Source organism: Ischnura elegans, chromosome 9 (genome assembly GCF_921293095.1).
Source record: "Ischnura elegans chromosome 9, ioIscEleg1.1, whole genome shotgun sequence".
Taxonomy (NCBI): domain Eukaryota; kingdom Metazoa; phylum Arthropoda; class Insecta; order Odonata; family Coenagrionidae; genus Ischnura; species Ischnura elegans.
In genome coordinates, this window is record NC_060254.1 from 41030455 (window position 1) to 41238626 (window position 208172).

Below are 208172 nucleotides of genomic sequence, written 5' to 3' on the forward strand. Positions count from 1 at the left end.
AGATGATTTTTGAAAAATCAGGTCCTAAGCGTAATGGAAATTACTCGGCAAGACAGATATTGACTATTAACCAGGTATGTCCTAAAAAACTACGCGTTTCTCTACATTTGATAAGCGATTACTATAGGCAGTATAAATACCGCCGGATGCCCACTCGTGGCAGTAAATTTAGCGTGCCCTCCGGAACGAAAAACCTCGTGCGATCTTTTCCATATTCACCTCTGGGGTACCGACGTGACGGCGCGATGCTTACATGAAAAGCAAACAGGAGCATTTTAAAAATACATCACTAAGGGAGAAACTCCCCTGCGTGCCGCTTGTTTTTGACCCAGGGTTTCAGATGACTGACTCACGCTGAACACCAAGGCCACTCAGTTCCCCTTGGACTTGCGACCGGTAAAGGGGAGGGGGGGAAGATAAGAAGTTTGTGTAAGAGGCACACCCTCATTTTCGGCTGCAATTTCTGGGAAAAAAGGTGCACCTCTTACACGCGCTTATACGGTATGTGCACTACAAAATGTATTTACTTGATTGATTTTGTAAGGAAGAAAGGAGGTCTTTATATGATTAGAAGGGCAAGGGATAGCCTCGAATGAATTAAATAGGATAGGCTATTAAGGAGGTAAAAAAGAAGAAATGTGTTAACATGAAAAGGCTACCAGATGGGACAGCTGCATCAAAACAATCTTAGGATTGTTGGCTTATGATGACGATTTATGAAAAATGAAAAAGAAGATGCTTTGTGCCTTCACATGAATATTTATTCTCACATTTACACGACCATGGTTTCATAGTTAGGTGTCATCATTTTGCACCGGCACTCCCTGACTTATGAATAGGATATGATCATAAAGGCCTGGTTACACGGTACATTAACATGTACCAGTTGATGTACGTTCGCATGAACGATTTTGGTGGACCGGAACAGAACATGTACAAATGCATGAATCAAATTAGAACACGTTCTATTTTCTGTTCATGCATTCACACAAGTTGGGTGGTTACACGGTGCATTTTCGTGTTCATTAAGCGTTCATACATTTAGGCTGCTATTCTGGATAAGCGTTGCAATAAATAGCATATGCTATTCTGCGGGTCATTATTGCAACGACCCCGTATTCTGAATGACGTTTAGTAATAATTTTGTTCGGAATAGCATCATGCTATTTCTTGCGCGAGCTATTTGGAAGCTCCGCCTTTTCCCGTATGAAAAACTTTCTGAACAGTTTTCGCAACCAATGAGGGAGAAGATATTTTATATATTTTTCTGTATTTTACGGAATATTGACTTGCAATTATAAATTATTGCTTCATTTGCATTTAAAAATTATATTAAACCGTGGATGTTTATATAATACGCTTTGAAAATCTCATTTAAGAAATCAGCTGTTTGTTGTGGTTGTGATAATTTCACAATGGCTTCAGATAGGTGGGTTAGGTCATAATTTTGTTGTTATAATGATGATTTATCGGGCATAAATATTGAATCATTTACCTATATCGATCGGTCCTTTATCGCGAGATATATGTTATGCGAAATAATCATTGAAAGCTAAATAAGTTTGATTTTCTTCGTAATTGTGTTAGGCTTCAAAGTCTGTTTGTTCGTTGCATGTCTAAATAAATATGTATTAACTTTTATTGCTTTGCTCGTGAAGATATAGCTTTACTGTATGAATTAGATATATATGTTGAATTAGATAGTATGTCAGTTATCATTGTTTTCGTATCAGCTGATTTTAATGTGCTCACTGAAATTTTTGATAGACCCTGAACTGTGCCGATAAACTGAAACTTAATTGTGTGAATAACTTACTAGTCTATAGAGGAAACAATTTGTATTCAATTCCACATGGTATATATTGCGTAAGTGATGTAGTGCATGGATATTCCATTACACGTTTTTGGTGAATCATATTTGTTCGGAAACTTTATTGGTGTTCGGAGAAATCCTTTGTTTTCAAGCAAGTAATTCAAGTCTACTGCCCGTGTTATAATTTAGTAAATTTTAAGTTTTAATTGTAGAAGGTAGCGAATAGTGGGGAAAATAATTTAGACTCGTTGCGGAAAGGAACGGCTGATCAAAGTATATGGTATTATTATGGTAATATATGGTTTTCATTGAAAGCTATAACTATTATTATATTTGGCGAGTTAGTGTGTTAACACAAGCTTGAAAATTTTCAAGAATCGACCTGATAGCCTACATTGAGGATATTTTTAGTAGCAAGTCAAGTGATGAAATAAAATTATGAATTGTAAATATGAATAAAACACGTAAAATTTGGGCTAATGGTAGTAATTCTTTGCATTAATTGTTATTGTTTTCGTACTGTCGATGAAGCAAGCTTGTGCTTCATATATTAAGCTCAAATGTTAATTCCTAACCAAATCACTTAACTAGTTAAATATTCATCACTTATGCTACTATTATGTAATTAAAATAAAGCTGATATCATTTTATTTTTGGCTACTATTCCATTTTTCAATACTTGATTAGGTTACTTTGACCTCAGAAAAACAATTCAACATCGCAATGCGCACGTTTTCTGGGTTGCAATACCGAATAGCTCGGCCTCGAAGACCGCGTAATATTATTGCAACCCTACTGGTTGCAATTCCCCGTTCAGAATAGTGAATTGCAACGGGGCTATGCTATTTTGAAAATTACGTAAATGTAGTAAAAACATGAATTGCAACCGTTCTGAATACCGAATAGCATATGCGTTGCAATACGCTATATTATAGCAACATCGGTTGCAATATCGGAGAATAGCATAATGCTATTCCATCCAGAATAGCAGCCTTAGACATTAACCCGTACGTGTTAATGTATCATGTAACCAGGCCTTAAGACTTGGTCATAGGTTGGATAGGTCATAAGTATTAAATTACCTGCAGGCAAATATCTAGTCTAAAACATTGCTGAGATGACTGATGTTAATTCGATCTGGAAAGTACTGGTACTTTCTGCTCACGATCCATAGATATGTTTTAAGATAAAGCATAAAGATATTTTTTTAATAAAAAAAACTGTTTAAAAAGGGGGGCAGATTTAACAACATTGTAAACGAATTTTTGTATGACTACCACTCCCCTCTTTTAAGCCTCCTAAATTCCTGGGCTAATGACATGACGAACTCTTCGGCCTCTCTTTCACCTGAACCACCCCCCCTCCATCTGCCATGCCCTCCCTAAGGGAGCCTCCTCCCCCTAACTTCTTTCAAACCATATGACCAAGTTTTTTTCCCCCTCCCTCTTCTCTGTTGACCTATCCATTCCACCTAATTACCTTCCTCCCTACCCCTCCAGGCCTGGTATAAAAGGATGTGATGGACCTCTGTAGAGTTCACCTGATGATGACGTCTAACGTTGAAACCATGGTCGTGAATAAATATTAATGTGAAAGCACAAAGTTCTTCTTTTTTAATTTAATTTAATTTAATCCTACCAACATCATGGAACCACCCACATTGTAGTCATTTAGTAGATAAAAACTTCTCACCTTCGACAAAAATGTTACCATAATGGAAGTTGATTTCATAATTTAAACAATGGATCTCTACTTCCACGGATTAAAACTGTAGTTAACTCTATACTATCAAATACCCATTAATTGTTCTAAAATTATTTTGCTTTCTTATATGATATGTACCCATTTATGAGAATGAGGAAAAGGGTAAAAATATCAAGATCATGAATATAGATTGACATAAAACCAGAGCTTTCTAAAAAACTGTATTCGAGGACTCCAGAATTTTCTGCCCATGGAAAAATATGATAGAACAGTGAAGTTAAAATTGGCATTTATGGAGCTGTAGCAAAAATGACATGGACACTCAGAACCCACTAGATCATGCAAGCCAGGTTCAGAATATATACGGCTTTACTAGAAACCTCCTAAAGTGAATCAATGATAATTTAAAACAACATCACTCACCAAAGCTCCTTATATTTTATGAATACAGATTTTAAAAATGCTAAATGCTCAGGGTCACGTTCAAGGCGGTGTCTTCCACATACAGGAGTGAGAATGAGTCTTTTATTTTCTGAAAGGCGACAGCATTGCTTCTTCCTACCAAGGACTAAAACCATGAACATATATGGAGCAAAAAAATAGGAATGTGAAAGATGAGTTATACTAAGTTGAGCAGTTTTGGGAAACTATTTTGTAGGTTCCAGCTTTACACAAGCAATTTAAATAAAAAGTGTAACTGTAAAATTGGAATTACACTAAAAAGAAAGTGCTATATTCTCATTGGAACCATATATTAAAAAAGGGAAATGAGTGCCACCAAGATTGAAATGGTCTGACAGTTACTTACAAAAAAATGTCTTTATAATTTATTATTACCAAACTCCCAAACAATAATTCATTAAAAGTATGACTCATTAAACTATACACAACTAAAAAATGCATACATTACAACTACAGACTGAAAAAAGTACGATAAGTAAATATGCCCTCTGATGAGCATTTCGTACACATCTTCTATTTCAAAATGGAGAACTGATATACTATGTTATCCTAAGGGGCAACCTTGATGATTTCATGAGTCAAATGAGATAAATTAAGTAAAAGCAAAGATCGAAATCCTAATGAAAGCAAATTTAACAGTGTATATCTTAGCAGTCCTCTCTTGCGAGAAATTCCAATGGTCAACAATATTTACATTCATTACAAAATCCATTAAAAAGTTAATTTTTGACAGCTATGCCATTATTAAATACAAGTAAGCCAGGCTACAGACTATCTGATGATTTTGTCTTTATAAGAGCAAATAAAAAGTATAAAATACAAATGACAATTTCAACAAGTCCACAGACATTACTAACTTCATATTTAATTTCTTTCTTTGGAATCATGATTGGCGTGTTGCTCACAGCATTCAAATTTATCTAGCGTTTAATCAATATAAAAATGTGACACCAGCCTATATCACCCAACTTTTGATTTTAATGCACTTTCAATTTACTCCAAACATTGCTTGGACCTTAAATCACAGGTATTAGTTAAAAACAATATTTCGCATTGTATTCACACTTGCTTCTATATCAATACACAAAAGCCAAGAAAACAAGCGTGAATGCATCTGCCTTTGCAAGTTAAAATGCAAACTCAAAATGATTCGTTCAAGGAGTTAAGTCAGCAATTACAATCTTACTTATTATCTGGAACAAAAATTTCAACCTCTCCTTGTATGCTACCCTCCCCAGCAGACTCCTTTTGCCGTTCCTTCATAGCTCTCCGCCTTTCTTCCATCATCTTCCGCCTAGCCTCATCCCTGGCCTTGGCTGCACCAGAAGTTTTTGTGGAGCTGGCAGATGCAGTTAGTTGTGGTTTCCTTACAGTTTGTTTCTTATGTCCCTTGCTGCCATCACCTCCAGCCTGCCGGAAAATATGCAAGATTACATACTGTAACTTCTTAGGAATCCAGTTCGTATTTTTCCATGGGTTTTAAGTTTTATGATTATCTGGAGCCCTTCCACCTTGCTCTTTCACGGAGTTAGTTAATGTAAAAAATTTTAAAACATAATTCATTCACCTCATATATCACACAATGTTCAAATACTATCAAGCTTGTATTGAATCAACTCATTAATGTAAAAAAATTGTAAAACATTCACCTCATATATCACACAATGTTCAAATACTATCAAGCTTGTATTGAATCAACTCATTCAGCATGATTCATCTAAGCTCATTAATGCATCCCATCAAAATACGCTCTGGAGTTGGATGCATAAAGAGACCCTTATGTTTCAATTTGTTGCCTACATTTTCTATGTCCCTCATTTTCCAGGCGTGAGGTGACAGATTTTCTCAAATGTATGTTTGTGTATGCATGCACATTGAAATAAATTTCACTCTTTTTATATGATATGCATTTACTACATTTTTAAAAACATGAAATTACAGGAATAGCAAATTAGAGCCTACGAAAAAATACATAGACTTAAAGGTACGGCTGGGTAATTCACAAGACAGGTGTTCCTCACTAAATTCAATTCCTTGATATGATCTTACTAAAAACAATATTGAAGAATTCTCTCACGTGGTAAAGGCAAGCTTCTTAATTTAACTGGACCACCGATACACTTAAAACTCTCATAATACCTCTTTGTTGAGTACTAGCCGTATTTGCACAAATTTAAGATTCATTCATTCAAATTCTACATTCGTTGAGATTCATTGAAAGAATTTGGAAGGGGGAAGAGAAAGGTAAGTAAAAACAGAAAAAAATCTCTCTCGTGCAGTCATTTTCTCATAATTTAAAAATAAAACAGCACAAACGTTGCTGCCCACTTTCCATAATTTGGTGATGTCACCTGACATCTGAGGATCATGAACTAGTTCACGGGGAGCTGCTCATTGAGGGACAGAATCGCTCACTAGAGTGTACATAGCAATAAAGCAGACAAAGAAGCTGTGAGTGGCTGAGAAGCTGTGACTTACTCCTCAAGTGATATCATTAACTTAACTGCAAAAGGCTCACTCCTCAAGAGCATGTGATATCATTAATTTGATTGCAAAAGGGTTAAGGGTGTTGATTTTTTGCAGCAAATATCTCAAGAAGTAGGCAACAAATTGAAAAATAAGGACCTCCTTACACATTCAACTCTATCAGAATCAAAAATTAAAAAAAAAATGAATAAGCTTATTACTAAAGTTAGCAAAACATAATAAATCCCTCATGGGTTCCCAAGACAAAATTCACCAATCAATTAAGAGGAAGTTTTGCAAAACAGAAGCTCTTTCAACTTGCATTCCGAGCACATTTGTTCAGGGCTGAGGTGTCATTAAGTTAGGGTTTGTAAATTAGAAATTCAACTGTATTCATTACATACCGCAGAACCAGAGGTAGAGTCCACTTTTCCATCCTTAGGAGGTGCAGTCTTGCTTGGAGTTTCCACCCAACCAGATGCCCTTAGGGTGTCTATTTCTTGAAACATAGCATCCACACTTGCCACTTGAAGGAGAACCATGTCCCAAAATCCTGCCAGATCCTCAAGCGTTGTTGGAAATGCTTCACCAGGGCTTTGCAGCTGAAATAAATTTATTGCATTCTTACTCTACTAATCCTTCACATAGCACAACGAAAGGTAATCTGAAATATGTAATTGGATCCATTGTAATCACACAAAATAAAGCTAATATTCAATTGGAATTAAATAAAGTTAAGTCTTGATTATCCAAACAAATGCTGAAGAGAAGAGAGACACATTTTCATATGACAAAGACATTTAATCTTAACTTGCACTTATGAGAACATAATTGATTCCAATCGAGCAACACACCACTATTTTCATTCATTTATTTAAGATTATAATTTTAGTTAAAAATACATCACAACGAAAACTTCTACCAGCATACATGCATCAACACAGAAAGCAATAAATGGATGAATCACTACCAACCAAGTGTTTCTGGCAAAGGCCCTCAAACTGCTGCATTTTTTGCCTCATTAACAGTCTTGCTTGACCAGCAGCAGACCTTAGCCAGCCAGCAGCTTCTTCAGGGAGAGGATTCTCGCCATCAACTCCCCTAGCTAATTCCTCCTCTGCAGAGTCTACTAACTTAGTTAGCCTTGCGATTTCAGATTTCAAGAGCTGCAACAAAGGAAATTTGCATTATTGTAATTATTATTATTATCATTCCTGATCCCAAGGCACATATCAAATGTGTAGGACAAGTCACAAATCAAACCTAAAAGAAAGGTATGGTTATATCTACGTTTAAAAAATTCACTAGCTACACACCTAAGCTATCAAAAACAGAGAATCAATAAATATATTATTCTTTCAATAAATATATTATACAATTCTCAATGCAAAATTTTTCAAAAATAATTTTCGTATAATACCAGGGAGTGAGGATTAATTAAAATGGTTGAGAATAAGGGCACAGCCTATTTTAGAGCCTATCCTAAAAATAAAATCTACAGTTATCACTTAGTCCATAAATCACGCAAAAAATGGCAATTACGACATCAGTAATAAATACAAGTAAATGGGTATCTTCGCTTAGACCGATAAGAGGCGTGAGACTAGAGCATGAGTAAATTAATTAAATACATATGTATCCCAGTACCTCGTAAATGAATGATCTTACAAGTTCCACTTAAAACTTTGAAACTTGAATAAAACACTAGAAAATGATACTAAAGCATATAATATATGTTGTGTAGTGTAGTTAATGTTTTTTAAATAAAAAAATTAAATACCAAATATAAATTTACCACATAAAATTTAGTAAATAAGAGGAACTTGAAAGATATCTTTCATTTATGATGGAAAGGTTCCACCAATTTCATCAATTCCATAAATTGAAAAAAAAACACACATCACCTGAAAAACCAGTTTCATCCCAATTCCTTTTATTTATGGGGAGTGACTCGCTCAGTCCGGTAGGTTTTCATGATTGAATAAACCAAAGGCAAACTTGGGTCATTTTCAAGCTATGCATTTGGGATTTCTCAAAAATAATGTCAAAATGAGTTTTAGTTGATCTTTTCTCTTGATTTATGATGTGGTTGCAAAAAGGGAAGACCAGGCATAAGTATTGCAGAATAGTACTGAAAGCTTAACTACAAAAAATATGAAAAATATAATGACAAATGAGATCATGGTAAGCTCTGCATGATAAAGATCCATCGACCCTGTTTCATCCTAACAATCTTAATTAGTCATTGGAAATACATAGCGACCTAATTTCATTAAATCTAAAGGATGCCTAATTCCATTAAATTAATTTAATAATCTCTTTTTAAAACTTATTTTCACAGGATCCAAGCATAAGACCAGAGTTCTTCGGTTTTTAAATGACTATAAAAAATGTAAAGAGGCCAGCACAAAAAAAAAACATTTCTTTTTCAAAGATTGAACAGGCTGAGTAGTGTGTGTCTAACTAACATGAACAAATGCAAAAATAAAAGCTAAAAACCATCCATGCACGACCCGGGTTTCGTAACTTGGTTACATCGTTAGGTGACTGATCTTGCATGCATCATACATTTAAACACAAAGTACATAAGTGACAGTGAGGACATCTATCAGAAAGGAAAAGGACTGGTTGAAAGGGTGGGGGTGAGGGTTAAACACGGAATGGAATAGTGAGAGGGGGGGAGTAAGGGGGAAAGGGGCAGCTTTGATTTGGGACGAGGGTTTTTCCTGTGAGGATAGGCATCTGACCAGCCAGGGGAGGGCGGGGTTGAAGTGGGTGAGGAGACGAGAGCTAAAGAAGGTGGCGGTGTTGGGGAAGAAAGAGAGGATTAGCGGGGTATATTGAGTTTTCTAAATCACAATCCCCCCGCCCTCTCAACCAGTCATTTTCCTTTCCGATAGATGTCCTCACTGTCACTTGTGTACTTTGTGTTTAAATGTATGATGCATGCAAGATCAGTCACCTGACGATGTAACCAAGTTACGAAACCCGGGTCGTGCCCATAAAATGTGCCTTGCCACACCATGCTATTGGAGAGGGGGTTTCTAGCTATGCAAAGGGTGCCATGTTGCCTTACCCCACCTTCCATGACAACATCTTTGAATCTCTGAAGAGGATCCTAGAACGCAAGTTCCGGAATGTGTACATACGGTGGGAATCGCATTATACCTAAGAGTAAGTATATTCATTTTCTCAATATACTTACTCTATGGTTATACACATTGCGTTGAAGCACAAGGGTGTTATTAAGGATTACCTTGGACTTTTAAAGTCCACAGTAGCCGAACACCCAATGCTGGGCCACACAATTGACCTTAAAGGAGCAAAAATTGTTGCCAAAGTAAAAGGTTTTAAACAGAGACTTGTCAGAGAAGCCATAGAAATATCTAAAGAGGAGAAGAACAATTTCAACAGGGACACCAGCCTTGAAATTAGCTGTACTTGGCAACCCGTAATCATCAAAAACAATCAACAACCTACTCCTCCAACCCCCCACTCCCCTCCCCCCTCCACCTGAGACTGATACCTATGTGTATGAATTTAAATTCCCACCTCTTCAGAAAGTGACCAGCATTGGTCGGAAAACGTTGGGGCCACAAAAAAAAAAAAAAAGACACAGTGACATAGTCCAAAAGTTTTTATTCCACATGGTGAGTACCCGCAAAATTTTTAACGAAGAAGCATACTAAGCGAAAGATTAAAGCAAGAGGTTTTTATCTCCTTGCATCAATGCATTTGGACATTTTTAACAAAAGCCACTTTACTGAACTATACTATGAAATCGCAGTTAAGGCTGAAAATTGTGAATTCAGCAGTCTGGGACAGCCTAGTACATGTGTATGTGCAAATGCACACATTGGATATCATACGGGTCATGAGTCCACTCATCGAGACTATGCAGGTGTATTGACACAATTTTTACCATATCCTACTCAAAGTATAGCGGAGAGGTTACTACATTATCTAGGTAACTTGGTCCATTGTATGCATATCATTTGATAAGGATGAGCAAAATTTAGGCTCGCTGATATTCATACTCAATTTTAATGTTGTACTTTTAGGAATAAACACTACAAATGCCTTCAAGTCTTGAAAGAAGTGGAAAAAAGATTAAATACAAATTAATAAAACTTTTAAAGAAAAGCTATCAATTGGAGTGAAGGACATGATCATGGCACAATATCATTTTACCTGTAAAGCCTACTTTCACCCATCCTCTTTCCACAAACTTTCAAATGTATTTTAACAGGAAGTTACATGTAAAATTCTGAAGTTGAGCTGATGAAGTCAATGAAAATATGGAAAGATAGATCAAATAAGTTGTCATACCCAATTAACATTCCCCTTTCTTTATGTGAGAAAAGTAGGTAATGAGAGCTAAGTCAAAGATGACACTGGGTATTAATAAAGTTCCCTGGTTATTTAATCACACTGACACAATTTTCTTGTGCTCACAAACACTTATGCTAACCCTGCTTATCTGAAGCTAGGGGGATTTATTTTCATAAGTAAAATATAGCTGAGAAAAGGTCTTCTGTGTGGCGAAGAAAATAAAAACCAAAGGAGAGGGGAGTCTCCATTACGAAACTGCACTGTTCTCTCTATAGTCTACATAACAAACCATTACCTTTCATTTCACATCAGGAGATTTACAAAAAGAAGAGGCAAAGGATCCCCCCGATAAATAAAGAGGGTGGAGAGGGTGATTGCATGTAGATATACTATGCAATTTTGGTAAGTATTTAATCGAGTAAAAGTAATCAGATTACTTTTGCAGTAATTTTTACTTGTAACGATTATTAGGTGCCCAACTAAGTTCCCGCTGTTTGTTATTAGATGGCTCTAGCCGTGATTACAGGTTGATTTCAACTTATGGGAAACGTGATGAGCCAAGCTTATAACATTTGACAAACTGCTTCATGACAATGGTGAGTTTGTGTTGGCATCAAATCCTTATTGTTGCGTGAAAATGTCCAAGTTATTGCCAAGTAACCGTCATTAGTGGGAAGAGTTGATTTTCTTCTGTAATTCCAATAAAACGGCGGTCAAAGCACATCGAGGGCTCCAAAAAGTTTTCGGAGAGGCTGCTATAAGTTAAAAAACATGCTCTGCATGCGACAGCACAATTTATTTTTGCTGTAATAGCTACTTGCTGGTAATCTACGATTACTTTACATGTCTTCACTGATTCACCTAGGCCTAAACATAACTTTGAGTCCATAAGTACTTAAATTTGCTTGTTTAGGTACAGTCACTCTTTATGTCGTAGCCTGCTTATGATGGGTACAAAATATGAAACCCCTACTGCTGTTACAGCAATAGGGTAGTTTCCTTCATCAAAGAAAACAAAAGGCAATAATTGCGATTCGTTACCCACCATTAGTGTATTCATAATATACAAATTATTTCGTTTTATAAATGCCGGTGTAGACGAATGGCAATGGTCCATTTTTATCCTCATTTGAAAAGGGCCAGATTGGCGCCCATGCGATGCCACTCCACGTGACGTCACAGGGACCTAGTTTCTACAGGAGAAGATAGGAGTTATACGTCGTCTGAGGTTACCAATGCATGCATGAGGCGCAGAGCTCAGGGAAACATGTCTTAATAATCACTTATTAAAACTGGCTAATGTCGGAAAGTTTTCCTCGTTTGATAAGGTATTAATAATCCTTATTTAAGCCAAGCGCTACCAGGCGGCAGGGCACTAGGCTACCCGCTGGCAGCCTGCGACGTATCAGCGCTAAGCCTCGCCTCAAGGTCACCTCACCGGGCGGAGGGGGAACCAGAAATACGACGTACGGAGAGATTTCCCATCATTCCTACTAACGCGTCGCGTTTTCGCGCGCTTGAAAATTTTCAGTTTTCATTTAATCGCGAAAAATAGATATTATCATTTAAAAATCTAAAAGCGTGAAATACGTACTCCAGGAGTAATAATCTTTCGATTAAGGCAATAAAAAAATAATAGGAAACCACCCTATTATAATTGCACGCATTGCCAGTGAAATTACAATTAACTATTTCTACGACTCAATAACTCCACATTTTCACTGCAATATTCGACAGTTGTCAGATGGTCTCCACGGTGACAGTCTTACAAGAAGTAATTTCAACTGTAATTTCATGATTACTTTTTCAAATCAATAATTTGTACTCGTAATTGATTACTTTTTATATAAAATAACTTTAATTCAGCCAAGTTACTTTTTCTCAGATCTTTTACCATCACTGAATACATGGAGAGGGTGACCAACATCTAAGATCATCTGTGTCTAGCCTGCAAAAGGTGACAAGGGGACAAGGATTATATTGTTAATTTTTTAGATATCTTTAAGCTGTTTTTTTTAATTAATGAGATTAAATTGGACAATAATCACAACATTTTTATACGTTTACTGATATATAAGTTTTTTTTATTTCAATGTCCTCAAATTTAACAACAATAACGTAAAAGCCGATATATCAGCACGCCGCACTTTTCAGCCGAGCTGTAAAAGCCGATATACATATCAGCGCGCCGCACTAAAAGGGTTAATATACCATCTGACGGATGGAGTGCTGTACTTGAAGTGCCCCCCACAAAGCACTCAAGCAGAGACCATGCATTCTCGGATAAATATCTGTCACTGCTGATTTGACCCCAGACCCACTGGGTGAGAAGCCAACACTAGCTACTCCACCAACCAAAACCCTAGAAAGGGATACTTCAATTGACGGAAGAGATTATAAGCAATAACTTGAAGGTGTACCATTTCTGAGTGTTGGTCGAAATGTGTATGGTTGTGGTGAAGGAATGAGAAAAGAACCAAGACCTTGAACCATAGGGATTTCATATCTGGGATGAAGATGTCTGTTGGCAATGCCATCTGAAGAGTAGGGTTATGACTCTGAAACAAGGAAACTATTGCACTTATGGATGAATATTGATTGATGAGCATAGAGCACTTTCGTAAGTTCCAATGATCAAGTTAACTTGATTACGAATGACACAATGATACACAATGACAATTTCAAAATACCTCCAACCTGAGGAGATATCTAGTGGTCATTGCAGAGTTTTAAAAAAATGAGCATAGAATTTTCAATACACAGTACCCAAAGGATCATCAATATAGACCTATCCTAAGACAGGTTACAGTTGAACACACCCAAACTTCTCTATTTTGCAACCACATTTTCATCTCTTCTCTCCCTATCTTGAGTTTTCCTTTCACTTAACCTTCTATTATTGTACTCAGGAGGCAGTCATGCCCCAAGCAGTTAGCATTTCTACTTCTTATGGCAAGCATGATTGATCTCTTCTCATCAATTCTTTTCTAAACTTGTTCATTCCTCACCTTGTCAGACCACCTATTATCATCCTTCTCCATTACCACATTTCAATAATTTCCAGATAAATCACTTCCTTTTTCCTATGGATCCAAGTCACTGACTCATTGAGGACCATGCTCCACATGACACAGTTCAATATTCAAGAATATATTTTCCTTGGTTGATAGGTATTTTAATGCAGCTTAACAGAGTTTTTATTTTTCACAACTTTCATTCCCATGGATTTTTATTCTCAATTATCTGAGTATCCATCATTTGCCATCATGCTACCAAGTTTTAAGATTCCATTCATTCTAGTCTATGACCTTCCAGTATGATATCTATAATGCCTTCCTCCTCCCAATCTTCACGTTCTTTATCTTACTTATTTTCATTCCATACAATTCCCTAACCATATATACATGTTTTCCATGCACTTCTATAGCTATTTCTCTTTCTCCATCACAATCGCTTGATCATCACGCATACTACTGAGCATGGCCATAGTGTTTTGGCAATGATATAAGGGAGCATTATCATGTTTTAATTGGCTGGTACAAGGTGTCAATAAAACTGTTTAGGCCCACTGATGTGCCAAATCCTTCAATGTCACCAAGAAGAGTGATGTTATGGAATGTTCAAGCACAGGCTTCACTGAACCAGAAATCTCACCATTAACTTGGTTTGTGGTGAGGATGTTCTTTGCATAGAACTATGAAAGTTGCTCTATTATCAACATTTTAAAATTTCAATCAATGACAAAGTACTTGGTGAAATGACACAAGTTTTGCAACAATGACAATGGCCATTGCATTGTTAACTACAGTAAAAAATTTCAAGGATAAGCATCGACTTCAAAAATTTCCTCTCTTATGTAGTCTATGATACGCATATGCAGCATAAGATCCACGTTACTCAAAAAATTGATTACCAAATATGTACCTCAAAAGCTAACTTGTGAAAATGATGAGAATTCATGATTGAATAATTAATTATTTTTATTTTTTCATAAAATTCAGAAATCTAAGATTTCTAGGGAAATAGCGAGATTTTGATTATTCTACTAGGTCACTCAGTCCTCAACATAGCGTGACGGACTAAAAGCTAGCATCACAGGAAGAGCTGCTGGGATAAAAAGATAGGGATCACTAATCAATATGGAGTGGGAGTTCCCTAAAGCAACAGAGTAGGGTGGGAGTACCCAAGGCCATCCAGTCTGGGAAGAGGTACAAAGTTGTCTGGGGAATATTTTACGAGAATATATGCATACAAGTGATCATTTTAAAGAAAATACCTCAAAAATTTTTAAATTCATGCAATAGTATCACAATATTTAATGTTTAATGCAGAAAGGCATTGAAGGAGGATTCCCTGAAGCAATTTATGATATGATATAAATGGAAATAAGCCTGTAGCTAGCACTCTCCATACATATGAAATGACTTAAGGAAGAAAATAATATGGAGTTGAAGGAATCAGTCAAAAGAGATAAAATCTACCTGCAGCAGTTCAATGCTGATTCTGCCATATTTGAGGGGAAAAGGGATAATCTATAGAACTTAGCTGATAAAACTTAAAACATTTTTCAGAATTACGGCATGCACAATTAAAACAAATTTAAACTAAAACAATAAAATAAAAGTGATCGACAGCCAACTCAGAGAAGGGCAATTGAAGCACATGGAGTAATCCACTTAAATTGGGAGGATTATAACATGAGTGTAAGAAGCACTTTGCATGCCAGTATCAAAGATCCCAAAATCAGCATCCCAAGACAGCATTAATGAAAAATATGGATACTCCTTTTCCCAAATAACTTTAGATAGCAATAGGCACTTGAAAATACATGGTAAGACCGACGCACCAAAAAGATCAATTAGGATTAATGGAAAAGCCATTCAGGCCTTGCTGCCGAAGACATAATAAAAATGAAGAAATGAGGTGGTATACATTAGAAATGATGAAAGAAAGATGCACGATTGAACCCTCTACATGAATTGTGGAAGCAAGCTACAGGCAGCGGATGGACAAAAATTGAGAGCAGCAGTAGATATCGAGGATTACACACTAATAATCAAATGCGGAAGAATAAGTCATACCATGTAAGGCAACATAGTCAAGTGATCACAGATATTGGGTGAACAAGAGGCCTTCTGCGACCAGAAACTCAACAGGTTTTCTTAATTCGACAAACAAAATATAAGTACTTAACATGGAAAAATAAACAAAATTGCAGCTAAAAAGGACTTCTTGTACACGGGATGTTCCCTGGACAGGCTATTTATTAATTTTCCACGAATATCCCTCACGATAGCATGGAAACATGAATAGGCTGCATTTTTAAAATTCATTTTACACTTAAATTAATAATTTTCATAGTTTCAACAGTGCAATATGTTTTTTACAAAACTGGATACTATTGGATAATGATGCAACTACAAAAAGTAAAATTGAATTCATAAAAACTGTCCCTTTTTTTAATCATAACGACGGTAATACAATCAATCACTCAGATTATTTATCGTTAAATGATATAAATCACAATAGACATTGTAAAAAGACATACAAAAATAAAAGGAAAAAAACAATATGAAACAAAATTGATACGCAGAAAGGTTTTGCTGTTTACCATTGGCTATTGCTCCTTTCTACCGGGTCCAAGAAATATCCAGTTTTTTTCGAGATAAATCATTAAGCTGAAATCGCTGGGTGTGAGGCGAAGCCCAAGCTCCCCTCCAGTTTTGAAAAACGCCTACCATCACATCTGGCCGATTTGCATTCTCTTTTATCATATTGACGTAACTAATTGAACACATACGGCCATTATAAGAGGCATAAGGGTAAAATCTATAGGCAATCTTGCCCAGAGAGATGAAGAGGATCGCGCATCAATTTGAATGAACGACTGCATAGACTGCCAACTGACATTACATATCTATAGTAAAGGGGTGTGCACACGATCATGACACGCCAAGTGTTTGGAACGACCGCGACCTCGAAACGAATACATACGTCCTATTTTTTCATGACATCTAACCTATGCGGTTTCCTTTGGCCGGAATGACCGCGATTTCTTCTCTAGAGAAAGCTGGAATCCAGACTGTCTTCCGCGACGGATAAATTAATTCACCAAATAAGAACGTAAGCATCGCTTACGTCACGGTAAAAAGACCCAACCCAAGATGCAAGAGAGAACGCTCCACTCCTCAAGCAAAACATCTGATTTCAAACTCAAAAAAATTAACGTCGTTGAGTAATCAATAACTTTTCACTTATATAGAATTAACAATAACTGAATACAAACGAGAGTCATGGATAAGGGATGTTAGTTTACGGGACTAATAACATTAAGAGATGCTGGTTACATTGACAAATCTCGGAGGCGTTTATATTCGAACCGATAAAGGTGAGATCACCGGCATACAAAGCCCACTTGACCAACGCTGAATACCGAACATACCAACGCTGGACGTGGGCGGCAGTTGTCCGCTCCATCCCACTTAAATAGCCATGTATGGTCGCATACAAAAACCCCAGCGACTTTATTCACTATTTCTATACACACAACACGTCAGAAATATATTTCCACTATCAAGAAACACATTAGAACACAAGTAACTAACAATAAACTCCGATGGAACAGAGAAATTCAGTCATGACAACATATTGAGCCAATGATTACCCTGGCTGAGCTACTATATACATAAATCTAATGAGTTTAACTAGAGAGAGTTAATTGTCAGCAATTGGTCACCCTAAATTGAAATGGAAGACATTAATAACAAATTAAAAGGCACTCACCCGTATGAAGTAATGTCCATCCTTCACTACTCCATCATTAGGCTTGGACTCCTGAGAAATGATGACCTCGGCTATTCCATTTGTCACATCAGGTGCCCCCTCAATTAGCACAGGAGGCAAGACTACGTCTGGAGCAGCAGGACATAAATCTGGTGGAGCAGTCACTATCACATCATTCACTTTAGATTTACACAAGTCTTCCTCCTTTTCTGCTTCTAGAGCACTCAAGTCTTTCTCTTTGTCAGGCGAAGGCTCTATGCCCTCAACAGTGATAGGGATAATTGTAACAACAGGGGGGACTTTTGGACTAGTTCCTCTAACTGGAAGTTGGTTCCTAAATTCTGGTCGCAAGTGGCGTAAGACTGGTAGAGACGCACAAGGCCTAGGAGACACAACATCATCACCCGATTCACTGAAACTAGTAGATTTACCCCCAGAACTTACACTGCGGTGTGATGTGCGTTTAAAAAAACCTTGTGCCAGAGCCCCAGGACCATACAACCTCTCAACACGTTGCTGAATAAAAGACTTGGACGGAGTAATAAAATTGGAAGATGAAGAATGCTCTTCCGTTGCATTTGACCCATGAACACCTGAGTCAAAAGTCCGTGTTACTGTTCTCACATAACTTTTATTTTGCGATGTAAACTGCACAATTCTAACAGTCCCAGCATGAGATTCTGTCGGCCCCGATTTGTATGAGTACATGTCAGAATTATGACCTTTTTCATCTCCATTATTCTGACTTTGTAGGGAGCCATTCATGTCTCTCGCACCAACACAAGGTTTCCGATGATTTGGGCTGCAAACTGAGGCCTTGTTATTCTCCATCCCGGATGCACCAGAAGTATCTCGAATGTTATTATTTTCGTGATCCCCTGCAGACAGAGTCTGTTTTACTGGGATATATGATGGGTCAGCAGTCTGATTGGCATCCCTTCCTGTTCGAAAGCCTTTTCGGAGTTCAGAATCATATGCAGCCAATGGAGAATATCCACTAATCGAGCATGACAGAGACACATACGATGGAGGCCTGGGTGATGTGACAGTGTTTGGAGAAGAGGTATGAGGAGATAAAGAATTATCAACTATTTTATCAGCGCTATCACTTGGCCCAAGTGCTGGTTGCACTCCAGAGTCCTCGGTGGTACGAAGAGGTGAGAAGTCCACAAAGCTGATACTGTGGAGTGTCCTCTGAGAAGCAGTTATTCCTACAGCTTCTGAAAACGAAATGCAACACGCAAACTGTACATACAATGCTACCAAATAAAAATTGCCAACTTAAATATTCACTGAATTTTGTAACAAATAATTTACTGGCACTGCACTTCTTGAAAGAATGTAAAAATTAAAAAATATAAATAGATTCTAATGAGATTTATTAATAATAACTTCTCTCATTTATAAAAGATATTCTTAGGAAGCACCACTAAAACTAACTACAGAGTCAATGACACAAGTATTTGAAAATATCAATTAAATTTAAACCATTTAATAATCAATACACTGATGACTATTTGCTAAGAGGTGAAATATATAAGGATACATTAAAAATTAGTTACGACCTTCAAGCCATTTTCACTAGAAAGTTTAACCCATTTCTTAAGGTTAACAGAAAAATAAAACAAATAGAAAATAATACATGAACTCTGAAGATAAGGTGAATTTAATATAAGAAATGATTTGTAAAAACAACACTACAGAAAGAGAAACAACCAACATATCCTAACACATCATTAATAACAGGCAAATACCTGCGAGTTAAAGAGATAGCTACCCCATCATCATAATATACCTTTGAGAATAAGTGTAGACGCTAAGAGGTTTTATGCATTCGGTGAATGAAAAAATAATAAAATGCACTAATGTAAAACCAGTGCTGCCTCTTTATTATTTTTTCATCACTTTCCCCAATTAACGTAGCCAGCATAGCGAACAAGGCAGGCTTATCATATGATAAATTAAAATCTTCTGTTTAGGAAGCACTCTCTCTAAAAGAAATGATTTTCAAGATACAGTCAAACCTCTCTAGCCCAACCTCTATAGAACATTCGTCCTCTCTACAACGAAAAAAATTAGGTTCCGATTTGCCACCAATAAGAATAATGGATTTTCATCCTCCATAGGACAAACCTCTTTACTTTGAAAAACTCTGTTGAATGAATGAGCACAAATATTAAATAAAGGCTTAGATTCTTATACAATTAACTACTCTAACTCATTTATAAAGCATATCATATTCAAAAGAAGCACCACGAAAACATGCAAAAATTCAAGGAAATGACATGAACTTTGAAGGTATTCAAAGAACCTATTAATATTCGAAGTTAAAATTATTTTATTGTTAACTAAATTTAACAAAATTATTGTTTTTGCTGAGCAATAGCATTGTATCTCATGGAAATATCAACATCAGCGGTCACTATTTGAATTTCCAAACAATGCCCGAACTTGGATAAATCTGTGATGTCATCTGAATTTGAGCCAAAATTTGGGAATACAGATTAACCACCCAGGTGAAAATGCTATATGACAATTAACTACATTACTTAAAATGAGAGAAGTATAAAGAGTCAGGAATTATCCTGAATTCAGAGCTAAAATAAAATCACAATCCAAAAAATATCGGTTTATAATACCTTTTAGAACCATGAAATACTATTATAACACTAAAACACAATACCATTCACTTTAACCAATTTCACCCGGAAGGAGAATTTTCTGAGAATGCACTTTCTGAAACAGAGTCAAAAAAACAGCTACATATTACTCTCCGCTGAACTTGTGGCATAAATTCTTCTGTCCTTCCACCCACAGAATTAACTCTACCTTATGGAACAGCCCCTCATAATTGATTTATTTTTTTTAATATTTCAGGCAAAGATATCATAAAAACTATTAAATAAGAGTAGCCAAAATGATGAAATCTAATAATGGAAAAAGCATTAAGGATTTTCCAGTGCCCAGAGAGTCCTGATATCAAAATGGATCGTTAATGGACATTCAAAAACAATTAAGCATAAGCTAAAAATATTCAACATTTATAACTTGTGAATATTATTAATAAATAATAATTAAACGATAATCATTATTACATATGAATACATTTAAACAGAACACAATATGCATCTACCAATACTGTGAATTTTCAAGGAACTGATAATTCTAAGAATGCATTTGCTCTGATTTAAGTAATGATGATACTATATTAGCTTAATCCACCATGAGAGACACAAAATCTGTCGCTAAATTCATTTAGTATAACCATTTGTTTCCAATTTGCACTTCTGGCACTGTAATAGTAAGCATTACTGCATACTTTTGGCCTAAGCATGCTCAATTTTAAAAAATATACGAAATCAATTGGAAAAATAAAGCACAACATAATAAATTACTCCATATGAAAAAAGGCACTACAGCGATGTTACTGCAAAACAATGTTTACATATTGCCTACACACTCAAGATTGGGCCATATTTAAAGTCTATTCACTCTTCATACGTCTTTTTTCCAACTGAATACTTGAGATGTGCTAAAATAAGCAGAGAAAATCAAGCACTCTGATCAACAGAGGTTAACACCATCAGTCATCCGCCAATCCTCTAAATTACACCAAAGAGACAGGAGCTTGATGAAAATTAAAAAAAAATGAATAATGCAGCTACAAACCTAAGATGGGACAAATAAAAATCAAAGGCTGAAGAAAATTTATCTTCCAAAAATATATTCACTGCTTCTAATAAAGAAAGGCATCTATGACTAATTGCCAACAATAGGTGCTGCATCACACCTGAGCACTCGCTGGCAGTCACATCAGCATCAAGGGAGCAGCTCCCAATTGATTCCAAGGAAGGCATCCTTGGAATATTCCGAGCAGGCAGCATCTCACCAACAGCTCCTTCGGACTCCAGTTCCTCAGCAAACTTTCCTGTTGAAGCTTCCAAAGCTTTGACACCAGATGGGACAGCAAGCTTTCCTCGGATGCCCAAAGTATGAGGGCGAGGAGTCACTGCCAGCCGCAGTCCACAGCTCTTGTTCCTTTCGTCATCAGGAGCCAGGCAGTGGCGAGGACTGCAAAGGTAGGGAGACATGTTGTCCCCATTCTACCCAATGGCAATCCAATGAGGCAAGCCTATTATTCTGCTGCCTCATCCATTAGGTAAGGTAAACTATCTTCTTAAAAATTGTTCATTACTGTCACTTTCCTTCAAGGCTATGTACACCACTACAGTGACAGGGGCTATTATCAAGGTTGAAAAATCCCCAGTTCATGAATTAACTTTACCCTCATGGGAGACACTTCTTCAACTACATTTTCATGCAAGGAGATGATTCTTGGCTTTCTCAAACTACAAAGGTGTAGCAAGCACAAAAGCAAATCCACACATATTAGTTCAGGCTATAAGTATGTGCATCATTTTTCCATGATCAGGCGATACTTCCTTGTTTCAGAATATTTTCATACTGTCTGTCAGCACAATGTGTATATTTATTGGGCACTCTGTGTCTTCTGAGGCATGCATACTTCTTTTTGTTCTCATATTCATATTTCAGTCCTGCCCACATGCATACAGATCCAATCGCCAAATTTTATAAGAAAGTAGGACACATTCCGGTACATAATAATGAAGACTGCTTTACATTTCAAAATGTGATCCTATTCTAGTTCATGCATCACACAAACATGGAATTAAAAATTGAGGACTGATACACTTTTCTCCGACATTCCAAGCATGCAAATAAGCACAACCAAAAATCAGAACGGACTGCATGATCTTTTCATTTCTAGTCACGAAACCATTACAGTATCTTTGATGGCACCGACAGTCGATTCCAATGCCACCATCCTCATGATGGTCAAGCAAAAAAGTATGGTTGTCAGCGTAGGATAGATATCCAAAAATACACATAATTTACCAGGTTCCAAAAATTAAAGTATGAACGTTCAAGGTACTATTTCTCACTCCATGATGAATAATATATTTCACTAATAGTGTGACGACTTTCAAGCCGTGGAATATAAGGAAAAGCAGCAGAAAAGTTAGGTCCAGGCTTATAGCTAACATTCGCATTATACTGCGATGTTTTACCAAATATTTCCTTCCGAATTAGTCAATGATTAATTCATTCAAAATCATCCAACACCAACTACCTAATTGAAACTAACTACAACGTAAATCTTCAGAATTGTTTACACTTCGTGTTGTATATACACCATGGAGGGATAAAACTTAAAAGTAAAATGAATAAAATAACAAAATCAATATTAACACACAAGGAGTAGGTAAAAACTCCTTCTAAGTACAATTACAAAGACAAAAAACACTTGACAAAGAAACGTCATAAAATAGAGTTTCACCGGATTTAGTCTATCCTAAGTAATTGTTTCGAAAAAAAATGCACAAAATTTAAATAATTAAACGAAGAGAAGTAGAAATCATTTTCCAAATTAAGAGCTAAAACTGACACACCGAAATTAAGGTTACTTACGTTTGATAAGCTTCCTATCGCGGCCAATGCACAATCCATTCCAATTGGCTCTTCAATATAATTATTGAAAGAAAAACTAATTTCCAGGTTCACTGCTATAGCTATGACCTATTTATACGTAGCACACTCAGAAAATACACCCTTTTCTGTCTGCATCGCCATGTTACATCGCTGGACAACTAACGGTACGCTGCCCTCTATGTCATAAACATGAACTGAATAACAAAAAACACAAGTCTGGCGTACCTCAATTCGCCACAAATAGTGGCAAAAACACGATTTCGTAAATTTGACTAACGACGAGACGATTGAGACACACTGACCAGTGACTTACCCCAAAATATCGCCAATTCCTTTACTTCAATAACTATCTATCTTCCTTGGACGCGCATAAACCGGGTCTTTCTGAGCAAAATCAGCGATAACAGGATCCAGACTTATTTACTTATTGAAATCAGCCGGTGGACCAATTCATTGCAACATGATTACAGCAACGTCCGGACCTTGCAGTGAAGCTATAGGACAACCGCACTATATGAGATTGATATAGAAATATAACCAAGCAAAGTGTTTTGGCGAAGTGAAGAACCTCGGATTATTCCTCCACCCACGGTTGGGGCAAATTCTATTTAATGTTACTTACACAGACTCAGACTTCATTGGCAGGCGGTTCAAATATTTCCGATGAGGCGTGTTCTTTGCAGAGGAACCCTAAAAACAAAACGGAGAATTAGTTTCATGAACCTCTCCTGCGATATTATCTGTCAACATGTGACGTACGCAGGAGCAATGAAAATGCACCTAGAAGGAAACAGGAATCCAATGAAGTTCACGTAGAAGGGTATGTTGTTTTAAGGTTAATTAATCTTTCTAAAACCACACACAATCAAAAATATAATTGGCTGGGTTCTGTCATCTAGGGACCCCAGTGATTTCACATCCGGTCTAGAAGCCTCCCACGCATGCGTGAATGACAGATGCAGTGCCTCGCCCCATTTTTAACATCATTTTGTTGGTCCACAAGCAGTTTCATGAAATGAAACTTATACCCTAGGAGTATTGCGAATGAGGTATTTATCACAACTCTGATGCAATCAAGTGATAATAATAATAATAAGCATTTGATGACTGGACTCAATAATTATAAAAGATAGAAGAATCGAGATGACAGTATGTAGCGCGTTGTTATGGATATATCCCGCCTATGCACTCCATTTTAAAGGGTCTATTAGGCAAACTAAACGAAGTGTGGATTCCAAAACTATCAAGATAATTATTTGAGTTGGGTATGTATAACCTACAAAGCGACGGATGTACTTCTTCACAAGTGATGATGACTCGATACCGCAGTTTGTTCAGTTCGCACACCCATCGTCGCTAGCGATTTCCCCCGGTGCGCGAAAGTGCGAAATGATCAACCATATAGGAATACCTCATGACATGAAGAATACTGCTATAATCATGCCTCATGAACTCGACTTCTCTATGGCAACATGAAGAATGGTTTTATGCGGCGAATCCGTCATATGCTTCAATCACAATAAATTTAACACTGATTTTTTTGTTCCTGGGATTACTATTGTAGTGCACCAAAATTCCACTAACTTATCCTACGATTAGAAGGCTACTACAGGCACGAATTACCAACATCGTCGACGTAGAGATAACGCTAGATTTTCATCTAAACAAGGTGTGTGTATATGATATATACTAAATTTTGTAGCAATTATACTGCAGTCATATGGATATGTCTCGAAGACTGTTATTTGGACCAGATTAACAAAGAATGTATACACTCCATGGTCACGGAATATTCAACCCGGCACCCTGTAATATATTATTTCTCTAGGTAAATTGTATCGAACGTACATTTGCAGAGACGGAGAACAAACCGGGAATGTATTGTGTTAGTGTTACAACCATGGAGAATTCATTATATAGTAACGTATTAATCATGATTACAACAGTGCAATAGAAGCTTCAAAGAAGTGAATTACAAAACTTCTACTCACTCACCTTTAAAAAGGTTGAGCATCGGCTGGCATCGGGGATCCTTTGATCTGAAGTTCCTTCTGTGCGAGTAGCTACAGAAAGGTATGGTTTAGCATCGGGTACACGCTCTGCATTTTTGGCCACAGCCAACTCGAAACTGTGATCCGACTCGTTATCACTGTCTCCTTGAGGAAAATCATGGCTTCGGGAAAATTCAACCAACACCCACGGGTGCGGTGAGAAAGCACGTCCTAACAATACAGGCGAGTTTGTTTGCTGCCGTCGCCTGTTGCCTATCTTTCCTAAGAAACCTAGTCCCCCGGTTTTTCTACCACCGTGGAGAATTGAAGGTAAAGAGTAGTTAATTTTTTTATCTACTCCCGTCTTCTGCGTATTTGAGGACGGATTGGGACGGACAGAAATACGTGGAATATGCTCTTCGGATCTAGTTGTTCTCTGCCACATACATATACCATCGTGGCGATATAACGAGTTTTCAATGCTAGACCCTGATGAGATCTTTGTATTACTCTCTTTTACACGGACGGCTTGGAAGAATATACTGTCGCAAGATTTGGTTGTGAATGTACCGACATGCTTACTATTGCATCTGCCTCCCCGATTTAATAGGTAGGTCTGGCTTGTAGATATCACCCTTCCACGCTTACGGTGGCGAGAGAACCGGTAGCAACCTCTGGAAACCCACTCATCATCATCGGAAACGATTTCTTTTTCATTTTTTTCTCGTGCAGCCATATCCTTCAGAAAAGCAAGCAGCTGAAAAGATTAAATTACTCTTTATCGCAGCCTTCTCACCGGCTGCCAAGCATTATAATAGCGAAAACTAAACATGCTTAATATAGTAGCGCAAGAAGTCACAATTAACTAGGTTATTATAGGGTTTACCGTACCTGGCACTGTTCGATCAAAGACGATTTTAGGTGTAAAAGCAACTATTCGAATAGAAATACTTGGACTTCTAGGATAAAGTATGCAAAAATACTGGTGCTTCGTGAATTGAAATTTTATATATTCACGTTTCGAACTTACCTAATGATGGCTCGGTTATACTATATTATACACCGTCCATCGAAATCCTTCTTGACGTAACGTTCGTGGTTTAATTTGATGCAATTAAAGAGTGAGTTAAAAATCAAGAAACGTTCGAAATCAGAGAATCCATTGCAATTCCCGAATTCGAATCGCTGTTTTGCATGATTTTTTCGCGTCTGCTATTCGAGAATTGCGTGCGCTTCTCTGTCGTCATGACTACGAGCTGGCTTTTATTTATAGAGCGCAGCACTCGGCCATTTTCTTCTGTGGTGATTGCTTGTACTGTTGTCGACCGGTCAGTAGGTGAGTTTCGTCTATCTTCGTAATTTTTCAAATGCGCAGATCCATGTATTTTTGCCTAAGTAGGATCCTGAGATTCTTATTTAGCAGAATCGCTAGTTTTCACTCGTTGAGAAGCGTTCAGAGAGATCAATGGCCTTGGCCTAAATCACTTAATTTCGTCGTGATAATAACTTTGTGAATCATATTTCTTTGTTATTATCAATATCTTGTGTAAGTGTTTGACTCCTTCTGTTTGAATTTCTTGTCCAAATGTGTTGGCATGTTCACAGTACCCTTTTCTGTAACTTGTACGCATTTGTTTTTTTTAATGGATAACAAAACGGTAGATTGTCAAGGTCGAATGATTTTGGAGTCATGTGGGTTGTTTTGCCTCTGAAAGCTCTTTTAGAGCGTTGACGTATTTATTTCCCCTGCCTATTTCGGCGGTTTTCAGGTTATTATTATCACCGTCATCTCATATGACCTTGAAGCGTGTAGATGTTTGTTTTTGACTTCATTGATTCTGCAGATGATAGGCTAGTTTAGTGTCTCTTTCTTCGACTTTCGTTACCACCAGGAAGAGCTATATACCAATTTTTACTATTAATAAAAGTGTGAATTTGATTTTCAGGTCACAACTGCTTCAAGTGAATGGCTATGCATTTAAGTCGTGCTGTCCTATGCCCAGTTCGCCTGAGCGTCTCCCAGGTAACACAATTTGTTTTATGAATTTTTAATTCCCTTATTGAAGTGACGAATATATATGTATTTTAACTGAGAGGAAGTCGTGGCCCTATACTGTACTATAATTATGACCGTGGGAATAGGAATCGGGTAGCGTTGAAGGAGACCCTGTATTGATATTATTTCACTATCTATCTAATTATTTAATGAGTTGAATTGACTTCTAGAAAACAGTGGCATAAATACTACATTGTATAGTTCATATGTCTCCACGTAGTCATTACTCATGTGATGAAGGCAGTATTTCATGTCCTCTTCGTAGTATTCAAATGCTGTCTATTTGTTCTTTTTAAATAGTAAACTATACTGTCATGTCCAAAATACAGCCAAACGGATGAGTTTCTGTTGTTTTATTGATCATTTATGTTTGTCGTGAGGTATGCAACATAAAGTTCACATTTTAGGTTTCGGAGCATCATTGGTGGTCGATGTTAATTTAAAATAGTCTTTAATTTTAGTATTTACGTACCCAGTAGTCTTGTGGGTAATATCTCAGTCAAATTTATTCTGCCTCTTCAAAGCAGTGATCAAGTATGTATTATTTTATTAGTTTTACTGTTTCAGATGGAGAGATACTTTTTAGTGCTGAGTGTACAATCTTTTGTGTTAAGGTTTTGTGAGAAAAATATCTGTGCCAGTTGGATGCAAAAATTATCATTATATCTAGGGTAAATTGGATACGCAAGTGGGGGCTATAGCCCCCTTAGCTCCCCCCTCCCCCATAGCTCCAACACTGGGTACCATGGGGCCTATTACAAACGAGTGGGCGGTGCGCCACCGCCGGGCGGAGTTTTCATTCGGTATACGGTATCACACCGACACTTGCGATTACTAATGGGACGGTCGGAGAGTCACCGCCCGGCGGAGAGACCTTCTCTGGGGGTCGGAGAGGTTTGTATGAAAAATTCTGAGCTCTTTCAACCCGAAAATGGTGTAGCCAATGGCAAGGGCTTGCGGTGTTCCAACTCTGCGGCAACTGTTTCTAGCAGACGAATATTTCGGCAAGAGTTGTTGGCAGTCGATAAAAACAATAGTGGTATTTATGGATTAATAAGGATGTGTCCTTCGTTAATTCACCTAAGAGTTTAACAAAAGAACGAATTTTGATCCTTCATTCTTACGTATATGATAAAAAGTTGAATAAAACAATAATTAGCAGTGACTTGCGGAAGAAATCATCAAAAAATCACGTATGAGCAGACGCAGGTAGTGACAAATTGCATGGTAGACCATTGAAAAATTACGATAGAAGTAGTTTAAGGGCCACCGGGCATGGTGAACCACCAATTCCATCAGAGCTTTGACCGAAATGCCCATTCTTAAAAAATGTATGAAAATCCACCACGAATACTTAGCTGGAGAGCCTTAATCACAGACAATTTGACACTCAACATCTGTGAAATGACAAAACATCTGTTGCTCTACATTCCTTTTGTGTGAGTAACAAGGTTTGGAAACCTAATGCAAATTCAGAGAACAAGAAAGGCACTTTTAAAAATAATGAAAAATAACTTTTTGGCTGTTATCTATGAAAAGCATAGGAGAATTAAAAAACACAAGATATGCGCTTCTCGTTATAAGGAAATTTTATTTCAATATAACGAGATAGAGTCACCATTTTTTTGGTTTATTCACGGGCACACAACCACAGCAAAACAGTCTGCCCACAATAAACATGTGAGATCATGAATCGGTTCCGCGGCAACCACACACACAGGCTACAACTTATTTCAATATTTCAGGTAAAATCCACAATCGACACAAGCTCACACCATTATAAATAATGATAAATAGGCAAATACGATCATCAAAAACTGGAAGTCACCACCATTCTTATATTCATCACATAAACATTACAATCAAGAGCTCGCTATGATGAAAACAACTATTTAATCACTGATTTTAAGCCTCACATTATCCCACGCAAATGGCACAGGTGACTTTTCTCACTACAATTCCTTGGTACGATTGATATACTAGTATAAACAAATTTCACACATAGCTTTGAACTTGATAGCTTGGTCGTGAAATGTAATCTCTGCGGTGAATGATGAAGGTAAAAACGCCACTGACAATTTTTACATTACCATCAAACACTTCTCGATAGCGTAATACCACTGTTTACAAACCAATCACAATGGAACACTGATAATTACAGCTCTTGGCAGATATTAAGTCAACCTCGTCAAACTTTGTGCATTACAACCACTGGCACTGTGATTAACGGTAGTTGTCACGTTGAAAATAACACTTTTGAAACAAAAGATGTTCGTAGAAATCTCCAAGCAGCGAGCAAAAGTTACATTCACCTCACAATTCAAGCAGTTATAACGTTGAGAATAACACTATTTTTTCACAGAAGATGTTCGTAGAAATCTCCAAGCAGCGAGCAAAAGTAGTATTCACCCTACAATACAAGAAGTTGTCACGTTGAAAAAATAATATTTTGCCACAAAAGATGTTCGTAGAAATCTCCAAGCAGCGAGCAACAGCTGTATTCACCATACAATACAAGCACAGGCAGTCCTTAACGACAAATTTTCCCGTACCTATGAAGAAATGGAAGAAGTTTTTGCATATAAAAGCATACCGGACATTAAAAAACATCCAAATTGTTCTAATTAAATAAATGAATGAGGGTCAACTCACAATCAACGTATCCATCTCCTATGGCCGTGGCTCAGACTGCTACAATGATGTTATAAAGGTATTATAAATTATTTGTTCAACTGCTCCAGTCGGCTCCAGTTTTATATTCTATTCGCTTACTCAGACATTAATATAATAAATAACACAAAATATGATAGCTTCCGAGTCTATCGTCGGATAATTAGTTTTGAAAACGCCAGCTCGACCCGAAAAAGGTACACAATTGTCCGCCATTAGGGGTCGGTATCTCACTACCGGGGTAGCTGGCAGTGGTATCATACCAACCCCTAAGCCGTGGTGTGACACTGACCGGCGGCCACTCGTAATCGCTCGGGGGCAGTGAACGCGCCTCCGGGCGGTATGACACCGCAGGCGGAGTCTCACCGCATGTGGTGAGCCGTTCGTAATAGGCTCCCATATCCAGTCTGTCCACTTAACCCTATCGGAACTCTACTCTTTAGTTTGTGATTCGAATCCTTTGAATCTGTTTTGAAATAATAGCCAGTAATTACAACTCAAAAGTTAAACTGCAAAATGCAATAGAAAAAAACAGTAAATGTTGACTATATTTGCAAGTGTATGCTGTCATTAGATTGAGGTAAAGTAACCACAAAAGAAATTCAATTCTGTGTTTTTGTTCAAGATTTTAAGGCTGAAGTTAATTTTAGGGTTAATTTATTTTCAGGAGATAAAAATGAATCGAAATGTTTACAGATATTATTGAAGTCTTTTGTAGCTTTTTGACTTCATGGACGTGACATGATGGATTTTGCATTTCTATTCCTTATAGGGCGTTGGTGGAGGCCGGCAGCTTGATCGCCTCGTCCTTCCATCTGCCTTCCTTCTGGCTGGTTTTGGGATAGCATTATCCTCATTCAGCCTAAAGCAGCTTTTGTCATCCAAGGCACCACCATCACATTGGATACGCAGTCATCCGTAACTGCACAACAAACCAGCCATGATTTTAACATATGCTCCATGATAATGTGAATGGACACTAACGTACTATTTGTAGAATTGTCTTCATTATGAGAATGTTAGGTTCTCCACAAACCTTTGTTTTTTTGTATTAACAATTCAGAAAATGCATCTCAGCTCAGTTAAACACTTATAATACTGCCAGGAAAATGATTTTAAATTTCTTTTAGTCTTACAGGTCCTAGTCTTATGTATCCCCTATTCTTTGGTTCTGACAAATGCACCTCAATAGTAATATATGGAAAACATTCTCTTATCAAATACTGCACTGAAATGAAGTAATTATTTGTTATGATGATGGAATTGTCAAGCAGGGGTGACAAGTAAAATGTGTTCTAAGAATGATTGTAAGCTGTGATTCATTATTTTCAATGTTATCCAGTGTATAGCACAAGCTTTTAGAAATCTAATGTATTGCTTGATAATTTCATTATTAATAACCTATGACCCCTGAAATCTTAGGGTAAACAAAATATTTTATTTAGTGAGTGAAAGTTTAATCGAGCAACGAAATATTTTCTTTTTGAGAGAGTGGTGGAACTGAGTTTTGTAAAACTGTGCCAGCTTCATAGAGTCATTAGTCAAGATTTTGTATGTCATGTCAGTTGTGAGAAAAAATAAATGCATGTTTCAAAAAATTACAGAAAAATCTACCACGAATGAGGTTTTATTTCAAGAAAGTCCAAATCATCATTCACAATAAAATGCATAACATTATGTACTTGTATTTACATATATTTTATATACACACAACATATTCAGGAATCTCACTTCTCTGTGATACATGTCACGTTATCACTTGCTCACCCTTACGGACTTAATCAGTTTCACTGTATTATTGAGAGGCAAAACAGTTTGGTTTCATTGCTTACCGTGACCTCACTAAACAAGCCGAAAGAGAATTTACCATTTTTGGTTGGTCAATTGAATAAAAGTCAGTCTTGCTTTAGTTTCCCCTTTGAGAGAGTAACATTATTAAATAGACCATTGCATATGCAGTTATAACAGTCAATAAACTGAGATTCGTCACAACATTAAAACTATGAATGTCAAACTTTCCTTAAAGAGCTCAGAATACTGATTCTCTAGGCCAAAAAGTGCCACCGGGAACACACCAGTTCTTTCTTCACTTCACCAATATAACAACTTCCTCAATATAAGCATTGATTCCTTCACAAAAAAAATTCTTCTAGAAGGTTCGGACAACAATCACGCTCAAAACTTCACAGGTTTCATAATAAAAGTGACAGTGAAAAATGGGGAACAAGTCACTGCGAATGCCACCCACAGAGGGAAAATGCAAGAGCATAACCCAGAAATGAATGTCTCAACGAGCAATTTTTTGCACTTCACAAAATGATGCAACATCTACAGTATCTCTGGCGACTTCCACCAGCTGAAGGTGGGGGTGTGACAGGAGCAAAATATGCATGGACTTTGATGTTGGGTAGATGATTCTGAAAAGCAAATGAAAAAATCTGATATAAGTGCCAATTATTTCAAGTAAATACTTAAATAGACTTTACACCTACTAACACTGTGAAATGAAGGACGGTGGCTCATAAAAGTAGCACCAGTACAGCATAAAAAAGCAAAAGGTCTATATATCCTGAAAATGTCAAGATAATATATACAATAAAATCAGAAGTAGAAGTTAGATTGTAAAAGACAAAATAGGACTGTACAAGAGGTATTGATGCATCTTCTCAAACTGCTTAATGCTCACAAGTGCAAATACTACAATAGAGAATTCTCCCAGAGACCACTAACTCAGCTTTAATGGGGGCTAACTGTGGCCTCTTCTATATGGTCCCCTTGCTCATGTGAGTAAACGATGTGGACACCTTTTAATGGCTTGTAACTGTTGGGGAAGACAGGTTAACTAAAATCTGGACCTGAAGTCCTCAAGTTGTCTGGGAAAAGCTCCAGAGGAATAGCAAAAAGATGAAAATAGTGGTTGAATGTGCTGAGCATTGCTGCATTTCAGGGGTGAGGTGTGGGTTCTGTAGCCATCCTGGGGGTAATTATGTATTTCCAAAATTGGGATGGAATCACAGTAGTATTAAATAAGGACACTGTTATAGTGATGGACAACAGGAAGTACAAGACTGCCAGTGGTACACTAGAAACGACACATTTAAAGGAACAGTCCATTTCCAACGTGTCATCACTGCTACTTCAAGCAATGAATGACTCATTTAATAATCAAACCGCTCTCCTAACGTGGTAATTAAATTGGGTGGTAGGATATGTATTGCTAGAGTCCAAAATTGGGCCTTTCTAGCTCGACTGGTGGTTCAATCGAAAGTAAACACTCAAGTCTCTAGCTAGGGGAGTGTGGCTGCGCTTAAGAACTCACTCTCTTTAAGGCCACAATCGACCAACAACTATGAACACATTCAGACAACTTAGCAGCTGCTGGAATGTATGCTTACAAATTAATATCATGCATATTAATACAAGTTATTTTTTTAATAGCATGCTTATTTTTCATCAAGAGCTAAATTTGCATTTGTGTTAATTTTTTCCACAAAGTGACCTTTCATCTCTGGGCAGGCATGTAAAGATGACATAGGTAATTCAGACAACCAAAATTATTTTCAGACTCAAAAATATTGTGCATGACTGTACACTTCATACTGCATTAACCCGGTAACGCCTGAATTAAAAAGTTTCTGCGATTTTTGTGGCAATCATGTATCTAAATGTCAATGAAATTCTGAGTCATAAGGTGCAAAATTTATTCTTTTACCAATAATATTTACGCCTAGCAGTACAATATGGTACCACCAACATTTTTTGCATCATAACATCCCAAATAATAAGCTCACATCAAATAACAATACTTGATATGGTATAAAATGTTATAAAAATCATAATTACATACTAAAACTTTTGTGTTAACAGTACATGAGGCGTAAGTAAAGAAAATCGAAATGCTTGCTCTAAAAATTCCGTTTTTTTGGGCTAGTTGATAATATCTCAATTTTCTCAAAAGCCTCAATTTTCAAAACAGCTCTAAATGCGTTAATTACAGCTTTAAAATAGCAAAATTTTCGCAAAAATTTTATTGAAAATTTCCTTATTAATTTAAAGACTCAAAAACCCTAAAAAATTACGATAAATGACAAAAAAGTTACGTTAAGCACTGCAGTACCAGCTGGTACCATTTGGTAGAGCTAGGCGTTAACGGGTTAACACAATCGATATAAATTATCTACATTAAAGGTACATAGTTTTATTCATAAGTACATTTTACTTACTCGTAACCTCCTTATTCCAGCACGGGTTATAAGTTGGCAGTCATAGAGCTCAATACGTTGCAAAGCATGACAAGTGACGAGGTGCTCTAGGGATGCATCTGTCACCAATGGACAATTATCAAGTTCAAGCACAGAAAGTGACTCTGAAGCGCAAGCTGATGTGCCAAGATGACGAAGTCCTTCATCCGTTATTAATTCACAATGTGATAAACTCTAAAACAAAAAAATACCATTTTAACAGAGATTGTAATCCATAGGATCAGCAGTTGTTAATATTTGCAAACAGGAAAATTTAATCCTAGTCAGGAGGCTTTTTTTCTTTTGCAATTAGACACTAGATAGCATTGCTATTGATATAATTCATAATGGCACTGAGTTTTGTATTTAGAGATGCATTTTTCTCTAGCCTAAACTCTTCACAGCCATTAAACAATAATTTAGAAATTGATTGTGATTGGAGAATTTTTTATTTATTATTTTTTGCTTTCCAGACAATGTTCGTGGTTTATGTAAGATCCAGAAAACCCAATGGCTGGTTTCCAGGTATCTAAGGGATATCACTTAAGAGTTACTTGCACTCATACTCTGGCCCATAAGGGACTAGAACCCATGACCCTTTATTAGAAAACTAGCAGCCATATTCACATATTTCCACTAAAACACGCTAGTGGGGTGACTAACTCAGTCAGCTACTAGGACCTTAAAGTCGCCTACTAAGGATATGGTATTCATGGATTCTATTAAGTGAGCTACTAAGAACTACACTACTAGCCAGCTCAGCAGCTGATACTCAGTAGCGATTTGTGTTCAACTTGTTAGGCTATACTTGGCAATATTGCATAAGACTCTTCTGCAGCACGAAAAATTCATAAGTAATTCATTCCAACAACAACAATATCCATCACAACTATATTTCCATGTTGTAATAATGTTTCCTTTGCTTCTGTATGCAGAGTATTACTACCATACACATTATATAAGCAATAATAACAAGTTATACAATACCGATTATATTAATATAAATCACAACTTCCGCACATAAAAAGATTTAATACAACGACAACAAACTGCATAACGTTTGCTGCCATCCTTTGAACTTGGAACGAAAGCTCAATTGCCGTGGATTCGCATGCAGTAGAATACAGCCCAAGGGAGCCAGAGATTTTGTCGCACTCGGGCATGTTTATGCCGTGACTAGTCAAGGTCAAACTGGAGAGGAAGGGTATAGTGGAAGCGGATGAGTAGAAGTGAGGGCAATGGGGGAAGTAGAAGTAGAGATATCATGAGTCATAGCCTTGCACTTGCTTGCGTTGACAGTTTGCCAAAAGCCCTGGTTTCCCATAACCACTGCTGGGCGATGGGGTGATTGCACACCTGTAGCCATTACGGGAGTTTTGTGTTCCTATTTTTCAAGCATCGCGATCGTGCTCAGAGATCACGGGTGCACGTCCCACAGCAGCTGCGTCGTGGGTAACTTGTGAGAGACGCGGCGTGGTGCCTGACAGTGTCATTTCCGACATTGCGAAGTGATTTTGAAGTATTCGTACAAACCATGTTTCTGAATTCGTGATCTTGCAGCCATGGATGCGTGGTTTTCGGAAACCAGGTAATACACGGAGCGGTAAGAATAGGAGTACATATAATCATGTTATCACCACTAAAAAGATCACAGTAGCGAAAAGAAAGCTCTTAATGATTTCGGAAAGTAATATAAAATAACATAAAATGTCCGGAGGGCACGCTAAATTTACCACCATGAGTGGGCATCCTGCAGCATTTATACTGCAAATAGTAATCGCATATCAAACGTAAAGAAACGCGTAGTTTTGAAGGACAATACCTGGTTAATGGTCAACATTTATTTTGCTGAGTAATTTCCATTACGCTGAGGATCTGATTTTATTATATTGGTGTCAAAACCTGTGGTATAAAAAATTCGAAAAGTGTTTACATTGTTGGACTAAATGGTGGATATAAGAAATCGGAAATGCTTATAAGTGAAGAGCGCTGAAAGAGAGGTCGAGGGGAAGGAGCACACTCCCTCCGTCTTTCAAGCTACGAGCGAAGGAGCAAGGGAAGACAACATCCAATCTTGCATGTGACGTAGTTACCTTCAAAGCAATGGGGCGAAGGTGCAGCAATGTGATATACGCAGTTTGCGTTGCCTGAAGTTTCCAGTCCGTCTTGTCTTGTTTGAATGCGCTTGTTTCTTCCGAAATTGTGCTGTTTGGACTATGTTTAATACTAGTAGCCTTGTTTTAACTATAAATCTTTGTGTCAATTACAGCTTAAAAAACTTAAATGCTGTCAGATATACGTCGCGTTAGGTCTTATTCTTTTTAGAACCTCGTGCGTGTCATACAATTGCTGAAAGCTATCGAGATATCTTCGAACTCATTAGATGACTCACCTAGCATTTGGCCTCCAGAAACTGGGAGAATTGAACCTGGTAGACCGAAAAAGGTCTGTTGATGAGATGGGGTAAGGATGAAACACTTTCCCATTGTTCTTGTGTAACTTGATATTTTCCTTTGAGGCAAGTGATTTATGGTCTGTGGGGCCTCGGAAAGGAAAAAATATGGCAGAGGCATTGGCTGATGGAGGGCCAAGTGTGGTTCAGTGAAATCTACGACGTGGTTATTATCCTACAGCGCTGAGATTACCCCGATTATTGTTCAATCTTTTGGCCAATTATTGTTCAATGTTTGTTTTGTGCCTGTCGTGTTTTGCCTTAAAATTTTCCTCGGCTGCAGTCTACTGCATTACTCCAACGAGAGCTTTTAAACAAAATTATTCCTGAGTAGGACAAGCAACGTAGAGCAACAGCGTATGTGAGGAGAGGATCGGAACTCTTTCTACTCCTCTTAACATTGCATTCACAAAAGCATTGATTTAAAATTTCGGATTTAGATTCAATGTCTTCGACAAATTTGGATCCAGAGTATAAGGTGCAGAGTCTTATCCGTGGATATTTGGATCCGAGGTATCCGATCTATCCAAAGTGAATGCCTACATATCTCTGAGCAACATACATATTGTGTAAATTTAGCTGAAAAAATGCCGTGTAAATTTTTAGTATTGAAAGAGGAAATTTTGATAACTGTCAAAAGTCCAGGCATATGTCTGTAACACCGTGCAATAGGATTAAAAAAATGCCACAGATTTTTTTCCTTTAGCTTCAACACTCAAAATAGGGGTGCCTCTCTTACACGCGCTTATACGATAAGTACAATACACTGGTATACATCACCTTGTTTCTGTGGATATATACAGCAGACTCCCGATTATCCGGCTGCTGTTTATTCGGATTGCGGATTATCCGTGCATGATTCTCACTCTTGCTCAATTTTTTCCGCGATCTTTTTAACAGAATCGGACAAAAATCATTGGAATTGTGGCATGAATTCTAGGATACACCGGGCTTATTATTTGCGTTAGAATCCCCTTTCTAAAACGGAAGCGATCAAGCTAACCTGTGTAAAAATTAATGCATGTTTCTTAATTCAATTATTATTTCTAACAGCATATAGTAGTATAGTTTGTTAGTATACGTTTTTTGGACGGTGTGGTGTGCATGTGGGAGTCCAAATGCATGCTGCATGCTGGTGATTGATCACCCCCTGCCAAACACCGTAGAGGTGGCTCGCAGGGTATTATGTAGATGTAGATGAAGCGCTAGCTGCATTCACAGTAGCACCGTGTTCCTGTTTTTCATCGCTCGCAGTACGCGACCGCGGTCCTTGATCACGGATACACGTCCTGCAGCAGTTGCAACCCGGCAACTTGAGTGAGACAGGACTATGTAGCGTGGTGCCCAACAGTGTAGTTTCCGACGTCGAGCAGTGGTTTCGTGTAAAAAAACCACTTTCCTGTAGCCATGATCACACAGCCACGGATGTGTGGTTTTCAAAGCCATGCCTTACAAAGTGCATAAATAATATGATTACAACCATGTTATTGCCGCTAAAAAGATAGCAAACTGGCGAAGAATGCTCTCAATGAGTCCAGGAAGCAATCTAAAATAACAGAATAACTGCATGTATAATAATATATTGTTTGTTTTATGCAGATTATGAACATTACAAGACATTTATGAGAAAGTTTGGGTTATCCTTGTTTTCCGATTATTCGTGCCGTCTCTCCCCATCACTAGCCCAGATAATCGGGAGTGTACCGTACTAATATTTTTCATGCTTGGCACTTGACATGCTTTTGAGAAACCAATATCGTTTACGTACAACCATATAAAACATGTGGGTAAACTTTTCTCGGGATTCCCACCGGGTTAATGTTTTTATATCGGCCAACGTTTCAAGTACCGTCTCGGCACTCATCTTCAGGGCTGAATATGAGATGAGTGCCGAGACGGTACTTGAAACGTTGGCCGATATAAAAACATTAACCCGGCGGGAATCCCGAGAAAAGTTTACCCACATTATTCGCCGGGAAAGCATTAAATCATATTTCATATAAAACATATTTTCTTGCTGCTATTTGCCACATCATAAAGTTAACTACGGAAGGTAAAAGCGAATGATGAACCTTGATGATGAAACGTAATTTCTCACATCAATGATCATATTTGCTCTGTACTTTTCACTATCTTGTACAGACTGCTTTTGAAGTAATTTAAAGACAATATAATTCTATAGATATGAGATTTTTTGTACCCATAATTAATGACCTGGCAGACAACACCAATTGTTTATTTACCTTGAGCCGCTGCCCTAACAATACGCCCAAAAATTATCGGATGTCTTTTCTTAGTTTCATAGTTAGGTTACATTATGCAACCGGATTGGAAAACTGATGCTGTGCCATCATCTACGTCATTTCTGAGAACTTGACGACGGAATTACCCCCACCACTTATGTAGGGTCGACTGAGAAACGCATGTAGGGGCCTCTTGTTATGCAAGGATGGATATGTAAGGTTGACTAAGAATACGGGCCTTACACTAGAGGCACAATGAAAGCTCATAGCACATAGTAGTTTCCTTGCAGCTATACAAAACTTACAATTCCTGTCAACAATTACACTACATACATTGCCTGCCTTACTTGAAGATAGGATTTTCGCGTGCCATTTTGGTACAAATGCATAAGAAATCTATATGAGTACACAAAAAGAACCGAAGTTTGATCATCCACAACGGTCCATCATATTTAGTAGCTCCCTTAGTCAAGGCAGGAGGTGTTTTAAGAACTGACTACGAACATAGTAGCATACTAACCTTAGTAGCCCTTAGTAATGATGTATGAATACCATTGTGCTAGAATGCTACTACTTAGAACGCAACTTAGCCAATAGTAGCTTACCGAGGAAACTATGAATATGGCCCAAGGCCTTTAACTACACCATCACCAAGACTAGTGAGGCATGATATCCTGATAATACAACCTTTCCCAGGAGTATAAAAACAAAATTGCCCATTATTGAGAAAAAACTGCATTTGCAATCATCAAGAATTTATGGCAGAAGAAAAATTATTCAGAAAAGACTTACCAACTTCTCTAAGTGTGGACAGCCTATTGCTAAGTGAAAGAGGGTGGCATCTGTAATGAGGACACATTCTTCTAGATCCATCTTCTCCAGTAGATGGCAATTCTGTAGAAATTAAGACATGGATAACAATTAAAAGACTTAAAAATTCCCAATTATAACACCAGACAAATTTTTTTTCAGCAGATCTGGCTTTGAGTCAAGTACAAATACCACTAGAGGAAAATTAGTGAACAAAACTACACTTTAGGGGACTACAGCAGCTTAAAAGGTTTGCAGTGCAAAACCCACATTCCTTTGAAGAAAATAAAATTTTCACATCACAAACAAGATATAAGGCAAGAATATTAATCAAAACAAAACCCACATTCTTAGGAAAAGGAGACTTCTATGGTTGCACATATGGGTCCATTTTCACAAGTATGATTATATGGAGAAGTAAGTTTTTTTTTTAACCAGATGTTAATTAATTAATCATTGATTAATTAATTAACATCTAGTTTTACATTTATTAACATCTATTAATTAATTAATGTTAATTAACAAATTATTAATAATAAAATTACCAAAAACATTAATAGATTTATAGGATTCCTGAAATCTGGAATTAAAAGATGTGCACTTCAAGTTTTCCAACCTACAAGCTCAAGATAACTTGAGTTTGGGCTCTGTTGATGAAGGTCAAACCAAATACAAACAATGATTGACAATTGACTGATTTAAAGTAACAGTTACCATTAAATATACAAACAGATAGAGCCTTTTTGTTCGCATATTACTAAAATCCTGGTACAGTGAGTCCTCGTTTAACGTCACTTACCGTTCCTGAAAAATGTGACGATAAACGAAATGAACTTAATCGAAACATAATATCCCACAAGAAACAATGTAAAAAGTGAATATCGGCTCCTAAACCTCACAATTCCCACGCGAAAAAATTTTAGCGTATTATATCTGGGGCATTTTTTACGATGGGAATGCCAAGCTATGGCATAAATACGAGTTCCTGTCTTCATCGACGACAATAGCAGCACTGACGTAAATCCTTCTCCATTTTTGTATCTTCCCGCATTCATTTTTCGGCTTCGCTATGGTGGTCGCCTGGGCATCATCATCGCTGAAACATCGTCGCAGTTACAGGAACCAAAATTATTGTGAACACGGCGAAAAAAGTGACGACAAAAACTCAGAGTTCTACACGGAAAAATTCCTTGAAATCACTTTTTAGGTTCCTGAAAACCATTATGTCAAGTAAAACCTTGCGCACCTACCTAAGAATTCATTTTGCAGAAAATTTGCTAAAACCGTAATCGCAATTAACAATAAACACACCGTTTTACACTTTGTTTAGACTGACTGTATTACCGCCCACAAAACGAACAACCTGAAACGCCCGCCGCTTCGTGTTTTTTTTCTCGATTCTCGAAGGTGCGATAAACGAATGACAGTCTCAAAATTTTCGTGACATTATCGCGAAATGACATTAAGCGGGGTGACGTAGAACAAGGACACACTGTACAGGGAGAAAAAATGTTCCATTCGAAAGTAGAAAAATAAAAGGGTAAAAATGTCCCTTGAGCATCCTTTTCCTCAATGCATAACTCCAATTCATCACATGCTTTTGCTATTTCCTCTCATAAAAATTTTTTATATTCATTTTTTTTTTATTTTAAGTTATCATTAATGTATGCCACTGGCTTGAGATGCATGAAAATATATCTAACAGCACTGTCGATTAATCCCCCCTCGACTATGAAGACCAGAGACCTATTAAAAACTTCTCGCCACATGCAGTAAAACTCCACCGATGGTGCTGCACGGTCCAGAATGCTCTCACGACCCAAAAGCCATTACAAGTGACCACCGGACGGTATCATACCATTGCGAGTAGGTCAATGAGACACAACGGCCCAGCAGGCAGGCTTGGAGACTTTGCTGGCTAAAGTTTCCATCATGGCAGATGATTGCTTACACAGTTTAGTTGAGCTGGTGTTTTTAAAACAAAATATCCAATGACACAGTCTAGAAAGAGCTCATTTTTTGAGTTATTTGCAACATAAATATCTGAGTAAATCTATGGAATATGAAACTAGAGCTCTGAATCTCCGTAACGAGAAGTTTTAATAGCAACAGGTGGTCTCTATTACTATTGGCCGAATGGAAGCTCTGCCTGGCAGAGACCAACTGCCCACCTTTGTAATAGCCCCCTGGAATCCTCTCAAAGCCTAGATGTTTAGCCAGTTTCAAGCCACCAAAAAAGATAAGTGATAATGATGTTGTAAATTTATGACAGCAGCCACTAATTGGAGAAATAAATTTTTTGATATGCAATAAAAAAAGCATACACTTACCCTTGCAAGAGCTTGGAATCCAACATCAGTGAATTGAGAGCACCCTGCGACTTCCAGTGTGGTTAAATTATGGCAATAGTGTGCCAAAGCCAAAAGGGTTGAGTCTGTGAGATTAGAGCACCCAATGAGGCATAAATAGCGAAGCTTAGGACAGTTCTCCGCTAATGCTTGCATTCCTTCATCTACTATGTTCTGAAATTTGATTCAAATTAAATTAATAAAATGCACAAATAAAATCACTTTCTTAAAAACAAATTACATGCTGTTCAATGAAAATGAATATATGTTCTTTTTAAAAGAAAAATGAGGTAAAATTGGGAGAATATAAGAAATTTAAAAACCTCATGTAGAAACTATATGCTATGGGTCAAAAAAGTTTTCAGACTAATGGAGTGGTGTCACATATGCTTCGTGCACAAATTTTTATTTCCTCTACTGCTGTATGTTATTCCTAGGCCATCTCCATAAAAATCAAAATTGGAGCACATTAATGTCATCTGCTATTAATCAAGATCCCTGACATCCACCACTGAGGAAGAATTCGTTAAAATAAAATTTAAAAAGCACTCTAAGAACTCAAACTTTTAGGGAAAAGTAAACAAACACATGGGTTACTATGTTAAACTGCTACATAAAAAAAGTTACTGAAAACCCACCGTGGAAAGATCATAACTGAGATACAGCAGTTGCTTTGGTAGCAAACATTGTTTTCTATTATATGAGATATAGTAAGTCAATTATCTAGATTGCATAAACATTCACGCACATCACAGAGTATAAGCTCTGTCATTGCAACAAGACTTCGGATTTATAAGTCACAAGAGCAGGTGAAATATTTCAATGATAGCGAATGTGGCATCACTACATTTGTAGAGAAACTTTGTTGATCCTAGGTAAGTACTACATAGAATATATGTCAATATATCATCAACGGAATGGTCATAAGTGAACTAGAGTGGGTGATTAGGTAGCAAACATATTGCTTCCTATTACATGAGATTAGGCATATTTATTCTATGTGAAAGAATTTCTTAGATATATTAATTCTATTTGAAAGAAAGACTTCCTTATTTATTTATTCAAATGTTAATTTTAAAAAACAAAGGAGTACTTAAATATAACTTACTGCACAGCCATGTAAGTTAACCACTTCCAGGTTGGGACAATATCGAGCTAAGCTAGCAACAGCCTTGTTTGTAACCTGTAAGCATCCTTTTGAGGTAAAAGATCGAAGTTTGGGACATCCTCGTGCAAGAGCTTCAACCCCTATAAAAACCATTAAAAAATTTAGTACTCCCAGCAGGGTAAAGAAATTACCTCACAACTATAATAAATGAATAAATTACCAAAAGAAGTACAGTCGGATCCGGATTTAACGTCTTCGCATTTAACGTTTTTCCGCATTTAGCGTTTATTTTTTTGGGTCCCGATTCATTCCCTATTAGGACAATGTAAAAATTATCCGTATTTAGTGTTTCCGCATTTTGCGTTTTTCCGCATTTATGGTCGTAAAAAATTGTCCCGCTCAAGATTTTTTTGCTCGATTTAACGTTTTTTCATGACGGTTCATCCAAATCTTCGAATTTATGCTCATCAACAAGAAGAGTCAATAGAATCTACCGGGGAACGCTTCTTCAACTGCTTTCTTCCGCGAGCGCAGCGCTGCGACCTTCAACTCGCAAGCTGAGTGATTTGTCTTCTCGTAATGTTTCGCTCCCCTTCTGATCCAAAGACCAGGCACTTTTTGTATCAGATCCGATCTAATGGAGCAAAGTCATCCTTTAATAACCTCGAACTATCTTATCCTTCACTTCTTGAACTTGACTTCGATGATACGTGACGACTGATGACACGATCGTTATTCAACTCGAGTTATCCTCCGAGGGCCGCTACAATAATGTTTTCTCGTACCTAATGTTTTCAATTGATGGCTTATGCCCCTTTCAACTCTACTCCCTACGGGCAGTCCATTATTAGCCCAATATTTTTCCATTCGGCTACTTTCTCTTTTCAAAAGAGGAGGCCCAATATCAATTGCGCAGTTCACTAGAAGATTCTTTCTGTAATCCATTCCAAGGTCAGTTTCCACGGAGGAACAGCGAAAGAGCAGAGGAAGCGTTTCCCCTGTCATGACCGTGAGTTAGAGCATTCTTTCCATGCGGAACAACATGATTTTACATCGTAATTTACATATCCCGAAGCCAATTTACCGACATGCGGCTGATTGATATCGATGTCGATTCAAAAATATCTATCTGGTGCTAATTAATGTCAAAAGAGAATGACAATCGGAGTTTTGACGAACTATCACGGTCCATGACTCAAAATAAATCGCTCATACTGGAAAAAAATCACCGCATACTCACGGTAGAATAGATGAGCGCGGAAAAATACGAAAATCCGGCAGGTATCCCTTGGTGGTTGACTTCGACATCATAACCCTGACGAAATTGCCAAACTCCAGAGGCACTGACAATTTTTCTGATGAAATCCAGTTTTGTGGAAGATTAAACCTTTTCACTTAACTTAAAGTTTAGCTAATCGGTATTCCAGGTCCAACCAAATTTCATTAAAAGCTGCAGAGAAACAAGGTGAGTTGGAGTCAAGGTGATCAGCGCGCCGCGTAAACAACTTCTCCTGGTTCCATTCGACCTGCATGAGGCCGCGGATATGACAACGAATCTGGTGCCATCATTGAGTTGAATCACCATCGACTTGTACGCATACTAGAAATAAGATTCTCCTTTTTTGGATGACCTCGAAATCCAAAATGTGCGCATGGGAGGCTTTTTAAAGGCTCATAAATCCCTCGTTTCGCCGAGGCAACAGAAAACGCTAAGTTGGTATAATTCCAGAAAATCTCCCTTTTACTAGATATTCGGTAGTTTAGATTTCGGGATTAGCGATCTTCTGCTGTCCCTTTATTTCACTCATCTTTATAGATGCAATGACGATTTTTCGAGTACCTACTTACACCTTTTCTTATTATATTAGAAATGCTATAGTCACCTACATGTCACTTTTACAGAAAAAAATTTAAAATTTCATCGAGACCACTGAAATGTACGTAAAAATGGAATCACTAATGTCCATAATAATATTCCGTGTGGGAATGCTTTTCAGTTGATGCATATTAAAATTTTCTTAAAATATTTCTTTAAAACAATAGGGTGGTTTCCTATTACCTATTTTTTTATTGCCTAAATCGAAAGATTATTACACCTGGAGTACGTATTTCACGCATTTAGATTTTTAAATGACGATATCTATTTTTCGCGATTAAATGAAAAGTGAAAATTTTCAAGCGCGCGAAAACGCGACGCGTAAGTATGAATGCCGGGAAATCTCTCCGTGAGACTTATTTCTGATTCCCGCTGCACCCCTGTGAGGTGACCTTGAGGCGAGGCTTAGCGCTGATATGACGCAGGCTGCTAGCGGGTAGCTGAGTACCCTGCTGGCTGGTAGCGCTTGTCTTAAATAAGGATTATTAATACCTTATCAAATGAAGAAAACTTTCCGACCTTAGCCAGTTTTAATAAGTGATTATTAAGACATGTTTCCCTGAGCTCTACGCCTCATGCATGCATTGGTAACCTCAGACGATGTATAACTCCCATCTTCTCGTATAGAAACTAAGTCCCTGTGACGTCACGTGGAGTGGCATCGCATAGGCGCCAATCTGGCCCTTTTCAAATGAGGATAAAAATGGACCATTGCCATTCGTCTGAACCGCTATTTCTAAAACGAAATAATTTGTATATTTTGAATACACTAATGGTGGGTAACGAATCGCAATCAATGCTTTTCGTTTTCTTTGATGAAGGAAACTACCCTTTTGTCATCCTCTCATTACTTATTTTTACTACCCATTTTTTTTAGCTGATTCCTGAAAAGTATTATCCAACCTTCATAGGGCTGAAAACACTTAATCAATGAATTTTTTGCTGCATGCAGCACCTTTTAGTTACGTAAAATAATACTTTTTATTCATAAAAAGCCATTTCAATCATTACAGACCCTAAAACCTGAAAAAAATGGCAGGCCCGCATTTAGTGTTTTTCCGCATTTAGTGTTTTAAAGTTTGTCCCCCCTGAAAAACCTTAAATCAGGATTCTACTGTATTCAGTAAAGAAAAAGAGTTGTAAAGATGCATGTACAAGGTATAAAACAAGAATCCAACCTAATGAAGTCATTTGATAATTAAAACATTGTGGATCATGACTTTGCTTGTGTCCGCTACTTTTTATGGACAAATCACAATAAATACAGTACAACCTCACTTTAATACCCTTGGAATTTAATTTTTTTCAAGTCCTGATTATTTTTCAAGTTTTACTTGCCCTCAATACATAAATATAGATTAAAAAGAATCACTCACCATTTTCATGGATGCGGTCACACCAAGAAATATTGATGTGTGTAAGAGCTGGACAGGAGTCTGAGAGGGCTTCTAGAGAAAGATCTGTGATCGATGAACATGATCCCAAGTCTAGTCTTTGCAACTTTCCACAGTACCTACTTAGTGAGTGGCATGTACTGAAAATTGGAAGGCAAGAGGAAGAAAATATTTTGTTATCATTTAAGAACTCCCAAATTATTTCAGAAAACCTCTTCGACCTAGTTAAAATTAAATAAATAAAACAATAAAAGTTGTCCATTTTAAGGAATATCCATATCTTGATACAAAAAATCAATGTTTTCTCACCTTGAGAAACAATAGGAAGACTGATTTTCCACTAATTTTAATTCCCAAAAGTGTCTTTTTATTCTTGAGTAAGTATGGCCGAATGAAAATGATTATTTTATAAACCTAATCATTTGCATCCACGGCCTTCACTAAATTGCAATATCCGGACTGAGAGAACAAATCAATAATAAACATAACCCCTTCCACATATGCAACACTCCATTAACTTAAGTATGGAGTGGTTGCCTACATGAATAGGATGTGAGTTTCATCACATAATTCCAACTAAAATAATACAGTGGAACCTGGATAATATGAACTTCTTTAACCCTTTTACTGCCAGCCCATTTTGGGTGGGATGTGTGAAGAATTCCAAGGCTATTTACCAAGGCTATTTGCAACATTTCAGATTTTAAAACTTTTCAGCTACTTAATCTTGTTTAATACATCTATATTTTTTCCCAATACTTAAGATATATTTATATCTTATAACCATAAATATATATTATGGGGTTTTACTTAATTTTACAGCCGTTGAAAAGGCCACAATCACGAAAAATAAAGTCAAATAAGTCGGGCCAATAAATCGGTCCCTGGCAGTTTTCGCTCAACCAGCTAGGGCCGATATATCAGCCCGGAGGCAGTTAAAGGGTTAATTTGAAATATTATTTAATTCGAATATTTCTATGGGTCCCAAGCATTTTGTGATCAAACAATGCTAAGAAATAGTGGATTATTCGAATTTTGTTTTGGATAATTTAAATTTTTGGTGAGTCAAATTGAGGTATAAATTATAATCTGCGACTCAAAATAATTGTGAATCCCTCGGAAAATATGCATTACTAACGCTATTTTCAAAAGATTTGTGTCAGACAAAATGCGTGCAAGTGTAGAGTACTTCAACTCTTTGAATATGTTAGAATCTTTTATAATAGCCAAACTTTTAAAACAGACTTAATTCTAGGAAACAGGCCAAAATATCATCCTCTTTTGAAAGACATTAGGTTTTTTTATGGTTGCCATCCCACAAGCTTTATGTTTATTTTTCAATATTCTGTTAGTCAATAAAGTACGTATTCAATGTTTTTAATCTCTTTGATAATTATGATTCTATTGCAGTGTATAAAGCCATGACATCTAATCTAAACATATATGATTATGAGTTAAGTTTGTAGAGCACAGCAGTTCAGATGTTGCTGAAGACATTTTAAGGTTAGAGTAAAAACGTTACTATACTTTACTTCGTAGTTTGTTGAAATAAATATTTCTGTTTCAAGGTTACTTTAATCTTGTTAATAGGCATTAATCAAAGTATTTTTATTACAAGAAAGTCAACTTAATAAAGAGCTTTCATTGGAAATATGAATTTTATTGTTTTGGACCTATTTATTAAGGACTTCTTTAATTTGAATTTTTTGATACTTTGAAGTTTTTACCTGGTCCCTTGATGCTCAAATTATCCAAGTTCCACTGCAGCTTGATTAGCACCCAAACAGTTAAATGAATAAAATGAATATACCTGTCAGTAATTTTGGTACAACCATTCAAATTAAGATCCTCAATGTTGTTGCACTGCTGTGCAAAAGTCTTCATAGCTGAATCTCCAACAGATTGACATCCTCGAAGACTTAATTTCTTGAGAAATCCACCACATCTTCTAGCTATGTTTTCAACCACCACCCCCTAAAGTAAAAATTAGTTGTTCATTTTTTATCTAAAACCATTGCAAATAAAATAAAAGCCAATATGCTTTTGTAAACCAACACAGCAATAATTTCACACTTCATACATGTGCTAAAATACTAGTGGACTGGAAGTCACCAACCACAGACTCAGGCCCGTATTCTTAGTCGACACTGTAGGGTCAACCGACCCTGGATACGTCATCAGCCCCTTCATAAACCGATCTTGCCCTACATACGCCACATCAAGCCCTACATCAAGCCCTACATACGGCCGTTTTTGGAACTTAACAAGCCATACTTGATGTAGGGTACCCGAACCAATCCTACACCCTACAAAATCATGGCGGCCAAATATCGTCTGCTGATCACTTCGATTAAAGAATCTGCGCTACAATGGATATTAAGGGAGACGACCTCACACAAACCATTTTGAAATGTACAGTAACACAGCGGAAATGTAATAATACTGCCACTTTATAGCCACCAAGTTCAATAAATTATAAAATTGACTGCCATAATAAGAATGATATAGCGGTATACATGCACCTTGTTTCTACGGATATGTAATAATAATTTTCACGTTTGGCACTTGAATTACTTTTGGGAAACCAATACTTCGTTTACGTATAACCATAGAAAACGTATTTTCATGCCACCATTTGCCACATAATAAACTCAACTACGGAAGGTGAAAGCGAATGATGAACCTTGATGATGCAACGTAAATTCCCACGTCAATGATCATATTTGCTCCGTACTTATTACTATCTTGTACAGACCGCTTTTGAAGTAATTTAAAAACAATAAGGATCTACTTTTGGCTCAATATGAGAGTATTTGTAGCGATAATTAAGGTACCGACACGACCTGGCGGACGACACCGATTGTTTATTTACCTTGAGCCGTTGCCCTAACAATAAGCCCAAAAATTATCGGACGTCTTTTCTTAGTTACATACAGTGGAACCTCGTTAAAGCGAGTACGGGCTATAGCGACACCCCCGCTATTACGAGAGATAGCCGATGCACCGTCAATTGACCCTATTATAAGCATGTTAAAAAATTCGTTTTTACGAGGCCCTTTTGGTGTTGGCTCTCGCCATAGCGAGGGTTTCACCGCCGGAAAAACTTACATCAAGACTCCTTTAATCTCTGTAATTGCTAGCGATCTGTTAGAAATGAAGTTAATGTAGTGCTCAGTCTCAATTTTATGTGGTAAAATGTCGTTTGATAAATAAGTAGGCAATTTTGGTAAAAATATTGTGGCATTAGCATTCGCGAATGCTTGATCTTCTTTTGTTCCTCGGGCGGCAGAAAGCAGTCGGCAGCATATCCGCACATCCGTGAGTTGCGTGAATAGAAAGCATTTGATGGCAGACACCATGGCCAAAAAAATACCAAACACGTCTAAGCTAAAAAATAAAGGAGTAATATGAGAATGTCGAAATTAATTTATCTTCCTATTCGCTCTGCACAATTAAAAAAAAAACAAAAGCGCCCAAGGAATGCAGACGATGTAGAGTTATAAGGAGCTTTGTTCGGGTGGTTTTGCCCACTCAAATCTACGGGAACTTCTGAGAAAGGGGCTACGCCTAAGCCTAAAGCGGAGTATTTCAGGGATAGATAGTGAATCGATAATTTTAAGAGTGCGGAAGGTTGATTATACCAATGCAAAGCACCAAAGCGTTATCTCCCCTCATAATTGCTGGTGATGCCTGCGGTGTAAACCCGAAGTCGTGGAAAAAAGGACTCCGATCATAAGTATCTTTAGAAGTATTCCCCGCGTCATATAACATAGATGAAACGGAACTTTTTTTACATCCAACTCCCCGGCAAAACCCTTGCAGTATGAGGTATTTCTTGCAATTATGTCTCTAAAGGTAGGTAGTGCGCCTTAGCGATGATGTAGGATGTACGATGCAATGATACTCAGCGTGAATTGTCCGGATGGACGTATTTATTCTCCGTTGCGGATTTACGAGGGTGAGCTATTCGCGTCAGTGGTCGGAGTTGTACTGGCACTCTCTTCTGTCACGTGGGTAGCCGAGCATCCCCTGGTGGCCGCTGGAAGAACTCACAGAACAACTAACTCTCGTTTGCAGTGCCGTGGTAAACTCGGTGTATTATTTCAAATACTTCGCGAGCGTAACACTCAAAAAGAAACTTTTTTTCAACAACGGCAATTTTAATCACATCATTTTTCAAGCTTAGCAAACTTTTTACCGTAGATGATGAAGATATTACATTATCTGATAGAAAAGGTCTTCCAAGGCAGGAATGTTATACAACCTTCCACCGTTTTTGCTTGTAGAAACAAATGCAATGCGTTATTTCACTTCACTGCCGCTTAACGTACAGAAACAATAAACATACACCAATGGAAACATTTGAGGCATTAAATAACCGCGATGCTGTTTTATCAGTTAATTTTTGAATTTTCAGTGGAAAATACCAAAATAATAGAATGATCACATAAATGCACTAATTAAGTGCATAGAAAAATGGCTTCGTCGGTTGTGCATTGGCATAATGATTGATGAAACAATGCTTTGCATGATTTTTATTCAGTGCGGCGCTTATAAATTGTTTGAATAGTTAGGCCTCGGGTACGATATGAGCGGCGAGCGGCAACCTGAGCGGCACGTGAGCGGCAGCGGTGGCTAAAATACGAGCGGCAATTTTCTAACCGCTCAGGTTTCTCACCTTTTCTAACTTCAGTCTTCCTTTGTTTGGCTGTTTTTTCACTACTTTGATGTATCTACGCTGACATTTTCAACTACACTGAAGGATGAATCTACTGAGCGGCGAGCAGCAGTGGAAAAGAAATCGGTCTGGACTTGGAACCATGAGCGGCACTGGGCGGAGCTGCTCACTGTCGCTCGCCGCTCAAACATATCGTACCCACCCTCAATGGATTTACACGCAACTAAATGAGGACCGATATCAGAGCGGCGCCGCACACGCCGCTTGCCGCCCGCCGCTCTTATCGTACCCGGGGCCTTAGTCGTTGTTTGAGTAAGGAAATTTAGTGATGCAAAAAAACATCGCCTTTCGTCTGGATTTATGCTTATGTTTATCGGATAGATGTTTATCTGTCGCAGCACCACTCCTGTTCCTGTATATCTGTGCGCAACAGGTATATTGGCTATTATTTGCTCCACCTCCGGTAAAGCGACAATTCGCTATAGCGAGTGTTTATTAGTGCACCGTGGGGTGTCGTTATATCGAGGTTGCACTGTAGTTAGTTCCCATTACGCCACCAGAGTAGGAAATTGGTGCTGCGCTATCATCTACGTCATCTCAGAGAACTTGACGACAGAATCACCCCCCACCCCTTATGTAGGGTCGACTGACAAACGCATGTATGGACGGATATGTAGGGTCGACTAAGAATACAGCCCTCAGACTTATCCTTGACTAAAAAATGTTGTTTTTTACCTCAGATATAAGTCCTATTTTTGTTAAAATTGGAATTTTGACAGTTAATAACAGTTTAATATTACTTAAGTCCTTAAATTACAGATCAATAAATATGCTGTAAGTAGTACTCCTGACTGAAGTAAGGCAGGTATGCTGCTAAATGTCTTCATTTATGAGGGGAGTTAGCTTACTTGGTGCTTAAAACAATTTGCAATTTCTGAAATTATTTAGAAATTCTTATCATAAAGATATTATTACTATCATCTAGCTAGATCATTCTGCCAAATATATTTAAAATGAAAGAAAAAATAATACCTATACCTTGTAACAATTAATGTTGATGATGGGAGAAAAACAGTGAGTCAGGCAATAATGGAAAGCAAAACTAAAATGGATCAATTATTGTTGACAGCACTGGACAGAGAATGGGTAGGATGGTTGTGAAAATTGTGGCGTGCGCATCGTCACTCCCCTTGCATTCGTCGGAATAACTTTTTAAAGTATTTTAAATTGGTAATAATGTGATATTGGTGAATTTTACAAGGAAAATAAAATGTCACATTTTGGCACTGCAATGTGTAGGGCAAGACTACTTGCAGTGGCATAGCCAGGGATTTCATTTGGGGGGGGTCCAAAACCAGTAGAGAAAAGTTTTGAAAAACAGGGTGCTAAGTAATGGGTTTTGAACTAATTTTAACACTTTTCATTATCAAAAAAAGTCATTTGTTAAATAAATATTTTGTAAATGCATTATTTTTCAATATTTTGTTTTCTTTTATGAAGGAAAATAATTGCGTTTTTATATTTTGGGGGGGGGGGGGGGTCTGGACCCTCTGAACCCCCTTTCTGTACCTAACTAGGTATGTTTATAAAAATAATTACTTGTTCACCTAGGTTCCAACCCCCTCATATCAAATTTACACTCAACCCATTAATCATACAACTAGATGAAAAAAATCTATGACAGCGCACCATCACTTGTGGTCAGGTGATTTTTTTATCCTAAGTAGTTTTTTACTAGAATTCATTTCATTATGGCTGAGAGGCATGCCCAAGTTTTTTTTTGCAAGTGAAGGCAGAGGGCACGTGACATCCTGAAAACCAACCAAAATGTGATAGGCTGAACTTAGCCACTGGGATATTCAGTTACTTTCAGGCCTCCACGGTGTATATTTCGTAAGTTAGCTCTGTTACCAAGTTGGTAAGATGGTTTTTGAGACAGTCATTTGTTTCTGACTCTCTCCCTCTCTCTCTCCCCATCCCTAAAGTCGCATGTCCCACCTCCAGCCATAATGCAGGCTGAAACATTCCGAGCTTGCACAAATGGGCCAGTCACAAGGATATTTAGAAACGATCATAATCATCTGTGCTTTTGCCACATGGCACTGGCACACTCTTTAAGTAGAATGTTATACTTAAATTCAACTTTCAAGTAACATTCGACACACCAAAATTATCTGGTATTAAATATGAAAGTTTTGACCATAAACCAATAAAGTATTTCTTGATTTGCTAAAAACAATTTACAAACCTCTATATCTCTCTGAAAATGAAAGAGGTCTATCCTCTGCCAGTTGCTGCCATCCAAAGCCAAAACATTCCACGCTTTGGATACCTGAGCACATCTGCATAATGATATGACATCTAAATAGGACAATATCCTGGAAAAAAGATAATTAAATTAGAATGATGCCAATAAAGTTCTATGTTCATAAGAAAATATTTGAAGGAAAAAATGATCACGAGTCTCCATAATCTTTAGTATTGGGAGAAAAACATTGGATATAATTTTATTCTCCATCTTAAATCATGAGTTGGCATGTGAGAATTGGTACTGCTCTTTTCAGCACTCATTCTCTCCTAAAATGGAAAGCAGAAAATAACAATGAGAAAGAAAGGAGAAAAATGAGGGTTCACAGTATGTAAAAAAACTAAAGTTGAACAGAAGATGTCATGCATGTCAGACAGTCAGAAATTTAGATAGGGTCTTCGGGGGTATCCAGGTTACTTACACTGATGTTTTGATGTCAATTCACATGCATCAGAAAACCATATCCATATTTCATTAAGTCATCTGACGATTTTGTTTTGGTAATGCTTGCAGTAAAATTCATCGCCATTTATTGGCAAGCATCATGAAATGTAACTTTATTGCAAAAGGGAGAGTCAGAAGGATAGATGCCCCTGGGCTAGTGGTCTCCTCAGAATGTGTATTATGGGTAGTCACCAAAATGGAAAACAAAACTTCTGAGAGGCTGAAGCCCTTGATACCCCCCTCCTGGCTGATTGCGGAAGCTTGAATCACACGATCATTTTTTTAGTCACTTTTGAGAGCTCACTCCAGCGATCACTCCAGTGAATACTATGAAATAATCGTCACACACTTCGTTTGTTTTCCCCCATGGCTCCAGTGTCAAGGATTCCCATCAGTTTCTTCATCACTTTTTTGATTGCTGAAACCATCACTGAAACTACATGTCAGCCAATCAGAACGCATGGTCATAAAGAACGATTGCAGCACATTTGACAATAGTGGGAACAACATAGGTAAACTTGAACAATTAGCAGTGAAAATGCTGACAGAAATGACAGAAGGAGTGATGGAAAGAGTAAAGGCAACAATAACAGTGTGATTCACGAAAGTGATGTCTCGAGCGATCACTCAACCGGCCTCAAAAAGCAATCATTCGAGGGAGCACTATGAGGGACAGAGCAAATGATCGTGTAATTCAGGATTTAATGAAAGTGCTTTTGAGCTATATTGTAAACATGGCAAAACATCAAAATGGTCTCCATATATGACATGAACCCGAGTAAGGCAAACTAAGAGAAAATGCTTTCCCACCCACCTCAATATATGGTACTTCAAGACCATATGACCCACTTTTAGGTCCTCTTTCAAGTTGGCCTTACCATTCCACATGCCAATTCAGTAAAAATGAGCTACAGAAAATGAAAAAACGATTAAGTAGCTTTATATTTTACTACAACAGGCACATAACCAGGGAGAGATAACCCCCTCAGAAATTTATCCCCTTATAACAACTGGCTACACTCAGGAAACAACAAGCCAAGGAGCTATTATCCTCTGACCAAGAATCTTGCTACCTTGTTTTAGCCACAGAGCAAAAAATATGCATCTCTTAAACGCAACTTGGTTTGAATATGAAGAGACATAAATTAATGAAGTAAATTCTTCAGATATTTTCTCATGGGAGGCATTAAATCAATTAACAGGATGGCCATTGATCAAACTATGCTCAAAGATTCTTTTCATAATTGGTTAATATTGACAAATGCTGCCAGAGCCCAGATTGTAAAATTTTTCAAAAAGTCAGACAGATTATGGGATAAAATTCTACAGAGACCATCCATAACAACTGCAGCCATTTCAGCAGAAAAAATTATGATTTTGATTTTCAGCACCATATTTATGAAATTTATTGGTTATTTGATGAAGTAAATGGATACGCAAGCTACTTGACATCAAATTATCAACAAAGGCAACCCATTTAAAACTCACCTCTTCCATCTGAGCAAATTTCTTGCTATGCATCTGGACTACAAATATAACCTCTGCCGTCCATCCCAACTATACTACCGTAACAATACAAGTCAATAGTTTAACATAATTTCTGCTTCCTCCCAAAATGGAAAACAGCATTTAACGTATTATCACATGCCCAATGTTTCTTATTTGTACTCTCATGCAGATGTAATGGAAATCATCAATAATAACTCCTCACCAATACTTATATCCACCTATATCCTATTTAGAGCCACATGCATTTTTTCCAATACTCAAATTGCATCTAATCATTATCTTCAGCTAAGAAATACAAGTGTCCATAATGTAAGTCCTTTTTGTTATTGCCAAAAATGCCAATGGCTATATTGATTGTTTTACTCTCGAGTACTGAAATTGTTACCTAAGAACAACTACCCATAATTACTCAAAGGGAAGTCCAAATGGTTAATCATTAAATAAAACAAACCATTCACAATAATTTGGCCAAAGCCTCCAACAATGGCATCAAGGCAATGCTTTCTGTTTGTGCAAGAGCTCATGGTCACGAAGAGGGGAACACAGTAGCCAGTATTAAGAAGTAAAGGATAGGAAGGGTAGAGTCGGAAAGAAATTTGGCAATGACTATTCCCTTTATTCCTTATTCCCTGTGAATCAACTTTTAAAACCCAGAAATAACATCAAAATTTAAAAATTTTCAAAAAAAAGGAGTGATAAAATGAAAGAGACTTTTGGTACATGTGGTGGTAAACTTTAAAACTGAATAACCTAGTTATATTTTAGTATGTCTTTCCTCATCACCCAGTTAATATCCAAGAACCCTAGATTATAATTACCCACGATTCTAACAATAACAAAGATTATTTTCAAGCAATAGTTAATAAATTACTCAACTACTTCATTCCTTTTCCTCATTGAGGAGTCAATACATACTCTTTCAGGGACTAAAATATTTGGTAGTGAAAAGAAAGCTCACAACTGAAATGAGATTTTTATTTCATATGTGCCCAAAGAAAAATAAAGGTGCGAAGAACACTTTTCCTATTGATTACGAAGGCTTGCCTTCTCTGAACTCGCGTGCTGATGAAATGTTCAGATCATAATTTCATTGCCTAAAACTTTAAAAACTATCCGAGGGAGAGCAATGAAAAAGCTAGCATTCATCAAACATATACGTAATGGGAGGGCATTTAGGTGAAAAAGTGTAAGAGAGGCTGTACTTCACATTTTTCAGGATGCCTTTTGAATATGCAACAGTATGATATGGGATTCAGCACAAAAAATTTAATCCATACACTAAAAAAAATACATAAGAAGGCCAACCCAGTGAGAAATGGGTGGTGGAATCCACGTGGAACCCACGTGGGATCCACGTTGAGTGGTGGATATTTGGTGGTGGTGGATATTGAGTGGTTGGACCCACGTGGAATCCACGTTGATTTCAAGTGGATTTGTGGTGATTAGCATTAAATGTTAAACAGAATTTCTAATTTGTGGAACTTAACTCTCTGGTGACATTGCGCCATTTATCATCCTGAAACCACGCTAGTTATGTGAAAATGTATCGCACATTCTATTTTTATATAATTCGTGGAAAGGCAGCCATGAGAGCACATGAAAAATCGTAGACACATATATAGAAGGTTTAGATATAGAGTGGTTGAGGTTTTAATGGTTTTAGGACAGCACCTACTGCTATTTTAATTTTTCCACCAAATTTCCACGTTGATTCCACGACCAAAAACACGTGGTATCCACGTTACATCTCCACATGGGTTCCACGTGGTTTCCACCACCCATTTCTCACTGGGAAGCAATTCATCAAAACTTCTACGAGAGAGCAGTAGTCAACTTTTACATGAATTAGGCTGGGAGCAATGCGGCTACAACCTAATACATATTAGAATGCTTGAGCTATTAAGAACAGATATCTTTCATAGCAATGCAAATAAAATTATCCGAGAACCTCACTTCGTTTTTAGGTATGACATAAATGATTAATAGAGATAATTAAGAGAGATAGTTTATTGAATGGATAGGTATAGGAAATAGTTTTCTCCCTAAACAATAATGTAATTAAATCAATGCTTGGTAGGACTCAGTAACCATACATTTCTGATGTACACCTTTTGTACATGGTTTTTGTTCTAACATTCTCCACCACATACCTATTATGGAGGGGTAGTATTATGGGGTAGTAAGTAGATGTGAATGAAGAATACCTCACCTCAAAAAACTTCTCCCAATATGGCACCTTTGAAATGGAAGTTGAAATTTTCATGAATTTTAAATCTCGAATTACGCCCTATAACAAGCCATTTAAGACATTAATTTCCCTTAAAAGCTTTTATTGCTTTGGGGCAACCATATAGTAAGGATGTAAAACCTTCAGCATAACCTCACAAATCATCATTGCAGTAGCAACACCATAGTATATGCAAGTTCTACCACAAGGAACTAAAGCCCAATTTAAAATTGGCTCTAAAATACCAAGTAATTAACAATAATGGGATTAAGAATTGAAAAGTGTGTTTGATGATAACATTTATGATTATTATCATGAAAATATCGTAAATCATTTCAATATAGCATTAATTAAGTGCATTAACTCAATAATCCATATAAAATTTCATAAAAGGTAGGGTAAAAGTTATTTGCCCTTAATATTCACTGATAAAGTTATTCCGAAGTGTTTTAGAGAGATTTTGAAATCTGTTTGTTGGCAAAATGCATAACAAATGCATCAATTGTCACCAGTCACTACATACCTTCATCCCGCTCAACATGTTTCATTAGCTCAAAAAAACTTATCTCCCTTACCCTTCTTCAGGCTTTGGAGTTTCAGAGCATAATCAAGAGAGGGTGATATGGGGCAAGGAAACAGAAAAGAGACTATATCAAGCTTTTATTTCATACAGCTCTTTGTCAAGTGCACAGATTGATATAATTCAACCAATTATCTCCGACTTGGATGTTAGAGTTCCTGGAGAAGTGTATTGATGACCCAATGGGCAAGAAAACCAACTTCAAATTCTTTAGCTTTGTCACAGAGTGATATACAATGGCTTAAAGCAAGAACAGGCTGTTGTGAATTTTATAGGAAGGGATCAACAATTATAACGTAGTTTATTAGAATACTTGATTTAATTACTTTTGCAAAAATGTGTTCCCTAAAAATCCTAGAGCTATGGCCATGCAAGGATATTGTTAACACAGCAATAGGTCTCTCATTCCAATGTCAATGACTTTAATCTAGGTGTCTTGTACCAGATGGTGGCTCAGTGAGCCGAAACGCATTGTACCCAGTAAAAACATTTTGTGGAAAAGTGCTACGATATTTTATTTATTAAAGTATTCATTTTTCAATCACAAATTAAGGGATATGTGCTACCATTAAGGATCATATCCTTCTTTTCATAATTTGTACTCGCTATACTGTTCCAATTATATTCCCCACTGAAATCATTCATGAAATCTCCACAGCCGCTCAGGGCAAAGGAGCTAATTTTTATAGAATCGTCAAAATAAATTATCAAACATATGAAAAAACTTCCATCACAAAATGCGTTCCATTTTTGGTTACTTTATGTATTGAAGCATCATGAACACCAAACCTACCTTGAGCTGTAAATTGTGCTGTGGTAAGCCATGCACACATAAGAACTTTAAAAATTTAGATGGATAGTTGGTGACTTTTTCTTTGTTTATTACACAGCCAATAGATTTGAATTAATGCAGGGTACAAACTATTCGATCCTGATTTACCAAGTTTCAGTCATCCACATCTTCATTCGTAGCCACCAAAATTGCTCAGTCAATCAACCTTTTGTGATTTTTGTGGCTATCAATAATGTTCATGAACACTTTGTTGATGAGCTCATCTTTCAATGATATGAAACTGCAAAACTTCAGAGGAAATGAAATCAATCGGCTAAATTCGTCGACAGGTACACTGGCATTACTGTTAGTCAACAACTTTAATATTTTGAATATGTTATAACCATTGAAATGTTTTAAATATTGTTAAGAAGCTCCGTCATTAAATTGGTCAAAACAAAACAAATCATCTTCCTTTGACCAACTTGATGGATTTTGCAGTGGTACCAACTCCTAAAAATATGCCCTAAGATCTAGATCAATTTCTTTCGTGTACAATATCTATTTTTTAATGTTCATTCTGTTATTCGGGGCTAAGACGAATCCTATTAAAATCGGTGCAGTCGTTCTCAAGTGATAAACTGTGTAACTGACACAATTTTCAACTGATATATATCTAATAGGGTGGTTTCCTATTATTTTTTTATTGCCTAAATCGAAAGATTATTACACCTGGAGTATGTATTTCACGCATTTAGATTTTTAAATGACGATAACTATTTTTCGCGATTAAATGAAAAGTGAAAATTTTCAAGCGCGCGGAAACGCGACACGTAAGTATGAATGCCGGGAAATCTCTCCGTGAGACTTATTTCTGGTTCCCGCTGCCCCCCTGTGAGGTGACCTTGAGGCGAGGCTTAGCGCTGATACAACGCAGGCTGCTAGCGGGCAGCTGAGTACCCTGCTGGCTGGTAGCGCTTGTCTTAAATAAGGATTATTAATACCTTATCAAATGAAGAAAACTTTCCGACCTTAGCCAGTTTTAATAAGTGATTATTAAGACATGTTTCCCTGAGCTCTACGCCTCATGCATGCATTGGTAACCTCAGACGATGTATAACTCCTATCTTCTCGTATAAAAACTAGGTCCCTATGACGTCACGTGGAGTGGCATCGCATGGGCGCCAATCTGGCCCTTTTCAAATGAGGATAAAAATGGACCGTTGCCATTCGTCTAAACCGCTATTTCTAAAACGAAATCATTTGTATATTTTGAATACACTAATGGTGGGTAACGAATCGCAATCAATGCTTTTCGTTTTCTTTGATGAAGGAAACTACCCTATTATAATAACAGATAGAAATTGAAACAAAGAGAAATATAAATACAGGACGATGACACAGTGTGGCGTGGAGATGGAATGAAGGCCGAAAACACATGGAAAAATTTAACCTGAACAGGGAATTGAACCACGGACCTTCTGCTTTCCAAGCGGATACTCAGACCACCAAGATTATCTTATCTCCAGTGTTTTCTTGTTTCAATTTCTATCTGTTATTATGATTGTATATTTGCCTGTGGTGACTTGTGTGAATGTGAATTAGATATATATCTACACAGATATATAAGAGAACATTAAAATTTAGTACTCTTGGATACAACTTGCAAGACTTATATGAGGAACTGACTTTTGAGTGCTTGGCTGTGAAATACTTGTTTGGAAATTGCACTTTCATTGTGTTAGTGCCGTAAAGAGTGCCCCTGGGATGCTGCAAGTCTTTTGTTGAAAAGCTAGACATTCTCTTTTCTCTCACTAACAATGTAGACAGACCTTGTAATCTTTTGAGTGAAGGCCCAGAGCAAAAACAGTACTAAATGTTATGCAGAGTTGTAATTTAAAATCTTTAGCGAATGAACCTACTAGGATTACTGTGTTCTCTAAAACATTGTTGGACAATACATTCAGAGACTATAAAGATTCAAGAAGTTTTTGATACTGCTCTTTCTGACCATCTTGCAATTTCGTCTACTTTAACTGTACAGTCATATAGTAATAATTCAATGTTAAATCCGATCAAGTACCGAATATTCATTAACAAATCTAATGTTAATTATTTCCTGTCCTATTTAATATGCTAGTTATGTCTTTTGTTGTCACAGTAAAATTGGAAAGAGGAGCATGAGTTACATGACCTAAATTGGCAAAGTTCTGGAGCGAATGTACTGTAAAAGACTTGTTCACGTCCTCGATAGTCAGAATCTGCTATGTCCACAACAATTTGGCTACAGAAAACTAGGTCTACTGAACAAGCCCTTTTGAACACTATTGATCAAATACTGGATCAGATTAGTGAGAAATATGAAGTTCTAGGGAATTTTTTTAACCTTGGTAAAGCTGTTGATAAAGTCAATCATGATAGAATACTCTCCATTATGACAGGCATTAGAGGTATTGCATTAAATTGGTTGAGAACATACTTGGATTATATATACCGCAAAGTACCCTATCAACAAGAAGGTAACATTTACTTGTCTTCTCCACTGGAAGTAATTAAAGGTGTTCCTCAGGTATCTGTTCTGGGGCCTACATGATTTTTGATTTTTATAAATGACCTGCCAAATAACATAACAGTAAATTCACAAAAATGTGTTATATATATGTAGACGATGTGAGTATAGCAACATCTAATAAATCTGCAAGAAATTTAATTACAGCTGGTGAACTGTTGTTATAACAAATGATTAACTGGTGCAATCAAAATGAACTTGTATTATAACTTGCATAGTAACTAAACACATGCAATGTTTTTTCAGCAAAATACAATCAGTTTGTAAGTAATGGTACTCTTGTCTCAACTAAAAATTTTCATGTTGTGAATAATTTAAGGTTTCTTGGAGTACATATTGAACAAAATCTAAAGTGTTCATGTGTCAGATTTATGTAAAAAAATTGAACTCAGTATTTTATTTACTGTCTGTTTTAAAACATACTGTAAGCCTTGATGTTCTGAAAACATTGTACTATGGTCTTTTCTTCTCCAGAATTTCATATAGGATTATATTGTAGGGAAGTCCTTCCTCATTTCATACTGTATTTTTAATACAAAAGAAGTCACTGAGAATGATTTGCCGTAAACCTTTACATGCTCACTGTCTGCCTCTTTTTTAGGCACTGAAAATTTTAACTCTGCTTTCATTTTATATTTATTATTCCATACTCTATACATGAAAACATTAAACAGATTTTATCCCAAATGACAATTGCCACACCTATGAGATAAAAAGATGTAATATGATATGCGTGTGCTGTCATCTGCTCCAGCCATAACTTCTAAAGGACCTCACCATATATTGTAGCCGTTGGCGTTTGGCTAGGTACATGGTGAAGTAAAGAGGCATTTACGAGGTAGGGAATGCTTGCGTAAATTATGAAGGGTCGTATAAATATTGTAAAGTGTTCTTTAATGTTATGTAAATGCTCATGTAATTTTGTGTGAATGTGTGTGTGAATGTAAAGTGATGAATGAATGAACAGATTTTGTATTTTCCCGTCCCCCATCCCTCCCACAATTCTCCCGTCTACAAAGTGGAAAGTTCCGGTGCCTACGTGATACGTAGCAGGTTTCTCCCCATCCCACTGTGAAGCCGGAACACCTGCGTACGGAGATGATGAAATCCTCCAACCCCACCCTCCACAGAAACCACCCCTCCTCCCCTATGGAAGAATAGCCGAAAAAACCCGATGCCCGGGGTTTTTCCGCTCACCCACCCCCCTCCCAGAAAGTGGCTATATAAGCGAAATGCGGACAACATGCAAAGGGCATTCTGCTGGAGATATCGGCCGAAGGCTCTGCTCCGCCAACCACCCGTTCTGTGAGGAGAGAGAAAGAAAGGAAGGCAGCCCAGGGTGGAAAAAGACGCGAGTATTAAACGGCGGTGACTTTGGAAAGAGGAGATAAGACGGTATCTTCCTAGCACGCGCAGCAGAAGACGTCAATCCACGGCGCCAACACAGGAGTTCTCTCATCCCACAGCAATACTAGTCGCAGTATCGAGCCAGCCGAGGAAATCTTCTCCACCAGCAAATCAGCGAGAGTGATAAGTACTCTAGCCACCAATATCCCCAAAATTTCAACAGAATCAGAAGAGCCCCACTCCCCATTCCCCTCTTTCTTCCATTCAAGAAAAGAAGAACAGTGATATTCTCCCGTACATTTTTTTAAATATTTTTTTTTAAGTTCCCCCCCCATGTCCCCGTGTGTGTGTGAATGATTAATGGTAGTTTGTAGGACAATAAGAGATTATTTGAAATTGGCGTTTGTCATTTTTCAAGCATTTTAATAATATTTCACGCCAACAATTGTATTCAAGGTTTATTTTCTTTTCTGTCATTTATTAATTAATGTTATTAGGTTCATAACTGGTCAGTAGCAGTAATTTAATTTGTGTTATTCAAAGATTAATTCATTTATGTATTTTGTGAAACATTTTCTAATTGAAGTGCTCATTAAACGTGTTGTTGGAATTGTAAACGGTTACGTAAGCTTTCATTATTTCGTACGCGCCAGCCTCCATTCAGCAAGTGAACCTACCCCAACTTATCTTTCCATTTCTTTCCCCCTCCCTCCATTTCCCCTAGCCATCGAACCACGGCCCGCTCACCTTGAGCAATCCCTCCAAACTATCCTCCCCCACCCCTCAGAAAGTGAACCCGGACGGACGACGGCAAGGTGGGTTACAATATGTATAATGATGTACCTACTACAATTTATAAAAAAATAACGGCAGTATTCAAGAATTTAGTTACGACTATACTTTGTGTCATTGTTTTTATACTGTTAATGACTTCTTCAATCATCAGCAATGATTTTACTAGGGCTGTTTTTTTCAAGCTCCGATGGGCCATAAAAAGAAGACGAAAAGATTGATTAACAATTATTTCACTGGTGAATCTCGATTATACTTGTGGTCTCCTTTCCACAATTCGCCTCGGCAATCAAGGAATTGGTTGTGGCTGTGGACAAGCTTAAATATATCTCCTTCATAAAATATTGCCGCCTATGACTTCCAATGAATGCTGCCATTGTCCTAAAGCTCATCGCCTGTTTGAAAACTCTTCCCTCCAAGTCACATATTCATTTCATTGAGTTGGAAGTCACACAGCACTATGTTGGCATTGCATGGTGGGTGATGAAAATGTCCCATCGAAATTGGTCAAGGAGCAGTTGGGTTGCATCAGCGCTGAGATGATGGTCATTGTAATGGATCAGAGCACTTCCAGAAGTCGGCATGTCTCTTCTTTTGTTTAGAATGGAAATGGACGCAATATTTCACACTCTATAGCCACAGTGCATTAAAAAAATTCTCTTTTATTGGCATAAATGTGAAGACAAGTCAATGCTGAAGCCATTCGACGAGTTTTCTCCCTGTCACTTTGCAGTGCATACTTGGCGGGAGAAGCAATTGAGGCTGTGTTGTTGATGAGATTCCTTCCTACTAACCTTAAACTAACAACTTACGGTCAGAAATTATCTACGTGTGTGGTGTGGAGTACGTGCAGTTGGCCTAAACGCAGTACCCGCCTGTCGCTTGTACGGTACTTTTGCTGAGCTATCGGAGGTACTTTGAAAAAAATGGCCCTTTTATACGTTTTTGCTAGTATCTATATATTTTTTAAATTGTGTATTTTGGCTTGCCATATATAATTGCAGCTTGGACTAAAATGTATCTCTTGAGAAAATAAATTAGGTATTATTATTATATCCCTGGATCTCAAGAGAAGGGTGACAAAAGAAAGGAGGCGCTACTACGAAAATGCACCCTTGAATGCCTCCAGGATGAAACAGGATGACCATATGATTCTGATACTAGGTTAACATCAATACCCATAATGTTAAATCAGCACATTTTCAACATATACCAGTGCTATATGTAAGGCAATAAAATCAGTAAAGAGCATTTGAGCTTAATTATCATATCCAGAACCCAAAAATATTAATACACAATAACACTTACAATATTATAATCATACGTGACACCACGGATTTGAGCTCAAATGGGATGTCGATAACTGATTCATAAAGTCACACCTACTCCTATCCACAACAAACCTTTTTTTCTGTACTGGCTTATGAATAACATGCCAATGACAATTCTTTCTAAGTATAATTCAGAAATATACTAAAAAAATGGAAAAACATCCTCAAAGCAAACAACATCGGTTAATTTTCCAGAACTTAAGGATATAATTTATGCATGTTGGCTTAGGCTACGAAAAAACTCTTTCTTCTTGATAATGGATCCGACGATTGACAAGCACCGAGTATTTCGATGATAATCATACGACGATATTTCAAACACAAAGCCAATTCTATTATGTAACTTATCACAAGTACTTCATTACTAAAAAAATCTTTAGACCAAAACCCAATACCAACACTATTACAAACGTACAAAAACATTTAAAATAAAAAGTGTATACCTGAGCAGTAATTCTTTCGGTAGCTTTTTGTTGATGAGGGCTTCATCATCCAGAAAAACACGGGTAAGCTGCAAAACCAAACAACAAGTTAAGGGACATTGTGAAATTATAATTAATTGGTTAGTAAACTTGTTTCAGCATTAATATCTCACAAGATTGTCACTTCGCAGGGCAAATGGTAGAATGCAATTGCAAAACATGGTAAGTTGGGTTAAATAAAGCGACATAAACAAACGGCGTTTACGACTAATGTTGGTATGACATTCATGCTCACAAATGCTTTTTTAGCTACCATGCAAGTAATAAGTACCTTCAGACAAAAAACATGCACAATTAAACTAAAAATGTTTAAACTTACAAGGTATTCCATTCTATTCCATTCCATGATTTTCTAGATGTACGTTCTAACGTCAAAGACTTTTCATTTGACCTTGCATTTTTCACTTGAAAACAAAGACACGCAGCAATTAAATGCAGAAACCCTCGGTGAATATTAGTATAGCAACGTATTTACACGCATTTTACGACTGCGATAATATTAAATCGATCAGCGTTAAAGGCAGGAATAGAAACCCATTATTTATGCGAACCCGAGAGCTGCTTCAGCCGTGCACAACGACTAAGCTCACGAATCAGCTGTTTTACTGTCAAGGAATGGCGGATGATTCACAAAGCATGCCAGAAAAACATCACTACCATAAAGAGGAACATACACGATAAAAAGCTACTGAAATCGTCTCACCTCTATTGATTTTCTGTGGGAGTGTATCATGTTAACTACCCCAGAATGTTGTCTTCTTGGTTATGTCTATTTTCGAAATAGTCACTACTGCGCTGGAAAAGCCAAAACACAGAATCCAGGCGATAGCAGCGGGGAAGAGAGATTCCGAGTGGTTTTTCATGTGTTTGCATTAACTGACGAAAAAAGCAAAGAACATTTCCTTCCCTAGTCGAAATTGAGCTATACCCTATGAAATACTGTAGATTTAATCTGCCTTTTAAATACCACAAAGCCCTTGGAAACAGCTGGGGTTTAACAGCTGATAGACTAGCCAATGGGGGCTCACCTCATTCCCCATTGAGCTATTCGCTTGAAAACCAAAACAAACTTGCGTTTGTTTTGATGACGCCGAAGTTGATAAATAAGGATACCTTGGTACTAAAAAATAAAATAATTCCAATTACTATGGTTTATAGCCACAAAATTTTCCACTGTTTTTACCATTTTGTGATAGATCTCTGCCAGGTATAAGTAATAGCGCCATTCTTTGCCTATGACCCATTGATGAAACTCATTATTTTGTCTCTATTACTTACGTATTCATCTCTATTTCTGTAGACGAATATCAGAATTCATTTCGAGAATATCTTCTGTTTCAAATTTATTCACGCAATCTATTAGGACCAAGTTAAGATTAAACTTTAAAAAATTTAGTACATTTTCATTTGTGTACTAAAGTGTAGAATAGAACTATCGGATTTCATTCCTTTCTCCGATATATCGCTAGGTGAAAATGCATAGAATATATTAGCCAATGAACTGATGTAATTTTTGACGCATTAAACATCCTCTTCTTCATATTCGGTGTACATATTGGACGGTTTATTTCGCGTGATAAGTACTTACTGCAGATACGGTCATGGCGCTGGATTTGGATATGGATTATAGAGGGTTACATTACTCCTTCACTAGCAGTATGTGAGCCAATACCGTTCCTCGTGGTGATGTCTTATCACAGTTTACTGCTACCGTTTTGCCTTCATGCGAGGACCACAGTAATTTATTATCTTGTTTTATTCTTCAGTTTTTTTTTCATTTTTACCAAAATTGGTTTGCCACTATGGATATTTTACGCAAATGGTATTTATAACCTCAACTTTGAGTTATTTAGTGAAGGCATCTTGGAATCTAAAAAATTCCATAGGTAGGAAGAGTGGGGAATCAATGTGGGGGGGGGGGCTATAGCCCACCCTTGGTTATCCAATTTACACTAGATAGATTGGTGATTTTTTTTCTGACCCCCAATACTACTGGAATTTTAAACCCCACTTAGTCCACCCCCTTTCTCCCTATCCTGGATTCGCCACTGGGTAGCGATACAGTCCGGACACTGGCTTTTCAGGGTAATATAGAGCATCACTCATCCAGCATCCTCCAGGCAAATTTCAGATGGTTAAGTTTCCATTGGTTTATAAACTGGTTATGATGTAGGATACGCAAACCCTAGTCGATAGGCTGATAAGAAGAGAGTGGATAAAGACAGCTGAGGCCCAGCATAGTAGTTGACAATCCTTATCAGAATTTGATTTTCAAAAGCTGCTAATTCAGTTTTCAGAATTGCTGTGCACATAACCCCTCTACCACAGCAATATTCAGGAAATATTTAGGAAGGCGAGTTGGGGAAATACATTTTTGAAGGGCCTATGCCTCTACCTGCCACGCAGCTCGCAGAAGGTATGACCCTGACCCAGAAACTTAAAGCATTATAGAAGCTGTTTTTCCTGCCTCTTTTGCTTCACATCACTAGATTAAGATGAAAATAGGATGGATGATATATTGTGGTCCAAGTGTTATAAATCCCATGGGTTATGGAGCAATGTATCAAGGGAATATTTAGCACTGTCACAAATACATAACAACATGAATTACAAGAAACGTGAAACTGGAGGGCTATGATTACCACTGCCAATGGCATTGATCCTGTGGGTCACATCACCCCCAATATTTGATTAGTGAAATATATATCCGCCAGAGAATTTTACCCATTTGTGCTGAAAGTAAGGTGGAGCCGATGGGCATATTCATCTGCAGAAGACCTGACGTCAGGTCTGTTATGGTTTTATCAACACAAACGACTGCTCGGCAGCTCTTGCCGATATGTTAGAGGGGAAGTGACAGCTAAGGTAGCAATTGTCAGGTGGATTCAGGCCCGGCCTGAGACCCAGCTTTGCAAGACCTTAGGGCCACTCAAATGAGTTCTTCTGTTGTGTGCATAAGGAACTTTTAAACGAAATTTTTGCGTTAAAAATAATGACTTCTGGACTTGATTAAGTATTAAATACCTTGTGTTCACTAACTTTGCTGCTATTCACACAAGAAATCCATTTAAAATTCCACAATACTTAAAAATGTTAGTAATTCTTTTAGTAGAGTAAATTATTAAAAATCAAATGCAATATTTTGATGAAAAAAAGAACACCGGTAATGCAATAAGTTGACCCTGGATTTGTGCTAATATACGGTTAGAGGGTCTAGTCCAATTGCCAGGCACCCCATTGAGTTCGATCCCAAATCGGAGGGATGAGAATACCAGGGTGTAACTCTACCCCAAAAATGTGCTCTGCACAGAGATGTTTCAAATATTCGTATGTTACTCGTAGGACAGAAAACATTTTCCTAACGTAGGCACCGGCAGGAAAGGGTTAATGAGGCTATTACAAATTAGCGTAAATTGGGTAAAAAAATGCTTTGAAAACACAATTTTCATGGTTTTTTAGAATTTTTATTTCCGGGAGAGGGCCCCTGGACCCCTCCTCTACCCCTCCCTCCTATATCACCCAGAACTCCTAGAAGCCCATACCCCACTAACTTTCACTGCAATTGATGCCAATGACCACTGGGGTATGAAGAATTTAGCCAAATCTTGTTTATAAGAGATATATTTTACTATTTTCATTTATGATAAAGACTGGCAAGATTCTATGGCTGAGCCTATACAAAATTGAAAAAAATGAAAGGAGTAAGAGAGATAGGGAAGCAATACAAACTCGTAATCTACTGGAAAATAAGGGTAACCTTCAACCATATGGTACTTAATATTGGATCACTGAAAGAAATAATAATAATTGATAGCATTCAATAAATCTCATCCAGCTAACCTTTACTCTTGGAAAGTTTATTGACCAAAAAGAGTGACATTTTAAATATAATATAATGAGTTCATATACAAGCTAAACAAGTCTTGTAATTTACCTCCATGATTTTCGCATAAATTGACAAAAAATATAATTGCATTAATGAAACATATAAAAATTGATTATATTTTACAGAAACTCATCATTTTCAGTTCATTAGAAAACATTCACACAACAGATATATTTCCTTCAATTCATAGGTACATCTTTGTATCAGTTGATAATAGTCTTTCAAAGAGTTTAAGAAAGACCCATCTAAATGATTGAAGCCCAAATTTATGCACATAAAATGTCTAGTGAGCACATATATAATAGTGCCAGTGGCAACACATCAATTAAAGCATCATCATGATCTTCATCACGAAAATTTCTCCAATTCCCACAGTCCCCCACAAAGACAGCCACGTGCCCAACGTTGATCCCATGCTCTGATAGCAGCAGTTCTAAGAGAGTTGTGTACTTGCGCGACACCACCACATCTAAACAAATTAAGTAAACAACAATAAATCAGAACGGTGATAAGATAGAGTAGGCAAGAGACATTCACAGTTCTTAATTTACAGGCTAGAAAAGAAACAAAAGTTAACAGTGCGCTCGAACTTTTAAACCCTCTAGTCCCAATTGAACATGAACAAGTTTAAAGTGATAAATTGGTGAATGCGATGGTGGTTGGCGTAACATGGTGGAACTCCTTCATGATGCACAAAGGTTAAGAAAAAGACTTTGCTGTTCCACAAAATAAAATATATTTGCAAATGTATTTTATTTTGTGGAACAGTGAAGTCTTTTTCTTAACCTTTGAGATAAATTTTTTTTATTTTTTATTTTTATTTTAAAGAAATATAACCACATACAGCATATGCCATTTTATAGTGGCCAGGTAACAATACATAAATTAGAGGACGAAGACGCAATATAACATGTAGAAAACAATAATTACATTTACAAAAACGAAAGGACAACAAGAAACTGCAGTGACAGACTACTTCGGTGACAGATAGGATAGGGAAAGGCTTATGAAGGATTTCAATGGAAGTGCAAAGGGGTCGATGTGTGGAGGGAGTGAGTTCAACACAGAAGTAATGCGGTAGAAAAACGAACGTTTAGTGAGTGAAAGTCTAGGAATGGGCATGTGGATTAGGGGATGAGAACGGGTAGGGCGGGGTGGAACTTTAAAATTGATAAAAGAGAGCAATGCTGGGCAGTCGATGGTGGAATTGAGAATCTTATAAATAAGTTTTAAATCAGCTGTGAGCCTATGGGTAGTGAGATTAGGGATGAAGAGGGAGGAGAGAATAGCATTAGTGGACATGTTGCGTAAATGCGGTATTCTATTTTTTACTATATTGGCAAAGAAATTGCTGACACAGTCCAGGGATGAGAGGTTGGTTTGTGAAGAGATAGACCAAATGGGACAAGAATAGGTAAGAATTGGAAGAATGATAGATGAAAAAAAAGTTCGAAGTGCCTGGGGGTCTTTAATTTCAGTGAAACGGAACAGGAGTCCTAAGAGGGACATTGCTTTAGACTTGATGGATTGTATGTGTGGAGAAAAATTTAATTTATCATCAGTGATAATGCCTAGGTCCTTAGATGTTGATACATGTTTCAGCGAGTGATTAAAAATACTGTAGTCAAATTGATGAGTTATCTTCTTTAGGGAAATGGACATCACACTACATTTATCTGGGTTTAATGCAAGATTCCAGACATTACACCAATTCGATGTCTGACGTAAGGCATCTTGTAGGTCTTGGCAATCAGATGGTTTTTGAATTTCCTTGAACAATTTACAATCGTCAGCATAAAGGAGAGTTTGAGCTTGGGAAGAAGGTAGCAAAGAGGCAAGATCATCAATATACAAGTTAAACAGATAAGGACCAAGGACACTCCCCTGAGGAACCCCAGATGTCAGAGGAGACCAAGGAGAAGATGAGCCAGAAAGAATAACCCTTTGAGTTCGATTGTTGAGGAAGCTAGTTAGGAGACTTTTGAAATTACCAGAAATATTAAATCGTTCACCTAATTTGTGGAGGAGGAGGCTATGATTGATAGAGTCAAAAGCTTTGGAAAAATCCAGGAAAATGGTGTCTAACTGTGATTTATTATTAATGGAGTTAATGGCATTATGCTGAAAGACGGATAAGTTGGTCATGCATGAGCGACCCGGAAGAAAACCATGTTGATTATCAGAGAGATGAGGGGAGGTGAAGTAGTATAGTCGATTTAAGATTATTCTTTCACAAACAGAAGAGAGAACTGGAAGTAAGGAGATAGGTCTATAGTTTGATGCAACATTTTTTGGCCCGGATTTATGAATGGGGATAACATTAGCAGTTTTCCATTGTGGTGGAAAAATGCCAAGGGAAAAGCATCGGTTTAAAAGCAAAGTTAAAGGAATGGAGAGTGATTCAGCACAATGGTGAACAAATATCGGACTCAGGCCATCAGGGCCTGATGAACGTTGAAGGGGAATTTTGCGTAAATATTTAAGAACTTCAAGCGGGTCGGTTCGGATTTCAGAGAGGCAATTACTGGAAATGGGTGCAGGGAAGTGATCATGGGTGAGAGGTGGAGAAGAGAGGGGCGTCATGCATTCAGAGAAGAATTTGAGAAAGAGGGTCGTCCTGTTTTCTCCAACGGCATTAGCATTACCGTAAGAAACTATTTCAGGGATTCTAGGTTTACTGCGGCGGCGATTTACAAAATCTATCTAGAGAAAAATCTCTATCTATTGGATCTATCTAGAGAAAAATCTCTGGATTATTCTTCTCATTGGATAATCTACTATTGGATATTCTCTAGGAACAGTCAATTCAGTTTTGCAGGTGGTAGCCCACATTGCCCAAATCAAAATTACTCCTCCTTGAGAAACGGAAGATCATCCTTTTAGGGAATTATCCAGAGGTTTTTCTGAAGATCATCCAAAAGGACTGCAGATTTTTTTGTTGCACAAAATGTGTTTTTTGAATGTTGTTTTACAAATTTGTAAATTTCACATAAACAATTACTCAAGTATGGCAAAATACATTTTGTGCCACTTGAATGATTTCTTTGTTGAAACTATACATTTGATTTTTTCATTAGATTTAGGTATTTAACATATTGATCATATTTAGCTCATATCTTAATAATACTGAATATCTTCTTCAACCAAGCATCCTTATTTAAGAAAAAAACCTTGTTTTTAGGCACTGAATATGCACTGGTAAAATTATTATATCTTAAAAAAAAAAGAAAATTCCGTTAATAGAAGTAATTTAAGAAAAAATTCAAGTAGCTAGAATAATATAATAAAGTTTCTCAGACAGAAAACAAAATAATTGCTTTGAAATGAAAAATAAAAAATAGCAGTAAAAAATCACACATTTAAGTCACTTATTGAAAGGCACATCCTTATGGAGATATTCTTGTGCAATACGAGCACTTTATTTTTTGATATTGTTGGAAGGAGATAAAGGGGCTTACTGAATACAGGAAAATATAACAGTAATTATATACTTGGAACTACATTATTCAAATCTGGATGGAATTAAATCACAAAAAATTAAAGGCTATAAAACAACAAAGAGTAAAAAATGTGCTTAAGGTACAAATTAAAAAAGTTAAAAAATACAACGAATTTCTACCATTTTAAACCAAGAGAACTCATCAAATGAGCACTTGGAATAGCACTGAAAACAATTAGTCGTTTGACTTTGCACATACACATGCATTCAGATTTCTGTAATTATCAGGCTATGCAGCAATGCAAAACACATCACTATAAATCACCATTTATTCAAAACTCAGGAGACCATACAATTACATAAAATTAATTTGGTTTAAAATACGCATAACAAATAATTGCCTATTGATTCTGGTAATGGAGGGAGAACCCCAATCTGATATTATTGTACGAGACAGGTAATCGGCACAAGATCCTTTTCCTCGTGATTTTGACCTTGGTCTTAATCCAATGATTTTATCCTTGTATTTCGCTCCTGGTATACAGAAATAACTTTCCTCCACACTATTTAGTTCATTTTTCAATTATCCTAAAAATTCATTTCAAAAAAACATATCACTATCAATTACTATGTATTGTAACGCTAGTCGCTTGAGTGCACTCAATACACACAGGCAGTTCCATAAAGGGATGACTTTAATTTTAGACATGCATACCTTTGTATGCACCTGATAATACTAATAATTTTCAAGCAATACATGTACATGTATGTCAAATAAATAACACCAAGCACAGCTCTCATTGATAGTTACTTGAGATTATCCCTTGCAGAAAATTTGCATAATTACTTTCAGCCGTAATCATAGATTTCCACTAAAACACGGTTGTGGGTGACTGACTTGGTCAGCTACTAAGACCTTTAAGTTGCCTTCTAAAGATTTTGACTTAAGAGTCTCACATCAAGGATAAATAAAGATTCACTCACCTTGTACACTGCTTCACTGCGGATGGCTTTTTGCCAAGATAAATATGTCGGACAACATCCACTACTTGACCAGAACCAAGAACATTGGACCCATCACTGTTAGCTCCACTTCCAAATTCTGGAGTCACATACCGTAGAAACTCAGGCTCGGTGCCAAATTCCAGCTGAAGAAAGGAAATAAATAGAAAAAAAGGTAATAAAATGCTCACAGCAAGCAATTAGAGGCAATGAAGCAGGACTTTGTGGCCAGGCCAGAGTCAGAAAAATTTTACAGAGGGGGTGGGCGGATTCGCTGAGGCTCTTAACACAATACCACAGAGTAGGGATATACAGAGGACAAAACAGCTGAAGGCGGTAATCAGCTCATTGCGCATTTCACCATGTTCTAAATAAGGAAACGTGGCTTGAGTTGCTATTTGGTTGCTATCGTTGCTATCATTCGCGCTTGGCGTGGAGTATTGTCGCACAAATTTTTTTTTATTCCTCCACTCATCAATGCTTTCATGTAGTGTGCTAGTGTTTTAAAGAAACGTGGAAAATGAACGATGTGGAAAATAAGACGAGAAGAAAAGATTTTGCTTGGTGTTCAGCCATTAACTGCAAAAACAATGCGGGCATGACGGAAGCAAAGTTGAGTTTCTTCAGTTTCCCTAAAGATAAGGTAAGCAGATGGTGTGGACCTAATTTTTAGCTGGAATATATTAAGGGGGAAAACATCTAGTCACCAGATAACTCTAGTTAAATCTTTTTAAAGTCATGAAAAATAAGTGCACTGCATTTGTCAACTTATGAAAGTACATCATTATCACTTTGTGTTTCCTTCACATTTTAACGCCAAAGCGTGCGATTTGTCGTTCCTTGCTCTACCTGTATTAGTAAAGAAATAATTAGGGTACTTTGAATTTTAAACCCTCTTTTTTCGGTGGATGGTAAGTCATTAGCACTATTTGGTTTGAATTTACAGCATAATTTTACTTATTTTCAATATGGCCGCCGTGCGATTTTTCATTACAGAGAAACCTATGGAACAGCCACCTAATGTCCCCTCTGTATATATCTACTCTGTGACAATACATTAACATATATGAGTTAATGTCTGATTATGTGCTAATTTCAGTAGACCAGAAAAGCACATGTATGATTATGGTACAAAGTATATACAAGTAAAAGTGAAGTTTCCCTCTAGCAGTGGTGCAGAGGGGGATAAAACCCCTCCAAGAGCTCAGACAATATTTTAAGTTTAATCTATTTTATTTTATTTGATTAATATTCCTTATCGAATAGTGTAACGATTAATAAAATACCCCTCAGAAGGCCGTAAAACTCACCATTTTGAACCATTTATCTTAACTTTTTTCTGGCAGAGGGCCCTCGCACCTCCTGCTTGTGCTGGCCGGTATGCAATACCCCCAGACCTTCCAGTATTAGTTGCGCCTGATACCCCCCCTACTCTAATTCCTACCCTACCCTTTCTATTCTAACCCCTACCCTTCAGGGTATAGTAATTTACAGATGTAATCGACGCAATAGGACAGGTGGCAGAGGTAGAGTGAAATTAACGGTTAGTCCAAATACGAATGTAAAGGAAGGAAAAACCTCGCCATGGAGCCCGAAAGAAAACACTCCGAAGGCCCAACGTGCGTGGACGTGAATTTCCTCAGATCATTCTTCTATTCGTTAATCTACTTCTGATGGGGCTTATGCTGCTGGAGTTTGACTCCAGCTGCGGTTGCTCAGTCGTGTCCATGACCATTTTCATCAGCTCTTGGTGCCGTGAGGGCAAAGAATGTAGGTCGCTTTATGTGCCAACCTTCCAAGTTTTCAAATACTATTGAAAACGATTTTACAGACATAACTGCGGTGAAGGGGGATTTTGGGAAGAGGTTTCAGGCAATATGAAAGATTACTTGATGCAGAAGAATACCTGCCTGAAATGCTTTCCCTTTTCTTCGTGAAATGAGATTTTGAGACAATTAAATAACGATTTCAACAGATAACAAAATGAATTTTCACTATACAAATTTTATAATGACAGCAGAGGAGTTTTTGCGTTAAAGTGAATAAGAAAAATATCAAACGGCCATTTTGTGTCATCAAGAAATATTCCCTTGGACAGGTTCGAACCACCACATTCATTCGTAACTGCAGTGAAAATCCACTGGTTTACCACTATGCCAACTCGCTCACTCATTTTTATGGTGTCTCATTAAATGTTTTCATAAGTCATGCACGGGAACAAACCAGTCTCCTAGTGTCACCAAACAAACTGAGCTTTGATTTAGTGACACTAGATTTGTGTGGAATTATTTGCAATGCATAGCAGCACATCTTTTAAACATTTTACGTTCGTTAACTATCATCATAATGCTACTGCGTTAATTGTATGAAAATACACTTCGATGGATTGATCAATTTGTGAGAGAAAATAAATTGAAGTTCTGGACCTGTATTTATTTTCTAGCATGAGCTGCAAAACTCATGTGGCATTGAACATTGCACAAGTCCCGCATACATTACCCTTTAATGATGTGGTATTAACAATATTGCAGGAGATGGGAATGTTGTTCAAATTTCCCTCCAACTGGTACCATAGAAAATACGGAAACTCAATTTCCAAAGTGCAGCGAAAGTGGCGCTGCTCAATTTGTGATGAAACTTTTGGAAACCACTGTACATCTCCCACTCCCTACTCCAAGACCTTCCACTCTTCCATTAAAAGGCAGGTCAATACAGGATAATCTCCTCAAGGATAATCCCTTCCTTCTTCAGTACTATCACCACACCAGTCATTAACCCACCAACTCAGCCATCTTACTCACTCACCCCTCCCCATAATGAAGGGAATGGGGTAATTCACAGCAGTGACTAACCACAGCCTCTCAACCGGTGTGTATGAGAGAGTTCTTTGTTTTTGCTGGTGTTTAAGTGGAATCTGAATCAACACAACTTTAGCAGGTCCCATCAACCCTTACATGGGATCATTGGGTTTATGGCCAAGGGACTGCGGTTGGCCACTGCTGCAAATTACTCTATTCTCCCAAACCAATGAAGTGAACCAATCTGTACCTCTGACAAGGTTTTAAATGTTAAGGTCATTGGAGTTCATCTTTTAATCACAATTGAGGCATAAAGCCCACCTTCCCAGTACTACCAAGTGTTAATTCCTTTGATTTTGGGGATCTGACATCTCATGCAACAAATATAAATTAGTATTGAACTAGAATAGCTTAGTATTTTTTCCATGTTTCAGGATAAGATCATAGCTAAAAACATTCACTATACATGTTAACAACATATTAATGTTCACTTAGTGATTCAACCTAAGGGTTGGTTTGGATAGGTGAGGGTAGAGCTCACCCCAGACTCAGTCAAAGGCATGAGACTATCACACATTCAGGGGGCCAGTTCCTTTCCCTGGGACACCTTGCTTTTCAAGGATTTTATTCAGGGGTGCCCAAAGGCTTCATCTGAGATTTGAACCTCAAGCTCTTCGACCAACAACCACGTGATCTACCCATTAGGCTATCATGTTACTATAACCAAGTTAAAAGAAACTATTCTTTACTTTCCACATAATTGCTTGTTAATTAGCCCAATTGATTTCAACAACAAAATGCCATTTTCAAGAGGGGGAGTTACAACCCCTTGAAAATGATATGCTGTTGAAATTACTCGGGGTAGTTAAAAAGCTGTGTGGAAAGTCAGAGAAGTTTCCTTTAACATGTTAAATGTACGGGAGTTCCATGAAGAATAACCTTCATCCATTATGTTACCACATGAATATTAATGTTCTAGTAATTTTAATTAACATAACAGAGAATTTTAAAATACACATGAGAAAATAAACTTTATATGAGGGTGCATCCTTAGTGTATTTCTAAAACAAATAGGTGAAGCAAACCTGGAGAGGCAGTGCCTGGTATGACAGGAGAGGAGATGCAACACCAACATAAACGGTAGGCGGATTCATTAGTGGGATCATCACTTGGCTTGGAAGAGCACAGCACTCATCTGACAAAGAAAATAGAGTTTAGAATTACAAATAAATAATTACAAAACATATCATACAAACCATGCTGTACATTAGGGTGTCCTATAAAATGTTTTATTCAAATTCAAATAAAAATTTTTACGTGAATTTAAATAAAAATAACTCAAATATGAAATTTTATCTATATCAGACTTTGTTAACCTCTGCCGAATTCAACAATAAGTTTAAACAGGGATTTCAACTGGAAATTGGGAGAGAATGTTTTTTTTTTTGGGCTCAAGTCAGACATAACTAAATTTTAACATATCTCCAAATAGTGTGGACTGATGTTGATCATGTAAAAAATCATGCATTCTTAATAGAAAATAATTTTTAATTCACTTTTCCAAATTAAATAACAGTGAACCTTACAAAGTTTTATTTCCTTACTTCCAATCACATAACTTCTTCAGCTGGGTAATTTTAACCTTCTCTGTTTCAGTTGCAGCTCTAAATTCTATATACTGGTCAGAAATGTTGAAGGACCGTTTAATCTCATGCCTGCATGTAGGAAAGAAAATAGACCTCTTCTCTACTTTTATATCTTATCTATTGTTTACTTTACAAAAAGAAGTCTCATTTTATCAAAAATATTCACTATTAACAAAACAAAAACCAAAATATGAAAATACGTATTACAGGATGGAAGAATTATTAGAAGTACTAAAATATATTTAAAAAGCTATCATCCATCTATTTTCCAAAACAGGGTATATTCAATTAATTTCTTTTTCAATATAAGATTATTTTTGCCCTAATATGGTACATTCAAAAACTACATTAGAAATTTTAGGTGCCAAAAATAATAAAAATGAGAACGATAAAATATACAAAATCTCATACAAATGCTGCATTAAAATAAAGTTTTGAAATAACCATTGCAATTGAGAAACCCCAACTTGAAAGGTTTCATAACTTTCCCATGAGTGTGTCTTTACCAACACTGACATCACAGTTTACTGCACTCGATTTCAATTGGTTGGGAATATCCCTCTAATAATTTACTAAAGATGTGAACTTCATCATTTTATTGTATGTTGAATAATTTTTTTACCTCTCTACTAACCATTTTTACTATTATCACATCACATTTGGCAGTAATTCAGCATCTTCAGGTACTATAAGTATCAAATACTGAATACAATAACCTTCAGCCAAGTAAAGGTTGCAAGTCATAGCATAGTTATTGCAGAATATATTTGAAAAAACAATGGATGAAATGAAAGATTTGCTCAGTAAATAAAATTTACACTTCAGTAAGAAAGTAAAGAACTTAACAACTCCTACTTTATGGGTTTATAGTCACTCTATTTGAAGAGAAAATGGATTGTAAATGTTATTTCCCACTACAATGAACCATTGAAAATTTTACAACAATCTGAAAACTACCTAGTTTAGGACCATTTATGGACACCTGAAAACAGTGGACACTAATGTTCAATCCAAAATGATACGAGAGGGATACTCCTATATACAATGAATAATTTGAATTAGTGATCTCAAAAGAGGTTATGATATTACCTTTAATTTAAATAATATAAAGTGTATGAATATAGAGTTTAAGACCATTTATGGACACCTAAAAACATTGGACACTAATGTTCAATCCAAAATGATACGAGAGGGATAATCCTAACCAAACAATTGAAAAAATATATTTGGCACTCATAAAATAAAATTATCGATACAAAAATGTCATCACAAGGTTTCAAAAGAAACTTATAATATGCACTGAACTCTCCCAGCACACAGGTGCCACTACTAATCAAATGAGCATACACTGTAGATGTGGAAATAAAAATGTGTAAAAAATTATCATCATGCAAATAGAATTGGTTACAAGATGTTAAGGTTAAGTTGAGAGATCATAATCATAAGGAGAATTTCATTGACTTCAAGTAAAACTATGATTTTTTTGGCTGTCAACATAAAAGACATTTAATTGAACCAATTACTTTACACAATATCCATAAGGAATAACGTTTCCTTACCTGTTTGACTACACATAACATCTACTGATAACTCAATATAACTGTTATTAGTTCGGTCCATAATTAGTTTCCCCCTAAATTAACACTTCACTATTTTTTCACTCCATAGTATAAATGATAACTACCACTTAAAAGAAGCTGAAAAGAAAAAATTGAACTTCACAGGTGCTGTTAACAAAAAAGTTAAATATCTCTATACACTAGAGGAGTATATTTTTTTAATCCTTTCACCATGATAGACCATTTTTCACTAAAATCAATCACACGATTCTTAACACCTCCATATTTCCTTACTGATTGATAAAAGATCATCAATGTCAATAAATATAGATCACAAGGTATCGTTGAAATTACATTGAAGAAAGGTTATGTACTTTGAAAGAAATAAGTCCCAACACTCACTAGATCAGGAAAAGTACAAAAGAAAACAATATGTAATGACATTACGACAGACTAATATGCATCCTAAAACACATCGTCAACCTCTACTTCATCATCAACCCCTTCCTGTGCTTTTGAGTCATCATGATAGCTAACTGAAATGGTATTTCGCCATGACCCCAAGCTTTTCCTCCATCTCATCTCCTGACGTTGTTTGCTTCCAGGATCTGCTTCAGCGAGAACACCCTCATCAGGATTCCACCCTAGGAACTGATTTCTATCCATTGACATCCTCTTTGAGTAGTCAGGTATTCTCCTTTCTTCGTCACTAAAATTTCTTCTTTTAAAATCTACCTCATCAACTTTCATCTCTTCCTTTTGTTCACCATTAACATGGTATTTATTTGGAGTCTTTTCCTCATGCTCTACATGATGTCCATTTTCTTTGATAATTTGAGGTTCACATTCCACAACATGATAACTTGATGAACTTCTTTCTCCTATAACCACATGTTCTATTTCACCGCTAACTCTTGATTCTATTTTCTTTTCCTCAAACTGGAAAACTGTAGGACTCAAAGGCTCAGATGAGGTACTCTCTTTAGGCTCAGCATCAGATACTTCCTTCAGTTTAGCCGAGTATTTATCGACAGACATGACGCGCATTCCACGTGGGAATCGTGGAGTGGGTGGTCGGGGAGAACGATGCTTTGGTTCAACTTCTTGCTCATCCCCGTCTGACTCCAATACTTCTCTGGGTGGTATTTCCACAGCCATAACACCAGCATAAGATACTCTCCGAGGAGCTTGGGGCTCGCGAGGAACATGTAATTGACCAACAGACAATGGCTGACTTGAATGTACCATTTTCTCATGGTGTTCACGTTTTTCCAATTCCCGACTAAACTCTTGTTCCGATAATTTTGATTGTAATAAAGTCTGAGCACTGTTCTGATCATTGCAGTTGTCCTCAACAGTTTTATATTGCACAGTTAAGGCACTCTGATCTTTATTTTCACCACCAAAATGATCGTCCCTGATTGTCCCAAACTGAGTTCCACCATTGGCACTGACATCATCAATGTTCTCTTCATCCCTTTTTTTGTAAGATATCAAAAAGTAATCCGATTTCAACAAGTGCCGCCCTGCAAAAATCCACAGAAATGTACAGGCTAGGGTAATGACTATCCAGATGGCAAAGGCTGATAGCCAAAAGCCTACTCCAAGATAACCAATCCGGTGTCGTAATGGTGGGACTATGACAAAGAAAAATAAGGCTATCAGAGCAGCAACACAAGATGGGATAATTAAATAGGGCCATAGCCAAGAGGAAAATTTCAAATTCTGTCTCTTAACTACAGCATTAGGGTCATCAGACACTTTATACTTCTTCATGTTGCACTGAAGTAGAATCACAGTTTCCTGCCAGGTTAAGTAATACTTTCAAACAGCAGCACTGCAATTGAAGGATTTTACACACCTATCACTCACTTTAATCCAGAAAAATTTTGATGATTTGACCACATGGAGAAACTATTATTTTAAACATGCAATACAATAGCGTAATGAGAAAAGTTGCAGATACCTTTCTCTAGAAAGATTGGTAGAAAGTTTCAGACTTGAAATAGGCAGAAAAAAGATCAACCTTATCAAAGAAGCAATGGGGTGGGGAGAGAGGAAGTGAGGTTCCACAATCACGGAAGTTATCAAACCACTTCCGTGTTTCAGAAAAAGCATGAGAACTAGGAAAGAGCCTTTGACTTGGAAAACTAAATGATAAACTTCTCCCATAAGATGTGGGAAAACACTACCCAACCCAAACACACAAATTTATGAAAAATTTGCAGTATTACATATTCTGCTTTTTTTCACATTCACACTGCTATCAAAGAATAAAAAAAAAGATATAAAACTGAAAATAAATAACATTACTTGACATCAACAAACCAAAATTGTTTTCCACGACAATCAACTTTACACACGGAAAATTATGGAAAGAAATGCCTTAGAAAACTAGCTCAGGATATCCTCTTAAAAGCATAAACAGGAAAAAAAGGATGATGATTTCTTAGATTCCAAGAAAGCAAATCGCAGAGTACTACCTAGGTAATAAATCTGACACTGCTGCACCTTTTATCATCACTGATGAAAATAAGACTAAAAAAATCAATTTGAGAAAGAAAGGCCAATAGACCTTAAATTATTCTAGACAGACATCAATGATATCAATTTCAAGAATAAAGAGGTTTTCAATTGTTATTTTTTCTATATCTATAAGAAAAAACACACTTAGATGCTTCTTAAAATGATCTCAGCAGTTAATGCCTGGAATTATGAATACCTAATGACGAATTGGCCAGGGAATAATTTCAGGGTTCAGTGATATGGTCAGATTATAAAATGGAAAGTTAAGAGAAGAAAAACAAGGCAAAATATTGAGCATTACAAGAGGTATGCCATAACTGAAGCATCACTTCACATCAATGCAAACAAATGATTGTATGATACGTCAGTTAGTCTTCCACTCCACCCCTACATTAGTAGTCTGTGAATCTGCACCTAATCCTTATATGTATTCATCTACACCCACCTCCCACGGCATTATGTTAATGAAAAATGCTAATGGTCATGTCAAGAGAAGTTAAATGATGAGTATGAAGTTAAAATATATTTATTAAACGTGTGGTAAATCGGCTTGGAAGTTATTTTTGCATATGTATGTGTACATCTGTGGACTAATCCTTCTGCTTTGTATGTACCCTGATTTTGGTTTTTAAAATGAAAAACAACCATCATTGAAAGAAAAATTTAAAACGAACAGTTGAAATACATTATTTGCTAGGAATTTAACTGAAGGGAACCACTCCAAAATAAATTACTTAAAAATTAAAAATAATCATTCTCACCTATAAGAGCATCATCTGGATCAGAGCTTTGTGCTAGACGCGAGAGAAGACGGAAAAGGAGAGCCAACACATCGAGAGACTCTGAGCTGCGAACAAAGTTTGGAAGACAGCTTTGACGAAGTAATCCCCAAATGCGTACCAACACCAGCAACTCTCGCAGAAGATTGAGTGCCTTATAGTCCCTCAGAAGCTCGTACTACATTAAAGGAGAAATCAGATGTAAATAAATGCTATTTGAATAATTTTTGCCTGACAGTTTTTGCATAAATTATGCTTACCCCTTGTTGTGGTTTTCCCCCTTGACCTCCAACAAGACCAGACCCAGACTGCATTCCCTGTGGGTTCAGACGGGCATCAGGGAGCCTGGCCAGGAGAGACAAGGCTAGATCGGCAACCCACTGAATCAATTGCTGCAAAGACTGCAATGCTGATGGCTCTACTGTGAATTCCTTCGCTTCCAGATGAAACAAAACTTTATCCACATCCGTAAGGGGTTCAGATGCAACGGCTGTAAATAGAAATAAAGGTCCCATGGAAATGCATCAACCCCTGGATTCATATCTATGGGTGAATTTTGTGAGGCAGTAAACAGTTAAAAGGCTTATTGCATCAAATTTTCAACAGCATAATGTGAACCAGGAACTAAGCAAGAGAAATCAAAATTATGAAGGAATGGAATAGGAAGCAATTACATAATTTCAGTAACTTCATTGATGTAAACAAAAATCAACAGGGATGCTTCAATAATATCCAAAGTTCCATTATCTTCAGCTAAGACAGATGAACTTACCCCCAAAGATAATAATCATTACAGTCAAGGAACAAAGCAGAGATGAAGGACTCAACAATACTTAATAAAAATTTATTTTTTAGAGTTGTGAATCGCAGATAAATCACATTGTGTAAACTCAAAGATATTTAACACATTGCGTACGGATGGCGAGAATTCTCGTCATTTTTTTCCCGAACATTTCGGACAGATGACGAAGATTCTCATCATTTAGGCGCGTCAACCTAAACAATTTTAAAGTGTACAATATGTATTTGTTAGTAAGTTTTCAGTTGTTGTTCGTTATTCATAATGAATTGATGCATCATAACGTTTGATTGGGTAAAGTTATATTCAAAACATTAGCTTACCCCGGTACGCAATGTGTCAAGAATATAAATACCTTATCAAAGTAGACAATTATAGTACTGAAAGTGCTTATACTGTTGATGCACAGGGAAAATAATTTAGAAAAAAAAGATGCTTCCAGAATAGGCTGGCACCCTTATCATCATCCATTTATGAATATGAGAGTGATGGTGACAAGGAGACAAGGATGCGTATACATTCTGCAGACTTTAAAGTATCAGAGAAAAGGTGATAAAAGTAGCATGAGAAATGAGTACCAATGGATTAAGATCTTTATGGATCAGCAATATGAACTACTTGGGAGGTTAGAGCAGTAGATGACTATAAGAAACCTGTTGCATGAAACTGAAATGCAGAAATCAATGAGGTACTCACCAGCTAAACTTTCTGCAGGCCCTTTATCATGTGAAGAAAGGTCTGATGGCCGCAACAATGATTTAAAAGCTGTTGCTACAGAATTAAGCATTAGAAGCGATGATAAATCAGCTGCTTTTCCTTGTCCAGTCAGTGACATACTGTCAAAATGGCAAAAGATTGAGCTATAAGTTAATTACACCCAAAGCACAACAAGAAGCATTATTCTATCCAAAAACCAAAATTACTTTGAATACAAGAAAAACACTGAACTGGTTAAAGAAAAATAATTTATGCATCCCTAGAAATATTCTATGCACCATGCAAACAAAAATTAAACTTGAATTTCCAAGTCTTGAAAATATTAGAAACAGCCATATATATAACATATGACAATGGACTGGATTCATTCAAGGGAATAGAAATAAATTACCGATGAAGGGATGTTCGGATGCAGAGATAGTGCATGTGATAAAACTGCTGTATCTGAGGGAGTTGACGGTGGTAGGATTCAACCAGACGATCGGCGACAGCATCAAGTATCCGTGCTGGACGAGGAATACAAACTAGCACATCCCACCAATCAAACCCAGAGAACATACAGTACTCCAGCATGGTACAAGCCCAGTTGACTGTCATTGATCCACCTGTGAAACAATAAAAATTAACCGTCAACAATTTGAAATATTATAAACTATGTAAAAGACATGGACATTTCATGCCTAAAATTATATTCATAACTCTCAATTATCCAGCTCCATATTATCTGGTTTACAGATTATTTGGGCTATTTTTCTTCTCCCTGGACATGAAATTTCAAAGAATATTCTGAAAGCAAAACTATAAAACAAAAAAATTTTGATACCTCTAAATAAATGTCCTCTAAGCCTACATATCTTTTAATGTATATATTCTCAACATTTTCCACATCACTGAGTAAAATGTCTGTACTCCAGCCACATACATCATACAATAGAGCACCCAGAATCTGGTTTCGTCAGGACTTGGATGATGCTACACCTGGGATTTTGCAGGATTTCAGGTGCTGTGGTAGTAACCTGCATAATTAGGAGGTCTGCCATGTTTTTACAAGAAAATTCATTAAGTTACATCAAAATGAGATGAAATTTAATTAATATAGGTTTAATTTACAAATAATTTATGATTAATAAGGAAGAAATTATTTCTGATTGTCATTCATATAACTGCCACATTCAACTGTCAGGTAGTATGGGAAAACTGCTGAGAGAAAAGAATGCACACAACAGGTAGATATTTATATATATTGCAGAATCAAGAATGAAATTTCATTAGTCAAAAAATAAAGTAAATAACTCATTTTTTAACGTTTAAAGTCACTCGATCCAAATATGCCATGTTTAAAATGGTACAATAAGCTGTCTGCTTTCTAATGCATCAACTCTGTCAATGCTTGCCACCACACAGGTCATTCAATTACAGTGGAACCCCGATCTATCGTTCCCGCATTGATCGTTTTCCCGCATTCATCGTTCGCCGCTCCTGGTCCAAAATTAAGTTCCATAAAGACAATGTAATTTTTTCCTGCATCTATCATTCCCCAAAGTATCATTTTCCCGCATTGATCATTTGAAGATCGCGGTCTCGTCGTATAATTTTCCCACATCCATCGTTTGATGAAAATGAGACGAAGTGTTTACAACGTGTTATTTATGGCTAATAACGACAGACACATGGTTTGAATCTTCCCCAGGAGATTGAAAAACGATAGGGAGAGGCTGAGTGCCGTGGGATAGTTACATTAGCGCCTTTCCCAAGATTCGGTATCCCCCTCCATTCAGCACTCGCCTCCCCCCCTCTGAAGCTTTCTTCTTCTCCGAAATAAAAAAAAGTTGAGATATTAGTGATGTGCATGTAATTCAAAAAAGAATGATACCAAACACGACGTATTTCTAACGTTATTTAAGCATTTTAAGCAAGGAAATAGTTGGAATAATACGATGGTGATTTCTGGCGAATATCAATATCATCACAGCTGATATTGAGCTTCACGGCAGTTGATGCCGATTTTTTTTCAAAAACAGGGCATCTGGTTACAATTTACGATTTATGCTACAAGTCTCACTTGTCTGAGTTGCTAACGAAGCGATGTCTTCTCAGGATATTTTGTTTCCCCCTACTAGCAATATGAATTTATCTGCTCGTCTAGAGCTACGCTACTTATTGTTAGAAATGAGTGGGTAAGTTGCCTTCTCTATAGGATAAAAAATTTCACTGCGCAGTCATATGGTCATGCTTCACCCTCTGCAGTAAGCTCTGCTTACGCCATATGCGATAGCATTAGTGCCGAACTTCACCTCGTACAAGTGGTTCTGTACTTTCCAGGGTGGATTGACTTAAAACCAGCGAGTGTTTTCCGTGTGGGTTCAATAAAGTCTGGTTTCATTTTTATTAGTTTTATTTTTATTCATCTTAGGACCATGGCCCTTCCGAAGACACAAGTGAGAACTTTAAAAGATGGACTGAAAATAATTGAAGATGAAGAAAAGAATCCGGGCTAGAAATGCGTGAATATTGCAGAACGCCTCGGTATGTCCGCTAGCACATGACGGCAGGGGTGGGGGTAGAGCGAGATCCCTGGTGAAAACAAGAAGTGGGATGAAGCCGAGGATCAGGTGGGCGTGCCACTGATGATTAACACCACATAGCCTCAATCATATTAAAAATTTAATTGCTAGAAAGGAACATTTCAAATTATAAACTATTTTTTGCCTTCTTGATCCATCTCGTAACCAATCACTGCGTCGGCAAAAGCAGTTGTTTGAGGCATAACACGCACATTTCTCTCGTAATTCCGTGTACTTGAAATGGCATTTGATGGATAAGAATTTTTATAGAGAAATAGCAGTGAAAATTCCGAGTGGAGTGCAAACATTTTTTGGCAAGGCGTGTTCCTTTAGGATATTTAAAAGAGATTTAAGTCGAATCAACTTTAGTGATATTTTACCACTTTAATGATACAAGACTTAGTGTTTCGATAAAGTAATAATATTCCTGTAATTAGCTAAAATCTTGTTTGAATCCATTAATGAATATCATAATTCGCAAAAATCCAGCGTTTCCTGGGACATAGGCAACCCGGACAAACTTTCCCGCATTGATCGTTTTCCCGCATCGATCGTTTTCCCGCATTCATAATTTTTTTCATCCAACCCCCTGAAAAACAATAGATCAAGGTTCCACTGTATTTAGTCAAGATCTTTGTTGTAAAGTCCTTTCTTAAAATCCTGTTACGATTTTTTACAATAAGTAACCAAGAACATGCATGTATGAATTTAAAAAGTCTTCTTTTACCAATGTCAGTTGTCCGTGGCGTGCCATGCCTACAGTCAGCAGGATGAGTCATCTTTGCATCACATTGGCAGCAAATGTATCAGACTGACTAGCCAATTACGTGTTACAAAATAAAATGTGAGTATTATTGCCGATAGAAACAACATTGAGTATTTTTGTTAAGCATGGGAAAGTTTCAGCAGGTGAAGACAAACGTGATTATTCAGTTAAAGTTATTTTCCTCTCAAAACACGCCTCAGTAACATTTCTGGGTAATGGATTTTCCCGGATTAGAAAATTTCAGATTTGAGGTGTTCAACTATATTCTCAATCATATGCATTTTTGACAACCTAAACATCGCCTTACTTTCATTAAAATGGATGACCGAGAGTTGACAGTAAATGCAAATGCTATGCTATTATTTTTTTTACCTTTCACATTAATGAATGGTATAAATTACAATTTCAACATGAGAGAGGGATCCCACTAGTCCATCATTTAAATGAATCATGGACTAATATATTTCCTTGAAATAAATGAAAGGGAAGAGAAAGAATATGAAAACCAAAAACAAATCAAAGACTGTAACTCACTTGGTTCCAGAAGTGGTGGTACACGATATATCAACAACTGCCCTTTTGTGTCCACAACCACCAAGCAATTGCCAGTCCATGTGAAAGCAAGGTGTGATGGAGTTGATGGTCCTGACCAGCGAGCAACTTTAGCACACGGTTGATCATCTGCAGAATTTCGCCACGCTTGTGAAATTGACAGGGTGGAAACCTATAAAAAAACGCATTGATCATCAAACTAAGAAATAACAATGGAAAATAAAACAAAAATTTAACGTGCTAAGGAGTATTCTTTAGCTACAATTAATATCTAATTATTGTTAAGATGACTTTTAGGGAATTCAATGAAATACATAATTGTACTTTAAAGATCAGTTTTGGGAGCAATCTCAACAGCATCTTCAGGTCATTAGAACTCTGACATTAAGAATGTTAGATACAGGTTGAATAAGAAAAACATAAATAATATTCATTTATGCAATAAAAATGCAAAGGATGGGTAGGTTCCACTGTTTTGCCAGCATAAATTTAAGGATTCGGCCACAGTAAAATGATAGCTTCACTTTTTCGAGAGTGAACTAATTGGAACTTGCTCATGGCTACATTAATACAATGAATATTTTGTTTATTCCACACAGCTTTGTATGGTACTACCTCAGCTGGTTTCACCACTTCCATGTCATTATCAGGCATATTTCCTCTTGATATTGACAAGAAGGTGTTTAAACAGGTCAATTTTGCACTGAATACAGTTGTGTGGAATTGAAACAGTGTTCAATATATTAACTTAATCATGTCTATCCAGCTTGCAATGCTAGTCAGGCATTTTACATTAGGCCAATTTCCCTGGTACTAGATGCATCTCTGCCTGTTTTAAGCTTAAAGCATTAAGCTCCCAGTACCTAACACATCACTTAGAGAAACTCGCAACTACTACCAACATGTCTAAGTCATTCATTTTACTAGTCAGCTCTTCCCTGGGCAATAATTGACCAGCCAGCCAGTAAATCATGAACATGGCCAAATTCTAAAATTCAAACTACATGATCAATTTAAAGAATGCAGGATCAAGGGAGATTTCAGAGCATAACATTTTCAAAAGGGAGCACAAAATCTTCAAAACTGGACTGGAATAAGAGTTACACTCTAGTGATTTCCTTACCAATGCTGGATGTCATCTAATACTACCAATGGACCACAAAAATTAATCACTACAATCAAATTGCAATTTCATTTACCACTCTCTTTAATTGTTGAAACTTGGGATGGTCGAATCGGATACCTCAGATCCAAATATCCGCAGACATTGCTCTTCATCGGATACATCGGATCCTAAGTCGTGGAAGACATTGGATCTTGATCCCAAATTTTTAATTATAGCTTCAGTGAATGCAATGCCTGTTAAGAGTGGAAAGAGTTCCCATTCTCTCTTCAAATGCACCGTCGCACTGAGATGCTTGTCCTACTCATGAACCATTTTGTTGAAAAGCTCTTGCAGGGGTTACAAAGCAGATTTTCAGGAAAATAAAAGAAGCAAAATACAACACCTGAAATCAAGTATCTAATCCGGATCCAAAAAATCCTGGATCCGTCCATTCCAAGTTTAATCACATACAAACAAGATTTTGAGAGACCAATATACAGTGGAACCTCGTTAAAGCGAGTATGGGCTATAGCGACACCCCCGCTATTACGAGAGATAGCCGATGCACCATCAATTGACCCTATAATATGCGTGTTTAAAAAATTCGTTTTTACGAGACCCTTTCGGTGTTGGATCTTGCTATAGCGAGGGTTTCACCACCGGAAGACTATCATCAAGACTCCTTAACCTCTGAAATTGCTAGCGATCTGTTAGAAATGAAGTTAATGGAGTGCTCAGTCTCAAATTTATGTGGTAAACTGTCGTTCGATAAATATAATGATTGACGAAACAATGCTTTGCATGATCTTTATTCAGTGCGGCGCTTATAAATTGTTTGAATAGTTAGTCGTTATTTGAGTAAGGAAATTTAGTGATGCAAAAAAACATCGCCTTTTGTCTGGATTTATGCTTACGTGTATCGGATAGATGTTTATCTGTCGCCGCACCACTCCTGTTCCTGTATATCTGTTCGCAACAGGTATATTGGCTATTATTTGCTTCACTTCCGGTAAAGCGACAATTCGCTATAGCGAGTGTTTATTAGTGCACCGTGGGGTGTCGTTATATCGAGGTTGCACTGTAGATATTGTTAATCCCAAACCTCAAAGTATCTGGGCTATTATGCAAGCACATTAGAATTAGAAAAAAATAATGTTTGCTTGATTGTTTAAATTACAAAAAAGCAAAAGAAATGTAAATAATTTTTAAGTGCATACTTCGTGGACCCCTTATTTAATTGGCAAATGAAACCAAACAAGCTCTCAGGGGCCCCACCTGTCACTGCCACAGCAAAAAGTGATAACGACAACATGAAGGAAAGAAATATGCTTATGGCCCTGGTGTACCATTAATCAATGAATATAATGATAGGGAAGCACGGACAGTGGATGGGGACCCCGGTTGAGGCCTTACAAGGTTACAAACACCGGGGCCGGGCCCAGTACCTCAACTGATACGTCTAGTCATCCCAGGGACGACTTTGGAGGGGAAGGAAAAGGGAAAGAGGCACCACAATGATTAGGAGCCCACCAATGCCTCCAGGGTGAGAATAGATTTGGAAAAGAAATGATAGGGAAATCCCAAATGCCGTCATATGGGCAGTGTGGGCCACTACTAGTGAACCTATGCCTAATGCATCTTTTGAAAGGGCAGATTTTTCTATGGAGAGTGAAAATCTTTCAAAATACAGTAAACTCTCGATTATACGAAGCAGGATTTTACGAAGTTTTCGATTATACGAAGTGACAGTGCGGTCCCGGCGAAAAGCCTATGGTAAATACATGGTGCTATTCGATTATACGAAGTTTCGATTATACGAAATGTTTCGAATTTACGAACCTCGGATCGGTCCCCAGGAGCAAAAGGCATTCGTTTATACGAACTATGGCGAAATATTTGTCAACAAAACTAGTTACGCCGGCGTAAGTAGCTAAAAAAATCAGCGCTTCCAACTGTGGTTCATCAAAAGTGTGAAATCGAAAATGATAGTGCAACTTTGGAGAGAAATGGTTCGCCTAAAACCTCACGGTGGGAATTTCGGGGAAGTAGCACTTAATTAAAATAGCGCGACTGATATAATGCCCCTATTTACGTGCCTATTCGTAAACATCGCATCGGCAATACTTCGTAGTTTAACATGTCAGGAAGGTCGAGCGGGGTATTTCGTACACTCCTAATTAACCCTTTGCACTGCTGTGAACGTACCTAGTACGTTCGCAAGGCAGGCTGCTGTGAACGTACTTCGAAGACTACTTGACTACTTTTCGCCGAAGCACTTCGAAGGGTCACTAACCCGGGACCCTTTCCTCGACGAGCTCACCCTCGCTGGCCCCTCTCTTCGACCCTCCGAGCGTGGGGCCTTTTCTCCCCAAAAGTGACCGCTCTGACTGCATTTTGAAAATCTATCAACCAATGCCATCATCAAAAATAATTGTTTGCATTGCACTCCTGCCTATCAGGCATTCAAGTACGTCTCTGAACCGTGTTTCTGCGATGAGGAATAACGACTTTGTTAACTTTGCTAAAATGGCCAAGTTAATAAAATTGTCATTTTTCATCGCAGAAACACGGTTCAAAGACGTACTTTATTTCCTCCACTACAATCGCAAATTGCTGGAAATCGGCCGGATTCCCTTTGATAGCGCATCATGAGGATGTTCTCGAGGTTGGTAATTGATACAACTAGCCTACTAGTAATTCTACAGCTATAATATCACGGCTATGGTTGATTCGTTACATTATACATTCAGGAAGCAGCAGCGGATAAAATCGCGGAGGAGATTAGAGGCTTAAAAGATGATTTTGAAAAATTCTTGGAAAAAGCAGGAAGAGCACAGCGCGCAACATCAAACGATTATATTGCCCTTGACGATGATCTCCGGGCTTGCGACAATGGGACGCCGGTACATGCGTCGGAAGAAGCAGCGGCCGGGACTAGTCATAATAGCAGTGACGACGAAGATGTAAGTGAAGTAATTTCACTAAATAAAAAAGAAGTACCCGCTGCCCTCCAAACATTAAGATATATTGATCTGGCTAATGAGTTAGGTCCCCAATTTCATTCCCATTTATGCAAGTGAGAAACCATGGTGGAAGCGGCGATGGAGAAGGGCAAAAAGGAAAAAAATAATTGATATTTTAGTAGTATCTTTTCGTGTATATAATAGCCTTCCTGAATAAACAACTTAAATATCTTAACCCTTTCGCGCCGGATCTTCGTTGAGGGAAATTCTTCCTCAATACGAGTCTCTTGAAAGTTTTCTTTACTCCACTGTACGAAGCTTTTTCGCGTCGACTGAAGGCAGTGGTTCCGTCCCTAACCATTTTTGCACCCAACTCAGTGGGGCGCCGATCCCTTTCCTCGGCCTCCGTCCCAGACCCTAGAGGGATTAAAAGCCCCTTCCTAGGACGAGTCCGCGGTCAACTGGCTAAAATATTAGTGCAAAATATATGCAAATATTTGTTGTTCGCATCGATTTTTTACATTAAAAATGAATTTTGTGTTTCTTTACTGAGCGTGCAGAAATTTTAAACGAAGTTCTAACGTTGATATAGACGAATTTAGTATATTTACTAGTTAGTCAATAACTCCGTTGATATTAACGTTAGAATTTTGTTTGAAATTTCCATGTGGTCAGCAAAAAAAGATGAATTCATTTATAGCAATAGATATCAAAAGTAAGCAACAAATATAGTTTTGGAAAACACACTGCAAATAACAGTAGTTGACCGCATGGAGAGGATAACAAAGGGTCGACCTAAGCAGCCGAAGATGGGACTGGGCTCGCGCTAAGGCGGATCATGAGGGGCGACTGCGTCCGTGGGTCTATTGTGTCCGCCACGGACACTTTTTCCGACCTGTGCCGCACAGGCGTGGCATTCGTTGCTTAAGTTAGGAAAATTAACGCCGCACAGGTGTGGCATTCGTTCTTTATGGGAAAAAATCGTCGCCGCACTGGTGTGGCATTCGGCGCGAAAGGATTAAGTATTGGGCTCTATTAACCACCAACTTATTTTTCAGTCTACTCGTAATGAAGACGCACTTCTAACCGTGAACTTTCTTCTCGCGCGTCTCCCCGTTTTCCCATCCCAAGAGATCTTTCTTTCCAAAGTCTTTGTTTACTTCCTCCCGCGACCTTCTGCTTATCTTGCTGACACCCATCTTACGCATCCCAAACCCCTCCTTCCCCAGCATTTCCCATTCACTCCCTCCCCCTTAAGGTGACAGAGGTCGAGTGTGTCGCAAAAAATACGGCCCCCAAACGTAGACTGAGGCAGAGCTGAAGGCCATATCCCCACCCTTCTTTCTCCTGCCCCCTTCACCACTCCTTTGTGCTGACCACACTTCTTTCCTCAGGCAATCCCCATCTCACTCTTATTCACCCCATCCACTGGGAACGTTCCCCGATTGTGGAGAAGGGCATGGTTCATCTTTACCTGCAACGGGGGTAAGTTATTAACCGGAGAGAGGCTGAAGAAGTATCTTCCACTATCAGGGAAATGGTGCCGCACTTATAATTCCCTCTCTTTTTCTCTGCTGACGTTTCAATTGAAATTATTTTCTTTGCTCTTTCCTCACTATATTTATTTATGATTATTGCGCGACTATTTTTAGTGCTAAAGCTAAGAAAATCTTTTCTCTACGTCAATGATTCTTTGCATAACTTTAAATACGGAGGAGAAAGGGACACGAAAAGTAAATGAGTTGACGAATGTACAGGTTTTTGCGTGTCATTTTTGGGAATTCACGCAAGTGAACCAATACTTCACACACGTTGAGAAATGATGAAACATGTCTTGTAGAAAAACAATCAATGCGGGTAATAACGTTTCCCTCTTTATTTCTCCGATAATGGAAATGTTTCTCCTGTCGTTTTCCGGTTGGAACCTTGCTCCTGTCGGCATAAAAGAAGAGAGAGAAATACCATATGAACATAGTACTTCACACCCGGTATGAAGAATATGGTCCGGATGAAGAATTAAGTCTTTCGTAGCAACGTCTGCGAAGATGATGGAGCACAGTTTCCGGACGGAGAGCTCAAACAGAATTTACTTCAAATATTCGCCAGAAGATAATCATATCTTACAAAATTTAGAATCGTAACTGAATATCAACAAAAATAACCAATGGAAAAGATAGCACATTCAACTGAATATACAGAGTAACTCGAAATATTAACTTACGAAGGTTATTTAGGAAACGGGTGGAGGCCCTCGTTTTTCTTTTTTTCTCGTCACTGATCTGAGCGATAGAGGGCGACATAAATGGCGGTTAGGCCGGCTACCGCTAACATTCCGTGGGTGCTGGAAACAAATACAGTAAAACCCCTTATTTACACTTTTCTAGGGACCCAAGAAAAAAAGTGTAAATTGAGGGAAAATGCAAATAGTGGGAAATAGAGAATTTTCACTTTTATTCATATACTGGCTTTGGAAATGTTAATTTTTTAATTGTTCACTAAGCATTATTCCACAACACTGTTTCCCTCTGAAGCACAGTGTTTTTTCTGGCAGAAAAAATTAAAAGATAATCCTGTTTTGTCTGCACTGAAAACATCTTTTGGGTTGTAACCTTCCAGAGCTCTAATATATTCAGATTCTTTCCACTGAGTTGCTGTCTCTATGTTAACATATTTGCTTTCACCACTCACCATCTTATATACAAGACTGTACCTATTTTTGAATCTATCCAACCAACCATTATAGATGCCATGGAATCTTCGATTCCCAATCTTGTGGGGAAATACTTTTTCTCAAGGGCCTTTGGGCCTGTTTACACGATACATTAACACAAACGAGTTCATTTCTCCTTGCATGAATGATTTTTGTGGACCGGAACGGGACATGTACGAATGTAGGCAGGTGCAGATCCAGGATTTTTTTCTGGGAGGGGCACAGAGGGCCTGACAGGCAAAAGATCTTGTCTTAATTGAGATTAAAAACAAGATATAGCAATGACTTTACAAAATTCTCTTTATTTTTATATCAAAGTTATTCTTATTGAATTAAATGACTGAGCCTCCTTGAGTAATACACAAAACAAAGCGAACATAATGATGTCCATCAGGGGGGGATCCAGGATTTCTTTCTGGGGGGCACAAGCAATGCCGTATCCAGGATTTTGTTCTGGAGGGGGGGGGGGGGGGAACAATGATACCACATTATACAAAACGAACGCAATGATAACCAGACCGTATTAAAAATCTTGCATATTTTTAAGTGTCTGGGGGGGCACGTGCCCCCCCCCCCCCCCCCCATAGATCCTCCTATGATAACCTTATTCAAATTTTGTCTCTTTTTTTAAGCATCTGGGGGGGCACGTCCCCTGCCCCTAAATCCAACTATGAATGCATGAACCAAATTTGAACAGGTTCTATTTTCTGTTCGTGCATACGCACAAGTTGGGTGAATACAGGGTGCATTTTGGTGTTCATAATTTAGACATTAACTTGTACGGGTTAATGAACTATGTAAACAGGCCTTTAGATGACACCATTTGCTGGGACATTTGATGATCTTGTACCTAAAAACTACTCTTTTAGAATTCGTTCTATTTATTCTTACCTGGAATTCTTCACATATATTCTCTTTTTCTATAAATGTCCGCACTGGTTTGCATATTTTACAATGGCATCGCGATTTTTCACCACGGTATTGAATGTTGAGACTGGGAATCCGATCGGATTGCCAGTCCCAACATTCGACTGGCTTCGCCAGCGTTTCAATCGATGCGGGTTCCGGTGTGGGAATCAACTATCTCTAAAATTTTCATTTTCTCGTCAATTAAAAATGTCCGTTTTTCACCAAGAATTTCCATTTTCAAGCCGGATCAATTCTATTTCCCGTACGAATTGAGGGTAACTCGGCAACACACGAGTATCTGAACTACTCCTCGGCGATCAAGTGCGTAGTACAAACTGTCATGGGAATTCATAATTTTTTAGGGTTACAATAGTTTGCGATACAATGCTATTTGAATGGGATAATTCAAGTTTAAATAAGTTTTTTAAGCATTTAATTAACCCATAATTGCTACGCAACGAAGTCAGCGCAAATGATCCCAGTTGTCGGTCAAGTTTTATAGTTCCGGCATTTATCACGATTCATCACGTCTGGTTTCCTTTCAAACTCTCGTATCAAATCATCGACTACATGATTATTGTCAACATTCCTTCAGGAGTTCTTGCATTATAATTAATACAGCTCGATTGCTCAAAACACCTACTTCCATATCGTGAATCTTTTCGCCGCTGACAGAAAACGAGATGACGTAGTTCAACTTTCCGACGTTAGTGGCGTTCTGTCCCGCCACATTCAAATTCTTCCCGAAAATAGTTCTCATTACGTCTCTCTCTCTCGGATTTTTAAATAAAAATGCACGAAAGGAAGCCAAAAGACAGTTTTTAAGGGCTGATATGCGCGATATATTGTTTTACTACGCAAAAATTTTTTTTAGTCGGCACGTCGTGATGCACATGGCGGGAAAACGAAAAAAACACGGCGTAAATACCGGGTTCTATTTACATTGGAGGGATAGGAAATATGACGGGACCCAGAAAAAAACTTGCAATTTGCGGGAAAACGTAAATTCCGATAACGCAAATACGGGGTTTTACTGTATCTATCTTACGCGAACTTAATAGTTGTTATTCGCTCCTAACCACAAATTTATAACATTAAATTCTTATAATAAACTTTGCAATTCATTATTTGATTACGTTTTCTAAACTGGTCGGAAATTTCTTAAGCGATCGTTGATGTTGAAGTATGAACAAGAAATGGGAACTTTATGGTGGTATAATTATTTAACGATTTTTCACATCATAAATCGATAACGAAAAGCCTTTTCTATGAATTATACAGAGAATAACCACCGAAAACATTTAAATAAGATCTCTAAAGACAAAAAACGGCGGAAGAAACAAAAGCGAACATTTTTTTCGTGACTTATGTAAAAGGTTTGAATTTACGAAACTCGATTTTACGAAGTGCCGATTTTCCGGTCCCACTGACTTCGTAAAATCAAGAGTTTACTGTAGTATGGACAGAAATACAATAGAAAAATGAATGAAAGGCATCTTCATCATACCTGTTTTAGACCATCTCTGTGTAAGCAGTGAAGAGTGGAGTCAGCCAGTGCAATTACTATATGTGCTGGGGGAGGTGTGGTAGTAGTCAAAGATGTTTGCGTGGTGGCAACGCAAGTGGCAGGGGAACTGCCCCGGTACATTGCTTGATGCTGCCATAGCTGGAAAAGCAAAAAAATAATATCCATAAGTGACAACTCAAAATTCACCTTTTCCATTTGATATAAAAAAATTGTGCTTAAATAAAGCTTACTCCTGCCTTTCATTAGCCTTTAGGAGCTTTGAATTGAAAAAAATGAGGATAGAACTCATACAAAATACATGTCATGTTTCACCTCCAGGCCATCCGTCACAAAATGAAAATAATCAGCCCAGACATAAGAACTACAGTAGACTCTCATTAATACGAACAACGTTATTGCCAACTTCTCATTTTCATGAAGTAAATCTTTGGTCCAAAAAAAAGGCCTAATACAATCTATAGCACAGTTACTGTAAAGTGTAGTTATTACAAAATTACAAACCTCAGTCCCGGCCCTGGTGGTTGTAAAATGAACTTGATTACAGAGTTCCACAAGTAAGCAACAGTATTTAGGTCGATATACATTAAGCTACGTCATAATCATTGCCCAACGTTTAAGTTCTCTTTGTGCACTGTGCCCAAGGCGTGAATTATGGTTTTTTCTTCAGTAAGAGATACTTAAGTATCCATGCAACATCATATAATATACTTCATCCCTGTGGAATCATAGTGATCCACTCACTACTGATCATAAATTGGCCTTACATAAGTCCCCTTCTGACAAAAATTCGACTTTTAGAAGATTTGAAAAATTAAAGCCCGCCTGAAATTTCAAATTTGGCAAGTATGGAGTTATCTGATGTAACACGGCGTGGTGTAAAGGAACTAGCCCTTTGGGCACAGTCTGAACAAATTATCAATTAATCCGTGGTGAACTTCAGAACTTTTCAGTGTGTCGCCCATTCTTCCTTCCCGCGGACAGTGATTTTTTGTTGGCTCCAGCCGCGTCGCACAGGCAGCTAGATCACTTCATTGAAATTAATGCAGTGTTGCATTTTGCAGTAAAACCACCCTTTTTGATGCCTTGCATAGTTTTATCAACTTACAAACAAGGTCTCGCAATGCACCTAGTTTGTATAACGAGGATTTACTGTATTTGTTCAAATTTAATCACGTATATCATACACATGACACTTAAGCTATTCTGCAACAACTATAAGTATGGGATATCGAAGGGACTGGCATTTTGGCAAGGCATGATTTTCCCCGATGATTCCTAAATGAAACACTATCACTAAGTTCATTATTACGAACTTCCCGTTTTTCGGTCCTGTGAACTTCGTAATAAAGAGAGTTTACTGTAGTGCTTTCTCGGTAAATTATGATAAGAAACCAAAGCATTCATACACATGTCACTCCATTAAGAATAGTGTATCGCTTCTCATTTCACAATAGTTTAACCGATCAATACCGTATATGCCTGAATATAGTCCCCCCCTTTTTTTCCAAAAATGCCTGTGGTAAAAGTAAAGGGGGGGGGACTATATTCAAAAGCATTTTTTAACTTTTCCCGAAACTGAAGCCTCAAAATTAGGGGGGGGTGGACTATATTCAGAGGGGGACTATATTAGGAGAAATACGGTATTCATTTACTGTCATGACTGCTTCATTCAAAATCACACGATTGCTTTCTGTTTAGGTGTTTAAAGATCACATGAGTTACATCTCCTGAGGGGAGATTGAAAATGATAGCTCAAAAACATCTAATGGATTTCATGTTTTTGATGTGTCAGCATAGTCCCGGAAAGTAGTAGTAACTTTAGCTGATAAAAATTTATTTCATTCACAATTAATTCAAGAGATCATATTTCTTGGAAGCCATCTCATTGATAAAATTAATCGCTACCTCCACAGAGGCTGTAAAAAAAATCACCAAAGCCAGAGGCACTCAAACAGCTTTATTCAAGTCACATTTCTAAAGATTTGATTTTTGGCAACCAGGTGTCAGATAATTAGTTTATAATCGCTATTAAAAAGACAGCAATGGAAGATATATCACTTAGTGAACATCAAGTGTGCATCTACTACTGTCACATTTCTAAAGCTTTGATTTTTGGCAACCAGGTGTCAGATACTTAGTTTATAATCGCTATTATAAAGACAGCAATGGAAGATATATCACTTAGTCAACATCAAGTGTGCACCTACTACTGTCACATTTCTAAAGCTTTGATTTTTGGCAACCAGGTGTCAGATACTTAGTTTATAATCACTATTAAAAAGACAGCTATGGAAGATATATCACTTGGTCAACATCAAGTGTGCACCTACCACTGTCTTTAGGGAATCAGGTTGAGGCTGAGAAGAAGATCCAGCAGGTGAAAGTGCAATAGCTGGGGTCTTTTGAAACAGTTTGTGAATGAAGAGTGGTTTCTCTCTAAGTTCCCATATTTCCACCAAGCAACTCTCTTCCCCATTAGAAACAACCACCAAAGCATCTGCATCTTCGCGTACCACAAAACGCAGTAATGACACATTCCGATCTGCGAAAAAATTCCAAATAATAATACATGGGACAACAATTTCAAACAATAGTTAATTATCTTTATAATTATATAAAAATACCAAGATAGTAAAGCTCACAAGAGGATAATCATAGCGAACCATGCTCCCATGGTATATTTAAAAGATATTTACCAAAAAGTAGGTCTTGCAGAGCTATTGAGTGGTGCAAAATATATGCAATCGTAATAATGCAGTACACTGCAAAAGCTGTAGATACCTCTGACTTTAAATTCTAATTAAACATTTTGAAAGAAAGGAAAGAAGGCCTTGTTTTAACAAACAAAATATGATACGAAAAGCATATTTTTTTAAATTGGCAAGCAGGTTAGACAAATGCTCAACTATGAATGATCAACAGAATAATATAGCAGAAATATATTCCAGTACAAAATATAGATTTGAGGAAAAATTCCTAATCCTCAAAATTTATAACCTAATAACTCACAGGGAGTGGCATCCTTAATTGTACTGGCTTGGAGAAAAAAAGATGGTAAGGCTTGGCAAGTCAAAGTGCACTTCTCCTCATCGCTGGATTTGACAGCTGCAACTCTGTAACACTGGACAGGAAGACTTACATTTCCACTAGTAACGGCAACTAAGAAATGCCCATCTGCAATAAAACAGACAGATTAAATAATACAGACAAATTGTAATGGGTTAAAATAATACAGACAATGTCGCAGTTATCATGAGAAAATCAGCATAACTGCACATATAGTAGTACATGGTATATTTGAAAAGTAAAAGAGCAAAAAATGGAATGATAGTATCAATGGACATGTAAACAAAGCAGGTAATATTATTACCTTTTAAGACGCCTGTATCATTAGAGTGGCCACCAATGAAAAAGTTTTACCATATTTATGGACATTTCAATTTAATACAGCAATAGGGTGGTTTCCCATTATTGTTTTATTGCCTAACTGAAAAGATTATTACGACTGGGGCAGATTAGGATAGGGTAGGGGGGATTATTACTCTTGGAGTACACATTTCACGCTTTTAGATTTTTAAATGACGATATCTATTTTTCGTGATTAAATGAAAAGTGAAAATTTTCAAAGGGGGAGCAAATGCGAAGGCTAAGTATGAATGCTGGGAAAAGCCAGTGTGACGTCATTCTGGTTCCCGCTGCCGCCGTGTGAGGTGACCTTGGGGCGAGGATATGTGTGCTGCTGCGATGCAGGCTGCCAGCAGGTAGCAGAGTACCCTGCTAGCAGGTAGCGCTTGGCATAATTAAGGATTATTAATACCTTATAAAACGTAGGAAACTTTCCTACCGTAGGGAGTTTTGATAGGTGATTATTAAGAGATGTTTCCCTGAGCTCTGTGCCTCATGCATGCATTGGTAATCTAAGACGATGTGAAACTCCTATTTACTCGTATAGAATCTAGGTCCCTGTGACATCACGTGGAGTAGCATCGCATAGGTGCCAATCTGGCCTTTTTCAAATGGGGTTAAAATGTACCATTAACATTCGTCTAAACTGGGATTTCTAAAACCAAATACATAATTTGTATATTATGAATACACTAATGTTGGGTAATGAATCACAATCAATGCCTTTCATTTTCTTTGGTAAAGGAAACTACCTTATTTAAGATAATTTTTTGTTTTTTATTTTTAAGGGTCAATACTATATTTAAGGCATAACTATACAATACATCAACCCATATCAGTTAATGCATGAACATGACAATGCACCATAAAACCAAAAAATTTATCCGAATGCGTGAATGGAAAATACAGCAGAATGCATTCCTTTTCATTTGATTTCACAACTAATAATGATCTTATAATGGGTACATAATTCATCCTACTACACAAACGCCAAACAACGTAAATGTAAATGCCAAAATTAGAGATGAGTCAAATAGCAGATTTCTCGAACTTGAATATCGAATTCGAATAGTAAATCATAGCTCGAATACTCGAATATCTCAATTTTTTAATACCTTGAATACATACTAGAATCGCACAAAGCATATTAAATACCATTCATCTATTTCACTTGATGAATATATAAATAAATAGGGATATACCAAATACACGCCCGAGTTGGCTAATTGTGAAGTTTGCTCCGAAAAAATTGTTGATATTCAACCAAAAATCAAGTGTGACTTCGGTTGCGAGTTGTTTTTTCACACCAGCTGTGTTGGCTTAACAAAAAGCTTGATAACTGCTATTGCTAACAACACGCAGTTACATTTTCAGTGCAACAAGTGTTTGTTCGCAACATGTGACTCGATGAAAAACATGGAAAAAAAGCAAGAAAAAATAATGCAGATTGTTACAGATCTCCAAGCGAAATTATCAAACTGCATAGACATAATGTTGAAGCAGAATGAAGAAATCGTTGCCTTAAAGTCGGCGAGTAAGAATTCGCACGTGAGTGATAATATACAAAATCAAGCGTACTCTAAAGTGTGCGTAATACCTCAATCAGGTGGTTCAGAAGTTATAAAAAAGGAAACTAAGATGGTTCGTTTCGATTACGGGTCTTCTTCAACACTTCTTAAGGACACCTACCGTCAAAATCCCTCGACGAAGAAATCACTTGCGCCCGACGTACAAGGTGAAGAGTTAAAACAAGCGTCAGGCAATGAAGTGGAGTTGACGAATGCTAGCCCTAGTAATAAAAACGGAATCATGTTGGGAACCAAGAATGAAGATTTCAAGCTCGTCACATACAAGAGAAAGCCGAGACCGAAACCAATCATTGGAACTGCAAGCACCAACAACACCATATCCGGCATCCCAAGGAAAACACATCTCCATGTGTGGCGTTTTAAAGTAGGTACCACAGTGGAAGCTGTAAGGAAATTTATTATCGATAAACTTCCAGATAAAGAGGTTGAGGTAGAAAAGCTGCAGGTAAGAGGGGACTCTTATGCCTCATTTCGCGTGTCTGCCGATTACAGGCTCAAAAATGAACTTGAAAATCCTGAATTTTGGCCAGAAAACGTACTAGTAAACAGGTTTTTTTTTCGGAAAGTTCGGAACAATCCCCCATCTACCTAAATGACGAATGGTACAATACTCCAGTTTTGAATGATAATATTTCCAATCAAAAAACAGTGAAAATAGCCAATGGTATAAGTGTTGCCCACATTAATATTCAGTGCATGAGGAACAAAACTACCCAATTAGAAGTGTACCTCCATAATACCGAACCAGACTTCTTGTGTGTATCTGAACACTGGATGAGTGCTGAAGAACTAAGTGTATTTTGTATTTGTAACTATAACTTGGTGAGTCAGTTTAGCCGCTCAACATACAAAAATGGGGGTGTAGCCATATTTGCACACAACAGGCTACGAAATGAAATTAGTGCTTTTAATGTCTCCAAATTCGTAGAAGAAAAAAACTTTGAGTGTGCAGTGTGTTTTCTCACAACAGCCATAGGGACTTTGGTACTTATATCACTATATCGTTCACCTGTGGGTGATTTCCATGTTTTTATAAACAACCTTGACAAACTTTTGGAACTACTTTATGTTAACCAAAGAATTCTAGTGATAACTGGTGATTTAAATTGTGACTATTTAGTGGATTCACCACAGAGGACGGAATTACTGAACATTGTGAAATCATATGGCTTATTATGTTTAATTGAGGAACCAACTCACGTGACAAAGACTTCTAAGTCATTAATTGACTATATGATAACAAACTATAATCATAGTAAGAGTGTATCCACTGTTGTTGACCTTGGTTTATCCGACCATCACATGATCATGTCGACGTTTGATTTGAAACTTCAGAGTGTCAGACCTAGTAAAATTACCACCAAGGTGTTCTCAAAGGAGAACATAAATTTTCTAAAAAGCGTTCTAATGTTGGAAACTTGGGAAAATGTTTATATATCTCACTCATTTGAGAATAGTTTTGAGATCTTTTACGACAAATTGCTCCATCATATAGAGTGTTGCATTCCAACCGTCACCATCAACATTAAAAATAGGAAAAACAAATGTAAAAAACCATGGCTCACTGATGAAATAATTAATTTGTCACGCATTGTAAAAGAAAAAGCACATAGATACAAAATTTCCCAGAATAATGAATTGTTCTTAGATTTTCAAAAGACAAAGAAGAAGTATACTGCTTTACTAAAATATTCAAAAAAATCTTTTAATGACAAACGAATAACTGAAGCACAAAATAAGACAAAGGAAACATGGAAAATTATCAATGCACAGCTCGGTAAAAAACGTAACCCATGCGTACCAAAATTTTTCAATGACGATGGTTCTTTAATAACTGATCCAAATATAGTATGCAATCGAATCAATGAAGCCTTTTGTAATTTAACAAAATCCCAGCTCATAAACAATAATAACAACCATTGTTTAGTAGATTACACCAGTGAAGTGCATTCCCTTTACCTTTATCCATGTGATGAAAAAGAAATGTTAATGTGCTTAGATAAATTATCTAACTCTTCAGTTCCTGGAGTTGATAATATACCTGGTCGACTAGTAGCGGATTTAAAAAACTTATTGTGCAACCATTACTATTTTTAGTCAATGAATCGCTGAGGCTAGGGATCTTTCCAGAACCCCTAAAACTGAGCAAAGTAATACCCGTGTACAAAAACAAAGGTAATAAGGATGATATAACCAACTATAGGCCTATCTCACTTTTAACACAGCTTTCTAAAGTTTTTGAACGTATATATTACAACAGATTACTTTCTTTTGTGGAAAAATACAAAATTCTTTCTAACTCTCAGTGGGGATACCGGAAAGGACGTTCTACAGAGGATGCCCTCATCACTGCCTGGAATTTTATTTCAAATTCTTTGGATAATGGCAAACAGGTCTTGGCATTATTTTTTGATTTCTCTTGTGCCTTTGATATGGTCAATCACTCCATACTCATAAACAAGTGTCACCAAAATGGAATCAGAGGAGTCGCACTGGAGTGGCTAAAATCATACCTTAGCAATAGAATGCAATGTGTTGAAATGAGACTTAGTGACACACTATGTAAATCAAACCAAAACAAGATAACGTCAGGTGTCCCTCAAGGTAGCATCTTGGGTCCTCTACTCTTCCTGATATTCATTAACGACTTGCCCTTGATTGTTAATAGCATCCAAGTCAAACCAGTCCTCTTTGCAGATGACACAAACTTCCTAATTTCAGCTAATGACATCAATGAAGTGCATCACTATGGTCAGCAAATATTAGACTTAGTCTGGAATTGGTGTCTTTCCAACAAATTAAAATTAAACAGTGCAAAAACTCAGTCTATGCTGTTTAACCCGAATCATTCCAAAGATTTTGGAACATTGACACTGAACAACCATACACTGAGTCTAACTAAAACTTGTAAATTCTAAGGGTTACAAATTGAAAATACTGGGAACTGGTCCTTCCATGTAAAAGACTTGTGTTCGAAATTGTCCCGAGTACTGTATAGTGTGAGGTTCCTAAAAGCATCCTTACCTCACAAGGCGATGATGTCAGTTTACCATTACAACTTTATAAGTAGAGTGACTTATGGTATTGTATTCTGGGGATCAACTGTAACGCTATTAGATACAATTTTCAAGATGCAAAAAAAGATTATAAGATGTATAATGAGTAAGCCTTATACTTATTCTTGTAAACCCTTATTCAAAGAACTGAATTTGTTAACAGTGCCTTGTATATATATATACCAACTATGTTTACTGATAAAAGAGAATATTAATGATTTACCAATTAATAATGATGTACATGAGCACCTAACTAGGTCTCATCGCCACATCCATGTTACCCTCCATAAAAAACGTATATCAGCAAAAAGTCCCATTGCAATGGGATCAAAAATATTTAATTTCCTTCCCAAAAGTATTAATTTGATTAATTCTAATAGGGAATTTAAATCTTCTTTAAAGAAATTTTTAATTAATAAGTGCTACTACAGTGTAAATGAATTTTTAAATGACAAATGAACTCTGACCATTTTTACATTTTTTAAGTGTTATGTTGATTACTTTGACATGTCTTATATCTATGTTGTATTCATAAGATCCTTGGACAAATAAAAAAATGTATTATTTATTTATTATTACATTTTAAATATCAACTTTTTATTTCAAATTTAATGAAATCATTTGCATCAATAACATCATTAAAAACCATATTTAAAAATAACATCACTAAAACTAAGAATCATTAAAAACTAGAGATGGGTCAAATAGCAGATTTCTCAAATTCGAATATCGAATTCGAATAGTAAATCATAGTTTGAATACTAGCATCGAATAATGGCGGTCCCGACGTATAATTTTCCTGCATCCATCATTTGATGAAAATGAGACGAAATATATACAATGTGTCATTTATGGCTAATAACGACAGGCACATAGTTTGAATCTTCCCTACGAGATGAAACTACCATAGGGAGAAGTTCAATGCTGTAGGATAGTAACATAAGCGCATTTCCCAAGATCGCTATCCCCCTCCATTCAGCACCCGCCTCCCCCCTCTAAGCTTTCCTTTTCTCCTAAATCAAATAAGATTCCAGCTCGTGCATGGATCGTATTAGGAAGACCTAAGCTTCGAAAGAAAATATCAAGTTACATGAGAACAAAAGAAACCTTTTTTCACGACTCCCCCTTTCTTGCCCGCTGATCTTTTTCAACTTACCCGCTACAAAGTTCCCCATTTCTGGAGGTCAACTGCTGCATGAGTCACCTATTAGCCCAAAAGGTGTCTAACAATACTTTTGGATTAAATTATTACGGAGGCTTCCGCGGTTAGTTATTTGGTGATGGTTTTCCGGGTTTACACGGGTATCAACGCGGTGTAAACCCGGAAAACCATCACCAATACTTTTGGATAACAAAAAAACTTTTGGATACTGGTATTATACTTTTATTAGATTGAAATATTAGTAATGTGCATGTTAATCAGAATGAGACCAAACAAGGCGTATTTCTAAGGTTATTTTAGCATTTTAAGCAAGGAAATAGTTGGAAAAATGCAATGAAGATTTAGATTTCTGCCTCCACCCATGCCTCGCCTTGTGCAATTTTGATAGAGCGCAAATTTGTTCCTCAGGGAAACATCCAAACGCAATGTAGCCTAATCAAATACCTTTAACGCTCTCTTGATAAAATGTGAACTTATGCTAAATAAACACGACATTGCTATCATTTTACGCATGTTAATAGTATTGCTTGCCTCAAATCTTCTTCTTTGTTTGTATGTTAATCGAAATCCATTGTTGAGCAATGGCCAAAAGTATTACTCATCATGTGGTCCAGATGGCCAGCCTACCGAAGTAATTTATCAACGAATTACCAAAGTATTTTAAACAATGCAGTAAAATGCTAAACAACTGCAACCATTTTTGCCAAATCAAAATTTTAAAAAAAGCAACCACAAGCAAAACAAGCCAAGAAAAAATAAGTTGCTTTTCACAGGATAAGTACCTAGCCTAAAGGTATGGTTTCACAAGCTTCTTCTCTCTATGCCCTCTTACAACAGTTAGGTTTAGGATGAGTGGCATTTTAGAGTCACAAGTATCTAGTAAAAAAAATAGGAGGGAGAAAAATGTGAATTACAAATAGTTAACAACCAAATTATTGAGCCTGTATTTTCTACCTTCCATTATCGTGTTAACCTGCACCAGCATTTGCAACATTCACGTGTGTAAATGCACAGAATGTGTGTGGGTGTAATTATGTTCACATTTTGAATACATAGATGTTCATGGCAGTTATGCTATTTTATGACTGGAAAAATAATTATTCAGATGGTAAAGAGTGCTTAGGGGTAATTACTATTCATGGAGACATATTACTGACTAACAGAGCAATTAAAAATCTAAAGAAAGTGGTTTGTAAAATAGCAACAGATATAATTTATACATAATTATTATTGATAAAGTTGAATACGTAACTCACTTTTCCCATAACAGATATCAACAGCTTTAATTCGGTGACGAGTAGTTCCAAGGCTCTCACTTGAAGTGTGTGCATGACTACCATCAAATGGTTTAGGAATCACCACTGCCCCAACCATTCCAGTACTGCTGATTACTAAGCAACCCTCTTGGGCCCTATTTCCAGTAAGTCTGACAGATTGGGCAAATCGTATATGGCTAAACTTTTCATTATAAAGAATACTGTCACGCTTTTCAGCAACCATGCTAACCTGAAAAATAACATACATATGAATAAGGCAGCAGTAAGGATGAGATTCCTATCCCGTCTACAAATCAAGACTTCGACTTATTTGAAATATAGGGTTATGGACAATTGAGAAAGAGCAAATTCATTTCAACCAACATTCAAACCTTTGACTTGCCCAATCAAGGTGACATTTCATTAAGTAATTCCTAAAAAAATGAATATCCAAAATAAAATCTTATATTCTTTACTTAATCTATTTCTAACGGCATAACTTCAATCACTAACTTCATAACTAATCAATTCATTGAAAATGGTACCGTTATCAAATAACATTGAGTAGGGGTTTATTAATGAAAAAGAGAATTTTAATAATCTATAAGATCAAGTTTTACCTAATACCATGATATGAGGTTGATGGAAACACTGAAAATAAAGCATTAAATTATTGGATGGATGGGCAATAGGGTGGTTTCCTTCATCAAAGAAAACGAAAGGCATTGATTGCGATTCGTTACCCACCATTAGTGTATTCATAATATACAAATTATTTTGTTTTAGAAATACCGGGTTAGACGAATGGCAATGGTCCATTTTTATCCTCATTTGAAAAGGGCCAGATTGGCGCCCATGCGATGCCACTCCACGTGACGTCACAGGGACCTAGTTTCTACACGAGAGGATAGGAGTTATACATCGTCTGAGGTTACCAATGCATGCATGAGGCACAGAGCTCAGGGAAACATGTCTTAACAATCACTTATTAAAACTGGCTAAGATCGGAAAGTTTTCCTCGTTTGATAAGTTATTAATAATCCTTATTTAAGCCAAGCGCTACCAGCCAGCAGGGTACTAGGCTAGCCGCTAGCAGCCTGCGTCGTATCAGCGCTAAGCCTCGCCTCAAGGTCACCTCGCAGGGCGGGAGGGGGAACCAGAAATACGTCACGCGGAGAGACTTCCCGACATTCATACTTAAGCGTCGCGTTTTCGCGCGCTTGAAATTTTTCACTTTTCATTTAATCGAGAAAAATAGATATCGTCATTTAAAAATCTAAAAGCATGAAATACATACTCCAGGAGTAATAATCTTTCGATTTAGGCAATAAAAAAATAATAGGAAACCACCCTATTACCTGATGCCAAACCCTTCAAATGCAAAATGCAAAATCACTACTCACCTTTTTCCCATTGTGAAAAAATGCAGCACCGAGTATGTGTTCCCCCGTAAATGATGCCTGACCAATGCATACCCATTCATTTAATATGTGCTCCCTGAACATCCATATCTGAACTGTTCCCCCAGAATCAGCAATGAGGAGTTTCTGGCCTGGCTGATCCCAGGCCAAAACTGTTACTCCCACATCATTGGATAATATCCTGAAAATGATACGGTTAGATAAATCAAATGCACACCATCAAAGAAAACATACATATTTTATTCAAATTTTATCCGAGAATGACAGAAATCATAATAAGTTTAGCTGCATCCTCAAAGAATGGTCTCACATGACCAAGATTATTAGGTCTCCTTTGTCATACCATAACCCTGAATTTCCAGGATAAAACAAAGATTTATCCTTGAGTTAATAAATCACCTCATCTGAAGTGAACAAGAGAAAAATATAATGATAGCTATGGTTGAAGAGAGGCCCATTTATTAGTTTATGTTGGAGGGAGCTTGGTGAGAGGTTCCTTACAGAAATGTAATTTATCGCTTAAATTTTATTTATATAATAAAATTAAATTTGCCGGCCTCGGTGGCGGCGGGGTAACGTTCTCGCCTGCCAAACAAGAGGTCGCGGGTTCGAGTCCCGCCTGGGTAGGTTTTCCCCGGTCCAGGGCATGGTCGTTTGTGTACGTTTACTTGTTACATTTGTTGAACACCCCGGTGTAAAATGGCCAATAAAAGCTGTATCCGGTGGTTTGAGAATTAAAAAAAAAAAAAAATTTCTTACAGTCAACATCACACAACAGCATATTGTGTTAAAAATAAAACTAGACACATGGTAAAATTTTGACCAATGACATTCTTGATTTTGAGTAGTGAAATTTAAGTCCAGCCAGTGCACCTCATATAACTCTTCACCAAATATTCATTATACACACCATATTTGGTCCCTAGAACTGTATAAAATCAAGGTTTTATAGTACTTAGTCAGGGTGGCTTTTGATATCCAATTTCTTAATTCCCAGATAATTTTCCAATCGCTAATCAGACCACCTAATATTAGAATAATTTACTGCTCCTAAGTAAAATTTTCATAAAACTCAGAAATATTTAATTGAAAATGTGGTGTGTAGAAAATCTTTCTTTGAATACATGTTCCTTATTGCCTCCTCAGAAAAGGAGAGCATAGTAGCTTCTTATTGGCTGTGCTCATGAATTCCCAGATATGCAATTCAGATGGTCAAGGTAATAAGAATAACATCTGCATGATCCACTAATAGACGAGGTGTACTGAGTGCATAAAGGATGATAATTAGTTTCACAGGGTTCCCACTCTAACTAAATTTTAAAATTCACGGTTTTTTCCAGGGTTTCACGGTTCAAATGCCGTCAAAATCACGGTCTGTTGAAAAGCCATTTATATATAAATAGGTATTGATCATGTAACAATCACAGGCCACGCGTTAACTAGAAGTAAAAAAAAAATGCGACAGACGCAATGAATGCAAACGCAGCACTGAAAGTGTTACCTCTAATGACGTCACCTATCGTTGGCAAAATTCAGGGCCGGCTCAAGGTTGTGAGTGGGAAAATGGAGGGAGCAGGGTGGCAGGGGAGTGAAGTGGTGTCTGATTTTTCGCCCGGGTTAATGAACACTTTGGTTACCGGTCTTCCAATACGGTTTTTTCCTATTATTTTTTTATTGCCTAAATCGAAAGATTATTAATCCTGGAGTGCGCATTTCACACTCTAAGATTTTCGAATGACGATATCTATTTTTTGCGATTAAAGGAAAAGTGAAAATTTTCAAGCACACAAAATCGCGACGGCTAAGTATGACTGCTGGGAAAACCCCATGTGACGTCATTCTCGTTCCCACTGTCGCCGAGTGAGGTGACCTTGGGGCGAGGCTTTGAGCACTGATACGATGCAGGCTGCCAACAGGTAGTGCTTGGCTTAAATAAGGATTATTAACACCCTATCAAATGAAAAAAACTTTCCGACCTAATGCAGTTTTAATAGGTGATTATTAAGGCATGTTTCCCTGAGCTCTGTGCATTCTCATGCATGCATTGGTAATCTCAGACGATGCAAAACTCCTACCTACTCGTATAGAAACTAGGTCCCTGTGACGTCACGTGGAGTGGCATCGCCTGGGCGCCAATCTGGCCTTTTTCAAATGCGATTAAAATTGACCATTGCCATTCGTCTAAACTGGGATTTCTAAAACCAAATAATTTGTATATTATGAATAATCTACTGGTGGGTAATGAATCGCAATCAATGCCTTTCGTTTTCTTTGATGAAGGAAACTACCCTATTACAGGCTTAAGGTCAATGTATCATCATGACACACAGGAATTATTGCGCTTTGAATTTACGTGTGCAGATACATGAGTGGACAGCGTCCGCACATGACTCGGCCTCGAATCATCATCGAAATATTGATTTTTCTTTTGATCTCTCAGCCTGTAGTTCTACAACCAAATTTGAGAGTTTTTAAGGTCCAATGACGAAATTCACAGATTTTCCCAGGTTTTTTCATGGTAGATAAAAATCATGGCTTATTCACGGTTTTAAGGTTATCGCGGTTGAGTGGGAACCCTGTTTCAGTTGGTGAATGAAAGGGAGGGAGAGACTAACAAATAAATGCATCAGCATTAAAATAAAGAAAATTTCCAATCCAAGTTTTTACCTTACTTTTAAGAGAATTCCCTGATATTGCCATAAAATAAAAATTCCCTGACAATTCCTGGTTTTCCCTAATGCTCACCACCCTGTTCGTACTTCTTACACCACTAGTTCACACTCAAATGCAATATAAAGGCTGCTACACAAACACCTGCCACACTACCAAAGGCAATTGAACTGCTTGACCGTTCCCGTCAGAATCAGCTCTATAAATGCCCTCACTAAAAACCAAATAACTAACATCAGACTAGGAACAACACCGGTAGTCTAAAGTGTCTAATCTGATGGGACAATGCTAACTTCAGCTAACAAAATGTATTATACATAAGATACAATGTCTTTGTAAACATTAAATACACTGAAGAGGAGGTACCAGAGGTACTTCCACAGTTAAGCTGTGCATTGTCTATCCTGGTGAGGTTAACTGCTCCTTGTGTTTTAATTCTTCAGTGGTGGAAGGAGACATTTTCCACAAGCATATTTTATATGCAATGTGATACAATTTGGCATTAAGGCTTCACGAAAAAGTACTCATGATGAAATGAGTATGTGGCTTCTAACATGGAAAATCATGAATAACTAAATTTTACGATTAGACAATTTTCAAACCTCATTTTAAAGTAAATCCTCTTTTGCAAAATAGAAGGACGAAACATTGCAATAAATCAAAGGAATGCACAAAATTCCCGGAAGACCTGTTGGTAAAAAAAGTTTCACGGAAATGGGATATACAGTCAATACTGGTCATTAAGAGTACAAACAGGGAAGCAACACATCTAATTGTAAGTCAGCTGTACATACTGAGAAAACATGATCAAATTTGATAAATCTGGGGGTACGGCAAACAATTTTGAACCCCAACTACATTGTAACACCATCAAGATCAATACATATGACTCTAATATCAATAAAGTTACCATCCAATCTCCACCACATTTTTTCATAGGCATCCATGGCACAAATATGACCACAAAGCATGCGGGAGATTGCCTTAATCAACAATCACCTGCCGACCCTAGCACACGCAAGCAAAGTTTCAGTCAAAGGATCAGGTCGAGAGATGAACAGATTTGTGACTTCCAACTGGTCACTACCAAGCACTCTACAAAGGGACTTTCTCCACAACACATCTCTCTAACACATGAGCTTAAACGCAAATCCCGGTAGCCACCCAATATTAGCTAATGTTGGCTATTCATTGGCTGGTATATATTTATATTGGCTATATGTTGGCTGGTTAACATTGGCTATATGTTGGCAATAAGATGAGAACCAACGAATAGCTAATATCCAATTTCCGGGGGGGGGGGGACTAGCCTTCTCCCCCCCAAATCATCCTTAGGGCATGGCATAAAATGATTGATCTTCAGGATTGCTAGGAGACTTCAACTATAAAGAAATTAATAAGATTCCATACCATTCGTAAAAATAATGTGCTGTCCCATAAGAATTTACTTTAAAGAATGCATTCTCGACCACAATGAAACAAGTGCACACTAGTGTTAATTACCGACACTCATTCCCACACTTTGATGCACAAAGGAACATTTAAGAATTGAAGAATTTACGTCAAGAATGATCCCTAATGCATCCATTCACCTCGTAAAGAGGAAACAGTCTTGACACTTCCTGCAACTGTGTTGAAAACGTCTTGAAATTGAGCCATAAGTGTAACATATCAGTATTTTTCACAAAATTGGAATTTTTCAACATGAGCTACTTCATCATGAGTTACTAATGTTATTATCATATACATACATACACACCCAAACACAACGATACACAAGAACCTTTTCACAGAGATCAAGGCAGATGTCAAGTCAAAAACTAGCTCCGTTGAGTATATCGTGATATTTCATAACAGATACGCCACAGAACAAGGCGAAAGTAATGGAAATTTCAGGCATACTGACCGGCAACTATTCCATGGTGTGTTGAGATCGGCGACGTAGACGTGAGATCCCCATGACTTCCCGGATTGATCCTCTAACTCTGTGGTAGTGGTGTAGGCTACTATGTTCCGACATGAAACCGCGCATAGCGTGTTACCCTCGAGCAGACTGCAGGGAAAAGGTAAAGTTCTTAAGTACCTGTCATAGCTAATTCAAAAACGAAATAATTTTCATCATATTCTACGTACCAATCGGAACCCTGGAATGTCTTGTTTATAGTCTTCTGCTTTCTAAATGTAGCGTAGAGGAGATCCATCCCTAAATCTCAAATGACATGGCACAGATCATTCTGCATTCCAAAAGTTCCGGCGATTTCCTAATGATGAACATCACCAATTTCCTTCACAATATCAAAGCATTCTAGTTGTTCCTGGTTCCCTTGAGAAGGCTTGTTGGGGCATAGCGGGGCATAGGCCAGCATAGGCTGCTGTGAAACAAATGAGGAACGTGACTAAAACTGGAGAAGTTTCCATGACAGGCATATATTTAGCATTAATGCTTACTTTAAATACTTTACTTCGTCCACAGATGACGAGGTTGATTTTATAGAATAAAACAATAAATACTCATTTCACTAAGTATTGAAAATCGTAATCACAGTAATCAAAACTGAAACAAAACATTGTCGGTAAGCGCAAATTTTGTTCTAAATTTCTATTGTGAAAACTAGTAGGTCTTCCTGGTTGATTTATTTACAAAAACAAACTGTATTTATTCGCGTGTGATGCTTTTCTGAGAGTAGACCGCTTCGAGTTGAAGAAGAGACTATTCTACCAAACGTAGATTATAATTAATAAATTAAATCCATGTTCTCCTTGAATCAAACCAACAACCAGGTAAGTCACGTAATCAATGAATTTGCGTCTTTTCAGTAAATCAGAGTATTTTAGTTTATTAATACTAATGGCGATACCCCATGTTAACTAATTGTGTTAAGTAAGGAATATACTCCTTTTAAATGTTATTATCTATGGCATTTATGATATTATCCGGCTGTTTGTGTATAGTTGCCAATAAGGTCATCTAGCTGCAAATCAAGGGATGCATTTTATGAGGCAATATTGAAAAAACGTGCAATCTACAATAGCCATTAATTGGATTCTGTGGTTATGTAGTCCTCTGTTGTATGTTAATGTCATCATACGAACTTCTTGTTTCTTTTTCAGGTGCTGTTTCACCTATCACAATTTACTTCAATCGCTAGCCCAAGAAGAACTGCACCCATAGCCGTCAGTAGAAATCAGAATCGTCTGCAGAAAAGCCGGCAGGAAGTTAATAATGGTGTCGTGAAAATATTATGCGCAGAGAGTTTCGACGAGGTAATTATCTCGACCCAATTACGTATCTAATTTTGTATTAATGTCCACTTAATGAGAGTTGTTACACTATTACGCTTTTTATTTCAAACCGTACTGTTAGGATTTTTTTCTCCGGTGTTTTCTTTTTAATTAGATCTTACAGCGATCGTTTGAGGTCCATAATGCATTTTAATTGCTTTACATTTGTCTTATCCAATGTTGGAAGTTCGTTTCATCGTCGTATTCCATTATTTGGTGAGGAAATATCTTACCTCCATTGTTGAAACAAGTTTGCAATGTTATTTATTCATACTAGTAATCTAACAGTTCTAGCTAATTCATTTTTTTATGCGAGTTATCATTAGATATGCCATATAAAGGTTTTCTTGAGCTCATTGCAGACTTATAACGTCAATTAAGCTTAATGAATTTTTTGTGTTTATCATGGTTCCCATAGGATGACATACCTGTTAGAATAGCCTAAGAGGAATAATATTAGAATCAATTGGAATTGAAACATAATTATCTTCTTCCTTTGTTTTTGAAGCAATATTATGGGAGCATCAAAACTCAGGATAAAAATATGTGATGCATTTAGAAAATTACTTTCATATTTTCAATCTTACATCTTAAATCACTTCCTAGGAGATGATTCTTCTGGGAGAAATTGTCACATATCCTCATGAGATGTAATATGAAATAATTTGGGTGATATCTCATCTTGTTTACTCTTACCGGCATACAGTTTTTTAACTATAAGATAGTATCTCATCTTTATTCACAATCTATTACCGGCCTCGATGGCAGCAGGGTGAAGTCCTTGCCTGCCAAAAAAGAGGTTGTGGCGTTTGAGTCCTGTCTGGGTTGGTTTCCCATATCCAAGGCATGGTTGTTCATGTGCGTGTCATGGTGTAATTTGTTGAATACCCCAATATAAAATGGCCAATATGAGCTGTATTCAGTGATTCGGGAATAAAATAAAAATGAATAAAATTAGCTATTGAATGGCTTTTTGTAGGTTTCCACTTTATCGCCTATCAGCAAATCATCCTCATCCTTTGATTAGTTGTTTTTGCATCCTCCTTTTGCCTACCTATTTCTTGGCGGGCATGAACGATATAATCCTAAATTTTCCATTGTTCAAGGTGGAATCATTCACTGATACCCAAATTTGCAATTTGTATCAAGAATGTGGTAGGTATATGAATGGGGAAAAGAAGTTACGAGTAAATAAAATCTTATAATATAACTTTAAAATAATTGCTAATGTTGTTGTTCACTTTTCCTGAGTTGGTGACATAATTAGAGTTTAGGTTCATTTACCCATGAGGATTTACACAGGGTGATTTGGTGACACAATTTTCCTTACAGGCCCTAAAGAACTTTGCTGAGTCAACTCTACTAGATACACTACGCTCTTTAAATCAGAAGATACCTTTGCCTCACTCAAAGAATTATGGTGTACTTAAAGAAGGCATACAAGTTAGAAGCCCACGCCCCCTTTCCTATTCATCATATGGATCCTTTGAAGAAGATAAAAGGGAGGGTTTAGTGGGAATGTATAGAAATCTTCAAGCTTCACCACCTCCTAGACTGCACAATTACTTCAATCATCTTCTTTCTTCACGAGCAATAAGTTTTGGTTAGTAACTTTTTTCCCTTAGTTTGTCCACTGATTTTATCTCATACTATGAGAAAAAGAATGAAATATCATACATCCTTATTATGTGTAATTAATTATAATATTTTTTAAATCAATTGGACCTTGTACTTACTTATAGAGTTACCAGCTGTTAGAGGCTTCAAGACTGTTCGAAGCATGCAAGCAGAGTTAATTAGGAATCCTACTCTGTTAACACGCATTCGAGATCTCTTTCATATTCAGCAGCCTGTAGTGAAAGATCATCGCCTTGTTCCAGCTACCACTAGTCGACAAGAAGCAACTCCTGAACAGACAGAGAAGATCAAAGGTATTATTTTAATTTCCTTTCTTGAAATGCATTATACAATTAATTTGCTTGAGGTGTATTTATGTTCATTTTTTTTAAATCAATGGAGCAGTCTTTACCTTTAAAAATATATAATATGCTGCGTTCAAATTGGCATCTTTTCATGTAAACATGAGTGTGTAACTATTCGTAATCAACTTTGGTACCTACATGGAGTAGTAGTATGTGATACTATGTTATTATATGGTCCTTAACATCTATATTAGTAGCCTATTCATAATGCTCTGATAATAATATAATTGCTCTCCTGCTGTGGCGATGTGCACACAATTAGGACTGCTCATGGCATCATATGCTCAGCAGTGCATACCACCTTGTCCGGTATAGTCCTCAAATTTCCACAGGGGAGAATGATGCCTCAGTAGCTTAACTGGGTAAAGCACTCGACCGGAAATCAAGGGATCTGGGTTTGAATCCCGGTCAAGGTGAATGATTTTTTCCCTGTGGATTTTTTGTGCAGTTTGTGCATTGTGGGTGACACCTGTAACAGTTATCACCGTGGCTAGCCCCAGTATACTGTTAAAAAAAAAATATTCATAATGTATTCAATAACAGGTTTTCTCAACATGATTAAAGTCTTGTGATTGATTGTGTGTATAACATTCAATCATATTATGGGGTCATAAACTATGCTTGTCAACTTATTTCTTAATTTTGCATTGCAGCTCTAATGCTAGATCCAAATTTAAGTCCAGAAGAGCAGCAAAAATTAAAAATAGCATTTGCTGAAGGGTATTTAGCTGCTGATGGTCAACGGGTTCCTGGAAGAACAATGAAATGGCTGAAAGTGATTCAGCAACTGCTGACCATTGTAATATTCTTGGCCATTTTCATATCTTTCATGGGTGAGTTTTTAGTAGTGGCATGCCTTGATAAAAGTGTGTGTGTGCAAAACCTGTCCCTACTTTCCGGTCAATAGTTTTGGCTTATAACAGCTTTAATAAGTAAGGCCTTTATGGCCAAGTTGGGTGCATTCAGATGATGGTTTAATTGTCACCAAATACAGCAGATTCCTGATTAGCGGCGGCAGCAGATTATCCGTGCGTGAGTTTCACACTCCTTTGATGTTTTCCATGTTTCTTTGATCTTTATAATAAATAAAATCGTGCCCTAAAGCACAAGGATTACTGTATTTTAATGTGGGGCTACACCAGGTTTATTATCCTTGTTAGAATTCCCTTCGTAAAACAATTATTTTATTTACTTGCCGATAAAAATGTTTAATATAAATGTTTAGCATAGCAGAAGACGATGAGCAGCAAGGAAAAACTTTTGATTCATCTTTAAAAGATTATTCATTGGTTAACCAATCGTAAATTAAGAAATCAAATTAAGATTGCGCCATGGTGCCCAGCAGTGTAGTTTGTGACGTTGAGCAATTGTTTTGAAGCCTTTTTGCAAACCACTGAATTTTGACTTTTTTTTCAATATGTTATTTATGGCTAATAATGACAGACTTACAGTTTGAATTTTTCCCAGGAGATTGAACTACAATAATGAGAAACTCAGTGCCATGGGATAGTAACATTAGTGCATTTCCCAAGATCCGTTATCCCCCTCCTGTCAGCACTTTCCGCCTCCCCCTCTGATGCTTTCCTCTTCTCCGAAATCAAACAATAAAAGGCCTCAGCTCGTGCAGGGATCACATTATGAAGACCTTAGCTTTGAAAGAAAATATCAAGTTACTCGAGAACAATAGAAACGTGTTTCGCACCTCTCCAATTCTCGCCCATTGAATTTATTCAGCCTATCTCCTTCAAAGTTCCCAGTTTATGGAGGTCAACTGCTGCATGAATCACCTCTTAGCCCAAAAGGTGTCTTACAATGAATTTCGGCAATTGGAATTATACTTTTATTAGATTGAAATATTAGTAATGTGCACGTAATTCAAAAAAGAATTATACCAAACATGACTTATTTCTAACGTTATTTAAGCATTTTAAGCAAGATAATAGTTGGAATAATATGATGGTGATTTCTGGCAAATCTCGATTTCCTCACAGCTGGCAGTTCCTGACAGCTTCTTGGCAGTTGATGCGGCATTTTCTTTTTTAAACAGGGCATCTGGTTACAATTTACGAGTTATGCTATAAGTCTCACTTATCAGAGTTGCTAATGAAGTGATATCTTCTCAGGATATATTGTTTCTCCCTACTATCAATCTGAATTCATCTGCTCATCTGGTACTATGCTATTTAGAAATGAGTGGGTAAGTTGCCTTCTCGATTGGACAAAAAATTTCACTGCGCAGTCATATGGTCATGCTTCACCCTCTGCAGTATGCTCCGCTTATGCCGTATGCGATAGCATTAGTGCCGAACTTCACCTCATACGAGTGGTTCCGTACTTTCAAGGGTGGGTTGACTTCAAACCAGCGAGTGTTTTCTGTGTTTGTTCAATAAAGTCCCGTTTCATTTTTATTAGTTTTATTTTTATTCGTCCGCTAGCACATGATAACAGGGGTGGGGTAGAGCGAGATACTGGTGAAAACAAAACGTGGGATGAAGCCGAAGATCAGGTGGGCGTGCCGCTTATGATTAGTGCAACATTGTTTGCACGTTACATGTTGTCTCAATTACATTAAAAATTTAATTGTTAGAAAGGAACATTTCAAGTAATAAACTATTTATGACCTTTGTGATCCTCTCACTACCAATCACTGCATCGGCCAAAGCAGTTGTTTTAGGCATAACATGCACATTGCTCTCGTAAATACGTGTACTTGAAATGGGTGTGATGGATAAGAATTTTTACATCAGTCAGAAATCCATAACAGCAGTGCAAATGCCGAGTGGAGTGCAAACATTTTTTAGCAAGGTGGAGTGTTCCTTTAGGATATTTGAAGGAGATATTAGTCAAATCTACAATATGACCCAATTGTTTCGAAGTACTAACATTCCTGTAATCAGCTCTTGTTTGAATCCTTTAATGAATATCATAATTACGCACCAAAATGCAGGGTTTCCTGGGACATAGGCAACCAAGCCAAACATTCCCACATTGATCATTTTCCCGCATTCATCATTTTTTTCATCGATCCCCCTGAAAAACAATAGATCAAGGTTCCACTGTATATGATTGCCAATGTTATTGTGAAAATCACACCATTTAATTGGAAGTTCCATGATATTCATTCAGTGAGAGTAATTGTGATTGTGAAAATGGTAAGAGAATAGGTATTTAGATATACATACATAATATCTTGTGACGAGTCATTCTTAGTCTCCTTTCAGGCTTTTCTACATGCAATGATATCACTAGGCCTTAGAATCATTTCTACTCTGATGACAGAAACTTTCAGCTTAGATCTCAACTCTTCTTTGCTTACTGTCCAGGTGGCATTTTCCATATTTCTATGCTTGTAATAACATTGAGATATAAAGCCAAGAAGAGTTATTTAGAGGAAATAGTTCATTCTCACAGAGGCCTAGACAGCCTCTTGGGTCTAAAGTTTTTTGTGGTTTAGTGGATTTGTTACACTCTTCAGATAAGTCACTCTTCATTTAATGAGTTCACTTAGTTACTTGACATTATAAACTGGGAAATTGCTCTTAAAAATTGAGTGTAAAAGTGATTTTCATGAATGATAAACAATTGTTAGGTCTCCCAGAGAGTAATGAGTAATAATATCTTGTCATATTGTATCTGGAGGAAAGGTTGTTAGGAGTGACATGCAGTAGAGTCACATTAATATATAGTAATGGAAGGGTGGTGAAAGTGGAAGAGTAGGAGGATTATAATGGGGGAAGCCAAAACAGACAATCTAAATGTTCCTTGTAGTTCTTTCCTTTTTTCATTGCTACGCTTTCTCTGTATTTTATGCTCCCATTCCATTGAAGTACTTGCAGGGTCGGCCCTAGCAGGTGCGGGGCTAGGGGCGAACCTTCAGTGCGGGGCCCTTCACTTAAAATATTAAACTCTATACCCCATTTACAAACTTGAGCGTTTTAAATCCCTACCACTCTCTGGCTAAGTATGTGTTCCCCTCCCAAATTCAGACTTCGTAATTATGCCGTTATGATACCATCGCGCAGTTAGTCTTCAAAACTATCGTATATTTTAATTTTTTTTCACGAACGCGGGGCCCGAGGCAGTCCTAAGGCCGGCTCTGAGTACTTGTCTTGTTCAAAGTGAGAATTAAGGAAGAAAAGAGGAGGGTAAGATAAAGTAGGGGGAAAGTGGCCCAAGGATGTGTATCTGCATTCAAAGTATTTAACCATGGTGGGTCTTTACTTCATGGATCATAACAATTAACTTTTGATGATAACAAACCCCTATGCCTTCAAACCTGTAACTTTCAGCATAGGTAGCAAGAGGATTTTACCTCAATATGACTGAGGCAAGCCAAAAAACATATGTATCATAGCATCAGTTTAAAAGGGTCTTATTACTATGAAGGATGTAAACTGAACAATTTTACTGTTGTTTAATTTTATTCCATTTCCCTGAATTGAGTATATATGTAAGTTACCAGTTTTCTCATTCGTAATTAACGTCCATGTTTTCAGCCAGTGCCAGTGGATCTGTTTTCCGAATCCAGTTGGGCAACCAAGTTGAGGTAGATCCTGAAGAAATACATGTTACCTTCGATGATGTGAAAGGGGTAAGGATGCAATGCTAATGTTAAGTTGTTAGTTATGTTATTTAACAACTACTCTGTGTAAAAAATTACAATGAGAATTAAATTTTGATTTAGGTGGACGAAGCTAAGCAAGAGCTCAAGGATGTTGTTGAATTCCTGAAAAATCCAGACAAGTTTTCCATCTTAGGAGGAAAACTTCCTAAAGGTAATTTTTATATATATGTTAAATTAATTTAAGTCTTGTGTAATTTCAGTAGTGGAACTAATCTCTTTTCCATCCTCCTTACTACCACTTACCTGTGACTCAGATCCCTTACCTACCATCTACCATACTCCTACAATGCCATCAGAAAAGTTCAACTCTGAATCCCTCTTCCTTTTCCCCTTTTTCGCAGTAGTAGTAGTAGTAGTAGTATTGATTGTTAGGGTGTGTCGACGGCTAGGTCATTCTGCACCACCACTCAGTCATTAGATTCAAGTCGTATATTAGAAGGATCGTCACTGTATAATTTATTTATATGGATTAGAAACAATCAGACATTATTTATAAAAATTGAAATTTGATCAAACAGACCCCTGAGAAACAAAAATTATACCATTCAGATTAGTCAGGTTGTCTCCGAGGAGGGATTCAAGGTCTCCCCTATATTGAGCCGAATCCGTGCGTCACGGTATTTGTCGCACTGTCAGGATATGTCGGATACTTAAAAGACATCCGCACTCATCGCACTGAGGTGCATCCTTCTCTTCCGTAAAGAGAAAGGAATGAGTCAAGCGACAGTGCCCAATCCTCAGCCGAGTAATTACCACTTCCTCCCTTCGATTGTTCCTGGCCGAGGAGGGCCAAGCTGAAGTTGTCGCCTTGATGCTTCGCAATTTATAATCCTTCAGAGTCCTCCACGATTCCATATACTGTTCAAGCACAGCTTTTCTAAGGGACGCTCTCAAGTCTTCATATGGAACTAGCATTGATGTGTGCACTTTCCCCTTTTTCCCTAAATAAAAAAGAGATGGATGAGATGGTCATGATAGTGATGTAACACATGATACCTGCATTTATTTAATACATACTTTTTTGGTGATATAAGTATCTTTTTTGTGCTTTATTATTTGACCCTTTGTTTATAAATCCAATGTATATGGTCTTCTTGACTGTTTTTGGATTTAATGCGGATAAATAAATTAATTCGATTTCAATGCAAATTGTGAACTTCTCCATAAATCACCCCATGAGTTTTATGTTGTTTTTTGCATGAAAGAATAGGACTAAGAGTTGTGTGTGGATCATACAAATTACATAATGAGAGGTATGAAGCAATTAAGTGAAATTATGGATTTTCAAATGTTTTATTTAAATATTTTTCATGTACATATTATTAAGTTAAAATATTCTACTGGAATTGTGCCATTATTCACTTCTAGATTATAGCAGTTTATATCTACCTTAGTTATACTCAGTTGTCTAATTACTGCAATTTTTGCGTATGTGGAATGTTATGATGTAAGTACATACAACCTTCTCCCCTACTTAATATGAGTTTATGTGGGAACTCAGAGCTGACAGAGTGTGACTTCATAGCCTATGTAGTCTACTAAGGTGGCTAATTTGGTACATAAAAGGTGGCTGTTTGTTTTATAATAAGTATACCTTTGAAAAGTCTGTAAAATTTCTGGAATTGTTCGGAAAAGTCAGTAAATTATGAAACTTGAAAAACATACTAACCATGTTATATGATCACTGTAGGGAATGGTTGGCTGTTACAAAGAGTAATGAATATAACTCAGTAGAATCCAGCACTCACATTCGTAGTGGCTCTTGTGACATTTCATTGTTAATGTACAGTGCAATTATTACACTGTGTATTAACTGTGTGCAACAAATTTCACTTCCGTGGTTATTTGCGCAGACATATTTATTTAAGTAATCCAAGTGAATATAATTACTTCATTTCAGTGAGTTTTATCTGCAATTTTGTCATCCTTCGGATATTTTTCCTCAATCTGTAGGAGCAGGCATTTAAGATTTGGAATGAAGCAATGTGAGTGTTGTAAACTTAAAAAATGGATAGTGATGAGGTGAAAATTATATAAAAAGATTACAGAAGTAAAGATTTGTACGATGCCTCTGTGTTTCATGTTTATTCATTTTCTTGGTATTATTTCCAGAAGCTCTGTTTTGGTTTGAGCTATTTTTTTACCTCTTGGTAATCAGTAAAGTAGTGACCTTTTTGGCATCAACCTCAATCTACATGTAGAGTCACTGCAAATAAAGAGAACCAATTGTTAGGTACTTCTATGTATGTAGGCATATGATTACTAATACTGGTTTAGTCTCGGGTTGTTGCTTAGTTTTGATTATCTAGCATGTTCCTGTTTGTTAATGTGGTCGGGTTCCTTTGCTCTATGATTTCTATGGAAATCTTGTATTCATAATTTTTTTCCAAACAAAGCTTATTTTTTTCATTTTCACGTTAGGTGTGCTGCTGGTTGGCCCTCCTGGGACTGGAAAAACATTATTGGCGAGAGCTGTTGCTGGAGAGGCTGGTGTACCTTTCTTCCATGCTGCTGGACCAGAGTTTGATGAGATTTTGGTTGGACAGGGTGCCAGAAGAGTCAGAGATCTTTTCAGTAAGATTTTGCTTTCTTGGTGCTTATTTTTAGTTACGACCTTATCTATAACCCCTTTATAAACTCTCAAATTGTTGACATAGTATTGATTGGTTTAAATTTTTGTTCTTTTTTTCTGAAGATTTTATTTACTAAAATGATTCTCCTCATTCTTTGTATGTACTAATTTTTACTATTTTTCAAAGATTTGGAGGATTTGGCATTATCAAATGATGGATTTGTAGGTTGAACTATAGCTCTAGAAATTTACTACCTACTTTCAGTTTTCCGAAAAAAATATCCATCTTGTCATCATGAATCATGGAATAAGCTTCATGAATATTGAACTAGTTATGAAAATTAGTATAAATGTTGTATTTTTTATTTAGGTTATCAATGGAACTTCATAGCGTCACCTTACGTCACTATTTGCTGCTAGGTTAAATTTTTGTGGCTTGTAAGCAGAAACTTTATTTACCTAATCAACTCTTTATGGCTGGTTGGTGTATTGGTATGGTTCTTGGATTGGAGCAAGCAGTATTAAAAATCAAGGCTTTATTTGATGAAGTGTGGACACTTAAGCCAAAAAGTGTTTGCACATAATATTTTGTATTCATGAACTGTGATCTGTATTCATTTAGTTTTTCTCTATTTGCAGAGGCTGCTAAGGACCGTGCTCCATGTGTCATTTTCATTGATGAGATAGATTCCGTTGGAGCCAAGAGAACCAACTCTGTTCTTCATCCTTATGCCAACCAAACCATAAATCAGCTCCTGTCTGAGATGGATGGGTTGGTATAATTTTCCCTTTTATAATCGAGATTTTTCTGCTTTCTATAAGTTGCTCATGAATGCTTGAAAAGGTTATGGTGGGGATATTATTAATGTCTAGTACAGTAAACTCTCAATTATATGAAGCAGGATACTATGAAATTTTCGATAATATGTAGTGAAATTGTGGTCCCTGAAAAATGCCTTGTTGAATACATGGCACTATACGAAAATACAAAGTTTTGAAAATACAAAATTCTTTGAAATTATGAACATCAGGCTCGGTCCCCATTAGCAAATGGAATTTGTTGATACAAACATTGGTGAAAAATTTGTCTACAAATCTAGTTATGCCGGCGTAAGTAGTTAAGATATCATCGCTTTCATTTGTGGTCCATGAAAGAAAAAGTGTGAAATCGTAAATGATAATGCAACTTTGGAGGGAAAGGGTTTGCCGAAAAACTTATGGTGGGAATCAAGGGGAAGTAGGAGTTCAGTGAAAATATTGTGGCTGACACAATGCCCCGTGCTTACTCGTAAACATCGTGTCAACTATACTTTGTGGTTAAACATGTGAAGAAGGTTGTGCGGGGTATTTCTTACACTCCAACTTAAACTCTACATAATTGAATCGTACTAAGAAAATGTTACGAGTCCGAGAAAATGCTCAAATTTCAACATTCTTGCTGTCAAATAAGCGACCTCATTACACCACTTTTCAAATCAATAGTTGGAAATATGAGGAAGGAAGAGAGTTAAGTCACTCAATGATAAAGGAAATATTTTTCAATTTAGAGACAACATTACAATTTGGAGTGGGTAAAGGTCGGGAAAATACTGTCGGTTGTCAACAACAAGAGGTGGGGAGAGGTAATTAGGATATCACCGATGATATCATAGTTTATATGCGAGGTCATATTTAGGGCGAAATGGCTCCTCTATTGCCAATTTCAACTGGGATTGAAATGATTCTGTGCATTAAGTTTTCGCGTAAGCATCTTGCTATCTATCCACAAGGGAGGTGGCATCTGGCTGTCTTTCGTCCTGGAAGTGCTGAATATGCGAAGGGCTTCAGTCGGTGCCTAGCGAGTGTCTAAGTAACAAACAGTAGAGAAAAAGCAGCTGCTGGGACTACACATGACAGCAGTGATGACGAAGATGAAAGTGAGGAGTATCTTAAATATTGGGCTCTATTTACCACCAAATTATTTTGCAGGCTACTCATAATGAAGAGGCACATCCACCTCGAATCACAAACTTTCTTTCTTCTAGCACCCCTACCTGTTCCCCCATTCCTAGAGATCTTTGTTCACTCTCTCCTACCACCTTTTGCTGACCTTTCTGACACCCAACTTCCCATCCCATACCCTCCTCCCCTATCATTTCCCCCCTTCCCTTTGGTGACGGAGCTTATGACAAATGAAATGTCTTCCATTTTAACGTCCTCTAAGGTGATGGAGCACAGAAGCCGGAAGGAGAGCCCAAAAAAAATTTACTTCAAATATTCCCCCGTAGAAAATTATATCCTTCGTAATTTATGATCGTAACTGAATCATAATGAAAACAACTAATTAGAAAGATCACACATTTACCTGACAATACACTTGGATTTACAAATAATTCCATACGAAGGTTATTCTGGAAACGGGCTATGATCCTTGTTTTTTTTCTTGTCACTGAGCTATAAAGGACAACATAAATGGTAGTTAGGCCGACTGCTGTTAAAATTTCATTGGTGTTGGAAACAAATATCCATCTTATGCATAGTTAACAGTTGTTATTCGCTGCTGACCACAAATTTCTGAGATTAAATTCATGTACAAAAATTTTCAATTAGTTTTTTGATTATGTTGTCTGTAATGGACGGGAATTTCTTTAGCCTTAAGATTGTTGATATTTAGCTTTAAAGAATGGGAAGTTTAGGGTCGTAAAATTATTAAACAGTCTATCACAGCATAAAATAGAAAAAAAGTATTTTCTAAGAATTATACCTTAAATAACCATCAAAAACCTTATAGAAGGCCACTAAAGAAAAAAAAATGATAGTGGGAGCAAAAGCAAATATTTTTTCATGACTGATTAAAAAGTTTAAAAATACGAAATTCAATATCTCAAAGTGCCAATTTTTCAGTCCTGCTGACTTTGTATAATCAAGAGTTCACTGTTTATGTCACAGAGAAAATCAGGAATATAATTTATATAATAATCTTATTTTAATGCTTTGGTCTTGAACTGTAATCCTTATTCATTTATTTCCCCGTTAAAACTAGGTTTCACCAGAATGAAGGTGTCATTGTTCTTGGAGCCACAAATCGAAGAGATGATCTCGATAAAGCCCTACTACGACCTGGTCGATTTGACGTTGAAGTTCAGGTAAAGTAATATTACATGTATAACTTCTCCTCTGATTTGCATTCTTTGTGTAGAATTTGTACTTAGTCAAAAAATTGAATGTGTAACTTTATTTGAGGAAATAACTCCTAAATTTTCTTTGATTAATTTAGAAACTTTTTTTAAATACTGTACACATTTAAAAATTATCTGTGATATTATCTTCAGGTTCCTACTCCCGACTACACGGGTCGCAAAGAGATTTTGACGCTTTATTTAGGAAAAGTCATCACATGCCCCGATGTGGATGTCTCATTATTGGCTCGAGGCACAACTGGGTTCACAGGGGCTGATTTGGAGAATGTAGTTAATCAAGCAGCATTAAGAGCCGCTATGGATGGAGCTACCTCAGTTGGTATGAACCATCTTGAGAGTGCACGAGACAAAGTTCTAATGGGTAAGTTGATGCATGAAACATATTAGTGAGAAGTACCATGGACCAGGGTGTTTATTTGGAATTGCATAAGTTGACTTCCATTCTGGCATTGATTCATTCTCCACATTGAAGGATCTCTTGATCGTTCAATAATTTCTTAGAAGTAACATAGCCACTATCTAGGTAAAACATTTACGGATAAAACTTTGACTACCTTCATTGCTGTATAAAAGCCACTCATATATTATTGTCACAAAGGGTAAATTGTTATGAAATTTTGAAGTTCTATTGTTGAATATAGTTAGCTGCTGCCTTCATGACAAATCATAATGTTAACAGAAGAACTGCCATACTTTGCTGCCCAATTGTGTGACTACATAATTTGGACTCGATTACATTTAATGTGTACAAATACATAAATCTCCTCTTCAGCTTTTTAAAAATAAGTTAAATTAATTCTCAAATATAAATTAATATTAGAAGTAATGAGAAGGAAGTGTATTTCTTCTCTGTAACATTCTTATTGATGCTAAAGTTATTACTCAAGTTGTTGTGCTATATGACTGTATCCTGAAAAGTATGACTGTATTCTAATATCTATGAAAGGGAATGCTTCATAAAAAGTAATTTCCCCTTGTGTGTATCCTGAGACTTTTATTTAGTGATTTAGTTTTTCCTCATGTGTACATAATTGTAATCTTACCGTAATAAATTGATAATCAATGTGAATTTGTGATAAAATCATATTTTATATATGTTATGCCAAATATTTTATGATTGATTGTATGATTTTTTTGTATATTTCAGGTCCAGAGCGGAGGTCACGTATTCCTGATGAAGAAGCTAATCAAATTACAGCCTACCATGAAGGTGGTCATGCTATTGTTGCGTATTTCACCAAGGAGTCACATCCACTGCACAAAGTCACTATAATTCCTCGTGGTCCATCTCTTGGTCATGTAAGTCAGTTTCCGCTATTATTTATATTTATCGTTATATATTTACAATTATTTATTCCTTATTAAACCCCTTGCTCTGAAATTACGCATCTAGCTCGTCGTCAGATTTTCATAATTTTAGCACTGTTTAGGGTAACAGTAGAAATATATTTTGAAAGTTTAAAATGTTAAATCGTCCATAATGTATATAAATAACTCAGATTTCATGAAATATGATGCATTGGCATGCATATATTTTGCATATGTTTTAGCCCTAATTTTATCCTACATAACGTGGTGTTCTCGTGAATATGGTGGACAATTATTAACACTGCCTAGCTATCTAGTTATAAACTTTAAAAGAAAAACTGTCAGAATTATTGAAATATTTTTTTATTTCTTGCATGTAATTGTGTGATCAGTTGGTGCTATGATGTAAGGTATTACATATTAATCATGGAAAATGTCTTTTTTTGTAGACTGCATATATACCTGAAAAGGAGAGGTATCATGTTACTAAGTCTCAATTATTGGCTATGATGGACACCATGATGGGAGGTCGGGCAGCAGAAGAGCTTATATTTGGACCAGATAAAATAACCTCTGGAGCTTCTAGTGATCTGAAGGTAAAAATATTGTTGTATTGAATTTAATTGGTGATAGCTAATGAACAATATTCTCTCTTTCATATGATCGTATCTAGGTTAGAGCTATTTTTTCTGTTACCATGAAAAAGCAAATTTTTCCTCTTTCATGTGGCTTAATCAAAGGAAAAATACACTGCTTGTTTTCTTAAAAAGTCGGGGTGAACCCCGACAGTGGCTTAATAAGCATGACCCTTGCCACATGTGCCACGGTGTGGACTTGTGACGTTAACATCTCATTTGGTAAAACCCATCCCGAAGTTCGTTCTGAGAAAATGGCCTGGTGGTGTAACTGGCTAACACACCTGACCGGCAATCGGGAGGTCCGGGTTCGATTCCCGGCTAAGTCAAATATTTTCTCACGGGAACTTCATCCGGTGTAGTATTCAACTTTGCACCCGTGTGCGTGACTGCGCACAAAGTCACTTGTTCCTGCAGTGCTCTCATGTCTTGCTTGCTGTCTCAGGAGATGTTTAGTCTTCTACGTTAAACTCTGCAAATAGCATCACTGTTACTGTATTTGATTAGAGGAAATGTTGTGACACAGGAGATAGCTGTAGTTTTAGATATTATGAGAAGTTTTTTTGTTATTTTTTGGAATAATTGTGATTTGCATCAAAAATATGTTAAAAACTCTTAATAGTGTGAATTTGATAGTACTGATACATACTTAATTTTTTATTTTCCCTTTCAGCAAGCAACATCAATAGCTACTCATATGGTAAAGCAGTGGGGAATGTCAGAGAAGGCAGGGTTAAGAACCATCGAGGACAATAGCAAAAGTTTTGTAGCAGTCAATGATTTGAGTGCAAGTACAAGTGAGATGTTTGATGCAGAAATAAAAAGGATTTTACAGGTAATGTGTAGTATGCAAGGAAGAAATTTATGTTGTTTATTTCTTATCTTACTGCCATCAGTAAATTCTCTAGGTTTTGGATTCTAAGTATAAGTGTGGGGCAAGGGGCACTTAGATGATGTTCATGGAGGTGGGTTCTTTATTGAAACTCTTTTATACAGAAACCTTTATCAGTTGAAACTGAAGAATCTTACTAATTTTCAGTTTGAATGTAATTCAGGTGTTGCATTTTAATTTATAACAGGAATGGGTGGTAGGTAAGTGGCAGTTAAAAGGTTTTGGCAAATTTTGGCTGGTAAAGTTTGATGTTTGAGATTTTATTTATTTGCGTGAAATTTTTATTTATCATCCTCCTTTTTTTTAATATTCTTCAAGATTTAAAAACTTCTTGGAGTTACTCCATTCCATTTTCTGCATCGCTGCCTGGTAGTCGTTGTCTTTCAAACAATGTTTCTCCAAATTACTGCATAGAAGAAGTGACTGTGTACGCATTCATGCATCCAGGTGCAAATTGGAATCCATGCAAAAATCATTTGACTTACAATTGGCTAGGATTTGAACCCAATAGTAAACCTGACCAGCAATTAGGAGATCCAAGTTCAAATCCCGTCTAAGCCAAATGATATTTTCATGGAAAATTTCACCCTTGGTTTCTCCACTTGTACTGAAGGAATATTCAGGTCAGAAGACAGAGGAGAAACTTTGTATGGAAAACAACAATTTAACAGCAGCGATCAAAATGGAATGGAGAAATCATCTTCTCATCCCCGAAACCTAAAAGCCAGCATCTTGGAGGTGCAGGGTTTATTAAGAGTGAAATATCATGTTTAAATGCACTTATTTATCTGTGAATTTGTGAAAATAGGAATCTAATGCTGATGAGGAAAGTGGAAAAATAGCCTTCAGTGACTACTTAATATGCCTTGTATGTCGTGGGAAGTATTTGTTGTTTTAATTTTGTGTATTTTTCTCCTCCCCATTTTTAGTATTCTTTGTTTTCTGCTAATACAGTAAAACCTCTATGTAGTGAACCTCTTTACATCGTAAACCTCCATACTTCGTACCAACCCTCTGGTCCCGTCAGATTTACATGTAAATTTATAGGCAAACCTCTATATAGTGAACCTCTTTATCTCGTAAAACCTCCATATATCGTACCAACAAGACAGCCCCGAGACGGCCTAACTACCTCCGCAAATCGTACCGAGACAACTAGAGACCATTAATACAGCCGCGATTACCTACATGGAATGACATTTTCAGCGATAAATGTTTCACGCTTATTTTTTTCTTATACACCTTTAATAATGTTCACGTTAACCATTAGTTAGGGCATCCAACTATCCCAATAATATTAAGTGACGGTAAATGAAGACAGAACACATCGTTTTCTCTTGAATCATGGTCAAAATCGCACGATAGCACTCGCTTTCTTTTACTGATGGCTTTATTTTCTTGTAAGTGCCTACATACTATGTTCAGTTAATAAAAGAGGCGACCAGCGCAGCCTATAATCACTTGCTGACGGAAATATTTCAACTAACTTCACTCCCATCCATGGAGACAGAATTACTCGACCGTATTGCTACTTCCGCTTCTAAAATTAAAATATTTCAAGAAATTTCCGCGACTTGAAATAAATCAAATACAGTTTCGCAATTATTTTATTCCCATATTTCCCGGTGTAGCACTTTCTTGCTACCGCCTTGGTAATTTTTTCGATGCTTTCGTGAATGATCGTAGTTTAAAATTTATTGCGCTTAGCGACAGTCATATGTCTTGCCTGCGTATTTATGCCGCGAAATCTGACTATTCCATCGGGAGTCCGGGACGTCAATTTCTAGCAATACTGAACGAACATCAATCCATGCGCGGCAGTGTTAGGTGAAGGAGGCAGCTAATTAGCTGATACGCGGTAGGGCATTGAAATTTTTTACTGTCGCCGCTGCATTCTGGAGTAGTTCGCCCAGCATTCTCACCTGGAAATCACGTCCTTTCGCAGACCAAGCATTTCTGTGTGCCCTCAACAGAGTTTTTCTTCGGAACGCTACGTGCATTGTATTTTGGAGAGAGGGAATTCAACAAAATTTTCAAAATTACGCTCAATTTTTTGTCTATTTTTTGCCGTAGTTACGTGTTTATTTATTTTTTTATAATCTTTAACAAGTCACATGTTATAAGAATGATAAATCAATTCTAAAAGATATAATAAGGAGTATTTTCAATTAATTGCCATAAAATATGAAAAAATATGAAAATTACTTAATTAATCATAGGATGATGATGGATTCAAGAAATAAAAGAAGGCGACTGCTTGACATTGCCACATAATTAGCAATTTTCCTAGCCACCTACGAGGACAGGCAGAAGGCAGTGACCTTTGGAATACCATCATTCACCCTCACATCTATTTTAAACAACCGAGGAAAAACAGAAGAAACTGGCTGGGCTGCACAAATAAAAAAAACTCAGGCAGTTAAATTTGATGAAGAAATTATGTTTAGAAATATAAAACTATTGTTCTTTCCTCCGAACACTATTAGTAAATTACAACCCTTAGACCAGGGAATTATTTCTTAAGTAAAAAGGCATTAACGAAAACAGCTAGTGATTTATTTACAGTGAAAATGACATTAAAAAGTGCTCGTGGAATTGAAAACATTATTTCGAGAGAGTTAGAAAAAAATTTTAAGCAAACCCATTAACTAATTTATTTTCTAAAAAGGCCTCTTCAACAATTTACTTATACCTTTGTGTAATCATTAAATTGTAAATATATGTTCAGTTATGCATACCTATATATTTAAATATATTAATATATTGGCTTAAAAGACAGTAGCACCTTTCATTTCCCAAGGATATGAAAAAATGGTGCCTACCACAAAAACCTCTCTATAGTGAACCTCCATACATCAAATTGCCCAAATTTTGGTCCCCTCCATTACGATGTAAAGAGGTTTTACTGTAAATATTTTCTTTTAAATATGCAGTGGTAGTACCGGTAGATTTAATCCTACAAATAACCTTCATTTTTAATGTCCTCAATTTTGCATTAATCCTAGGGGTGCAGTGATTTATGTAATTAATTTCTCATGTAATTCATTTCTTTTAATTCTTTTAAATTTCCATTTTTATGTGCATCATTATTCGTGTAGGAATCTTATGAAAGAGCAAAAACCATTCTGAAAAACCACCAGAAGGAGCATAGGTTACTAGCTGAGGCTCTATTGAAGTATGAAACTTTGGATGCTGATGACATTAAGGCCATCGTGCTTGGAAAAGAAGCTCCAGATAAGCAGTGAGGACTGATTACCATCACATTTTCATGGACTCATTTTCAGTGAGAGAAGTGTTTGCCAAAAAGTGACAGAAGTGTAATAATATCTGCCAAAAATTCTGGCTTCCCTCCTTCTCAAGGAAACGGAAGATCTACCTGTATAAATCATAATTTTCTGTAATAAAATTTTCGGCTCTCCTAGCTTTCATTTTTTACCAATATTTTGATTTAAAGATGCATCTTTTCTATCCTATATCCTCATTTTTAACCTACTGGCCGTAGTGGCTCTATCAAAGTGTTGGAAAACATGACCAATTTGTTATTGATATTATTATTTCCTCACTTCAGAAAATTAAACTGAAGAACTTTAACTCAATCAGCATCCCTTTACTATGGACTATGGTCTTGAAGTTATGAGAGATATCCCTCATTGTTTACACAAAGGCTAACTTGGAAATTTAAGAGATTTTAAATAAGATGTTATTTTTTTTAAAACATCTTAGGATTACTCTATTCTATTTTCTGGATTTAAATTATGATGGCCTGATGAAGACATCATCTAGGGACAAGTAGATGGCAAGAACAAAAAAGGATTACCTTGAATGAAATATGTGGAAAGATAAAGAAGGATGAGAAAGAACAAATATAGGTGTGAAAAGATTAGCTGATATGAGAAATTAGTGGAGAGCTGTGTCATACCAATCTTAGGATTGTTGACCAGTGATGATGATGATTAAATTCCAGTCTGAGGTAAAGGGGCCTCTTTTTGTATGTGGTAATCATAAGTTTACGGTGAAATATTGGGCATCACCCTGTAACACCTAATTTTGAGTGGTTTGTTTTGGTTTTTGGTGTGACGTAATACAAGCAATAATAAGCAGCAGAGGTGGAGTGAGGTAATTGTTGTGATTGTTGACGGCGCGGGAGGAAGTAAAAAGAGGGGAGTCGGATTGTGATAGTTATGGCGGACGGGTGTTCCCTTGCTCCCGAGTGTGTATTATTTAAAGTGCAATAAAATATTTGTAAGTGACGTGTGAAACTAAGAGTAATTATTTAAAATGTTACAACCCATAGGTCATCCTCCTTTTACATCTGAAGACTATGTGCAGAGCCCAAAATTATAGTGTCGGGATAATTGTACTTTAAATATATGTGGAATAGCAAACTTATTATTATTTCGTTTTATAATTATTAGTAAAATCCTTGAAGTCACGTGTGAATCAACGCAATGCTTATTAGTACTCCGCAATACGTAAGGAGGCAGATGTTGTCAACTATAACAAAAAAAATGCATATTTTATGCTCAGAAAACATTTTGTCTAGGCTTAAGGATATCTGATATGTTAACTGATAAATTTTCTGAACACATATGACCTTTCAGCAGGTATAGGTTTCAACTGCTAGAGCAGAATTACAATTGCATTCGCTATCCATCAATGAATTGGATTCTCCATCCCACCAATATCAATTACATTTCTATTATTACGGTTATATCACTCATTAATAACCTAAAAAGATTCTCAAAGGCAAAATCAATTAAGGCAAAAAAAACATATTCTGCAACTTCATAACATGAAAGAGTCTCCACTAAGTTCACTTGTCTTGATTATGAGGACAACATAATTTTGATTTTTCCCTGAAACAGTGGATTTTCCAAATAATTTGACTATTGATTCATACGTAGCTTGGGTTTACAGTAAGTTGTGGTACATTGGACTGGTAAAAGCTCTCATATCATGAAGATTCCTCAAGGCTCATGAGAGACCACATAATGTGTCACTGATTGTGTGTGCTTAATCCTTCTGCAACAGTAGGCTTTGGCAAGTCATAATACTCTTTGAGGGATGAAGGAGCTAACGTCCAAAAAAAGTACTAAGAATTTCTGAAAAACATTAGGGTACTTTAAAAATTGGTTTTCATATTAAAGGGTGACAGCTCAATATCAAAGCAACCGGTAAAGTAAATAATTTTCTTTTCAGTATTTGAACCTGTTCCATGATTCTAGAATATTCAGCTTAGATCTAATTGCCAATAGCATTAAATTTAGATACTCAAAGGCTCAGAATAAAAGCAGAGTTGTTAAATGAAATATTTAAAATAAGTATTAGTGTGAATTACACGATAAATTATTCCCTTCAAAAGATGACGATTTCTTTTACATTGAAAATATTAGCTCCTGTTTTGCCATTGCATGTGGTTTTTGAAGAAGAGAAGTCTCCTAAAAACCTTAAGCAGAAGACATGGCAACTTAGTTGGCCACGTTATGAGGCATGATGAAAATAATCATGGAAGGGCAAAGGACGGCTACAAATGAGTTGCATAGGACAGGTTAAAAAGGATGAAAAAGAGAAGAAATAAGTTGCTGTGAAAAGCCTAGCGGGTAGGAGAGAGGAATGAAAAGCTGCCTCAAACCAATCTTAGAATTGTTGACTAATGATGATGATGTAGTTTTTCTATTTATCGTTTGTGGCCAAGGATAAAAAGAAATTCAATATGTGATGGTGTACCATGGTCAATAAATAGCTTAAATACTTATATTAAAAATTTAAAGTCCTACAGCTTAAATAGGATAAGGAGCGAGGGTGAATACTTGAATGATGATTAATTCAGAGCCATTATTATAGACTGTAGTGGGAAAATGCATCCTCCAACATGTTCTTTCATGAAATAGAAGCTTAAATGTAAAAGCTAAAGTACTGCAGAGTCATTACCAAATATCAATAGTCCATAATTAATGAAATATTGACATCTGGACTCTTAAAATTTCGCATAATTTCTATTTATACCAAAAAGAACGTCCATATAAAGTTTCGTGAATATCAGAGTCGGGTTCCATTAGGTTGATTTGTCATGAAATGACTCATCAATATACTTTTTCTCCTGCTTCAATAACCCCTAATTCGGATTTCATGATTATTTACAGCATCTCACAAAATTCCAGACATGTGTAAGTAGTACAGAGAACGCAAAGAGGATAGAATTGTTACCCACTTTTGAGCAAACTTATGTTAAAATTCAAGTGGTACGAGGGGTCTATCAAAAGCGTCGAGCGATAACGCAAACCTTAACCAAGATAAATCTAATCACAACTATACAAATAATAACGTAAGATAACAAGTTCTAGGCTATCGTTCCCTCTAAATAACGGAGTCACTATAACGCTGATAACCACGTAGCCAGAAATTTTATGAACATAATGTAATGATTTTGTATCTTGGGCTCCCCCACGATTACCATGGTAAACACAGACTTGACGGAATCGAGACACTACATGATTTACCCAAGGGAATGTTTTATCGACATGATAATTTGAATAATAGAGAATGATTAAACACCAGTGATTAACATCGCAACCACTGCATTTTCGAACAAAAAACCGAGACTTGATACGAAAGTAACCGCTCTTACTATAACCCACGGTCTTAGAAAATGCTCTAACCCAATGATTTCAAGGCCCTATGAGTTGATGCGAGTAGATTCATTAATTACTTTTCCCAAATAGGTGACCTACATAAGAGTCCTGACGCATTTTATATTCACTTGAGGCTTTGGCACCATCCCAACAAATGTAGATTGTGTTACATGCTCTCTATTTCGGAGCAGGCGAGTGAAGGTCACTTCTGGGCCACAGCTATTTAAGGGACTATTACAATTGAATAACCCTTACATGCGGTATGGGTCATTGACAAAATAATAAATAGAACACTGTATTTAATCTAAGATACCATGGCTCTACTGCCACCATCAAAAAAGCAGTAATTTAGATTTCCATCTTGCGCAAAGAACGATTGCGAAAAGATAAGTTGGATGAGTTGGATAAATAACAAAAATATGTCCAACCCAACAATTATAGTTGACTAAACGTAACTCAAAATCAAAATTTTTTCCTCACCAATTATTATTTTAAGGCCAACTCACGCATTCAAATCCACTATTGAGCTTTCTTTTTCAAATTTTGTAACAACTGAAAATCGAATACACAATATAAAAAGAATCGATATTTGTTTGATCTTGACCTGACGCAGGAGAAGCAGGGCGGTTTCTTTGCTTGCTGATATTATTAGAATACATCTAGATTGAAATGGTATGGTTTTGCTAGATAATATTTTGCGACAATCTAACAGCAGTGTTGTTTTTACATTGCTTGATTACCTCAATTGAACAAGCGACGGAGTATTAAATTTGTTTTTATTTTTCTAATACCAGGCAGAACAAATAGCAAGAAAAGAGTACGATTTGTCGCCCTTAAAGAACGCCAATTTGCCCATGATATGGGTGTTAGGTAAGTTTTAATATTTTATTGAAGTTGAATAAGATAAGCATTGGAATAGGCAGTGGTGTTGGTAAAGAATTTTTAAAACCATTATTGTTGGGGCGATTCCGTTTTTTTGTTTTTAAGTATATGTCATCATATTTGTACTATCACTAAAACCTGCATTTCGAAAGCGATGGCCTTAATAACAGAAGTGGTAATATAAAGGCGGTCGTTAATTTTGTTGTCAATAATAAGTTTTTTTCTTAGAAGAAAAATTATGTTAAATCTCTGATTTAAGGGTTCCTCTTTTCACATAACAATATCTTTTTCTCTAATGTTGGAGATGTAATTTTTTATAAATATGAAATGATAGTGTTTTTTATGGTTTGCATCTGATGACATTATTATTTATGCGCTACATTTTAATTTCTATGCTGGAGGGAGAGGGGATTGTCAATATAGACAATTCACATATATTTTAACCTCACTCAAGGGCGCACCCAGGATCAAAACTAGGGGGGAGGGGTGCAAGCCATGGCTGTGCAAGTTATCGGTAAGATTTAAGCATGGAAAAGGTGAATGAAACCAAAATTTTAAGGAAACTGAAATAGCTCTTTATTAGTTTTTAAAATTATTTGCTTGAAAAATGTTATTTTTCATAAAGACATTTGCGATTTTTGCTTCAGGGGGGGTAGCTGCCCCCTCCTGCCCCTCACAGGGTACGCCCATGACCTCACTGCCTTATGCAACCAAAATCCCCAGGCTTTCTCTCTCAGTGCAAGATTTTTGATCACTCAGAAAATGAACAAGATCATTATGGAATTGACCTAGCTATAATAAATAATTTTCAGTAAGTATGTAATAAGCATGTATATGTATGTATTTATAAATGGTCATTTTATGAATTTTTGGTATAAATTGTTTCATGCACTCAAATTTGTAGAAATTTTCGTGAGCAAAGAACAGTCAAGTGTATTTACTTTGCTGCTGCTAAGCTACTCATAAGCAATACCTTCAAGGTCCTTGGCATCATAAAAGACTTATTCTCAGGCTGCCTCACTGTTTCTTAGTTGGTAGGAGAAGGTTATCTCATCACTACCTTGCCATGTCAGCCCCACTCACAGCATGTGTCCATAACCAGTTGTATTTTGCAGTGGAATAACAAATGTTTATTACATGGCAAACACAAAAGTGATTTCAAGCCGGACATCCTACACTCAGAAGGAAACAGGAGGAGACTCGATGCCCTGGAAACGTTGGAGATTATACAACATTTAAAGAACAACACCCCCCCTTGCCAACGAACAAGTGCTCCCCTCCCACTCCCCTCTCTTTTCCATCCCCATCAATGATCTCCTACAGTGACAACCTTTAAATTTTCAAGTGTCTATCCACCTGTGTGCCGTTAAAAATTTCCAAGAATGAATACTATGCAGTGCTTTTACCAAAATTCCCCCAGTGACCCATGTCCTTCGGGGAAATCATTAACCCATACCAGCACCTTCCACAGCCGGACTCAACGACCTTCCATAGACTATTGTGATTTAGAAAACTCAATGTACCCCGCTAATCCTCTCTTTCTTCCCCAACACCGCCACCTATAGCTCTCGTCTCCTCACCCACTTTAACCCCGCCCTCTCCTGGCTGGTCAGTTACCTATCCTCACAGGAAAAACCCTCGTCCCAAATCAAGGCTGCCCCTTTCCCCCTTACCCCCCCCCCCTCTCACCATTCCATTCCGTGTTTAACCCTCACCCCTGCCCTTTCAACCAGTCCTTTTCCTTTCCGATAGATGTCCTCACTGTCACTTGTGTACTTTGTGTATAAATGTATGATGCATGCAAGATCAGTCACCTGACGATGTAACCAAGTTACGAAACCCGGGTTGTGCCCATAATTAAACAACAGTGAACCTTACAAAGTTTTATTTCCTTACTTCCAATACAAATGTCTATGTTTAAATTGAGAGTTACAAGTACATTCCTTATATTCAGCTGTACGACAGCAAATTTTATTTGAAGCCCTCCTGTTATTTTTGGCATAGTGTGTTTTTTAACCATTGCCCATGATATTTTTTACTGAAGAGCGTAATGTTAATGGTAAGATCTTGTTTATAAGCTATGAATGGACTGCATAGCTTAAATATTTCATTTTTGACTTACTGATTCACTTTAAAATACTCATTTGTCACAAAGTTGCTTTAATTAGGATCCCTCAAAGAAATCCAGGTGCATTAGCATTATTCTCAAGCATGGGTATTGTATCCAGTTATTGCTGATTACCATATCCTAGAAATATGTGCTCCTATATATTCATTGATTAATGCTTTTGCTTATAGAAGTCTAGGCAGTAGCACCAAAAGTTTTAACAAAACGATTGCTTAAAAAATTAGTTGATGGCGAGTAAATACCTTAAATAGTCAATCCAATACGAAAGAGGCCAAGGTTATCCCCTTGGCTGAGAGAAAGGTCTACTGGACCTGGGAATACGTTGAGGAGGCATTTGCATAAGATGGTCCTAGCCTAGTGAAACCTGCTTACTGGGTGTAAAAAAATTTTAGTGGCATTCACGATGAAAGTACAATTTTTGGGCCCATCCCAAAAGAGTTCAGACGCATTGTATAAACAGGAATGGGGGAGCTTTTGTTGCTTTTGGGGGAATGTGCCATCAGAATTGGGGGAAAGGCTCCCTTGCTCAGGAAAATAAGTAAAACGATTTGAAGGAAGTCAGTTTACAATGTTACCTGGATGACAATGCCAAAAGAATAGGGTTGAGAAGGTAAGTGTTTTAATTTTCCAGAAGGAATGACAGCCTGACTGAAGGGTCTGTTTCTGTTCAAATTTTGGACCTACTGCCCCTCCACTTATCAGCCCTGATGCTGTAGTTTACAACTCTGGAGTGGTTTAGTCAGAATGTATTTTGTGACTTAAAACGATGCCTGAAGAAGAAGTTTCCTAATATGATCACTAATTATATGAAAATCACTTTGTTTTACTAATTTCCTGATGTGACTGCAAAAATTATTGTATGCTCAAATGAGTTTGACTATGCATTCTACTCCCCTGCTTTGAGCCGAGTCACTTTCCATCAGCACGAAAGAAATCACTCAGGATATAGCGTTTCCCAGCTCAGTATCAAGCTGTGCTCTCTTGGAGTAGAATTTAATGTGTATTGTTTGTATGTATTTGAATATAACCGGCTAGTTAAGATACAAAGCATAATACAAATACTCTATCCTTGTGGCGGAAAGAAAAAAAATAACACTAGTGACCTACGCATTTGCAGCTCCATATGCTAACCATTACACCCCGGGAACTGATGATTGTAAGAGGCGTAATTACCACTTTAAAATGCAATTATGTATATATAAAAACTTAAAAGGCTGGTTTGTCATGAAAAAACTGAAATTATTCAAGGTCCACACAACCTAACATTTATGAATTTTAATTTATGATCTGATACAGGCCCGTCGCTAGCTGATCTGGCGCCCGGGGCACACTGGGATCGTGCCCCCCCCCCACCCCATAACATTGATATATCTGCAATCGGGAGATTTGAAAATATAATTGAAAACATTTTCATAATAAAGATATTTTATTGATTATGGAGGTAAAGGAGCTCTTTCATTGTGTTGAAGAGAGCTGAGAGCGCCATGAAGCGGATAACGTTGTTAGTCAAAATTTAAAAAAAAATTTAGTCGGCGAACACGGTGCGCCCCAAAATTGCTGCGCCCAGGGCAAAATTCCCTGGTTGCCCCACCCTCGCAACGGGCCTGATCTGATAACCCGATGAATACAATATTTATACATTATAGATTCCTTCCGGCATTTTATATTATACGTCACTATTCTTGTGAAGTGATGTGTTTTTCTTACGACTGCCGTTTCACCATCATTTCATAAATGCGAATGATTTTAAAATTATGGCCATATGTTGTAATTTCTACTCAATATATATAGACGCACCAAGAATGGAAAAATCCATGTTGTCACAACTCTGGGTGTTTGCCAGCCTGGCCGTAAGAAATCCATGACAAGCTTACTTTATGAGCACCTCCCTTATTTCTTCCTTTCACCTTATCTCAATGAAGTATAATGTGCTAGCTGGGTACCAACTTTCATTTTCAATTTCCCTTATCTACATTGCAATTGTTTGTTTCCCTGACTTGTGTCAATCACTCATATATAGGGATTTTTTAAAGTGCAGCATACAATAATTTATTGTAAAATGTAATTTATTTATTCCAGGTGAAATTTATAAACAAAAAAATTAAAATCTTTTCAGTCTTTGGTTGAAAATCCGAGATTATTAAAAATCATCATGTATACTCTCTGAGTTAAAAGATGCAAAGTCTGCCAGAGAATTGAGCTATTAATTCATTTTATTAATCAATAATTAAAAAAATTAAATTCTGAGATCCCTTGTAATTACTATTTCCCCTAATTAAAAGACAATTTTGTAAATTATTATTCATCTATGGTGATTTATTTTTTTATACTTCTTCCCAATATTTTATGCGAGCGGTATGTTGTCCATTTTGAATAATATGGAAAGCAACCAGAGATGCATACACGATTTGCGGGTTGCGTTTAGGAATATGTATGTATTTCCCCCAAATGCAACTCTCTTACTATGAAGTCTTACTGGAGGGAATTTTTATATTGCTACAGTTAGGCTGAGAAATACTCATAAGTCTTCTGTATTAACCTATTACGTGGAAAGGAATGGAATGACTTATTTATAAATGTATGTATGTATAAGGTTTTCGGATGCATATAATTGACTACAAAATATCAGTTTAGGCTACCTGCATGCTACCCTAGCACACCCTTAATGCAAATTTCTGGCAAAGTGTCTGCTCAGCTACCGTCTGTTTCATATTCCAGCTCTTTACAAGTTTTTTTGTAAGTTTTTAGCCAGATAGTGTACCAGATAGTAGTTGCCATCTGGTGGCTAAATTTGGTCAAAATCAGTCAACAACTACTGTATTAAATGTCTTGTTTAAACCAACACTACAAATATATTCAAATTCTTTAAAATTCAGCGGTATATAGGGTCGATTTATATCCCAGGGGATGGATGCGAATCGATTAAGTTTACATGTTTAAAGCATTTAGCAAGTAGTTGCGTAAGTCTACCAGTGGAAAAAGAGTGACATTGTGGATGAGGGCACTATTAATAAAATAAAGTCTAGTCGTTGAGGAAAAGGTTTTAACCCTCATTAAGCTGGGTCTCAGAGGATAGCTCTGCGTTTGGGTTGTGATTTGGTTGAGGTTACTTGGCCTACAATGTGCCTACCTCTCTTTCCTTTTGAAACTTTTCTATTTCTTCACACTGCCTTTTCTACCAAGCCTCCCTTGGCCTCTTAGTTTTACGCTGCAATCAATTATTTATATCCTTATACATCCTTCTCCCCTGCATCCATATTATTCCACTTCCTTCACTCTTTCATTTCTTGTATCATTTCCCCTACAGCTTCTCTATACTTCTTCTGTCAATGTAGCCAACTGACTTCTCGGCTGCTTTCACTATTCCTGTTTTAATCTGATCCCACCCTTCCTCAACAGTCTGCATATCTTCTTTCTCCCAGGTACTGTTTCCCACTAGTTCCTGATATTCTCGCTTCGTAATCCCCTTCAGCACTTCTATGTTCCATTTCCTCGCCTTTCTACATTTCATGAGTCTTTTGAATCTCACATTGCATTTCATAAGCACTAGGCCATGGTCTGAATCCACATCCATCGCAGAGAAGCTGTGTGACTTTTTTCACGCTATTCCTAAACCTCTTTCTTACCATGATGTAGTCTATCTCCCTGAATCCTCTGGACTCCTCCATGTGTACATCCACCCTTTATAATGATTGAACCATGTGCTTGTGTTGAATAACTTGTTTCTCCAGCAAAATTCTGCTGCTGTAAGTCGCCATGGCTCTCTCGTCCTCGTTGTAACACCTAATTTTGAGTGGTTTGTTTTGGTTTTTGGTGTGATGTAATACAAGCAATAATAAGCAGCAGAGGTGGAGTGAGGTAATTGTTGTGATTGTTGACGGCGCAGGAGGAAGTAAAAAGGGGGGAGTCGGATTGTGATAGTTATGGCGGACAGGTGTTCCCTTGCTCCCGAGTTTGTATTATTTAAAAGTGCAATAAAATGTTTGTAGGTGAAGTGAAACTAAGAGAAATTAATTGAAACGTTACATCGTCGTCTGAAGGAGTATAGGGAAAGCCGCGCAGAAAAAGGAAGAACTCACATGTTGGAACAGTCACACTTTTATTGTTACTTCATTCGCGTACCCACGCCAACTGCCTCAAGGATATCTGATATTTTTGATAATACAGGTCAATTCTGTCCCAGTATTTTGCTTTTAACAGTAGTCGTTGTTTCCATTTAGGTGGTCCAGGGTCTGGGAAGGGCACCCAATGTGACTTGATTGTCAAAAAGTATGGCTACACTCATCTTTCCAGTGGTGATCTGCTTCGAGCAGAAGTTGCATCAGGATCAGAGAGAGGAAAACAGTTGAATGCTATCATGGAGAAGGGAGAGCTGGTGTCACTGGTAAGGTTACACTCAAGGTATAAACAGTGGTGGATCCAGATAGGGGCTATGGTGGGGGGTTATAGCCCCAACTTGGGTATCCAACTTGATAAAATGGTGATTTTGTCGGACTCCCACTTCTGCTGGAGGTTAGGCTAAGCTTGTACCTATCTGGATGGGGTGCTGGCTGTTAAGAATCTTTTAAATTGAGTCATTCATGGTATTTTAAAGGAAAGAAGGCACACCACCAACATGCACACCACAGGCTTATGTTACTGGGTACTTTTTTGTCAGACTTGGCCCATTACGCCAAAATTTTACCATTGATGAAATTACACATTTTGTGTTAGCCTGCATTTCATTATGCGAGGCTTTCCTTTTTTAATACGTACATATATAGTGGATTATGCTAATACTTTCCTCCTTTGCCTATGTTTATGTTTATTTAGCTTTCACTTTTGAAATTTTCCCTTTTTGAAATCCTTTCAAAATGGATAGTAATAACCGTTTGAGGTAAATATATCATTACATCTTTAATGCTACATGTTCTAATTTTGAATTTTTTTGCATGGAATGCCAGTAAGTACAGAAAACACTTGATGGTACGAAGTCATCAAGACTAAAAAATCAGCACATCTTAATAGCAAATGACGTAATTTCAAGAATTTTTAATGAATCGCACAAAATGCTTACTATTTTTTTGTCATTTGTCTGTACAGAATCACTTTAAAGGTTATTTGATGTTATATGTGAAAATATTCTTTACTGTTTATTCAAAAGCATAAATTACTGTAAAAATACGTATTCCACCTTGTATGCAGTAATCTTCAATTTATGGATTGTTGGAATCCCCACGTCATTGAAATGTAAACAACTGTACATTGTCCTCTTTGATGTATTAGCACATTCACTGCGGAGCTGAGTCTCCTTTCCTGGGTTCAGACTCGGGTGGGACCCACTGTTAGGTCAAAGGTGTACTCCTTTCAGAGCGGTGTGACCCACCAGTGGGTCCTGCGTAGCGTGATCATCTTCTAGCCACTGCGTGGAGGTGGTGCTGCTGCACTTGGGGGTCTACTTCTAAAGGCCCGGTTACACGATGCATTAACCTGAACGAGTTGATGTCTAAATGTATGAATGCAAAAATCTACCGTGTAACTACGCTACTTGTGCCAATTCATGAGCAGAAAATAGAACCTGTACTAATTTGGTTCATGCATTCGTACTTGTTCAATTCCAGTCCACAAAAAAGTTCATTGAAACAGACATTAAATGGAATAGGTTAATGTACCATGTAACCAGGTCTTAATAGGAAGAAGTTTGAGGAGGAATGGAGGAATAGGTGGCAGGTACCCTTCAGATCCACTGCAGCTAGGAACTTAGCTAGAGGGCCTTTATTTGTAGTCCCTCCCTGTACAGGGCCTCAAGAATGTTGAACGGGCCCACTACCATGATTCGGGGCTTCAAATTCTGGGCTTTTGCCACCTAAGTGTTAGGTTGGATGGAGCCACTTGAAAGTGCCACTCGGGTATCATCAATACCATATTTTCCAACTTTAATTGTAAAACTACAATTGGAAGTGGCGTCAGGGAGTGTAATTATCACATGGAATGTATGCATTTTATACGAAATGGCTCACTGAAAGGTTTCCTCTGAACATAAGTGATGGTACAAGTTGCTGATTTTTGGGCCAACTTGCTGAGTGCAGAGCCAAGTTGCGAATGGCTGGCCATTTAGTGTGGCACCACATAGGTTACCATGGATAATAAAGATAAACCAAGTTTCATGTCTCTACCACTTCATTTTACTAAATAGCGACATCTGCAAATTGAATTAAAAAAGTAAATTTGTCATCGTACAGGGAGGAAGTGAACTACTGGTGGTTCATGCCGCAGCGAACACGTTTAATAAAATTTCATAACCAACAGTCTGGTACTAAGTACATTACTAACATCGGTGCAAAAAAGGTTTGCTCCCATTTCATAAAAAGTTATCACCTCAGAGACCAGAGTTGATGAGGAGGTGATAACGTAGCCAAGCCTCACCACCATCACAGGGCCATGAATGCTTGCATGCTCTTTGTATACTGAAGGCTCTGTGCAAGAAAGGACTCATGAGAGTAATTATGGTTTTTGCCGCTGAGGAATTATTTCCAAGTGAAAGGGACAGCATTTTTTGAGTTCAGAAGCAATAATAGGATCACAATTTTGTCCAACCATGAATGACCTGAAATTACCTCCCTTTAGATGCTGTTGAAATCAAATATTTATCACTGGTGGCCATAATACAAGGTGGTGTGTGGTGGGCTTCAGTTTGTATCTAGAGTGTGTCTGGGCAACATAACTGTGTGGGATTTCCTCAGTGACATTTTCGTTTTGAGTTGATTGGATATCCCTGGGTAGGAGAGGTCATGACCTAAAAAAAGAGTAATACATGTCGATGAAATAATTAAAATTACTGAATAGGTCTACGAGGTTAAGTTATAGTGTTTTCAAACACATATCACAATAGACGATAATTATGCTTAGCGAGAATGCAGCAGCAGAAGCGTCATAATAGGAGCAGGTAGCTGGTTACAGTTACAGCAGCAGTGATGCTGATGATGAAAATGAAGAGATACTTCCTTCAAATAAAAATTTTGCCCCTAATGGCCTCATAACAAAATACATTGATGTAGTCGGAGCACTTCTTAATGTGTGAGAATTTTAAGTGGGATCCTATTCCACCACGTTCATCCTAGGTCTGCCACAGGACATTCACATTCTGTGTGATTTCCATCTTCTAATCATTTCAGACAAACCGTCATAGTTAACATATTTGTTGTTATTAATAGTTTTCATTGTTTCTTCTTTGTTAGTAGCCTCATTCATAAAAATGAATACATATTACTTCTGTCTAGGGACCACGGTTTGCGATTTAAAAAAATTTCTTACTTTCAAATTTGCTGCGAATTAGGCATAAGCTTTTTGTTGGGACCGACGGTGTCACTTCGAATCCTCAAAACTATGCATTATCCTGATTTGTGAAATTGAGTTCACTGTATTTCTTTTGAGAACTCTTTTCATTTGCCCCATATTATAGTTTCTATATTTTATCTTGATTTTCTCATAGGATGTAGTAATGGATTTGCTGAAAGAGGCTATTCTTGCCAATTTGCCAACATCCAAGGGATTTCTTATCGATGGATACCCAAGAGATATTTGCCAAGGGGAAATATTTGAAAAAGAAGTAAGTCGTATTTTGATGAGGAATTATGCTGTGCATGTTACAATCCCCAGAGACTTGTGGATATAATTTAACTCCTTTTATTTCAGATTGTTCCTTGCACTGTTATTTTGTTTTTCAATGCTAGTGATGAAACAATGAAGGAAAGGCTCCTGAGTCGTGGAAAGTCATCTGGTCGAGTGGATGACAATGAGGAGACCATAATGAAACGCTTGAAGACATTTCATGACCTTAGTGCTCCAGTTGTTGAGCACTATAAGGACAAGTGCAAAACTGTGAGTTTTTATTTTTAATTATCTGACATGTACTGGTAAATTCTTCTTTTTCACCTAGTTACTCATTCTTCGTCATCATGCCCAAGTCTTTATGCATTTAACCCTCTTAGTACTATCCTTCTTCCTGGGGTACTGGTGAGAAATGCAGAGGGTATTTTCATAAAATGTAGCCACTAGGAAAAAAATAATACTAAGCTATTTATTACAAATCCATAAGCTTTTTTTTTAATTATTGAGGTTACTCTGGTTATTATTGACAAAATATTTTTTACGTTTACTGAAATAAAATATATCAATGTACTAAGTTTTAACAAAGTTGTACCACGTAAGAGCCGATATATCTTAGCCTGTTGCTCTAAAAGGGTTAATGTTTTTCCCTAATTTCCATCCCTCTTTTGTATATTGAACTCCCATAAAATTAAAAAATCAAAATTTCTCTTACTTCATGATGTAATAATACCAATCTGTTGTTCAAATGTTGACTGCCATAAAATTTAGTTCTTTTTTATCACACTTTATTTATTTTTGGCAATAATGCCAGTATTCAGAGGACCCTTAAAACTGTACATTTCCAAAATTCATACAATAAGTACAATTCTAAAATACAGAAATTCCTTTGTACAGTGGCCTTTAAAATTAGTGCTCAGTTCAGACCTTGACATCTGAAAGTGGCCAGTTCAGGAACTCCTTGTCTTCCAAAATTATGTCCTAGTAATGCTCTCATACAAACAGGAATTTTAAAACATATATGCCCCTTATACTGGGAAAATAATCATATCCGTCACATTATGAGAACACGCATAAGATCTAGCTTCGCATTCTTCCCCATATTCTCTCAAGTATACTTAGCCCACCGTGGCGTTACGTCTTTAAATCTTGCAAATTCGTAAGGTAAGCCCCATACACAGGGAACTTCGATCGTCTGTCACTAGCTGGATGAGGGAAAGACTCCACAAAACAAGAACAATCAGCAGTCAAAGAAACAACTGTCACAAAATTACAAGTCATGTTCAATCAAAATGTATTCCAAGTGGAAATATTCAAAATCAAAATTATTACAAAAAAGAACTATGATAACCAATAATCTCATATGAAACATTACCAATACTTTGAAAAGCGAAGTACAAAGCTGTGTATTCCTGCCATCACCAAAAATGATTTTTTGAGAAACACTCAGTCGACTGATGTGTTTGCCACGACCGCTGAATAGCAAGAGAGCTGCCAGGATAGTGGGATAGTGGAAGGGGGGGGGGGGGGGGGGGGGGAATAGCCAATAGTCCAAGTTAGCTGCATCGGTATAAAACTCGTGGTAGGCACCTGTGTTGACTGGGACCTCTGGAAAACGTCTCGTCATCCAAGCAAGGGTTGGGGGAGAACATCGTACTTCTGGGTTTCCTCTCCTCTATCTCCTGGGTTGGAGACATGGCCAAGTGGTATGATAGCTGGTTGAGGCAAGCCATTGGAATTCAAGGAGGGGAAAGACATAGGATGGAACATAAGTAGGATGAGGTGTTGGAGGGAAAGAGAGTTGTGATAGGACAAAGTGGAGTACTTCTCACTCCAAACTGCATTCTTATGCCTCAGCACCTACTTCCCCTAGATTGCCAGGTGTAGGTATTCCTCCGCAGTTCTAGCTTTATAAGTCTTGATCTCCAGGTGGGCTGGGTCGAAGGGCAGCATCCAAGGTCATCGTTCGAAGGACAGAGTTCGGAGCCAAGAGTTCCCAGACTTATGTTAGAGTCTCCGAGCCTTTTGAGTCGAAGGCCCTTTGGCAAAAATCTTAGCAGGAGAAGTTCTCTGGATAAGTTCGGAGGAATTTCTAGGGGGGTACCAGAAAATATTGGGGCAGGGGTACTCTAAAAAATGTCATACTACGACTCACCTAGAATGGAGTTTACTCTTGTCGGGACATCTGTCAACACAGCCAACATATTGGGCATTAAGACTGCCTTAGGACACAATTTTTCTGGGGGCGTAGTGGGTAAAGTATCATGCAACAAATCAGAGGTTCCATGGATCAAGTCTCAGTCACGGATGATTTGATGCTGCACATATACGGTGGACATTTTTCTGATCTTAAAATTTTGCAAAAAGTATCACGACTTCCAGAGGATGTTGCATAGCTACTGAATTCGTATGTGCTTATTTATTTGTTAAAATTCAACTCCTATCTTGCACAGCCAATAGGGCAGTTGACTTTGTTGTGAATGTTGACTACCTTTTCCAGGTCGTCCAGCCTCGCTTCAATATGAAAAGTATCATAAAATATGGTACCACCTATATTTAAGATAAAAAATACTTAAGTCATTGATGCGATACACTGCTGTGTGAGTATTGGTTGCATGGCTGAGATGAACTTAGTTGATGGATTTCCAACAGAAAGTTATTGTTTCCAAACGTGTTGTTTTTCACAAGACAAACGTACTTGATATACATATTTTAAGTGTGTGATTTTTCACAGATGTTATGAGCAGAGTCCTAGCTTGCCTTTGCACCACAATCAAAGGTAAAGAATTTCAGTAGAAAAAGACAATGTGATCATTGGTTTTAATATATTTTGGCCAAAAATATGCAATATTTTTTTTCATTAGCATGAAAATGGATTTTTACTTTACAATTTCAGCTTTCCCTATTATCGACATATTTAGATTCATCCACAGATTTCATTTGATTTTTCTTTAGACCACATGTTTTGTGATATCAAGTATTTTCTCATATCGTTTTGTAGTCACATCTAGTGAATTTCTTAGATTTCTTCTGTGAATGAGAAATACGGTATATATACACTATACTTTTTGTTAAAAAATTAATGTTTTCCAACTTTAAATTATGACATTTTCCTTTTGAGAGCATTGGAAAAATATTTTTATTCACGTGATCCACTCTAAATGGTACTGTATTGTTAATATCTTACAGTTTTGTGCTGAACAACCTCCTGAACAAGTTTTCTGTGGGGTTAGTCAATGCCTTGATGCCCTCCAACAACAGGCTTGTGCTTGAGAACACCTGCTGCAAGGCACAACTGCAAAATTTCAATCTAAGTCAATGCCTAAAGGCCCACTTTCAATGAAAGTCGTACTGCCTGATCCAAAATTTGAGAATGAAATTTTCAGTTCCATGTATGCGTTAAACCAAAATATGATGTACATATGCTATTTAAATATATTTAATCTAATAAAATATGAACAGTTGCTCTCCCATTGATACATGTTTTATACTACAGTAAACTATTGTTATTGCCATTTTACATTTGTTAAGTTTGAAATTATGTAAATGAGATAAAAATAACATCACAAGTAAAGAATTCTACCCTCTATACCTTTTTATTTTGAACCTACAGACTTGTCTAATGCCTTTGTAATATTATGTAATTTACGACTAAAACAATTTATTCTAAAATGATATTCTTACTGGCATGCTGAGTGCTAACTTATTCAATGAAGCTAAAAAAAACAGCAGCATCACCATGTGGCAACAGTCATGGATTCACAATGATGCCTTTCCAAATTATTGCTGTTCTTTTTTAAAATTAGAGGTGGATTATCTGGAGGTCAATACAGTGATGACCAAGTGGGGTAAAAAATTTAAAACTTTTGCTGTAACAACAGTGTGGTCCCTGATGGCAGGAAAGGGGATGGGGTGGAGCAGAGCACAACACTCGTATCTTGAGCGACTGCATGGCATGTGGAAAGATGGAGAGGGAAAGTGTTGGGGAGACAGTGGTGGCTGATGCAATAGATCAGCAATGTCCTAGCCTCCATTGCCACCTCCTCTCCTAACCATCCTCACCTCCTCAATGAAATGTGTTGAAATGTTAAGTTCGCTCTCTCATTGCCAAAAAATGAAGTCCATGTGCACTCTTTTTACTAGACATGAGGCTGGAATGCATTAAATAAGCCTTCAAATGATTTTTCACTGTAAAATCAATGCCTCATAGTGCCTTCAATTGAATCAAGAAATACACACGATAACTGTTGGTGTGAATCTGGGGTTGAAAATAGCCTCGTACCAGCAAGTGCTCAATTTAGACTGCAAAGAATGCACAACTACACAGAATATAATCGGTCATATTTTCGTTAGATATTTTTGAGAAAATTGACAGATCAAAATATTCAACCAATACTCTCATTTAAAATCATAGCCATTACTTAATGTATTGATGTTCAAATGGTATTTGCTGTGAGGGGGTACAACATTTCCTAGAGGCTACTTGCAGCCCAAAGGGTTCCTCCTCTGGGTATAAAAAATTGACCAAAGAGAATGTAATAGCAAGTTACCATTGGAAATAGTTACTAATGTCCTCTAATGAACAGTATTGAGGAATAAAATATAACAGGGGAATAGCCATTTTGTTGTCTTAGATCTGAGACTTGATTTTGACTAACTTTTGGTCTCTGGATAAGAAAATAACCTCAGTTTTTATCTATCACATCAACTTTTTAAGCTACAGGATACCCTCTTTTTGTTTCATATGTCATACAAAATTTGGGTATGCAGGAATTTAAAGGGAAATATTACCTTATATGGAATTGGAATTTGTTATTTGTCCACATGGTACAATACACTAGTCACATACGAGGCAGGTATATAGGACATATCAAGATTTCAAATATTAATTTAAAGTATTATGTACACATCAAATTTAAAATGTTACAAAGCGAGGTCATACAAGTTCCGGACTCAAATATGTACTCATAATTACTATAGACGCACTTTTTGAGAAAGTAATTAAAGACAATTATTTTAAACACAGGTATTCTATCTTCACATTTTATACTGTGGCATCCCACCCCCGACTTGCCCGGATACCACAATAGAACCGGGGGGAGACGTCGCACAAAAATAAAAAGAAATATACAAATTCGCGAAGATCCCTCCCGCATGAGACCTACGGGACAAAACTATGCCACTCACTTCTCGTAATTCACATACATAAAAAAAATATTCCCCTTCTGTGAAGATGATTGCGGGTGGGGGGTTCCCGATTCAAACTGATGGGTGACGTTCGGGCGCTGATGCACTCGTCCAACACGCATTTACGGAAGGAAAACGGACGGGGCGAAAGGAAGGGCGAGGGATATTTTCCTTGAGGTGACCCGTGAAGGAAATCAGAACAAAACACTCACTCAAACACTTTCAATTAAACAAAATATAATTCACACAAATAATGTTGCATATGACAAAAACAAAAGGAACCCTCTTATACGCTAATGAAATATGAATTGGTGAAAGCCACTAATGAAACATCAATGATAAATAAATAAAAAAAAACAACAACAATATAACTTGGTTTAGAGATGAAAATCAATATAGCAAATGATATGAACAAAATAAAGTTCGGTGGTGGACACGTAAATATGACACAATTTCCATGATTTCTTGACTGGGGAGGTAAATGATAGTCCATCCCGACAAATGTAAATTTGGGTGCGAACTTTAATTGTACTTGGTGATTAATTTCACTTTCACTAATGTAACGGGTGCGTTCCGTGACTGTTTGTCTTAACACGGCTTGGCAGGAGACACGAGGGGGCTTTTTGGGGTGGGGGAATAGCTGCAATCTTACTTTATCGTTGTCCAAGTTTGGACCAGGCTGGATCCAACAAACTCTTGTTCCATTTACTGCACTCCTTTCTCCCTTGTTGGAGGAAGCTGCATCCGGAACGGAGGTAATGCGTCCTCTTCAGCTGGTCCTTTGCTCCTTCGGACAGGGGGGGATTCTTCTTTCAGATCAATCTTTCTGAAATGATGTTTGGGCCCCTTGTCTCCTATGCTGTGCGTCGCACTCGGATTTTGGGCATAGGCTCCGCCCGACAGTCACTTAAGAATTCTACCGCTTCTCTTACGCGCACCACCTTTTATTATCCCTCAACTTGGGGTGGGGGTATCGCACAATGAAGAAAGGGAGGAGTAACACGCCACTCACTCAGGAAAAACCCGAGCTCCCCTCCTCCCACACACACACACTCACACACTACCATACAAAATTAGGCAAAAACACATTCATCCCCTCTTACTCATCCACGCCCTCCTCCACGGGCCATGGTCTGGGGGTGGGGTTTTGGGAAAGGTCGTGGAAAGAGCGGGTAAACTGGTAGGGAAGAAAATGCACCGAGTAGAAATGCACTGTAATGGGGCTTGAACCATTACAATACAGAAAGGCAATATATTGTATTGTTTTGTGCACATTGCACGGGGTCCTTTGATGGTATGGGTAAAATTCTTTTGTGTAACATGTAAATCATTACACTTTCTGGTGTTGTAGGAGTATATACTATAATTTTGTGTGAAGTCGCTAAAGTATTGTTTTGCATAGATTACAGAATGATATATGTATACAAAAGGCACAGTTAATAATTATAAATAAAGGTCTGCAGTGAGATTGATGATGTTGTTTAAATATTACCCTATACTGCCCATACAGAATGATTTAATTTATACAAGGGTTGTATACAAGTTAAAACTGCAATCAATCAAATAGTGATTTTTTACCAAAAATTAAATATAAATATGAGGGTAAAAATTATTGCTTCTAGATTTTTTCTGGAGTACTTAATCTGTGGATATTTATCAGTGACAATCTATTTGAGAGAGACCTAAATCTCGTACCAAATCATTCAACTTATGCTGGTCAAATCCCTTACAAAAATAATCATCTTCAGTTTCAATGTACATATTCATCGTTGGCGTCACTTCGATCTTCTCCAGATTCTTAATCCTGTATTTGCAAAGAGATGAAATGAGATATGTACTTTGAAAACTGGCTCTGGGAATTCAGTTAGGTAAAGCACTGGGCATATAGACGATAATTAAATAGGTTACTCTAATTTAAATTTCATTTTCTTGCTGTGCACCCTTTTTTTTGCTAATAAAAAGCAGCAACATAAGTGATCTTTAGGCTCTCATCAAGTCAGTGGCATATCAAATAGAAATGAAATCGTGTTCCCTCCTCCAGGTCTGTTAATTCTTGACATATTGCTAGTTCACTTTATGAGGGGCCCATAATTTATCTGGATCAATAATTTTCACCTTGAAATATGCAAAACAGGCTTGCCTGACAAGTGCATTGCTGTCTTTTGACGCCAACTAACAAAGGCAGACAGGAAATTCAAAGATCTAAGCATGATGGAGTGGAATTTTTGCATATTGAAATAAACTAAGTCAAGACAGGAAATTTATCAGTTCTTATGGATGAAAACTATACACAGCTAATATTGTAAAAGAATCCATGTCAAAGCACGTCTGAATTTAGCCTAAGAGCACCTCTACTCTAACCCTCCACTTTTTAATGTAGTTACATTTCATAATGCATGCCAATAACCAACGATGACTTTAACTTTCAGCAATATTCGGATGAAATTCATAGATGATCTATTCAAAGGGATGATTCACTGATGCATATGGATTGATGACAAAATATCAATGTATGCAACCCACTCAACATTGAAGCTCCCTAAAGAGCAATATAATATCTCCTACACAATTATGCACCTCCTACTGCATCAGTCACCCAGCAACAGTTGCATAAGGTTAATTTCAGCCAGTAGGCTGGTTTCCTATTTTTTTCAATTGCCTAAATCGAAAGATTATTACTCCTAGAGTACGCATTTCATTCTTTTAGATTTTTAAATGACGATATCTATTTTTCACGATTAAATGGCAATATCTATTTTTCGCGATTAAATGAAAAGTGAAAATTTTCAAGTACGTGAAAACAGGACGACTAAGTATGAATGCTGGAAAAAGCCCGCGTGACATCATTCTGGTTCCGGCTGCCGCTGTGTGAGGCCACCTTGGTGTGAGGTGATGAGTGCCTCTACGATGCAAGCTGCTAGCAGGTAGCCGAGTAACCTGCTAGCAGGTAGTGCTTGGCATAATTAAGGATTATTAATACCTTATAAAATGATGGAAACTTTCCGACCATGAGTAGTTTTAATAGGTGATTATTAAGAGATGTTTCCCTGAGCTCTGGGCCTTATGCATGCATTGGTAACCTCAGACGATGTATAACTCCTATCCTCTCGAATAGAAACTAGGTCCCTGTGACATCACGTGGAGTAGCATCGCATGGCTGCCAATCTGGCCTTTTTCAAATGAGGTTTAAATTGACCATGAACATTCCTCTAACCTAAGTATATTATGAATACACTATTGGTGGGTAACAAATCACTATCAATGCCTTTTGTTTTCTTTGCTGAAAGAAACAACCCTATTAGAGGGCATGGATGCCTCTTGTGACCGACTCTCAATCAAGCTGAATGTGGTCACATTCCCACAAAGAACAGAAAAAACTTGACGTGGTAGAAAAAAACTAACTACAGTTTTGAAATCAGGATGGCTATTTTAACATCATATAGCTCAAAAACTCAAAGTCAACAGAAAATAAGTAAAAAATTGTTCCCCGGGGCAATCAATGATAAACAGACTATAACTGTTTTTAATACAATACTCAATTGATTTTACACAGTCTGAACAAATATGCATCATTCCCCCTAAGATTTTGGACCCCCCCAACAAAATTCCTGGCTATGGCACTGCTGTATGGAAGCATTAGGATAACATGATTGTCAAAAGACAGCTTCATAGTAAATAGGGTAATTTTTTAATGAGTGGAAAATTTGCAAAATGTGCCCTTCCACAAATATATACCTTGGAATGCATGGTGGAATACTATGGCTACTACTATGAATATGTACTACTATGCTGCCTAATGGTTTCTAGAGGATGAAAAATTAAGTGTTAAAGATGATTGAAAAGAGAAACTCATAAAATGGGGTTAACAAAATGAGCAGCAGAGAGTATTAATCACCCAGAAGAGAATCAAGAACCAACTGTGCTGATGAGGTAAATCTTTTTCCCTTTCGCTGCGACACACCCTCCAGAAACCTATCTGTCACATGCGGCAAAAGCACATGGCAGGGAGGGTGTAAAGGTACGTTCACAGAAGCCTACTGTGCAAACGTACCAGGTACGTTCACAGCAGCAAAAGGGTTAAACTAGACTTTTTTTAACGAGGACAAACTCAAATGAGCTTTCTAAGGTTAGAATGGAGTTGAGATGATGTCTATGCTTTTCAGAAGTGAATCCAGTAGGCAACATCTTCAAGAGATTAAAATTAGAAAAAAATGCTCACTGCTCTATGGATTTGCTTAAATGGTGAAGTGGGGGCATTAAAACATACAAGATCCAAAAAGGCAGCAATGAGCTTTGAGTCATAAGGCTTCATCCTAGACCATTAGCCGGCAAAGAAGACAGCCACAGTTTTCATAGTGAGCTCCTAGCCGTAGGCTCCTGGCTGTATACGAATCATGGAGACACATGAATCCATGTAGAGTTTGTCAATGAGGGCAGGTAGCCAGCAACATACCTTCATGGAGTCACCCACTAGTGTACTTTTAATGCAAAATTTCCGCAGAGGAAAAATAATTTGCCTTGACCAGGATTATCAATGAAAAAAGGAATAAGGTGCCTTGATTATTCAAGTGGTAGAATGTCTGGCACGGATACCAGTCAAGGAAAATGATTTTTTTCCTGTGGAATTTTCACCCTTTCAGGTGCGTGCCTGGATGGAGACAAACAGAACTCAGAAGCAGATTAGAGTCCATTAGGTATAAGGCCGGTCAAGAGTGAATCCAGGATTATTTTATGGAGGGGAGGGGGGGCACAAGGGCCAGGCAGGCAAATGGTCTTCTCATATTTGAGATTAAAAACAACATAATAATTACTGTATGAAATATTCTCTTTATTTAATATGACATTAAATGATTGAGGCTCCACATACAAAGGATCGAGGATGCACAAAACAAAACGAACGTAATGATATCCATATTAAAAGTGTTTTTTTTTTTAAGCATATGGTGGGGGAGGGAGGGGCCTTGCCCTTCCCCTAAATCTGCCTATGGCTGATCATTCAGCATTAAATTCCTTTCAACGGAACTTCTCAGGAGAGCTGGGTTATCTTATTCAACAAGCAACGCCAGAGAGCTTTAACGTTAGTATTTGTGAGGATTTTGGAGAAAAAAAGTGAAAGCTATCATAAGTACAGAGAAGAGCATTGATGATAAGTGGATGATATATTTGGTAGGAGGAGGAAACACCTCTGAGGAATTCTGCCTTACTGAATTCCTTTAATAAGTAACTTATTGCAAGGTTTACATTGATCCAATTTAAATTTCAAATCAGATGAAGCCATTTCTGTCACACCTTATATAGTGAAGAAGTGGAACCACCTCTTAGGCCCAACACTAAAAATAAACAGCTTGCTCATTCATGATTACATGTAAGAACATTGAATACCTATATTTAATGCCATTCATTGACTTTCTCTGCCCTTCTATGAGGATAGCCAGTAGGGTAGCACAGAACACGGGTGTAGGTAAGGGCGAGGCAACAGCACCCCTAAAAATGAAGTAGTTGATGTTTTCATAACCTGCTTAGCAGGATCAGACCAAAGGTCCCTTGTCCCAAAGTAGCTCCACCAGGAATGGAGCTGGATAAGCCCATTCCCCTGAGCACAAATGTGCGATGGTTGGGTAGGTAGAAAAGTTTAATGAGAAAAATCTGGACTTTCATTGTGACTTGTGGAAAGAGCTGAAGGCTAACGGCAAACCAAAGCTTCAAGTTTACCAGTCCCCATCTCCCATGAAATAAAAAAGCCGTGTATAGTGGTTTGATGAAGTTCGGCATAAGCTGAGAGTCGATGCGTTGCTAAACAGCCGACTTTATGATTCCATACTGATAAAAAAAACTGCCGCATAAACAGTTTTATTCCTCTAGTACGATTAAATTGGCACTAAAATGATGATGTCACTTCTCAGGCTACCTTTGAGCTACGCCGCGGTGTTGCAATTTCAAAATACAGAAGCTTGCCAGAAGACATCACATCATGTTACCTGCTTCTTACGGCAATATAATGAAACAGCTCCTCACAATTGCTCTTGACCGTACAACGAAACAATCTTCAACAACAGTACAGAATGGAAAGGTAAATGATTGATTTTGAATGTCAAACATCCATATTTGAATGTGAGTAATCCGAGTTTCATTCGTTCATCGCAGCCTGTCAGCGCCAGTGCACTGCCAAGAACAACGCAACGTTTGCAAAAATTAGAAAATGACAACAGCCTCCTAATAACAAATAGGGTAATTAAGATTGCTCGGTTTTGTCAATCCCCACTGTTAAAATTTAAATTAAAAACCTTACACTTTCCTTACGCCGAGAATCTCCGCCTGCCCCGTAGGTACACCCCTCGACACGTCCAACCCCTCCTTGGCTGTTTCCGGGTGCGCCCTGTGATGTTCAGCAATGCATAATGTTGACTGGTTATTGAAATAAGCCGATATCAATTTTTGTCAAATATTTGGAAATCATAAAAGGTAAATGGATTCATTTCATGATTTGCGTCACTGTTAATATGTCTTTTCCCATTTTCTGAGGAAAACGCGATGATTCGGTAAATGGTTCCCTTTAATGTATCTTGTTGCTGTAGTATACTAATTTGTCTAACTGTTAGTTAAGTAATAATTATGTACATACGGTTATGTTAATAATAAAAACGCTTTCATTTTATTAAACTTCAAGTTCACTTTCACTTTTTCCGGCCTCTACTTTGCAGACATGTCCATTCTGATTAATTTTGTACAGGTGTTGATATAGCCCTCAAACAAGTTCCTCTTATCAATGACGTCTCCTTCTTCTTCCATGTCATGAGTTACTTTTAAGGAAATTTTGGACGTATCAGTAATTTACTCTTTGTTTTTAAAGTTGTAATTGCTATGTTTCTCTTGATTTTTTCTCGCGTAACTATTGTATGTGTAAGGTGGAGGGATGTTGTGCTGTATTACATATTCACTTCTTTCTTTAAAGCAGGATGGATAAAGGCATACAGCGGAGTCGGAGACGGTATAGTTCACCTACAATGATGATGTTCTATGTTGCTGTAATAGGAATCTCCCTCATATCAAATGTTCAAGGGTTTTATGTTCCTGGAGTAGCCCCCGTGGAATTTCATAGAGGGGCAAGGATTGAGGTGCGAGCTGTAAAAATGACCAGCACTCATACACAGCTGCCTTACGAATACTATTCGCTGCCTTTTTGCCTCCCTAAAAATGGAACCTTCATTTACAAATCCGAAAATTTAGGTGAGTGGATTTGCCAATCAGCAAATTTAGTGATATTTATTACATTTTCCTCCAGTTGAAAACAATCCGAAGCTTAGATAAGTGATTGATAGTATGGCTGGGTTATCCTATGGAGAATTATCCTGGAATTACAGCTTTTGTTTTATTTTTCAATCATGAGTACTTTTAAAAATGCTACTTTTCCCATGTTAATGCTCTCGTGTAGTGAATTTATTGTATGTTTTAGCAGTCAATGTGGGCAGTTGATAAATTATGTTAGGTTTGGGAAAGTTTTTTTTTGGGCTTGTGCATTATTTGGAAAGTTATAAAAATTGCAGTGAGAATATTAGAATAAATTAATGTAAGTTTTGCTTAACAAGGTTTCAATGTTGATAGAAGCCATTGTGAAATCACCCAATAATATTAAGAAGACTATTAAATTAATTCTATTAAATACCTGTTTGAATATTTGTTGATATTTATTAAAATTGAATTGAAGACAAAGAAATTACTCTTGAAAGACCAAGAAAGTGTAGTCTATGGATGATTTTGCCCAGAGTAAATGTTGTATAGGTATTTTTGCTGGCCTTTGCCTTGCTCTGCAAAAGGAGTGGTTTTAAAGATATGCAAGATTAGTTTGAGTGGTTTTCCTGGATATCACACAATTACTTATGCCACTTATTTTTTACAGAGCGCGACCCGGGTTTCAACGAATTGTGCCTGAAGATTATGATAATTCATTGAAACCGGGGTCGCTATCTGTGATTATAACTTATGATGGAATACCACAATGGTAATCAAGAGTGAATTTTGTAGTTCGAGTGGACCAATGAAGCACAAAATGGCTCCATATTATTTCCACTTTATTGTGAAATTAATTACCTTATCCTATACTCGGGACTTCATTATTATCTGATAATATAACAGTAGTAGGGGAGGTAAGGTAGGAAAAGGGCATGCTTTCTTTGGGTGTGAAAGGAAGGAGGGGGAGTGGAAAGGATACAATATTTCATTTTGAGTGACAAGCAGACGAAACAAATGATGATGGCCGCTGGATTGAATCATGAAAAAACACGACAATTGAGGAAAAAACTAAAAAGGGAATCAGCGGAGAATGTTGAGTTAGCATCGTCAATTTTTGCAGGGGAAAATAGAATGCTCCTTCAATTTGGAGAACCTTATGCTCTCTCTTGGACTTGCACATACAAATATTGCATACTTTTAAATGTTTCTTTGAAAGTGTTGGATTTTAGTTTTTCAATGAAACCCTTCTTTTGGCCTTTTTGCATTTTTCCATAAGTTATAGTACTTCCTATGGTTCTGCAAAATCCATTTAGTCACAGACATTATGGAAGAGAAGCGTGTCTCTAAAGTTCGCACACCTTTCTAGTCACTCGAGAGGCCTCTTCATAGACTGTAGGCTCATTGCCTGCATTCTCGGATCTAAAAATATCGCAAACAGAACAAAAATTTTTCATCACTTCTCTAAAAGTTTGAAACGTCGATTTGTTTATTGCCCACGAGACGCCAAAAAAGGGACAAGTCATCTCATTACACATTCTTTTTTAACTTCTATCATCCACCGCTTTGTATTATCAAAGATGATCGCCCTCCCAGCACCTCACGCTGGATGGTTTTAGCTGTACTCTGGGCGTGGGAGGAGGAGAGACAAGTGGAAAGGGGACGGGAGCAGCCTGCCACTCTTCTATCTCCGACGCTGCGTGGGCGTTGGAATATTTTCTTCAGGGACGCAAATTTGGCATATAATGGTGGAAGATCCATCAAAATTCTCGAAATTTTGGTCCAATAAGGGCAGTAACTTGGCAAAATCTACAGTATGTAATATAAAATTTTCTGATGTTTGACCCTTCCCCCTAAATGGCATTTGAGCGAGGGTCAGGGGTTCACCTAGAGGTCTCAAAATTTTCAGGGCTTATTTTTGATCTGTCCTCTGTTCATTGGGCCAGATGGATTTGAAAAAAATGATTTTTCGGATCCACCCTATTGTACAGTGTTGAATTTATGTGGAATTACAAAGTTTTTTACATTTCATTATGTTAAGTCAATTCCATGAATCCAAGCCCAAAACTACGGGTTATTAATTAGAATTTTCTCACATACTGTTTTTAAGTTCAGATGGTTAGATTATTTGTGATCCTACTTATCTCCAATCATCCCTTGGCATAGATCCCCAAATACCGTGAAAAAATATTCTGGTTCTTTCTTGGTCTTGTTTATTTAAACTAGAAGAGAGGGCCTGAAACATATATATTTGATGTTTCTTTTTCTTTAGTATCCTAATTTTTTAGTACACATCTAGTTTATGCGTATAATTAATTTTTTAACGTTAGTGTAGTTAAGTGATATCAGCTATGTAATTGACTTGTTGAAATGTTCACCTACCCCTTTTTAAGAAAATTTAATAGTACAGGTCGATACCTCCACTGCATAAACACTCAACAATCGCCCACCAAATCAAATCTGCTCATCTAGATAGCCCTTATAGTACTAGATGAGCGGATTTTATTCAGTGGGGGATTGTTGAGCATTTATGCAGTGGAGGTATCGAGGTATTTTTTTTTAAATCAATTCATTAGTATATTTCATTTCATAATTTCAAAGTCATATTTAGATAAAATATAGGTAAAGTTTCTGTTATACGAGAATGTAAAGGTATGATGTCACATTATGAGCTTTCTCATTTAGTTGTTTATTTTTGTTATCAATCTTGATATTTCAATGTTTGTGCTTCAGCTTTCTTATGGTTGTGCTAATGACTGCACTCATAATTGCAGGTGAAGTGTTACGTGGTGACCGTATAGTGAACACACCATATGAAGTTCGTATGGCTGAAGACATTGGGTGTCGGCTCTTGTGTCACACCCCAGACAGTCCAATTAATTGGAGTGAAGAGGCCGCTCAGAAAGTTATTGGTCGAATCCAGCATGAATATTTTGTGCACCTGTAAGCAAAATTTTATGATGGAATGTATTTTTGTTGAGCTGTGGCTTTATTAAATGTATGGTATTTTGATTTTAAACTGGAAAGTATTTTCAACATATTCATCCTAGAATACTTAAATGCACAATGCCACAAAAATTGGTGTTATTATTTAGCCATTAGTTGTGGAATTGAATGCACATCAATCACTTCTTGGAGATGCACCCTGAACATACTTCAGCATCTTTTGGGTTGAATGTGTTGAAGTGCTGTTTGTTTTGCTGTTATTCAGCAGTAATTTTTATGGAAATGTTGTAATTTTATCTTCCGTATACTTATATTCTAAAAATTGTCAATCAATCTTATTATTTGTTTAGCCTGGTGGACAATCTCCCATGTGCTACTCGTTTGGTGGATGAAGAGACTGGACAAGTTAGATATGAGCATGGCTATCGTTTGGGAACTGTTGTGGATGGCAACACATACATCAATAATCATCTCAAACTTCGGCTCCAATATCACACAGAAGATGAGTGAGTGGAGTGTTCCTTTACACTTTTATTTTATAAGCTGGTTTTGTTTATTGAAGCTTGGCTTAAAAATTATTTGTAATGGTTTTTAAGAATCCGTGTACTTGCTCTCTTTCATTCATTCAAACATTATTTTGAGCAAGTATTTATTTTCTTGAATGGTACTAGTGTAGTAAACCTTAATGGGTGACATTGATGGATTAGGTATAAGTGTGGATGGAAAGTGATTTTAAATTATTAATTTTTAAGTGATGGCAGTCATCGAAATAGTCTATCATTGAGCAATGTGAGTGATTTCCATATATTTAGCCTACCATCATATATTTATTCCTGAATTCTGAATGGCTATATTTTATTTAGTCTGCATATGAGTCTCCTGTTAAATTTTACTTTTTGCTGAAACGTATTGGTGTAAAGCTCTGTTTTTATGCGAAATCCTAATTTGCAGTAATTTGCATATTAATGATTGTTGACTGTTATTACTTCTCCTCTACCATATTTTCATGTAGTTAGCCCAGCTTTTTTTTACTTTTCAGGGACACCTATCGAGTTGTTGGTTTTGAAGTTGAAGCTTCAAGTATTGATTTGTCCCAACTGACTTTTGACACTGCATCAGGGACTTGTTCATTTCCAGCATCTTCTGTTCTGACATACGGAACGAGGAATACGGGTGAAGGACGAGTTGGACAAGTTGTCTCTCCAAAGGGTGGCACTCGGCTTTTCTTCACGTACTCTGTGGAATGGTCAGCTTCTGCAGTGAGCTGGGCTTCACGTTGGGATATTTACCTGGGGATGTCTGATGCTCACATTCATTGGTTTTCGATTGTGAACTCTCTTGTGGTTGTGTTTTTTCTCTCTGGTAAGCATTATTTTATACAACCAATGTATTTAAGAGTGCTTGCCTGGTACAGTAAATGTTCTATGAATGTAATACGTTTAGAAGTGAGTCTGTCTGGCTATCTGGGAGACAAAGAAGTGGGAAGCTTGAAATATTCCTATAGTTTTGAGAGCACATCTTTTGGTGCATTCAAATTTCAGTTTTTGCTATGTCACTTCATTTTCTGCATTTTGTTTATGAAATACTGTAGTGTTTTTCAAATTCCTGTATGCGTCTTTATATGTGGTTCATATGAATTTAATCTCTATATTTTAGGTATTTTGACTATGATAATGGTGAGGACACTTCGTAGGGACATAGCTCGGTATAACCGGGATGGTGGTTACAGTCCTTTGGCTACACAGGATATTAGCGTTGGGCTAGAAGAGGCTATTGAAGAAACAGGATGGAAATTAGTTCATGGTGATGTGTTTAGACCCCCTCGACATCCACGTCTTTTCTCTTCAGTTGTTGGCAGTGGTATCCAAATATTTTTGATGGCTTTGGTCACGATTTGTGAGTATGATTTTGTATGATATATAGTATATGGTTAATTAACTGCAGATTAAATATTTCAGGTATAAATTTTGAAAAACAGTTGTTATAAACAGATTTCAAGTATAGGTTGGCAAATGAAATGAAGAATTCAACTAAATATAATATATCTTTTTAAAAAATCTTAACTTGTTGCATTTTTTTAAAGCTATGGCTTCAAGACAATGATACCTTTTATATGAAGTTTTCTTGGTCATAATGCCAATACTTCTGTGGCTAAGTCTACCTCTGTCTTGTGGAATAAAACAAAAAATTTTTACTCACAAATTATTTGTTGTTAGCAACTCACAAAACACCGCAGAAATTTTGGTGTTAATGAACCCATTGACCTGGTATGAAGCCTGAGAAAATTTCAAAAATATGATCCTCCAGAAAAGTAGAAAAATCATGTAATAAGTTTGCTGACTAGTTTGATGCCTGAGTTGATCAAGATTTTGGGGTTTTTACTTTGGATGTAATTGAAGTTAAAATTACAGATTGGAAAAGTCAAGAAGCCAAATTTTGTTTTCCATTCAAGGCAGAATTAATTTTCAGTGGTTTTTAAATGGTTATTTGCAGTCTTTGCCATGCTGGGGATGCTGTCACCAGCTTCTCGTGGTGCACTGATGACTGCTGCCATATTTCTCTACGTTTCAATGGGACTCATTGCTGGCTATTTTGCTGCCCGTCTTTATCGGACAATGAAAGGAAGGGAATGGAAAAGAGCAGCTTTCTTGGTGAGTTCAATTTTTTTTAAGCTCTTGAAGTGCTAACTGGAGTTCGAGGACTATAAGGTAGCGCTTCCATTATTACTGTACTATAAATGGTACTATTTCAGTGGGTTTTCTTAGAAAAAAATATATTTTAGGTCATAACCTTTAAATAAGTAGATTTGTAAAGGATTAATTCATGCTAGAATTGAAAATTAATGAACTTTAGGTTCTTCAGGTTAACAAAGAGTATAAAGATTTTTTGGTGAATTTGTGATGTTCTTTATGATTGTTGTTATATTTTTAAGTCATATGTAATTCATGCATTCATTATTCATGGACATGAATACGATTGCACATTGACTGTTAAATTATCGTCGGCATTTGTTTCATTTTTTTACAGACTGCAACACTTTATCCTGGAATCGTGTTTGGAACATGTTTTTTCCTCAATTTTTTCATTTGGGGAAAGCACTCCAGTGGTGCTGTACCATTTCCAACAATGGTTGCTCTTCTCTGTCTATGGTTTGGAATTTCTCTTCCACTCGTCTTCCTTGGCTTTTATTTTGGATTTCGGAAGCAACCATTTAGGCATCCTGTCCGTACAAATCAAATTCCACGGCAGGTCCCTCCTCAGATATGGTATATGCATCCGGTTTTATGGTGAGTTTTTCTCATTTTTATTTTGGTTTTTATATTTTCCCCATTTCTATCATTTGTTATACCCCTTCACATTTTGCCATAAGTGTTGTCAAAACAACCTGCATTTTCATCTTTTTACTTCGCGAAAGAAATAAGTCCTTGCATAACATTGTAATAATCAATGCAAAGAGAATATTAAGTATTGTTTTTTATCCTTGACTTCTGTTATAGGTTCTTGTGGAGTATCCCTAGAAAAATAATTATAGAAGTATGTGTAGTGATTATGTATAGTTTTCTTTTGTATTATATTTAGTTCTCCAAGGTGATTTGATGTAGTTCTCTATTATCACTATGTACAGTCCAATAGTTATTTGAAATGTACATAGTTATACAGTTCCTTATTGTGATAATTTGTAGTTCTCTATATTGATTTCATATGGTTCTCTAGCAAGTTTTACAGAGCAAGTTTGACAGTGCCATAACGTTTCATAACGGGGCAGAAGAGGTCGAAAATAAAAAATATATGTATCTTGCTGGGAGAGCAATGAAGTTAGAAGTGGGACTCCTTTCAGTTTGTCTTAGTAAAAAGTGGGATTTTTTTACATGGTAAAAAGGCCCTTTGGATGGGGAGAGCTTGGGATGAGCTTTTGACTTCCCTAAAAGTGGGTCTTGGTTATAGACAGGTTCATTACAAGTAGGCTTCACTTTAGTATTTATGAGGATTTATTATGGTGGTCATAGCCCTATGTATGTAACTACTTACCCACAGTGATTATAATATCGTCTTTAAGTAATTTTAGGTGTCTGTAATTATAGCCATAGTCATTTTGGACTATACAACTATAACTTTAGTGACCATAGGAAATTCTTACAATACTTTTTTCTATGGGTAGACTTTGCTGTTATTTATGAAAAAGCCCATTATTATTGTCCTGAAACTCAGACTACGCATTTGAGATAACAGTGAATGATTAATCTACAGAAGTGTAATAGTTGTAATGTGGTACTCCTTTATTCAACCTCTAATTTGAGGCTCATGACGTATTCATTTCTTTTCAGTACATTGATGGCTGGAGTTCTTCCATTCGGAGCTGTGTTCATAGAACTCTTCTTTGTTTTCACTGCTATATGGGAAGACCAGTTCTACTACTTGTTTGGATTTTTGTTTTTAGTATTCATCATCCTAATCATATCCTGTTCTCAAATCTCCATTGTGATGGTTTATTTCCAGTTATGTGGTGAGGTAAGCATCTTCTCTCCTTGCTTTATATTTATTCAGTATCTGTCCCTTGATTTTAATGGTTGCCTAGAGAAGTTAATTGATATTCTTTACTTATATTCTTGAAACTACTCTTACTTAAATTTCATTTATTTTATGAGTATCTCTCACGTATTTCTCAATCTCATTATTTAATGAAAACTTTTTCATTCAACTGCAATTGATCAAATCAGATAAAAGTCTGGTTTTGATTAAATGAACATGTATTGAGTGGTTTCTATCCTGATTTTTGGGTAAAAATTGCTGATTTTTTTTTAATAAAGAGGAAAAGCTGAGCTTATGACTTATTAGGGACTGACTTTGCTGCATAAAAATGGAAAGTACATTGTTGAAAGCATAAGAAGCTCATAGCCGTAACCAAAAAAGAATAACTCTGGCGCAAGCTTTACTCAACATACAACCACTCAGTTAACATTCGCCATTTGCCCCCTGGTCTTAATTTTGCTTGTGATCTTCTCTCCATCAAAAATGAATTTTAAAAATTAATGGTGATTTTTATGAAACTCATCACTAAATCTGTAGTAATGTAATTGTGCTCGAAATAGAAAAATAATTATGCAAATGCTCTTACACAGAGGAATGCATTTAAGAATACTCATACAAAGGCTGAAAATTGGAACAGAAACTATTTTTTAATGTATTCCAGTCAGTTGTGACATTTATACACTGCTCATTGAGAGTGTGTTTCCGCATATACTTGAATCGGTACATACGTCATACGTTACCATTATAAACTCTATAACAATTAAAGACTTTATCATTGAAACCCTTGTCTGGACCTGTAAAAACTACCTTTAGGTTAATTTCAATTTTTGCTTGTGCATAAACTAGTAGCAAATAGCATTATGCTTGTGCCGACACCACTGCTTTCATAGGGAAAGATTCAATCTGTTTGAAAAATTGTGTGAGATATTGGGTAGGAAGCAATTATGATGAATCTCATATATCTCTGTTATTCAAACCTTATTCAAGTTATGTTTCTGTGTTGGTCTAGTGGTTAAAAGTTGGCTTTGCTAAAAAGTCTTTTATAACAAAAGTTAAGTGGGTACGTAAGTCATAGGTTTTATTCATAATAGAAAACTTATCAAATTGTGTAACAATTGCAAATTAGGGGTAATGTTGTTATTGTGTACTTCGTTTGAAACTAAAAATTTATCAACGAAAGATGGCAATGTATATCATAATTTCACGAAAATTACAAAAGAGGATCCTCGAGTTAGCCTCTAAATGTGTTGTCACCCACCATGCATTAACATGGGTTTGCAAAAGTCGCCACTTGTGTCGCTGATGGACAAATTGATTTGGTTTTCTTTGGGAAATAAGGTATAATTAGGGGTGTCAGGCAAAATTTACATCCATGATGTTATTTATCAAATTCATAACTCTTCAATGCTATTCCTCGCATTTGCACTCCTCAAAAAAAGTGAATTGCATTGCACTCATCACCGTGCCGCTGACATTTTTGAAAGCCAATTAAAATGAAGCGGAAGTGGCAACAGAAATTAGCCTTCTACGGTTGATGGGATGGAATTGGGCCTCCTCTGTGAAGGCCCCTTGGATGATTTCTCTCTTATTTTGTATTTCAAAATTTGTGTTGTATTCAAACTTATTTTTTATTACGCCCTTAGCTAGATCAATAAAATACTGATGTGAAACCTCATGCTTGGGGATGGGAAGGTTGTAAACCAAATTTCATGATTAATGAGGAAGGGATCAGAGTGTGACCTCATTTAGTGGATGCCCTCATGTTGAGCAAATATTATGTATTTGTGTTTTCTGCTTTATTTTTTGAGTTAAGGAAAAGGTTTAGATTCATTTAAATGCACACAAATACCATATTAGATCTCATTAAATGGTGTACATGTTTATTTTTTTAAATATTGTTGGATCATATTTTTGTTGTATTTTTAGGATTATCACTGGTGGTGGAGAAGCTTCGTCGTCTCTGGAGGATCAGCTGTGTACGTTTTTGCATACTCTGTTTTCTACTTTGCCACTAAGCTTGAGATTTCAGAATTTATTCCCACTTTGCTGTACTTTGGCTACACAACACTCATGGCCTTGACATTTTGGCTTCTCACGGGCACCATTGGTTTCTTTGCTGCATACGCATTTGTTAGGAAGATTTATGCTGCAGTTAAGATAGATTGAAGAAATAAAGATAAGCAAGTCATTCTGAATTCAATGCAAGGAAAAACTCTTGTGGTTTTCATAATCCAAATGTGTTGTATTTTTACACTTCATGGTTCCAGTTGTGTTGAACACTGTGGTATATGATCTATTCAGCACAATCAGTAAAAGCTAAATGATAGCTTTGCCCATTTCATCTTCTAGCAGTGACCTTAGGGATTGATTTTTTGTGTGTGTGAAGTTTTTTAAACCCTGAAATTTTACCCCTGACAATTTAAATCTTAAAGAAACCATTAATTATCAGTGAAGTGTCCGTGATGTTCCTCACGAGGGAGTACTTATAGACAATATATGTATATAAGGGCTATTGTTCACATTATTTCCATTTTATGTTGAATGGAAAATCACATCATTTTCATGAACATAGCCGCATCTCTAGAAGATCCACTGTAGGTGATGAAATAATGTGAAATTACTAACATTGTGTGATATTGTGATCAATGTGTGAAACTGAGTAACAGTTGAACAGCTAGTGTGATTTTGAGTGAATTACGTGTGTAAATAGGAAAATGTAAGTATTTGATTACCCAGTTGTATGTTAAAGTTCATAGCTTTAAATCTTTTGCAAGATATATATTAATGTATTGACAATTGGGTGTATTCCACAATCCACCTGTATTGTGTCTTATGTGATAAGGATGACCGTTAATCATTTTTTATATTTGCCATCTTTGTAAATTGTGTTTACACCACTGTGAAGCATCACATTAGCATTCCCTTACTAAGAATTCATTCCACCTATGTTTGAAAATTAGTTGAACCTAAAATCAGTCAAAACTTGGAAACATAATCTTCCTTGAAAAATTGTTCAGCCTTTTTGCTACTGAACATTATGGAGAGTATATTTTGGATTGGTGACTTAATAATGCTTCTTACCACCTCTTGGGTGATATAAACCCATTGCATTTAATGATGTTGGTGATTGAGTGCCATGGCTGGTATTATATTTATCTGCAATATTGTTAGGTAATTATTTACTTACTCTGTAGTAAATGACTGTAAGTCGTGATTGAATCGGGTGGAATTGTGAACATTCTCAAAACACCTAAAAATAACTGTGCTATTTAAATTATACTTGACTTTCTCTCTGCATTTGTAGTTCATTTTTATTTACATGCTTGGTTATCACATACACATCTATTAAATTGCCTCTGTAAAGAGCAGTTTTTTTTTCAGTTAACCACTTAGCTTATTCCCCATGAAACTATTGTATAAAAGCTATGCTCAGCCATTGTAACATTAATTGTCCCTGTTGTGCTTTTTTTTATTAAAAATAAGTATGGTTTAAAATTATCTTCTGTTATTCAAAGTCACAGATGTGATATCATTAATAGGAAGAAAAATGAATGTGGCTGGTAGGTAATAGCCATGAGGCATATAAGAATCTCCTGAATCATGACAGTTTATTCTAGAAAAAGATAACCCTATTATTCCTCTAAAATGAATTTTGATCTTCTACATCAATGTTGTGCAAAAGGGTGTTTACCTTTACCAATTGCTTCTCATTGCAGAATTTCGCTAAACTTCCTCATCTTTCCTTGCATTTTCCCAGCACAAACTCTCCTATTGTGCCCCCATCTTTCCCCTCCCCAGCTCCTTTCCAATCTTCCATTGCTTTAAGGTTTTCCTTCTCATTGACTGTGTTCAGGACTTATTCCAGTATTACTATTAACTTTATATCTGTCACTCCTTAAGTCATCTGCTCCCATCCACTTGATCTTGCTCATTCCTACAATGTCAAAATATAGCCAGCTCATCTTCATCTTATGCAGTTTCCACTTAATACACGATACACATAATTAGTGCATACAGTCAGGGTAGACTGGGTAACAGTTGTGAATGGATTATATCACTCCACACCATTTGCCTCGATTATGTTAGTTATTATGCCTCTGCAACTCCCTACTGTGTATAAAATGACCCTGGTACTACATACCAAGGTTTGAATACGTGGTTAGACGTTTAATGAATCTAGAAGAGGCACAGGCAAATTGATCTTCCATCAGATTATTCTTGTTACCACTAAATTAGAATGAATGTGCATTGCCTTAAAATATCATCACCTTTGCTATGCATCCAGTTTGCTTTGTAAATATGAGTTATATTATACCTCATGCTTGCAAGGGAGGGTGTCTTAATGTCACCACCAGAAGGCATTCAAACTTTGCAGTGTGATAGAAAATGAAATTTTAAGCGATGAGAATTTGTTGAATATCTGATGGGACTTAAGTTTTTGAGATTTTTAAGAAGATTTATGCAACCAGATATACACCAGTAACAGTGCATACACAGTAGTGGCAATAAATTCCCTTATGCTCTTTTCCTCAAGCTTAGAAACGAAGTGGAGGAGCCTTCATGAATTTGAATGCCCCATGTGCCTCTATTGCCATTACCTTATAGCATTGTCATATTACCAGTTGCATAAATTATGCATTTTCCCAAGTTTTCAGGCTACATATTTTAAATTTATTACTTGGGACTGAAACACTAACTTGGCAAATTGGACTGTGACCCTGTGAGGATTTGCCTTCCTTCCAAGATATCCTTAACTCGTCAGCGCCCAAAGTTTTTTTTTAAATCACACATCTCTCACTTTTATATAATATGATGCATATGAGCTCAATACAATGAGCACAATTAAATCTGACCGAATAATAGAGGAAACCTTCTACTCAGTATGTGCACTGAAATGTATGCTAAAATTCACACATTACCGTATAAGCGTGTGTAAGAGGTGCACCCCTATTTTGAGCATCGGAGCTAAAGAAAAAAAACTTTCCGGCATTTTTTATCTTATCCCGGGGTGTTGCAGACTTATGCCTGGACGTCATAAAAATTTCCACTTTCAATACTAATAATTCACACGGCGTTTTTCAGCTAAATTTACAAGATATATATGGTGATTGGAGATAAGTAGGTATTCACTTGTCTTAACCTTATGATGCTTACTAGGGATGATCGGATACCTCAGATCCAAATATCCACGAGTAATGCCCTTCACCTTAATTTACTTGGGATCCAAATTCATCGAAGTAATTGATTCTGAATCCGAAATTTTCAATCAATGCTTTCGTGAATGCAGCGTCCCAGAAGAGGGAGTAGAAAGAGTTCCGATCCTCTCTTCGCACATGCCGTTGTATGACGATGCTTGTCCTACTCACGATCAATATTTTTAAAAGCTCTCGTAGGAGTATTGCAATAAAATTTCAGCCATGGAAAATTTTAAAGCAAAACACGACAAGCACATAGCGTGAATCTTCCCAAGAGATTGGACAAAAATCGGGGGAATCTCAGCGCCGTAAGAAAATAACCAGGGAGTAGATTTCACAAAGTCATCCCCGGCCCCCCATCAGCCCATGCCTCTTGACGTTTTTTTCCTTTCCAAGACCCCACGGACCATAAATCACTTGCCTCAAAGGAAAATATCAAGTTACGCGGGAACAATCGAATCTTGTTTCATCCCTACCCCGTCTCACCAACTGACCATGTTCAATCTCCCAACTTCAATTCTTCCAGTTTCTGGAGACCAAATGCTAGGTGAGTCACCTACTGAGCTCGAAGATATCTGGATAGCTTTCAATAATTGTATGACACGCACGAGGTTCAAAAAAATGAAGAGATCTAACGTGACGCCTATCTGACAGAATTTAAGTTTTTTAAGCTCTAATTGATTGACACAAAGATTTATAGTTACAACAAGGCTACTAATAGTCAAAATAGTCCAAAGAGCACAATTTCGGAAGAAACAAGCGTAGAATAAGCGCATTCAAACAAGACAAGACGGACTGGAAACTTTAGGCAACTTAACCTGCATATATCACATTACGGCGCCTTCGCCCCTTCTCTTTGAAGGCAACAACGTCACATGCAAGATCGGACGTGTTCTTCCCTTTCTCCTTCACCCTCAGCCTCGTTGCGTGAAAGATGTGCGCTCCTTCCCCTCTACCTCTCCTTCAGCGCTCTTCATTTAAAAGCATTTTTGATTTCTTCTATCCACCATTTAGTCTAAAAAATTACACATTCGTTTGAATTTTTTAAACAGCAGGTTTTGACACCAATATAATTTTCAATCGCAATAACCCTTACACATAATAATGTCTGAAGATGATTTTTGAAAAATCAGGCCCTTAGCGTAATGGAAATTACTCGGGAAGACAGATGTTGACTATTGACCAGGTATTGTCCTTCAAAACTGCGTGTTTCTCTACGTTTGATAAGTGATTACTATATGCCGCAGTATGTCCACTTGTAACAGTAAATTTAGCGTGCCCTCCAGAGCGAAATATGCTGCGCGATCTTTTCCATGTTCACATCTGAAGTACCGACGTGACGGTGCGATGCTTACGAGTAAGAAACACAAACAGGGGCATTGTAAAAATACGTCAATAAGGGAGAAATTCACCTGCCTCCCGCTTGTTTTGATCTTGGTTTTTAGATGACTGACTCACGCAGAAAACCAAGGCCACTCAGTTCCTCTTGGGCTTGCGACCGGGGAAAGGGAGGAGTGGAAGATAAGTTTGTGTAAGAAGCGCACCCCCATTTTTGGCTGCAATTTCTGGGAAAAAGGTGTGCCTCTTACACGTGCTTATACGGTATATGCATTGCAGGAATATTGGCTCAGCACTGCACTGGGTGCCATATGGCACCCGTGGGCGTTGATGGGTTGATGAAGTTCTCATTTTTATTAAGTTCCTTACACTACTCTTTGAAATGCATTAAACTTTGTAGTTGAGTCAGAGGTAGAAACATGTGTACATGTAGAAATATTTGACCTTAACAAAATGCTTAAGATCATATTCTGGCAGTGATTAACCTTCATAAAAATTAAACCTTAACATGAAAAGAATAAATGAATTAGAATGAGATGTATAAAATAATTTTATTGCAATATGGCAGTAGCGGATACAGAAAAAACTCAAGGGGGGGGGCGCAAAAGATATCTTGAGCTACCTTTCCTTTTGTCGTAAGTACAAATAATTTAGTCACACGCAAAGTTTAACAAAGTTTTATTTAAACTGCTAATAGGCATATACAAGACAATGCCATCTTAGTATAAAAAAAAGTTATTATTGTGGTTCTGCAATGTTAGGCAATGTGGGTGGCCCTGCAAGGGAGGGTGCACCCCCTATATGTATCCGCCACTGCAATATGGTGCTATGTTTTTCATGCAATAGTTTGAAATTATGCATTTCTTCACCTAATGCATTGCAAAGTGATTGCATATGAAGAATTTATGAGCAAGCTCACAATGGCCTAATAAAATCCATGCCACTCTCAAGTACACTACACTTTAATACTGAATTTACATATTTACAATCCTCCTTACAAAATTAATTTCTGTATTAGCTACATCCAATAATAAAAACTGACAACCTGATTTGAAAACTATTGATTTTTCAATAATTAACAATACAAACATACCGAGGCAGCATTCCAATGATAACACTTGATCACAATCACTCTGTTTGTCTCAGCTGAACAAAATCAGTATTGAAGGCCACATAATTCCATTTTGAATTCCTTCACTTCCAAATCAAGACCAATCATAAATACACGTAAAAACATTTATAAAATAAGAAAATGAGAAAAGATATCATTCCTGTTTTACCATAATTATTGTAAAAATTTAAAGAGAGATCGGCATCGGCAAGAATTATTTCCAGAAATTTGTTCATGCTCCTCCATATCAAAAAACTAAATATAATCCAATTTCAACCTGTAAAATATTCTCACAGCTCATTTTTCATTAGAAATAGAACTTCACAACAAAAAAATAGTTGGTACAAATAAAGTGCAAGCTACCAAGGAAAACATACTTAGGAGCAATCACTAAAAATTTAACGTGTTGGTTTTTCTCTCCTAGCATGACTGTTAGGTTTTTGTGCCAACATCATCTTTATTCTTAGAACCAGGAAGACCCTTCTCAGCAGTTTCACCTTTTGTTCCTAATCCATGACGTAACCCTTGAGCAATGGCCTTGGCTTCCTGTAAACCAGTGCGTACAGATTCTTTCTTTTCCCTATAGCTTTCAACCATCGACTCTTTTTTTTCCCTGTAGCTTTCAACCATTGATTCCCTCTTCTCACGATAACTCTCAACTACAGATTCCTTTTTCTCTGCATACATCTCCTTAAGTTTCTCCTTAGGTGGAATAGGTTTTATGTATCCCCACTGCTTAAGATAATTGATAGATATAGTTGTGCCACCTACAGAAAAAAATTCAGTATAAATTTTAATAGCCTATGAAAAAGTTTCTGAAACAAAGAACTAATATTTTTATCATCAATGCACACAAATGCTCAACACAGAATTTAAAGCAATAATTGATGAAAAACAAAAGTATCATCTAATAGTGCAATTATGAACCAAAATGTCTCAGATTCCCCCCAAGATTTTATTTTAAGTCTATGAGACCAACTTCTTGGGACTTAACTTATAGTCCATTTAAATGGTAAGACTATTTTTAAATGGTAATAATTAAGATATTTATAAATACCCCGAAAACATAATTATTACATAAGAGTTACTAATACATAAAATCAAATGGGTCACAGGATTACATTTTTTCAAATACAGTGATGATTTAAGAAGAGTAAAGAATTACAACATTAACATGAACTAATTTTGATTTATTCTCATTTGCCTTTGAGAACACGTTCCTCAATATCATCACTGTGCATTGCCAACAAGGAAGGAATGAGAAATGACTTCACAACTTCTCATGAATAAAATACACAAGTATGAAAAGAAAGAAATAAATAATGGTCTTGTTCAGCCAACACAAACTGGAGCATATTTTATGCTGAAAGTTCCATGGCTGCTCACCAGTCAGATAGCATGTTGTAATTTTTTACATCATAGGTATAGGACTAGTCAATAGGGAGGAGATCAGACACTCAATAATAGTGTTCACTGAACAAGACCGTTCATACCATTGGCACTAAATGGAGGAAGAATAAAAGTTGACTTTTACCAAGAGTGACAGTATATCGAGCTGGTGTTGCAATCTTGTACATCGCATATGACACAGCAAGATAGCCAGCGCTGGAATCTTTCAGAGGTGAAGTAATTTTTTCACTAAATCCCAAATTTGTGAGTATGGCAGCAACATCTACCCCACTGTATTAAATTAAAAACCAAAAACAGACTTTAATTAAAAAGATGTCAAAGCATGGTGCAATTGAAAGCAAATTATTTGTAATAAACAAAGATTCAAAAAGACAACAACACAACAGATATTTTACCAAATGTAAATTTTATCAAAAATGTAGAATTTTAGCATACAAAATCAACATTACATAATATTCTAATATCATTATAATAACATATCCTAACAAAAAATCTTAATTATAGAATCTATGAATTCATAAAATTTATTCAAAGTCTTGATCCATGGAATAACTGACCATGAGTTCACTGCAAAAAACAATAATTACTCTTTCTCCAGGAAAAGCAAGAATTTTCTTTCTGTGGGCATTGTGCATAAAAATATGCAAACTGAAAATGCATTAAATAATTAAGGGTAGCTAGAATAGACTTGCATTGCTATCTAAACCCTTAGAACCAGCAAAAAATATTCACGATTTTCAGTGAAAGAATTAAAATATGAGGTACATTTGGATATTTTTGGACCCAAATGCATTTTCAATTGCCTGCTTTAACACGTTGCATACCGGGGTATTAAAATAGCTAGGAACGCCGAGATTGGAAATATGTGCCTATTAGGGCGTAATGGCTTTGGTTTAAACATGGTTAAAAAGCTAATGTTTAAAATATAACTTTATCCAACCAAACGTTATGATGCATGAATTCATTATGAATAACGAACAACAACTGAAAACGTACTAACGAATATGTATTGTACGCTTTAAAATTTTTTACGTTGACGCGCCTAAATGACGAGAATCTTCATTATCCGTCCGGATCGTTCGGGGAAAAAAATGACGAGAATTCTCGCCATCCGAACGCAACGTGTTAACATATGCCACCCTTGGTAGGGTGGCAAGGTACAGTCATTGCCTGTCACACAAGAGGCTGCGGGCTCAAGTCCCACCAGGGTAGGTTGCCCTTGTCTAGGGTACGGATTTTCGAGTACAATTGCTAAGTTAAATAACCAATGGTGCTGTTTTCAGTGATACAGGAATAAATAATTGATAAAAACAACTAAACTTTTTTTGGCAACAATAAATTGGCTTAAAGTAGTATGCACACATGAAATCTTCTTTACGCTACATTTAACATCTGAGGATGATGCTGATAAAATTATTGATGATGAAGACACTAGGCTTGGTGGATACTCGGCATTAGGATTATCAGTTATCATTCTTGCGTTTGGACATGAAAGTAGGCTTCCATTATCGAAGAAATTTTCAACTGAATTGAAATTTTCCTCACACACATTTCCCCCGAATTTAGTCAGTTTTTCATCCCATAATGACTTGTGTTTCACCCAAGATGCTTCAGTAGTCATGAGGTGGATTTTGCACCTCCTCGTTATAGTTACATGCCACAGTGCCCATAAATTGAGTATTCCTTATCTGAATAATTATTTTTTCTTGCTTTTTTTTAATTATTAAATTAAATTTCAACAGTGTCATCTGAAACACAATACACAATGTTTAGAAGTACATATTTAGACGTCACATGCAGCTAGTTGGAAGAGCTGTAACAGTACAGAATGCCAGTCAGCAAGATGATGAGGTGGGCAGCATAAGAGTGTAAAGGAGAGAAGGAAGGGAAGGTGAGACCCTGCATCTTTCAAGCGACAATGCTATGAATGAGGAAGTCAAGGGATGAACACATCCAATCTTGTAACCTTGTGATGTTGTTGCTATCAAGGCAAAGCCAGGAGAGCTATGTGATTTATGCAGCTTGCTTTTCCAGTCTGTCTTGTCTTGTTTGAGTGTATTCATGCTAGGATTATTTCTTTGAAAATACTGCTTTATGGACAGTTTTGAATATTGGTATGTACTGCCTTGTTGTAGCTAGAAAGTTAGAGTTAACCAACAAGAGCTCAAAAAACTTAAATATTGTCAGAAATGCATCATGTTTGGTCTCAATATTTTTAGAATCTCCCACATGTCATTCCATTGCTGAAAGCTGTTGTAAAGGCCTGTTTACACAATACATTAACACATACGAGTTAACGTACGTTTGCGTGAATGATATTTGTGGACCGGAACGGAACATGTACGAATATATGAACCAAATTTGAACAGGTTCTGCGCATGCATTCGCACAAGTTGGGTGGTTACACGGTGCATTTTGGCGTTCATTCTCGTGTTCATACTTTTAGACATTAACCCGTACGTGTTAATGTACCGTGTAAACAGGCCTTTAGACATATTTGGGCCCAATAGGTGACTCAACTAGTTGTGTTCATCCAGAAATAGGGAGCATTGAAGCAGGTAGACCGAGAAAGGTTAGTTGAGGGATGGTGAGATGGGGTAGGGATGAAACATGTTTCCATTGTTTTAGGGTAACTTGATATTTTCCTTCAAAGCTAATGACTTACGGATTGCATAATTTCAGAGAGGATGTCAGACGCATGGGCCAAGTGTTGATCGAGGGCCAAGGGATAGAAATTTGCGGTGTAGTTACAATCCTATGGCAATGAGCTTCCCTGTTGGTTTTTTAATATCTTGGGGAGATTCACATTATGTGCCTGTCGAATTTTGCCCAAAAATTTTCCTCAGTTGAAATTCTGTGACGTAACTACTGCAATAGCTGTGAATTCCAGTCAATGCAACTTTTGCTCGTTGATTGGAGACATATAGGAACATTTTTGTCCAAAATAGTGTTATTTTCAACGTGACATCTCCCGTTAAGCTACTGCTAATAATCACAGTGCAAGTGGTGGTAATGCACAATGTTTGACGAGGTTGAAAAATATCGGCCAAGAGTTATCAGTGTTCCATCGTGATTGAATTGTAAAAAGTGCTATTACACTATCGATAAATGTCTAACAGTAGTGTAAAAATTGTCAGTGGTGTGTTAACCTCCGTTGTTCACCGTAGATATGACATCTCACGATCAAGCTATTGAAATAAAAAATGTGTGTGAAGTTTGTTATTCCATTATTTCAACGAATAGTAGTGAGAAAAGTCAGTTGTGTGGGCTAACTTGATTTAAGGCTTTAAATCAGTGAATAAATAGTTGTTTTCATCATAACAAGCTCTTAAGTTGTATGTGATGAATATAAGAACGTGAAAAGTGACTTCCAGTTTTTGATAAGAGTATTTGCCTATTTCCCACTATATTTTTATGGTATATACTAGTACATATATTGTTTATGGATTTACCTATATTATTGAAATAGGTTGTAGCTTGTGTGTGTGTTGGCAGCGGAACCAATTGCGATCTCACATGTGGATTTTGTGCAGACCTTTTTGCTGTGAATTTGCACCATAGGACGGATAGGATTACCTTCTCCGCTAATACGGCGTTGCCAAATTACAAGCACAGCTTACTCTAATGTCAACAGCACAGCTTACGATCGTTATCCTCCAGTATTACAAGTTTCTTTTACATCTCGATTTGCCGCCGACGTATAGCAATAATTCGTCTTAACAAATTCCATGAGGGTCGTGGCATCAATTTTTGGAGTCCTAAAAATAGGCCGATGTCCTAACACCCCCTGCCACAAGCCTTATAGGCAGCTTGCGGGGTATTATGTAGATGTAGATAAATTTCAGGTGTACTATTCGAACTAGCGGCAACGTTATCATCCATTTTTCTGGTAACTGAAACATACGAAGTGAAACGCTTGTATTTCATCACCCCGATGTCGCATTATTTATATCCCAAGTAATAATCGTGGCACAATAGCAATAGGAAAACTTGCTTAAGAATAACAGAGCAAAATAAATTGACGATGAGCGGCTAAACACTCCCTCAAAACAAATTTTACAGCATGCGCTCAGTGTATTTCCCTACTCCCTACGGTTGTTTAGGCACCTATGACGTCACGCCTGGCCTCGGCAACGCTCGGGTGTCTTCGCGCAGTGGTCGGCTCAGAGAAATTTTTCTCGATTTTGAAGTCAATTTTTTTATTTCTTTTGATGATGAATGGAGAAACTTTAGTTATTTTTGCGAACTAATGTATACATTTTACTTATTCAAAATAGTTTTTAGAGCAATCGACGACCCATGCAAGTTCCCCATTAATATCCCAAGTAATAATCGTGGCACAATAGCAATAGGAAAACTTGCCCAAGAGTAACAGAACAAAATAGAGCGACAATGAGTGACTAAATACTCCCTCAAAACAAATTTTACAGCATGCACTCAACATATTTCCCAACTCCCTACGGTTGTTTAGGCACCTATTACGTCACGCCTGGCCTCGGCAACGCTTGGGTGTCTTCGCGCAGTGGTCGGCTCAGAGAAATTTTTCTCAATTTTAAATGCAGTTTTTTTATTTCTTTTGATGTTGAATGGAGAAACTTAAGGTATTTTTGCGAGGTAATACATCCATTTTACTTATTCAAAATAGTTTTTAGAGCAATCAATGACCCATGCAAGTTCCTCATTGTCATAATTCCTACTCCATTAGAGTAATTCAAAGCCTCACCTTCGCCTATACACCTTATTTATTATTTAAAATGATTGAAGGGCATTCCTGAAAGATATTTACTCATATACATCAATAAGCAAGTTAATAGACCTCTTTTCTGGTCTGTGAGTGACTCTATAATTTATTTTCCAAAATAAATCCTAATTTCGGAAGGAAAGAGGTATTCATTGGACAATAAATACCTCTCCCTTTCATCAGTTGATAATTTTTGGTAAAATATGCAAGTGATACAAATTGCTCTGCAAGTTTATCCTGTAATTAAGGCAGGGTGATAAAATAGGCAACATTCCTGACAAGAGACATGCATAGTAAATTACTTTTTTTGAAGTTATGTCTGAAACTTAGAAATTCGTATTTCCAGGGTTTCATAACTTCATTACGCATATACCTTAATGTCCACTGAAATTTAAAAGAGAAATTTATCACAATAATACTAGAAATAACTTAATAAACTTGGTAGAAGTTTCATTTAAGAACAATTACCCTTTTCATTCTCATGCAGCCCATTAACCCTTCTGCTGCAATGGTGGTCTTGAAACAATTTTTTTATTAACGGATGACCATATCAAAATGCAGCTCATGCTTCGAAACTAACGTAAATTTAATTATTATTTTTGCAAATAAATTCAGTATTACTTATATATGAAAGCATTATGCCACAAAATGGTAAGATATTATGCATTTCTTTTTAGGGATATGTTTTGACCAGGGACCTGGAGCGCTCCTCCGCTCCGCTATACTCCGGCTCCATTGTCGGAGCAGAGCAGTTCAATTCCTCTTGCTCCGCTCCGGAGCGGAGCGACGACAATGGGACCTAGGTGCTCCACTCCGGAGCGGAGCATTTCTTGCGAGAACTCCACTCCAGCAGGAATGGAACTGCTCCGCTCCGACAATGGAGCCGGAGCATAGCGGAGCAGAACACAACGTCAATGCTTCGCTTCTTGGCGGGAAATCGACGTATGCACGCTTCTGCAGCCGTGGAACGCATTCGGATATTCCCTGCGGCTATTTTTATGTTGAGTTATTAATCCACATTCTACGTGATTTGCGGGATTATTTAATACCAATACATTTCAATTTACAAATAGTATTATGTAAAAAAAGTATTTGTTTCAGGCGTGACTTAATGGAACCTTCTTGACACAATGAAAAGTAGAGATTTAAAAAAAAAAATTTTGTGTGCGGCTGTTTATTCTCTGTCTTCTGTGGATTTGTACCAGACGATGACGTGCCACGTCGAAACCTATGTCGTAAATTAAATATTTATGCAGAATTACAAAGTTTTCTTTACTTTTCATTACGTAAAAAATACTTTTCAAATTGGGCAGTCCAATATGTGTTCTATTTAAATACCTTGCGTTAGATACTTTTGAATTATAAATAATTATGGTGATAATCTTAAGGATTAATACAATACGAAAGTCGATATCGCTATCTATGTTGTTTTATAATTTGACTGGCTTTGTGTCGCCATTTTAATAATTTATTAATTTTATTATCGCATTATAAAATTCTTTGTCGGGCGATATTAAAATATAAAAATGCTGTAGGCTAATATTTTCAAAATTCTGGGATATCGTTTTATTATGATGCCATAACGTAGTGCGTTTAAAATATTAAGGATGTGGCCCTTCGTTGGGTGGAAAGAGCATTTCTAATGAAATTTTACAATACATATGTACTTGGATTTAAAAGTAATATATATTTTAACCAAAGCCCATAATTTTTTCCGAATAACATGCTTTGTAATTAGAGGTTCTTCTGAGCAATGTCTGTCTGTTAAACTGAATTCCTCGATAACACCTATTTTGAAATGTAGTCTTTCTTTCCCAAACAATGCAAGCATTTATTTACAAATGGTATATCTTTTGTACATTTACAAATTGTACCGATTTTTGTGATACAATTGCATAACAGTTGTATTTAAACTTCTTGTATACAGATGATTCTTAATTCAGTTGTATTAAAAAGGCAAAATACAAGGGAAACACAAATTTTCAATACCTTTGTAATAAATCTTTAATTAATTTTAATTATAATCTTTAGATTGTAAAATGATGGAAAATTGATATTTATAACTATAGAAAAATAATAGCATAATTTCATAATTGCAGACGACTGTTATTCATGAACATATCGTAAAAATTATAGCATGAAACGGCCTTGGTAACCATCAGTTGTTGATTTTTTACTCAACAGAGAGGATCACAATAAAATAAAGTTTAGATTCACAAGCGCATAACCTCGGAATACGCTCTTTTTCTTGCTCATAAGTGTGAAAAACATCAACAAAAAACAATATAAAATATCTATATATACCCTACAAGACCAGTTAGTTAAAGCCAGGTACATGGCAGTATTGTCAGATATTCCATCTATCATCTCTGAATTTTATTGATAGCTAAGAATAGTATGTAAAACATGTAATAATCAACTATAAAAATCATGTTCACAAAATTAAATTATTTTATTAGTTTATTATGTTTCTCCAATGCCACTAAAACCCACATAAATAATAATCATTGTGAATTATTATTGCGGCCAGGAAAAAATCTACATTATACACGTGAAAGATAAAAATCACAGTTGGCGTAATTGCTGTGAAGACATTACATAACATGTTGAAAGGTTTTACCTACGTATTCTTAAACGTATGCTTAAAATTTGAAACATAGCGGAAAGTAGTGCATCACTTAATTTTGATTTCCAATTAAATTTTCATTATAATGGTTGATTTGGCTATGGACATATTGATGAATATTAGTCAACTTTTACAAGGGTATCATTATGCTAATAATCCGATATTTCTTTATAAAATGATGTATTCTAAATAAAAATGTCACGAAGGGAATTGCTATTAAATACCGCTGGGCCATCACGTGCGGGTAACCCTTCATTATATTTAAATTAATTAATTTTATTGTGGGTTTTTCTATTAATAATTAATTATGGTTAATTCTATTTGGAAAATACGCACTTCCAGGGGGCAATGATATTTATGGAACAAAGTTAACACAAAATTAATACCGGAGCGGAGCAGCATCATAGCAATTCGCTCTACTCCGAGGAGCTCCGACATGCCCTCCACCCGAGTGCTCCGCTCCGACATTGCTCCGACCTGCTCCGCTCCGGCCGGAGCGGAGTGGAGCACCCCGGAGCAACAATGAAAATTCGCTCCGCTCCAGGTCCCTGGTTTTGACACAGGGGCGAAGTGAAGAATTAAGGCTAGGGGGGGTTTTAGGCACAAATAATACTTAGGGGTGTGGGGTTATTGCATACCCACCAGGGTAAGCAGGTGTTGCGATGACCCTCCCTAGAAAAATTTTGAGAATAATGGTTCAAAATGGCGAGTTTTACGGCCTTCTGATGGATATTTGATTAATCCTTACACTATTCTAAAAGTAATACTGATCCAAATAAGTAAAATGGATTAAACTTAAAAATTTCTCTGAGCTCTGGGAGGGTGGGGGGTTAACCCCCAAACCCCCCCCCCCCTTGCTGCGCCACTGTTTTGACAGACACCAATTATAGTTTTAATGATGAATTATTTGAGAGGAATCACCTTTTTGCTATGTAGTAGAACCCTCCGAACCACACGATGGATGTAACAACGTGCACAGGAACTAGCACATACCAATAATCACGGTACATTTGCTTAAACCTCTGTAATAGTGATAGCTTTTTCTCTCCTTCGCCTTCACTTTTGAGATCATCTTTTCTTCCTGATTGAGTACAGTAAAAAAGTGTCTGATTTGACGATGCTTTATGAAGAGGTATGAAGGAGATCGAGTGAGAAGTGGTACCTGAAAAAAAATTGAGACCTACACATTACATAAAAGAAGTGCCTGATTAATTCACAACAATGCATTTAATAATAACCGATGTTAAGCCAGTATAAATATATATTTGAAATATGAGGCACTACCACCAAGACAGTCATTTCCAAAGCAATAAAGAAAATTATAATATTGCAGAAAAATATACTTGACAACCGTAACATAATACGAAGCGGGAATTATTTAGTTGCTACAATCTTGGATCTGTATATCTACCAAAAGCTTCTTAGAATAACCTACCAATGATGGAAAATCATCAGAATATTTTCTTCAAAACAGCGGGCCAATATAAGAAATCGCTACTGCCTTACAATTTGAAAGGCAAAGCCTTCAAGGCTATTCATCTCTGTTCCATTAAAAGTATTAATAATTAATGCTTTGTGACTTACTTTGTGATATTTTCGAAGGATGATTATTATTGTAGTGATAAATTGCAGCTGCAGCTCCACTGCAATGATGTTGACGGCAGTTTATTATGTTTTGTCTGAGGTAAACAGTGGCATGCCATCTCAGCTGCACAATGCAAGATAATCTCATCGGTGAAGTTTGAAATTCTGCGCCTGTTTGTTACCGGCGTAAATACCTCCTCTGTTATTCAGGGTTATAATTTTCCATAGTTCGACGGATGATAGTGAGTTATATAGCCGAGGTAATAGCCTTTAATTCCTCAGTAATATTTGCGTGGTTGTTGGAGCCTGCCGACGAAACACATGAATTACGATATCGCGACCAATCGCGACGAATTTTAGAGATCGGAGGTATACGATGCTCTATGCACGGTATACATTTTCATTTATGACATTTTCGATGTACATCGATGACAGCGCCCCTATGGTGATATTTGGAATCAAAAAACAATTGAGTAACCACAAGCGGAAATATTCCTTTCTTTTAGAGAACACTGGTTTCAGAAAGTTTGGGTAAACATTTTTGGTGTACATCCTCTTGTCGGTATTTATTGGCATTTTACATCATTTAATGACTAGAATTTGTCTCGTAATGATAAAGTGGCTTGGTTTTGATGTCATCTTACTATGGGAAATCATGTTTGAGGAATGTATCAGTGTAAATATTCGATGTGAACTTGGGGTAACATTTCTGATGAACAATTTTCTTATGCGGCATTTCTCCTTATTTCCATCGTCGTGGAGTAAAAATTCAATAGTGAATAATAAGTAGGTAAACATATCGTGCCATTATACAACTAGAACGCTTATTTGATGCAAATTAAAGCAGTGGGAGTTATTTTGGTTCCGGAAAATTTGGGTTAACATTTTTGGTGTACATCCTCATGTCGGTATTTATTGGCAATTACATCATTTAAAGACTAGAATGTGTCTCGTAATGATAAAGTGGCATAGTTTTGATGTCATCTTACTATGGGCAATCATGTTTGACGAATGTGTTAGTGTAAATATTCGATGTGAACTTAGGGTAACATTTCTGATGAACAATTTTCTTATGCGGCATTTATCCTTATTTTCATCGTTGTGGAGTAAAAATTCAATAGTGAATAATAAGTAGGTAAACATATCGTGTTATTATACAACTAGAACGCTTATTTGATGCAAATTAAAGCAATGGGAGTTATTTTGGTTCCGGAAAATTTGGGTTAACATTTTTGGTGTACATCCTCATGTCGGTATTTATTGGCATTTTACATCATTTAAAGACTAGAATGTGTCTCGTAATGATGAAGTGGCTCAGTTTTGATGTCATCTTACTATGGGCAATCATGTTCGAGGAATGTATCAGTGTAAATATTCGATGTGAACTTGGGGTAACATTTCTTATGAACAATTTTCTTATGCGGCATTTATCCTTATTTTCATCGTTGTGGAGTAAAAATTCAATAGTGAATAATAAATAGTTAAACATTTCGTGTTATTATACCACTAGAACGCTTTTTTATGCAAATTAAATCAATGGGAGTTATTTTGGTTTCAGAAAGTTTAGGTTAACATTTTTGGTGTACATCCTCATGTCGGTATTTCTGACCTTTTACATTATTTCGTGAATAGAATGTGTCTCTAAATCATTAAGTGGATTTGTTTTGATGCCATCTAACTATGGGTAATCATGTTCGAGGAATATATCAGTGTAAATATTCGATGTGTACTTGGGGTAACATTTCTGATGAACAATTTTCTTGTGCGGCATTTATCCTTATTTTCATCGTTGTGGAGTAAAAATGCAATAGTGAATAATAAATAGGTGAACATATCGTGTTATTATACAACTAGAACGCTTATTTGATGCAAATTAAAGCAATGGGAGTTATTTTGGTTTCAGAAAGTTTGGGTTAACATTTTTGGTTTACATCCTCATGTCAGTATTTATTGGCATTTTACATCATTTAATGACTAGAATGTGTCTCGTAATGATAAAGTGGCTTTGTTTTGATGTCATCTTACTATGGGAAATCATGTTTGAGGAATATATCAGTGTAAATATTCGATGTGAACTTGGGGTAACATTTCTGATGAACAATTTTCTTATGCGGCATTTATCCTTATTTTCATCGTTGTGGAGTAAAAATGCAATAGTGAATAATAAATGGGTAAACATATCTTGTTATTATACAACTAGAACGCCTTTTTGATGCAAATTAAAGCCATGGGAGTTATTTTGGTTTCAGAAAGTTTAGGTTAACATTTTTGATGAACATCTTCATGCCGGTATTTTTGACCCTTTACATTATTTCGTTAATAGAATGTCTCTCTAAATCATACAGTGGTTTGTTTTTTATATTACCTAACTATGTGTAAACATGTTTGAGTTATATGTCAGTGTAAATATTTTATGTGAACCTGGGGTAACATTTCTGTTGAACCAACCTTACAAGGCATTCATCTAGATTTTCAACATTGTAGGGAAAAAATTCAATTTTGAATAATAATATAATAAATAAATATATTAAATAATAATAATAAAAAATAATTCTTTCTTTCTGTTTATCATTTATACTAATGCAACTGTTTTAAAAATTCTTCAGTACCTTTTCAATATTGGCTACACATTTGAGATATCAAGGACCTCATACCAATGTAAAGTATTCAGTTGCATATCTATCTATGTTGACATTCAGGAAAGGGTAACTGAGAATTTTTGTTGTAATCTTTACAATGCTTTCATGTGAAACCAAGGGACTCGAATATTTTTTTGCTTACGGTTGAATCAATATCTGTCTCTAATGTTAGTTTGTAGTCCAACAGTACACATTGGTCCTGTTTCTAGTGGACCCTATGTAATATGTTTTCAGATAATTAGTATATTAAAAAAAAAAAAAAGGTTTCCATTTACAAAAGGTAAGTACACTACATTTAATGATGCTTATCTGCAAAAAATTATTCTTGTACTACAAAGCAGAAAGAGAAGCTAACCATTGCTGAAGGTCAATGACATCATGTAGTATTACTGCTGACACTGCAGTATGTGAATCTGTTGAAATTATTGACTTCTAGATAGTGGTAACGTTATTTTAATATCAAACACAAATACAATGAGAACTTCTTGTTCACACGAAACAGAATTGACTTCAACAGAGCACATGGTGTGAATCGCACAGCATGCTACAACCAACCATCGATATATCGATAGTGTCTAAGCAAACTATCGAATGTAGTTAATTTGCTTTTCAATACTTCCTCTCAAACTAACTACACACGAGTTAAATTTATTGCATCAACTAGACCCAGCATTTCACACAAAGTCTTAAATCGTGGCCCTGCCAATGGCTTAGTGAGAATGTCAGCCACTTGTTTCAAACCCTCGACATGTCCAATGTTCAATCACTGCACTTTTCCCGTACAAAATGGTATTTAACATCTATATGTTTTGATCTCTTATGAAACTCTGGGTTATTTGCAAGTTTTACAGCGCTCATATTATCAACTAGTAACTTTGGTGAGTCTTTTAAACATGTCACTTCAGAAAATAATCTTTTCAACCATACCAGTTCTTTAGCTGCTTCACTTGCTGCCACATACTCAGCCTCAGCGATGGATAATACAACACTTCTTTGCTTTTGACTAAACCAAGAAATGGCACCCCCTGAGTACATACAAACCACCCCAGTCCGTGAATGTCTAGTTTTTATATCACCAGCATAGTCTGCATCACTGAATCCATGCAACACTTGCTCTGGGGAATCAACTTTATACAACAATCCATAGTCAGCTGTGCCACGAAAATACCTGAATAATCTTTTCACATTTTTCCAGTCTTTGTTTGAGGGGCTCTCAAGGGATTGGGAGACAATACTCACGGCATAGGCTATATCAGGGCGTGTAGCCACCATTAGGAACATAAGGCTTCCTACAGCCTCACGATATGGTATACTGGCATCCAAGGGTTGATCCTCAGTGCCATCGTCACCACCAGAGGCACCAGGTTCGGCGGGTGTCGAGACAGCATTTGCATCAGCAAACCGGAACCGCTCCAGAACCTTCTTCGTGTATGAACCTTGGCTCACAAAAATTGAACCATTGCTTAGCTGCTGAATTCCCATCCCAAGGAAAGAACTAAGAGGGCCCATAGTGATTTTAAACTCCATCTTTAGATGCTCTAAAAACTCACTCATTTCCCCTTCATCTGTTCCAGCAATCAGCCCATCATCCACATAGATTACAATTAACAGTTTTTTGTCCATCCTATTCCTCACAAATAGGCAATGGTCAGCAGAGCTCCTCTTCATCCCCTGTTTTGCTAAAAATGCAACCAGTCTGTTATTCCAGCAGCGAGGCGCCTGTTTCAGTCCATATATGCTTCGATTTAAGCGACAAACTCGGTTTGTACCATCCTCATACCCCTGTGGTTGCTGCATGTACACTTCTTCTTTAAGTTTTCCATAAAGAAAAGCTGTTTTCACATCAAATTGTTGAAGCTTCAATCTTTCCTCAGCAGCCACACTAAGAACCGATCTTACAGTCTCGAATCTTGCCACTGGACTAAAAGTTTCTTCGTAGTCAATACCTAGGCATTGAGTACAACCTTTCGCTACCAAACGTGCTTTGTAGCACTGGACTGCCCCATTGGCTGGATGGTTTTTCACACGAAAAACCCACCGATTATTTATGACCTTTTTTCCATTTGGTAAATCAACTAGAGTCCACACTTCATTCTCTTTCAAGGAGTTCATCTCATCTTCAATGGCACTCTTCCACAAGTCTCCATCTTCTGAATTTATCGCTTCACTAAAAGATGATGGAGATGTTGACTCTGCTGCCATGACATAGTCCTTCAGATATGCAGGCTGCTTTACTTGCCTTTTGGGACGCAGCTGGGGCATCTCTTCATCTTCAGATGGTTCTTCCTCTACTTCTGAGTCATCCATGGATTCAAGATCTCCTACCTCCTGATTATTGTGTGGTTCAGTATTATTCTCATCCACATTTCTCTTCTCAGGATGATTACTGATTCTAAACTCTGACTTATTGGGCAAAACTTCTAGTGGTTTAAACAAAACATCTCGGCTCATTATTACTCTTTTTGAGTTTGGCAGCCAGCACCTATATCCATCCCTTTCATCGCAGTATCCTACAAATCTGGCATATATTGATTTCTTGTCCCACTTCCTCCGGCGTTGCTTAGGAACATGTACATAGCATTCTGCACCAAACACTTTCAAGTGCTCTACATTAACAGGACCTTTTTTTAGCCATACTTCCAGAGGGGATTTTCCATATACCTTTGACGGACCCGTACGATTCAAGACAAAGCATGCTGTATTCACAGCTTCCACCCATAGTCCTTTAGGAAGATTTTGTGCATGCAACATAGATCTTGCACTCTCCACTAAAGTTCTATTTTCACGTTCTGCCACTCCATTCTGTTCTGGAGTGTAGGGCATGGACATCCGTATCTTAATACCTTTCTTTTGAAGGATTCTTCTAACATGTGCATTGTTAAATTCAAGCCCACCATCACTCATAAAAATTTTTATCTTGTTACCTTCATTGTCCGCCTCATTCAAAAATATTTCAAGGTAATGAGGAACCATATCTTTTGTCTTCAAAAAGAATACTCGGCGATAACTGGAAAAATCATCCTTCAGCAGTAAGAAGTACCTACTTCCTCCAAACGATGAGGTCTCCATCGGCCCACAGAGATCAGCGTGGATGATCTCACCAACGGTATCAGGTCTGCAGTCTCGAGTTTTGTAACTATCACGGTGCTGCTTTCCCATCACACATCCAACGCAGAAATCTTCTTCTGCTTGAACTTCAATACCCCTACTTTTCAGTACCTTCTTCACGTGCTGTTTACTTTGATGACAGAGCCTTTCATGCCATAATTGAAGACTAGCATCGACTGCTGTAACGTTGACTTCAGTAGAGTCCTTTGGACGTTGGACAGTCATTTTTAATTCGTACAACCCAGTCTCCATCTTCACTCCCACAAGTTTCACTAGCCCATTTCTTTTGAAGATGCACTTTCTCGCATCCGCACTAATTTTAAATCTCTTTTCTACAGTCCTTCCTACAGAGAGTAAATTCCTTCCCAATTCTGGAACATACCAAACATCTCTAATATCACATGAAACAAGGTTTTTGTCTATAGACGCCTTCACACTCACAGTCCCACAGCCATGCGCCTTAATTACTTCACCATTTCCTACCGTGATATTCACAGGCTTAGTAAAAGGAGTGTAGTCCATGAAGTAACTCTTATTATTAGACATATGCTGAGAGGCACCAGTGTCTGCAAGCCATGCTTCTCTAGGCACATTATTACCCTCAACTAAGAAAGATAAAAAACTTGCACCCTTGCCTGAAAAATGTTTGTTCCTCTTTTTACCTTGTTCAGGGCACTTGTTTGCTAGATGACCACGCTGATGGCATTTTAACATTTTCTAGTCTCTTCTTTACCTTTCTTCGATTCGGCTTTCACAGCAAAAGCAGATGAGTCTATTTCCTTTTCTGGAAGCCTCATCTCAATTAATCGAAGTCTCTCAATCAGAAGATTGATAGAACGATCAGGAATGGGTATACTCTCCCACACACTTTTGAATTCAAAGTATTCCCTGGGCAAAGTCGACATAATTCTGCTCATCAAGAGCAATTCAGGGAGCACAGCATCCGTCAATCGCTTCAGCTCGTCATTCAGGTCCTTGAAGTCCTTCTGGAGACGAGCAACGTACGCTGCGATGTCTTCGGATTCCTTTTCTCCGACGAGAAAAATTTCTCCATCAACCGATCCACTCTTTGGCCCGAACTTTGCTCATATACTGACAGCAGCTTCTTCCAAATTTCTTCAGCAGTGGCACATGTCGCAGTCAATTCAACATCAGCATCACCCATGCTACTCACGAGTATAATTTGTGCCAGAGAGTCGGCTTTTTCATACTCTCGCACAGCAAGTCTATGCGCAGTAATTTCACCTTCAGAAGCAGCCGTGGCAAGCATACCGGGATGTCTTCCTCCGTGAACTACATCGGCCACTTCGTGATGCTTCAAGAATAATTCTATTTGCCGTTTCCATCTACTCCAATTTTCTGCACCCTTCAGTTTTTCAATATTGGCTCGGAAATCCATTTTATAGTCCGTTTGGAACATAGAACCGAAGAACAAAGTTGCGATTGGAGTTCACAAAAAATAACGTTCTCACTAAAACTGACCGCACATTTCCGGTGATCAAGCAGTCTGGGTCAATAACCTGTTGAAATTATTGACTTCTAGATAGTGGTAACGTTATTTTAATATCAAACACAAATACAATGAGAACTTCTTGTTCACACGAAACAGAATTGACTTCAACAGAGCACATGGTGTGAATCGCACAGCATGCTACAACCAACCATCGATATATCGATAGTGTCTAAGCAAACTATCGAATGTAGTTAATTTGCTTTTCAATAGAATCAATGGAACACAAGATTTTCAAGTCAACAGCGGAGATTGAGTACTTTCTCAGATTTAAAGACCATTCTCCATTAATGGACTCTATGGAAAATCCATGATAATTATCATTCACAAACAGTAATAAAGGAAGTGGTCCCAGGTGGGAGCCCTGTGGAACAGCAGATGTTGCATAAAATTGTGATGGTTCTGCATTCTGGATTTTATTTGCTAGTTCTCTCTTTGACTTATAGCATGGGACCAGATATTCCATTGGCTGTCAGTTTTGCTGCTGATAGAAAAATGATAAACTTTATTGAATGCATTTGGAAAAATCACAATACACTCTACCTGAAAATGATCAGTAAGATCTGTAGCTACAAAGAGCTGAAAAAGCAAAAAGGTTTGTACCTAGTAGTTGAAATACCGCACCTAAATCCTTGCCCTTAATCAGTAATCAGGTTTTCAAACACTTTGGCAAAAACTGACTGAATAATGGTGGTCTATAATCACTAAAGGCTGCTTTACATGGGGCACGTAATTGCGCAGGCTAGAACTGCATTAATTTTCAATATGGCATAAAATTGCGAGAATGTGAGCTTGGGATTAGAAGAGGGGCTATTTTGTCATCTCGTGTCCATGCATTATCGAATGCGTCCTAGGAATTCACTGCTTTACAGGACACAATTTTGACTGTGCCTTGGTACATAAGTCTGATTGCACAGTGACTTGCCACTTTTTCATTTTTTTAATGGTGTTAACGTTTTTACACACAGGTATCACAATTGCTGTTTTGGAAGAGCTAGGAATTATGCCAGTATCTAGAGACTTGTTAAAGATAATATTGTGAGCTATTTTAAATGTTTTGTTAAGCAGTGGGGACACAAATTCAACTGCATTCTTGTAGGAATAATATTACTTTTTCATGAGTTACATGCAGTGGCATAGCCAGGAAGGTCTCTTGCCCCCCCATCCCCAAAAGCATTAGTTTTAGCAGAAAAATATTAACCTATAAAACAAATTAATTCTATTCCACCAATACTAGGAAGCGAAACTAATATTGACTATTATTTTTGTGAAGCAAAATAGCATAACATGTCAATTTTACAGATAAAAATGTTCACATTTTCCCCAGAGGGTTCCACCACTGTACCCCCAACACCATTCTAGCTCAGGTGCGCAGCTAGGAATTAGGCAAGGGGATGTTTTAGGCGCAACTAACACTGGGGGATCTGAGGGTATGGAATACCCACTAGGATAAGAGGGAGGTGCGGGGGCCCTCCCCTAGAAAATTTTTCAGATAAATGGCGAGTTTTACCACTTTCGGATGGATATTTTATTAATCCTTACACTATTCTATAAGTAATATTAATGCAATTAAGTAAAATGGATTAAATTTAAAAATTTCTCTGAAATCTGGGGGAGGGGTTTATCCCCAAAACCCCTCCTTGCTGCGCCTGTCCTAGCTACACCCCTGGTAACATGAGGCCAAAAGAATTACCTAATGGGCTAATGATCACCTATTAATATCTCTTGATGAGGTGATTGAATTTCATGAACTCAGTCCGATCACCATTTTCTTAAGGTTTAAGGGTAAATTTTATTTTGAGTGATCCAAATTTTGAGAGCAGGGAAGAATCATTTAGGATAATTACTCTTACTAAAGAAATTTACGGGAGTGAAAATGCAAACAGCATCTTAAGTACTGCATAAAAACTATTCATAGCATCATATAGCGATTTTGGTTTCATAAAATCTCATTGTTGGACCAGTTAATATAACTGAAATAATAATTCAAACCAATAAAATCAGTGTGATAAATACCACAGGCTCAATGGCAAATATTTTCCTCATACACTGACATCATTGATAGAATTATACTGTGTTTCCATGTGCTTTTAAGAGTTCGTCTTTTTCTAGGCAAACCTTTATTTGCACTGTTAGTACAGCACACTCCCGATTATCCGGCTACGGTTTATTTCAGTTGCGGATTATCCGTGCATGATTTTTACTCTTGCTCATTTTTTTCTGCTATATATTTAAAAAAATACATTCGGACGCAAAATCATCGGAATTACTGCATTAATGCGAGGATACACAAAGCTTATTATTTCCGTTACAATCCCCTACGTAAAACAGAAGCGATCGCGCGCTAGCTGCATTGACGGGATCACCGTGTTCCTATTTTCCAAACCTCACAATGCACGACCACGCTCCGTGATCACGGATACTCCTTTACCGACCTTGGGATACACGTCCCGCAGCAGTTGCAATCTGGGCAACTTGTGCCAGACGCAACAAACATAAGTGGCGCGGTGCCTGAAAGTAATTTCCGACGTCGAGTAGTGGTTTTGAAGTATTCGTGCAAACCACTTTACTGCATCCGTGATCACACAGCCACGGATGTGTGGTTTTCGAAACCAGGCCTTATATAGAGCATTAATAATACAAGCACAACAATCTTATCGCCGCTAAAAAGATCGAGAACTGGCGAAGAAAGCTCTCATTGAGTCCGGGAAGCACTCTTAACTAACAGAATACCTGCATAAATAATATTATATTGTTTTTTACGTAAATTATGAACTTTACCAGACATTTAAGTAAAAGTTTAGGTTATCCGTGTTTTCCGATTGTTCGTGCCGTCTCTCCCATCATTAGCCCGGATAATCGGGAGTGTACTGTATATGAAGTCATTTTCTTTTTATGCATGGGCTAATAATTCTCATGTACTGACTAAACTAGCAAGTGGTACTCATTTAAATACAATGGGTCGCAAAGATTTAAATATGGATTAATTTATTGTGAAAGAGGTGGTTTACTGTTTATAGCAGTGGCGGCGCGTGCGTATACGCATGTTAGCAAGTGCACACCCAAAGATGAATAAATTATAAAAGAAAACTATTCCTTTCCAACGCGAAGGATAAAAGTACTGTCTGCATATGCAAGAAACGTGAGCCTCCGAACGCTACAGCTATCTCCTTTTCGAATTCACCGCTCTACAAGTGTGCGATCCCGTGGCATCATGCCGGGCGCATTTTCGGTCTGTGCGATCGCTTGATGGAGCTCTGGCGGGACGAGGTAAGCGGGGGGGTATGTGCTGTTCAAAGGGGCGATGGGAGCAGACTCAAAACCATGCGAATGCGCACGCGCATGTTTTTGGTGACCGACTAGCAGGTAGTGTAGTGTTGTAGCCGCCACCTACACTACCTGCGCCCAGGATCCTAGTCCGTCTACAGAGCCATCTGTATAGCCGTTTTCTACACTACTTCCTCATAGGGTGTAAGGAAAAGAGAATGAATTTCAACTACCGTCACTTGTAAAGGTGTGTTGAGAATAATTATTTTCATACATGCTAATATTATTTCTGTTCATGCAATTTTAAGGGTAGAGTGTACCAGTGATATGTTTTGCTTGCTATGTATTCTATTACGACGAAATATGACGCTCATGGATTAGGATTAACATAATATAATTAAATCATCCTATATCTGCTCTAATGCACACCCTAGATAAATTACCACCAGCCGCCACTGGTTTATAGCATGTTAAAGTAGAATTGTTTCTTAAGCAATGTTTCGAGATATTAGTAATGGTCCAAGTCTGACCTAAATGGAAAGAATACCAGAGAGCTCTGCTAATGTTATATGCACAGGAAGAACTGAAGCCCTGAAATACATTTACTCTATCATGTACCTTTCCACGTGAACATGAAACCCAAACACCTAACTTCTTCTTGGTGTTCTACAGATCTATATAAACAAGAACAGATACCTACCAATATAATTTCCTAGAAGCAGGAAAAATTCAGTTACATTATATACCACAGTTCTCCAACCACAATTGTATTCCATCCAAGGAATTTATAGACAAATTTATTTTTCTATGTATAGAAAATTCAGTAAAATGGTAAAAAAAAGCTCATATTGATGATTTCCTATGATCAATTGAGTAAGTTGAAGTTATAGTTATCAAGTAAGTGTAATAAATGGGCTATGTGCTTTAGACATTTTCCTCATGCCAACACTAATACCAATATGTTTTTGGAAACATTTCACAACTCTCTGGAAACCCATTACCTTAACTGGAAAGTTAACAGGAGATTAGATGATCTTGTAACAATTATTTTCAGAATGCAAAAAACAGCGTACCTGTCTCTAAAGTACAATAGGATTATAGAATAGTCACCTCATGGATTTGCAAGCGTAAATTGTTTACACCATTACAAAGGCATCAAAATCCTTGATGAAAATGTATGGTAGTGACTAAAGGCAAGTGTTGGAATGTCAGAGTCCAGTCTGATCCTTCGTCTTTGTACTTTTGTCAAGTTGGCCAATGGTGGTTGTATCCTTCCAGAGTTGTGCTTCGTAAAATGCTGTAGGTTATCTTGTGCGGGTCTTTGTTCACACATGTATATTTGCTCATACAGTGACAAACATTCAATATGGAAGCACATTCATAAAGTTCACTCTTTTCAAGTTCAAAATCATCATACTTCATGTGCCCCTGCCTTTGAAGTTGAAAGTACAGCGAAATTGGACCTTTGCTCATCATCATTTTCCAATAATGATTAATCTAAAGAACAGTTACTCCATTCTATAGAAAAGAGTTTGAAGCAAATAAAATCATTCATCAATCAAAAAAAGTCACAGCCTCTCCTTCTCCATGTTCTTGACATTTTAAAATTACTGCTCAAGAAATGCGATGCAATTGAGCATACCACAGAACCTCCTAAACTGCAGCATGCAAGAGTACCCCTTACCTCTAAACTAGCAACTCAGTACAGGTTGCACCAAACCTCAAAGGATCGCAAACCCACGAAGCACTACTTCCAGAGGCTTAGCCGAGAACAACTAGAGTCCATTAAAGATTCATTAATGAATAATGAGTGTTGCTCTTTCACAGATTGAATTTCTTCGAACAGTAATCTTCTGAAAACTGTTTGCAGGAGTGGCCAATATACCTACAGTCAATTCTGTGCATCTAAATCACTTGATTGTTTTATAAGTCATTTAGAAGTTGAGATTTTCCACCAGATTTTCAAAGAGGCTGGCTGTATGATACTGTAATCGCAGTTTTTTTTACAATTGTAAGCTCATATATCTACTGCTAGAATTATAGATCCGGCAGTTTGTAGTTAGCAATATGATGAGAAGGTATTATCCCTTTTTCAGAAAATCACCTTCACAGATGTAACTAAGCTAATTATTCCATTTAATCCATTGAATTCACATTGACTTCTCCTAGTAGTTACGCTTAACGAAAAAGAAATTGATTTTTATGACCCTTCCAGTGATAGCATTAAGCCTTTGTATAAATATTGTATAGCTCGGTGGGTTATATTCCTTGGTCATAAATGTAGTGGTCAGATTGCAGACTGGAAGACATTTCACCCAAAGCATCTGTTGCAAATTGATGGCCTTAACTGTGGGGTTTACATATCAAGGTTTACTGAGCAAGATCTGAAAGGACAACCAGTCGATCATCCTTTCTCTCTCATCCAACGGAAGAGCGATGGAACTCTGGGCCACAGCGTTTATCGGAAACCGACAAGCACCAACTTGTACTTGAATGGAGGCAGTCACCATCATCCTTCGCAGCGCTCAGCTGTACTGACAACCCTGTTTCATAGAGCCATGTCCATCTCTGACCAAAACAGTTTACCCTCGGAGTTGGCACATCTGAAGAAAACCTTTGCACAAAATGGTTACAATGGACACCAAATTTCCATGGCCCTTAAAAGGACCTCCGAACCACGGGATAAGGGCCATATAGAGGACAAGGAAAAGCCGGTTGCAAGAGCGTGCCTGCCTTATGTCTCATCAGTTTCGGGGAAGATTTCGAGGATACTCAGGAGGCACAACATCGAGACCATCCACAAGCCTCCCATGAAATTGAAGGAACAGCTGGTACGAGCGAAGGACCCAGCCGGTCTCAAGATTCCTGGTGTCTTCCGTGTCCCCTGCGAGTGCGGTGAGGCATACATTGGAGAAACTGGCCGCACCATTGAAACCAGGCTTAAAGAACATAAGCAGCATCTGAGGCTTGGTCAGCTAGAAAAATCTGCCATTGCTGAGCATAGCGTCGAACACGCCCATAAAATTCAATTTGAAAAAACAGAGATACTTTGTCATGCCAAAAGTTTTTGGGACCGTCTCACCAAAGAAGCCATCGAAATTAAACTGGAGAGGAAGAACTTTAATCGCGATTCAGGGTATTCCCTTAGCAGCACTTGGAAACCCGTTCTGAAAAAACTGACCGAATACAGGGAAAGGACGATACGACGGACAGACCAATCCGGAGTCAACCCCACCAGGCGGGAAACTACCAGCCAATCCCGAGGAACCTGACCGGAGGAGGGCAGCATATGAGCAGGCCCATTCCCGAATCACAGCATCCAGTAGCCCTGATGATGAGCGCCGAGTCGGAGCTCGAAACGTCGGCCATTATGAAGCCTTTAACCCGGTGGGAAACCCGAGAGAAGTTTACTCAGATCATCCTTTCGATCCCGTTGCCTACAGGAAGTTAATGTTCAACACAATCACAGGGAGAAGCCACTGAAAACCATGCTTGCAGGCTACCCAATTGCCAGAGGTTAAAGCAATTTTTGTGTCTTCAATAGCTGCACCTTTTCATTCTTATTTCCTATTTCATTTTCCTGTGTGCCTTAAATATTTTGCATGACATTTTTTCAGATCTTGAGATGACTTGCATCACATGCATCTTCTATTTACTTCTTCATACTATCTTTTCAAATTTGATGGAGCATACTTCCTAGTTCAGAAGTATAGCATTTGTATCATTTTATGTGCTAGTCATATTTTATTTTTTGTATTGGAAGGTATGCCATGATAGCAAATTTTTATTTGATTATTCTAGTCATTGCCATGCATAACACCTTAAGTCTTCCACAAGGTCATGACTTTTATTTAGCTTTATCTATAAGGAAGTGCTAAGGTGCTTTCTATAAAACTGCAATATTTTAAGTCCTGACATTTGATGTCTTGTACATTACAGCTTGCTAAGAGAGCAAATTTTTGTCCAGTCATTTTGTAATCAGCATGCTAAGAAATGAATACGTCACGCTGAGTTGCATAGCCATTTCTAATCATATGCAGCATGTCTATAATCATTCAATAACAACTGGCTCTTAATATCCTTGATAAATGACATATGTACATATCTCTCTATTTTCCTAAGTCTTGAAGGCTCAGCATGTTAAGAGAATGTGCAAGGAATTTATTTATCTTCAGTTACATTATTTTTTACGTGATAGTAACACCTATATTGTAAATATGTAGATAAGCAGTTTGCATGTCCCTTTCCAAGGACTACTACCTTGTCGCGGTGGAAGGGCTTGTATGTTCCGTGAAATCTGCACAATATTGGCAAATGATAAATTTATCTCATTGTCATGTAAATTCACACCAACAATTTACTAGGGTAGGAACCAGACTAAAGGTAGTAAAATCCAGATAAAATCGGCAAAGGTGATATCAAAAGCAGTCTTATCAACAATACCAAAATGGATAGCTGTTGAGTGTTACTTTCATATGAACTTCATACTTACATATGTACTTAATATTTAAGGTGCATACAGATTTTTTTCTGAAAGTAGTCTATATATTTTTGGAAAGTGTCTCTGAAAAAAATTTTTTGAAATGAAAATTGTTCTGTGAAAGTATTCTTGCCTCAATCCCATGCCAAAAGAAAAACAGCTATTTTTCTTTTTAACTAAAAATTTCTTTGTCAGCAAAAACATAAGTCCATCACCTGGCCCAAATGATTGATGGCAGTCCCCTTATGTTAATATAACAAAAAATGTTTACCTATTTATTATTCACTATTGAATTTTTACCCCATAATGATGAAAATACAGATAAATGCCTCATAAGCAAAATGTTCATCAGAAATCATACCCCAAGTTCACATCAAATATTTACACTGAAAAGTTGCTCAAACATGTTTGCCCATAGTTAGATGACATCAAAACCAAACCACTTTATCATTTTGATTCATATTCTAGTCACCAAATAATGTAAAAGGCCAATTAATACCGATATGAAGATGTTCACCTAAAATGTTAACCCAAGCGTTCCGAAACAAAAATAACTCCCATTGCTTTAATTTGCATCAAATAAGCGTTCTAGTTGTATAATAACACGATATGTTTACCTATTTATTATTCACTGTTAAATTTTTACCCCACAATGATAATAATACAGATAAATGCCACATAAGAAAATTGTTCATCAGAATTGTTACCCCAAGTTCACATCGAATATTTACACTGACACATTCGTCAAAGATGATTGCCCATAGTTAGATGACATCAAAACTAAGCCACTTTATCATTACGAGACACATTCTAGCCATTAAATGATGTAAAATGCCAATAAATACCGACATGAGGATGTACACCAGAAATGTTAACCCAAACTTAATGAAACCAAAATAACTCCCATTGCTTTAATTTACATCAAATCAGCGTTCCAGTTGTAATATTAGAAGAAATGTTTACCTATTTATTATTCACTATTGAATTTTTGTCCAACAATGATGAAAATAGAGATAAATGCCTCGCAAGGAAAATGTTCATCAGAAATGTTACCCCAAGTTCACATAGAATATTTACACTGATACATTATTCAAACATGATTGCCAATAGTTAAATGACATCAAAACCAAACCACTTTATCATTTTGAGACATATTCTAGTCATTAAATGATGTGAAAGGCCAATTAATACCGACATGAAGATGTTCACCAAAAAAGTTAGCCCTAAACTTCATGAAACCAAAATAACTCCCATTGCTTTAATTTACATCAAGTCAGCGTTCTAGTTGAAATATAACAATAAATGTTTACCTATTTATTATTCACTATTGAATTTTTACCCCACAATGATGAAAATACAGATAAATGCCTCGTAAGCAAAATGTTCATCAGAAATGTTACCCCAAGTTCTCATAAAATATTTACACTGATATATTCCTCAATCATGTTTACACATAGTTAGCTAATATAAAAAACAAACTGTATGGCATAACATAACCACTGTATGGTTCTGAGACAGATTCTAGTCACAATTTAATGTAAAAGGCCAATAAATACCGACATGAAGATGTACACCGAAAATGTTAACACAAACTTTCTGAAACCAAAATAACTCCCATTGATTTAATATGCGTCAAATAAGCGTTCTAGTTGTATAATAACAAGAAATGTTTACCTATTCATTATTTACTATTAACTTTTTACTCCTTACTTAATAACTTAATAAATATATTCTTGCAATTTTGTACGTATGTACTTACCGAGTTTTCAATGAAATTTTTTAAAACTATTTGACATGATTTTATTTTTTAGATTTTTGTCATAATGCGTAACAAAAGAGGATGCAAATTCAAAGATCATATAAGAAGTGAATCTCATTTTATTAAAAAAATCCAGGAGCGATTACTTTGTCTAATGTGTGAAATGTAACGGGTAATTTTCTATTTTTCACGGCAGTAGGAATGATATTTCGAAGCACTTGGAGACGCAAGAGCATAAAAGATATTTAAATACTTCTGCATCTTCCTCCAAAATACAGAAATTTATAATAAAAACGAAGAAAAGAAACTTGCATCAGCAGAAGGATGCCTTTCCATGCCATTTTTCATGGTCATTCCTTAAATTCAGATCTAAGGCCTGTACATCACAAGTTATTAAATCGGTTTTGCAGCGCACATGATACACAACGCCGTTCAAATAGCTGCTGTTTTGTTGCCCGCAGATGTGGAAAATATTGTCATTAAAATATATGTTGAATTAAAACTTTTGGGCTATGTCGCCGCGTCAGATTTTGGGTGGCCCAAACGTTTCCCGACCGATGCTGGTCGCTTTCTCAAGGGAATCCCTTTCAGATTCCCTTGAGAAAGCGACCAGCATCGGTCGGGAAACGTTGGGGCCACCCAAAATCTGACGCGGCGACATAGCCCAAAAGTTTTAATTCAACATGACGAGCACCCGCGAAAGTTTTAACGAAGAATTAAAATATATTTCTATTTCTACATTACACTGTGCGTCTTCAAATGTTGAAAGAATTTTTTGAAACTGCGGAAGTCGCATGTATAAGAAAATACTTGGTTACTGTAAAACGCGCTAGTTACCTCTTTCGTCAGCTGTAGATAGAATTTTTAAATTATACCACACCATGAATTCCTACTTTCAATATCAGGCTTAATGTCCTAGAATTGTAGAAGAGAGTTTTGAAAAAGAATCCTCAAATTTAGCTAGAGTTTAAAAACAATCAATCACCTTTTTTTAAAATGCTATTGAAGTTATTGAGGGTGATAAAATTTTGGTAATCGAAGTAGCGAATGAAGTTTAAAATATCTGAATCAAAAGCGGTCAGAAAGTCAAAGCGGTCGACTAAAATCTCTATGACTTTGACCCCCATTATGACTTTCGGAGGTCATTATATATAAATTGTTGTACGGATGAATGACCTGCGTAACCGTCTTTGGCACCCTTCAAAACCTATGGTTTGACACGTTGGTTGTCATGATGGCCAGCCATTTAACTCTATGTCGACATTTGACCCCCATTGAGACCTCGGTGGTCAAAAAATCAACAATATTAACTGAGAAATCGACTTTGGCTCCCTTCAAAACATATGGTTCGAAACCTGGGTGTCACGATGGCCGGACGTTTACCTCTATGGCCTTTGAACTCCGTATTAACCTTGGAGGTCAATTAGTGAATAATACGGGTATTTTGGACAATACCAATGACTTGGATGCCCTATACAATCCATGGATCGACACCTTTGTTGGTATGCCATTCTTTTTGCCACCCTTACGACCTTGACGGTGACCTTACTGGGTCAACGGTTGAATTTTCGTAAATGAAAGTGTTTTTTTTTTGGGTTTCTTGCGTCAGAAAACCCAACAATTGACATTTTGGTCAATGAAATTCAGACATTTTTCAATCTCGATTTTTTACATTAAAACCACATAAGGCAAATTAAAATTTTTGGTTTGGACCCACATTGTGGGGTCAAAAGGTCAAAATTGTAAAATTTTGCATAAACTCAACAAAACTTAGGACCTTTCCCCATATTAGTGTGCCAATTTTCATGAATATTGCTCTATGCAAAGTTACTAAAATTACGGGTTAAAAATGACACACGACCGTTGGGAAAGTCTTAATATTCATTTTCTAGGAATGTCACCGTTAGGTTAATCTACTAGTAATAAGCAATATTTCTAAAATAATTTTGCCTTTTTATGGACCCCTCCCTTCATCCTTTGTGAGATATCGTGGGATTTTGCTCCACGCCTTCTTTCTAATCTCACGTGGGATTTTTCAAAATGCGTATTTTCAGTGTAAATACGTTAATCTAGGCTTCATTTTGTTGGGTTTATAAATAAAACGATTTGTTTAATTATTTTTATTGAAGATTACCGAGATCGCAATAAACTGGTTTTTGCGGAAAAAATTACGTGATACTTGCCAGAACCCCTTCTTTTTACCTAGAGGGGGTGAAGCCATGGTCTAGGAGGGGGGGGCAAGCCAAGTTGTGACATTTTAGCATGGAAAAGATTAATGAAACCAACATTATAAGAACTTATAACTGCGCTTTATTAGTTTATGAGATTATTTCCTTGAAAAACTAGTTTTATTTCAGTTACTTAACTTATACTAGAGTCATCCCAGAGGATCGAGTGTTAACTCACTAACTGTATACAGCCATAATGTGCAGTGCTTACGAAACAAAGTACATTTACTTGACACTCTTTGCTTAAATAATAAATATGACATCCTTTGTCTTAATGAGCATTGGCTTAAATCTCCTGAAGTCAACTTATACAATATCTCTGGCTACCAAATAGCAAGTGTATTCTGCAGGGAAGTTAACAAGAATGGTGGTGTGGCAATATATGTGAAAAGCAGCCTTTGTTTCTCCGTAATCGATGTATCTAGCTACTGTATGGAGCTTGACTTTGAGATGGTTGCAATCTACGTTAAAAAATATAGAGTAATTGTAGCTTCATTGTACCGCTCTCCCAATGGAGACTTCCAAGTTTTTTGTGATAAACTGTATCAAGCTCTAGAATTATTTCTGTGTAAAGGGAAGAATGTTAACATAATTTTATGTGGTGATCTCAATGTTGACATGTCTCTAGCCTCCAATAGTGCCGGTACATTGTCTAATCTTCTTAGCTCATTCAACCTTCACTGCTGTAACAATAAACCTACCACACTTGCTGCATGCCTAGACAACATTATGACTGATCTGGATGTTGGGAAATATGATTTAAAGACAATTGATCCAATTTTCTCAGACCATTTAGCTCTGGCATTTGAGTTGCACGTTTCCTCATCTGACAGCACCTTTATAAAAGGCTCTCACTGTACTTTAGTCAGACCCATCACACCTGCTGGTGTTCTAAATCTTAAAAGTCTTCTATCAAATATCAGCTGGTTCTCTCTTCTAAAACATAATGGGGAGGAAAATTTTAAACTCTTCTTCTCTGAATTTATGGGTCTTTTCGAGATGTGTTTCCCAAAGAAGTTTATTAATACTTGTGCAAGAACACCTAAGAGGGCCTGTTTCACTCCTGCCATCCTCCAAATGAAGGAGAAACTTGTCTTGGTCCATAAGTCATATAGTTTGAATCGTAACAAACTTAATAAAGAACTCCTTACCAAAGCACAGAATGAATATAATATGCTTGTAACCCAAGCCAAAAGAGCAGCAAACCTTGAATACATTTCCAATTCTGGCAATAAACTTAAGGCAGCATGGACGGTCATTAAAAAAGAGGCTGGTATAACAAAAACTTCTCCTCATCTCTCAATCTCTCCAGATGACCTCAACAAATTCTTCATTGAAACAGTTGAGAACATTACTTCAACCACACCCTCTGATAACATTAAAGCTATGTCTCCGTTAAGTTTAAAGTAATAAAATCTCTTAAAAACTCAAGCAGCAAAGACATTTATGGCCTCTCAAATAACCTCTTAAAGACCTTAAATGAATCTCTCATTGAGCCTCTCAGTATAATAATCAATACTTGTCTTCAATCTGGTGTCTTTCCGCATCATCTTAAATACTCAAAAGTAACTCCTGTATACAAAAAAGGCCCTAAAGAAGATCCTAACTCATATCGCCCTATTTCTGTCATACCAATCATTGGTAAAGTCTTTGAGGTAATTATTAAATCTCAGCTATATGACTATTTAGAAAGTAATGGTTTTTTCAGTTCATCTCAGTATGGTTTCCGTAAAGGTAAAACCACCACAAAAGCTCTACAATTCATCACCAATATTATCCACAACTCTTTTGAAGATCAATCATCAGTGGCTTTAACCCTATGTGATCTCACCAAGGCTTTTGATTGTGTCTCTCATTCCATATTACTTGAAAAATTAAAATACTAAGGAATCTCAGGAGTTGAGTTGTCTCTTTTCCGATCATATCTAGTTAATTGTCAACAATTTGTTGAAATGGAGGGAGTGCAGTCCTCCTCCCTCCCTCAACGGTGTTCCCCAGGGGTCTGTCCTGGGACCCATTTTATTCTTAGTAATGATCAATGATCTACCATGCAGTATACCTTCAAAATCCATTCTTTATGCTGATGATACGACCTTAATAGATGTCTGCAAAACTACTACCTATGCTGCTCAAAGTGCAGACAATCATCTAGTATTGGCCAATGATTGGTTTAGATTCAATGGCTTTATACTTAACATAGAAAAAACTCAAAAGCTTATCTGTAACCTGAAGCCTGCCAACAAAGTCAAGCCAACAAAGTTACTTGGGTTTTATCTGGACTCTAAACTCAGTTGGAGCTGTCACACCACTGAGGTTAATAAAAAGCTTTCCAAAGCTCTCTTTATTTTAAGAAAGCTAAGTCCGATAGTCCCTTCTGATTATATGCAATCTATATATTATGCTTTTTTTAACAGCCACATAGATTACGGCCTAGAAATATGGGGTAGTGCCCCTGATATAAAATCAGTGTTTCTTTTGCAAAAAAAGGCAGTTAGAATACTAACTAATTCTCCATCTCGTGAACACTGTCGCCCACTATTTATTAGATTGAACATTTTAACTATTTACAGTATGTACGTGTACAGAGTTTTACTATATATGAAAGAAAACCTTGATCTTTTCCCTATAAGAAGTACAACTCATAACCATAGCCTAAGAAATAAGAATTCCTTATCACTAAATCAGTGTAGATTAACCAAAACCCAATTCTCCATACATAATTTAGGTATCAAGCTATTTAACCATCTCCCTATCTCAGCCAGAATGGCTAGCTTGACCAAATTCAAGAGTGTGATTCACTCATGGCTAGCCTCACAGCCATTGTATTCTGTCAGTGAATATTTTACTCTTAACACGTGTGATATTGTATTCTAATATATTCATATACTTTCTATTATATTTCATTTATTTTTATTAATTGTACACTGCCTATGAACTGCGACTATCTTTTCTTGTATATTCTATATGTATGTGCAATTGAATTTCATCTGTGACGAGGTCTGTGTATCTAATGAATACTATTGACCAATAAAGATTATTATTATTATTACTAATACACATAATTTTTCGTTGGTTTGAAGAAAATTTGTTGAATACTTTCGTTTCAATTCAGTACCGATTTTGCTTAAAGACTTTTGCGATTTTTGCTTCTAGGGGGACAGCTGCTCCCCCTGCCCTTCGCTGGGTACGCCCATGTTTACATATGACATTCTTAATCAATTTATTTAATACGATCGCTTTTCGCTTTATCTTGATTTATTTAGCTTTTTGTGCACAGTCAAGGCTATAAAATGACTTAGTTCATCGTAAAAATATATTTATTAAGTGAATAATCATTTTGCGTGCCCAATATCGTCACTTTTCAGCGACTTTGCAGCGGATGAGTGTTAAAATATCTCAAGCGCGCATACGGAATATCGTCTGCAGTCCCAACCGTGACGTCACGTTCCCTCATCCCACTCACTTCCCCGCCGTGCG

The 208172-nt window shown here is 37.0% G+C and overlaps 7 protein-coding genes and 1 long non-coding RNA gene across 16 annotated transcripts; 4 read left to right on the plus strand and 4 right to left on the minus strand.

The window, feature by feature from the left end:
* Positions 1-3739: 3739 nt before the first annotated feature.
* On the minus strand, positions 3740-26270 carry LOC124165821. Of its 3 annotated transcripts, none has more exons than XM_046543347.1 (6): positions 26093-26270; positions 25645-25801; positions 17561-18780; positions 7420-7611; positions 6850-7047; positions 3740-5389 (listed from the first exon to the last, which is right to left on the minus strand). In XM_046543347.1, the coding sequence occupies exons 2-6, from the start codon at positions 25796-25798 to the stop codon at positions 5162-5164; spliced, it is 1992 nt and encodes a 663-aa protein (XP_046399303.1). In that variant the 5' UTR covers positions 25799-25801; positions 26093-26270; the 3' UTR covers positions 3740-5161. The 3 variants fall into 3 exon arrangements, with proteins under 3 accessions (XP_046399303.1, XP_046399302.1, XP_046399304.1); XM_046543346.1 differs by having other exon boundaries at positions 25645-25819; XM_046543348.1 differs by lacking the exons at positions 25645-25801; positions 26093-26270 and adding exons at positions 21351-21631; positions 23051-23270.
* Positions 23877-31401, plus strand: LOC124165823. Of its 3 annotated transcripts, XR_006866336.1 has the most exons (4): positions 23877-23891; positions 23971-24120; positions 27009-27085; positions 30561-31401. It is a non-coding gene; the product is annotated as an uncharacterized LOC124165823 (long non-coding RNA). The 3 variants fall into 3 exon arrangements; XR_006866334.1 differs by lacking the exons at positions 23877-23891; positions 23971-24120 and adding an exon at positions 26358-26398; XR_006866335.1 differs by lacking the exons at positions 23877-23891; positions 23971-24120 and adding an exon at positions 26449-26608.
* LOC124165822 (F-box/LRR-repeat protein 20) lies at positions 30846-66335 on the minus strand. Of its 2 annotated transcripts, XM_046543350.1 has the most exons (11): positions 66003-66335; positions 65619-65703; positions 65261-65328; positions 53187-53316; positions 48071-48234; positions 46243-46400; positions 42991-43130; positions 41865-42056; positions 39517-39618; positions 34012-34224; positions 30846-32205 (listed from the first exon to the last, which is right to left on the minus strand). In XM_046543350.1, the coding sequence occupies exons 2-11, from the start codon at positions 65643-65645 to the stop codon at positions 32098-32100; spliced, it is 1302 nt and encodes a 433-aa protein (XP_046399306.1). In that variant the 5' UTR covers positions 65646-65703; positions 66003-66335; the 3' UTR covers positions 30846-32097. The 2 variants fall into 2 exon arrangements, with proteins under 2 accessions (XP_046399306.1, XP_046399305.1); XM_046543349.1 differs by lacking the exon at positions 65619-65703.
* Positions 66336-69135: 2800 nt separating this feature from the next.
* On the minus strand, positions 69136-114475 carry LOC124165947 (mediator of RNA polymerase II transcription subunit 16). Its single transcript, XM_046543491.1, has 15 exons — positions 114240-114475; positions 114013-114159; positions 109419-109617; positions 108016-108265; positions 100557-100721; positions 99878-100089; positions 97527-97685; positions 88315-88504; positions 84842-85055; positions 84430-84569; positions 83195-83424; positions 82917-83112; positions 77510-77619; positions 73609-73772; positions 69136-69654 (listed from the first exon to the last, which is right to left on the minus strand). The coding sequence occupies exons 1-15, from the start codon at positions 114305-114307 to the stop codon at positions 69534-69536; spliced, it is 2565 nt and encodes an 854-aa protein (XP_046399447.1). The 5' UTR covers positions 114308-114475; the 3' UTR covers positions 69136-69533.
* Positions 114476-114577: 102 nt separating this feature from the next.
* On the plus strand, positions 114578-134015 carry LOC124165948 (ATP-dependent zinc metalloprotease YME1L). Its single transcript, XM_046543492.1, has 15 exons — positions 114578-114887; positions 115218-115370; positions 116721-116991; positions 117131-117319; positions 118024-118203; positions 121867-121961; positions 122055-122145; positions 124416-124568; positions 125206-125338; positions 127589-127691; positions 127878-128106; positions 128893-129044; positions 129503-129649; positions 130362-130523; positions 133679-134015. The coding sequence occupies exons 1-15, from the start codon at positions 114858-114860 to the stop codon at positions 133823-133825; spliced, it is 2235 nt and encodes a 744-aa protein (XP_046399448.1). The 5' UTR covers positions 114578-114857; the 3' UTR covers positions 133826-134015.
* A 3759-nt stretch (positions 134016-137774) lies between these two features.
* On the plus strand, positions 137775-151396 carry LOC124165443 (adenylate kinase isoenzyme 1). Its single transcript, XM_046542871.1, has 6 exons — positions 137775-137884; positions 138007-138082; positions 144443-144606; positions 147694-147810; positions 147897-148082; positions 150999-151396. Exons 1-6 carry the CDS (start codon positions 137882-137884, stop codon positions 151080-151082), a joined length of 630 nt encoding a protein of 209 aa, XP_046398827.1. The 5' UTR covers positions 137775-137881; the 3' UTR covers positions 151083-151396.
* Positions 151397-157935: 6539 nt separating this feature from the next.
* On the plus strand, positions 157936-170996 carry LOC124165583 (transmembrane 9 superfamily member 4). Of its 4 annotated transcripts, none has more exons than XM_046543041.1 (10): positions 157936-159066; positions 159949-160223; positions 162998-163166; positions 163520-163675; positions 164209-164531; positions 164826-165065; positions 165663-165820; positions 166197-166456; positions 167495-167678; positions 169626-170996. In XM_046543041.1, the coding sequence occupies exons 1-10, from the start codon at positions 159059-159061 to the stop codon at positions 169863-169865; spliced, it is 2013 nt and encodes a 670-aa protein (XP_046398997.1). In that variant the 5' UTR covers positions 157936-159058; the 3' UTR covers positions 169866-170996. The 4 variants fall into 4 exon arrangements, with proteins under 4 accessions (XP_046398997.1, XP_046398998.1, XP_046398999.1 ...); XM_046543042.1 differs by having other exon boundaries at positions 159952-160223; XM_046543043.1 differs by lacking the exon at positions 157936-159066 and adding an exon at positions 159323-159458.
* A 4180-nt stretch (positions 170997-175176) lies between these two features.
* Positions 175177-186042, minus strand: LOC124165584 (uncharacterized protein C18orf19 homolog A). Its single transcript, XM_046543045.1, has 4 exons — positions 185705-186042; positions 185042-185282; positions 176878-177023; positions 175177-176110 (listed from the first exon to the last, which is right to left on the minus strand). The coding sequence occupies exons 1-4, from the start codon at positions 185850-185852 to the stop codon at positions 175776-175778; spliced, it is 870 nt and encodes a 289-aa protein (XP_046399001.1). The 5' UTR covers positions 185853-186042; the 3' UTR covers positions 175177-175775.
* Positions 186043-208172: the final 22130 nt, after the last annotated feature.

What these genes read in the sequence shown, in the direction of transcription:
- LOC124165821 (XM_046543347.1), bottom strand. Translation starts at nt 25,798, where the DNA reads ATGGCTGCACGAGAAAAAAATGAAAAAGAAATCGTTTCCGATGATGAT. An exon ending in ATGGACATTACTTCATACGG is followed by an intron (nt 7,612 to 17,560) that starts GTGAGTGCCTTT and finishes CCTTTGTTGCAG; the next exon opens with CTCTTGAAATCTGAAATCGC. An exon ending in GCCTTTGCCAGAAACACTTG is followed by an intron (nt 7,048 to 7,419) that starts GTTGGTAGTGAT and finishes AATTTATTTCAG; the next exon opens with CTGCAAAGCCCTGGTGAAGC.
- LOC124165822 (XM_046543349.1), bottom strand. Translation starts at nt 66,032, where the DNA reads ATGATACACTCCCACAGAAAATCAATAGAG. An exon ending in GATTCCAAGCTCTTGCAAGG is followed by an intron (nt 39,619 to 41,864) that starts GTAAGTGTATGC and finishes TAATTTCTACAG; the next exon opens with AATTGCCATCTACTGGAGAA. An exon ending in GTCCACACTTAGAGAAGTTG is followed by an intron (nt 34,225 to 39,516) that starts GTAAGTCTTTTC and finishes TTTTTGTTTTAG; the next exon opens with AGTTTATCACATTGTGAATT.
- LOC124165947 (XM_046543491.1), bottom strand. Translation starts at nt 114,307, where the DNA reads ATGGATCTCCTCTACGCTACATTTAGAAAGCAGAAGACTATAAACAAG. An exon ending in ACCACCACTTCTGGAACCAA is followed by an intron (nt 85,056 to 88,314) that starts GTGAGTTACAGT and finishes ATTGTTTCACAG; the next exon opens with GTGGATCAATGACAGTCAAC. An exon ending in ATCCGAACATCCCTTCATCG is followed by an intron (nt 84,570 to 84,841) that starts GTAATTTATTTC and finishes CCATTTTGACAG; the next exon opens with TATGTCACTGACTGGACAAG.
- LOC124165948 (XM_046543492.1), top strand. Translation starts at nt 114,858, where the DNA reads ATGTTCTCCTTGAATCAAACCAACAACCAG. An exon ending in GATTTGACGTTGAAGTTCAG is followed by an intron (nt 127,692 to 127,877) that starts GTAAAGTAATAT and finishes TATTATCTTCAG; the next exon opens with GTTCCTACTCCCGACTACAC. An exon ending in AAATAAAAAGGATTTTACAG is followed by an intron (nt 130,524 to 133,678) that starts GTAATGTGTAGT and finishes TTATTCGTGTAG; the next exon opens with GAATCTTATGAAAGAGCAAA.
- LOC124165443 (XM_046542871.1), top strand. An exon ending in GGGAAATATTTGAAAAAGAA is followed by an intron (nt 147,811 to 147,896) that starts GTAAGTCGTATT and finishes CTTTTATTTCAG; the next exon opens with ATTGTTCCTTGCACTGTTAT. An exon ending in ATAAGGACAAGTGCAAAACT is followed by an intron (nt 148,083 to 150,998) that starts GTGAGTTTTTAT and finishes AATATCTTACAG; the next exon opens with TTTTGTGCTGAACAACCTCC.
- LOC124165583 (XM_046543041.1), top strand. An exon ending in GATGGCTTTGGTCACGATTT is followed by an intron (nt 165,066 to 165,662) that starts GTGAGTATGATT and finishes GGTTATTTGCAG; the next exon opens with TCTTTGCCATGCTGGGGATG. An exon ending in ATTTCCAGTTATGTGGTGAG is followed by an intron (nt 167,679 to 169,625) that starts GTAAGCATCTTC and finishes TTGTATTTTTAG; the next exon opens with GATTATCACTGGTGGTGGAG.
- LOC124165584 (XM_046543045.1), bottom strand. Translation starts at nt 185,852, where the DNA reads ATGAGATTATCTTGCATTGTGCAGCTGAGATGGCATGCCACTGTTTAC. An exon ending in TTCTACTACATAGCAAAAAG is followed by an intron (nt 177,024 to 185,041) that starts GTGATTCCTCTC and finishes AATTTAATACAG; the next exon opens with TGGGGTAGATGTTGCTGCCA. An exon ending in TCGATATACTGTCACTCTTG is followed by an intron (nt 176,111 to 176,877) that starts GTAAAAGTCAAC and finishes TTTTTTCTGTAG; the next exon opens with GTGGCACAACTATATCTATC.